Below are 244,100 nucleotides of genomic sequence, written 5' to 3' on the forward strand. Positions count from 1 at the left end.
CCCTCTTCTTTTGCTCTGCAAAGCTCTAAGGAGAAAGTAGTGGGGGAGAGGCAGCACCCTGTTTCCTCTATGTCTTTAGCACGTCGCGTAGCCTGGAGCAGATTTACTGTGTTCCCACTGAAAAAAGCACCGTTTTAATAATGCATGGTTTTCTACTCACCTTAATTCATTCTATTTCCAGCCGACTGCCATCTTGAGTTCAGAGAAAGTTCTTGCTTGTTTGTTTGCATAAGTTTTGTTTGTTTGTTCTTCCTGAGCCCAAAGAGTTTCTATTTTTCTGCCCAAACATAAATAAGCGGATTTTTTTACTATTTTTAAGAAAAATTATTTTATTCAAGCACTTCATGAGTGAATGGTCCCCTGTGGATACATAATAGTATTTGCAAAGCTTATTTTTCTGCTCCCAGTGGCATTGATTGTGTGAAAATAAATGTTGAGTACTATGAAGCAATTAATTCTTAACTCTCTCGGGTGTTTGGTAGGTAATTATTACTATCTTTAGCTTATAGAGCGAGGTGAGCAGCAGGAGTTGGATAATTTGCCCTTTCCCCTGAGAACAAGGACAAGATCATAGTCTTCTTGTACTAAGTAGATCCTTTTAATTGAAATATCCCACTTGTCCTCTTCAGATGTTTCACGTTATGCTCTGACATATCCACCTCTGCTGTTCTCAACGCTTTATGATGCTGTCATAGAATCACAGAATGTCCTGAGTTGGAAGGGGCCCTCAAGTCCAACTGCTGTCCCTGCACAGGACAACCCCAGAGTTCACACCATGTGTCTGAGGACATTGTCCAATCTCTTCTTGAACACTGTCAGGTTGGGGCTGTGACACCTCCCTGGGGAGCCTGTTCCAGTGTTCAGCACCCTCTGGGTGAAGAACCTTTTCCTCATGTCCAATCTAAACCTCCCTTGGTGCATCTTCCCGCCATCAGACAGGTAAAGATTTTGAGGAGAAATCTCCACTGGGTAACTGTTGGGCATAGCTGGGGCCAGAAAGGGAAGAAGGTCTGAACTTCTAGCCCAGCTGGGTGGCGGTCAGCTTGCTTTAGGTTTCTCTGTGGCCACACTAATATCTTCACACAAGGCTACACCACTTAACTGTGCTGCTGTGGGAGTTGGGTAGCTAGTTCAGAACACTCTGTGTTCCACTGAACAGCAGAGACATAGCTAGGAGATGAACAGGGACCACCAAGAGCTGCTCCTCTGACTGTCAAAATAACCAAATCACTGAACTCCTTGATTTGGCGAATATCTCTTGAGGCTCCATTCACCTCCTAGATATAAAACCAAGCAGATAGAATCATAGAATCATTTTGATTGGAAGTGACCCTCAAGATCATTGAGTCCAACCATTAACCCAACTCTGGCACTAAACTGTGGATGGAGCTCATCATTCATTGCAAGAGGGAAGGAGTCTTCCAACACTCTCATGACTCTGGTTTTAACCATTTACAACAGCATAGCAGCGCTCTGGATGGTTGGCCTCACAGCTAGGTATAATGTTTCTGCTCCAAGGACAGCAGTCTTCTGAAGGTTCATCTTTAAGGAAACTTTACAGACGACATCTGCTTACAGAGCAGTGTGTTTATATTTGGAGACAACTTGAAGCAGATCATAAGTGAAGAAAAGATGCTTTACAGAGGAGATATTGGGAGTTAGGATCACGATTAAAGTAGGAGAATGGAGAGCTCACATTCTCAAAACACATAGCTTTTTTCTGGTGGTGGATCTCAGGCATAGCAGATGACATTTGCTAGATTTGTGCATAAACTAAATGTAGTATGATTATTAGATTTCTCTGTCTTAATCAAAGCTTTTAACTTTTGCCTTGTCACTCTCCTTAATGATCTTATTTACTGAGATCCTAAGGGTTGTCGCCTTTGCTCTACTAGCAAAAACAGTTAATAAATCACAGTGACATGTTGAAGACTTTAATAAACATTTATACAACAGACTAGAGGACTTAGCTACACAAAGCTCATAACTTTTAAAAGGACAGTACCATGTTTGTATATTCTTCAGCCAGAAAAAGACAACAAAAAGACAGGAAACAGTGTTGTAACCTACAACCTAGCACACTGACAGGGTTGCCTCATGGAGACCAAGTCTGCCTTCTATATCTTGTATTTTAATAATGCCATAAGCATGACAGGGTAAAACACTGTTTTCAATATTAGTACAGAACAGTATGATCCTGACCCACAACTAGAGGCTGCAGGTGCTAAAAAATTACAGATATCAAAATCAATAATAATTGTTAATAATTGCATAGTGCAATACTGCTTGAGTAAAAGGTGAGCATGATCTATATGTAGAGGATTAGACCTCCATATGGTAAAAAGAAAAAACAAAACCAAAATCAACCAAACCAAACAAATAAAAAAAGAAAATTCCATGGTTATGATATTGATATGATATGATATGATATGATGATATGATGATATGATATGATATGATATGATTGATATTATATGATAGGTACGAGAGATTTACAGAAGCTGAAAATCGGACACTTCTCAGTGTTTCTGGTCTTGTGGAACCATTAGATCAAATGTGTTTTTCATATATTGAGACTCATCATTCATTCACTGGAGCAACTGGTTAGTGTTTCAGTTGTTTAATTTAACTGGTTTTGTTAGTTACATGTAAATTATGGAGGGGGTGCACAATATATATTTTATGTATTGTTCATAAAGCTGACAACTGCATACAAATACAGTATACACTGCATTTCAGCTTTAGCACCTTGTTTATCTTCACTTTTTAAAGCCTTTTCACCATAACATAATATCTCCCTGTACACACATGAAATATTTTCTATTGAAGTGCCATGACCTTGATTCTTAACTCTTCTTGCTGGGCTTGGTACAGAGTAATCTGAATTGTGAACGGTGGGGATAGAGATAAATCAGGTTTGAATGGGTGTTTGAAGCCCCAGCCACACTGAGTGAAACCTCATCAGTTGTTTACATCCGTCAAAGAATCATTTGACAAAGATGTTTTAGGGATAGAATAGAATAGTTTGGATATCTACCTACTAACACCTACATTTTGTTCTTGCCATAAGAAATCCCTTTACAGTCAGTAAAGATGTAGTCAATGTAGCAAACAGAGTCCAGGGCACAAGCCACTTCAGCCCAAAGGATAAGCAATAGATGAGATAGAATGTGCTCAGGTGGCAATATTTAAATTCTAAATATCCATAATTAAATAAATGACTTAGAAGAGATTGATAAAGTCCATACTTGTGCACCTCTCAGGTCACTATATTTCGTTTAGCTGCCCCGACCTGAGCCCACCTTCTTTGAAAGGCATCCAATCATTATGCAAAAACATAGAGAGATGGAGAACACCAAAGTGAGTGCAGATTGCTAGGATAATTAATAATTTCCATTAATTTGAGGTGATTCCTCTTTCAAATTTTCCTGCTTTCAACTAACAGCCTTATACTATCATCTTTTTTTTTTTTTGTACTGAAGCGTTCCTTTAGTACCCATCATCTTCTCAAGGGGCTGCTTAAATTCAAATAACGCAGCTGCTAAATTTCATTAATAAATTGAAGAATGAAATATCTCACATTCTCCATTCCTGGTGTTGCTCTGTGGGCTGGATTTTGCCCTGAATTAAGAAAGATATTAAAGACTCAGAGAGTAACTTCAGCTAAGTGTCCCAGCAGGTTTAAGGACAAGATGTCCTTCTGGATCAGGTCAGCCACTCATATCTGTGGACACCTGTACTTCTTGGCAGAAACAGATGTACAGATCAACAGAACTTAATTTTGAAAATTAAAAGGCCATTAAATTCAAATATTTATTATGACATTGGAGTAGGAGACTGCACTGGATAAATATTTGGAGTAAACTGAAAGATCACTCTGTATAGTAGTGGAATGATGTTGGTTAAACCAGCTCAAGTCCTGGTCCAACGTATTACTAACAAATCAGGGGAGACCTACCAAAATAAATCCCAAGGGAGAGCTGGAATAAAAAGCACCTTACTTCCACCCAATCTGAAAGGCTTCCACTACTAATTGATAAATAAGGAGACTTAAAACACAAGAAAACACCGATTTTTTACGCTACATTTTGTAAATAATGGAGTCTTGCAGGTGAATATAATTGTGTTTGCAAAACAACAGGGTGAATGTTTTCTTTGCTCTAATCCCAATGCAAATAATACACAGAAATGTATTTCACAGTTTGTTTATGAAATGTGATGCTATTATTTTATTCAAATAAAGTCACAAAGTGGAAAGCAGAACAAATGCAACTGTGTTGGGTTTGAAGAGAAAAGTAAATGGGGAACATAACCCCAAGGGCACAAAACAGCAAATCCAGCCTTCAGCGAACTGCTGCATGAATCAGCTCTCAAATATTGTCCTTCTAGACACTACCCTTAATAACCTTTTTATTTCTGATTGTCAGGGGCAGACAGGGAAAAAACCTCAGCCAGGAAACATCCCAGTTGCTTTTATTTACCGCTACTATGAGTCTGCATCAAAATTTCTATAATTGTGTGATATTTTCCCAAGCAGTACTCAGAAAGATAAAGCATTTTATGATGGATGCCTCATCCCAGATGTTTCCCTGAAAATAAGACCTACCCCGAAAATAAGCCCTAGCAGGATTTCTCAGGGTTTTTAAGAATGCTCAAAATATGATCCCTACTCCAAAAACAAGCATTAGTTAGTTCATTAAAAGCATCAATTTAAATAGTGTCCATGCAGCTATACATGTAAAAAAGTAAAGTTAATTTGCAATAGAATGTATTTGAATAAATGTTGATTTTTATTAATGAATATCAGTAAATGTAGATTGTTGTACACAGAAAAAGGAGATAGAGTCATAACAAATTCATGATGGAATTCAGGGCTTGGAGAGTTATAATGATGTGATTACATGACCATATTTGAATAAATGTTGACTTTTTCGTTCAAAACTAAATGTAAATTTTTGTTCATGGAAAAATAAGATCCCCTGAAAATAAGCCTCAATGCATCTTTTGGAGCAAAAATTAATATAAGATCCTGTCTTATTTTGGGGGAAACAGGGTAATTACCTTTAAGGAAGAGGGTTAAATAACAGCATGAGTCAAGGCAGACACAAAGATGCACCAGCCCAAGACAGTGATGACTGAACTGACTGTGCTGCTGTTGATGTGAAGAGGAATTAGATCAATATTTTCTTGAATTGCTCTTGACAGAGATGAGAATAAATGCCTTCTAGTCTGCTACATCAATCTATTAGCAAAGAGCCTGTTCAACATCGAGGTGCTACTACTCTCCCAACCTCACATCACGGTCCTGAAGACTCATAAAACCTTTTGCAGAGATATGTTGAACGGACAAGTCTTATGAGGAACGGTTGAGGGACCTCGGGGGGTTCAGACTGGAGAACAGGAGGCTGAGGGGAGACCATATCGCTGTCTACAGCTACCTGGAAGGAGGTTGGAGCATGGAGGGGGTTGGTCTCCTCGCCCAAGTAGCAAGTGATAGGACAAGAGGAAATGGCCTCAAGTTACACCAGGGGAGGTTTATATTGGATACTAGGAAACAATTCTTCATGGAAAGGGTTGTCAGGCACTGGAACAGGTTGCCCAGAGCGGTGGTGGAGTCACCATCCCTGGAGGGGTTTAAAAGGTGTTTAGATGAGGTTGTTAGGGCCACAGTTTAGTGCTAGAATTAGGTTGTGGTTGGACTCCATGATCTTGAGAGTCTCTTCCAACCAAAATGATTCTATGATTCTGTGAAACACCATGGGGTGAGTACCAACCTCCTAGCAGCATAGTACATGGAAGCCGAAATTCAGAATGATTTAGTGAAAAGCAAAGCAAACTAGTAAACCTCCCATGACACATCTAGTTGATTTAAGCCAAGATAGGCTCAAACCTGAAATGTCCTTCAGGGGAAATGCATCGTGGTATTATAATACATCAGTAAGTCAGCTTAATACTTAGAAATGCTCCTATCCCCACACATCTAAAGCAAAAAATCAAGGTTTAATCCATGATCATCTCTATCCCACAGACCACCAATGTTTTGAATCCTTCTGACTCCTGTCCTTGTCCCAGAGAGGATACAGAGGGATGAGAAGAGGCACAGTAAAGGACTTTTCCTGTAAAATCATTGTCATGAGACAAAAAAACTTCGCTCTCTGCAAAGAAACTAAAAAGCAACATCTGCCAATACCTTCACCTCTACCCCTCCAGGAAATTTTCTTTAAAAGGCTACTTGGAAGTGCTCAGGCTGCATGAATAAATGAAATAAAAGCAAACATAAAGCGCTATTATTAGCTGTGAGAGGCAGTGACCAGCTAATCGGCCATTCTCCTGTCATTTTACAATCCAAACTGAGCTTTATATAGCCTTGTTGCCTGTTTGAATCCTTGTACCACTAATTGACGTAATTAACATCTTGTCCCTCTTTACACTGGCAATTATAAGCCACCATCAGGCCTACGATGAGAAACAAGAGATAGGACTGGGGTTTTTTCATATCAAACGTAAAAGAGAAGGGGGAAAAAAGGTCCTTCAGATACTCACAAAAGCACAGGTCTTTCCATACATGGTAAAAGGGGGAAAAATGATACTACACTGTTTTTTCTCACTCTTTGCACATTATCTTTAAAAAGTGAATGGTTTAGTCGTTTGTTAAGAGCCAGGGATCAAATGTAACTTTAGGAATTTAACCCATTAAGCCTTTTCCCTAAAAATAACAAGCTTTCCTGATAGTGCCAGTAAATTGGAAATAGGGAACTCCCTCCAGGGCTTCCCAAATACAGTGATTTTGTTTTCTCTCCTCAGCAGGTGGTTTAAAAGACAACAAATCTGTCCCTTTATTTGAGCTTGAAAATCTGGTAGGGCTGAGGAGAAAAGAACAGCAAGGACAATTTTTTCTTATTGTTGCCTTTATTTACGGGGGTTATTTCGGTTTTCACACTGAAGCGAGCTTATACTTGTGGTTTCTCTTGAATTTAAAAGAGCGTTGCCCTTGATATGAAATGAAATACGAAATAAAATGTTCCACATCATGCTGGAGAGGTGAGGGATTTCCACATTTGCATCAAAAGCGCAGGTCTTGAGCTGTTCTTCCAAAACGAGAAATCCAGAAATGTCACATCATTGACCTACAACTGGGAAATTTTCTCTCTTTTTCTGGGGAGAAGGACAGAGAGAGGACATAAAGATTCGCTGAATTGGGCTGGGATTCGCACACTTTGGTCCACTTAACCCCTTCTGAGCAAGGAGCTGTTTCAGAGGATGCCAAATGCCCCAACCAACCATTCGGTCTCCTTTCCCAGTACAATTTAATCCACTTGCAGAGCTCATGGTAACGTCTGGGCCACCCCCTGTGCCCCCAACTACTTCCACTTCTAACAGGGCATTTCCCATCACCCTCCTCATTGTCTCTCAGGGCTGAACCCAGCAGGGAGCCCCAGGCTCTGCAAAGAGCTGAGAGGAGAAGGAGAAGGAGAAGGAGAAGGAGAAGGAGAAGGGAAAATAACAAAGGGGAAATGAGGAAGCAGAAAAGGGAGTGAAGGGTCAAAAGGTGTAAAAAGTGGGAAAGGGGTGAAAATGGGGAAAAAGAAGGAAATGAGATGAAAAAAGGGAAAAGGGAGGGAAGGGACAGAAGGAGAAAAGAAAAATTAAAGATGGGGAAAAAGGGAAAATAACAAAAAAAGAGGGAGGAGAAAGGGAGAAGTAAATAAGAGAGAGTGGGAAAAAGGGAAAGAGAGAGAAAAGATGAAAAGGGAAAAAGAGAGAGAAAGAAAGAGGAGGAAGGAAAGGGAAAGGGAAAGGGAAAGGGAAAGGGAAAGGGAAAGGGAGGAAAGGAAAGGAAAGGAAAGGAAAGGAAAGGAAAGGAAAGGAAAGGAAAGGAAAGGAAAGGAAAGGAAAGGAAAGGAAAGGAAAGGAAAGGAAAGGAAAGGAAAGGAAAGGAAAGGAAAGGAGAAAGGAGGGAAAGAGGGAGAGAAAGAGGGATAGAGAGAGCAAGAGAGAGAGAAAGAAAGAGAGCAAGAGAAAAAGAGCAAGGGAGAGAGAAAGAAAGAGAAAGAGGAAGGAAGGAAGGAAGGAAGGAAGGAAGGAAGGAAGGAAGGAAGGAAGGAAGGAAGGAAGGAAGGAAGGAAGGAAGGAAGGAAGGAAGGAAGGAAGGAAGGAAGGAAAGGGAGGGGAGGATAGAAAAAAAATGAATGAAAAATGAAAAGGGAAAAAAGGGGGGAAGGAAAGGGAAATAAGAGAGAAAAGGGAGAAAGGAAAGGGGGAAAAAGGAAAAGAGGAGAAAAGGGGAGGAGAGAAAAAAAAAAGGAGGAAGAGGCAAAAGAAGGAAAAATGAATAAGGGTTAAAATACGAAGGGGTAGAAGGAATGGGCGGGGAAAATAGGGACAAAAAAAAAGAGAGAAGAAAGGGGGGAAGGAGCCGGACCGACGGGACGCCCGCGGCAGCGCAGGCACCTGGGGCGGGGGGCGGGCGGGAGGCGGTGCCGGGCCCGCCCCGCGCAGGAGGCGGCCGGGGGCGGTGGCGGGGCCGGCCCGGCGGAGCGGAGCGGAGCGAGGGGCAGCGCGGAGCTTGTCGCCGGTGTCGCCTCCCTCCCGTTAAATCCCTCCCTGGATGCGCTCAGGCCGGTGCCGGCAGCGGAGCGCTGCGCTGGGCGCGGGAACCGGCGGAGCGGGGTGTCCCCTGCGGCGGGGCGGGCGGAATGGAGTGCGGGGTGCTGGGCGTTGCGGTGCCGATGCTGCTGCTGCTGCTGCTGGGCTGCCTCCTGTCCGCGGTGAGTGCTCCCGCTGGGGCTGAGCCCCGCTCCGCGCTACCGAGTGTCCCTCCGCGGGGGCGGCTCTGCCCCGCGGCTCCCGACGAGCGGGGTTCAGCGGTTAAGCTCCGGTTTAAAGCCTCGGGCAAACTTTGGGTAACTTTGAAAGTGGTGTTGATTTGAGGCAGGTGTATCTTGGTTAGGTTTTCTCTCCCCTCCCTGGTAACCTAGAAAACAGCGGTCAATTCTCTTTTTGTTCAAGGTATGCTTTCCCCTTTGAGAATGAGAGCTAGAGGAATTCACTTGGTGTTTTCTTTCAGGGCTGGCTCTTGGTTTCGTTGTCATTTAGGTTTGCGAGGCTGGCTTTCAGTTTGCTTGGGGTTTCTGGTTGAGAGCTCGATCGTTTCGTGCAAAGCACAAGGGGCAAGGGGTGTAAACTGAAACACAGGAGGTTCCATTTAAATTTGAGAAGAAACTTGTTCATGGTGAGGGTGGCAGAGCCTGGCCCAGGCTGCCCAGGGAGGTTGTGGAGTCTCCTTCTGTGCAGACATTCAAACCCGCCTGGACACCTTCCTGTGGAACCTCAGCTGGGTGTTCCTGCTCCATGGGGGGATTGCACTGGATGAGCTTTCCAGGTCCCTTCCAACCCCTGACATTCTGGGATTCTGTGATACTTGGGGCTAAAGGGCTGGAATTTCCCGGAGACAACGCAGCAGCAGGGCAGGGGGGTCTGGGGTGGGACCTTCCACCCCATGAACCCTGAGAAGTTCAGCAAAGTGCTGCTCTCTGACACCGAAACCTCACGTAGATGCACCATTCGAGATGCTGGGAGCGAAGGATGTGTTTTCTGGCTGCTGTGTCCCCTTTCTGCTTAGAATTTCCATGCTTGCAGGTCCCTAATTGGGGCGGTGCTGTTGCCTCCCCCGATGCAGATGGCTCGCAGCAAAGTGTGGAATTAGCAAACGGGATTGTTTCTCCTGGCGCTGTCTGTGTGTGCACACACACGTGCATGCTAAAGCTAATTTTCTGTGCAGACTCAAGAGTTCTGTACATTTCCCTGAAGCTTTGTGATTGTAGCTTGTTTCTTTACACCGTATGATTTCTGTTGAGACCATTCATTTTGATTCAGCAGACTGGGATGGGAGATCGGGTGCTGGCTATGGGTGAGCTTTCCTCTTAATCCTAATCTTCTCCCACACTTGTTTTCTCTCTTTGGAAGGTGAGGCTGCCTCACCAGCATCCTGTTGGGCTGGGTGAGGTTGCCCATAGTTGTGCCATTGGTTGCAAGTTGCTTCTGTTTGCTCTGCTTGGCTGGTTTACAGGGGTTCACATGAAGCTGCTCTGATCCCCAGCAAACAGACCAACCAAGCTGAGACTCAGAGAGTAGAAGGTAACCCCAATTTGGCACCGCCTCACCTATCTCTCCTTTTCTCTCCCCTTGTCCCTTAAGGAATTAGACAAATGGACTTATTTCATTTTTCTTTGGCTGTCGCCATGAGCCACCCGACCACCTGCATCACCAAAGACTTTGTTTGAGGAAGAAGAGGTTGGGAAAATGGATTGAAGTATTAAAAAAAAAAGACCAGGCAATTAGTTCCTGGAATTAGACAGACTTTTCTTCAGGGAAGATCCAAAATAGCTCATGTCCAGGGCTGGAGCTGGGCAAATGAGAAGGGGGCAGCGCTCCCATCAGCTACTGGAGCTGCTCCAGCTGTTGCTTCCACTGAAGCCCATGGCAAACATCCCATTTCTTTAAATGTTGTTGGCATGAAGGAGTCCTTTGGGGCCACATCTACATTAAGTCACATACCCTGCTGAAGTTCAACATGCGCATGGTGGCAGGATCAAGCCCTTTTGCTGGTGCTCTTGGGTTGATCGTTGCTATCAATGAGCACAAACCCCTGAAGCTTTGGGACAAGGGCACAGCCGAGGTGTAATCCTGCACTGCTTCCTTTCCAACCTTTTTGTTATCTTGTTTCATAAACTGTCTCATTTCCTTGCCCTTGGTTTAGTGGAACCGTTGCAAGATGACTAATGCTGGAGAGCCTCAATGCTAGAGAAAATCCCTGTTGTTTTTGTTTCTCAGTTTAAACCTGAGATTCGGTGCTCATTTTAAAAGCAAAGGTAACTCTGCAATTCTGACAACCTGGCTCTGGGACCTACAAAGGCTCTGCAGAGTTGGGTTTTTTTTATATTTTATTGTGATAATTTTTATTGGTATGGCCTTGGAAAAACTCTGAACGAGAACGATTGGCTGATCCAGGAGTTCAGTGCTGTAAAACTATTTCAGCCATGTAGTTTCTAATTGCTGTTATAAACTTTCACCTCAGCCTCTCGTGATCTACAAATGTGGAAAAATAGGAAACTGGGCAAATCCCATTGTCCAGTTGTGGCCCCTCAGTTCCAGAAGGACAGGGAACTGCTGGAGAGAGTCCAGGGCAACAAAGATGCTGAAGGGAGTGGAGCATCTCCCGTGTGAGGAAAGGCTGAGGGAGCTGGGGCTCTGGAGCTGGAGGAGACTGAGGGGGGACCTCATTAATGTTTGCAGATATATAAAGGGTGAGTGTCAGGAGGATGGAGCCAGGCTCTTCTCGGTGACAACCAATGATAGGACAAGGGGTAATGGGTTCAAACTGGAACACAAGAGGTTCCACTTCAATTTGAGAAGAAACTTCTTCTCAGTGAGGGTGGCAGAGCCTGGCCCAGGCTGCCCAGGGGGTTGTGGAGTCTCCTTCTCTGCAGACATTCAAACCCGCCTGGACACCTTCCTGTGGAACCTCAGCTGGGTGTTCCTGCTCCGTGGGGGGATTGCACTGGATGAGCTTTCCAGGTCCCTTCCAACCCCTGACATTATCAGATTCTGTGTGATTCTGTGATTCTGTGATTTGCTGTAGCTCCTCAGACCATGCTCACCAGAGATTTACCTCCTGCAACTGTTCAGCTTTTAATATTTTGGAAAAAAGTGCTTAAGTTTGGGGTAGGGGAGGACGGGCATGGTGTAAATCCTGAATAATCCCTGTTACTTTCTACGGGTTGGTTTAAATTTTAGGGGTGTATTTAAGGTAATCTGTCCCGTAGAGCTGTAAGTTGGACTGGTCTTTTTCTTTTTTAGTGTGCGTCTAGTGAATGGGAAGTGGATAATTGAGCAGTTGGTGGATTCCACATGCCTTCAGACTGCAAGTTTGGTGAATTAAGCCAAATCTATCCAGCTGGTATAATTTGTGCTTTTCTTGAGAGTTCTATTCTGCTCCAGCCATGAAGTAGACATGACAGAAAGGAGTAAAATCTCAGATGTGGTATTTTAGCAGCCAGAGTGTGAATGCTGGAATCAGGACCATTGTGAAAAATTAGTAAAATTTAAGCTCACAGAACAATCACTTCAGCTGTATCTGCATCTCTTTCATTCTATCATTGACTGAGAAGTTAGACATACACATTTAAACCAAAATATTCAATATTTTTGGCAAAGAGGCGAGATACTCGCTAGAATCCTTTAGCCCAATTCCCGCATCCAGCACAGAGATCCTTTAGCAGTGACAACACGTGTTTAACAAAGGCCTTGCCACAAAACCTCAGTGTATTACTGGCTGTATGACTTATTAAATTTATACATGTGTAAATGCATGACTGACTTTATTTAGAGCCATCCAGGAGAACCAGTTGCCCAACCCTGTATCTGGGTAGCTTGGAAACTCTCACTGCCTCTCTATAAAGTTGAAGGTGTTCAGCAGTACGTATATTTTAGGAGCTCTTATTTAGGGCATAAGGAGGCAAAAGAGTAAAATAGGCAAAATGCAGCATCTGAGGAAAAATACCCTATGTGGGATATCTAAGGCTGTTTCCAACAGCGTGTTACTCAATCATGTCAACAGGGGATTCACACCATAGTTATCACACCATCCCCACAGCCAAGAGGTTGGTCTCCATCAATAAAACTGTAGAACCAGACAGGAGGGAAATGGTTATGTATCATAACAAGAGATGCGTCCACCAGGGTGGTTTTTAAAGAGAGGGAAAGTTGCCAAATATCCAGCATCAGGAGGCAGATGGGACCATGGACAGGGGAAGCCGCCCGGCTTGTGAATTTGGGTATGTATGTGTCTGTTGTTTTATTTTCGCTCTTTTTTACAGTGCTTTAAAAATACTCTGATTCAAACTCCTTCCTGTTGTAATGTCAGCAGTGCTGTGACAGCCAGAAGGCTGCACCAGATAAAAATGCAAAGTAGGATGTGCTGAGTTTTTTATGCTAAGTCTGTCCAGAGCTGACTTGTGAGACTGCTGTTATATTTCTTTTTTCCATCGTTTCGTAGTGGCGTGACCTTGCTGAGTGGTATTTGTCTCTTCTCACTTGAGGTCAGGGTAGCTGGTGGATGCAAAGCAGGGAAGTGCTCTGCACATCTTGAAAATGGGCAACTGGGGCATGAGTGATGGGAGCAGTGTCATGAAAGGTGTTTCAGATCTCCCAAGGTACCGATTGCAGGACTGCATTGGAAATGGCAAACATAGAGTGTTTCTATTATTTTTCATGGAAAAAAAAAAAAAGGATAGCTTTTTCCCTCTTTTTCCCTTTACTAGATGGTCTCCAGCAGAAACAACTGGAAGGACTGGTATCTCATGGAAATCCATCTTCCGCTTGCCACGTCATACGCTGACTTATGCTGAACATGAGCCAGCATGTGCCCAGGTGGCCAAAAAGGCCACCAGCATCCTGGCTTGTATCAGTAATAGTGTGGCCAGCAGGACTAGAGAAGCGATTGTGCCACTGTACTTGGCACTGGTGAGGCCCCACCTTGAATCCTGGGGTCAGTTTTGGGCCCCTCATCACAAGAAGGACATTAAAGTGCTGGAGCGAGTTGAGAGAAGGGAACGGAGCTGGTGAGGGGCTGGAGCACAAGTGTGATGGGAGCGGCTGAGGGACCTGGGGGGTTCAGCTGGAGAACAGGAGCTGAGGGGAGACCTTCTGATCTCTGAACTGCCTGAAAGGAGCTTGGAGCATGGAGGGGGTTGGTCTCTTCTCCCAAGGAACAAGTGATAGGACAAGAGGAAACAGCCTCAAGTTACACCAGGGGAGGTTTAGATTGGATATTAGAAAAAAATTATTCCTGGAAAGGGCTGTCGGGCATTGGAACAGGCTGCCCAGGGCAGTGGTGGAGTCACCATCCCTGGAGTTGTTTAAAAGGTGTTTAGACAAGGTTCTTACGGACATCGTTTAGTGCTAGAGTTGGGCTATGGTTGGACTCTATGATCCTGAGGGTCTCTTCCAACTGAAATGATTCTATCGTTTTATGACTTAGTCTGGTAGAACTGGGAAGTTACCTGATATATGGACTAGTTTGTGGACACAAATATTTATTGCAGATGGAGAAGAGAGAGAGAGGAGGGACAGGAAGGATAACTCCCTGTTCAGCATTGCGTCCCATTTATTGGCAGTCTCAGGAAGGGCACCAGACACTGTGTGGATCAGTGAGGCCCAAGAGGAGATGATTTTTTTTAAGTCAGATCTGAGTACACTTGGAGGAGATTTGTCACACTCTGCATGGCATTTCTGGCTCAAGTTCAGGAAAGAAGTCAAATTATCTGTGTGAAATAAAAACTGTTAAGTTTTAATGAAGAGCAGGTCTTTGCTTGGTTTAATGAGCACAGTAGGTTGAGTTCTGCCCTCAGACCAAGTCAGCACAAGTGTGGCAGTGCCATTTCACTGCTGCAAATGGCATCACTGCTGCATCACACTGGCTCAGTGGAAATGGAAATGTGGTTTTCCAATGCCTGGGAATGGCTGTGTGATTAAATATAGCTTCATTCTCTGGTCTCATCAACTTTCTCTCTTCCATATTGGAAAGAAGAGGAAGATCTTTCATAAGAATCAGAATCTGGGAAATGCAACCAAGACAAACCCTCAGTCATGGGCCAAAACCAGAAACAAACTGAGTCAGAGATACCTGGAGAACCCAGAGCAGGAGAGGGCTGGAGTTCTGTCCGAGCAGGTGGGAGGGAGAGCATGGACAGACAGACAAGCAGGTCAGAATCATAGAATGATAGGATGGTTTGGTTGTTTGGAAGGGACTTTCACAGCTCATCTACTCCAACCCGCTTCCATGAGCAGGGACATCTTCACCAGCTCAGGTTGCTCAGAGCCCCGTCCAGCCTGGCCTGGGATGTCTCCAGGGATGGTTCATCCACCACCTCTCTGGCCAACCTGGGCCAGGCTCTCACCACCCTCAGCATAAAAAGTTTCTTCCTCATGTCTGACTTGAATCTCCTCTCTTTTAGTTTAAAACCGTCACCCCTTGTCCCACCATAAGAGACCCTTGTAAACAGTCTGTCCCCATCTTTCTTACAGGACCATTTTGAGTATGGAAAGGCCACAGCAATCCCCCCATGAGACCTGCCTGTGCTGTGGCACTGGTTTGTCCTCCTGCCCCGTGCAGCTGGGCAGTTTCCCTCAATCAGTGCCAAGCACTTACAGTTTCACTGCTCCCTCCCTTCCGCGCTCCCAGATGTTTTCCAGAAGTCACGAGCTCTTACAGCCTTCATTTGGATGGGAACCCAGCCAAGAGGGGAGATGACTTTGCTTCTGAAAATGAGATACCAGAGGACTGTCGTGGAAGAAGAATCAGCCTCTCCATTTCGAGATGTGAGAGGGGCAGGGACGTGATTCCAGCCATTAGACTGGACTTCATCCAGAGCTACCGCCATGGCAAGGAGGTCCTGGGGAAGGCTGTTCAGCAGCTGAGCCGTCTTCTTGTCACCATTCCCTTTTGGAGCAGCTTACAGCTTGCTTGGCTTCATGCCTGACCACCAGGGATTTCTCTGGGATGATTCATTTCTCCAGGCGTGAGCTTCACCTTTCACATTGCAAGACCCATAACACAGACAGAGTTCATTCATTAGTACTTAAAAAGTGCCTTGGGGAAGGCTTGAGAAGTTGGGCTCCCTAATTGCTGGATGCTCCTTGCATCGTTATACAGCCCTTTATTTATTTAATGGGGTGACACCACACTTCTTCAGAAATGGCTGTTTAGAAAACCTGAAGGCTTCTAGAGCTATAAATAAAAGTGCAAAGTTTCCTTCTTAATAAGGATGTTGTTAACAGAGTACCAAGACTTTCTGTCCTGAAACTTCAGCTTTATTAGAAGCAGCTACTGGCTATTAGCTCTGCTACAAATCACTTCTAAACTGCTTAACCTCGTGCATAAACCCTAATGAGGGAAGAGCTATAATAGCGAGAGCACTTATGTTTAATAATTGCCAATCTGCACAAATATAAATAGCCTATGTGTACATGACTTGACCTGCTGGAAGCAAGCAGGTAAGGTTAAGAGGCGGAAGCAGGTGCAATATTTCTTCGCTGTTATGGTCCTTGCCTCTGATATTCTTTCCCCCACTCATCCATCAGTCATGCGGATGCAAGGCAGATGTGGTACCCTGGTGACATCAGAACTCAGTTCAGTAATTTTTTAGATGGTTGGTTTACAAAGTGAATTTAGAGACATTTTTGTGCGCGGGGATATGTGTTGTGGGTTGCTTAATGCTGCAAAACACACATTAGTGCTGCTTTAGTGGCTGTTTGTTGTGCCAGATTTTATCTACAGCACTAACTTTTATATATATATATATATATATGTATATAGCATTTCCAGGACTTAAAGACTTATTTTAGCTTCTGAACTCCACATGAATTTTAGAGACACTGATGTATTTTACATCAACAAAGTCACTTTTCCAGTCATCTGAAAGTCTTTGTTAACAATCTTGAATTCCTTCATTAGTCACATTAGGTAGATTTCTCACCCCCAGGGCAGTCACTAACCATTCATTTCACTGTTTGCACTGCTGGGAGATGGAGACAGAAACTTCTGTCGTTTGCATTTAAATTCAAGTGTTAGAACTGAATTGGGCTTATTTTCTAATGCAGAACCAAATTGCGATTGTTTTCTGATGCATTTCACTAGAGGGCTGGACAACAGACTTGATGATGCTGTTTTGATAAGCTCTTCTCGATGTCATGGCCTTGGCTTCATTGATTTGAATTGAAGTTGAGAATGGAGCAAAATAATTGAATATGGAGCCCCCAACTCTCTGTTTGCTGAACCACCATCCCCATAATCCCTGTCTTGCTTTTGCAGTAGGCTCAGGGATGTTCCCATTCCTGACAGACAGATGTGAAGCAGAGTATGAGCTCCACATTTCTTTAATCTTCATCCCTGTGAAACTGCATTTCATCAAGAGGGAAAGAAAAAAACAAATCTATTTAAATACAATTCTTGCCTGGAGGGGGAAATATCGATACTTTATGTCTCCTTTGCAAAGCTGAAATCTATTTGGTGTCTTTTAAAAAGATGTTTCTTCGGTGCTCCAACCTTGATTCTGTGTTTAACAGATGCTTTGTTTAATACCTGGTGATCTGTAACATCACAACCAACATCTGAGCAGCGAGAATCTCCAGGGCCCTTATAAATGTCATTGTCTATCCCAGCTAATCAATCTGTGAGCTTCCTTGCAGGTGACCTTGGGGTGGGATTCACCTGGTAGATTAGGACACCTACATTTTGGAGTTTCTATGTGTCTACGTGTGACCCAGATGGTCTGAGATCCCACTGTGGTCAGCAGGATCATCAGGTTCAGGTTGGGTGCTCCCTCTCAGGCCCATTTGAGATGCAAGAAAACGTCCCATTGTCCCACATCATCCCTTTCTGGAGAGCAAAGCCCTTGTAGATGCTGGGTTATCTGCCAGCCCCATGTGGATGCTGTAAACACAGAAAATAGATTATCTCAAATGTCACCGCATGCCTCAGTTATGCACCTTTTTGAGCCTTCATTGACATTACAGCAGTGGTTCAACCCTTGGGTAGACACCTCCGTTTAGAGATCTTAAGCTAGAAGCTGAATCCCTCCCCAGTTTTCTCTTGTGTTGTATAAGATTGAAAAGAAAAGAAGAAAACCTGCTCACACTGAGCTTTTCCCTGCAGCCAGCTCTATTCATTACTGAAAAGCAGCTCTTAGTTCATCTTTCCTAAGTGGCCGGACTGCCGCAGTTCAAACTTTAGGGAAAACATCTCTTCGCAAGGCTGAATGCAAACAGAATTAAATACACGGAACGCGATACCCACTCCACCCCCTAAAAAAAACATCCGTAATGACACTGTTGCAAGAAAATGAGAAACTGCTCCAACACTGACACTCAGCATTTTTATGCTTGGAAACAGCCAGAATCCAAATACTGCTGGAGATCATACCTCTTCCACCTTTGTTTTGCTGTAGCCAAATTCAACTCATATTTTAAGTGAATGTAGGGATTATTTTGTATAGCTGATTTCCCATTACAGACCCCTAGCTATTTGTCAGGGGAGGGATGAACCCTTTTGGAAAGTTCAGCCCATTCATGGCTGTGTGGGATGTGTGTATTCATAGTACAACAGAATCATTTCGGTTGGAAGACACCCTCAGGATCATCGAGTCCAACCATAACCCAGCTCTAGCACTAAACCATGTCCCTAAGAACCTCATCTAAACACCTCCAGGGATGGCGACTTTTTTGTGTGGTGGTGGCTTCTTCTTTTTTTTTCTTTTTGTTGGTTGTTGTTTTGTTTGGTTTGATTTGTTTTGTGGGTGTTGGTTTGTTTCTTTGTTTAGTCACCTTTCATAGCCCTGAGGAGTTTGCTGAGCAGAGATTAAACCCCAGTGCCCTGGCCGGCGTCCTTTCTTGCAGAGGGAGGGAATGAGATCCTTCCCAGGACCATTCAGCATCAATCGAAGGAAAACCGCTCAGCTGAGGAACCGCTGTGGTCGCATGTGTCCTGCTGCTAAAGCCACTTCATCCTCTTTGCCAGCAGTGGTTGGGCTCAATCCTGAGCTGTGCCTAGGATTTCTTGGCTGTTTTTTCCCTTGTAATTCAGGACTGGTGGTTTGGGATGGCTCAGCAAGGAATGCAAAGGGACGTGGCTGCCATCTTCCCCTTGCTGAGTCTTGCCATGTGGTGGGGGCTGCATGATGGGTGATGGAGCCTTGTGTTGGCTGGACACCCCTTTGGGACTCCCTCCCTGGGCAGGCCATAGAATCACAGAATAGTTTGGGTTGTAAAGAACCTTCAAAACTCATCCAGTGCCACCCCTGCCATGAGCAGGGACATCTTCACCAGCTCAGGTTGCTCAGAGCCCCGTCCAGCCTGGCCTGGGATGTCTCCAGGGATGGTTCATCCACCACCTCTCTGGCCAACCTGGGACAGTGTTTTACCACCCTCGTAAAGAATTCCTTCCTCCTGTCCAGCCCGAATCTACCCGTCATAGTTTAAAACCATCACTCCTTGTCCTATCACAACAGGTCCAGGGGTTTTCACTTGCGCTGGGGTGCAAGTGCGAAAGAGAAAACACTTAAACAAGCCACTTGTTTCCTGCAAAGCCTGTATCCATTATTTGGTTATTTTTCTCTTTCACCCTGGTTCTTAAGGATAATTAGGCTTTTCCAGCTTTTTTTTTTCCACAATAGAACCACGTTTTCTTTTTGCTTGACATACTCAAAGGCAGAGAAAAAAAGCTGCTGCTGAGACAGTTCCCAGCCTCACAGGGCACCGAAAGGAGGCCAAACGCTATGTGAAGAATTACTAACGTGCTCAAGTGTCGACTGCTGGGCTGCTTGCATTTTTTTGGGGGAATGACATTAAACACGGCTGCAGAGCCGTGTGGGTCTCAGCTACGCCGCGCACTTAATTCCAGCCCTGCGATGATTCCTCTCAAAGAATTTTCCCACCCCTTCTGTTTTGTTCCGATTGTACAATTCCCTTTTTGCACAATTACTCTGTGCAAAGCTCTTTCCACCTTCTGGAGCTGTTGCTTTGCAGCTGGGGCACGGGCAGTGGTTTTGAGCGCAGGAATTCCTGCTCTTCCATCCTCTCCACTAAATTTCTTTTTGCAGCACCTTTTTTGGCAAAATGAACCTTTGTTCCTCCTCACCCCGCTCTCTCCTCCCTCCCCCTACACATTGCAGCAAACAGTATGTCAAGGGCTTATCTTCAGGCTGTTTGTGTACAGTGCTGATGAAGCAAGGTTTGTCAAGAGAAATAACAGCTTATATTGGAACAACTGAAATACATATTCGTTTTTATTACCTAAAATATATATATACTTTCAGACATGGCAATACTTCCTCAGGTCCAAAAGGGAAACAAAGCTAAGTAGCCCTGGGTTTAGCCTGGAGGTGTTTGTCAATGGGACAGTTTGAAAGAAAATTGTGCTGGTTGGAGTGAATGGCTCATTGCGAAACCATCGCTGCCACCCTTCTGTGTTATGGACCTACAACGTATCTCAGCAAACCAAGCCCGCAAATTAATTCATGGTTTTACTGGGCATTAAAAACCCAGGACTCAGTAAAGATGTAGATTTTTATGACGTGCTGCAGTTCTCCTCCCATCTCGCCACCTGCTCGTTCCTTGCTGTCACAGAGGTGATAACTCTTGCCCACCTCTGCAGTCCTACAAGGGCTGAAGATCCCACCAGCTCCTTCCTAAGTGATTCATCTGCTCTGCAGGTGCTAATTACTCTTTTTTCTCTGTAATTAATTAGCTTGACTGAACTCAGAAGAATGATTTCAGATCTATGCTTATCCTGTAGTTTCCTGAGTGTGTTTCAGAGTTAAAGAGCTTCAAAAGTCTCGTTATATCAGCAGTCAATCATGGCTATAATAGTACTTAATAAAACCATGATTTGAGCTGTTGCTTTTAGAGATGTATTCATCTTGGTACCTAGTTCTTTTGGAGACTAGGTGGATGTCTGGCAGCAGCTGAAGTTGTGTTGGAAATGCGTAATCTACCCTATAGTTAAATTTACACGGTGTAAGGAAGAGACTCATAATGTTGGTGTGTGTATTTGTGCCTTCCAGCTTGGATGCTGTTTTCATTTGGATCTTACAAGCTTGGGAATAAAAGGCAGGAACAACCTTTCTGTCTCCTTGAGGTCTCTCTCAACATAGGGCTCCTGTTGTATTCACATATTTATTTACCTTCAAGTTCTTAAAGTTCGCTTATTTGCTGTGCTCCTTTGGCTGGGAAGCTGTTCCCAGGACCAGACAGCTGGTGGTTAAACTGTGTTAGCCAAGCCCTGATGGTTTTCTAGATGGAAAGGAAATTTAAAGCTGGAGCTTACTGCCTTGGGTCTACTTGACCTGAGCCTCAGAAATGTCTGAAGGGACCAGTAAGCATCTGGAAATATTTTAAAATCTAACTATAAAGCTGAAGCTTTGGTTGCCTGTTCACATTTTGTTGCTACATATAGTCATTACAGGGAGATAAAGCCAGGATTTATTGAAGGGGCACCTTTTAGAAGTACTAAATTCAGTTGTGGAAGAATAGTTAAGTAAAAGGCTGAGTAAAGGTTCTGGTTTTCTAAAGGAAAGACACCTAATGTGCTTGACAGCTCTGTATCTACTCTCTGGGGAAAGAGATGCAGAAGGGAAGAGTCCAAGCAGCTGTTGCAGGCTGTGATGGAAACCTCAGGGACCAGCCAGGACCTGTGATCCCAGCACCAAATTGGCCTGGGGATACAGTGAGGACTGGGATGAGGTTATAGTACCATATGGAAGGGCAGGTGGGAGCAATGGGCGAGAGAAACATGAGGGCAGCAGTCACAAACTCCAACTGCAAAGGGGTTAGGAGCTGCAAGCCTTGAGCAGATCAAATATGGAATCCAAGAATCATTTTGGTTGGGCAAGACCCTCAAGATCATCAAGTCCAACCGTTAACGCAACCCTGGCACTAATTCGTGTCCCTAAGAACCTCATATACAATTGTGGAACAGTCTTACAATTAGGTTGAACCTCTTGATCACTGGGTCTGCTGATCCCGCTTGGATCACCGCTGTCTAGAAGCATCCCAGAGCTGTAGAGACAGCTCATGTTGGGAACTCTGAGCATCCTGGGTGCAGCTGTCTCTCTCTCCTCTACTGCCTTTTTCCAGCACATTTTTTTTTCTCTGCATATTGCTCTAACAGTGTAGTTTTCCTCCTGTTTCTCTCTGCTGCAGATTTGACAGAATTTGTTATTGAACAACTGAAATCATCATCATCATCAAACAGCAACTGTGCCTTTGATTCAGGCTTGCTTTCTTTACCACTACGGGACTGCTGAAAAGTGAAACCCCTGTTTCTAGAAGGGGTATTAAAATGCTTGGCAGGTTGATGCCTCTATACTTTGTAATTATTCCTTCTCTGCCAGTTCACCACTCAAGCTTCCTGGGCTGTCAGCTCTGGAAACTGGTATTAAATATATATTGTGGCCCTGGGAGGAGAGCCCAACCAGAGTACAATGCACCTAAAAATAAATGCTTATTTCCCTTGCAGAGGAGCCTGGGGAGAAGTGCAGGCAAGGAACAGCATCCACTGGGGTAACCATGAGTAGAAGATGAACCCATAAACTGAGCTGCAGCTGGAGAAGGGACAAGAACAAAGATGAAGCTGAGAAGCTCTTAGTTCAATTCCAAGCTCCGTATGTGAACTTGCGTGGTCTTGCAGCTGAATGCCTAAAACCCAGTAGGGAAATTAGAAAAATAGACTTCCTTTGCTTGCCCTTTGCTTGATTCTTTCACTTTTGTCTGCCTACATTGTAAAGACCTTGTAGTTAGTGCTTGACTAGATTAGCCTTGCAAATCGATGTCATGGGCATGATGCGGTTACCCCCTACGTATGCTCTCATGATAACATCAGGGAATGGAAGCATCTTTTTAACTAAAGGGCTAGTGCTGGCGCAGGAGTATTTTTAGGCTTGATGGGATTGAATTTGGCTGGATGTGGGAAGGTTTGTATCCATGAGGGGGGTGAGATGTGAGAACAACCTGCCAAGAGCAGCACTCAATCCAGAAAGCCAACTTCTCTTGTGATAGAGGTTGGTTCATGTCTGAAGGGGATGTGTTGTCTGCCACAGTGCTGCCTGAGAAGGAGCCTTCCTATGGGATGTGTTACTTAACTGCTGGGCAAGGAGAGCAATTGGTGTGATACTGTTCACAGTGCAGTGCTGGCCGTCCTGCTTAAGGAAAAACTTAGCAAGGGAAAAACACCTTTAGCATGAGCAAGGTGTTATTTCAGTATGGGTCTTCCTGTCAGTGCAGAAACAGGAGGTTGGCCATGCTTGGAAACACATCCATCTTTGGCTTTGAGACTGCTGAGAGCGGGAGATGGACACAAATCATCTTGGAAAGCTATTGTTTTGTTGAGAGATGGGCAGGATGTCTCTGGAGGTTCATAAAGTCCCCCCAGTATTGCAGCTTTTCCAGTTGTCCAGTGGGAAAGTCCCACTGATGGTGCCTTTCTTGGTAATCATAGAATTATAGCATCATTTTGGTTGTAGGAGACCCTTAAGATCATTGAGTCCAACCATTAACGAAACTCTGGCACTAAGCCATGTCCCTAAGAACCTCATCTACATGTCTACATCCCCTCCAGGGATGGTGACTCCATCACTTCCCTGGGCAGCCTGTTCCAATGCCCAACAACTCTTTCCATGAAGAAATGTTTCCAATCTTCCCCTTCTGTTTTTTTTTGGAGGTACGTGTGAGTGCATTTGCACACACTGAAGGACGCGTTCCTTTTGCAGGACACTCAAAGCCGACCGGAGGACTTTACGTGTGATGGGGTCATTGCTCTCTCTGACCATTACCTCTTGTTTTGAGGGATCCATCCACAGCGGACTCAGGTTTTTCTGTGCCAACCAATGGTGTCATCATTCAGTCATGGGGGTCATGGCTGTGAAAAGAAAGAAGTGTTTTGTTAGGGAACGGAGGCAGGGAAAGGTTTTCATCAGGATGACCGTGATCGTGTGCTCAGCGTTCAGCCCATGGTTGGGTTGATTGTCCCAACACTGTGTTTCGCAGAGAATACATGGTCTGTCTCTTGTAAATTTGTTTTCTTTTTCAGAGGAGAGGGAGAAGGGGATTGATGTTTTTGATTGCTTTCATATGAACAATAGGGATTCTCTCCCACATCCTTCACAACATACTAAAGTAGCAACAGCAAGTTTAAAATAAGTGTTTCTCCAGCTGCACGTGCACAGGGACATGAGGTGCTTACAAGCAGTAAGGAACTGGAGGAGGGGGTTGATACTGTACACCAACAGTGATGTGTACAGTGTGGAAACCATGATATTTCTGCCCAGTTCACCCAGTTAGTGGCTGCAGGTGACCTCTGAGTGTGGGGAGTGTGATTACTGGGAAATATGATGAGACCACATGTGGAATATTGTGTCCAGTTGTGGCCCCTCAGTTCCAGAAGGACAGGGAACTGCTGCAGAGAGTCCAGCGCAGCCACCAAGATGCTGAAGGGAGTGGAGCATCTCCCGTGTGAGGAAAGGCTGAGGGAGCTGGGGCTCTGGAGCTGGAGAAGAGGAGACTGAGGGGTGACCTCATTCATGTTTACAGATATATAAAGGGGGAGTGTCAGGAGGATGGAGCCAGGCTCTTCTCGGTGACAACCAATGACAGGACAAGGGGTAATGGGTTCAAACTGGAACACAGGAGGTTCCACTTAAATTTGAGAAGAAACTTCTTCTCAGTGAGGGTGTCAGAGCCTGGCCCAGGCTGCCCAGGGAGGTTGTGGAGTCTCCTTCTCTGCAGACATTCAAACCCGCCTGGACCCCTTCCTGTGGAACCTCAGCTGGGTGTTCCTGCTCCATGGGGGATTGCACTGGGTGAGCTTTCCAGGTCCCTTCCAACCCCTGACATTCTGGGATTCTTAAGGCCAAGATAGAAAGAACCTTGACTGATTTCTTCACATTAGAGCTTGCTGACTATTTATCTTAAAAATGTATTTTCCTTAACAAAACCCTAAACTTTTACATGAGGAATATTTTCGGGAAGGTGGAGTTTTTTGCTTGTAAAATTGCGGCACATGAGAGCGATGTTTATCCGTGGAGATTTTAAGTCTTGATTGATGGGGGAGAAAAAACAGAGTAGTTTTTCTGTTTGTTTGTTTGTTTTTCTTCTCATCAAGAAACTGGAAGAGTTCACGAGTTTTAAGTTATTTTTCTTGACAGAAAAATGAATGAAGAAAACCCCCTGCTTTTTATGGATTGTTTTTAAACTTCCTTCTTCAGACCAGGAATGGCCAGAATGTGCCACATCTTTAAATGATGACACAACCATTTCTGGAAAGGAGGGAAACGACAATTTCCTGATTTGAAGGTTGTACGACTGACACCCTCAGAGAAGGGGTAATGACCTGTATTTTAGATCACAGATCAGATAATGTTAGTGGAAGAGTTTCAGTTTTGAAAGCTGTTCAGTCACAACTACCTTGTTTCCTGGAAAACAAGATCTATCCCGAAAAATAAGCTCTAGCATGTTTTTTTCAGGATTTTTGAGGACACTCGAAATATAAGCCCTACTCCAAAAATAAGCCCTAGTTACAGTTCTTTAAAAAAACATAAGTCAATTTAAATAATGTCCAGGCAACTATACATGTAAAAAAGTAATACGTTTTGGAGCAAAAATTAGTATAGAACCCTGTCTTATTTTTGGGAAAACAGTATTAGTTTGAAACATATCCAGTTTTAGAGTCTAGGGATTTCTAACTCACTTCAACAGCAGCAGATTTCCTTGGGCAAGAATATTTCCAGACCTGGCAATATAATATTGCTTGAAGTCTTAAGTTGAAGGTATTTGAGAACCTAAGAAGGTCCTGAGCAGTGAGATAAAGGTGGTGTGTATCAGGGGTAGTGCCAAGTTAAGTTTTCCTGAAAATTTGTGGCATTTCGATGGTGTGACTGAGAGCAGTACATCTGGGTATCATGAGGGAGAGGGCAGGAGGAGCTGCAAGGGTAAAACTGCATTTTCTTTGTTGTGCGGGAGACATCTGGAGATCAACGTGTCCATTCCTTGGTTTGTCTGGGAGCCGGTTATTTCAACCTCTGCAATCCAGCACCTTGTGTCTGGGATGGTTTTGCTGGAGCTAAAAATAGAGTAACTTTCCCAATTGAAGTAGTATCTGATCTCCTTTCTGTCTGTAAGGAAAATGCCGCTGAGTTCCTGTGACAGTGCGATTCTGATGAGAAGTCCCACAGGATCGTTGCAAACAGCGTGGGTTCAAGACCTCAGTTCTGGCATCTGCTTCAACATCCCTTTCCCGAGCATGAGCTGGCACTGGAAACAGAAAGATAAAAGCACGCAGGCACTCGGTCACATCGTCATTCAGCCCTAGGAATTTAACTAATAGTTGTGCTTGGGAAAATCCTACCCTGCAGTTACCGTCCTCAGCCGGAATAAATCAGCTTAGCTTCGCTGACGTTAACATTGCTGTGCCGTCTGAGGACCTGACTGTGAGTTTAACGCTCATGGAAATTGTTCCAGGAGCAACCCTGGAGAGCTGAAACCCAAATGCAGTGCAGGTAACAGCAGTCCTGCCCACGGCCCAGGGGCTGTGGGGTGTGAGATGTTCCTCGGGGAACACCTCGAGGCGGGTGGGTGGCACAGCTTGTGTGACCCACCCTTGCCCATATCATGAGCTGTGAATTTTGTTGTCAACGTATGGAGCGGCAAAATAATATTCTGGTGACAAGCCTGGATGGTAGCACTTGGGGAAGAAAGAGATCCTTAACCATCTGTGCTGGTTTGACTGAAAATGGCCAAGCTAAACATCCCAACCGAACTCCCCCAGCTCGATAGCAAGAGAAAGCAGAAGAGCAGCACCCACCAGAAGGCCCTGACTCCTTATATACGAAACATGACGCTGATGGGATGAAATAGTCTTATTGATCAGTCTAGATGTCAGTCAAGCTCTGCCCCATCTCTGTGGGCAGAGTGCTCAGAATGTCCTTGACTCTCAGACCAGAGCAATTAAAAACATTAGCTCTGTGCTGGGGTGTTATCTCCTTGTTCTCAAACTAAGTCCAAATAACAAGCATGCTAGCTATGAAAAAGAAAGATTTCTAACTGTACAAAGAAAATTAACCCATTTTCAGTCAAACCAGCACACCATCAGAGTTACTGGTGTGGTATATCTGCTGGGAATGGGGTCAGATGTACCATTTCAGTCTTTGGCTTGAGGGCACTTTTGAGACAGAGAGAAAAGTTTCCATTGCCTATGAAGATCAATAACAGCACAGCCAAGGAGTTGCAGTTAAATCTATAGGGTTTCTTTGCTTCCATAGGGAATTTCCAGGGGACATCAAATTAAAACGAGTGACCTCCAGCAGGTTCAGCCAGAGAGAGCAAGCTTTTGTACATACCTTTCTATATTGACTCTATAACGTCCTGTATGACTTTTTCTGATCTCTAAATAGGGTGAGGAGAGCTCATATGGGGTGGTCTCCAAAGGGTTGCATGTGGTGTAGCTGGTTGAGTTTGCTGCACAGCCTGGCTGGAGAATGGGGAACAGAACGACAGTGGTTTCCACGTTTCTTTTGTAACCAGTTAAGTGTTCTCACTCTGATAAGCAAAGTATGATTTTAATTAAAAAGCCATTCCGTCTGGATTTAATTTTTATGCCGTCGAAGAGGCAAATTACTGTGGATGTAAAAAGAAAAAAAAATATAATAGTCTTCTAATTCCAAGGAGTTTTAATCCGCTGTGGCTTGGACCCCAGGTCAGGGCTACTTTCCCTACTCTTTGGAAGTATAGTGATTTTCTTTTTCACACATCCCCGTGACAGAAGTACCAGTGAGATATCCTTGCTTTAACTCCACGTATTTTGAAGTTAAGGAGTTAAGTTAATTTTACCATCCCAGGGGGCTGCTGCCCTCAGGGAGCCAACCTTGACCTATGTTGACTTTTATACAAGGGTTTTTCAGAGGAGAGCTGTAAATTTTGATGTACTCTTACGCTGATGAAAGCACTTACATCTATCTTCTGTCCCTTTCATATGCTGCATTGAATTTTATGCAGCAAAGACCAGAGCTGGGCTAAATCTAGGGGACCTTTAGCCATGTTTGGTAGAAAACAGGCGTACACCTAGGAGAAAATAAAGATATTCTATTAATTTATGTTGTTTGGCTTTATCTGTCATGCTGTTTAACCATGATGCTGTTGTCAAATAACTCCAGTAACAGCTGCCTGATAACAACTTGTATCAGTGAGGATATGAATGACACGTATATTTCCCAAGGGCTGAGGTACAAAAAGAACAGCTGGACCAGAAGTGCAGCAAGGTGATAGAAATAAACTCCACCCAAAACTCTCAAAGGTCTCGTGGATTTATTTTTTTAAGTGGCTTTTTGCCCACGTCAGGAAAGCTGTGGATGAAGAGCCCCCCACTCCCGACTTGTAAAGTACATCAGTTACAAGCGACAGTAAATGCAACTATGATTATTGAAATAATAGGCTTTATATTAAAATATATGCCTTATAATAAGGTGCTAAAATTTTATTTTAGGCTTTGTTACTTCTTCTCTTCCCTCCCCCTATGGCACTGCCATGTCTCCTGTGTGATTCTGTTGATCCTGAGGATGGGAATTTAGGAATGAAATGGAAAGACAAAACTGCATTTTCACATTTAGGCTACTTTCTCTCAGAAATGCTCATAGATTGATAAACCTGTGAGGGATGTACAAGGTACAGATGTATTCTGGTGCCAGTTTCGCTGTGATTTAAAAGCATTGCAGCTTTGTGCTATGTCAAAGTGCCATAAATTCTTGTCTACAAATAGCAGTCCTTGGCAATGTGTGCAGGGCTTGGAATGGGATGTTGTGGGCAGGAAGCAACCCCTTGAGGCAGGAAACCCAGTTAAGGGAAGTTGATGGCACGAATCAGATGATGGTGAACACAGTTTTTCATTGCGGTGGGCAGGCACGGGCTGCTGAACAGAATATCCTCATTTTTCACTTGTCTAGTGGATAGGCTGTGGAGCTGGGAAGAACTTCTTAAGGACTTCTGTCCTCAAACATGATGCCTGTTGACAATAGCCTGTATTACCTTCTCTGGAAGATCTCTAGCTGGAGCAATCTCTGCCATGGCAGTATGAGCTTGTACCACTGAGATGCATTTTCATCTCTGCTCGCAGATGAGCCTCAGGAAAAAAGGTTTAAACTCTTCATGGGAAGAATAAAGCAATTAGGTTGTGAGATTCCAGCGCTGCAGATGTATTCTGGGTCCATATTCCCAGATGTGTCTGATAAGCCACGTACAGCACAAACCTCCTTTATATGGATGGGGCATCTAAGATGGCAAGTGGGTTGAAGGGCTGTCCCACGGCATGTCTGCAGTCGCAGGAACGGCACAATCCATTTGCTTTTGTTAGGTGAAGTACATCCAAATAGTTCATAACTGGCAGACGCAGCCAGAGTCTCCTTGGCTCAATGCTGCAAACCCAGAACTGATGGCATGGTTCTTCTTGCTTTGGAGACTAGAAGATAGCAAAGAAAAGTAAGAATTGTGCCTCTTTTCTGAAACAGCAGGACAGCTCCTTCATTTAGGATGGATTTCTTTCTCTTGTAAACAAGAACAGAGGAAGATGTTATGCAAAGGACACCTGGACCCCCAACATCCTTCATCTGTTAGTAAGAAGTGGATGTAGACTCTCCTTTTGTGCTGTAAAGATATCCTCACGCTGGGATTGGTTTGCAGATAAGGGCATCTAACTCCAGTCACTTCATTACGGTCACTGGAGCTTTGAGGTTTGATTTTGTTGCCTGGGGGTAGGACCTTGCAGATAATTTGGGGCCTTTCAGATAACTTATGGCTCCCAGGTGCCTCTGCAGAGGATGCACGTCTCTCAATGGCCCTTTCTTGTACCAATCAGCCCATGTCCTGTCCCAGCTCTGCTTGAGTATTTTACATGGGACTGTTCAGTAAAGTTCAGATGAAAGAATTCTGCCTTGAGTTGTGATATGTCTGTGTTGATTATATGTGTACAGAGACCAGCTCAACATCACCAGTCTGCACTGGTGAAATAATAACATCTGGTAGTCGCTCTGGGGAACTCCAAAAGCTAAAGAAGCCAAACAAGCAGCAAAAAATCATGAAATAATTCTGAAAAGGTTGGTTTTCTCATTTATTTGTCTCCTGGATTACAGAAGTTTGGTATTACGATGAGCAGAAGCCTGATGCTGCCTCTTCTCCGGTGGCTGGGATGCACTAACCATGCCAAGACAAAGGGAAAATACTGCAAGACTTTTCTTTGTCTCTTCTTCACTACATAGATATTTAGACCTCGATCAAGCTTTTTCCAACAAAAAGGCATTAATCAAACAGGAGTGCCCCTAAAGTGGAGTTTGTAAGGACTTCTGTGCAGCATTTCCTCCTCTTGTAGTTCAGAACATTATTGAAATGTCATTATTTCAATGCCTTTTTTTTTCTTTTTTCCAAAATTACAGCAGCAAGAGCAAGTGGGCTTCCATGATTAGAAACCAGCAGCTATTTGAGAAAATCCAAGTAGAAAGTAACGTCTCAGTGCCCGGGCCAAGATCTGACATCAGAAGCCCCAGCAGACTGTGCAGTTGTAACTATATTAAGATTAGAGTAATCCCTGGCGGGAAGTGTACGTTATTTTATTTGGCTAGTTATTGAAAGCAACTGATTTTCACCAGTTAACTCCAAGAAGTTGTGTCCAACAACCTGTTTCTGATTAAGCATATCTCACACTTCGTTGGACTCTTCAGGAGCCGAGATGGACAAGTTGACACTTTTATCTCCCTTTTTGTTGCTCTATTAATCCAGTTACTCTGGAGAGAGTTATGAATTTTTATAGGTTTCCACTTTGCATCCCATTGTGCCTTTCTCTAATGGATTAAATTGTCTTTGAAGACATTCAAGACCTTATTGAGTTTGCTTAACCTAAGTGTCTACTGAGATAACCTTCTAGTGAGGGCATCCAGGTCTTGCACCAGAAAGATGTGGATCTCCTCTAATTGCTTTTGTTTCCTTTCCACACCCTCCCTTGGTCTTTATTGCCTCTTAAATTGCCCAACGTTAGTGTCACAGCACAGATCTTCCCAATACTATATAGAAAAGGAGTATTATCTTCTTGTTCTTCCATGCTGTTCAGTTCATACAGCAAACAGCTGTGTTAGCCTTTTCTCAGCAGCACGTACTGGGAGTTCACACTAAGTTATTTACCTCTTTTAATCCCCAAATCCTCCACCACATTACTTCTTTGCCCGAATTCCATCTGCTGTACTGGAGGTCTGTGCTGAATCTGTTCTTCCTTGAGTGCAACTTTTGCATTTGGCTGTATTCAAATAGACCTTCTCAGCCAGCTATTGTAAGTGCTCTTAGGTGCAAAGTTATCCAGGCCTCCTGATTTTAAATGTTTATCTCTCGTAGATGTTGTTTAACATCTGCCTTTGTTACTAATGGACTGGAAAAAGCTGCTTCATCATCATCAGAGACACGCATGTTGCCCTGCTGCTTTCCAAATGCAGATCAAAATCACACGTTGAACTTTCCTCTACTGGTCCCTACCATCTGTAACGTTTTGTTCGTTGTAATGCTTTTGTTTAAAACAAAAACAAAACCAAAAAAATAGGGCAACAAGATGCAAACTCAACAACCAACCAAAAGAAGCAACCCTGAAAATAATAACTTCTCTTATTTTTACCAGCTGCAGATTTTTCCTGGTGTCTTAAGGTTCCCATATAATGCTTCTAAACTTCATGGTACATGATTTATGTTTCTTCAATTTTATTTTTCTTCTGTTCAGTAAATATTGCTGGGTTTGGGTTGTTGGTTTACTTATTTATTTTCACTTCCGATTCCCCCTTTTAATTTGTAGTTGAACTGAGATTATGTTTTACTCAAAGTTAGTCATTTGGATTGGGAAACCATGCCTGTCTTGGCTCGCTGTCTTTTTGGCCACCTGACCTGTCCTTTCAGAAGAACTGTGACCTGTGTTAACAGCAACATGTGCAAATAGGACAACCAAGGGTGGGTAATGAAGGAAGTACCTGATCAATGGGCTGGTGCTCAGCCATCAGGAGGAGAAGGTTGCGTGTCAGGTAGGACATATAGATCACAAGATGAGCAAAGACAGGATTTATTAAAGAACTATAATTTGGGGAACAATGGGGATTTTTTTTAATAAGGAACCACATCATGCTGGAGTTGCTTTCTGGACGATACAGGTCAGAAGTTGGAGGTGGGAAGAAGACAACACCATCTTAATGACATTGTTCTGAAAGCGTAGGCACGTGTTCCCTGAAAAGGTATGAAGGATCAACAGAGTGCATAAGTGCAGCAATCAATTTGCTACAATTGTTTACTCAAAAATTGACTTTTAATAAACATTATAACCAGTGCAGCGAAATTTCCCACAGTTCACAGAGCAGATCTGAGAGGGGAACTTTATTTGCTTCACAGCGAGATAGTTTTAACATTGGTACAAACAATTTAAGTGCTGCTTCATTAACAGTTTTGTAGTTAGTACAAATAATAATAACCAGAGAAGAAAAATAAACGTGCCGTATATTAAACTCAGCTGTCAGTAAGTAGAATACATGGAAATGGGGATCTCCTGTTGGGTATCATTGTTTCTAGAGATATGTCTGTGTTTATAGAACATTTTCCTACTCATGTGACTTGGATGGCGAGCTTAAAACCTTGGCTGGGTTTTGTCAGCTAATGTTTTCAAAAAATTCTTGGAATACGTTTGTTGTGTGTCCATGCTTGAATTGTTTCTGTGGTGAATGCCTTCTGTGGGAAACCTGTGACTTCCAGGAGTTTGTAATGTGGCCAAGAAGCCTCTGCTCAGGATGAAACTTTGGAGGGAAGAGGCACTGGAATTTTTTATTTATTATTTTTATTTTTTAATGATGCACCTTAATTGCTTTAAGTTGCCTTTCAGTTTTGTGGTTATTTCCCCTAAGGCACTTTGTGTCTAGAAACTTTGACAGCAGCTTAAGTTATTGCAGAGCGATTTTTAACGGGGTTTTAAGTCTGCTTGTACAGTTTAATCTCTACATACATCAGGGTTTCTTGAAGCTGTGAGATTTATGTTCCTTGGATGGATACATTTGGCTGGATGTATTGTTAGAGAAACAGAAAGTACATATGGATGGCTTAGGAGGTGACATCTTATTTCCAGTTGCACCCTGAATTAATACCCTAACAAAACAGTGATGTTGGTTGGGGATTGCAGGCAAAGACTGGTTACTGTTAAAGTATCAGGCAAGACATCTCTAACATGGAATCATAGAGTCATTTTGGTTGCAAAAGACCTTCAAGATCATCGAATCCATCCATTAAACTAACACTGTCACTAAACCTTGTCACTAAGAATCTCATCTATGCATCTCCACCACTTCCCTGGGCAGCCTGTTCCAATGCCCAACAACCAAACATGTGATGTTGTCTCAGGCAAAAAGGTGAAGGAATGTTATGGAGAATATCATAGCAAGTGATAGGACAAGAGCAAATGGCCTCAAGTTGTGCCAGGGGAGGTTTAGATTGGATATTAGGAAAAAATTATTCCCGAAAAGGATTGTCAGGTATTGGAACAGGCTGCCCAGGGAAACGATGGAGTCACCATCCCTGGAGGTACTTGAAATGGATTTAGACAAGGTTCTTAGGGACATGGTTTAGTGCTACATTTATGTTATGGTTGGACTTGGTGATCCTGAGGATCTCTTCCAACCAAAATGAATCTATGATTCTATTCTATGGATCACAAATGAAGTAAAAGGGCACAGGCAGCTCAGCAGGAAGGGGAGAGCATGAAGACCTAAAGCCATCTCAGATCAAGTCAGATACTTCAAGAAGCTATCAGTGACATGAGAAGAATAACAAGCATTGCAGCTGTGTAAGCGTTGGCCAGAGCTAACACCTACCTGGCAAGCACCTGTGGTTGAACATGGGGTGCAATGTCTTGGGGTGGTGGGTGCTCCATGGCTGCTTCAAGGAGATCTCACACAGCTTCACTCATGGCTCCCTGGAGACCTGCACTGCTCCCTTCAATTCTTAGTGGTGCTGAAATCTCCGAGACAGGTGAGGGTGGAAAACAGCGTTTTCAACAGCAGTAATGTATTGTGTTAACAGAGTCTACCTCAGATATTGTGTTCATATCTGCTCACCCCAAGCAACAGAGAGGTTCAGACGTTGAGGGTGACTCTGCTTAGGGGATGATGTCAAGGTCTGTTGGCTGAATGGTCCTGGTCAGCTGTACAAACTCTGGGAAAGAAAGTAAAACCATGGTAGATGGAGGTGCCTCCTCTGCAGAATAATTTCCCCAGTTACCTCCATTCCTTTAATGTTACTTTAAGCTTCGTGATGTTTGAAGACAATACAGTCCTTATTTATAACCAGGAAAGTCCCCGGTATGCCATGAAGCCTGTCTGTCTGGGGAGCTGTCTGGGTGGTGAGAGCCTGGCCCAGGTTGGCCAGAGAGGTGGTGGATGAACCATCCCTGGAGACATCCCAGGCCAGGCTGGACGGGGCTCTGAGCAACCTGAGCTGGTGAAGATGTCCCTGCTCATGGCAGGGGGGGCACTGGATGAGCTTTGAAGGTCTCTCCCAACCCAAACTCTTCTCTAATTCTTTCCGTGAGCTTCGTGTGTTTGCATGTGAGCTGCTGGGCTTCCTAAATAGAGAGGAACTAAAATCAGGAAATGCTGTGGGCTTTATTAAGAAGTCTTATTTTTTTTTTTTTTTAATCTATCACTGTTGGTTTTTGCAGAGCAAAGCTGTATTTTTCCCCTTCTATTTCAACATGGAAGTGTATATCCAAGAGATATTGGACCCTGTTGTGGCGCTTGGGGAGCTGGAAGGTACAAAGAAGGAGTTGTGAGGTACAAAGGAGGAGACCCTTTTCACGTACCGTTTCTGCTTCTCCTCCGGGATAATGTTATTGCTTGCAGCTTATTTTTCCTGTTCATCTGTAAGTGCCTCTGCAACACAAAGTTCATTGGAGTGTGACGTTCATCTGCTGCACCGATACTACCAGAATTTACTGAAACGTGATTTTGTTACTAACACTTAGGTAAGGGATCTGGAAGTTACTCTCAGTTCTTGCTCCTGATGAAGCGTCTTGTCCTCCTCAATTTTGTGACCCTCTTTTCTCTGCCTACAAAATCAGATTTTCTCATTCTTTTTTGCATGTTTTAGTCTATTTTCCATGCCAAGGGTTCAGAGAAGCAGCTGAACATGTAGGCAACCCCTCTTATGTTTGGCTGCTGATTATGTTAGGCTGCAAGTAACATAAACAATAAACTGGAACCAAACTTTTGTTTTGGTTAAGGGAGAAGAGACAAGTCATCCCTGCTAGACTTTTAACTGGAGCAGATGTGTCCATTTGGGGGTAAAAGCCCTTGAAGAAGCTGGAGAGAGTCCAGGCAGGGCCAGGAGAATGATGAAAGGTCTGAAAAATGCTGTGGGGGAAAAAAATGAAAGGACTGGGGATGTTTATCCTGAAAAAAACAAACAAAACAAAACCCATCCTCACACTGAAGGGAGAAATCACTACTTGTCTTTAAGTATGCGAAAAGACTACTGCAAGTAAGAGGTGGGGGAAGAAAATCTGTTTTCCATAACCACTCTGGGTAGAAGTAGAAATATGAGGCTTGAATTGAAGCCACAGAAATTTAGTGTTTCACAAAACAGATTAAATCCTTCTGATGGTCAGCAGAGAGAAGCCCAGGAATTAATTACGGACTATGAGGACACTGGAGTCTCTGTCACTGGGGACACTTGAGAGAGAATGGGACAAACACTTGTCAGAAACCATTACTGGGACTTCTTACATATCAAACGGGGTTAAAATCGTTTGTCCCTTATGGACCGTCCTGATCTTAGTTCGTTTTTCTTTGCCCTCTACTTCAAAACATGAATTGCACCTGCTCCCTTTTCTCATGAACAGACTTTTAGGGACAGACTTTTTAGCAGGGCCTGTTGTGATAGGACAAGGGGTGATGGTTTTAAACTAAAGGAGGGAGATTCAGGCTACACATGAGGAAGAAACTTCTGCCTCTGAGGGTGGTGAGAGCCTGGCCCAGGTTGCCCAGAGAGGTGGTGGATGAACCATCCCTGGAGACATCCCAGGCCAGGCTGGATGGGGCTCTGAGCAACCTGAGCTGGTGAAGATGTCCCTGCTCATGGCAGGGGTGGCACTGGATGAGCTTTGAAGGTCCTTCCCAACCCAAACTATTCTATGATTCTATGGACCACTTGAAATAATTTTCACGCAGAATCATAGGCTGGTTGAGGTTGGAAGTGACCTCTGGAGCTCATCTGTTTGACTGTGTGAAATTCAGCGTGACCATCTGCATAGCTCCAACCATTAGTTTCTTCTTTGGACCTGCAGTACAAACAGACCTGAATGTTTTGAAGAGACAGTCCTGAAAGACTCTTCTGATAAATCATGCCAGTCAGCATCAAACCCTTCCCAAGTGATGCTTTACTTCTAATCCTTATATTTCTCATTAGAAAATTCAGTCACAGGAATTTGTTAAGCCTTTTTATTTTCACATTAAATAGTTATCCTCGTTAGGAAATTTTCTTATGGTTTAGGCACTTTCTGGTTGCAATTGATTAGATTTCTGTGTGTGTATGTATATATATATACATATGTATGTTCAACTGGGATGCTTTGCTTTGTTATAGCAGGTTTTCCAGACCTTTAATCATTATTGTAATGCCATTTTCAATGTTTGCAGTCAGTTAACCAGGGTGTATATTGTGCCAGCTACCTGGAAACTGGGTGAAATCCTGGCTGTTTCCAAGTCAATAGAAATCTCTCTGACTGAAGTTTGTGTCTTACCATTTTCCCTGCCAAAAGGCTACCGCCTTCCAATACAATTTTATTGGTTATTATTTTTAAAGGTGAAAAAATGGGCGCCTCACTATGTAGATGACCTTTTGCCATATAAGAAGTGGTTGTATGGCTCTTCTTTGAGCTCAAGTTGTGTTGTCCACAAGGTTGTATTGAAAGGTACTGGAAGAGCACTTACAAATAGGACAGATTTCTGTACAAGTGTCGTGCAGCAACAAAACAGTCACCCAGGAAGGCTGTGCAATCTCCATCTTCGGAGGTTCTTAAGACCTGGCAAGAGAAATCTGTGGCTGAGCAGGAGTAGCATTGGTGCTAATCCATCTTCAAGCTGGAGGCTGGATCAGCTTGCTCTAGAGGCACCTTCCAGCCAACATTTGTGTGACTTGATGATGTAACACCAGACACTACCTAATCTCCTGGATTCACCAGGATACCTCTGCTGAATCCTTGCATTGACCAGTAGTGGCATATTCCTTTAGCCAAACTTGCTGCTGACGAGGTCCTTAAAACGATAATTATAAGGGGTAACTCACACCAATGTCACTTTGCTGTAATGTTGGATGAACATCCACTAGCTTACAAGTGGGGAGAATTAGTTAATCAGGCCATGATAATTAGCTGGAGGCATAACACCAGTGCTCCTAATAGAGAACTGAACTTTTTCTGGGGCTCAAACTCTCGCATTCAGCTTGCCAGAGTGTCTGATTGTCTCAGATTTGTTCTGTCAAAACCAGAAATCATTGCTCAGTACCACTGAGAGAGTATCAATAGATTCCTAGGCTAGATTAGCAAAACTGGCCACTCTTGTTATTGGTTTTGTGCAGGTGTATGTTTCTTAATGCAAGCACAGAAGAGCTGTCAGTCTGAAATCACCCCACTTCATAAACTCATTGGAGAACTGAAATCCCAGTGAAATCAAAGGGTTGCCTGAAAGCCTCCTCTCCTGTTATCCTGTATTATATTTTGTGTTTGAATAAGCAACAGGTAAGGCTGGTTTCTTCACAGCAGTTTTCCTTTCCTTCCTCCTTTCGCCCTCCTGGAGGTGAATGCCATGGAAGGAGATGTTCCCTGTGCTCCTCAATGATACTCTTGCTGCTCACTGTCCTACACTTGTTTCTCAATTTATTCAGTTTACATACTCTAAGAAGTTCTGGGAAGTCAACAAAACATTTTTGCCTTGACTTCATAATTTCTTCCCCAGAACTGAAGTTGAGTTAGTTGGTATCTTTTTCCTTTTCCTTTTTTGCTTTATTTTTTAATTCTCCTGGCTTTCTATCAATCTAGCCAGTCTGCAGGACTACAGCTTCTGGGGCAGCCGTCTGGTATCATTGCTGTCTCTTGAATTGATGTGATCAAGAATACAGCATCAAAGGATGCTGGAGAGGAGCCAGGGAAGATCAGGCTCTGGATGAGACAGTTGCAGGTCAGGTAGTTACTGCTAAGGCACAGAGGAGATGGCTGTGGTGGACTGATTAATCCTGATTAATCCAGAGGTACCACCATCATCCTTTAAATTATCCCTCCCTGTCTCTTTTTAAGGGTCCTTACCCCCATCTCCAGTTGTAGGCAGATCTGCATTGACCATTTGACACCAAGGAGCATTGCAATCCATGAGGATGCTCAGAAAATGCCCCAAGAGGTGTTTGCCGGAGACAGAGACCATGTGAAGAAGAGTGTATGACCTATAGTATTTTAGTCAATCAGCTTTGTTTTGTGTGGTCCGGCATCCCTCAAGTTCAATCACCTAAAGGTCTTTCTGCAGTGTTATTTCCACCAGAGGTTTCAGATTCTCATGGACCTTTTTGTTGGTCGCTCCCTCTTTCCTCTTCTCTTTTAATCACTTCATTCCATCCCTATCAAAGCCAATGGATCCTTAAGTAATACCAGTGCAAGACCTCCTTGTATTTCTGCCTTCAACACAACCTACAGTCTTCGTTTCTAGCCGCTTCCTTAGTTTCCTTCCAGTTGTTGTGTTAATCCCCGTATCTATCATTAAATAGGCAGTCATTCCTTTTGGCATGCCATTGGACTATTTACTGAAATTAGGAAAGATTAGATCCACTGATTTTCCTCTCTCTCAAAAAAAAGAAAGGGACCTTATCAAAAGAAAGTATCAGTTACATTGTCATGATTTACTCTTGATAAACCACGTTTTGTATTTTATCGAAATCTCCGTTTGCTGCTGTGCTTTCAATTACTCTTTCCTTCAAGTGGTGTTCAAAAGTGTTGTGTACTTTTGTGCTCAGATTTATTTGCTGATAGCTGTCTGGATCTATTTTCTCCTCTACTTCCTACCTATAAAAAAGCATTACATTTGTTGACTTTCAGCCAGATGGTACCACTCCCACCCTCCCATCTGAGCATGTTGTTCTCTTTTGAGTAGCTTTCACCTCATATACAACAGTTTCCATACCCTTGTTTGCCTTCACCGTCAGCCCTGTTGTTGTTCTTAACTGTTTAATCTAAGTAATTTTCACCACGTGTAATTATTTCACTTTGCATTAGCAAAGTCATATTTTTACCTCTGATTCAGTGGAGAAGCCAGTGAAGAGAAGTGGGGGCTGGGGCTGCATGTAACTTCTCTTTTTTGGGTGCTATGTTTAGTTTGGTCTTGGATTTCAGCACTTTGCATAGCAATCTCTTTTTTTTCTCCTTTTGTGGTTTTCTTTTTGTTCATACAACGGAAAGACTTTTTCTGCTTGGCTGTGTTGGTCTTGACAGCAAAGGCCAGCCTTCTATCAGTGCTTGGAGCTTTGCTGCTCCTTTTACTGCTCGACACATCATTATCTTTCCAGAGCCATCAGCTGCTCTGCCCAGGTGTTCTGATCACTCCTAATGTCCAGCTCAGGTTTTATCTTCCTCATTATCTAATCTATTATTTTCCTCATACTGAATATCCCTCGAGTGAGATTTGAAGTCTTTCTCTTGCTCCAGTGAAACAAGGGCTGACTCCTTTCAGACTCTTGCTTCCATCCAAATTCCCTTCTCCTCTCCTTCTCCTCTCCTTCTCCTCTCCTTCTCCTCTCCTTCTCCTCTCCTTCTCCTCTCCTTCTCCTCTCCTTCTCCTCTCCTTCTCCTCTCCTTCTCCTCTCCTCTCCCTCTCCTCTCCCTCTCCTCTCCCTCTCCTCTCCCTCTCCTCTCCCTCTCCTCTCCCTCTCCTCTCCCTCTCCTCTCCCTCTCCTCTCCCTCTCCTCTCCCTCTCCTCTCCCTCTCCTCTCCCTCTCCTCTCCCTCTCCTCTCCCTCTCCTCTCCCTCTCCTCTCCCTCTCCTCTCCCTCTCCTCTCCCTCTCCTCTCCCTCTCCTCTCCCTCTCCTCTCCCTCTCCTCTCCCTCTCCTCTCCCTCTCCTCTCCCTCTCCTCTCCCTCTCCTCTCCCTCTCCTCTCCCTCTCCTCTCCCTCTCCTCTCCTCTTGCTGTGTGTTTTGAGGAGAACATTCAAATATTTCATATCAAGTGGGACATCTCTGACAGAGGTGGGCATCAGCATACACTGACATATGGGAAGGTCTTTTAGTGACGTGCAAATGCTGGTAACACAGAGTGTGACATATATAGGGATTTCTGTGACTGCTTTTGTTTATCTTTTTTATAAGGAAGGAGTTTTGGGTGGCAGCCAGAGCAACCTGACGTTTTTGGTTTGGGTTTGGTTTTGTGGGTTGTTTTCTGATTTGGTTGGTTGGTTGGGGTTTGGAGAGTTTTTTGTTTGGTTGGTGGGTTTGGTTGTTGTTGGTTGGTTGTGTTTGGTTTTTGTTTTATTTTGTTTTTGGGGGGGTGGTATTGCTTGTTTGGGTTTTTAATTTATAGCTACTAAGTTACTTGCTGGGTGATCGTGGTCTTTCTGCCTTGGTTTCTCTGTCTGTCCAAAGAGGCTACAGATAGCACCTTTGTGAAACATTTTGAGATCTACAGCCAGAGGTCTGGTGATACTGTAGTGCTAGGATTTGGGTCTGCCATCCATTTTTTTTCTGTATCACTTCCGCCCTTGTATATTTTCCCTTTCAATAGATGAAGCAAAAACATCTTCCCTCTGAGCTTTTTCCCTCATCCGTATTGTTAGCAGGTAAAGAATGACAACAGAAAATGCCCAGGGCAATGAAGTAGAATTAATTATCTGCCTGAGTAGCTAACTCATCACAATCTAGTTGCACTGTCAAAAGCAACTGCAAGTTGACTTTTCTCCAGGGACCGATGGGAAGCAAAGCTGTAGCTTTGCATGAGGTAATAATCAGATCCTAGATTGCTTAAAGCCATTGGTAAACTCTTTTCTTGGCCAAGCCTCATCTTGTTCAAACCATGGAAATTGCCACTGGGTTGCTTTGATTTGTAATGCAGATATTTCTAGCATCTGACACTTTGTTCATCTGTTTCAATTGACACTAGGCTGTGTGCTCAACAGGAGTGACAGTAGTTGAGATGCAGCCCCGTCACAGCATCCTCTCATTTTGGGATCTCGAGTGTTTCCTGCGCATTATTACAAGGAAGGAGGTTGGAAGAGTCATTAGATGTGGCCCTCAGGCTCCTGGGAAGGCATCAGTGCTCTCTTCAGGTGGAAGTGTTGTATGCATTCCTGGTTTAGACAGCATGTGTAAGCATGTGTCATGTCGTATTTGTTAAATTTTCGTGTATGTCTAAGGCTCTTAGGCTCATGTTACAACCTGTTTAACCTGTAGCTTTCAGTCCTCCTTTTTCAGCCAGGAAAAACAGAACCACATTTTGAATTATTCCTATGTTTTCATACTGATCCTTCACACAGACCATTAAAAATTGTGTAGGGTGAATGCTGGTAGTTTCAGCTCTTGTTTACTGTCTCATCCAGAAGTGTAAGTCCCTCTAAAATCTCCATCTTTATTCAGTCTAGCAAGTCCTGATGAGAATACGTTCCTCTTAATCAATTGCTCATATGTATTGTGTTCTCTATATAGAATAGCCATTGGGCACAGTGAGGGTTGTCATAGAATCATAGAATCATTTCAGTTGGAAGAGACCCTCAGGATCATCGAGTCCAACCATAATCTAACCAACTCTAGCACAAAACCATGCCCCTAAGAACCTCATCCAAATGCCTTTTAAACTCCTCCAGGGATGGTGACTCCACCACTGCCCTGGGCAGCCTGTTCCAGTGCCCGACAACCCTTTTCAGGAAGAAATTTTTCCAAATATCCAATCTAAACCTCCCCCAGCACAACTTGAGGCCATTTCGTCTTGTCCTATCACTTGCTACTTGGGAGAGGAGACCAACATCCTCCATGCTACAACCTTTTTCACCCTTCTCCTATCAAAACCAGCATCTGAATCCAAAACTCCCAAACATAGGAGAGCTCTGGACAACAAGGCATTGATCTCCAGCATGTTCTATTCTTCTAAATCAAGACTGCCTCTGAGTGTCCATCCTACACTGTCTTACATAAGGATCTCTTCAGTTGCTCTCTGCATAGTTTTCCCTATTCTTGTGAATCTTTGTTCTTCATGGCAGCAGTGCTCACTCTGGTTGTTGGAACCTTGCTCTCTTCCTCACACATTTTAGTAAGTTACTTGCCATTTTGCTTCCTTCCATCCTCAGAGAAAGAAAGGAAAGATGGCCCTGTCCTCATTTGTCATAGATGGCAGCTCTTGTGCTTGGAGTGACTCCAAATCACTGGAGTATTCTTGACTCCCTCATTATTAAGAGCAATGACTTGATCCTTTCTTCTGAAACACAGCCCAGGAAGGGACCTCTTCCCAGTAGGCTCCTCTTCCTAGATGACATGCCTGGATGCTTCCAACTGTCCATGAAGAATCTTTCTATAGAGAGATCTGATGCTGTTTAAAGGATGCTATATAAATCTATAAATAACATCCTCACCCAGAGCCTTGTTGACTAAATCATTTCTACTTCATTTGGAAGAGGGAAGATTCATTTCTTCTTGATCTCTGAATGAACTGAACTCATCTTTTGTCAGCATCTTTGTATTTTTTGTATTCTCCTTTGTAGATAATCAGTCTTTTGAAGTCAACTCTTTGAAATGAGATGCATTTATAGATCGTTCCAGACATGTACCTGTATTTCAATAGAAAGCTTTAAATGGTGGCACAAACAAGCCCTGTTAGGGGCACTTTTTCAGGATTGGAAGTGATGTGTGAATAGTAAAGTCATTGGGATTTGTGCTAATGTTGGTTTAATAAAAAATATTGAAGATATCAATAGACAAAGAGCTTAAAACCTTACACCAGCTGCATTATAGAAAGGAGCTCTGGAAGACCTAGACCACAGGAAGGATTATTCTATGGATGTCTTTTTTCTTATTTTTTCCGTGTTTCTTGTTCCTTTATCTCTTCCTGGTTGCTCTTGGAGAAGTGAAGCTCACCTTGACAAACATATGTTCTGACCTGGTTTGCCTCTTCTTATGGTTGCTGGATCAAAAGATTGGAAGATCCATGTCCTAAAGCCATTTACTGTCTGGTGAGCTCAGGAAAGTTTCAAGCACTGAGTGCTCCCAGTGCTGAATGTGTCTGGTTTTGACTGTTAATCTGGAGATGCTAAGCCTATGATGGTAAAACAAGGAGAGGGCACCCAATAAGTGCCAAACACCTTCTTTCATCCACATTGGTAGCTGTCACTGGGCTTCAGAGTGCCTGCTCTGCCTAGGAAAAGCCGTGCCTGGGATGCTGGCTGCAAGCCTGCTCTGTAATGTTACCACTTTGCTGTTCAGTCCTTTCCTGAGTACATGCAGAAAAGGAAAAAAACAAACAAACAAACCGGAGTTTGCAATGAGAAGTTCTGCAAGGGAAATGTGTCATCTCCAGACAACCCCAGAGCTCCAGGTGAAGTTGCTGCTTGTTGCAGATGTGAGGGTTTCCAGGGTGAACAGTGCGCAAGCCTGGTGTCAGTCACTTCAGCCCTTGCTCTACCAATGGTGCAGTAAACACTGGATTAATGCTGGAATTCTAGGCATTCTCAGAGCTTTCAGTTCCCCAAAAATTTGAAAGGAGTTGCCTGTGTTTGCTAACCAAAACTAGTGTTCCTCAAACCAGACACTGCGCTATTTCTGAGAAGAACATCCAGTGTTCTTTATCCGGCTGCCTGGTTATAAATAATATTCAATACCCAGACTTGCAGGAGGCTGGTGGGGTCCTATTTGCTGAAGGTTTTGTGTACATGAGGTGTGGACACAGCTCCCAGGCAATGGGAGTGGTCTAGGGGATGGCTGAGAATCATAGACTCATAGAATAGTTTGGGTTGGAAGGGACATTCAAAGTTCATTTAGTCCACCCCCGCCCCCTGCAATGAGAAGGGAATGTGAAGTGCAGGGAAGGAACCACAGGGACTTCACTGGGATTTTGATCAAGCTCTTCTCTTGTCACAGCTTCCCGTGACAGTGAACTGCCCACTGATGTGTTGTGGATTCCCTGTGGTGTTGTCCAAACCGCCGGTCTCCATTTCTCTGGCTTTGGGAACTCTTTCTGCTCTACAGCTCACCCAAAGCCTTACAACTTTCTGGGGCCATCTGAATGTAATGTAAATAATTTTTCATGTTGTGGCAGCTGGATCTGGTGGGTAGTAACCCCTGGGTTGGTTTCAGGAGGAAAACATTGCTCCAGTACCACAGTTGGAGTGAACTGAAGCAACAGGAGATGCAGTAAAGAATGAGCAGGACTGGGTGCGGAACCCTGTGGTTCTCCAGGATAAGAATCAGAGATGGATGGATGGATGGATGGATGGATGGATGGATGGAGGCCTTGTCAGGAGTTGGGATCTTGGAGACCGGAATGAGCACAAGTAACTCATTGCTTTTGCGAGACATCCATTAAGGGCTTTCTAATCCCTTCTGAACCTGTAATTAACAGGGTGCCTGCACATTATCCTGTAGCCAAGTGCTTTTTTTGAACAGCAGCATTTCAAAGTTGATATATCTTGAAGACAACACAAGCTGCAAACAAATAAGAGCATTTACTGGTTTTTCACATGGCTTCTCCATAGGGATCCTGTCAGGTGCCATGTCCCATCTTCTCTTGGAGTGTGCTGGGGAAGGATGGAGATGTCTGGAGGGGAATCATTCAGTTTAGACATTAGCCCAGGTCTGTGGGTTTAATGTCTTTAACTTTAGATATTTGCAGTATAGACAACTGCCCCTCAGACAGTTGCCTAAGGCTCCCCAGATGAAGCAGTATAGGGTAGGTTTCCTCTAACCTGTTATAGACTGTTCCTTCAGTCTGAAGTGACTCATGCCCTAAAAGTGCCTGTTTCTCTCTTCAGGTGAGGAATGATGAGGAATGAAGCAGACAGATGTAGACATTCACATTATAGACACACATACTTTTTGCACATGGATCCCCAAATCATGTTTCTGAGTCCTGAGGGTCGAGGAGTTCTGAATCATAATTTCTTTTGTATTTCTGCTGTTCCTATAATTGTCTGAGCTTTGAAGTTGAATTTCCTCCGGAAGGTTTGATCAGTTTAATAGTTAAGACTTTTAACAATTTTTAAGAAAAGGAACGGATTTTTCCTAAACCAAGTTGTGCTCCTTAGACCCGAAGGCAAAAGGAAATTAAAAGCAGTCAATGACCAGTAGTTCAAGGAAAACTGCAAGTTGCTTTGCTGCCCTCCAGTTTCTTTAGAAGTGAGGCAGTGGAGTCCACTTCTTCCCTTCCTTTGCTGTACTCTTGGGATAATCGCTATTGTTCCGTGTTTATTGTCTCTCAACCAAAACAGAGATATGATAACGTTTTGCTCTTTATTCTGAATTGTAGATCTGAACACCACTGATCTCAGTGTCCCAGCATCCCTCTATTTCTGCAATAGCCTGAGTTGAAATCCTTCATCTGGAAAGGAAATTCATAATTTCCTACCCTAGGTAATAATTTAAAGTAAGGAGCTAAGTGTGCTTACCCAGCCATGAGACCTGTTTTCTACTCAATTGTGGGAATTTACTCAAGTGCTGCCTCTCTTTTAATCACTGTATGTCATTAATCCAGTGCCAGGGTGTCACTTCTTCCCTAAGACCCTAATTCAGCTCTGCTGTCCAAGGGACGCATACACAACCTTGTCACTAAGGAGTTAAACAACACAGCTGCTCAGCTTCCCTTTCCTTCTAGTTCTCCAAGCTCTTTGCAAAACACTCTGCACGTTTCCTTGATCTTCCAACCCGTCACACAGAAGTGGGACAATCAGACTAAATGAAGTCTCCGTGCCTCCAAGCTGCCGGATTGATTTGGCCAAGTTGCCTTTGTTTAACAGGCCCTGCTTAGACGAGCTGGAAAAAAGACATCTGCTTTCCTCGTCAAATGATAGGTCTGTTATTGGCATGATTATATTTGGCAGAGGCATAAAATGGAGTGGTTTGAACAGCAAAGCGAGAGTCAGGATATTTGGGTATTTGCCTGGACCTCTTTTAGTTGGAATAGTCTCCTAGGGACAAATGCCGGTACCCGTGCTCTGAAAATCCCTTACTGATGGCTGGTTGCAGAGTGGTGTATTTACAGCATGAGTAGAGGTCATAGCAAAATATAGCTTGCCTCTGCTTAAAAAACATTGGTTTTGCAAGTCCTTTTTTAAACACTGAGTGTTTCGTGTGTTTTGAACTTGGTCTTATCTCTCACTTTATGCCCATATTATTGGTATCTAGCATTTACTTTCCCGTGCTGTCATGGCATATTTGTAACCTGGTTTTGGATTCTTAGACAAAGGTCCTTTAGAAGTGCAAATAATTATAACACTCCATAAATAGTTTCATTTTTTTTAATTTTCTCAAGAAGACTAGAGCTTTTGCAGCTTTTAAACTTGATGGTGATATTGTTGGAAATTGTGTTACCCATCAGTATAGATAAAAATCCTTTGTCAGTTTCTTCCTTTGGTCGACTCTCTTTGTCATTCTTGCACTTGAACACCATACCTTTTTTGACTCAGGGTTTTAAGGAATAAAACTGCATTTTCCTGGGGATGTTCAAAAGGAAGAAATGAAAAAGAAACTGAAAATCTAGTTTTAAGACAGAGCTGAATAAGTTATGGAAGAAATCAAAGCCATGATTGTTGCATAAGAAGTTCCATCAGTCCTGTGTTCCTGTAAATGATGAGCATAAATGAAAGGCCCTGGACTGAAATTAAGGGTGAACTCTTCTGGCAACTAGCCAGAAGTAGGTCTCTTCAGGTTATGCTACTGAGGCTTGAAATAAGACCTGCATGCTTAAATCTCTCATTTCCTTCACTGTCCACATGAAAAAGGGTTAAGAAACTCCATCTTCACCTACAGCAGTGACTGAAGTCAAGTTATAGAAACTGTAGGAAGGCAACTGATGGTTGTGTCTTGTACCATTACTACCTTCACAGAAGCTATGGGAAGGTAGTAATGGTGTAAGTAAGTTTCATTCAGATAACGGGAAGTGTACCCATATGTCACCGCTCCAACTCCAGAACCCTCAGCACAGGGCAGACATGGACCTGTTGGAGAGGGGCCAGAGGAGCCACAGAAATGACCCAAGGCTGGAACAGCTCTGCTGGGAGGACAAGCTGAGAGAGTTGGGGTGTTCAGCTGGAGAAGAGAAGCTCCAGGGAGATCTTATTGTGGCTTTTCCATGCTTAAAAAGGGACTGTAAGAAAGATGGGGACAGACTTTTTAGCAGGACCTGGTGCGATAGGACAAGGGAAGATTCAGGCTGGACATGAGGAAGAAATTTTTTACACTGAGGGTGATGAAACACTGTCCCAGGTTGCCCAGAGAGCTGTTGGATGTCTCATCCCTGGAGACATCCCAGGCCAGGCTGGACAGGGCTCTGAGCAACCTGAGCTGGTGAAGATGTCCCTGCTCATGGCAGGGGTGGCACTGGATGAGCTTGGAAGGTCCCTTCCAACCCAAACTATTCTATCATTCTACTGTGTAGGCTCTGGGAGCTGAACAGAAATGGCAGAGGGATACAATTTCGTCATCTGTATGCTTTCCAATTCTCCTCCTTCCTTGTTTGACTCCAAAACCTATTATCACTGTTGTCACCCTGGTCCTCATCTCTGCTGTAGTCTCCATACAGTGAGCTCCAGATAAGCCCAGGAACACACTGGGATCAGGAGAAAGGTTGTTACTGAGGCTCATGTCACTTCTTTTGGGCTCATACTCCTGCTTACCTGCAGCTGTGGCTTCCCAGTGAACCCCACCTGCCTTTGAGGAGTTGCTATGTGAACAAAGGAGTTGGCCCATGGTTACCCTGGCCCTGCTGGTGGCAAACACCATAGACAAGACTAAACATTTCTGTGGCTCCTTCAGTCTGTGACAATCCTCTGAACTGTATTTAATTAAAGAGTGTACACAATGGCTTTCTTTGCAGTAGCAGGCTGTGCCATAATCCCCTAACAATTGTTGGGATCCGGTGGGAAGGAAAACTCTCATTAATAAAGACTTTGGGGATAATTCCACATGAGAGTTGCATCAGAATTCAGAGCTGCAGGAAATCACATCCACAAAAACATTCTCTTAGTTTCTCTGCTCGGAGCTTCAGAGTGCGTGCAGGAAAAATGACCCCTGACAAACCCACTGCAATTTTTATGTGGTATCTTGGGCTTGCCGGGAGGGCTTAGCAAAGCTGGGTTTATTGAGTTGCAGCTTCACCCACAACGGATATGTCCAGGAAGCTGGATTGCTGTTCACTGGCTCATGTTAATGTGAGCTAACCAGAGCTGGTCATGCTTTCCCTTTATCTAAAATTTTTGGAAGGGAAATGTGTATTAGTGTAGTCCTCAGCCCCGTGTCTGCATGGCCAGTTGCCAGCTGCAGTGAAAGATGCCAAAAGTCAAAATCTCTGCCTTTTCCACAGAAAGAAACAAACAAAAAAACTCCACACCTAACAAAATAATTCAGAAAAACAAAACAAAACAAAACTGGGGAAGATGTAAAGTCATAAAGTGAGTTTGTACCAAGCTATCTGTAAAGTCTACTTCAAGCTTTTCTAGGATGAATACACCAAGGCAGGAGAGTTAAGATCCCCCTTGGCAGGCAAGGCCCACAGCTCTTGAGGGGTCTTTTCAAACAGGAGCATTTTGTCAGCTGAGAGGTGAATTAAGGCAGCTGAACTTGTTGCCCAACTCACCATCGTGACAACTGAATTGATGATCTACCAACAAAAAAAAAAAAAAAAAAGGCACTTTTTGGTTTCCTAATGATGCTTAAAACTGTGATTTATTTTTTTTTATTATTATCCCAGCTGCCTTTGTTAGCCTATAGCAATGACAGCTGTGATATGTGAGGGTTTTTAGTGTTATCACTAGGGAAGTAGAAGGAGGGTTGCTGCGATTGTTTGAGTTATTTATTTACTTATTTAGTTAATGTGGAAAATGAGCCATAAACTAGAAGGCCTCCAATGTGAGCCTGTTTGTTGACCTTGATGATTCAGTTAAAGGTCTTTAGACATTAAATTCACACATCACTGACCTTCCCCGGCTAAATAGGAGGTATTTTAGTTTGAACTGGTCCAGCTACAGCCAGTGAAGTGGGATGAAAGCCTTTAGGGCTGATGCTCACTAGCTCTCTGTGGACTAGAAGGAATAGTAAAAATCAGTTCAGACTAAGTATATAGCTTTTACCCAGCTAAAATGAAGGAAAATGTGTGCCACTGAGAGAGAAGGTGAGATGCATCCTACTCTTTGTTCATTTGTGGTCTTTTATGGAATCATAGAATCATTTAGGTTGGAAAGGACCTTTAAGATCAAGACCAACCATTAACGCTGTCAAATCCAACTCTAAACAATGTCCCTAAGTACCACATCTACATGTCTTTTTATAGTAAACACCTCCATGGATGGTAAGTCCACCACTGCGCTGAGGAGCCTGTTCCAATGCCCAACGGCCCTAAACCTCACCTGGTGCAACTTAGGTGATTTCCTTTTCTCCTATCACTTGTTACTAGGGAGAAGAGACCAACCTCTCCATGCTCCAAGCTCCTTTCAGGCAGTTCAGAGATCAGAAGGTCTCCCCTCAGCTCCTGTTCTCCAGCTGAACCCCCCAGGTCCCTCAGCCGCTCCCATCACCCTTGTGCTCCAGCCCCTCACCAGCTCCGTTCCCTTCTCTCAACTCGCTCCAGCACCTCAAGGCCTTTCTTGGTGTGAGGGACCCAAAACTGGTCCCAGGATTTGTGGTTTGGCCTCCCCAGTGCCCAGCACAAGGACGGTCACTGCCCTGGGCCTGCTGGCCACACCAGTGCTGGTCCCAGCCAGGATGCTGGTGGCCTCTTGGCCACCTGAGCACACTCTGGCTCATGTTCAACCACTGTCACCATCACCCCCAGGTCCTTTTCCCTCAGGAACTTTCGAGCCGCTCTTCCCCGAGCCTGCAGGGTTCATGGGGTTGTTGTGACCCATATGTAGGACCTGGCACTTGGCCTTGTTAAACCTCAGACAATTGGCCTCAGCTCATCGATCCAGCCAGCGTGGTGTCATCCACAAACTTACTGTTTGTTTGCTTTCAAGTATCTAGTACTGTTTTAGAGAGCTTAATATATTTGAAGTACCTGTTTGGGGGTTGATGGGTCCAACGTACAATTTACATGGACCTGTGTTACCTGAAGTAGAAGCTGTTGGCCAAAAGGGATACCCTAGGACATCTCAACTGAGGCCAGGTACCTCTATTAGGGAGACTAAATCCCACTTCAGTGTCTGCCTCTGCTTGAAATCAGTGCAGATCTGGCACTAAAATAGTCCTTCAGTCAACAGATCCACACACCTTGCTTAAAAGCTCACAGCAAGTCAACACCAGCACTACAAATCCAAGATCACAGGTGTTTTGGTGGTTTAGCTATTGGACACACTTTTTCCAGAGGTTTGCCTTACATAGTTGTCTTTCCTCTTGGACCAGTATGAAAAAAGATGAGATTTTTTAAAGTTACATCTATGATCAAGTTTATCGGAATCTATCACAAGCCCGTTTTTCCAGAATACTAACGATGAATCAGCCTCATTTTTTTTAAAAGGTGATAAAATATTTACTCAGAAGTAAATACCAGGCCATAGGGGTAAATATGGAATCAACCAATTTAGGCATGTGTTTTTAGTGAAGATGTGGCCGTGAAGTACTTGCTAATGGACTTGGTAGAAAATTTACTGCATACAAAAAGAAAAAAGTTGTAGAAGTACACAGTGCTTTGCCAACCCTGATCAAAGTTAGAGCTGTATGAATTAATTTATTAAGTGAAAACTTGAGTTATTTATAGATGTGAGATGAATTTGGCAATAGTTTTAGTCCAGAGAGTTAAAACTTCTCTTTAAAAAAGTCAGAATGTTTTGAAAACATTTCAATCTTTATTTTTACAGCAAGTGTTCTGCAAATCTCTCACGCTTCTCCTCACACTTTTTTAAGGTTAAAATAAAAAGGCAAGAAGCACTGTAAATCAAAACAAAGTGAATTTATGGTATTTTAGATGAGCCAAAATAAAATTTCCTAAGATCTGTTTCCCTTTGGGAAAAAGAAACATTTGAGTATCAAGACAACTCCAAGTAATTCCCCTCTTTTCATGTTTGTTTTTTATTTATTTTTAATTTGACTAGAAAAGTAGATAATTACTTGTTTATACACTACTAATCAAGGCCCATTCCCAACCTAAAGGAAAATACAGTCTGAACAAGACATGGGGTAAAACAGGGGAGAGTGCTGGCTGGGTTAATAAGAAAAGGCAAGAATAAATTTAATATGCTAAATTATTTTATAATTTTCATCCAAAAGGCATTTTACATCAAGCAATTGTTCCTTCAAAGGATTTCTCGGTCTTCTGTCTTACAAACTTGACTGGCAAATATAGAGAAATAGCTCACACATTTTCAAACAGGACATGAAAAGACCTTCTCTTTTTTCTCTTTCTCTGCCTTTTTCTCATGAAAATCTATGCTTTTTCCAAAATCCAGAAAGAATGAACACTGAATTAATGACTTCTTACAGGCAAAGGCTCATCCCTCGTCATCAAAATCTGTCTCTGAATCTCACCCCGGTCATGGTTTTTCCTGCATCATATTTAACCATACAAACTCTAACCGAGACTTCTGCTCTCACCGTCTCTTTGCAGTTGAGTTTCTGAAGAGGTTTCTTCTGACTGAATGCCATTTCCAATCTCTTTTTTGAAGAGATGGGGTTTTGTGCATAATGGGACCTCAAGTCCTGCTTGCAGTGTAGGAAGGGATTCCAAGTTGAGAGTGTGTTGGTGACAAGGGGACATGTTGTGTGACTCGTTGTCCACCCCTTCTTCAAACTGCAAGTTTTCATTTGCACATTTTTGATTGAGGCTGTTCATAAATTACGTGCTGTAAGGAGTCCACGATTAATTACCTGAACACTTACAGCCACCGTTGTATTACAAATACAATATAATTAGGTCTGACTGAGGAGAAACCACTTGGGGGAAAAAGTCTTGTCATTGGGAATTTCCTGCTTTTTAGCTCCTTGATCTCCTAATCTGCATCAGAGATTTTGTTCTTATTTGATTTGGTTTTTGTTTTGCTTTGAATTAGCATGAGCCAGGAGGCAGGCCATGTGAGAACAGAGGGAATAATCCATGTAAGCACAGATCCCACTGCTCTCGGCATGAATATTAAAACTACCGTCTTCCTGCCCTAGATAGCTGGTGGTGTTAGGTTTCTCAGGCAGGGTTTTCGGAGCAATAAGAAGCAGAATTGCTCCTTATCATCAGAAAAAAATAGGCTGTTTTATTTTTTTTTAAAGGAAGGCATGGAAGGAAATGATGTTTTTTTTCAGCAGGCTCTGGGTTGCGCTCCCTTCTCTCAAGCAAACATAAAATAAGGCTGGATGTATATAGAATAGTAGAATCATTCTGGTTGGAAGTGACCATCAAGATTATCGAATCCAACCATAACCTAACTCTAGCACTAAACTGCGTCTCTGAGAATCTCATCTAAATGCCTTTTAAATCTGTCCAGGGATGGTGACTCCACCACTTCCCTGGGCAGCCTGTTCCACTGTTTCACAACACTTTTTGTGAAGAATTTTTTCCCTATTATCACAGAATCACAGAATTTCAGGGGTTGGAAGGGCCCTGGAAAGCTCATCCAGTGCAATCCCCCCATGGAGCAGGAACACCCAGCTGAGGTTCCACAGGAAGGTGTCCAGGCGGGTTTGAATGTCTGCAGAGAAGGAGACTCCACAACCTCCCTGGGCAGCCTGGGCCAGGCTCTGGTACCCTCACTGAGAAGAAGTTTCTTCTCAAATTTAAGTGGAACCTCCTGTGTTCCAGTTTGTACCCATTGCCTCTTGTCCTATCCTTGGTTGTCATCGAGAAGAGCCTGGCTCCATCCTCCTGACACTCCCCCTTTATATATCTGTAACCATTAATGAGGTCACCCCTCAGTCTCCTCTTCTCCAGCTCCAGAGCCCCAGGTCCCTCAGCCTTTCCTCATAAGGGAGATGCTCCACTCCCTTACTATGCAGTGGCCCAGGAGAGCACAGATGGCCACAAATCCCCAGGAATGCATCTCTGAAGACAGGTGGGTTTTGCTCACTCTCTCCTTCTCCTCTGCCCTTTCTGCAGGCATCCAGCACACGACCAGAGTGCAGCATCATGCAGGAGATTGAAGAGGAACGTAGCCAGTGCTTTGCAGAGTTTGTTGGGGATAACCAGACTTCAGGTATGAGGACTCTTTCTTCTCTCCCTGGTCTACAAGCCAACATCACCCAACCTCACTTCTCGCTTGTCTGTGCCACTTCTCACCAATTCTGCTGCTGGAGCAGGGCAGTCACTCCAGCTGATGTTCAGCTCTCACATTAGGAGGGAGACAAATAGGTACTTCCAAAATATGAATCGATCAACCAAGAGTTTGAAAAGCTCTCTGGGGGACACTCACTGCCTCCCAGCTGGGTAAGCATACCTTAAGTGTCTTAATGTGTTTAATCACAGTCATCTTGCTCTCTGAACTGGAAGTGCCTTAACCAATTTTTCCCAGGGATCTGAAAGCCAGAAGTTCTCATAGGCCTTCGTTTGCTTCAAGGGAAGCCATGGTGACTTTCACCTTCTGTTGAACTGCCCTTGCATCCCCATGCCAAAATTACTTCTGTCCTGGTGGTGAAGCAGAGGAAGGAAGGGTGTGCTCCAAAGCTTCAAGGTATCTATGAAGTTGGGCCGGGTGGTTGAGATCGTCTCCTAGTTCATATGACATGGAGCACCCACCACATTGGGCACTCCTCCTGGAAGGCTTTCTGGTCTGCTTAACCCACTCTCTGCTTTAGGAGAGGAGGGCCAGGTCCATGATGCCACCTTTGCCCTCCAGCCTCCCAAGGTTTCTCCATCTCAGCCTCAGGCAGCAGCCACGGAGTTGTGTCTCCCTTGAGGAGCAGGCATGACACACCATGCATTGGGCACATGGGGTTTCAGAGCAGGAGAAAGGCTATGGGATGTTGCTTTGAGCAGAGGAGCTGCAAACCAACCTGCGAGACAGGACACAGGTGGGTTACATTAAAAGGATTGATGCCAATACAATTCCCCAGTGGGAAACCTGCGAAGGGGTTGTGAAATTTTGACACCACCACCCATGCTTGCTCTTGAATTGTAGAGTTCAGTGTGACAGAGAAAGGAAGCTTCTGGTTTTGCTGCTGTCCCATCCCATCCCATCCCATCCCATCCCATCCCATCCCATCCCATCCCATCCCATCCCATCCCATCCCATCCCATCCCATCCCATCCCATCCCATCCTGTAGCAGTGCTGTCAAAGTTCCAAGTTGAGGCACCACGTTGTACCTCTCCCCCTCCAAGTGCCTCTCTCAAGTTAGAAGTCCTGGTTTTGTGAGTAAAGGAGTTGTAGGGACCAATAGTAACCTGTCAGACTTCAGAAACAAGGTGGAGGGGGTGGGAAGATGAGCATCCCGCTTAAAATTTCCTGTAAGAGGCAAAACATGGAAGAGGATGTCTTCTCATCCTCTCTCCCTTGGCATTGCTTGCAGGAAGGCTGTAGACTGAAGGACTGCTCTGCACAATGCTTATAAATGATAGACTAGGATCCTGGGGATAAGCTGATCCCTGGAGGAGCTTTACTGAATTCAAGGATGGCTTTTGGCCCCTGCTTTTATTTACTAAGCCATGGTTTTCTTTGATTCGGAAATTATTTCAAGAGTCCCTGTACAGTTAAATGGAGCCCTTTGACAAAATATTCTCCTGGAATCCAGTAAAGGGAAAAGTCAAGGTAGTTAAAAACATTAATTTGAAAGCAAACTAAATGCTTCATTTCATTTCCATCAACATTTAAAGAAATTCAATTAGCATACGTTCAAAACAGAAGAAAAATACTTGAAGTGTTAAATTTTTTCTGGTTTTTCAAACTTATTTTTCTCATTATAAATTTTAATCCAAAGCAGCTTTTTCTTTTCTCTACATTGATTCAACCATTGAAAATATTTTTTCTGATTCTGATGTAAAAACACACTCAATCATGTTGCAAGCTCTTAATGCCCAAGCACTAGCAAGTACAAAACAATCCTTTGGAGTCTGTTTTTCATAATGTAGTGCTGAAATATTGGACTGGGATAATTTTACATTTCCACCAGTCACTACCTATAGTCATAAAATGGGACTGATTCAGAAATTGCTGTTGTGAGCACTATAAAATGTTTTTCTCCATGGAGACAGTACCTGCTACTCCTGAGTTAATGTCAGATGTCACTGGTGGATCTGCATGTCCTGGGTAGAAATGGTCATTGATGACATCAGAGTGGAATAAGTGTGTGTGTGCAACCAAATTTTACAATGCAAACTGTGTGGAAAGCAGTTGGCATCCATTTGCCCCAAAAGACCAGGTATTTAATTGCTCAGTAACTTACCTAAATACTCATGGCTGCCCTTGCAATCAAAAGAAAGAAACCAGCATCTCAAAAGTTGTTGGCTCTCAAATGGGTGACTATGGGTGGATCATCTTATGGAGAAGTCTGTTGTGAAAGTAGCGTGGATGGTGTGGACAGGTAACTTCAAACATAATCCTAGTAAAACTCCCAGGAAAAATGTAATTTGAACACAGTTCCGTCCTCCAGAGAAGGAGAATGGAAAGCAATTGAGATTCCCTGCCATCCGTAACATAAATACCTTGATTTATGGCCAGGTAGGTGTGTTGGTTTCTGCACATTCCACATCCTCTCAGCAAAAAGAAAATCACTTGAGGTTTAACAACCGATTTGTTATCCTTTCTAATTAAATGAGTGGAAATAAGAAAACGCACCATTTCAGCACAGTCTGGAAATAAAGCTTTGTTTGGAAGCCATTATCCATTGTATTGATCAGGGAGGCTTAATCACAGGCGTAATTTGAGATGTCGGATAGATTAGTCACTTATTAAGAGCACCTGACCGTAGAGCTGAGATTGATCACCAGCTCAAGATAACCAGGTAGATTTGCACTGATAAACAATAATGTCTGTCTTTGCTGTTTTGTCTTCCAACACCCATTCCTTATAGCGGGTATATATATGCATGGGTGATACCGATACTTTCTTTTCAAATTAAATCTCTGTGTTTCTGGTCCTGGTAGTAGGTGCCAGTGGCTTTTTTTGCTGTCAGCAGTCCCGGACCACAGATCTGTTGTTTGTTATTAGCGGGATGGGAGTCTCTCTGTTCCCTATTTTGAGTGTGATTCAGTATCGGTGAAGTCACCCACATTTAAAGAGACTTTAGCAAAGACACAGGAGAGAAACAGGGATCACAAAACCATGGTGAGAACAGCTGGGCTTTTCAGCACAGGAAGGGCTGCAGAAGCTACAACTGGGGAGAAAACAGCAGAGTAGACCAGTTTAAGCTGGCGGCGTGTACAGAGGGGAATAAAACGATTGTGAGATCAAAGTCTGGACTTTAAAGGAAGTTTGCAACCATCAGACGATACTGAACAGCCTTTCTGGAGGTTTGCAGGAACAGATCTTTTATTGACCTCATGGCAGAGCTTGCCCGGTTTATGAAAGGGTGTGTAGGATGCTGGCTTGGATTTCATGGGTAGGACTGTCCTTGCTAGTCTGTTATCCTTTTACCTCCATGCTGAAATATCTAGTAAAGATGTAGAGTGGTAGTTGTGATTCAATACCGAATTAAATTCTTTACCATTAAAATCAAGACTAAGTAGACTGAGACCAGTATGTTTCTCATGGGTAAACAGCCATTTCATGGGAATAACTTCTGGTGAGGGATTTCTTTCACTTGATATTTGGGAGCTCTAGTGTATTCTGGCCAAGTGTAGACATCTCTTTTAGGATGCAATGAATCATGTTCAGATTGTCTTGCCTGTTGATGAGATCTTCATTTACTATGAGGGAATGCTTAATGAGCAGCTCAACTTTGTTAGAAATAACCCCAGGTTGCACATGATTCCTGTCCTGGTGTTCACTGGCTTGAAGGGGATTTGGCCAAATGAGGTGAAGTCCCAATTACATCATAAATCTCATTTTCCACATACGGAATTGCATTTCAGGAAGCTAAACTTTGGCTTGCATATTTACTAGATGATCTTTCCAGCCCTTTGGCCCCAAAAGAGTGCTTACAGTATAATTTGAGCCATTATTTAAAAAAAAATGTGCTGAAAAACCTGTTACTGTGTCAGTGGCAGGATTCTTCCCTACTCAATGCAGGACATAATGCACAAAATGCCTCATCCCAATCTCAGGGCAGATTGTGTTCCTCAAGTACCTGAAACTCAACTCATTGAGGTCATTTGCACCATTTCTATGAAGTGATGTAGAAGACTTTTTGCTGGGTTTTGGCATGTTGGAAAATGAGTTTGGGTTATTCCTCCTCTTATCACACAGCTAAGGATAAAGTGCTGCTGGATTGCATCACACACGGATGTACCTGGGTGTTGAAGTAGTGAAATTTATAGTTTTGTTATCTATGTGGTGTCTGGTTGGCCTGGCAGAAAACGGGTCATTCTCAGGGCAGGCATGGCTGGGATGCACTAGAGAAAATACCGTGAATGACACAGATCACATCTACTTGTAACAATGACATGCAAATGTGAATCATTAGCTGTGAATGCCTTAATTTCCCACCCTAAGCATGTTTTTGTCCCACTCGTCTCACAGATGGTCTCCCTGCAAGCTTTACCTCACTTGATATCCATAGATTATTCCAACTACAGCAGCACTGTTGCTGCAGTTAAGGTGACTCCTGGCCTTAGTTTTCCTCCTTTAAGGTATAAATATTAATATTGTCCTATCTAGCAGGGGTAAGGTAAGGACAAAAAAACCTGAAAGCTGTCCAGCTATTTTATGATTCGTACTTATAAAAGTACTGTAGCAAGAGAGAGGAATAGGAAATGCAGTATTTTGGCAGCAGCTACAATTTAAATTCGCATGAAACTACTATATATCTGGGTAGAAATAATATCCCAAAAGAGAAAATTCATGTCATCCAGTTTAGGTGCCTCTTCTCTTTCTCCACCTTTCTTCTCCCAAGTAAATCTGTACATAGTATCGTACACTAATTTGCAATGACTTTGGGTGCAGACTTTTGTGGATGGTGTTTTTCCAGGAGCTGCAGAAGTGTAAGTGAAACGAGCTCAGAACTTCACAGCTGGAGGTTCTCAGCATCTTAGGGAGTCAGACCAGTACTCAGTCTCTCTGTTCCCCCCAGTTCAGTAGCGTGGAGACAGATGAGATTTTCTAAGTGTCACTGAAAATTGCCAAGAGCCATCAAGGACCTGCTAGAGTTGAGTTGCTTCTGGTACCTAAAGTACTTCAGCACTGCACTTTATATTTGCAATCTAGACCTGTCCATCTTTCCAGCAGGATTTGAAACTCAATCAAAAAGTCAAAAAAGTGGAAAATATTAAAGAAGGAAAGAGTGCCAGTCCTCCTCCCAATGCATGTTCATATCTGCTTAACCTTGTACATGCTTCACACTTGTTGTAGGCAATAGAGCTGAGTCCTGCAAGCTCGTCATCAGCATCATCACATGCAAATGAATCCCAGTGGGAAATGGTCCACATTGTGTATTGTCTATAAATTGCTTTTGCTGCTCCACAGACCTAGAGAAGAGACTGGCTTGAAAAGCCAAATTTGGAGCTTGAGATTCTGTGTTAGTCTCCCTTGAAGAAGTTAAGGCGTGTTTGATGGGCGAAGAAGCAGTGAACATATGGAAATTAAAAGTCAAGCTGGAAAAACGTTAATGAAGTTTAAATGAGGAGTCTGTTTATTCATCACCATCTGCTTATGGTGCAGTAAGATAAGAAATAATTAATAGTTCCTTGCTTGCAAAAGTTCAAGTGAATTCTCACCTTCCAGTTGTATAAGACCTCTGGGGATAGCTGATGTGTCAGTTGGAATTGTATGAAGGGTTATCAGCAGCTCTCCAGACGCTCCATCACTAGACCAGGCTCTACATGGCTGATGACAACACAAGTGCCTGAGTTAGCACACAGAGCAGGGTGGAGAAAGGGGGTGGATGGACCCAGGGCTGGGGACGCACTGTGTTTTCTGGCTGCATCAGGGTTGCGGTTCATCTCTGAGACTTCCTAAGGACTCATGTGGGTGCACCTTCACCTGCATGAGGATGGATGTTTTCATTAGCAAAAGGCCACTCACTGGTTTAAGCTCATTAGCAGTGAGGTCATTTAGATGAGCCACTAAACTGGCAGATTTGAAGAGTGGCGGCTTCCAGGGGAAAGATACATCTTGAGAGATGTCCCAGCGGGTCTCTGTATAATAATATAAGGTGGCACTGGTGTAGCCTGAGGAGAGACCTGTCCTCAGGCTGAGAAGGTCTGCAGGGAGGCTTTGCTTGCAGGGGAGTCAGGCAGGTTTGTCCCTGTGGTTCCAGACAGTCAAAGAAAAAGTCAAGAAAAACAGTCAGACTCTTGGACAGGGGTTGACTCTTGTGAGCCCTCGGCCACAAGTCAAAGTTCTTATCAGATGCTCTTGGATAATCAGTGTGGCCTCCAGATGTCATTTCAGAATTGTGTAGGGCTCTCATAAGTCTTGTACCATATCCGTCACCCCCTCTAAAACCTCATCTATCCTGGGACATCAGGAATGGCATGAAATGACTACTGCTGGTCAGCTCAGTCAAGCCTTGATGATCCAGTCAACAAATACAATGAAGTCTAGGGAGCAATTCAGAACAGTCTAAACCAAATACCTACATTTGATATTAATGATCTCTTTGAAGACAAAGGGACCTTCAGGATTCCCTTCCGTGTTGTCTTTCCTTAGTTTTTCATTTATTGTACTTTATTACTCTGGTCTAGGTGATAAAAGGGCCTCTTGGTTTCAGTCGTGCTCTGATCAGCAGCATCGGGCAGCTTCTAGATATAACATCAGTCCTCTCCATTCCTCAACAATGTGGCATCTCCTACAACAGAGGAAAATTCAGCCATGTGACATCAAGACCTTAAACCCCAGATTCTCATTTATCTCTCTTAGAGGATCAGTACCAGAGTCCAGGTGTCTTTCATTTAGCAGAATTTTTTCCTCCAGTTATTGGACAGTGGCCATGACACTTGGTTGGGACAGGCCACTACATGGTGTCTCCAAATGATCTTCTTTCATTAATGCTTTCCTCATCTGCTCTGGAACACTTCCCAGCCACCAACACTTCATGCTGCAGCTCTTACAGATGTGGAGCCTCCTCTCTGGAAATCCACAATAAAAGAAATCTGCCCTGTAGCCCTGTATTTTTCAGATGATAACCTTCTCCTCACCATGCTAGGAAATCTGGCATCTAAAATATGATAAGGAAGCACATGTTGCCATGGTGCTAAACCCAGGTTCAACCATAGATGTAAGGAGCCCTCAGACTTTTGTGTTGACTACGTTGATCCAGTCCAACGCTGATGGCCATTCTTTCAGGCCATGAGTCTCTTTTTCAGGAAAGAATACCCAAAAGTGTTTTCCCTACAAAGCTTTTATTTGGCTGTCCATCCTTTCTTGGTAACCCACTGCTCAAGCAAGGTGGACCTATCCACTGATTCCCAGTTGAGTAGTGGTACCTCCTTGCTGCTGTCTGAGCCTACCCTATAACCTGAAGTCCAGACACCCACCAGCAACAGGATAAAATTCAAACACAGATCTACACAGCACCCCATCATTCTTCCCTGTAGAGCTAAGACCTGACTTTTGCCTTGACCTCACATTTTTCGTGACACAATCACAAGATAAAACTTTACAACATCTGTTTTCTGCCTTAATATGCTGTAGGGGTGGAGGCTTTTCTTTTGTTTTGCCTGTTGCTGACATGTCCTGGCTGCAAGCTTTCTGACAAACAGCGGTGTTTATTTGACATGGGAACAGCTGTCTTGTGGCTTGTCGGTATTAACAGCCATTTGGTGGACATAAGTCTCCTACTGAAAAAGTCATTTTAGTTTGGAGAATATGTAACATTTTTAAATGCCATCAGACCTTCTGGTTACTTTTTTGTTGCTGTTTCTTTAGCATGGGTTAATATATAAATGCACACAGCCTTAGTTATGCAAAGATTGTAAAAATAAGGAGAAAATGCCATTGCTACAGACCAATGGAAAGAGAATGCAAAGCATTTTCAAAGCTCTGGATAATTGTTCAGATGAAATCCATCTATGGAGAGCTTTAGTTTTGACAACGGCTTCTATTTGTCCCCCTCACATTCCATCAGATTTCTGGTTAAGAAATCTCTCCTTCCTCATATTTTTTTTTTAATTTTTGTTTTCCCGCTGACCGTATCAGAGGATTTTCATGACCGTTTTTACATAGGATAAGTACATTGGAAAACATAGCATATGCCATAAGTTATGTCAAATTCCCATTGCAATATATGGCCAAGATCCAAAACCTGCTGGCGCTGTTGGAGATTTTTGCACTGATTTCACTGTGCACTGCACTTTCTGTAATCTGGATGCCTTTATTTCTTGATATCCAGACCTTTTGACATAGGAAGGTGGAATTGTGGAGAATGTGAAAAGTTAAGATCAGAAGTACCATGCTTTAACTCCTCCTGGCCTAAGTAAGGTTTCTATTATGGAAAGCTTTTAAATTATTGATGTCTCACAAATCTAGCTTTTCTCTTGCCTTCTAACCATCAAATATGCCTCAATGTGAAACCAAAGCTTTCTGGTCCCTCATGTCCCTTCCTACAGAGGTATAGGGCTTCCACACAACCTTCCTGCTTCTGCACATGCTCCTCTATGTTTATGAGTGAGAAGCACATTTCCATCACAAACACCAGCACATTTAATAAGCAAGAACCAGATCATGAAGATTTGACATGATGAAGCTCTCTCCATCTTTGCTTAAGGGTTGCAGTATCTTTACAGTAGCAAGACAAGCAGTCTGTGGCTTACAGTTTGTAGAGGAACCTTCCATTGTACCCTTCCTTTTATTAAGTGGAGTGTCATATCTTAACCTAATATTTACTGTAAAGGAGAGCAACACAGCATTGGCTGAAAAACTCCTTCATTGCAAGGCACATCATTTGGTCCTGAAGGTACGGGATGATCCTTTAAATCATCAGGAGCATAAGATTCCTCTTAATTAGGCCATAATTACTCTTGGAGAGACAGCTTATTCTAGGTTGATAAACCATGAGCACATTGCCACGGGGAGCTGTCACTTGCCTGTTTGCTTTCAATGTGCAAGTCAAGCTGAGCTGATTCAGTGGGTTTGCATTTCATTAGAGTGGCCAGATCTCCTGAGCTCTCATCTTGATGCTATCACTCAAGATGCCATATATATTAAAGCAAGTCAAGGAATTCATGGAGATAGGACTAAACTTTGCAAAGCTGAAGAAAAGTCTCCTGACTCTCACAGCCCTTGAACCATTAGTAAAAGGTGCTGTGCTCATGTCTTGTCTTTCCTTGACGTGTTTTATTAGGAAGACCCAAACCATCTTTAATGTTTTCCTTCTCATGACATCCCTGTCTCCTTCTGATAGGCAACAGAGTGAGGTCTGGAGAAGCTACAGCCTGAGTGAGTCTTATTTTAGATCTCACTTCATCAGGGTAGTCACTCTTGGCTTCCCAACAGCCAAAAAAGCATTTCTAGAGGTTGAGCTTAGTCATCTTCACTATAAATTGCTGTCTGGTGGTGCCAACATGGGAAAAGCAGTATAGGAAGAGTAGATACCTAAATTCAAAGTCTATTTCTTAATAAATCCGGTTCTCTACAACTTTTGGAAAAGGAGGGGGGTTTGAGTGAAGAATGAGGAAGCCCTGGAATAATCCCTTAAGCATGGTCCATGTCAGAGCACTAGAAATCTGTCTCTTGTTTAGATGCTGGTGAGGAGGTAAGTTATGTTTTTGGCAACCCCGTTTATAAATGTTTGTCTTAAATCTTGTGTCTTTAGTTTCAGTTTACATGTTCTGGAATTAGGCAGAAGGGCTTAGATCACAAATTTGATTTCTAAAATCGGTGATCTGGAGGGATGAAGGAAGTCATGTGTTTATTTAATTTGTTGGTTAAAGAAAGGTTGAAAGATTAGAAACTTTTTTTAAAAAAAAAAAAGAACTTGTTTCCTGCTAGATGTTGATGATGGAAAAACTCGTAGGATTTTCATGTTTAAAAATAATCCTCCAGAAATAGACTCTGGTGATTTCTTTCACGTTGTTTAGAATGACTCAGTCTGGAGGCTTAAGGTGAGTTTGCCTTCATGTGCCTTGAGTCAAACTTCTGCAAACATCTAGGAAGAAATATATATTTCAACATGTCCTGTTGAGTGCTTGGACAGCTTCTGCTGGAAGCCAGTGCAGAACTCCAAAGCAGTTTTTATAGGAAGTAATAGTGTTCTTGTTACTTTCCAGTTTGTACTGATTAGGAAAAATTAAATCGATGTCTGGCTTGCCACAGATATTGAAGCAAAGTCCAAGGTACGCTCTGTTCACTTACCCTCAATCTGGGGATCCCTTTTGCTTTCTGTGGTTGCCCAAGTCCATTTTCTGCTGAGCTGGGACTCCAAATCCCTCCCTGAGGGATGGGTAAAGGAGCATCAGTGCACCACAAAGAGCACCTCAGTGGTGGGAAGGAGATGCTACAGTGTCAGGACTTTGCGTGCCCTGGCAGGATTGTGGTTTTCCTTCAGCTAAATCATTTCTCTGTTACATTCTGCCTATAGTGCTGGAGCGATAGCGGGCGGCATGACAGGCAAAAACTACCAAAATTCAATGCAAAGCCCTGGCAAGTTGAAAGGGGAGCTCTGAGGGGATGCATTTGCTTCAGAGCAGACTGTCAGTGTTGATATAAATAAACAAGTGATGAGATGGAGTTGGGGGAGGAGAGATGCCCACAGGGTGCCTAAATGGGGCTGGAGGAGAGGAGGGCACAGCAGTAAATACAGGAGGGAAAGGGTTGAATTTTGCAGGGAAGATTCATTTAGTGAAACCTTGGAGCCAAAGTACCCCCGGTCAAACCCAATCTGTCACAGAAAAATAAGGTAAAACTCTATTTTGAAAGTCCACGACAGGGCAGATTGGAGTAGAATTAAAAGCATGAAAGATACAAGGGAGAAATCATAGGGAGCTGCTTCCATGCTAGAAGCAACTAAACAGGATAGAACACTTCAGCTTGAAAAAGAGATGCCTGGGGAGGGATGTGAAAGAGGATTTTATGTTTTTTCTCCCCAGGGAAAGAGATATTGTGGTTAGGTCATGAATATTTCTGTCTTTGTAAAAGAACTAGGCAATTCCTAATGGAACCAGCAGTGAGCAGAATCAAAGTGAATGCAGAAAAAGGATGTGTTTTTTTCTTTCAGTGGACACTTAAACTGTGCAACTCCAAAAATTTCCATGAGTTCAGAAGCAAAATCAAATTGTATTTAATTTAAAAGGTTTATGGAAGAAAAAGAATCTATCTGCGGTATTTTTTATTATTGCGTACAACTTTTAAGATTTAAATAGAAGTTTATCCATGATTTAAGAAGTCTTTGCTCATTGGAGTCTGGGGCGGTAGCAGTAACCCAAGGCTGATGATGGGTTTTCTTAGACTCTACTATGATTAGATTCAAGCTGCCTGTCCAGAACCAAGTAGATTGTTGCAGGGACCATCTTTTGGGATCTGTTTTCTTCAGTCAGGCAAAAACTCAGCGCTCGACTGAGACAAGAAGGTTGATGCAATGGTAATTTATTGTAATGAGACCAAACCGGGCAAACTATGGGTGAGCACCCAGGCTGTCCATCTGCATGAGCTTGTCGGTGGGACAATAAATGTCACCAAACACCTATTTACAATCCTATGCTAACCTCCTCAGAAGAGACCAGGAGTGACCCCGTTCATTAGGGAGAAATTGATGCAAATAAGAGATGTGCTGAAAGGGTTTTTTTTGCTGATTTAGGAGTTCATCGGGGTTAAGAAAGTGCCTGGCACCAGCCTACTGCCCTTCATTTCTTTCCTCAGCCAAACCTAGTCACATCTCAGAGCCGTGCCAAAGCTCTGGAAGTCACGCATATTTATGAAAAAAGGTTATTCTCTGCTGCTTCGTAGATAAGCTTTGACTGTATATTTGCTGTAAGTGTAGATACGACTCAAATAAATGTTTTTTCATGCTCTAGGCTGCTGGTTCTGCAAACCACTGTATACTTGTGCCTCATGACGATTGACCTGCTTTCTGTTTATTAACCTTTTAAAGGGAGAGGAAAGAAGGGCTTGAGCTTTGCTTCGTGTTTAGTGGAGGCAGTGGAAAGGTGACCACCTTCTGCAGCTCTGGTGGGGTTTCCTAACCCAGGGCAGCTCAGACTGTGTCAATGGTCTTCAGACACTTCTTCTGAGCCAGAATCTCCTAGAGGAGACCTCTCCTAAACCCAGCTGAGGCTGATGCAGCCCTTGGCTTCCACCTTTTGGCATTTGGCTTGCAAAGAGGGAGGCTGAGCTGCTGGATATGAGGATCTGAGCTCTGACATGTGGCCAACAGCCTCCAACCCATTTCTTGAGCAAGACTTCAGGAACCCTCTTCAAGAGGGAGAGATGTCGCTCCTTGTAATTACACTAATTGCATGGCTTACAGTGCAATGATGAGCAGTTTCCTCTGCTTGTCTGAATGAAGGTTTAAAGGGAGCTTTGTTAGAATTGCAAAGGATTTCTGCTTCCAGAAGATATTTGGCTCCAGAGAGCACTTCACAATCTACCAACACAACAGCAGGACAAACTTGGGTGTCTGGAAGCCACAATTAAAATAATATATAATGACAAGCTTTTAAATAGTGTATGAGATTACCCAGGGATGAGGTACTGTCTTGAAAAAGTCATATACTTTTACACTGCTTCTCCAAACTCACTTGTGATCCTTCCCAAAGCAAAGCACAGCCCTTGGCAGTGTGTTGTTCCTTGGCTTTGGGTCACAGGCAAACAAGCAGAGCAGATCTTCTGATTGAAATGGAGTTGAAGGGTAGATGTATTCATGGCTCATTTGCACCTGCTGCCTTGGGTAAGGATTGACAAATATCTTTGCATCCTTCCTGCAGATACTGAGTACAAGGGAGAAGACAACACTGATAATTAATTAATGGATCTATTAGCAATCACCAAACATGATTTGATGGGGCAAAACAAATTGCCATCTTTTATTACATACATGAAGGCCAAGTGATGCCACGGGGAAGAGAGGGATTTCCATTTACCAAGGCACATTGGAGCTGTTTCTGACCTGAAATCATTTTATTGGGTATTGATCTGTCACATTGTCATGACTGAATATTGCCCAACAAACTCCTGATGTCAGCAATTTTCCAGGGTAAGGAGAAAGAGAACCATTTTCTGGGAGGCTGTTTAATAAGGATTGTCTCTGTCTTGGTTTGGATGGACTGGCACAAACTTTTCCTGAGGTTGTAATGGGATAACTACAGGGTGAGCAGCAAACTTTGGACCACAAATGCAAAGCATCTTGCAGGTATCAATCCTTGTGTTGTTCCAATTCATTAAACTCGAGTTACTCATGCAGGATCTCTTCTAGTCATTGGAGAGAAGAGAACACCTCCAAAAAATGATTCATTTTCTGAACTACAGTGACATGAACTACCAGTGAGAGCTCTGGTTTCCATTGGCTTCTTTAGATTTACACATCTGACTTTGAGATGCATAAATTTAGGGATATGAATCCCACCTTTAAAATGTGGATCCTGCCAGCTACATAAATATTGTCCCCACATCTGAGGGACAGTAAGTACGAATGCTGTTATAAGAGCTAATAGGCAGATATGAGCGGCCTTTACAGAGGCAATAGTTTTTAAAGATCCACTTTGTGTGTTTTGCAAGGCCAGTTTTGTGTGTCTTGACTTTATTTTAATCAAAGAGAGCTTTTGTTACAAAAGTGAGCACCTAAAAGCTTTTTTTCATGTATCACAAGTGGTGGTGAAAAATGCTAACACAGAAGAAGATACAGATCACAAAAATTCTCAGAGTGCGTAATTCAGGACATTTAAAAAGCCATTTGGTACTATCACCTTGTATTTTATGTCGCATTATAACCTGTCCTGAGGTGATGGGCCCACTATAATTTATTGAGGTTGATGGAGGAAAAGATTGTAAAACATGAAAGATTCTGTCATTAAATCATCTATTTTCCATGGGCAGAATATTTAATGTCTTAATACTTTTGGAGCTGCTGGCTGTTTGGTGGCAGATAAGTATGACACTATGGAAACTGAGCTTTGCACCTGATATTAGAAACCTGAAAACTGTATTTTAATGAACACTACAGAAGCGCTTGACGGAGGAGATACCGTCAGTTATTCCGTTTTTCAGGCTCCGATGAACTCACCTCAGGACTTCATTTGAAAAGTTCAGTTTGCTCATGAAAGAAGGAAGGAAAAAAAAAACCTGTAAAATAACTTTGAAAGAGAGCTGAGGGTTCTTTTTCAGCTTCAAAGCATTTTTGTGTGCTCTCTTTATTGATCCGAGACAGCACGCTGCCTCGGTCTGAACAGGCTGATGATGACACCAGCCTTTTTCTTAGCTCAAGTGGCAAAAGATGATTTAAAGGAGGAATTTCAGATCGGGATACAATAACCAAGACATGCAGCTTGGCAGTGGTCTTCATAGTTCTCTTTTCTTGCATGTAAAGAGTGTTTTCTCAAAGCTTTCTTCTTCATATTTGAGTTTCTCTTGTTAGGCTGTTGACCTTAACAGCAACACGTTACTCACATTTGGGGAAACATTGCGATCTAATGGGGCATGACAAATAACCAAGAGCAGAGGTGCTATAAAAAGTGAGGTCTGTTGACAACCCATCTATCTACCCCAGGGAGCGATTGAAGTGCCCGTCTGTTGGAAATTTAAACGGAAAAAATAAAATGTTTTCCAAATTCTAGTAAGAACTCTAAAATACGTAACATGCTGAGGCAAAAACACGTCCGATTTTATTTTAATTCACGTCTGCCAACTGCTTTTGGCTCCAGTGCTAAAGTTACATTATTCAACAGCGCAGCATGTATGTGATATCATTGACGTCTTTTGAGAAAGCAGAAATAAAAGGGCAAAATCAGAACAACACATTATAACTCTCTAGGAAGGACGTGTGATTATTTTTTTTCTCCCTGAAATATCCAGAAATGCTTAATTCTGAGAAAATATGTATGTTTTCTCCCTGAAGTTAGCTCCGTTGGTTATACCTTAATTCCTAGCTTGGATAGATGGGGAGCACCTCCTGGTGACACACTGCCCATCCTCAACCTCCAGAAGTGTTTTGCTCTTTCTCACTTTTTAAGGGGAAAACCTGCTTCTTGAGAAGGGATTTGGCTCCTTATCTCTTGATTGTCATCCTGAGTGTCCCCTTTCCTGCTGAACACATCCCCTGCACAACCATCTCGTTTCAAGGGTCAGAAAAAGGTGGTGACAGAAGTTTGGGGGAAGTGGAGAAGTGGAGCATCGCATGTTCAGACCAGGTGTTTCAATGCAACAGGGAGAGATAAAAGCAAGGAAGAGAGAAGTTTAATTAGGCATTTCTACTTTTTTCAATCTGTTCTCGATTAACTCTGATTTTCCACCTTCTTGCAGTGATGCGCTGTAATTTCTGTACTGATTTCTGGAAAAACTACAGGCATGACCAGTGCTGAATTTTAGGGATCAGGGTAGCTGAAAGCTATGTGTTTAAAGAAAATATTTCTGTGCTTTTCATTCCAAAAGGTGCCTGCACCGAGATAATAGGCTCAACATGCCTTTGCACACCTGCTCTGCTCTACCCCAGTTTCTCTGCTCCATGGAGCAGGTACCACTCATGTTTGTTCTACCACCTGCTTTTCTCTCTTCCCCAGGTTGCAGAAGGCAATGGGACAACATCACATGCTGGCCCGAAGCAGAGGTTGGAGAAGTTGTGGTACGGCCATGCCCAAAGTACTTCAGATTCCTCACCACTGTTCTCGGTAAGCAAAAGCAGAGACCACATTTCCCTGAAATGGTTTTATGGCTTCACTGCCTGTGGGGTTTCACATCGTATCACAAGGGAAGCTTCTTGGTGTAATCAGAGGGAGAAACAAGCAAAGAGTAAAGGAGGTTTCCAAACCATACATGAATGCCCAAAGCATTAGAACATCCTTTCTATCCTTCTTGTGGTACCATGTGCTACTCTGGATTGTAGAGATCATACAGGTTGCCCAAAGAGGTAGTGGATGCCTCATCCCTGGAGACATCCCAAGCCAGGCTGGACAGGGCTCTGGGCAACCTGAGCTGGTGAAGATGTCCCTGCTCATGGCAGAGGTTGGACTGGATGACCTTTGAAGGTCCCTTCAACCCAAACCATCCTCTGATTCTAAAACTGGCTCCTGGTGAAATCCAATAATACGGATGTTGTGCGGTGAAAATTGCATCAACCTGTGTAATAGTATGTTTGTTGTACAAAATGAACAGCTTAGCACTGTAATTAATTAAGTCTCTGACATAAAATAAACAAGCTGAACCTGCATGTGATAAAGTATTTTGCTGCTGAAATGACAAATTTGGCCACAGGCCAAGAAATTACCTGACAAATAACGAGCAGGGAAGGTTAATGGAGAAAGGAATTTAACTCACTATTCGGCAGGTCTCAAGGATCATGCAGCAACTGGCTACTTTGTCTTCTGGTAGTTTATAGTCATTATTTACTATTTTTATTATAGTAGCCCCACAGGCCTCCACAGAGAATTAAGCTCTTTTGCAGTGATAAGTCTCCACTTTTACAGCCTTGCAGTCCAAACACAGGTGACAGATTATGAATGAGAGTAAGGATACAATATCATTCCTGTTTGACAGACCAGGACACTACACTGATTAACCAGCACATGCCGTTTACATGACTGACCCAAGGCCACACCAAAAGTCCTTGCAGAACCAGAAGGGAAATTCAAAATCCCTGGATTTTGTCCTATCCTAATGCTGTAACCTCCCTGTTTCAAAACTCTACAATAGTTCATCACTGCTGTGTTAACACCCAGGGAAAGCTGACAGGAGCTGCTGTAATATCACATCTTGCAGGACAAGACCCCTGTGCATTAGTTCAGCCATGTGGAATAATTGCCTGCTGTTGATGCTTTGTGCCCTCTCCTGGGCACAACATTTGCTCACTGGGCTTTAGAGACCCAGTGGAGTTAGTTAAACAGGAAGAAATAACTCTTTAAGTAAAGTTTTTAATACTTCATCCCACCAGAGCAGAGCAATGAGGAATATATAATATATATTCAATCATATACATAGATATATCATTGTGGTTATGTTGAACTTAAGGGAAGTGCAGTAGGTTTGGCTTATGAGACTCAAAAAAATTGCTCATTCAGGGGCAACTACTGCTCTTCAAGATGTCCTAGAACATTCTGGTCTCCAGGTTTCCCTGCAGAAAGGTGTAGTTCTCCCGTAGTTCATGTGTCGTTGGATCCCTCAGGTACCAAAGGGTATCTGTCTCAAAAAAATAATATTTAGGCATGTGAATGGTTCCTATTCTGGGATAAGTCCAGATTTCACCAAGAGCAGTCAGGGCATCACTTGGGCTCTCTGTGCTCTTCATGTACCAGGTGAAGAAAATGGCTCAAACACAAACCAACCCATGACCCACTACCCATGTTGTAGTGTCTGCTGACATTTGTGCGGTTCTGTGAGCAGTGAGATCAGCAAATGTCATCTTGCCTTGCAGCTGGCAGTGTCAGCAGCCTTCTGGCATGATTTCATGTTGCTTTGGATGAGTTTCCTCCAGTTAAATGCGGTTTTGTGCATCTGACTGTCATCCAGGGATTCCAGTCACTGGAAAGCTGGCTGGTTTGGTCAAGAGCATGATACATCTCATCTTAAATTAGCCACTTAAAGAGACCAGATGAACAGCAACATGGAAATACCAATTTCTCCTCATTTAATACGGTGAAGCACAGAGTGACTTGCTTTGTTGGAGAAACGGTATTCAACGCTCTTAATTTCTGCAGTTTCTAAGACAGGTGGGTCTGTACGAGGTAGGTGTCCAAGATCCTATTAACATCCACAATAATCAAGTCAGTGCAGTCAGCAGACACCTGTCTGTAGGGACTTGAGCAACTCTTTAGATGTCATTTGCTGTATTGAATGATTTTCGGTTGAGCATGGTAGAAATGCAGGCACCCACGCTGTAGACACTGAGGGCTCCATTCAGATTCTTAAACATAAACATCTGGTGCCATTTGAGATACTCCGGGGGATCTAAGAAATTCATGAGGATGCCTCAACTGATGCTAAGACACTTTTATTTAGGAAATGAGTTTCTAACCTGGAATGGCACTCCTATCAACTGATTTTAGAGTTTTCCATATGAAGACCTATCTCTGAGCTTTAATCAGTGGTGAGAAACAGGCTTCTTAGGGGTGCAGTTCAGCTCACTTTGAGACTTTGACTTCAGAATGAGCTGAATAACATTGATAAACCACATATTTATCTCCATTTTCAATCCAATGATAGTAGAATAGCTCTGGCAGATGTGAAGGTCTTAAAACACACCTTTGCAGAGCATATGGGCAAGCATCTCCTCCTGTAAACAGAGAAACTAATGCCATTTCCAACCAGAAACAACAGCTTTGATTTCCTCTGAGCTCTGCACTTTGTACAATCATATAGGAATGTGGAAAGCACGTATGATCCTAAATAAAGGGAGGGTAAGATTGCCTCTTGTTTCATAGAACTCGTTGCAAAATTAATGCCATTGAAGTTTGTGAAGCAGTTCTTCCTTTGTAGTAGTGAGTATCATTGAGCAGCTCTCAAGGAAGTCAATCTGGTTATTGTTTATGTCTTACTCTTTGATCCCTTTGCAGGAACATGAAAGCTTATACCAAGTTGTGAGCAAGCTAAAATCTTTTGTATATTTATAGCAGAGAAAAGGTAAAATACTGGGGAACAAAGAGTTAATAGGATTTTACTGCCTAATGGAGAATCTGCTCTTCAAATGACTAACATCCTATCTTAGGGTAAATAAAGGATAAAATATCTCTTGGCATTTAGAACCCTTAAAATGCCTAGCATAGCCCTGATGTCATTTGACATTAAATTTTTATGCCATTCACAAATCCAGAAGATTTTTATTATTTCCTGACATTCGTCAGTACCATGTGAAGGAGATGGATGAAAATATTTTTGGCACCTTTCATTATTAAAGTGCATTACTTGCTATCCCTTGACCAGAACATTCCAGCTTTCTTTCAATACAGGGAAAATGACATTTATAATAGGGATTTGTTTCCCACAGTTCCTCCAAAAGCAAATTGTTCATCGTGCACAAGTTAAACAGTAAAAATCAGCACTGACAGCTCTTAAGCTTCAACTATGAGATTAATTGACTTAAAAGGGTGGGGATGGGAATAACTTAGCTCTGGAATCCCACTCAACGAGGTGAGATTATTCTGAGTTTTGGGCTTGCCAAACTCCTTTTTTCCTCTGGTGCTCTAAATTTACTTCTGCTCTTCTTTCCCCTCCCTCATGAAGGTCTTTTACTTATTTTTCCTGCTCCACTTCCCTTCCATATCACAAGCAAACAATAGAAATTCTCAGAGCTATTGTGACATTCATGCACAAATAAAGAAAAAGAGATAATGCATGGAAGCAATCAGGAAACTTATATGAAAATTTGCCTGATGTAGCATAGATCACAGATTGTGACAATACCGCTTTGACTACCCATCTGAAGCATTTATTAGCTTTCCACATGTCCTCTTGAATATTGGACATCATCATACCTTGTACCAGTCAGATCCTTGGGCCAGTGTTAGGACGTGGAAGGCTCCTGAGATAAACTACGAGCCACCAGTGGGGCAGCTTCTCCAAGGCTACTTCTTGTTCCTCCACAGTACCAGAGGGTAGGAGATTACTTACCTCATCCTACAGTGGTTTCCAGATATGTTGCCATTGCTATTTAGTCTCCTTCTGCTGCAGGTGAATGACAAACTAAAGCTGTGAAAGACACATATTCTGGCAAACAAAAAACCCATCATACTAGAGAACACTGGAAGGTGGTGGCTTAGTGACACTTGCTCAGCTTAGTAACACAGAAGGTGAGAGTTTCCACTGCAAGAGGGAAATCAAAGAGGGAAAAGGGCCAATATTCAACAAAACCAGATTGTGCAAACTGCCATGAGTAGAATCATAGGTAGAAACTGGAGGAAGGTTCCAGTGGGGATTTATGTGGGAAGTAAAGACTAACTATGATGAGCTTTTAATGTGATCCGATGAAGTTAAGGATCCAGGACATCTCCAGGCCTCCTTCTGTGTGTTCTTCTGATGGACCCACCACATCTCATATACAGTGAGCCAAAGATACAGGGAGGGAAGGAGACTGGAATATGTCACTTATTCACTGCCAGGAGGGTGAGGGACTTGGTTCTGCACCTGTTCACTGAATATCCAGATATGATTTGCACATTATGAGCTATAAAGGCAAGCTAAGACTGTAAATATTGGTCTCAGGTGAGTCTTGAGTTGTCTTAGCAAAATTATTCCCCCTCCTTTAAATGTCATTGCTAAGAATGTTGTCCATCTGGCTCAGGACATTTCCTGGCTTCAAACTGCTGCTTTTTGTCCTGTTTAGCAGTTCCAAATCCTACATGCTGAGAAGAAAATCCTCCAAGTCATATCTGGCTTTGGATTTCCATGGAAGCGATGCTTTTATTGGCTACCTGGAGTCTTAGAACGAGCACGAAGCTGTCTGTGCTTATTGTTGACAGCTTGTACGCACGCTCACAGCTTGTTAAACTGATTTCCGTGGTGCTCATTCAGAAGGTTTTGTGTAGTTCTTCAGGCAAGAATTAGGGTGGGATGAGAGTCATGTAACCAGGCTCCCATGGCTAACACCAGCTGCAAAAATTGGCAGTTGTATTGTGTGTCACCTCTAAGGTACATATTTGTGCAGAGAAATGCCAAGTGTTTAGGTTTGCTTTATTTTAAATAGGAATTTTGAAATCACAGGGATATTTACCAGCATTAATTTGTGAAAACAGCAAGCTTCTCTTCTTCTACATGGCAATAGGGATCTTACAGGTCTTGGCTCCGTAAGAAAGATGATTCAGTCAGGGATTTACAAACTCCTGAATTTAAACAAAATCACATATTAATCAAGGTGGGTTTTCTACTGATTTCAGCCTTGCTCCTTTCTGTCTGCGTGGTGCAGGCAATCAGGGTCAGTATGATCTAAAGTTAGCCCTATGAAAGCTCAACATTAAATCAGGACAGATATATGGGTTTTCTCCTGCAGTGAACAGTGACATCTCATATGTCCTGGAGACATTTCTCTGGGGTTTGAATCAGCCTGTGATTTCCTCACTGTTTATGGAGGGAAATCTATCAAATAATTCAGAAAAGACACTCAGGATCTCAGCTATAGGAGGGCCAAATCTGCTCATCCACCACCACACAGATAAAATTTTTAGATGTATCTAAATCACTTGTGTGTTTAATATGATTGCAAGTTGTATGCAAATACTGTCTTAAATCTAAAGAACTTGGAAACAAATTCTTGTCTGTATTTACAGTCTTTTAAATCTGGAGTAACTGAAGTTTATACCAGCATTAGCAATCAGAATCTGACCTAAAGTCCTTTTCTGCACACGCAGAGCCCCAAGACATGTCTGAGAAATCGTGGATCTTATTATGTTATTGTGAGTTTTTAAACCCATAATCCATGAGGAAGATTATGTCTCTTCATTTATTTATTTATTTAATTAATGCCCTCTTAGCATTCATATTCTTCTTTCAGATAGAGTTTTCATTTGAATTTAAAAGGTATCTTTTTCTCTGTGGTACATTTCAATTCAACAAATACAAATCAAGAGCTCTTTTGTTGTCTTTTGTAGTTGTCTTTTTTGGTATTGTGCCCAAAGTTATTTTAACTACCATTTGATCCTATGTACATCTCAGTTGCTGCGAGGACTTATACACAAAACATGGTCCATATCATTCCTGGCCTCTGACTTGCCTTTTGGTAAATTCAGTATGGTGGACAGTAAAGGTCTAATTCTGTCATCTCATTTCTTTTCCTGATTCATCTGTAGAGAGATTTGGAAATGACACCCTCTCTCCATCCCTTCATTTTGAAGGACATTGACTAATCCTTTGCAACATTATCCAACTCAATTAAGACAGAAGGAATCAAGTCAAATTCTTTGGATATAAGTCATTGGCTGTTAACATTCAGGTCATAGAATCATGGAATAGTTTGCATTGGAATGGACCTTCAAAGCTCGCCCAGTGCCACCCCTGCCATGAGCAGGGACATCTTCACCAGCTCAGGTTGCTCAGAGCCCCATCCAGCCTGGCCTGGGATGTCTCCAGGGATGGTTCATCCACCACCTCTCTGGCCAACCTGGGCCAGGCTCTCACCATCCTCACTGTAAACAATTTCTTCCTCATGACCAGCCTGAGTCTCCCCTCCTTTAGTTTAAAACCATGACCCCTTGTCCTCTCACAACAGGCCCTGCTAAAACATCTGTCCCCATCTTTCTTATTATCCCCTTTTAATTAAGGAAAGGCTGCAATAAGCGCTCCCCAGAGCCTTCTCTTCTCCAGGCTGAACACCCCAACTGTCTCAGCCTGTCCTCAGAGGTAGCTTCCAGCCTTCTGATCCTCTTGCTGGCCTCCTCTGGACCCTCTCCAACAGGTCCATGTATGTTTCAGGCTGAAACAATACCCAGCTATCACCGCTCCTCATTTCTTCCAGATCTGGAACGCACACACATCTCTACACAAAGGGAAGAGGTCCCAATGAAATAACATGAGAATGAGACCAGTGGTAGAATAGACCACTGCAGGTTGCTCCACTGATGCCGCCTGCAAGATTGCAGGGTCCTCACGTGCTCCATGTGAACTCCAAACACACTTGAAGCCCTGTTGGCTCAGAGTCTTGGAGCAGAGCATAGCCATGTCTTGGGATGCTCAAATGAATTTGTAAGTAGGACATGGATAGGGACTCCAGGGAGCTGGTGTTCTGCTGCCTTTCCTTTTGTTCAGTTAAACATGTGGATGAGATTCCTTCCACTGACCCATGGGCACCTAACATTACTCATCTAGTCTAAACTCCTTGTCTAATTTCTCCCTCCAGCACCTCCAAAATATGGGTTATCCTGTGACATTTCTTAGGAAGGGATGAGATGACCTTTGTATGTTGGATGTGGCCACTACAGGGAACTTGATAGTCTACTTTAGACTAGATTCCCTACATTTCCATGGCAAAAGTTAGGTGAGATGAATCCCAACCCCTTGCTTATGCAAAAGAGGTAATGACTGGATGAAAACAAACAAAAATGCAGAATTGCATTTATTTACAGTACTCTAAAAATTACTCTCATTTACTTGAAAAACATCTTAGTATCTCTTGAGCCAGTATTCTTTTCCTCATTATTTTTCTCCTTTATTCTATATTGCCTTTGAAACTGGAATGAAAACTGGATAAAATTAGGAGAGGGATGAGCAGATAGCAGATAAGCAGAAGACTTTTTCACTGCCATTGAGAATCTGAAAATGAACCAGACCTGCTATTTATTTGCTACAATGCTCATTTAAAAGAAAACAAGCAGTTGAGTTCATCTGTTCTGCAGGTTTGTTCACCGAGAGCTCTGGTGCTCTGCTTTCCAAGTGTGCCTTCATGTCACAAAGGCAGAATTTCCAGGAAACCACCTCATTTACATGGAATTGGGCCAATTATTTGCCCAGACCACCCTGAAGTCACAGAAAAGGGGACAAGTCAGCCAACCCTCCTGCTCACTGTGCCCATCATACAACATCCAGCCCTGTTTGATGTTCATTTTTTTTAGTTGTTATGGACAACAGAAGGTCCAAGGCAGAAAAACAATGCTGGATGATCCCATTTCCATAGATCAGTGTTGATTTTACATTCCTGTGCACCTTCCACCTTGGCCACCTCCAGCAATGTGCATGGGTGTAAATGAAGAAACAGGTGGCTCTCCAGATATATGGCATATTTAAAGCTTGGTTTTGTTTCAGACCTTTCAGATTTGTTTGCTTGTACCCCACTACTCTGAAGGGTTGGTGCTGAGAAGGTTTCGTGAGTAAAAGCTGAACCTCATTCTACTGATCACCTCAAGTCGTGTATGTCCAGTGTTACCGTGCACATTGTGTTGAGGTCCTTAGGTTGCCAGCCCATGGTTTGTAGAGTCACAATACCTCCGCTTACCCAGAAATGTGCATCTTTTTCTTGTAAATATTTCCTGGTATACTATGATTGCAATATCAAAAGATCTAATGAGAAATTTGTCCTAGAGTTTGACAGCTCTACTTTCAGTGTGAGAAAACAAACAGGGTTTACAAAAGGTCCTAATTAAGGGGAATATGTGATGTGAAGAAGGGAGGAATTATCTGTATTTATTAAAGATCAAGATCTGCACACTTAGAAATGTGATATGCAGGAAGAGGAAAGGAAGATAAGGGAAAATTGAGGGTTTCCCAAAATCAAGGGTGCAGTAAGCTTCAGGGAGATGTGGCAGCAATAACTGTAGGCCAAGTGATGTGAAAAATAACATGTGAAGAAACTGAAGGCTGTGTCTGTCATGTCAATGTGCTAACACCGTGCCACAGGTTGTACTGTGATATGAAATATTGAAAATATGAAATAGCATGAAACACTAAGCAGAACTCTTGTAAGATCATGACTGAGGCAGATAAAGCGAATTTGGAAAATATCTTGTCATGAGTTACCCCACAGCTGTAACTGCTTTAGCATCCAGTTTAGTGCAAGCTATAGCTGTCTGAGAGTCTCAGGTGTTCCCCAGTAACAGTAGGAGAGATCAATAATAAAAGTGGTACTTTTATTTCCAGTGGGCTCAGCAGCATCACAGGAACAGTAAATGATGAAAACTGCTATGGCTTTAATAGCTTCTGCTTGAAAAAAAAAATCGATTTCTGACCATGGAATATAATGACAAAGAAGCAGGACAGATTGCTGCTCTCCTTTAGAAGCTGTTACAGAAAAGGGCACATGAAGCAAGAGAGGGACAAAAGTGAACGCCCTTTAGCGATGGCTGACTTTATATCTCTTTGTATGAATTCAGGCTCCCATTGAAAGCAAATAAGAGGTTTTCTTCCACTGAGATTAAAAAGCTGAAACCTGACCTATGGCACAAACTTGCGGACACGTTTCTGAGTCTGAAAGGTGTATTTGAAACAAATGAGAAAAATAAATTAAGAAAAATAAAATCTTAAGAGCTAGACATGGGCAACAAGTTGCTCGGAATGCGGTTATCTCTCTGCGTTCATTCAGTTCACCTGTTCAATGTTTAACTCGTACCCAGATTAAACACCTTTTATAAAGAAAGCACTCTGTTTTTATCTTGGTTCTGCTAACTCATCACTTCTCTTCTGATGTGTCATGAATAAATCATGTCACTTCTCTACCAGGCCCTTCACTAGTTGATACAACCCAATCTGAAAGTCATTTTGACTCAGATGTCTTCCATATCATTCCCAAACAAATTTATAAATCAGGAAATCGTCTTAGAAGTTTTGCATGTGTTTGTTCCTGTTCCAGAAAGTCTATCCCGATCAGTAAATTTTGTGTGTATTGCTTTGCTGTAGAACATCTCTCCATTTTTCCAAAGGACCAGTGATAGAAATAAATACTCACTGCAGAGTAGAGTTAGACCTCTTGTGTAGGGCTATGAGGATCCGTGAGGCAGAAGAAGGAGATGTGGAGTCAACACACTGGGCTGCTTGTGTGGACAATGGAGGAACAATGATCAAGGACAGACAATGTTATGGAAGGTGCAGCTGAGCAGCTCCATCAGGTGACAGTAGGAGGTTCACATCCAAAGGAGAATAGGTCCACTATCATTGGAACAATGTATGAATAAAGGTATGGACAGACACTGTACAAGTAAAGTAGCTAGATTAATGTTCTTCCATCTAGAAAAATGTGGATTGAAAGGGTGCAAGTCAGAGGTAAATACAGTCTTGAATGTTGTGGGGAAAGCAGGTATCACAGAATCACAGAATGTCAGGGATTGGAAGGGACCTCAAAAGCTCACCCAGTCCAATCACCCTACCGAAGCAGGAACACCCAGATGAGGTTACACAGGTAGCGAATTATTGTTTTGTGGTGCCTGAGAGAAGGGGTACTAAGCGAAATTGTCCATCAGCAGGTCTAAAATAAGCATAAGGAGGTATGTTTTCACTCAACACAAAGAATTGGTAGGGGTGACAGACCCGGAAAGCACAAGTGAAAGCCAAAAGTATAAATAGCTATCAGGATTATTGGAAAGAGGTAAGAAAAATTCTGAGTATAAGAATAAGATAAATTAAGCGGTGAGGTGTGTGGAAGTTGAGGTCATATGCAACTTCCATTTGAGGGAGATGAGAAGATATTTCCTCCATCACCAGCATATGCAAAATGCAAAGCCATAAAGTCATTTAGTTGCTAACTTGCCCTGCTACTTAGGAAGCTTCGACAGCTCTTTACCCAATTGGGGAAAATATAATGCAGAGGGTAAAGGTAAAAAAAAGCTTCTTATTTCCTGTTCAGTATCAGGAATGTCAGTTCATTGTTATTTGTAGATCCAATTAAGAAAGATAAGAGTGGTGTGGGAGAGGAAGAGAAGAGAAAAATGCCATTATCCTCAGAATAAATTGAATTAAAACAATGAGTGAAATCTGCGTGTCCAAAAACTGAAGTAAACTCAGGAATACTTGGACATTTACATCATAAGTTTACAGGTTTGGGGACTTTTGATCAAAACTTGTCTCAGAATTTAGCCAGTCCTGCTTGTTTTCATTCAGAGGGATTTCTTTCCCTCTGTATTTGCTGCCCAAAGTGGAGAATTTCTGAATCACACTGCGAGAAAAAGCCACTTAGGGTAAATGTGAGCCGTGTACCAGATTTTGTACGGCTACACAAGCAAATCAGAAGGAAAGATAGGAGCATTCAGCTAATTGCTTGCAACCATCAGTTCCATTCTCATAATAGGCACGCCATCAAACCACGCAGATCAGGGAATTAAGAAAGGGCTTTGTGAACTCTGAAGAAGCATTTGCTTAAACCAGGAGCAGCTGCTGAGCCAGATGGCAAAGTCCTGTCCTAAAGCAGACGTGATACTAAAAAGATGCAAGTGTACGGAGGAAGAACGATCTCTCCTTGTTCTTCATGTGAACAATTAATTGCCATGGCATGCTGCACATGGGTTTTTATGGAATTAGTGCATGAGGAAGAGCTGTACTTTATTAGATATACATATATTACATATATATATAGCAGTTTACATTGACCTGGATGACCAATGTTGTCTGCTTAACTGCAGAGCTCGTATTTGGGCTGGACCGAAAAATGTGGGAATTTGATTAAACAATTATGGCCTGTTGTGCTACACGTGAGCCTTTGAGGCACTGTTGCAGTAAAACTTACTGAAAACTCGTTATTCAGACCTGCAGCTTCAGCCCTTGCCTTTCAATAGTGTTTTATGCCTTGACTGCCATAAACACTTATATAAATGAGCCAAAGGTCTAGCGTCGTATTTGTACTTGTAATTCCCTTCTGTAAGCAATGGCTTTTATATCACAGCATACTTTTGGAAAGATAACTGGGTAGTTTCCCATCCTGCTTGTCTGGAATTCCTATAGTTCCTTTAGCTTGTAAAGGATTACCTCTGTACATTATACTTGTCAGCTCTAGAGAACTTTTTTTTCCCCTCACCCTTTCATTTCTGCACTGGTATTTTGCTCCTTTTTCACATTCATCCCATCCTACCTGGCAGGGAGCCTTATGAAAAGGTCATCACCTTGTTCCCTTTCAAACCTCTTCATTAAACTCCTCTTTGTCCTGATATCTGCAAAGAGAGAAGACAGCGGTGAAAGAGCTGGGGTGCTGAGATCCCTCTAATTGTGTCCCCGTGGTGCTTTGCTCAGAACTCAGATACACAATTGAGTTATTGCATCTTAGCAATTATTGTGCATCTGTCAAGCCAGGGTAGCTCCCAACATGCGTGATTTACACCTTTGGTAGCTGTGGAGAGATTTCGTTTAACTTACACTGCAATGAAAGGAGTTTAGCCTCATTGCCTTACCTGCTCTTTGCCACATGCAGAGTGGCTGTGGATGAGCTGGAGAGTAGTACAGCACACCAACATCAGTAGCAGCATCTCATAAATGGTATCGCAGCCTTGGACTAGATGATCTTTTGAGGTCCCTTCCAATCCCAAACATACTGTGATACTGTGTGATGAGGTCGTGTGCCTGCTGGGAAATAGAGATTTTTGTCCTACGTTTGTGACAGCACCCAGAAGAGTACTTCTCTTACATGCAAGGGTCCCATTCACAAGTGCACTTCTGAATTAATGAGAACCTCTTGCACCTTCTAATTGACTTTGCATATTCTAACCATGGCCAAACTGAAACACGGGAGACTCCATCGGAACACAAGGAAACACTTTTGTACTGTGAGGGTGACCAAGCACTGGAGCAGGTTGCCCAGAGAGGTTGTGGAGTCTCCATCCTTGGAGGTGTCTGGACATACTCCTGAGCAACCAGCTCTAGGTGGCTCTGCTTGACCAGAAGGGGTGGATCAGATGACCTCCAGAGGTCCCTTCCAACCATTCTGTGATTCTGTGAAAGCAGGAAGCCAAGTTCTCTTAAGACATGTTATGAGGTTGTTATCATAGATGAGAGTTAGTCGTGACTTTTTTAAATGAAACTTCTTATTTTTAGTTTAAATGGAAAACATCATCTCATCAAAATGGATGTGGCTTTTAGGAGTAGTAGACTAGGAGTAGACCCAAGGGAATGGCAGGAAGATGTGCCAGGTTGGACATTGGGAAAAGGTTCTTCACCCAGAGGTGCTGGACACTGGAACAGGCTCCCCAGGGAGGTGTCACGGCCCCAAGCCTGACAGTGTTCAAGAAGAGACTGGACAACGTCCTCAGACCCACGATGTGACCTGTGGGGTTGTCCTGTGCAGGGACAAGAGATAGACTCCATGATCCTTGTGGGTCCCTTCCAACTCAGGACATTCTATGGTTCTAGACACACTGCTTTGACAGTTGTAATGTTTCTGATCAAAATGAAATGCAAACCCCACAAAAGACAGATTATTTCTTAAGTGGGATAAGGAAAAAGCTGTTAACCGATACCACCTTACCAAGGGGACTCTGTTCATACCAGGGGCTTGAGCTTCCTTTGTCCACAACGGAGAGGAGAGCCTGGAGCACAAACCTGCTGGCAATGGGATGCTTACCAGCTCTCACTGTGAATCTCCTCCACTGTGCACTGCTAATTATGTGTTACTGAGTTGTAAGCCTCTGGTTTTCTCATTAGTTTTCCAGGAATACAGTTTGAAAAGATTTAGCTTCAGTCTAATAGGAAATAGGAAGGTTTTGGGGACCTTGTCAACTCTCAAAATCCCCAAGTTCTACCTGTTCCTGTACTGCCACTTATGTTTTGTGACTTCAGTGTACTTCCTTAGTGCAGCATTCTGGGGAGAATTTGTGTTACATGGAGTAGTGAGAAATACAAGTTAATGGGAAACGGTTCTGGAAAACAGCTGGTGCATTGAATATTTTTTCTTTCTATTGACAGAAGATCAGACTTTATTACCAAAGTCCTACTATAAATGGAGAAACTGAGACCCAGGGACATCACAATAACTGGCTGCAGTTTCACTAGAGATCTGTGGCAGAGCTGAGATTTGACCTTGTAACGCAAAAATCTCAGTTTAATACTTCAGTTGAAAGTTTGCTGCCTGTAAACCTCAGAGTAAGAACTAAAAGCTTGTGAGGCACTTTTCCAAATTGTATGTTTGTTTTCACTATGGAAAGTAATCTGATAAGTAATAGTAATTAGAAATGTTTGCTCTGAGGGGGGATATCATCTATCACTTGAGCAAAAATTGTGTATTTTCTGTATTTTCTACCCGTGTATTTTTGCACCTCCCAGCCATCTAGCACAGAACATGGGAGTTATTAGAAAGGTTCATTGTATCGCACTACGTGTGTAAATTTGCACATCAGAATGTCACATAAGCAGCAAAGGGTGGTAGAAAAACTTACCTTGGAAGTGAGTTTCCCTAAAATCTGGGACATTTGTATTATTATTTTTTAATGCCAGTGATGCTGTACCATTGTGCTTCCCCCTACCTTAGTTTCCACATCTGCTAAAGCATTAAGCCAACTTCTGGAAGTACTCTTGAGAGCAACGAGAAGAATTACAAAAAGAATCAAAGGATTGTGAGGAAGTGCACTTACAGTGAAGAAATAGGAGGAAATTAAGCTTAAACAAGCAGCCCTTAGTTCACTGGGAATAAGAAGCAAAGAATCAAAACCACCGTGAAAGCTAAAGGCATTCCCAAACAGAGAGGAGGAGTTTTGAGCAGGAAATAGGAAGCAGAAAAGTTCAGATAATGGGATCCATTGTAATGAAGAAGAAATAACAGAAATTACATAACACCTCAAAAAAAAAAAATAGTACTGAACAGTCATGTCCTTGATTTGTTTGCACAAGATCTCTTATGATCCTGATATGAACTCTGGCAAAAAGAAATGCAAACAATGACCACGCAGAAGAAACCTGGGAACAGGAACCCAAAAGACGATGCTAAAGTTCTTGTTTTGAAGCAGCTGATAAAATGAACAAAGGCACCAGAGCCTGCATGGAGTTTAGTTCTGTTGTAAAGAGGAATTACAGGGGCAAGTTTTAGTGTCAAAATCCACCTGTCACAGGGATTCTAGAAGTGAATTAAGCCAGGGGATGGACTGCTGCTGATTTCAGTGCACGACAGGACTAAGGTTCGGAAGATGTTCAGATGACTCAGTTGTCAGAAATTCCTGGAGGTGATGCTTGAATATTTTCATGACTCATAGCTACATAACAGATTTGCTCCTGTTTGCAGAAGTTTTATTATTCCTGTGTGCAAAGGACCCCATTGTTGGAAATGTTTGCAAATCTCTTGAGTTTCACTGATGTAATTCTTCATTTAAGAAGCAAGTTTTGACTGTTGTTTGTTCTTTCTAGTTTGTTGTACCAGCTTTCCAGTCGGTGATGGCAGGCAGTTTTATGTGATAAATGACACAAAAGGAATGCCACAACTGTGCGGTTCGTGTGAGACGGACAGGGTGGGGACCAGTGGTCAGAGTGGGTGAGAGGAGGATTTGCAATGTAGTGTTGGATGTATTTATTCTTTGTTATTTTTGCCTAACAAACATCTGTCTTGGCCTTTCAGACTATGAACCTTTTAGGGTAATGTGTATCCCAGTCAGATTGCTGGTATCTCCTTCTGTTGCTTGATTAATGTCTATGCACCCCTTAGCCAAACAGGACCCCTCCTAGTAACTAGAATCCCTGTTACAATCACACTGAACTTGCAGTCACTTTAGAAAAGAAAGGAGAAGATTAAATTTGGTATCTTGGCCTCCTGACAACAAATAATGTCCTTACCTCTGCTCAGAGAAGGTTGATTCAACAGAAAAGTGAGAACAAACCAACTGGCTACCACTCAAATCATTGTAAGGACAATGTGCATTTCATAGGCCGACTTTGAACAATAAATGATTTCTGATATTCATCCAAACCAGAGATGTCCAAACAGCTAATTACCTTCTGTTATGGAAAGTGGGTTTGAGGTCCACCTGGGACAGGAGGCGGAGATATTTTGCAAAGCAAGAAGTGCTTTTCTTGGTGTACACTGGACAATCTCGAATGGAGAGTACCAAAGAGGCACGTGAACTTCAGAGTTTTGTCAGTTTTGGCTGAAGGAGAGAGAAGTCCTTATGTAAACTAAGGTTCTTTTCAGGCTGTTGGAGGCCCTAGGCACTCAGCTTGCTTATGAGTCCAGGAAATCTTCCTGCCTTTGAGTATACATGTTAAAACAGGCAATACATGTTGTCAATATCTGGTTTTTCTCCTTTCGCAGCCAAATTTCGAAGAGTTTGTTTCTCAAATGAGAGTGCAGCAAATTTCCCAGGAATCACATTTGATCAGGGCTCTGCTTGCAGACGAGGTTGGGGTTTTGAGAACCGCATTCTTTTCCCAGACCTCCGACCTTACCTGCCTAACGTGAAATGAGCGCTTTATCTATTCCTGGCTTGGCTCCTCACAGCTGAAGTGAAAGACATAAATACTTCACTTCTTTGTTTAGATGAAAGTTTTTCCAGGAACAAAGGTAAAGTGACAATAACACTCTCAAACAATATTGGTGCTGTGCCAACAACCAAAGGTCTGGGTACAACTGGCGTTATGATACCATTAGAAGAGATGTTTTGTGGGCAACTCAATAAGGTCTGAACTTTGCGACCCAATGAGTCCCTCCCTTTTATGTGTTCTGTGTAATATAAACACTTCGTAACAGAGAAGAAGTATGAGGATTTTACTCTAAGTGTTACAAGAAATGTGCTCTGGCATTTTAATCAACAAAAGGCAGACATTTGTTTAACGAAAAGCTGAACGTTTCTTTTTGAAGTACCCTTTTCTCTTCCAGGGAACGTGACCAGGAATTGTACAAGCCAGGGCTGGACGGATGTGTACCCTGCGCCATACGCTATAGCTTGTGGATATGATTCCAACAGCACCCCGGGGGAAGAGGTTTGTAAACCTGGATGGGCAGACATCAAGAATTACCAGGGATCAATATCAGAACCACATGATTTTTTTTCCATTCCCACTCTGATTCCTCAAGAAGGAAGAAACTTCTTGGTGATCCCTAGAAGCAGAGATTAAGTGTCTAGTCAAAGAGATGATCCCCCCTATGATTTGCAGGGGGGTGGCAGGAAATCAGTGCCCGAGAAGATCAGATCAGTGTCTGTGTTATGCCCACACACAACCTCAGGTGCTTGATTTTCCATGGTGAACTTTGAAACAAGCCCTCCACTTTTAAATTTAGCCTTAAGTAGATATGGTGATTCTAGCGTTTCTAGGCCAACATAAGCATCAAATGATCAAAAAGGGATAAAAGGGCATAACTCACTTGCCATCAGCACTTCTCTGCTTATCACAGTCAGCTAAAAATCAAGAAAACTGCAGGGAACGCACAAATTTTCATGCAATGTAACCAAATTTTGTGAAGTAATCCACAAGCTCTCTGGGATACTGCCTGTAGATACTGACCTAACTATAATTAGCTTTATAGAGTATTGTCATTACACAGGAAGAAGTTTTTTATTGGTTTGCCACATGCTGAGGCATGAAGGGTAAAGTCCAAAGAGGATAACAAAAGTTGTTGGAAGTGAGATTCACCTTACTTAACCAAAAGTTCAACATCTCATCTAAACCAGTCACCTATAGCTGTCCCATGCTCAACAAGAAAAATCTTGTGCTAGAAAATAATATTTCACCCCAACTGTATGTTTCTATTAAACCTATGCCCATGCTTTTTTCTGCTGTATGACATATGTCAGTGTTTGTCAAGGCTGGTCATAGGAATCGTAATAATTAATAAGTATATGTGGTGGGAGGTCCTTGTGTATGGTCACACACTACCAAGGCACTCAAAGAGTTAACGGAGAATCTGAACAGAATTGAGACAGCCTTAGGAGGGAAAGAACACAGAAAATAATAAAGGGAAAGTTGCACAAATAATTTCAGGGGTCTAGTGAAGAGATCTTGAGTCTGCCCTCGAGATCAGCCACCGATTCACATCCTCGAGCCTCCCATTCCTCAGGTCCAGTTGTATGGCACCAGTTGCACATTGTAAAAGCCTTTGTTACTGGTCTGCATTGAGAAGGCCCTCCATTGAGAGCCCCGTTTGTGTTCCAGCTGCAAAGGGGATTTGGGAATTCCTGGGACATGCTTTGGCGGCCCAATGGATTGCAGCATTGCCAGAGTGCTGCGTTACCAAGAAAACACGTATTGTGCTCTTTTAATTCTTTCTTGATTATTTTCTCTTGATTTCCGCAGTTTCGTCATGCTGTTTAAGTCTAATTTGTGTGAAAGGTGGCTGAGGGGGGTGAACATGCAGTACTAGCCCATAAAGAAGAATAGATTTTTGTTGTTGATAAATTGGCTGTCAGTTTGGGGAGGAAGAAGTAAAGGGAACAGAAAAAAAAGAAGAACAGCAGGTTGTATGGGACATGGGGTTGAGAACAGGCTGATAACCTTCCATGCTTAAAACACCTCATGCACTTTTAACGCCTACTGGTCTCAAGTCAGAAACAAGAAAAGCATGAAAAATAAATGAGGGCTGTGTGTAAGATTTTAGTTCTGAATTCTCTCAGTCCCTAAGAAGCAGGAAATGTAGGCACCAAGGCAGTGCGCTTATGATCTTTGCAGTGATAATGATTCTCCAACTTGACCATTAAAAAACACATGATGGAAAAAGGGGGGGATTGTTTTGCTGTCCCATTGTCAGATGTCTCGCACAGCTTCTCCCTTGTGTGCCTCTGTCTGGTCAGATAGGGGCCACCCTAAGTGTCCCCATAGGCTCTGTCTGAAGATGGTGAAGTAGACATCTCCACTGGTCAGTTCACCCCACATTTCTCTCCCAAGGGACCTCCTTGCATTTACTCCGAAGGGAGCCCAGATGAGCTTAGGCTAGGTGATGTGATCCCAAAGCATGACTGGGTGCAAGGCTACTGAAAGACTTGAATCAGTATTTCTGTTGTTTTTCTCTTACATATCTAAATGTTTCACGTAATGATCTCAGTTACCAAGGGACAAATCTAGAAGTTGCTGAACAGAAACCAAGGAAGCTAATTCTCAGTTAATCTTAGCTTAGCATCTACCTTAACTAATTGTTCTTATCACGTTCCTGTGAAACTAAACAGAGACCTTTACAAGAGAGAGGTTGAGGAAATTGTCTCATTTCATTTTGTAAATCAGTCTAGGTCCAGAGTTAGAACCCAGGCATCCTGGCATGCATTGCCTTCATTTCTCTAAATTCCTGTTTTTTCTAATGAGAATATTTTAGTAATCTGAGTGCTGAGTGAAATTCCAATTCCATTTATTATCTTAGGTGAAATTCTCTGCTTTTAGATGTGTAAAATAGGAAGTGATTGTCATTAGCAAGTGCAAATGAAGAGTAAGAAGTCATTTTGTGCTGTTTCCAAAACAGAAATGACCCCACATAATATAATGCTCAGCTCAATGCAGAGCGATCTCGCTGTACACAGCAAGGGTTGGTCATTGTAAAACATAAGGGCAGGAAATTGCTTGTTGAATAACATAACTTGCTCCTCTGAATAACTTTAGAAGCAAAAGGCCCTACCTTGTCATGCTTTACAGTTTCCATCAACCATCCCCCTACTAACATCTCCTATGATATCTCCTAATTGCCTTTCCCTTGTTTCTTTGCTCTCCTCAATATAGCATGGGACAACCTTTTCCTCCAACTCACTCCCCTACAACAATCTCCCTCCTTCTTCTGGTCAGGTCTTTCCTGGAACGTTTCTGCTCTGGTGCTACCAGGAAAGAAACCAGATAATAAAAGAAGGACAACATCAACACTAAGGAATTTGACTGATTTTGTTGGAAAAGTCTCAGCTGCTTTGGGGACAGAGGCCTGAGCCCAAACTCAATCAAGACTGGAAACAAGACTATAGTTAACTTTGGGTGGGATCTGCAGGATGGTAGGATGGAAAGGTGGAACCTCCACTGTTCATTACTGCAGTGCAAATCCCTCCAGGCAGTGTAGATGAGCCAGGCTTTGGTATGACCACATTATGCTGGGTGACTCCATCATCATAGCAGCCTCCTGGCATCATATGAGTGAGACCAAGGAAACCAATTGCTGTGAATTATGTATTCAGAACTACTGACCCAAAGATCTTGATGATGTGGATTCATTCAGTGTGGCGGTAAAGACACCCTGCTTTTAGCCATCTCTGAGATGTGAGATCTAAGGAGAAATATAGATATGACCAGCATAAACTTTGCACTCTCTGAAAGGTCTATTTTAACACTCTCCAAGCCGGCTTGTGCAAATACTAGAGGATTACTCTCCATCTTGGCCTCACTGGTTCTGTAAAGTACCTAGTACTTGTTAAGGCCTATGAAAATACCATACAAAAATGTCAACTCTCGCCATTGTTAGAAAGTGTTTTCTATCTAAACTGCTCTTTGGAGTTTTGGTTTGTTCTTTATTCTGGTTTGGTTTGTATTTAATAGAAAATGATGGCAAGGAGGGCAGAGGTGGGTCAATCAAGAGTTGGAAAAATAAGATTTTCCACAAACTGAGTTAGGTTCTCATAAAATCTTGGATTTTTCATTGATAAAACAAATGTCCAAATACCAACTGATGTTTTGTCCTTTTTCTGAGCTGATAATCAAAATATATTGATTTAGAGTATTGCTGGAGAGCCTTAGGAGAACTGGAGTTTTGTCGCTTTACTTCCTAATTTTATTTAGACTGAGATTACTTGTTGGATTTAAGTCCTGTGGTGCTCCATGCTCAGAGATTTCCTCTGTGTACTATCACAGAAAAGCCATAAACGAATTTCCAATTTAACATACATTTCTGAATTAACATATCTGTGATTTCAGTGAGAACGTTTTAAGTTTGTACTTGCTGAAACACAATATCTGGCTCACACAAAAACAATCCCATTTCCAGACCAGTTCTACTGTTGAACTTCTTTAATAAGATCAAGCTCATCCTACTCACCACCTCAGAGCGGATGTGTCAGTGCCCTGTTTTACTCAACATTAGTCACTCTTGTTCCACAAGGTTATAATTGTGTGGCTGTCCCTGCAAGTGTCAAATCAGAGTCCTCCCTGCATGAACTTTTCCCTTGTGTAACCTACAACCTGGTTTTGGAGAGATCCAAGCTCTACTGAAACCAGACACGGTCTTCTTATTCACACTGGTGGTACTTGAGTCCTGTGTTCTACTGGATGTGATTTAAAACGGTGATGGAATTGGAGATTTTTTAATAGAATGGAATAGGATTATTTCCTTATCTCACAAAGAAAGTTGGTAAAAGCTAAGTGATGGTGTATTAATGTCATCACAGTTACAGCTTCCTTACAAGGGGCGAAGGAAGGGCAGGGTGCTGATCTCTTCTCTCTGCTGACTGATGACAGAACCCAATGGTCAGGTTGGACATGAGGAAAAGGTTCTTCACCCAGAGGGTACTGGACACTGGAACAGGCTCCCCAGGGAGGTGTCACGGCCCCAAGCCTGACAGTGTTCAAGAAGAGACTGGACAACGTCCTCAGACACATGGTGTGAACTGTGGGGTTGTCCTGTGCAGGGACAGGAGTTGGACTCAATGATCCTTGTGGGTCCCTTCCAACCCAGGACATTCACTGAATCACACAGAATTACAGAATGTCAGGGATTGGAAGAGACCTCAAAAGATCATCCAGTCCAATCCCCGGCCGGAGGAGGAACACCCAGATGAGGTTACACAGGAAGGTGTGGGTTTTGAATGTCTCCAGAATAGGAGACTCCACAACCCCCCTGTGCAGCCTGTTCCAGTGTTCTGTTACCCTTACTGAGAAGAAGTTTCTTCTCAAATTTAAGTGGAACCTCCTGTGTTCCAGTTTGAACCCATTACCCCTTGTCCTGTCATTGATTGTCACCGAGAAGAGCCTGGCTCCATCCTTTATATATCTGTGGACATTAATGAGGTCACCCCTCAGTCTCCTCTTCTCCAGCTCCAGAGCCCCATCTCCCTCAGCCTTTCCTCACACGGGAGATGCTCCACTCCCTTCAGCATCTTGGTGGCTGCGCTGGACTCTCTCCAGCAGTTCCCTGTCCTTCTGGAACTGAGGGGCCACAACTGGACACAATATTCCAGGTGTGGTCTCCCCAGGGCAGAGCAGAGGGGCAGGAGAACCTCTCTGGCCTACTGACCACCCCCTTCTAACCCACCCCAGGTACCATTGGCCTTCCTGGCCACAAGGGCCCAGTGCTGGCTCATGGTCACCCTGCTGTCCACCAGGACCCTCAGGTCCCTTTCTCCTATGCTGCTCTCTAATAGGTCATTTCCCAATTTATTCTGGAACCTGGGGTTGTTCCTACCCAGATGCAATACTCTACACTTGCCCTTGTTATATTTCATTAAATTTTTCCCCGCCCAGCTCTCCAGCCTGTCCAGGTCTCGCTGGATGATTTTATGATTCTATGGTTCTATTTAGGAATGCATGTTGGCAGCTCTTTGAAAGACCTCTTTTGTTTCTTTCCTTCACATTAGCAAACAGCGTTCTATGGCACAGTCAAGACCGGCTACACCATCGGACATACCTTATCGCTCATCGCTCTCACAGCTGCCATGATCATTTTATGTCTCTTCAGGTAAGACCGTGAGCAAAGAAGGCATAGGTAAGGGGATGACTCAAGGGACACAATGGCTGTTTGGTATAGGTTATGAGTGTTACAAATGCATGCAAAAGACTTCTGTAAAGTCTCAGTTGGACAAGGGAGGAAAGTTCTTCTGTCTTTCAGGCCCACTGTTTTCTGATATGTGGTTTGTGGTCTTTGTATGGGAGTTATAACCCAAATCCAACTGTTTAGGTGGGATTCATCTCGCTAAGTGTAGGTTGTTACTTGATGGATCTCTGCATTAGAGACTATTAATCCAATAACCTTGATATAGTCCACAGGAACCTAGTCAGTATGGTGTATATGGATACTATGGAATGATGCATTTCTACTAAAATAGGTATTCAAAATGGGACAAGTGAATCACATCCCAAAACTGTCTCTCAAAGTCTATTTCAGAAATGCTTCCTGCTAGAGCTGTATGGCAAGACATAGACACCCAGAGCCCTCTCAGTTATGCTGGAGCCTCTGAGATGCAGACAGGGGTAGCAGATATGATTCAGGACCTTCAGGAGACCCAGACCCTTAAGGGCAGATACTCTAAAGCATATCAAATTGCATTAGATGCCTAGATTGCAGCAGATGAACTAATCCTCAGTGTCCATTGTTTATAATAGATTCAGGCGTCTAAATGTGGGTGCCTCCAACTAAGAAGTCTGCATATAAGGTGATCTCCTATTATAATGTTGTTCATGTATGGAGAGAACAGGAAAAGACAGCCTCTGTGAGATGGAAAAACCTTCTGGATGTGTTTCCATCTCATGCCGCTCTCCAGTGGCTGCCCTGAAATGCATTATATGGTTGTCCAATTTATGACAGTCTGGTCCAGACATCACCTGAAAGGAAATCTATAGGTAACAGTCTATATTCCAGGGTAACTCTCACACTTATACCAAGACTGGCCTCACCTTTGAGATCTTTGCACTTCTCAACATATGTGCTGTCTCCACTCCTCTCACAAAGGAAGAGTGAATCAGACACATGTGCAAATTATTTCATCATCCCAACCAGGTACAAGGTGCCAGCCAAACTGGTGCAGTTGTCAGGGTTCATGCTCTTCATTTGTGGGAAACAGCATAATTTGACTTGCCTTTGCCTGCAAGTACAGAGGACTCAGCTCGGTCACATTATCTTGCCATTGTCAGAGATTAAGAGCATAAACTCTGCCAATGCACAGTGACTCATTAAGAGGTGGTAATTTGATCGTGTTGCTGAGCGAGGTCTGTTGTGGTTCTGACGACTGTACCAAGTACCCATTTGCAGAGTATTAGGCCTTTCACTTAAGCTGATGTGAAGTCTCACTTGAGAAAAAGACCTACTTGATCAGAATTCCCCTTCAAAATATTAGTGGGCAAGGGAGAGAAAAACCCTTGTGTTGTTCTCAATATCATTAATAATTAGTCCTTTTTAAGTGAAAATGTAGTTCATATTGCTCCAGAAAGCCTGTAATATGTGTTAATTTTGACAGCAGCTGATGAGAATTTATTTCTCTTCCTGAAGAGGCATTTCACTTTGGAAAGAATTATTGCGGTAAAAACATTCCATAGAAGAGAGACCTTTTTGATGAGCACAGTTTGCTCAGTCGAAACCATTTATTTTCCATTGGAGAGCAGTGTGATGGCCCTACTTTCTGTCATTCTGTATTTTGACCTTTTTTCCTGAGAACTGGAAAAGCAGCAACACTGCTCCAAATATATGGATTGCCACATGTTTTGTGGATTTTAAAAGCCCTAAGTGGATTTGCAGTGATTTACATCAGAACATCGTCTGTCTCTGGGTTTCTAATGTTTAATTCCAGGTCTATGTCTTGGCAGAAGAAACATGTAAATAGAAAAATAATGCTTTTGAGAAGCCTTGCTATTCAAAAACGTTGTTTCATCTCTTCCCAACAGAAAACTACACTGTACTCGAAATTATATTCACATGCACCTCTTCATGTCCTTCATAATGAGAGCTATCGCAGTCTTCATAAAAGATGTCATCCTATTCGAAAGCGAAGAATCTGAACACTGCTTTGTGAGTTCAGTAAGTACCTGTGCATATTGAAGTTTCCACCTCACTCTGTTAAACAATACACCAAAAATTACCTTGCAAATGCATGTGAGACAGTACTTTGGGAAAATTTCAATTTTATTTTTTTTCTTGTCAGAAAGAAACATAAACATGATTGCTGCAGATTAATTGGTGTGGAAAAGGCATAAAATGGATTAGCGGGGTTAATAGGCATCTGGTCCCTTCTGAGGCCAAACCCACAGCTGGGACTCTACAAAAATTTGGGGCTTCTGTCAATCGCATGTCCATTTCCCAGTAGGATGTTAATTTCTTGGATATCCTGGTCAAAGGAGACTTGCAGTCTTGAGTTTAGGGATTCAATAAAACCTTTCCCCTCAGTTGGCGTGGGAGTACGATCCAGATTCACATGACTAACTTTAGGTATCTACGGGGTAAGTACCTATACATGAGCTACATGTGTAAAGTGCAACCACAATTAGTCAAGCTCTAATTAATATACTCACTGAAGTCTGGAGAGCTGTTTACCTGCACTTGGATGGCTCTCTGGGCTCCACTGATTGTCCAGTTCTCAGCAGGAGTTTAGGCAGGAAATCTACGTGTAGACATCACTGTTTTCCATCTGGATCAGTATCCCATGCTAGCTGTCTGCAACTGGGAGATTTCCCCACTGGTATGATAAATGAGGGGAATAAAGGAGTTGGGATATTTTTTTTTTCACTTTCAAACCCAGCATTATCAGCTGGAGCAAACATTAAGGAGGAAGAAGAGCTGTTTACCTAAAGCCATATTGACGTAAGAGGACACTAGTTATGAATAAATTTAGGCAGGAAATTGAAATCAGCAAAATAAAGAGATGTGGAACCCTCCATAATAAATTCAGAACGTCAGATGGGCTGCTCGCTGCTAATAGCAGGGGACTGGGCACAGCAGTCCAGCAGATCCCTTCTGGACCTGTTCTTTTATGTCATACAGAACTAGAAAAATATTATCCTTTTTCTTCCATCCACACAATTTTTTCTTTGCCTTGTGGCTGTTCTGTATCCTCACCCCAAGTCCTGTCCCTGCTGGTATAATGACCTTTCTGCTCGAGCACCTCTCAGCTGATACCAAAGAGTATCCCAGTCCCAGCTTTTCCCCAATAACTTGTTCCTATTGCAGTGACTGTTTCTTTTTCCCCTCTGTGGTTCATTGGGATCTGTATCATTTAACAACGGGGTTTTATTGTGAAGGTCCATGAGTGGTTGGAATGACACGTAAATTGGAATAAACAATTGCTTGGTGTCCGCTGCCACAAATAACTAATGCTAATTGGCAGAAGAGCCAAGAACCCAATGAGCTGTGGAAGCTGAACTGATCTCTCACCCCTGCGGGAGTTTGCCATGTGAGAAGTGTTTGCTCCAACTGTCCATCCAGAAGTGCTTCCATGTATGAATACGGGATTTTGTCCTGCAGAATCCAGAGTTCCTGGAAACCCGTGTGCTTTCAAGCAGACCAGTGGTACCACCGTTGTGCGCGTTTCTTCCCATCAAGAGGCTTTTCATGTTAAATGCCAGCTCAGACAGAAAGGCTGGATGATATACAAGGGTTATAAAAATATGTGGAACAAGTCTGTCTCCACTGCACTAGGCTGAGCATAACCCTTGTGAAATCTATGCCTGCCTTGACCCAACATTTTGGACAATGCTTTAGATCATAGGGAAAAAAATACCTACATGAAATGCAATCAAAATGCCTCTCCTGAATATTCATCTAGTTGCAGAAATAATTATAAAATCCATTGTGTTTATGTGGGTTTTGGTTGGGTTAGGTTGGCTTGAGTTAGGTTAAATAATTGGTTTGCTTGTGCTTTGAACGTGTGGGATAACGTTTTGACTTGGGATACCTGGGTACTAGATCATATACCAAAGGTCTAATACACAATTTACTGAAGGTTTTGTGTATAATGGCTAGAAACAGTCTTGAGCTTCTTCACTCTGAGGAGAGATTTGAACAAACAGTTCGATTTACTGAATGCTGTCACCACCATGTTGTTTTAGAAGAGGGCAAAACCAAAGCAATAACGGTGTTTTATTAGAAGAGAAAGTACTCCACTTATTTCCTTTAAGGAATTAAAGATAAAGGCACCGTGCTCCCAGAACAGATTCAGGGCTTAAAAAATCTGAATGAGCAGACTTCTCCCAACATTTCTGCTGAAGAGACCAGAGTCCTGAATTCAGTATTACCTGTTGCAGTAAGGAGACTTAAAATTATGTTTTATACACTAGCCACACAAAAGGTTTTTAAGCTCTCCACCAGCAAATGAGTCAATGCTCCACCAAGTAGGAACTCCAGTACATGTAGGTGTGTATATAATGGAAAAAACTGGTTCATAAGCTTTGCTGCAATAGCGTTTTTACTTAATTTTACCTAGTGTGGGAAACCTCAGCTACAGTGTTAACTCTATGGTATTTTAAACTCAAATGAGTTTGGATTAACACTGAGTTCAACATGAACTCCCTGAAAAATTAAGTTTATTGAGTATGTCTACGGGACATAGAGCCCAGGAATGTAGCAGTAAGCATTTCAGGGTCAATGAAGGCAAAATACACATGGTGCGTATAACTATAGGTTCCTTGAATTCCTTGCTCCTTCTTTCTTGATAAACTCACAATTGGGGGAAAGCAAAGTCTTGCTGCTTGGGTGAAAAATCCAACTTGTTTTCATGGGGTAAAAACCGTGAGCTGACAAACAAGACTCCATTTCATAATTAAATGTAGCAGGCTTAAATTATTGTTGATCCCAGGACCGGCGCAAGGTGGCCCAGACCCTTTGTCCTGCACCAAGAAAACTCAGCAGCAGTAGCTTTATAAATGACCATCACATCTTCTCCTCTCCCCAGGTGCCCAAATCAACTGGGCCTGTTCATAGGCACAATGGGGATCCCTTGGCTTGAATAGAAGCATGTTGAATGACCTTCAGAGAAGTCTGGCTCTCCAAAAGCCCAATGTGGGATTTTCCAGTGGGAAACAAAGCACTGCAAGGACCTTGAACTTTCTAGAGGGGTAGAAACATAGAGGAGTCTGATGGCCACATATATACACAGCATATTGGCCAAGGTACCAACAGGCATTAGTAGACAAAAGTCACATTCTCTCTCTTTGTCATGCCATCAGTCATACAGTATGTCTGTAATTATGTGTAGGTGAATCATCCTGTTGGCTTAAATTGCTTAAAAATAGATCTATACGCAAGTGTGTTTGTCAGTCTGGGCTTTAAGCACTCAGATGTAGAGAATCATCTGAGAGAACGCTTCTCATATGGGAGAAGCAGCAGAAATAGGCTGAATTTCAGCTATAAGTTGGCCAACGTGGGCATCCTTACTTAGAAGTGAAACAGGTATTGATCAGCAGATCCCACAGCAAAATTGACAGGAAGCAACAGAAGGAGAGCTGGATGGGAGCTCTTGCTGGGCTCCCTTCCTTACAGTTGACCACAGGCCAGACCCACAAAGGATGGATGAAGTGATCCATCCCTTCAAGGAGAAAGTATCAGATTCTGGGTTATGCCTCTTCTGCTCCTTGGACTGCTCATATCAGGCAACCCTTGAGGGTCTAGACCATGGAGACCAAGCTCTAACATGATTTTAAACAGTTTTGCTTGGATGTGATACCCTCTTGTCTTCTCCTTTGCTTCTGGAAGTAACCCAGGAGTGAGGGCAGAAAGTTAGACAGCAGAAGAGCTCTGGAGCAGGAACTTTCCTTGCGTAAGTGACCCTGTCATGCCTGACACATCAGTGCCCCAGTCACAGGCTGGCACCTTAAAGAAATTCAGTATTGCCTATAATGAGAGAAAATGTGATAAGTACAGGAAAGGGCATTATTAAAACTCTGATCACCTCCTCCCTTTATTTGCTGCCTTGTGGTTGACTTGCTTTATTACTGAAGATGTGTTCAGAAGTGACAGCGTTCTGCGATTGATGAGCACAAAATAGGGACAGTTACCCCATTTACCAAGCTAATTCTATTTTTACGTCTAAACTCAACTCTGAGTCATCTGATGCAGAGGCTAGACCAGCTAGAGCTAATCACCAGCTTAGAAATGCTCACAAGACTGCCCCCGAAAATCAAATGAGTACTCCTAAGAGACAAAATAGGAAGGCTGAATCCCTCAAAGACTGACAGTTACATAACCCTTGTTAGAATCAGTGGAAGCAAAATGCTTAAATAGCCTCAAGGATCACAGTCATGGGGCTTAAACTTGCTTCTTATGTGAGGAAAAGCAGACATAAGAGCTTCCTACTGAGTTTGACAGATAGCGTTGTATTTGAGGAAGCCTGCGTGGGAAGTGGGCAAGGCATAAAGTACAGTCATGTGGACCACATGTTTTTTGTTGGTGTAAACATGTACAGGTCCACTTATTTTAATAGAGTTCGCAATGTTTCTGCAGGTGCAGGATCTGACCCTGTGTGCTTTGCTGTCTTGCAAGAACATGAAGTAGAGGTTGTCTCATGTAACTTGCACCTTAGCAAAGACAGACTTTTAAATGCTTTGCCATTTTCTGCTGGCTTTCAGATGTTATTAAAGAGGTGAAAGCACAAAGAAAGGCCAAGGTTATCTCCTGGGGCTTTGGGATCCATTTGGATTGAGCTATTGCTAGAGAAATGATAGTCTAACCAGAGAAACCCAAGTTCAGTGGTGGCCCAGCCTTGGCATAAGTGATGGCACAGGTAAGAAAGATGGAGATTAGGCCCAATATCTTCCTCCTAATGCCTTCATCCTTCTACAGGCTTGATGGGAGCAAGGCAAGATGTAGCTTGCTGAAGTAGTGTGTGTGTGCATGTGTATGGGTGTACAGCACAGCTCATCAGTCTAGAAATGCCACTTCTGCTTTATGAAAGCGGTAACAAATCAACAAGCACAGACACGAATCCAGGTTATAATGGCTTAATAAATTGCCCAGTGACAGCTGACATGGAGTAAGTATTCCAGTGTGTGCTCTTGGGCAATTATGGGAGCATGAAAATGTATTGTGACCTAGAGGAAGGCAGGTCAAGATAAATTGAATTAATTTGCTATTGCTAAGGCTTAAGAGCACTCTTGCATAATGTTTCTGGGGCACCATTGATGCAGAGCGGCATGTTAATAGGGACAATGTGTGTTTGAGGCCTCTTATCCCTTTTGCCTGAGATAAATGGTGACCATGAATTCAGTTACATTGATCCACCTGATGTACTTTTTGTAGGGACAACTTACAGATGAATCCACTGGGAGCTGAAGGGTCCATCATCAAGACATAAGTTTATTGATCCCATGAAGACCTTTTCTTTGTTGTAGTTCCTGATAGATGAGAAATTGCTTTAACCGAGGCTTTGACCTTGACAACTTAAGGCCTCACAAACTGAAGGCTATGTGTCTCAACCATAAGCCACTTTGTTTCTATCAATATGGTATTATAATAATTTATTCTGTCAAATTTCTTTGTTCATACATAGTGTCGAGCCCTTGACACCCAAAATTTCCATACAACTTCCAGGAAAATTTGCAGAGACACTCATTAGTAGAGCAATTTATCGTTTAAAATTACTTGCTTGTCAGACTCCATGAGAGGGAAGGAAGGAGTCAAAGGCACCCAATTGATTTAGGAGATTTCTTGTTTGAATAGACCTCAATTCTCTTTCATGGTAGGACATAAATCTTGTGAGGCTTTTTTATTGTTAACCTGTGAATCTAGTCTACAACTGCAATTAAACTGAGGGAAGAAATGAAAGTGATGGCTTTTTTCCAGGCATTCCTGTTTGTTTGGTTTTAATTTGCTTTTTTTTTCTGTTGTTACACAAAATGTTGAGCGTACTAAGGGTAAGTTAACACTTTTTCTTTTCTTTTTTGTTTTTAATTTTTTTTTGAGGATCAGCAAATTGATTTGACCTAAGTGCTCATTTTCAGAGGAATAGAATTGCCCAGTAAGAAGCGTTTTTATTTCTGTCACCAATTGCTGTTGACATCATACCGAATTTCTGCAAATTAGGCTTCCAGCAAGAAGCCCTGTTGAGGTCAGCAGGGGCTTTGCCACAGGCCTCCATAGGCTCAAACCATTACCCTGTGTAGCCAGATTGTCTCTGCAGAAGACAGGGCACAGTAGCAGAAGGCTGAGATAATAAATTGATATTCGCATTTTCAGTTTGCCAAGTCAACTTCTGGGATTGTCTTTACTGCAGTTTCTCTTGCGGGACTATGGCATGTTTTTCCACTCTTCTGTCAAAGCCAACTAAGTAGTGAAAAGATAATCTGTAAAAGCCAATAGCCTTGAGCGTGGGAATGAGGCAAGAAATAGCCTGGAACTATAAAGAGACAATATTGTATTTTAGCAACCTCCTCAGGAAAGGTCCAAGCTAGGATCAATGGTCACTACTCTGTGAAGGTGACCATGGCTCTACACTCTAGTTGGAACAAAAATCCCCACTTTGGTGGGCAAGAGACATTTTCTTTTTGTTTGCAGTAAACAATATTGGCTTGAGAAACATCTTCCTAAGGCAAAGCTCATTGAATATCCTCACCCTTCCTTTCTTAACAGAGGTAATAATACCTAGGCCAGTACAGTATATCCACTCTTCCCATTAAAATGTTTTGTCTCACAGAGTAATCAACCTTATAAAAAAAAATAAAAAATGCAGAGAAAAGTACTCAATGAAAAGCAAAAACATGCATTTGGAAACTAAGTCTATCCTGAAATCTCCATTCAACATGCACAGGGATTAATGGACAAAGCAGAGCTGTGGACAATGCTATACAGTATTTAGAGGATAAAACTGTCATGAGTTTGTCAGTTGTATGAATGTGACAAGATAGTGAGTTGGGGAATTAATCATACCATGTAATCTTAGAAGCAGAGCAATTATTTGGTTATTGCATCCTCATTACAGATTACATCGTACCTTGGCTGAGGTGAACATCTCAACAGGACAAGAGCTGGCATGGAATTCAGTCTGATTTAGGCACATGAGCTGAGAAGTGGATCAAGTTTGAGACTCCCAAATTTAGTTATGATAATGGCATGAGTGTCTAAAATGGCACTGTAGTTATGGAGATGTAGGGTTAGGCATGTCCCTGTCTCTGAAGATGCTAATTTCAGCAGGTGTTGCTTGCTTGGTGCTACCCTGTCTTCCAGGTGTGCCTCAGCAACAAGATCATGAGTGGGAGCTATATAAAGCTTTTAAATAAGATTAATGAAGCCTCCTTGACCAGGCTGGGGCAAGGAGCAGCTATTGCTGAGGGCAAATTCATCGTGACTCACTCAGCAACCAGCCCTTCTGAGCAACATGAAAGGAAAGTGCTGGATAAATCCATCACTGAGAAAATGAGTTTTTCACCCATCTTCTGTTGAAGTCTCCTGCAGAAATCCCTGTGTAAAGCTCTTCCTCCTACAGCAGCTGTGGTACCTCAGGTAAAAGAACCAAAGTACTTTAAAGGGGATTTTGAGGCCTCCAGGTTTCACGATTGATTGAGGTGAATCTGAGCCCAGGCTTTTGCCTAAGGCACTGGAAACTGGGCTGGAGGCACTGTCCTACCTTCATAAATAACGCCAGGAGCTACAGCATTGCCCAGGGTTACATATGATGCCTTAAATAGGTCTTTAAGCTGACTTAAATATGTCTTGGTGCCCTGCCACAAATTTTCCACACTGCAGGAAGCTGCAGAGTTCAAGGGTACAATGATGGAACACGGGGTCTGCACAGGGGTCACTTCCATGTATAGGAGAGGTCATACACGGCGAGGGACAGGTCAGGTCTCTTGTTGGGGGTTCCTGTGATTGGGGCAATGAGACTCAGGGAGACTGTTTGCCTCGCAATGTATTCCCATGCCAGCTGTGATGGGTGGGAGAATGATTAATCACTCCAGTGCCCCTTTATACTTCTTCAGTCTAACTCCTTTGACCCAAGTCCTAGACCTGTAACACATCACAGATGACCTTTGAAGGTTCCCTTCCAACCCAAACTATTCTATGATTCTATTATATCCCCAATAAAGAAGACTAGGGAAACTTGCGTTAGTGCAGTGATGCTCTGTAATGCACTGTAGTGTTTCTGTAGAGTTCATTGACCTTTTTTGTTGTAGAGTTTTGTCGTATTCACAGCAGGCCGATACATATGTTGGTTGTGTGTGTGTACTTCCCTCAAAACCTCAGACCAACTCCTGTCCAACAAAGCTACTTGTATTGAGCTGTAGAAATTCAGAGAGGAGACACTTGGCTAGATGTCCCATCCACAAAGCCAAGGAAGATCATCTCACTGCAGCATCTCATGTGGAAATGAGCAGGGCAAGATCCCTGAAGAAAGGTGGGGAAATAAGCTGTTGTAAGTAAGATAGCAGAAGGGCGTAGCACAGAAAAAGGTTGTGCTGTAATGCTGCTTTTCCTCCTGAAAATGTCTTTTCTACATGTAGCTTGTATTAGTCTTTCAACACTGACACGTCATGAGGTCTGTTCTTTATGAAAAAAAGTCTTCTGTGATATGTAACAGTTCATCTCTGCCTAGTGTCTGTCATCTAAAGGCTAAAGCATCTTATATAAATGAGAGTTTTGTTTCCCAGCATTGTAACAGCCATTCTGAGGCTGAATCCAATCAATGGGGAAGGTAGAGACCTATTACCAAGTGCTGCATGTAATCAGGTCTTTTAAAAGCCAGGAAGGGCTATTTTCCAAATGTGTCCATGAGTTGAATGTCAAAGAGGAATCAAGGGAAGAACAACACTGCAGTCAACAGTGAAACTTAGCTATCTCAGATTATCGCAACAAGAAGCCCAGGGAGTGAGAAAATGCCATGGTATAATTTGTAAGACAGGACAGTGCATCTAAATCTGTTCCAGTGCAGGACATCCCCATGCCACAGGGGATCTCTGGCTGCAGTATCTTACTGCCATATGCTCAAAGTGATGCAAAAAAGTATCCTTTCTCCAGAGAAAACTAAAAATTCCTGGACTGGTAGCAACTACTCAAATAACCCTCAGCACGGAGCAAAGAACTGATCTGCTACAGAGAAGTTGCCAAAACCCAGCGTGCCCATGTGCATGATCCACCTCAGGGCTATAACAAGCCACCACCACATTAGGGAAGGAGGTACGGCCAGAAACTACCACAAAAGCAATAGTTGCCAGTACTGGGAGAAGAGGTGGTGGATTGGGATACACAGGTTTGGGGCTTCTGCTGCCACAGCCTGAGTTCAGCACAGGTTCGTCTCTGTGACAGCAGTAGCTCCGCAAACTCAGGTCAGGGATCCCTGCCCGAGAGCTTCTGTTAGGCAGAAATCACGTACGCTTTTTGTGAGCAGCCTTTCCTGGTCCCATAAAGTGTAACAGTTCCTTCTGACATGCTTCATCTTCATGCCTCTGCTATAGCTTCAGTGCAACCATCCAGAAAGGAATATCCAGTGTTGAGTCCCCAAAGCAAATCCATGTCTGAGGAGCATGTGGTTGACTTGCATCAAAACTGCTTCCTTAAACCTCCTATCTCAGCTGTGAGCTGCTGAATTAGGCCAAATACTGATAGACTTCAGAGAAGAGCAGTGAATCTGGTGAGGGGCTAGAGCACAATCTGATGGGGAGAAGCTGAAGGACCTGGGGCTACATCCTGGAGAACAGGAGCTGAGGGGAGACCTTATCACTCTCTGCAACTGCCTGAAAGGAGGTTGGAGCTGAGGGGGTCGGGCTCTGCTCCCAAGTGATAGGATGAGAGGAAACAGCCTCAAGTTGCACCAGGGGAGGTTTAGATTGGATATTGGGAAAAAATTTCTTCCCGGAAAACATTGTCAGGCATTGGAACAGGCTGCCCAGGGCAGTGGTGGAGTCACCATCCCTGGAGGGGTTGAACAGATGCGGAGATGAGTTTCTTAGGGACACGGGTTAGTGCCAGGGGTGGTGTAACAGTTGGACTCAATGATCTTGAGGACCTTTTCCAACCAAAATGATTCTATAAAATAATTCAGTAGCCCCAGAAGGGCTGAGTGCGCTCACACCAGCAAACCCCCACTGCCTGCAGACACACCGAGCAGGCACTCAGGCTTTGGGCAGAAGAAATGAGGTGTGACCACGTCCCACGGCCATATGCACAGCACAGCGGGGAGAAACAAAGGGCGCGGGGATGCCGTAGGGGGGATGCTGCTGCATCCCCAGCCCTTGTCAGCTCAGCTCTGTGTCACCTTCCCTCCCTGGGAGTTAACTGCCCGCTCTGCCCCCACCCTCCCCCGTCACCACCCTGCAGCAAGTCTCTGCTTATGCCATCTGCCTCACAGGAGGGAGCTCATCTGTGTATAAATTGATTAGCTGGAGCCCATGAGGGTCCCCAGTGCCACATACTGGCGGGCACTAAGGGAGGGTTGAATTAAATTGGAGCCATCAGTGGGGACGTGTCCCTCACCCAAACATGTGGCATCAAGAAAACGCTTTCCACGCTTTGCTTTTTAACCAGTGTGTTTCATAGCAACTGTTTTCAGCAGGAGAGGGAGGACGGGGGAAGGTATGAGCTTGTCACCAGTGCAAACCAATTATTGCTCTAATTTCAACATGTTGCATATGCAGAGCACCAGGGAAGAGCCACTAAACAGGGAGTGCTAGCAGCCAGATTCTCATGCCCTTTCCCCAATAAGTGCAGGGTATTACCCAAGCAGAATCAGTGAAGACAACAAGGCTGTTGCCAAATCAACATTTCAAGGATGATTAGAGAGAGTGTGAGTGTACAATGGTGCAACCAAGGATCTCCTGTAAATCTGCAGCTGGACCTGATACCTCATGCGCTGGGGCAATGGCCAGGGCTGACGTGCTGCTTTGGGCAGCAGATTTCTACCTTCAGGTGATTTTCAGTGGGCTTGGACCCCAGTCTCAGGCAGAAATTCCCTCCCCCCACCCTATTTTATTTTAATTTTGTAAGGTGACTGTTCCCAAGTTACTGTGTTTAATTATTCATTTCCTGAAGAAAAGCAATCCTCCTTCCCTTTTCAAATATCTCCCTTTTCAATGCAGTCACATCTGCCCATGATCTTTAGTGTTTACACTTCTTCTGCTCCTTATCATTTTCTTTATTTTAAAAATACGTATCCCAGTCCCTCATTTCTTTACTGAGTATTCACAATTCTTTGTAGACTTGGCTTTCTTCAAATCCCTGTCTCCAGCCCCTTTATTTTTTTCCAATATATACCCATCTATGAAGTGATTACAACCAGACTTTGTTTTCAAGGGCTAATTCACACGGGTTGAGTTTTTTGTGTGTTTGGGGTTTTTTTACAGGGTTTTTTTGTGGGTTTTGTTGTTATTGTTGTTTGTTTGTGTGTCTTGTTTTGATTTTAGTTTTGGTTTTTTTTTTTTTTACCCTGGACAACATTTTGGTCAAATCAGAGGCTTAATTTTTTGTGTTCAGGGAGCCAGGTAACACTCACTAGCAGGCAGTCCCACAGACTCTGATGCCCAAGTCACTCTTGTTCATCAAGATGCCAACAATATTGCCAGAAATAGCATGAGAAATTCTCACCCCCTCTCATTTTCTCTCTGGTGCAAATCACTTCCATCACACTGAACCAAGGGTTGTTGGGCTGCACTGCAAACCAGCCAGCGAGTTGGTCTGCATTCAGAATAGCACATTTTTGGAGGGTTTTTCTGAACCAGTGCAATGGTTTCCTTCACAGCTTAGCCCCACAAACCCAGCCCTGGCAGAGCAGAGAGGCTGGTGAGTGTCCATCAGGGCAGGACCTTCTTGGCAGGGATTCCAAGCTTGAGTGCATCTCCAAGCTCACACAGTCAAATGGCAGCCAGACCTGAGCTGGGTCTCTCAAGAACACAGCTGCACTCTTCATGTGGGGGTTAATGTATGTCAAACATATCTACCTCACTTAGTTTGTTCAGCCTGGAGGAGACTGAGGGGAGAGCTCATGGTGGCTACAGCTTCCTCACAAGGGGAGGAGGAGGGACAGGTGCTGATCTCTTCTCTTTGGTGACCAATGGCAGAACCTGAGGGAATGTCAGGAAGATGCACCAGGGGAGGTTCAGGTTTGACATGAAGAAAAGGTTCTTCACCCAGAGGTGCTGGACACTGGAACAGGCTCCCCATAGAGGTGTCACAGCCCCAAGCCTGACAGTGTTCAAGAAGAGACTGGACAACGTCCTCAGACACACGGTGTGAACTGTGGGGTTGTCCTGTGCAGGGACAGGAGTTGGACTCCATGATCCTTATGGGTCTGTTCAAACTCAGGGCATTCTGTGATTCTATGACCTTAGCTTTTTACCATAGAGCTGATTCCATAAGGGCTTCAGGTGCTGCAAAAAGCAATCCCAAAGTACACGCAGAGCAAGGTTTACTGGTAATTCGGTGTTTTTACTATGGAAATATGCTGAATTTCACCACTCTTCCTTTCCTCTCTTCCAGGTAGGCTGCAAAGCCATGATGGTTTTCTTCCAGTACTGTGTCATGGCCAATTTCTTCTGGCTCCTGGTGGAGGGGTTGTATCTTCACACCCTGTTGGTCATCTTCTTTTCAGAAAGGAAATACTTTTGGTGGTACATCTTGATTGGCTGGGGTATGCATCTTCTCAAAACTGAATGCCAAGAGATGATCCTGGTGATCCATTTCTTAACAGCAATTTAATCCCCAAATTTAGGGGCTCAAACAGGGCTCAGATGTAGAACACATGTTACCTTGCTGCCAAGAACTATTAGTGCAACCAGGAGCAAGGTCAAGTGATGGCCAGAGGAGTTTAACAGCATTAGCCTAAATCTTTAAAGGTATTTAAGAACTTATCTTGTCCTGGGTTCATTGATAATGGAGAACCAAAATGTCTTTAAGAGTGTGGACCTGAAACTCCTCATCACCTTTATAGTCCCTTTTGGGATCCCAAAGTTGACATCGTGCATTTGCCTTAAATTGTAAGGATGCAGCCCAGTGAAGCAGGACTCCTGGACTGAACCAGACACTGTAGTCCATCACTTTCTCCTTGTCTCACTGGTTAGCTAGCTATCCCAAGATCACATCACCTATGTGCTAATACAGATAACCTTCTGCTTACTGCATTCGTGATTTCTCCAGCTTTAATGTGTATCCAGTCTCATACACATAAAAAAGTAAAATATAAAATAAGAAAATGGCAAGGAAGACAAAATTAAACTCTTCACAAAGTTGCTCAGAGCCAAATTGCTAACTTATGTAAATTAATCCTACCAGATCAACTTCTCTTTTTTTCTCTGAAGAGGAAACAGAGATCTCTTTGCCCCTTTAAGCCATTTAGCTGAAGATATATGTATAAGTAAGCAAAATGGCTTTCTATTCCATGCTCTCAATAGCTGAAACTAGAAAATAATCAGAGGACAAAAGGAAAGGAGAATGGAAAGAAAGGGAAAGAAGAAAAGAAGGAGGAGAGGAGAAGAGGAGAGGAGAAGAGAGGGGAAGGGAAGGGAAGGGAAGGGAAGGGAAGGGAAGGGAAGGGAAGGGAAGGGAAGGGAAGGGAAGGGAAGGGAAGGGAAGGGAAGGGAAGGGAAGGGAAGGGAAGGGAAGGGAAGGGAAGGGAAGGGAAGGGAAGGGAAGGGAAGGGAAGGGAAGAACAAATTTTCTGATGTACAGGGGTATGCCTGGACTCAGGAGTTGATCAGTTAGCTGTAGAGTAACTTCCATCTAAAGTGACAGGAGTTACGCTTGGGTTCACACTGCGGAGATGATTCTCCATGCTATAAGCATAAGAAGAGATGATGTTAGCAGACTTTGTTTCAGATGCAGTTATTCAGGTCAGACCTTCCTTAAACTTGCCTTGTGCATAGATACCTTTTCTTCCAGCACAGCAGAGCTGGCAGATTTTAAAGAACAATGTATGAAGCTAATGATTTTAAATCAAAGGAAATCTCTTGGACTCATAATGTATTCTGAGGTTGCTTGGGTGAGGAAGGGCAATTCAGGAACGTGACAGGTGCTTGAAGGATCTCCTGACCTTTCAGTCATCTATCATTTGCAAGAACATCAGTGATGGATCTGAAGTGGATCATGTGGGAATTAATAATCTGGACACATTCACTACAGTTCTTACTGCTTGTATTACCATTGCACTTGGACATCACTGGTAGTAAGCAATATGCAATACCGTGACTGGTGCAGTGATATGTCCTTCCTGGAGCATTTCCAATCTAAATCTAACCAAAAACACAAAGCAGAGAAAGGAGATACCACAAGGATGGAACAAGACCACCCTAATCAGCAGAAGATCATGGAGTGAGGTGCAGAGGCAGGTTCATCCAGCCAACTACAACGTGTCACCCCAGGCTCCCTTTATACTCAGTGGAGATCCAGGAAATACCATCAAGGGAGTCCAAGGGCATATTTCTTGTCCAAAAGCTAAAGTAGCTCAGATGACCTGTGTGTGTTAGAAGTCTATATTCCTCCCTGTTGATGCTAAGGAGAGCCTGTGGTGACTGGCTCATATGCAGGTGTCCACACTGTAGATGTCTAAAATGATCCCTATTCCTTGCATTTCACCATCAGAAGTGTTATGTTTGTTTGGGTTTTTTTTTTGTAGGCAACACAACAAGAAGATAAATCTGCTCAGGAGCAGTTATGGGAAACTCACCTTACATGGCAAGTGGGAGGGAAAGGCGACATGTTGCTTGTTTGGCATGTGAGCGTTGAAAATGTGAAGCATTTGGCCGGTCTTGAGGGAAGGCATCACCTCAGTCACTTGGGAGATATGGAGAGTGGGGGAAAACATTGATAATGATTTCTGACAGTAACACCATCTCTTCTCTTGCCAGGTGCCCCTTCTGTGTTCATCACTGCTTGGACTATTGTCAGGATTTACTTTTTCGATGTTGGGTAAGTCTATGTACTCGATTCTCTTTCCTTTATAATTCTTCCTTTATTTCCGCAGAAGGACAAGGAGATCCCTGCAGTTTTAGTAACCCAGCCATCCCACCCTAACCCCCATGGTGGTCAGAGCCGTCGGAGATGGGAAACGCTCCAACATCCTCCTGAAGACACACACTTTATGTGAACTTAGTCACGCTCCTTGTTTCCCAACCCCTTGGTCAGGATATTTGCAGGGAATTTGTGACCAGACCCTGATGGTCACATTTGGCCCCGTGATCTTGTGTATAATGAAGATACTATCAGAACACCTGCCCTGTGTTCAGAGCAAAGCTTTACATCCTGCAGAATTGACCCTAAATATGATGATGCACCAGATATTTAATAAGCACACCCATAGAAAAACTCCAAAAACACACTTTTTCCATCCCAGGCAGATTTTTGGATCTGTTTTTCTTCCTCTTTAACCTAGCAGCCACTTCTGATAGTTTATGAAAGCAGCAGATATAATAGAGCAAAACAAATGAAGTGGATATTAGAGCTACCTGAGGATATATGCAAGCAAATAGGATCTGATCCTGCCATCCTCCTTCACGCTTTTACTCAAGCAGTCAAACTTTAATTATTGGAAAGGCTTTTATGAGAAAACACTCCAGAGAGTTACAGAATCAGGTGCTTATTATGTACTCGCTGTGTGTGCCCTCACTTCTTGCTTTTACAGCATATGGTTAACTCCATTTTCTCTCATGCATTCTCTCTCTCCCAATGTGTCCTGATTTGTCCTTCTTGCAGCAGAAGCAGCTCAGATTTTCTCATTGCGTTTTTGATGTGTAGTCATGCTAACACATTTCCTGAGAGCCACTGACTTTTCTTTAAATGTTTTCACTCTATCTACATAAAACTGACCTTATTTACTCTGTTAATAAATAGCCTCTACATTGAGATAGAGACCAAAGGATTGAACCAGTCTGGATGCCAATTCTTATTGCTATTTATTCCCACTCAGCTCCAGCAATTCTTAATAAAAATACAGACATATTTGCATTTTCTGGATGCTTTATAATTCTACATTTTTGTGCCAAGTGAAACAAACTCTGAATTTACAGGATATACTAATACCTAACATAGATTTTTTTTTTTGCACTCTATAATTACCCGCAGAGAAAAATTACAGGAAATTAATCCAGATTAAATAAAACCTAATTATGTAAGATTGGTTAAACAACATTAAGCCTCTATTTAAACATTCTGACTCCAAATTAAAGTGACCTTCATTCATACTGCCTGGATTTATTTTAAAAATGAAGTGCACTAGACATAATTAGGGCCACTTTAATTCTAAATGAAAGGGCAGCACGCACCTGACTAAGTATAAGCATCTGTATGTGAGCAATTCACTCTAGTCTGCTTTTATAGCTAGGGATGTAGTCAGTGTAGTCCATAGAGTGCAATTATTCCATCCTAAATTGCTGCCTAAAATAGGTCTCAGGAACTGTGCCCTAAAAGTGCCTCTCCTCATCTACTATGACTTGCACTGTCAACATTTTGAATTACATGAGCTGAATCCAGGTGAAATTGTCTATGATGAGTTCCACCGATCTATTTCAAACATGGACGCAAAGCAATTTTCATGAATGCTCTCCTAAAAACGCACCTTTGATCACCCGACTGTTGTGAGTTCTGCAGATAAATGTGTCCCAAGCAATATTAATTGTTTCTACTTCATTCCTATTCTGTCTTTTCCTTGTTACCTTTAAATATTGTTCCAGATGGCCTAGGTGAGTGATGTGTTTTGCAGACAATATTGGCTTCAGGACAAAACAAATCACACTCTGGATCCTATGGACTTGTCTGATTAGATCCATATCTCAGATGCAGCTAGCTAGGATAGATTTAGTTGGAATAATCACACCATAGGCTGTCTGTCATCTTTTTCGGAAGAGCACATTGCTTTTTTTCTGATGGTGCCAGTTGCTCTTCGCTTAACCAAATCTCCACCCATGGTGGTGGATAGCATTGGAGGCCTCATAAATGTGATTTTTATAGCATTTCCTTCTATCAGACCACAGTGTAGGAGAAATTAAGCAAATCACCATCCTCCCCTACATTCACTCTGATATAATATCTTCCAGCCTATTCCATTACCAAGAGGAAAAAAACCTCACAGCATCATATCTGGGGCAGCTGGTACCCACCAGTGCTCAAAGCCATCGCAAAGCAAGACTTCAGCCCTTCCCAATCCATGCACACCAGGTTTAGTCCTCTTCACATAACCTGGCATAGCCATCTTTAGCATTTAGGGAAAACAGCTACCTGAGAAGGTGTACACAGCTTCTTGCTTGCTTTGCTTGTTATTTTAAGTCTGGTTTTGTTTCTTTTTAGGTGCTGGGAGGAAATAGTGGAATCACCATACTGGTGGATCATTAAAACACCTATTTTGGTGTCTATATTGGTAAAGTATCAGCACATTCTGCTGGCTGCAAAGCCATCTTTAATGCTAAGTGTGGGGGTGTGAAGGGATGTTGAGAAGTGTTCTGTGAATGCCCACTGAAAATGCATTGACAGATAAAATCCCACTGTAGATTGTCTTAGGATGAGGAAGTTCACCCTCCAGATAAACGTATTTACCTTTAGCATTGACCAGGGGAAGAACTTGAGTAACTAGGCAACCAAGTTGGAGCTCATTTGATGTAACTCTCATCATCTTCATCTCAGCTACTCGCCCTGGGCACTCTGGTGCAGTAGACATGAAGAGATTGTGAAACATGGTTAGAGATCCAGAAAAGGCTCATTTTGTCTAATGAATCAGTGGATGTCTAAATTAGATCAAGTGAATTATGCCATGAATGTTTTTGTTTCTCTGAGCTGACCATATGCAGAGTCCAGGATGACTTGTTCAGTTGTAGATGTCAACACTATAAAGTAAAATGGGATGAGTCCTACCATAAATTTCTACATAGCTAAAAAAAAGGTTAGATGAATTCCCCCAGATATCTACCTCTCGTTATAGCATCCAGTGCAAAGTTGGATTCGAACTATGTGTTTTTAAAGTAAGTTCTTGGGCAGCTTGGCTAATTTCCAGATAAATCAATGGAAGGGGTTGACTTCTTACTTCTCTGGATATGATCAATTCTGACCATAGGAACCATGACTTTTCTGAGGAACTCTGAGTACTTCCATTATTGTTGAATATTAAGTGTTTCATCTGTCAGGTATCAAGCCAAAACTTAAAATCAAACAAGCTTGAGTCCCTAGGACAGCAAAGAGGATGCACAGCAAGGTCACTATCCTGGACTTCAGGAGAGCAAACTTTGGCCTCTTCAGGGATCTGCTTGGTAGAGTGCCATAGGATAAAGCCCTGGAGGAATGAGGGGCCAAAGAAAAATGGTTGATATTCAAGCATCACCTCCTCCAAGCTCAGGAGCAATGCATCCCAACAAAGAGGAAGTCATGCGAAAGTGCCAGGAGGCCTGCATGAATGAACAAGGAGCTCCTGGACAAACTCAAACACAAACAGGAAGCCTAAAGAGGATGGAAGTAAGGACAGGTAGCCTGGGAGAAATACGAGAAATCATCCAAACAGCCAGGGATCAGATAAGGAAAGCTTAAGCCCTGATGGATTTAAACGTGGGCAGGGACATCAAGGGCTACAAGAAAAGCTTCTATAGGTACATCGGTGATAAAAGGAAGACTAAGGAAAATGTGGCCCCTGTCTGGAAGGAGATGGGAGACCTGGTTACCAAGGATATGGAGAAGGCTGAGGTGATCAATTATTTTTTTGCCTCAGTTTTCACCAGCAGGTGCTCTAGCCACACTGACCAAGTTGCAGGAGGCAAAGGCAGGGATGGGAGAATGAAGAACTGCCCACGGTAGGAGAAGATCAGGTCTGAGACCATCTAAGGAACCTAGAGGTGCGGAAGACCATAGGACCTGATAAGATACATCTGCCACTATACATTGTATTTGAGAAGTTACGGCAATGCGGTGACGTTCCAAATTACTGGAAAGGGGAAAACATAACCCCCACTTTTAAAAAGGGAAAAAATAAAGACCTGGGGAACTACCAGCCAGTCAGTCTTACCTCTGTGCCTGGCAAGATCATGGAACAGATCCTCCTGGATACTACACCTAGGCATGTGGCTTCACTAAGGGCAAATCATGCCTGAAGAAATCGGTGGCCTTGTACTACGAGGTTACAGCATTGGCAGACAAAGGAAGAGCAAGTGATGTCATCTACTTGGGGTTCTGCAAAGCACTTGACACTGTCCCACACAACATCCTTGTCTCTTATTTGGAGAGACATGGCTTTGACGGATGGACCACTTGGTGGATAAGGCATTGGCTGGATGGTCACACTCAAAGAATTGTGGTCAGGAGCTTAATGTCCAAGTGGAGACCAGTGACAAGTGGCATTCCACAGACATCAGTATTGGGAGCAGTCCTGTTTAACATCTTTGTTGGCGACATGGCCAATGGGATTGAGGACACCCTCAACAGGTTTTTAGATGACATCAAGCTGTGTGGTGCAGTCGACATGCCAGAGGGAAGGATTGCTATCTAGAGGGACCTTGACAGGCTTGAGAGGTGAGCCTGTGCGAACTTCAAGAAGTACAACATGGCCAAGTGCTAGATCCTGTACATGGGTCGGGAGCTGGGCAGAGAATGGATTGAGAGCAACCCCAAGGAGAAAGCCAACTGTATCTTGAGCTGCATCAAAAGAAGCATGGCTAACAGGTGGAGGGAGGTGATTCTGCCCCTCTGCTCTGCTCTGGTAAGACCCCCGTGCCGTGCTGCATCCAGCACTGGGGTCCTCAGCACAGGACAGACATGGACCTGTTAGAGAGGGGCCAGAGGAGCAACATAAATGATCCGAGGCTGGAACAGCTCTGCTGGGAGGACAGGCTGAGAGAGTTGGGGTGTTCAGCTGGAGAAGAAAAGCTCTGGGGAGACCTTACAGCAGCTCTGCATTACCTGAAGAGGGCCTACAAGAAAACTGGAGGGGGATGTTTTACAAAGGCATGTAGTGATAGGACAAGGGGTAATGGCTTTAAACTAAGAGAGGGTAGATTTAGGTATAAGGAAGAAATTCTTCCCCATGAGGGTGGTGAGGCACTGGAGCAGGTTGCCCAGAGAGGTGGTGGATGCCCCATCCCTGAAGGTGTTCAAGGCCAGGTTGGACAGGGCTTTGAGCAACCTGGTCTAGTGGAAGGAGTCCCTTGCAGGGGGTTGGAATTAAATGATCTGTAAGGTCCCTTCCAACTCAAACCATTCTGTGGTTCTATGATAAACTTAGCTTTGAGTTTTCTTAAATGAAAACAAGTATGTGGGACGGGAAGAAAAAAATGCAACAGAAATGAAACCAAATGTATCTCTTTCAAACAGAAATATTTTCTTAGACATACATTCTTCTTATTCCATGTATATTATGACCTTTAAAAGAAGACTTTTTCTGGAGCATTTGTCACACAGGGATTCCAAACTGAAACAGTTAGAATAATTTCATCTTGCTCTATTCACCTCACTGAAAAGAAATACTATGCTTAGATGACACATCTCAAAATATTTATATCATCATAGAAAGCTATACATAGTATTTTCCCTTTCCCAAGATAACCTTTTGGCAAAGAAATACACCCTGTTCTCCCTGCACCAATGGGTCTGTATTTTCTTTCGGCTGAACATTTATTTCTTCACTGCCAAACAAAATTTACCCAGCCATTTCTGATTTTCCTTCTGCAGATATTGTATAGATCTGTCCAAAAGGAAGGGCATGATAGCTGCTATCTGATAAACAGCAGGTTTCTTCAGGGAGTAATGCGACATTTTCTCCATGTCCATGGGAATAAAGCATAGATCTCAAAAGACAGAAGAAATACACATAGAAGATACATAAGATATTAAGCACTGGGAACAGATCGAGTGCCTCTGATTATACTCTAGGTTGAAAAATAAGCCAACCAACTTCTCCAGTAGCCTGGTAGCCATATCTTCTACTATGCAGTACTAAAACTCTACTAAACGTATAAATCTCACTCCACCTGACTCAGCACTGCCCTGTGTTCATGTTTGCTCTTGACCACTACGAGTCAACACAGTATTTAACTGCTCTGATCTTGCCTTCAGAACTATCAATGCTTATTAGAGTAATTGATCTAAATAATACTGCTTTGAACTCCTCAATTTTACTTGCCACCAAGTTGAATGCAAACCATTTTTTATAAGCAAATAAATACGAACATATACTGTGATAAATGGCATGGGACAGATAAAAAGAGATTAAGCAGTACCTCATAACAAAGAAAAACAATTCATTTCCAATCACTCATAGCCTTTGAAAAAAAGTGTGAGTGTCTAAATGAGAGATGTGCTTCAGTCTCTTTCACTCACCTCTGGCTGAGATAAATGTAGGAATTGCTGAAGGAAATTTTATAATCTGTTTTTGCAGAAAATCAGATTGCCTGGTTAACCCAATCCCTTCCAGCCTTTAAGTCTCTAGAAATCAGAATAATTTGTGCGTTTTCTAACCATGAAAGGATAAATACAGAGATTGTATACCAAACAAAAACTAAGTCTACAGAAATCTGTCATCGCTTTTCTATTGTATATGTTGCACAAATAACAGTGTGATTCACTGGGTTAGACCTTAAGACCATTCAACTCATGCCGTCTACTAGGTGCTGTTAGGAAATTGCCATTCCTAGCTTCACACCTTTGCTGTTAAATAAGGTTAACGTTACTTGAGCGTGTTGATGGAGCACTTTGAGATATTTTGAGTGAAAAGGACCATCTAAAATCTAGGTGTTAGCTAGACTTCTCTGGTCTAACGTCGTAGGAGAGAATGTCCGCTGTGTTGGTGAGGTCTATCCCTTGTTATACAAGATCTTCAGCTTCTCTCCAGAGAAGACATGCCTGGTAGCATTAAGCAGAGGCTCGCTTGAGTGGATATGGCTTTGTGTTTTGTTTCGGTTCCCTTGGCTCACCACCTCAGTCCTTGACATGCTCAGCCGCCGGCCCCATGTCACCGTCTCCCGAGGGCTTTGACGTCCGTCGCTCCACTCAGTCTCCAGGCTCTTTTCCCACCCTGTCGTCGGCACTTCCCCCGCGCAGCAGGACGTCGTGCATAGCTGTGCTCTATGGGTTTGACATCATCATACTTGGGATGTATGACACAAAGTCCCAAGCAGGCTGATGTCAGGCCCAAGATGGCTGCCATCCTGTGTCGGTTTACTATGTGCTCCCAGAGTGGGGTTCTCTGCTCATGGCTTTTTAACAACAGCTTGCTCCATGGCAAAAAGTGAAAGGAACTCCCCCTCTAATGACTGGCTCTTTTCACTGGACAAAAATACTAATTTTGTATTCCACTCTGTTTTCTTTCTGCCCATCCCAACAGGTGAACTTCATTCTCTTCATTTGCATCATCCGTATCTTAGTTCAGAAGTTGCATTCCCCAGACGTTGGACGCAATGAAACCAGCCAATATTCGTAAGTCCTAGACTTTTTAAACTGTGTTGTATGGTTTTGGGGAAACCTCTTGGCTGTTAGCTCAGTATTGTGTCTGTCTGCACTGACCAAAATAAAGTATTTGGTAATTGCTAATTAACAAATTAGTCAATTTTTTAATTTAAGCTGATCAGAAATTAGGAAATGGGGCATTTGCTAAAATGACTGAGCATGTTTTATGTCACATGGAACAGACAGACTTTAAGACAGGCTTTAAGCTGGGACTAATGATGAAGAAGTCAGAGCAACAGTAATGATCATGAAAGAAAATAGGGTTTTTCTTTATATATTCAGTATTTATTGAATTTTGAAGGTAGAGGGACACAAAGGAGAACAAAGAGTAGCTGGCCACAGCACACAGGCTTTATTTTCTGAAGTAGTTACCCTCAGCTCTCTTTTTCAAAGGAGACATGTAGAAAATTAATACATTCAGTAGAATCTATGGCAAGTTTTCCTTACCCTGAGGCAGAGCCTTAAACTACATTGGATTAATGCAATGCATTTCTCTTCACTGTTGAGAAGCAGCACCGTCCCAGAAGTTTTGCTTGACTAACGCTTTTATTCCAGAGGTATAACATTGACCTTAATGTTTCGTATTTTATAATAAACAACATGAAAGTGAGATTAGGACCCATCTCAGTGGCCAGGACTGGTCTTAGTTACAGTATTTTAAGAGTGCAAGAAATCTGTTTATCTGCATGGATTTATTCTGGCTTCGATGCAGATAAAATAAAAACTCAAACCAGCTTATTTTTGACTCTTACCGATGTCCTGGCTCAGTGTTTCCACCATCCTGGATATTTATTAAATGTTTCCTAGAAAAGAACCGAAAGGAAAAAGTCCAGTGCCTTCACGTAGGAAGTCGAGGAAGGGAGCCAGGAGGCCTGCGTGGTTGAATAGGGATCTGTTGGGTATGCTCAAGCAGAAGAGGAGAGTTTACAGGTCATGGAAGCAGGGACTGGCCACTTGGGAGGAATATAAGGCTGCTGTTAGAGGATGTAGGAAGGCAGCTAGGATAACCAAGGCCTCCTTAGAACTACAGCTGGCGAGAGGGGTCAAGGACAGCAAAAAGAACTTTTTCAGATACATAGCAGATAAAACTAATAGCAGAGGCAATGTAGGCCCACTGATGAATGAGGTGGGTGCCCTAGTGGCGGAAGACACAGAGAAGGCAGAATTGCTGAATGCCTTCTTTGTCTCTGTCTACTCCGCTGGAGGCTGTCCTGGGGAACCCTGTACCCCTGAGACCCCGGATGAAGCCAGGTTAATGGAGGAGTTTGCTTTAGTTGATGAGGACTGGGTTAGGGAGCAATTAAATAGTCTGAACATCCATAAATCCATGGGTCCAGATGTGATGCATCGGCGGGTGCTGAGGGAGCTGGCTGAAGTCATTGCTGGACCGCTCTCCATCATTTTTGCCAAGTCTTGGGAAACGGGAGAGGTACCCGAGGACTGGAGGAAAGCAAATGTCACTCCAGTCTTCAAAAAGGGCAAGAAGGAGGACCCGGGTAATTATAGACCGGTCAGCCTCACCTCTGTCCCTGGGAAAGTAATGGAACAGCTTATCCTTGGTGTCATCTCAAGGCACATCAGGGATAAGAGGGTCATTAGGGGCAGTCAGCATGGCTTTACCAAGGGTAAGTCATGCTTGACCAACCTCATAGCCTTTTATGAGAATGTAACAAGGTGGATGGATGATGGCAGAGCGGTGGATGTGGTCTACCTTGACTTCAGTAAAGCCTTTGACACAGTCCCTCACAGCATCCTCACAGCTAAATTGAGGAGGTGTGGTCTCGACAATAGAGTAGTGAGGTGGGTTGCAAACTGGCTTAAAGAGAGAAGCCAGAGAGTGGTGGTCAATGGTGCGAAGTCCAGTTGGAGGCCAGTATCTAGTGGAGTGCCTCAGGGGTCAGTACTGGGGCCAATACTATTCAATATATTCATTAACAATCTGGATGAGGGAATTGAGTGTACTATCAGCAAGTTTGCTGATGACACTAAGCTGGGAGGAGTGGCTGACACGCCAGAAGGCTGTGCTGCCATCCAGCGGGACCTGGACAGGCTGAAGAGTTGGGTGGGGAATAACCTGATGAAATTTAACAGGAGAAAGTGTAGAGTCCTGCATCTGGGCAGGAACAACCCCAGGTTCCAGTATAGGTTGGGAAATTACATATTAGAGAGCAGTGTAGGGGAAAGGGACCTGAGGGTCCTGGTGGACAACAGGATGACCATGAGCCAGCACTGGGCCCTTGTGGCCAGGAAGGCCAATGGCATCCTGGGGTGTATTACAAGGGGGGTGATCAGTAGATCGAGAGAGGTCCTCCTTCCCCTCTACTCCACCCTGGTGAGACCACACCTGGAACATTGTGTCCTGTTCTGGGCCCCTCAGTTCCAGAAGGACAGGGAACTGCTGGAGAGGGTCCAGCATAGGACAATAAAGGTGATTAAGGGAATGGAGCACCTCCCTTATGAAGAAAGGCTGAGGGAGCTGGGGCTCTTTAGTTTGGAGAAGAGGAGACTGAGGGGTGACCTTATTAATGTTTATAAATATATAAAGGGTGAGTGCCATGAGGATGGAGCCAGGCTCTTCTCAGTGGCAAACAATGATAGGATAAGGAGTAATGGGATCAAGCTGGAACACAAGAGGTTCCACTTAAATTTGAGAAAGAACTTCTCAGTGAGGGTAACAGAGCACTGGCCCAGGCTGCCCAGGGGGGTTGTGGAGTCTCCTTCCCTGGAGACATTCAAAGGCCGCCTGGACGTGTCCCTGTGCGACCTCACCTAGGCGTTCCTGCTCCAGCAGGGGGATTGGACTGGATGATCTTTTGAGGTCCCTTCCAATCCCAAACATACTGTGATACTGTGATACTGTGATACTGTGATACATGGCCACTGCTGGTAAATCTTCTTTGTCTTTGGAGGGATCTGTGCACTTTGGTGCCCTGAAGAATCTGAGCTCACTTAATCTTTCTGCAAGATGGCAGACAATATCAATAGGGTCCTTAAATACTGACCAGCATGACACTGAGTCATTCTCTCTACTGGTGGTAAATTATGCATTTAATCTGCCTCAAGAGATTCTCAGATTTATGAAAGGAAATTCCAGTATTTGACCTTAACTTCTCCCAGCAAATTACCTCTTTTTCTCTCATCATAACATGACAAAATTACCAGACCCCGTGCTTTCTGTCACCTCCCTTTAGGTGTTTTCAACTGGGCCTTGTATCTTCGTACCCCCAGGATTGCAACAGCTTTGGCCAGGTACATAGATTAAATCAGCATATGGAAATATGTTCTAGTACTAAGCAGCAGCCCGGACCAGTTGACTCCTGTTCATCTCAGCAGATGTGCTGCCAACACACATGGAAGGGTTATGCCCAGATTACCTCGGAGGTCACACTGAGCTTTAGGTTCAGGGCTTTTTACTTCACATTTTCCAATGAAGTGGGAGCTGCCAGGGAAGATTCTCTTTGCCTTGTAAACAAACGTCACATGTTCAGGGCAGTAAGTAACGCTGGCCTGACAAACACGAGGTGCTGCTGAAGTATAAATGCTCTTCTCATCTTCAGTTTCTCACCTTCCTCTTCCACCTGGAAAAACATCTCATTTCCACTAGGGCCTGAATCAGTTGCTCAGTTATAGGTGTCCAAGCCATATCGTAGAATCATAGAATAATAGAATCATTCCAGTTGGAAGAGACACTCAGGATCATCAAGTCCAGCCATAACCTCACTCAAGGACTAAACCGTGTCCCTAAGAACCTCATCTAAATGCCTTTTAAACCCCTACATGGATGGTGACTCAACCACTGCCCTGGGCAGCTTGTTTCACTGCTTCACAACCCTTTACATGAAGAATTTTTGCCTAATATCCAATCTGAACCATATGAGATGCTTTAAGACATTTGAAATACTTCCCTGGACTATATAGGACCCAGGACCTATGTGAGACTCGTACCCTTATACACTGGCAGCTGGCCACCAGCCAGATTATCTGGGGCATGTTGAAGTCTCTGTTGACTGTATTGGCTGCAGTGGGAGATGAGACACCACACTTTCCTTTAGAAATTCATGTTAAGTGTCCCAGTCTGTCTCACTAAGGGGAGTTCTCAGTGTGGTCCTAAGTTTTTGATGTTTAGACAGCTAGCTGTAGAGTCATCTGGAGTCCAGACACTTTTATAAATGCCATTAGCCATGTGATCTTAGCAAAAAAATGCTACTAATGATATGTGTGGGTTCCTCCTGCCAAATCTGAAACTAGTATGTTTTAAACTACCAACATCAGGGATCTCTCATTTGCATTTCTCCCTCCTTCTCTTGTTTATTTTATATAAAAAAAATGACGCGTTGACATGTTGACAGCATTGTTCAGTTCCAACCAGTTTCGGTTTAGCTGCAGGCTGACTCACTCATTAATGCTACAGAGAGTGAACTGGGCTTTAATGTATTGGAAGCTGTGAAAACAAGTCTCCCAAAAGAGTTTTCTGGAAATGACAGAGACATGGGCAAGAATGAGACAGCAATATTTCAGGCAAATAGAAGTCGTTTTCTGCAACAGAAGTCTTGAGGAAAATTCATCTCTTTCAATTCTGTACATGTTCATAGATCAATATTATCATCAAAGTTTTCTGGGTAACTTTCCCATTATGCATTCAAGGAGCATGACTAAAATGTTGATTCACTCTTATCCACTCCCAAGGAGAGGAGTCGGTTCAGTGCAGGCTGGTGGAGATGTGTTTTCCCTAAATTACCTGTCACCATGTATATCTGTCAGAGGGGGTAGGTCTAAGAAGTGCACACTGTGCTAGGAGTGGAAGTAATGAGTTTTTGAGAAGCCACAGCTTCCAGCAGGTAACTTTAAACGGCTTTGGACAATCTCCCAAGCCAAGGTTTAGCTTCCTGGGATAAATTACACCATGACTAGGGAAGATGATTTTCCACATTACACTGTTTAGGGGAGAAGAATTTTAAATATCACAGGGCTAGACTGTAGATCCCTTGCCTTGAAGCCAAGCTGAGATCTAAAGCATCACTCAATATTCTGAGCAAGCTCAATGCTGGGAGCAAAAGACTGGTTTGAAGTGTTGTGGAAACTGGAGGAGAGGGCTCATAAGGCTTGGCATTTATACCCTTTTAATTGCCACCGTCTAGCCAGGAGGGAAAATGCTGTAACCAAGGTCTCAACATTGTCTGCAATAATAAGATAAAATTTTATAATCCATTGGAGATTGCAAACAATGTCTATATGAACATGGTACACAAAGGTAACTCACATCGATCTCCTTTAAGTTGACTGTTCCTGAAAGATTAAGGAGAGAGGAGAAATCTCTGCAAAACCAGAACTGATATTCACTGAACTGTGATCAGCATAGAAAATGAGTTGCTTTCTCATATGTCAGGAGCTGGAGGAATTATGGCTGGGTCACAGAATCATTTTGGTTGGCAAAGACTCTCAAGATCACCGAGTCCAACCATTCCCCCACCCCTGGCACTGCCCCATGTCCCTGAGAACCTCATCTCCATCTGTCCAACCCTCCAGGGATGGTGACTCCAGCACTGCCCTGGGCAGCCTGTTCCAATGCCCCACAGCCCTTTGGGGAAGAAATTGTTCCCAAGATCCAACCTCAACCTCCCCTGATGCAACTTGAGGCCATACTAGTGTGGATCATGCTGCCCTGAGCTGCTGCTAAGAGCAAGGAACACAGTACGCTGATGGTCACCAATGACTGTGACAGATCTCTGGCAGAGCAAGATATCCAAGAGGACTCAAATTTTGGATATACTTACTATGAGCAGGAATGTGCCTGCTAGTGAGGGATGTGGTGGGAAAGGCAAATTCCTGGAAAGTTCCTTGGCTTCCTACAGGCACTTGTTTTGCCTGGAATGAGTTGCACCCAGATGCTGTTCAACCAGCAGGTATTCCCTGGTGAACCACAGCATCCAGCCACAGCCTTAATGTCAAGACCAGGGAAAGCTGGAAAGATCTACTGGGAGATACAGTGATGAGCATCATCTGCATAAAGCTGGCACATCAGCCTTCCCAGTGGGCTTATCCAGATAGCAAATAAATGGTCATGGTCTGAGGGAACTGAACCTGATGAAACATCGAAGGTGAAGGAAGATGGAAACAAGTATTTTCAACATCCCAGCTGCAGCTTCAATTCCTCCAGAAGCCTCTGGGGCAGAGAAACACAGGAGGATGTGGGTAACCAAGGGACCCAAAACCCCCATAAGCATCCTTAGGCCCTTGATTTCATCTTATTTCCATCAGCTATATTTTAATAATCATTATATTTAATAAATTATCATCTCTTCCTAATTAGACCTCTGATTACCCAGTCTGATGCCATTAAGCACTAATACTGTTCATCCCTCTCTTTTGGAGATTTTCATTGTGTGATAGCCTGTCATTATTCTCAGCTAAACATACCATTTCTCTCCCACAAGCTGCAATTTTCAGAAATCCTCAGCAAACAAAGACAGCACTATATGATGATTTAGCTCGTAGAGATGAAAAAAGATCTCCGGTGGGAGGGGAAGAAGAGAGAAGGGAGAAAGAAATACCTCCATTGAAGTTACTAGGAATAAAGATGTCACATTTTATGTTGTCTCCACATCTGAAATCACCAGTCACCTGCAGTCTGCAGGCCAATAATCTGGGGCTGATGACTCTGCCTTAGCTGTAGGTACAAATATATTTGTATGAGAGCAGGTCTAGGGCGGCCTCCTGGTGCTGCCTCGCTGGAGGCTGCTGTTAAAAGGCTGGGTGTTCCCAGGACCTCAGGGTAAGTGGCCCATATCACATCTCCTAAGAGCAAATAAAGGTACTTAACATGCATGATACAGCCTATCAGCAAATATGTACTGCAGCAAATTAAAATTTAGGGGTTGCATAGGGCTCAGCTGCAGGATTTCTCATCGGCTTCGCCTTTAGCTCCTCTTCCCTCTTCCATTATGATTCATGTTTGTCTTTCCAACAGGAGACTGGCCAAGTCCACCTTGCTGCTGATCCCTCTCTTTGGCATTCACTACATCATGTTTGCTTTCTTCCCTGACAATTTCAAAGCAGAAGTGAAGCTGGTCTTTGAGCTCGTGGTTGGGTCGTTCCAGGTAAGCCACCCTTTGGGCCACCACTCAGTCACCAGGTCTGTCTGCAGCGAGAAGTGTAACAAGCATGGCAAGGGAACAGGCTAACATGTGAGCAGGGGTTTTTCTAGACATGCCTAGTACTACTGTTATACCTTTGAGGAAAAAGCTTCTCACTCCAGCTTGGTCAGGATGGAAGATCGTTTTATATTTTGCCTCCTGGAATTCCAGAAAGAGATTCTCTCCTCATTTTAGACACCTGAAAAAGAAATGTACCTCTGTAAGTTAGTTGCCCTGGATTTTTTTATACTTAAGGGAGAAAAAAAGAGCACCTCATTTCAGTTTATATACTATTGACGTGGTGTATGATGAGATAAATTGGATTTGGGAGGAATGTCTTTCTGGCTATTAACTTCTTTGTCTTCAACCAGTTGACTTGAGTGAACTTTCTCCTCCATTAATAAGACAAGTCCTGCCTGTAGATCCTGCTCAAGCAGGGTTCAAGTTCATTGGTATAGGAGATGTGTTCCCGACAAGGTTGGGTAACGGAGGTGTCCTCATCATTAATCTTCAGGGAGCCCTGATGAAGTTTACTTGTTAGACCCTCCCACACACTTCAGTCTGTTTCCAAGTTTCAGTGTTGACCTTGGCCTTGTTGCACAACAAGAAAGATTTATTTATGCATTTCATCCCGTTGCATCCATCCATTAATCAGCTGTGGTCACTCTGTGTTGTCACAGTCTGCATCAGCATCTGTCACCATGTACCATCCATACATGTGTCAGTGGCATCCTTGGTTCAGTGGTGATGGAGTTAACATCCCTGTCCACATCATTATCACTTCACATCTGGCATCTCTCTTTTGAGAGATTAATGGACCTAGACTTAGTATTTGTCTTTAGTGTTTGCAACCAGAACAGCTAGAGATAAGTTTGGTTTATTATACTTTTTTCAGTGTAAGCTGAGATTCTCAAAAACGAGGTGGGAAAGGAACAGTTTAGCCCTATACTGTGTCTGAGATCACGCTGACATTGATGATGAGACCATAATTAGATGCCCCTAATTTCAACAGCCAATAAAAAGCAGGAAAATTAAGTCTAGTATCCCATCCAGTTGCCTCTAATGCCTCAGCCTGAATGACCAAGTGCCTCTCTTAGAGCTGAGCTGACTGCTGATGGCTTTGAACACCAGGCTGGAGCAATCTCTGAACTCACACCCAGACATCTGCTGCAAGGTACCTTACCCAGTCTTCCCCTGCTCCTTATATAGGGAAAATGCAATCAAGTGATTTATAAGGGGCACCTTGGCAGTCCACCAGCAGTGTGCCCTTTCTTCAAGGCTGCAGTGAGTTTGGGTTGTGATCTCAGTGAATATCAGCTATGAGATGCTGAAAACCTGTTCTTTCCTTTTCCCTAGGGATTTGTGGTGGCTGTCCTGTACTGTTTTCTCAATGGAGAGGTAAGACCGACGATGTCATTTGGTTAATGTTCCCAGCTAAGACAAATTGAATGCTTGTGGAGAGTGGATTGAGAAGTGTCCTATTCATGATGTTACTGTTTTAAGGGGAAGCTTCCAAGTCAAATTACTCACTCCATAAAAACAATTCAACCATTTGCCTGACAGTTCACAGAACAGTTAATAAACTTGTTATGACTTTTGTGCACACCGTAGTATTGCTGCTGCTGAGTCCTTCTTTTATCCATGGGACAGCATCAGCAGAAGTCCCATATGACCTTGCGTAAACCCTGATCCAAAGGGACCACCTTCAGCAGGCAAGGCTAAAGCCCATCTGCTAAGCCTTGCTTAGAGCCTTGACAAATCCTCCGCAGAATCAGGCCCACTGCCAAGATGGAAGCTCGTTAGTGCAGTGATATTTTTGTACCGTGCTCCGTCAGCCTGTAAGAAATTCAGCAGAGACTGATTAAACCCACATCGCAAAGGCTACGGCATAGGTGTGAGCAGCGAAAAACTTGGAGCTGCCGTCAGCTGGAGCGTGTTCAGCTCAATAAACAGAGCATGGACAAGAAAGCAGCAGCTGTGATCTGGCTTTGTGTTCCAAGCTTCCCGGGGAGAGGAAGAGTGTCCAGAATCACAATTTGCTCTCTTACAGCTCTGGTGCTGCCTTCAGCCGCGCTGATGCTGTGTGTCCATCACACAGTGACACACAGGGCAGGTAGCCCAGCTCCAGCAGAGACCTTTGCCAGTAAACCTTGCACAGAGCAAAACAGAACCACGCAAACTTATTAACGATCCAAAACCAGTATAGGCATTGATATGACTTGTTAGGCGCAGACCAGCACCAGGTAAACATGTTTTTACCTTACAAGCGCTGATCTTGCCTTTCGCATGTTTCCAGCCCTGGGGTTTGCATCCTGGTGTTGTACCGTTCCAGTGCTTGCTGATCCCAGGGACCCTCAGGCACGACTGTTTTAGCTAATTCATACTGCTATCTAAACATTTGCACTGGAAGGCTGCAGGTGGCCAGATTTGTTCAGGATTTGAATCTGCACAGTGTACATATATAACGTATGTAAAGTCCCTGAGCAGGAGCAAGAAGAGACTGGACAAAACCATCAGACACATGGTGTGAACTGTGGGGTTGTCCTGTGCAGGGACAGGAGTTGGACTCCATAATCCTTGTGGGTCCCTTGCAACTCGGGACATTCTAAGTAGCTTTTCTCGAAAAAACACCACTGTATTAACAGCATCGCATATAAACTACAGTTAAATAATTTGTATTTGGACAAAAACAGGGCAGTGAAAAAAAAAAAAGAAATCTTAATTATACTGACAAAGCATAGAATATGTTGCCATTAAAGTTAAGTAGTCTGGCACCTTCCCTGTATCAGATGAGCCTATCTACTGAAGCTCAGGGATTTCTGCTCCAGTATTTCACTGGCTGAAATGTAACCTCTCTTCTATGTGGCTAAAAGTTCTGGCCAGGTTGAATGTAGTGATCTTTATAAAATAATTCTTGGCCTCTTGGTAGGTGGGTCACCCATTGCTACCCACACAATCAGGTCAGAAGAATGAGAGATGCTCCCCTCGGCTGATCTGCTTGTCTTTCCACCACCTAGGTCCAAGCTGAGCTCAAACGAAAGTGGCGGAAGTGGCACCTGGAGCGGTTTCTGGGCTCGGACATGAAGTATCACCACCCTTCCTTAGGCAGCAACGGCACCAACTTCAGCACCCAGATCTCCATGCTGACCAAGTGCTCACCAAAGACACGCCGGTGCTCTGGCTTCCAGGCCGAATTCTCTCTGGTGTGATGGGGAGAGGCTCTCTGAGCACTGAGCATCCAAGAGAGAAACTGAGAGACACAACGATCCCCAGGAATCAGTGATACGGTGACAAACCCTTGTGAAATGACATGCTCCACATGAGCCAACAGAGGACACAAAACTGGAAGAGCCACTGGCATCCAGAACAAGATCAGACAAGCCAAGAGGCAGAGAAATACTTTTCCTCTCCCTCTTTTCAGACCTTTTGCTCTGAAGTGTCAAGCCCTCAGGGGTTGATAGCTATGAGTAAAGGTCCCAATCACTTGAAGAGAGCCTGGGAGATCCTGATGTGTCATAAATAATGAAGTATGGGAGGTAAGGGAGGGGAGAGCCTGAGTCCTTGGTGGCTTTACCAGAACCGGCATCTCTGAAACAGATAAAATGCACTTTTTTAAAAAAAAAAATGAGCCAGTAAAGGAGAGAGGGAGACAAAAAAAAACAAGCAGCCAAACATATGAATGTGCCAAAAGTCCTGTTGAAAGGAGGTCGTGATAAGGCACCAAAGACAGAGTCGGGGACATGGGGAAAAGGGACAGGAGGAACATGAACAGGCAGGTGAGACCCAGTGCACGGCCCCTGCCTCCACATTTTACACGTGTGAAGACAAAAGTGCAACACCAGGAAAGCTTCTCAAAGGATGCCCCAGTGCTGCAGCGTGTTCTGCTAATTGCCAACCATCCTCATTAGCAACAGCTTTTCAAGCACCTTTAGGTGCCCTCTGGAAAAGCAGGTTGCTGAGGAGGAGCAGCGTGAATATCCTTCTCTGCACTATGTTCATGACATCGCGTTTTGTTTGGTTGTTTTCCATGAACAGGAAACTCGATTTGCATGTTAAAAAGACAGGTACAGGTGCCAAAAGCGGAGCACGGCTGTGTTTTTCATTCCTTTTTAAATTCGCCCATAGATCTTGGTGCATTAACGCACCCAGGATCATTAAGGATCAGGGTAAAACAATTGGTCTGTAATTTGCTTGCACTCGCTTAACACACAGTGCCAGGAATGGGAGATGTAGAACCGTGTAATCCTTAATTGAATCAGACCTGCCATAAGGAGCCACTCTCCAGAAGAAAAAATAAGCGCTGCAGTAGCAAGCGAAATTGCTTTCATCAGAACAAGGTTGTCTCAGCACGTAACTGGCACTCCGGGAGCCAGAAAGGAGTGAAGGAGCTATTAAATTGATTTCTTCTTCAGCTTTTGTGGGGAGCTTTCATCCTATGATGAAGGCATTGTTAGATTGTTAAGATGTGCATCTGTATTTTACCTGTTTTCTGAACGCCCGTTAGTTTCCATATAGGGGCAATCCCTATTTGAAGAATGCATATAGATCCTGTTAAAATCAAGGGAACAGTTATTTTTTGCTTTTCTTTTCCTGGTGGAGGGGCCAAGGAGAGAAGTGAAACCGAATCCTGCTCAGACATGCCAGGCTGGTGGGGCATCACGTGCAGCTCACACACCCGGACACTGCATTTGAGACAATCCCCGTGAGCCCAAACTCAGTCAGAAGACGGACATCACAAGGATGCAGATGCTCACATTGGTGTCCAACCCAACTACATTGAATAGCATTGCACCAGTTTCATGCTGAGTGTGAGATATCCCTGCCCAGCTAGGTGTACACTTAGAAATTGGAGACCTTATTGCTGTCTACAGCTACCTGAAAGGAGGTTGTAGCATGGAGGGGGTTGGTCTCTTCTCCCAAGTAACAAGTGATAGGACAAGAGGAAATGGCGTCAAGTTGTGCCAGGGGAAGTTTGGATTGGATATTAGTAGAAAATTCTTCACCAAAAGGGTTGTCAGGTATTGGAACAGGCTGCCCAGGGCAGTGGTGGAGTCACCATCCCTGGAGGGGTTTAAAAGGCACTTAGACGAGGTTCTCGGGGACATGGTTTAGTGCTCAAGTTCAAGGTATGAACTTGAATGCAGGTCTAGACAAGTGAAGAAGAAGTTTGAGCACAGAGATTTTTAACGTCCAGCAACCTCCTTTATGAGACGTGAGGGAAACCTTTCCCATCTGTTAGAGGAAGCCTTGCTGGCGTAGAAGGTCAATGTCTGTGAGCCCTGAGACACCTTGTGCATTTCCACTCTGTTGTTCTTCACAGAATCAGAGAATGTTTAGGCCTGGAAGGGACCTCTGAAGATCACCCAGTCCAACCCACCTGCTAAAGCAGGATCAACAGAGCAGATCACACAGGAAGGTGTCCAGGCGGGTTTGAATGTCTCCAGAGAAGGAGACTCCACAACCTCCCTGGGCAGCCTGGGCCAGGCTCTGGCACCTCAAAGGGAAGAAATTTCTCCTCATGTTTAGATGTAACCTCCTGTGTTTCAGTCTGTGCCCATTGCCCCTCATCCTGTTGTTGGGCACCACTGAACAGAGTCTGGTCCATCCTCTTGACACCCACCCTTGAGACATTTATAAACACTGAGATCCCCTCTCAGCTTCTCTTCTCCAGGCTGAACAGCCCCAGCTCTCTCAGTCTCTTCTCATCAGAAAAATGCTCCAGGCCCCTCTTCATCTTTGTAGCCTCCGCTGGACTCTCTCCAGTAATTTCTTGTCCTTAAACTGAAGAGCCCAGAACTGGACACACAACTCCAGATGTGACCTCACCAGGGCAGAGCAGAGGGGGAGGAACAACGTCCCTCCACCTGCTGCTCACACTCTTCTCAATGCACCCCAGGTACCGTTGGCTTCTTGGCCACAAGGACACATTCTTGACTCATGGTCAACCTGTTGTCCACCAGAACTCCCATTTGCAGGAGGACCTTCTGCTTTGTATTTACAGCTTCTCTTCCATTTCAGCCCTGTGCTAACTAGTACCAGCACTAACCTCATGGCAGAGGCAGCAGGAATGAACTCTCCTTTTAGATCATGACAGGGAAAAAATTTAGCTGGTTATTTACCCTTGCCACAGGGCCTTCTGCAGCCCTTGAGCTGCGCCACCAGGTTCTTCTGCATGGGAGCCTGAAGATAGGGTGTAACTTAAACTGAGGGGCTTCAAAAAAACGTTGGCTACATTAACGTGCCAGGAACGGTGCCCCCAGGCATCCGATGTGCATATATTTCATCACTGAGCATCCAGCCACATTGCCATTAGGCTGTCAGGAGTGTTTGAGAGATTAAATGAATCTGCTGTAGATATTGTACCTGCTGTGACAAGCATGGCAATATCGGTGATGCTGGCAGTGCAGAGGTGCCAGCCCAGCTGTGTTGACCTCATATTTTAGGAGAACAGAGGACTCAGTGGTGAAATCAGAGCTTTTTACTCTGGGGATATGAGCAATCAAGTGAACAATGACATTTGGATCAGATGCTCATTTAAGTGGCTTTGTGCAGGAATTTGGCTTGGTAACTTGGCTTCCTCTGCTCTGTTTTTCATCCAACTCATCAATAAAATGGAGTGAAAGGACCTCACCGCAACCCCAAATGACAATCCGAACTGTGTTGTCCTGACCCCATGAAGTATAAACAACGCAGTGCTCGAGATGCTGATGATGCTCACAAAGCACCAGCCTGTCCCCATTATCTCTGGTGTAAGATAGGAATGACTCCAGTGAAGGCAACTGAATTAATTTCCTGGAAAAAAAATATATATATGTATATATACATATATATGAGGCATACCTGGATGTGATGGGCTTTTAGATATATTTGAGGATCATGAGTTCAAACTTCAAAACTCTTTTACAGAAATCTGGCCAAATTCTGAGCCCACTTGCACCAATCAGTCCACTGCAGTGACTCCTGAATTACACCAGCACTAAACTGGAATTTACCTTTAGAATAATTCCTTTCTCTGCAGCCTGGAGCTGTTTACTACTTTTTTTATACCAGCGAGACATCAAACCCCTTCTGTTAATTAGTCACTCTATATTTCTGTGATTAAGCTATTTTAAAAAAATAATAAGTATGGAACAATTAAAATATAAAAATTAAATTATTGTCGCGTGGTCTAGAGGTACGAGGTTCAATGCTAACATTAGACTGTAGATATTTCCATTCAGCTGGGACCTATATTTCTCTGTGGCACTCTCATAAGCAGCAAGAGATGAGAATATTACCACATTTAGGGTTGAAAAAGGAGCAGTAAAGAAATTCTAGGCTGTTGTAGAATTTCAGGGCATTAACTTGAAACTATTTTTTAAAATCAGAGGTATATACACAGGAGCATCATTACTGCAGTTACAGAATGAAAAGGGGATCTCAAAAAAAAAAAAGTCCAGGAAACAAAGCACCCGAATATTGTAATTTATTTTTTTTTCTTAGGAAGCTGTTATATTTTTCTTCAGAAAGATGTTACTGGAGAAAAGAAAAAAATGTACATTAACTAATCAGCATATTTACTTCTTTCTGAATATCCCTCTTGTTTCCCATTCAGCTCAGAAGCCATGAGGCAGGGAGGTGTCTGTGTCTAAGGGGTATGCGAGCAAAAGGATTAAAACAAAATCTCTGCTCCAATCTGATGGAAATACTTTCAGGAAGAGATGTACCCGCTGATTAAGGAGAGACTGCCCGGTGGTTTTTAAACAGCAAAATGAAGTTGCAAAGAAAACTCAGGAGTGAACAGCACTTGGCTCCATGACTGGGATTAAAGGGTTTTGGTAGAATTATTTTGTCTCTGTTCCTTCTGCCATCACCACAGTGTTTAAACAAGGCAAAACCCATTTGGTTTTTGCAGGAAATATCAAAGCTTTTCAGACTAGAAGGGAATCTCTCAAACTTGGAAGCTCCATTACATGTCTTTGTGAAGCTCATGTTATTCTGTTTGCACAAGTTTAACCTGGATTGATTGGTGGCCTATGGAAATCCATGTGGTTTCAGAAGCAAGGAGACTGAGAAGCAGTATTTTTTTTCTGGGACATTAATCTAAGCTTAACACCAAGGCCCTTGTAAAATGTGCCTCTTCCTTGCCATGTCCCAGCCTCTCTGCTTTCAGGTAGGGCTTTTAGCTGGAGAACACATCTCAACTGGGGTGTTGACACAACCTTGTGCTTCTTCCCAAGGCATCTCTGCACCGATGAATGTGCCAAACTCTTGAGCTCCCAAATTCAGGAGCTCCTTGACTTGCAACGCAACTTTGCACTTTTCACACACCCATGCTTATGGTGGCAAGGACCATAATGCTTCTTGATTGTAGATGACCCTCAAAGAGCAGTAGGCCAAGCTCTTGGCCTCCTAGATACCCATATCAATCTGGAATGACTCTGCTGGTATCATTCTGGAACCAAAATGGTGTAATAAGGAAAAGAATTAAGTCCCTAAGTAGTACTTGGGAGTCTGATGCCCCAAAATCCAGAACAGCATGGATTACAACCCATTTTCTTTCAGTCAGTCAACTTTTTGAACCGTCTTCAAAACCAATATTTGCATACCGGTCTGATGAGGTATAATTATAATGACTGATCTTGTTATTTCCCCTGGAAATCTGTACAGTTGTAAACTGTGGCTTTTAGGAATTAGGAGTTTCCTGGGCTCATGGACTGTCTCTTCCACTACCTACTTTCTGAACATCCTAGCTCCTCGTTTGCTTGCATGGTGTTACGCTATATACTGAAGAGCCATGGGTTTGAAACCCTGGTTATTTCTAGCATACTGTGAAATCACAAGGAAGAAGACAAACATTGGGACTGGAAATTCCGTAATGGGTCTGCAAGGGAAATAATGCCCATTTGGGTTCTGAGGGCCAGGCCTTTAGGACATGCAAATTGGCGTGGTGTTTTATATCCCAGTTTTGTGGATATTGTAAATTTGTACATAGAGGAAATCTGAATAGCACATTAAAAAAAAGATAAAATATAATTTTTTTTTGATACTCTGATGATAAATTAAATTCAAAAAGGCACTTTTGAATTCAGAAGTGCATTTTTCAGGCTCTGTTTCAAACACCTCAAGCTGTTGTTCAGTAGGTGGTGCCAACTGACTCTCCGCACTCAAACCATGAGCACCTCTGCTCTGCCCTTCTGTAAATAGGCTTTGACAGCAGAGAGTGGTGAGAACTGGCTGTGAACAAAGAATCACTGTCTCTGTGGACTTTCACATACCTAGGTGCTTGTGACGTATTCTCCATGCCAGTGAGAACAGGCCTGCTTGTTCAGCACAGGTGAAATCTCTGCCTTGTTTCATGGCCTTTTGCCCGATGTTATTTATTTTGTTTTGACTCTGTACATATGCAATGAATTGGCTATTTTTTTTCCTTTGTATTTGGTTCATCTCCTTGCTTCAGAGGAGGTTCTTCTCTGTGGTTGACACTGCTGAAAACAAGCAATAAAACCATTGTGAAGACATTGCGTCCAAGATGTTCCTCTTGATATTTTAATCCAATTTCCTCAGTCGTGAAGAAGACACGAGGGAAGGCTAAGAAGGAGGTCGTGAGCTGGTGAGGCAGTTGCCTAGAGTTATACATAATAATCTCATACTTTGTAAGTTTAGCCAGATAGACCAAATTGCTCTCAAAATGGGAGACCTTCTTTGAGAACATCTGTGCCAGCAGAAGAATCAGTACCAGCTGTGGTATGTGTGATCCCAACAACCACCACAATGAAGGCAACACCAGTGCATGAGCTCAGTGGCTGGATAAAATGTCTTTTTGAGGTGGGAGTCCTGCACGGAGGTAATAATCATGCAATTACAAACACACTATGGTTCTTTTGTCACAATCGAGAGTTGCTAAATGATTCCTGTATTTGTAGGTACACACACACATGCACACACGTATGTATTTATTGATTGTTACAAGTGAAGGGTTGGATGCTGGAATATCCTCCAACTGTCTCACTATGCTGTGCCGTTCGAACTCATCCCCATGAGAATCCCACCAGTGGCCCTGGATGGACAAAACAAAGCCAAGGTCTATCTTTTCTATCACAGACTACAGCAGTTCATAATCACCCTCCAAGAACAGGAAAACCACAAAATATGTGAAAAAAAACATGTTAATTCTCATTCTCTTCAGGACTGAATACGTTCAGGCTGCCAGTCATCCAGGTAGGAGAACCTGTGAGCAGCTTTTTGAGAGCAGATGCGATGGGTCCATTTCACCTGCAGAAATCTCAGACCGCTGTGAAAAAACAAAATGCTTTACCCATGAGATGCACTGGAGAGCTGCCATCCAGTGCTCTCTGGAACATTTGGCACATATAATGACCAAGGACATCTTACAATGTGGTTTCGAGCTCAAGGCAGTGGTTTGACTTGGGCTGGTCACAATCAGACGATTCCACAGCACTGGTGGTGTAAATTCATGGTCTGAGCATCATGAGAACATCCTGATGCAGCTCTTAGAATGAAACCCTCATCCATCCACCTCAGTGCTGTACGTGCACACCATCACTCTACATGTGTGTGCAAACACAATATGTTTGACTGCAGCAATAACTATACAAGTGGATAATCAACAATTTGCAGGTGTCAAGGGAAGCACAACCACTGCATCTGGGGTTAAACATCCTGCTGCTTTGTTGTTACTTCAGTTTGCCTTTGGATCGTAGGTTAAGTTAGTCCTCTGAAAGTGTTGTTTATTCACCTCAAAAGGAATGCCTTGGTTTTTGGAAATGGAGAGTTCATTGGATCTTGTCAATGCAGAGTACAAACATGTCTGCTTAAATCCCCTCACATACTCTCTGGGCTGAAAGTAGCTCTCTCTATGGAAAGGAATGGATTTTGAACATGAATTTTGCAAAGCCTCCGAATTTCTGCTAGTTGATTCCGAATCATTAACAAGCCATTTAAATTAACACTTCTTCCAGGCACAGAACTGCCTCATGGGGCTAATGAGGCTTAACACCCTTCCCATTTCCACTGCCCCTGCATGGAGCTGGTGGTGCTGGAAAGCTCGAGTCCATCTCTGCCTCCTCGACACCCTGTGCATGCCAAGCACTGGCACAGAATCATAGAATTGTAGAATCACAGAATAGTTCGGGTTGGCAGGGACCTTCAAAGCTCCCCCAGTGCCACCCCTGCCATGCGCAGGGACATCTTCACCAGCTCAGGTTGCTCAGAGCCCCGTCCAGCCTGGCCTGGGATGTCTCCAGGGATGGTTCATCCACCACCTCTCTGGCCAAGCTGGGCCAGGCTCTCACCACCCTCATTGTACAAAATTTTTTCCTCATGTCCAGCCTGAATCTCCCTCCTTTGGTTTAAAACCATCAGCTCTTGTCCTATGACAACAGGCCCTGCTCAAAAGTCTGTCCTCATTCTTATAAGCCCCTTTTAAGCACTGAAAGGCCACAATAAGGTTTCCCCAGAGCATCTCTTCTCCAGCTGAACACCCCAACTCTCTCAACCTGTCCTCCCAGCAGAGCTGTTCCAGCCTCGGATCATTCCTGTGGCTCCTCTGGCCCCTCTCCAGCAGGTCCATGTGTGTCCTGTGCTGAGGAACCAGAGCTGGACCAGCACTCCATCTTGTACACTGGTCCCCATTGCAGTAGTGCTCGGCCTGCAGGGACTATGTGCTTGTCCCCAGCAGATTTCCCACCCTGCCAGGTGACCAGATACCTCCTGAGCCTCACACGGTGACCTTAACTTTGCAGCTTCTCCTCCAGCTTTCCCAAGGGTGCTGCATCTGCCCCTGCACTGTGTCAGTGTTTCATCCCAGTTCAGTAGTGCTCCTTTTTCGGGTCTTCATTGCATAGAATGAAGCATGAGCCTTTCTCTGTGTTGGAGAAATGCCTTGCAGGCAACTACAAGTGAACAGTAATTATTCCTATAAAAGACACATTATTTGATGCACATGAATATTAGACAGTGAAAACAGATCACAGTGAGAGGTCAATGAGTTTTTCCTTGTCCATGGGTCCAGATCCGCAGCTCACTCCCTTTTTAAGCTGATTTACACCCACTGTTCACATTACTGATAAAGGCCAAATCACTAGGGATGACAAGGCTTCTCTCAACTTGTCCCTCCTTTCTGTACAGATTAACCATTTTCATTTAAAAGCAAAGGTTCTAATGCTCTGGGTCATTCTGCGATGCAAAGCTATTGCATGCTGATTTTCACTGGATCCCTCTCTGGATTAAATCAGAAAAGCAGCATACAAAGGCTGGGGAAAGGCAAGATCAGCCAGTTGCATTTATTCTGTGTCTATTGGTAATCACAGACTGCCAAAAAAATGTCTTCCATATGAGGAACTCCAATCACTGCCCAGAAATCAATTAGTGCAAGTGGCTTTGATGAAGGTCACCTAGGAAGTCTGAGGTAAAAACCCAACCAAGAGCCGTCCTCCCCAGTTTACAATGAGCATAGCTTTGCTTTCCTTAGGCACGCATCACAATTCTGAATTTGATGGAACGTGTGATCACATCTATCTGGAAATTTTTGAGCTTGGCTTTTAGAGCTTCTTTGTTGTAAGTTCAGTGGTGAAATGGCTTTTCATGACTGCAAATACATCATTCTCTCTAAGATAGAGCCACGATTAAAAATGTCCAATGGCATCCATTTCCTCTGATTCCCTGTGGTTTCCATGGCAAAATGCCATGAACAAGGACTTTTGTGATCTCCATGACACTAAAGCAATTTCCCATGAAGTGAATCAATTTCAGCGGTTAAATTATCTTCACTCCACGTGCAACCAGTTGTGTTCGCTCCCTCCCACGGGGGATATAAAGTTTGAACTGTGGCTCAACACAAACCGCAGAAAGAGTCCGGCTGCCTTCAGACAAGTCCAGAAAGACTCTGGATTGCCCAAGGATCACAAGGGAGCATGGCACAAAGAGCCAAGGCGTTGCATCACTGCTGAAACACCGTACACTTTGAAAACCTTAAAACCTCTTCTGATGCTGACACATGGTTGCAGAGGGATCACTCCTACCAGTGTAACTCCCTATGAATTTAACTTTTTGTTGGGTCATATGAACAAAGACAGGTAAGTTGAAATATCTCAAAATAGCCATTGTGATATTCTCAGAACCAAACTGGCCTTGCAGCTCAAGACCAGAGAAGGCAAGAGTTTTGTGTATGTGACATTGGGTCCCCATTATGTTGCTCAGTGATGAAGCCTCTCCTAGAACCCTTTCCTGGCCCACCACACTACTGATCGAACCTCTCTCTTTGGAAATATCTCCACTCTGCCCAGTTGAGATCAAAGCCCTGAACCCTTACCAGACACAGCCTAAGAGCAGAGGAACTAACCTGGTGTGCTGGAACATCACTCCAACTCTACATCATTATTGCACATCGACTGGGACAGAGGGAGGGAAAGAAAGTAAACCAACATCTGACTTGCAAACCTGAGGGTTGCTGTGATTGTTGGGGAGCCAAGACCAAGCCACTCTAAAGCACATTTCCTTGTCTAAACATTAAGAGGACAATTATTTCAACTCAAAACTTCAATACCTTGATAGTTATACTTCCTGGGCAGCAAACAGGAGTCCTGTCACTTAGTATCGTCTCCAAATCAAGGAGAAAGGAGATTCAAAGTGAAGTCTTTAGCACAGATATCACATGAGTGAGCACTGCAAGAACATCATTAGCTCTGGAGAGTTCTCCACTTTTCCATCAGGTGACACAAGTGGCTTTTAAAGCACAGTGATGCCAATAGATGATGTGAAAAAAAAATAAAAATAGGGTAGAATCATGCCATATGAACACCCACATATTTGTATGTCTTTCCCTTTCTTCTGGCAGGCCCTGACAATTGGTTGCACCCCGTAGTCACATTTACCTGAATCCACATATTAATCTCATTTTACAAAGGGAGGAAAATACCACCAGCAAGACTCCAATACTGAGGTGGCCACTGCTGCCAAGAATTTACCTCCCCTGACCTTTACAGATTTATTATTTATACTTTACTGGGATGCCTAATCAATGGTTGTTTCTTATCAACCACTTAGCTCTGGGCACTTTGGCATAAAGCAGTTAAAAGCCATAATATTTCATTACGTCCTACCTGCTGCCAGCTAAAAAATATGGGGATCTGATAGAAGCATGGCTTCAGCTTGCAGTGACAAATGAATTTATTACGTTTAATAAATTTATGTGTGTAATGTGATTTCTGTTTTGGACAGGGTGCAGCTTTTCATTGCATCCCATCTTGTATTTCCCACCCCCAAGTCAGTGCCTGTGTGATCTAGTTCTCCGCTAAACTCCAGCCCTTTCTCCATGTGTCCCATTTAGTTCACAGATGAGACTCTAAACAGAGGGCTCTGTGGGAACTACTCCAGCAAGGCTTTTTGGCTTTGGAGAAGATGCCAAACATGTTTGTCTATGATGGGAGAAGGTCCATACACATCTCAGAGAGATCTCCCTGAGATAACAAGAAGCACAAATGCAAGTTACCCCGCCTGGTCCTCCCTCTGCCAAAGCCTCTTGGCCAAGTCTGAACTCACCCCTTTTTTGGTTCATGACGGTCACGTTTCCAAGGATCTGTTTGCAAATTACAAGGTCATTTATAATCACAGTCACTGATCTGATCTGGGGAAGAAGACCGTGTGGTATTCTCCTTTCCCACTTCCATTACTGGCCAAGCACCAGCAGTTTCTGAGAGGATCACTGTCATTGTGGCCACAGATGGACAAGGATAAAGCTTGGCCTTGAAATTATGGAGTGCACCTCAATTCTGGGCTCTCACCATCTTCCCCATCTCAGAGGAAAGCTTTGGCTTTCATCGGCCAGATTGGTCATTAGGACTTGTGTGAATAACTGATCAAATTTGTTTGGCTGCTGAGGAGTTCAGGGAAGGGAAGAAAAATCCATGTTTGTTTTGAAAAACAAACAACCAACCCACTCTGGTTTATTTTGAACAAAATGTTAAAACAGACGTGTTATGGGCTTTTTGCCCTGAAAAGAGAAACATGAAAATACAATTTGAAAAATAAACTGTGATATGAAACAGAATATTTCACTTCTGTCATTTGAAAGTGACAAGAAGCTCAAATCTACTTCCAAAAAAGAAGAAGAAAAGGCAACACTGCCCCAGAGCAACTAGATAGAGCATGAGCAACAACATGGATCTTCAAGGCTTTTATGTTGTGCATAGCTAAATGAGAGTAATTTATTTACTAGTGTATTAAAAAGAAGAATTTGAAATCCCTCCGTTCTTTCCAGCTGCACTGTTGTGACTTTCTATAACTGGAAGGAACTGGGGCTCATGTGCTCATGTTCTCCCATCCCTTTCCCAATCACCAACCTGGGGACTTGTGCTCTGTTTTCGTAGATTTTGTAAATGATATAATACTTCTTTTAGACACACAGTCTTCTTTCCTTATGTAGGACATTACAGGTTTGTCTAATTCACAGCTGGAATCAGACATTTGTTCAAGCCAGGAAAGACTTAAGGTTCCAAAACAAAGTGTAATGTTATACAAAACAGCACAACCAAAAGAGTTGGGGTCTTTGCCACTATCTCAGAATATTGTATGGGCTATGTTAGTAACTTCTGTTGTCTAAGGTAGCAACTTGTAAGTAATATTAAACTTATTCGAAGGTTTAGCTGAGTTAGTTTATCTACAATAATCTTTATATGTGGGTAATGTTTCCAAAATTGTGATCAAAATTAATTCTGATTGTTGCAATGTCTTACTACACCAGCTCATTTCTTCTGTTTACGTCATGATTCATTTGTATATAGATCATAATACACATATTTTTTTGTGGCAGGTTAGAAGCACAAGGGCTGCATCTCTGGAGTTCAGCAGTGGTAAGAGTCAGTGGGCACCTTCACTAATATCAACAAAAGATAGATATATAATTCAGCAACTCTCATTATTCAAATGCCAATCTAATTACACTGCAGAATGTAAATTAATGGAACATTCTTTTGAGAGCTGCTCAGATCCATAGTAATATTCCAGTTCTGGAAGTCGCCCAAGACTTGAACAAGAGTGAAATTCTTCAGATTCAAATTATCAGAAGCACTACGGCCTGTTCACAGTGGAAAAAAACCTTTTTAGGTATTATTAAGCCAAAGAGCAAAGTACTAATTACTCAGGCAAGGGGGAAATTTCTGGGGAGCATTTGAGATGGGTTCCAAGTGGACCACACACACTCAGACAGAACATATCTCTTCTTAGAAGAAAAACAAGTATTTTAAAAAGCGAAGTATTTGCAAAGTGCTGATAAAGTGTAGTATGACAAACAGCTATGAAGCACTGCAAGAGTGAAGATAAATGACAGAGTCCTCACTATTATAGAAAGAATCTGGTTGTAGAAACTCGTTACCAAAGTTTTTTCTCTTTGTGAACCGAACAAAAATAAAATTAAAAATAACACAGTGCAACTTATGGTTGGACTTTATGATCCTGAGGGTCTCTTCCAACAGAAACGATTCTATGATTCTGTTAACTTGGTGAGGTGGATGATGCAGGTTCCCATTATCCCAAACTCCCATTTATTCTGAACTCCCATTTAAACCTGTTCTGACCTCCTCAGATATGAGCACTTCAGTTAAATAAGTTTGATTTCTTCATATAATCTTAACAGGGCAGGTACAAATTCTCAGCCTCAGCCAGAAGAATGCACCTGATAGACCCTGTGCAACTGCAGGTTGAATTTAGCCACTGAATGTGGAAAAGGCTTCCGCCCTATGTCTCTCTTTATAAAGTTTTTGTGTCTCTGTGGAGACAAGAAGTTGAAAAACTACATTTCATTGCACATAGAACATCACTGTTTTCTCTCTGTTAAGTAGGCCAGAGCGTGACCAACTATTGTCAGCTTTGTAAACAGAAAGTGAAGAGCAATTGTTATTGTAGTATTGACTTTCTGGCTGAAATTCCTCTCACATGTTTTTTTTTTGATGTATCTATTACACCGATGTTAATGTCAGAGCCACTCATTTGAGCTCCTTTTTAAGGAGCTCTTGTCAATGTAGTTAATTCAGTTTAGGGAGAAATTCACCTGTCCAGGTGCAGCAGATAAACTGAGGCAACTGAGAGACCTAATACACTTGAATAACCCCAGATTGTCTGATTTAGGACTTTGGAAAACAAAAGATAGAGTGGACATTGAAATTACTGATACTTTTGTTTAAAAGGGGCCAAATGTCCACCATGCAAAGACCTCCTCTAGCAAACTGTATTGCATGCAAACCCTAAAGAAGAGATTTAGAGGTGCCAAATGGATCTGAATGGCTCTGCAAAGGTCTAAGGTGATGACTACCGAGGCATTGCCAAGGGGAACCTGGATATTTAATGAATGGATGGGTCACCAGCACCCAAAACTGTCCTTGACCTTCTGAGACACAGCTACTCTGGTGCCTGTCCAAACAGTGACCACAAATATTAGTAACAAGTTACTGTGAACAAAAATAGGTATTGTGGGAGGAAACACCAATTGAAGAATATGATGGTGAAGAGGAAGATGCTACCCAAACTGGTTTCAGTTCAAAGCTGGAGGAAAGCAACAACAATTATAGTTTTGCTTAAAACACACACATGCACACGTCACAGTATGTCCAATTTTCTTCCCTTAAATATATATATATAATTCTAGTTTGCTTCTGTTCTATATTAATATTAAATACAAATTCTTTTAGTAAGAATGTTGGTGACCACTACATATGGAAACCTTGATTATTATAATCTAAAAATATACTTACAACCAGAAAGAACATTGCTGTTGTTAAGAACATAATTACCCTTACTACATTAGCACTTAATGAAAGTTACCATTTGTAAGTAAAATGTAAATCCACAGTTGTTTTTTTTTAAATAGAGAAAATGTTCGCTACTCCCAGTAATACACTTAAAACTTCTGACTTTTGCCCATTGTCAGTGCTCTTTAGAACAGCTTTTTGGGCAACATGGTTCAGCAGAGAGTGAGTTTGACTGTGGTTACATTAAAAGATATTATCTGGGATAGAACAACCACCAGATGATCATTAACACAGTAATTTTCCTTGTAGGTCATGAAAAGTTATTTCATTCCCCTAAGATGAAATAAAACCAAATCTGCACTTACATATATATATATATTTTTTTTAGTAACAGAGTATTCATTTTTGGTTTTCATATGGCTGTTTGGTAGGGCATTTTTTAATATATTGAAACTGCAGCTGCAAATATTTTAATTATTTATGCATCCAGACATGTAGAGTGTGATGAAGTTTCTTATTTGGTTGTAACACAAGGTTCTTTTCTTTTGCTGGTTGATTTAGCATGGAGAAACCTTCCCTGCGGGTCCGTTTCACAATAAATCGCTGTTGGCAGATAGAAATGTCAGGTTCACCTTCCAGATGGGAGCAACAACAAACCAGACCTTTGCTTGCTCCATTTCTCCTTCTGCACACGTGACAAGAGACGCGTGTTCCTCTCTGCTTACTCTCAAATGTAGAGTTATATTGTGGCATCTCTTCACGTACACATTTCGTGGCCACCAAACACTGAACCAACATAGCTCAGGGTGTGTGAAACTGGCTAAGAATGGCAAACTTCCCACACCCAAATTTCAACTTTTTACTATTAATCTGTTGAAGATGAAATAATGTTGTTCTGATTTCCTGGATTGCACTTTTATAGTGAAACTCTTTTTATAGTCACCGGAGATTTGGTCAATATAAGCAATGCACGGGCAAAATAGTAATTTTGTCTCAAGTAGACAGCTAAATTATATCAGATTTGGCTAAATTATATCAGATTAATTACACATTAGGTGGTAGGACTCCATTGTGTCTAATGCCACATGAGAACCCCAAGGTGTTGTAGACATCTACGTGCTTACAGATAATGTAACACAGGATTTAACACCACATACACATTACTTTGTAAGGACAACTGTACTCCTGGAAGAAAACCCCACAGCATCTACGATGACTCTTCAAGCCTGTGTTTAGGCACCTGAAAATCATACCTAAAGCTTCTGTTTCTTGCCTTGAATACAAAGGGTTCACTGGGACTATCCCAGCTGGAGAAGTCAGCAGTGGTGGTATCTAATGCTGGGCCAGCAATTCACCTGCTGTTACATATCTTGATTTATTGTGACTGTAAGCACTACATAACAAAGAGTCTTTTTTGTGTGTGTGTGGATGCAGAATATATTGGTCTGAATCATAATTTACTGGTTTAATGTACAAGGGCCAAGCCAATATAGTCCAAGGGCAACACTCTGGTTTCCATGCTCCCAAACAGATAAAACTTACCTCAAACTCTGCATAAGGCTGGCACTGTGGGAGAAATAAAACCATAGCTGAACATATAGCCGAGATATATGGCTTTTAGGATGTTCACACACACTGATTTCCTCCACCTTTTCCATCTTCCTGGATAAAAATGTACTGCCTTTAGGTCCTTCACTAAGGTTCAAACCATTTGCTCCTGCTCCTTTTGCGTGACTGTCTAGAAAAGGCAACAAATACCAAGTGCTGTTTGCTCCTGATGGGACAGGGAATGGTCACCTGCTGCCACCTGCATTTTTGTCACAGTTCTCAGGGCCTCTCTCATCCCTCCCAGTCCAAATCTGTGATATCTGTAGCTGGTGAGTAACCTGGGAACATATTAATTCTATTTCCTCACTTATTGTTATCAAAGAACTTAAGTGACAGTGTTAGAATAGCATTTTTCCATGTTTTCAATAGGCTGTTACTCTTAAGGAGGATGTAAACACTCTTGCACATTACGTCACTGCCCGTGGTCACAAGAGACGATGTGGGGAGGAGGGAAGCGCTTGTTCTCAGACATGATGACCTCGCATAGTCATGTCATTACGCTCAAAATGCCAAAGCCAGATGAGAAATTTATGCATCAGAAGAAGGATTTGTCACTGGGAGTTTTTCTCCTGGCTCAATTCCTAATATTATCTAGGAAGATAGTATGCAAAGGGATCACCCACCTTCAGCAAGAGGTGTCCTTAGATAGCAAAACCAGCCATAGTTCTGCTTTGCATTCCTTGCTGACCCTTCTCTTTCCAGCAGGTGCTAATGATGCTTCTCCAAATCGGCCCTGGATTCCAAAAAACGTCACAAGGTGTAAGTGGATGCTGGCCACAACGCTATGGGCTGTCAAAGAGGGAAGCATAGATAGGGAAAGCTGTTCTGGTGAGGAAAAGGATGACTGTGGATCCTCACCAATGTCCTCACAGCATGTTTATGTCTGTGCTACTAAATAGAAGGGTCAAGGCATCATTCTCCGCCCCTGAGAAAAATGGCCTAGGACAGCTTATGTCCTTACAGACAAACTTTCTGATTCTGTAGGGAAATGTTCCCTATATTGCGTTCCATGAACCTTTCTACAAACGCACTCCCAAAAAAGCCAGCTGGAACTCAGACACTTGAGATTTAGATATTTCCCAGTTTCCCAGTGACTGGTGGTATTTAAAGCAACTTCAGGGTCATGCAAGAGACTCAAAGAGTGTCACTGTTAAAATCTTGACCCCATGGTAGCACGCACTGGTTGAGTTATGGCTGTTAGTAGTGCTAAGCTTGACATCTAATGGAAAAGAATAATTAAAAGACACCCCGACTACAGAGCAAGCTCACAATTGAAGTTATAAAAGGCCAACCATGTTACCTCATTTTTTTGTCCCTCTGTTTTCACTGATCCCCCCACCCTGCTCCAGGCCCTTGTTGCAATTATCCCCCCTTTAACCCAGTAACCTTTTCACACCATCTTTTGGGAATGATACTTGTCTACCAATCAAAAAGGCAGAGAAACAGGGACTGTGAAGAGCCATTGACGTATCACCATTCACCTCTGAGATGACCAAGGGTGGGTCCACATTCGCAGCAAAAAGCTGGTTTTATTTGTCCTGTTCCAGTCATGAACGTAAAGGAACTTTTCTGCTGACTGGTCAGACCAGTCTTGGGTTTTGTGCAAATATCTGGACAAACGAGACCATTTGTGTAAGTCACAGTAGCTTTCTTAAATATGACCTAACGTGCAAACATATCAGATTGCTTTTTATAGGATAGATTTTGGTGATATTGTTTATTTTTTAAATTTCCCTGAACCCTGTACAATACTTGATTCAGGTTGAGAAACAGAGTGTTCTTACTCCTGGGACAGCTACTAATGCATTTGAAGGCTTCGTTATTAATTCATTTTAAATCCGTTAATAGTAAAACCTTCTGGTCCATGGACACAGGGTTGGTCTCGGCACATAGAGACATACAAAGACACCCTTTGTTAGTTCGTTGAAATGGACTAAATGAATGAGGTTTATTGAAATAAAAGCATGCAATTGTGATTTTTTTTTCTCTGACTAGAAGGAAAATAAAACTGGAGAAAGAAGATCTTGACAAACAGGTGAGGAACTCTGCTGCAACGAGTCCTACCACTTCAATAAGATTATATGTCACTTCATCAAAAGGGGTTTTCACTCCACATGTGGGTATGTTGGTTGTATTTGGCCTCTATAGTACTGTAGCACTTGTGTTGAGCAGCATGTTTTTTACAGAATCCCAGAATGTCAGAGGTTGGAAGGGACCTGGAAAGCTCATCCAGTGCAATCCCCCCATGGAGCAGGAACACCCAGCTGAGGTTCCACAGGAAGGTGTCCAGGCGGGTTTGAATGTCTGCAGAGAAGGAGACTCCACAACCTCCCTGGGCAGCCTGGGCCAGGCTCTGACACCCTCACCATGAAGAAGTTTCTTCTCAGATTTAAGTGGAACCTTTTGTGTTCCAGTTTGTACCCATTACCCTTTGTCCTATCATTGGTTGTCACCGAGAAGAGCCTGGCTCCATCCTCCTGACACTCACCCTTTATATATCTGTAAACATTAATGAGGTCACCCCTCAGTCTCCTCTTCCCCAAGCTAAAGAGACCCAGCTCCCTCAGCCTTTCCTCACACGGGAGATGCTCCACATCAACATGCTGATTCCTGACTTTCCCAAAGATGTGCACTCCAGATTTACTTTCTCAGAGAAAGCAAGCAGAAACACCAGTTTCTTACAGGTTCTAGAAAACAACATTAGAAATGTACAAGTCTTCCTGTTCTTCAACACCTCAGAATAGGTCTTGCACTTCTCCAAGCACCTTTTGGGATCTAAAAACTTAATTATTGAAATTCACATCTTCCTTCTCAACAGACGAGTCACTCTTATCTCTGCAATTTTGCTTTTCCTGTAGCTTTGAGTTACAAAAGTTGACTTGAGATCAATCCCCTATCCTATGAAAGGATGTCCCAGTTCTACCTGTTTCCTATTTAATTTTCGTGCTCATGACAGTCCTTTCTAGCTCTTCTTGACTCTCGATAGCCATGTCAGAATCAGTTTTAGCCACTGGTTCTAGGTGAGTTGGGTGTCTCTGTGGGAAGAGGGTACAAGGACTTCTGAGCAGGAAGGGAGGAAGACCAGTGAAGGTCTCTGAAGTCAGGAGATGACACTCATCACTCACCTTTGCTGACCAAATGTGAATACAGGGTAAGACCTATACTAAACAAGTCACACAAAGTTGCCTTGACAGGTATTATTAGAGAGATAAGAAGTTTTAAACAGCAATTAATCTCATTTTAAGGTCAATAAGCTATGTGCTAAAATGGCTTATTCCTCTCAGTGACTATAAAGTCAACCCAAAGTAATTAGCTCTGATGTGGTCACCAGTACTGTCAGCTCCTGAAATTAAGTGAAGTGAATCTCAATGAATATGCCAATCCCCAAGACACAAGTCATCCTACCCCTCCAAGGTCAGCTACTGGGAAAAACAAACATTTCAAGCCGTGTTCCAGCATTTACTGGTGACAGCAAAATGCAGCAAATTTTCTCTGGTGACTTTGGACTAGATCCTCAACCACCTCAGGAGAAAAGGCTCGTTATACTTCACAAAGCTTCTCCTAGCAATAGGCCAAAGGCCACTGGTACAGATGAGTCTACAGCTGTGACTAAAGCTCATTTAGTGCTTTGTGGTTAAGTCAATGAATTTCTGATGTGGTGTGTTGAAAGTGACAAAGAGTTTTGCCAGCACTGAAGGAACACATAGAGACTTCAGGATCTTTCTCATTTTGTGCGACACTGGTATGAGTGTTGTTTCTATTTGTGCCAGGCTTTACCTCATCCAGCTTTCTACACCTCCTCCTTAGGTCAAAATAAGTCTTACCAATTATTTCTCTAACTACTGGGTTAAGCTTTTATGATTCTAACACAAGCTTTAAGGCATATACATGAGAGAAGTGCTGTTTCATAAAAAAAAAACATTTGCTGGTGTTATAGATAACTAGGTGGTGCCAGTTTAATGCTACTTCATTATTGATTAGCACCGAATCCACCTGAAAATCTCATCACCAGACCCATTCACAGAAAACAGCACTATTTAGCAGGACTATAGACAGTCAAGCTGACTGTTTTTTAAAGCATAGGAGAAAATAAGCCTCCCCATTCTCTTTCCCTAGGCACCCAGTATGCCACATTCACCATCATGGTGTGTTACTCTATTTCTTACACCCTGGCAAAAATATTGTGTCCATCAAAGTCAGGCTGGGAGCAGAAGAGGGACAGCACTAGGAAGCACCCAGAGATCCTAAATTATTCCTGTTCTGAACCAATACCTGGGCATGGATCTTTCTCCCCTGAATACAGGTGGAACTGAGAAACTCTTAACATAGTTGCCCATAAAGCTGCGTAAGATTAAGCCTAAAAATATGCCCAAAACTTGTTAGTAGCCTAAAAATATGCCCAAAACTTGTTAATAAGTACACAACAGGTATCAGTACTTAACACCGTGTTCACCTCGTTTTTCTTTTTTGCTCATAAATTTCACAACTTGAGCTGGACTTTATTTTCAGTCCTAGTTTTCCTCTTGAGACTGATGTTTTTTAGGAAGAACGTGCTTCTAGAATGGTTGGGCAAGTTCCAATAGCAAGGGCAGATTTTTCTTCCTTAATCTGGCAATCTGTTTCTTTCAGGGATTCCTAACCCTGCTGCAAAAGAGGGATTAGACCCTGAAGGGTGATTGATGCCATAGGATGGCGGTTCTGGTTTTTCCCATCTCCTTCTTATTATAGACTCAGATATCACCCACTGAAATGATCGCATTTCAAAACCACTTTTCAAATCGCAAAGTCAAACTTGGAGAAGTCAGGCTATGCCAGAATATGAAGGATACCAATCTGTGATGGGCCAACATGCAATAAATAAGAGCCAGGGCCTACACATTTGTATGTGTGAAAAGGAGATGGACATTTGAGGAGTTGCCCAATCTGTCCGTCCACTGAACCAGGCAGGTGCACAGAGAGGAAAAACTGGAGTTTAGAAGCACTAAGGCCAATATTTCTAAATTCAATGACCTTAAATGAGTTACCCTAAAGGATATTACCTGGCCGACCTGAATAAACATTTAATCTCTCTTTTCCATCCTGTTTTGCTGGATTTAACCACAAGCTTAAAACTGGGAGTTTGACGATCCCAAGAAGAAGGGTGAGGAATAAATACTCCCCCAGCTGACTGTTCATGCTTCCTCTGAGGTGAAAACCAAATAAACGAAACTACAAACCAGACCAATTAATTGACATGCTTTTTCTGCCTTGAGGAGAGCGTAAGGTAAAGGAAGCATTGCAGAAGACTAGAATGAGTCACTGCACTGCCTGCATGGCTGAGCAAAGCTGGGATTTTTTGGCCTGTGAACTATTTGCTGCTAAAAGTAGGTAAATATAATATAAATATAAGCATAAATATAAATAAATACGTCATAAATATATAATTATAACATAGATTCAAAGCTGTACCAGAAGGAGATCTAAGAGTCAGTTCATCAGTCCTACATGTAACCACACATTAATTTTGCTGCCCATTTCTGAAAAGTTTGGGTAAAGAATAAAGAAATCTTAATCCACAGAGAGCAGGGGATGCCATACATTATACAAGGTTAAGCTTCTTCATCATTACTTATTCTGGTGGTACTGCAGACACCGTAAAGACAGCTCAGGGATGTGGTTCATGCCATCCAGCTGTCTAACAATATGCTTCATATTGTTATGCCCTGTACAAAGGGGACCAAGAAAACACTTGGAATACACAATAAGGCTACAGCTATTGCAATAAGTGAAATGGCTTTGGGATTCTTTAAATGGCACTGGTGCCAGCTGGCTTAGAATAGCCCACTGCTATTTTACTAAACTCTCTTGGTTTCCAAAATACAAAGTTCCATCTAAACTCTTCATCAGGAATGAGCCACACTAGTTGTCCCCAGAGACTTCACCAGGATTTATTTTCGAAAGTGCTATTTACCCCAGGGAACAACAAGGAGTGTAATAACAATTTCACAATATAGATGATTAATTCCCATGTCTGGGAGTTTTACCTGGCCCTTTGTAGACATAACCTCAAACGTCACCAGGACTATGTAGGTGGTTAAATACTATCTGCAAACCTGGTGCTACTGTAGCATGGTCACAGGTCAGTGTGACAATGTTTTTGTGTTCTTTGAAATGTAAATATGTCCAGATAAATGGAGACAAAAGAGCAGAAAAATGTGTTTGGACAAAAAAATAAGAGACTCATTTTGCCATAGTGTCAGGATGTGCTTTGGAGAAGGAGCTGCAGAGCTCTATGCTGCTTCTTTACCAATGCAAAGATGGTCATCGTGTTAAATACAGAGATGCAGCACAGAACTTCCAAGTCAGAAATTGCAAAGTGCTCTTTAAGGGAACCCAGCACTGCAGCCCTTTCTTTCACACGTAGGGAAACTGAGGCTTGTGCAGAGAAATGGGGAAAAGCCATCAGATAAATAAGTGAAAGAGCAAGATATGAGCCCCCTGAGGTCATCTGAGTCATGTCCAAACCTGCTCATCATGGCTCACTTCTCTGAGGTGAAGAGTAATTCCTGCACTTATGAGCAGCTGTTTGCTGTATTGTTCATGGCAGTGTGGGTAAAGTTCATTCCTGGATTCTGTGGAAGAGAGAATGACACAACGACAGCAAATTAATATGCTTTGATCTCTTTTTCAAGTGCCTCTAACAGGTGCCAGGCACTCCTCCTCATTTTGGGCTCTCAGCCAATACACTGCACCTCTTCAGCAAGGAGAAAGCAGCCTCTTCTGCGTATTAATGTCTCACAAATTCTAGATAAGCCAGGCTGTGGTGAGGAGACATCTCTCACAATGCGCTTTTAATTTCCATCATGCAGGAAAAGCGACGTGTCATGCAATCTGCCGGGAGATCACCTGGATGGATCCCACCGAGCACAAAGCCTCAAACACAGCCTTGGTGCTGCAGAAAAGTGTCCAAAGCTGCAGCGTTCACCAAAGCCAAAGAAGACATTTTCTGCTTCTACTTGGCAAATAAAATCTCCAGGTGCCATGTTTGCAATTGAAAAACAGCCCATGAGGGCAATGAAAGCACCCAGTGCTTATCTCTTTGTCACCTGCCATGGCTGCCTCACAAATCTGGCATCTGAGCTATCACTGAAAGACTTCAGGTCATTGTATTTGGTAAGGAAGCACTTCTAGGAAAATGAAGACATTTTCCAAGATTGTATACTAAGTTGGTGGTAGATCTGGGGGCCCTTGGTTTACTTCCACCGCTTGGGATTTAGGTCCTGGTCTGATTCCTGTTGAGAAGTCTACTCTTCAGAAAAGTCACGGGCAAATTGGCTATGCTCATGCTAAACAAGATCAAAAACGGATTCAACCCAAGAGCAGGTCATCTTCTGCACCAGATATTGTTATTTCAGGATAGAGCTGAGCTGCTTCCCTCAGTCCAGGGCACACACCAAAGGATTATGGAGTATCTGGGGCTGTTCAGCCTGGAGAACAGGAGACTGAGGGGAGACCTTATCACTGTCTACAACTGCCTGATAGGAGGTTGTAGCATGGAGGGCACTGGTCTCTTCTCCCAAGTAGCAAGTGATAGGACAAGAGGAAATGGCCTCAAGTTGTACCAGGGGAAGTTTAGATTGGATATTAGGAAAAAATTCTTCATGGAAAGGGTTGTCAGGCATTGGAACAGGCTGCCCAGGGCAATGGTGGAGTCACCATCCCTGGAGGGGTTTAGAAAGTGTTTAGACGAGGTTCTCAGGGACAGGGTTTAGTGCTAGACTTAGGTTACGGTTGGACTCGATCACCCTGAGGGTCTCTTCCAACCAAAATGATTCTATGATTCTATCACCAGCATCCCAAAATCCTACCTGGTCATCCTGCAGGAGATCTCCCAGCTTTGACACACCTGCCTTGCTTTGGGTAAGGACTACCACAAACACAGGTTTGTTCACTCATTTCTTACTTGCTGCTGCTGAGTACATCAAAAAGGCCACTGCTGAATTTTTCTGCTCTGTTGATAAAATTTTGAAGCAGCCGCTGCTTCACCAGCCGTTCACAGGCAGACCTTGAGCTGAGGTAATTGTGCTTTTATTGCTGAGTTTGGAAATCCTCTTTGCTTCCATTTGAGCAGCGGAAATGGTTATTGCTCCTTCAGCTGGTCGCATCCATCACAAGGCACAGGGGTTTCATGAAGGGCGGGAATGTAAATGAGATTATCCACAGGGCAGCCTTTACAGACAGTGAGAAATCAAATGTGCTGTTTCCCAGGGGAGAGCAGGTGCTTTTTTGGGCACAGAGCTGATTCTGTGCAGAGACAAAACCTCACAGAGTACGTCTAATGCTTCAGTGTGATACCTAAAATCAGCAATTAGTAACAAAATAGGTCTACACAAATAAGGATCATAGATTTTAGGCATTTCCTAAGTTAATAAGAATAAGGTTCACAGATGTTAGGTGTTAAGTCACAAGAATGGTATTTGTTAAGATGAGCAGGAGAAAGTTAGGAAACAATGCCCTTGCTCTCAGAAGATAAGGTGGCAACACCAGTGCAAGCAGGTTACCAGCTGAATAACAAAGGAATGTAATGTGTACGCAAAGGATTTCTTATAAATGTAATGAATATGCATGATCTGTGTGGATATAACCTGTCTCTGGGATTTGTTCGGGCCCCCCAGTAGGCAAAAAGGATTCCTGTGGAAGCTGACAAGTCAATAAAGGGTGCTTGCTTCTAAAATCATAAATTGATTTGGTTTCAGAAGTTTCTTCAATTAACCGATTTGCCGTATACAAGTAAAATGCTTTGGTATCAGTAACCATGTGAAAACACTTTCTTCATCTTCTCTGTTAGCAAATTCATGCACCACCACCAAACTTCTACAAGTGCTGAGAGTGATGCCAGCCTGCTCAGACCCTCATGTCTGGACCAGGCATTGGCTCCCCAGCCTAGGAGCTCATTCACTGGTGGGACCCCATCCCCCAGGTGGTGCAGTCGCATCCCAGACCTCTTCTAGCAGACTCAGTGCAAAGCAACCCCTGCTGTGCTGCTGGAATGACCTGCCTTGCTGTTGCGTTCAGCTGTGTAGCTCTCGATCCATGACAACCCCAGAGACGAGCAAAGAGGAGGTGAGAAGTCCAGCTCAAGAGGTTGAGTTCCTTAAAACCAGGATTCATTTCATCTAACTGCACTGCTCCAAAAGACAAACGTTAAATATACTGATTCCATAAGCCACCTCTGGACCAGAGGAGAGAGCTGCCAACTCACTATAAACCCTAGCAGATCTCAGCTGGGATGGCTAAACCGTTCTCCAGAGGCATCTTCCTCCCTCTGTTGACTCTAACAAGAACGCAGAGCTCTAGCAAATTAGTTTGGGCTGGACAACAATGTCATCTAACAGATATAGACGAATCCCACTCCAAATCATCAACCTATTCCCCTTTCTCCATCCAGTCCTGTGATGCATTATTTGATTTGTATCACAGACTGAGGATTCAGCCTCATGGGACTCAGTCCAGGAGACCAAAGATGCTTTTATGAGCTGTTTCCCAGGCTGCTGTATCTCAACTGTGCACTAAAGTTTCGAGAAGTGAAATACTGTTTTCCTGAGAAGGATCTTCAATTGAGCATTATTTGAATGTTTCTTGGGTTTGTTTTTCTGCTCGCTACTGTTATCTATATAAACCTGTGTTTATAGAGTAAAATAAATTAGCCGTAGACACGTGATCAGTGAGAGAAATGGCTGTCACAGCTACACCAAGTGAAACAAAGCTGCAGACAGGTCAAGAAAAGTTCAGACAGAGCAATCCTGACAGTCCTCGCTTCTGAGGCCTTGCAAGTTCAGTGCAAAGCTGATGGCCCTTGGGTAGCCATGGTAATATTGCATTGGTGGGCTGCGTGGTTACATACCAGGAATATTTTTCCAGTAATTTCCCTGTTTTAAGCTTTCCAGATTGCTTATCTTTGACACTTTTTAATGAAAACAGACAGTTCACGGAGGTCAGCTGCAGACCTGCTGCTAATTGGAGCTCTGGCTGAACTTGGCAATGATGGCATTGGCACCTCAAAAGAAAATCTTAGCCAAATGGAACCTTAAAAGCTCTTGGTAGACTCTTCATGTTGTTTTTTTTTTTCTTTTTTTTTAATCCAAGCATGGTCACAACAGGGAACCCTGTAACAAAATATTAACCACAGATCTGTCTAAATAGATAGATCACACCAAACAGGTAGGTCTATCCACTGTGACTCACCTAATGAGATGTAGAGCTCTCCATCCAAGTCCACACATATTGTATTAACAGAGAACAACCTTGTATGGCCAGCTATGCAATTCAAGGTATCTTGGTCAATCTACACGGTCCTACAATGTTCTCTGTGGGTTTCCTGGCTTGAACACATCTCTAATTCCAACATCTCTTCACTAATCCTGTCTTGTAGTGTTCTACCTCAATCTTTCTCATCCTGTTGAATGGGCAAGAGGGAAAACTATCTCTACTGCTATCCTCAGATAATTAGAACTCTCATCTAGCTCAATTAGTGCAAGTCATGATTTGGAAAATTATGCAGATATCAAATTTAGCACTGGTATTTCTTTCTCTGTTTATGGTTTCATTCATTGAGTTACTTGCGCTTACATTTTCCTTGGGTGATTAGTGAGCTCTAAGTAAGAGATACCATGCAAATGTCCTCACTCCAAACCAAACCAAACCAAACCAAACCAAACCAAACCAAACCAAAAAAAAAAAAAGCTTAAAACCTCCCTTGATATTTTTTGCACCAGTATTTATAATAATGAATCAACTTCCACCCGACTGCCAAGCATCCAGCTGTAAGCCTGGTAGCTAAGCCACATGAGGGCATCCAGATTGCTGCCTGCAGGTTTTAGACTGGGATCAAGCTTCTAGACTCACACAGCTTAAGTGAAGGCTTTACCCAAAGGGACAGAGCCCAACCTCCTTCCTGAGTGCATTTTCACATGAACCCCAAGCTAGCAGATGGTTTCCCAGCACGCCAAATTAATCACACTGTGCAAGAATGGGAGATAATCAAAAACCTACTTCATCAAATCCGGAAGGGTTATGTTGACTTGTGAGGCTGCACATGTTGCTATCAGCAGAAGAACAAGTGCCTTTGCAAAGACTTTCTTAATGGAATTTGGAGCAAGTTTCTACAGCAAAATATTGTGTTGTGCGAGTAACAAAGTTAATTTTAAATGGGGCAGCTAAAACACCTCTGTATGGAATGGCTTTGGGTTTTATCAGCGTCTGACTATATCCATCAAGGGGTTAAGCACCAGCTGAGCATTAATTTTGATGACTCCAGTTTAAGGACAATTTAATCAAACCGATCTGTTGGGAACGCACCTCGGATCATTTTCCAAGGCGCTCATTAACATTTCCCAGAAGGAGCACAACTAGTTAAAGGTTACCCAGTGGCCAAAGGTAGGAATAAAAACTGCACCTTCTGCAACCTAGTCCCACCATAGCAGCAAATAGGCAGTACCCTTACCATTTATAAAGCAGAAATGGTTTAGGAGAAATGCCTGATGAGTCTCTCCATTGGCCTCATTAAGATTTGGATCAAATATAGAGGCTAATCTTTCTGTGTTCCCCTATGGAGCTATGCTCTTAAATGATTCATGTAAATGAGGTGCACACATTAAATTTGCAATGCTGTAGGCATCAATATGCAGTGCTAGAAACAGTTCTTTATTCCAGCAACCTGGGCAAAACCCTGATTCTCCTATTAAAAAAAAAAATAAAAAGTAAAAAAGAAGAATGCTAAAGAAGCCAGGATAGAGATGATTCTTTTAAGTACACATCTGAAGAAAGCCAGAGTAATTTTGGATGTACCTGTGCGCTCTATTATTCACTGCAAAAGGACTCATCTTTTGTGCCTTTGTAGATGTACTCGACCCCATGATTAAGTATTGTCATGACTATTTTGTGATGAAATCATCAATCTGAGCTGCTCTGGAATTAAGCTAATTCTTGCAAGTGACTTCTTTGTCAGAGAAGAAAGTGTAGAGCAATCTCTTACTTCTTGTAGTCAGGGAATACTGAAAATCCACTGAGTTAATCCACTGATGGTTTGACAGCCCAGCCTTACAAGCCTTGGATATCCTTCAAGGATCTTAATTCATACCTGACTCTCACTGTAGGCAGCATAGAATCATAGAATCATTTTGGATGGAAGAGGCCCTCGGGATCATCGAGTCCAACCATAACCTAGATCTAGCCCTAAACTATGTCCCTATGATCGATGCCTTTGAGAAACAGACTTAGTTCAGGTGTCCACACAGAAGTGTGTAGTGACATTTGAGATGCTTTGTGATATCTCACCAAGCTCCAAATATTGCTCCAGAAGGACACAGTGCTCTCATTGCATCTGCATCACTTCTATCCTCTTACAGATGTTTTGGATGCCTCCAAATACCAGTTCTGAAAGTCTCAAAGAAGACGAGAAAACAAAACTATTGTTCTCATAATTTACAGAAGAAGGAATGATCAATGATGTAATTTGGCAAAACACATGCTCACCCATATGTTGTTAAACCCTTAGAAAGGTTTTTGTCACAGTTTTGACCCAGGGCAACTCGCCAACCACACTTGCCCATCCATTGTCCAGGCACAGTTAGGAGTCACCATGGGTCAGGGACCATTTGCTGTTTCACTAAGGGACGTCCTTTGTGCCCATCTGGAAAACGAACATACTCTGCTGCCTGAACAAGGGTTATGTCCGTGTTGGCATCATGGCTAAACACCCATTCCAGACCCAATTATAAATACAGCCAGTGATGTCACCAAAATTACATTTTAAGGGGTAGAGTGCCTTTAGTCTGGAGACTCTGGGGAATACAAAACCTTCAAAAAGGATTTGCATATATCTCTGGCAAGCCAGACAGACCTGCCTGGATGGGCAAAAAACCCACAGATTTCGGGTTTTTTACCTCCTAATTTCAACAGTAGGAAAAAGCAAGTTTATAGTTGCATCTTCTAATATAATTTTATAGCACCTAAAGAAAAAGATGCCACTTTCCCATACAAATGCAGAAGCACAGGTCAAAGAGAGGAAAAATCCTTATATTTCATAAGTATATATAATAATATGAAGTTCTGCTTGTACAGTAGCTCTTCATCAGCTGCAGCCCACAGCCTCTCATAATACTGACTAACAGACCTTCAAGAGCTTTGCTTTCTCAGCTTGCACATGATTTGGACAGAAAAAACAAATTCCAGTATTAAGAAAACAGAAAATAAAGGTAATAAATGGTTCAAAAACATTGTTTGGAGGTAAATACCACCTTCAGACTCCATTTCAAATGCTTTCTTTGAGGGATGCTTTAGTAAAGGGCTTTTTGCTTAAATGGCACTGTTAAAACCCAAAACTCCGTTCAAACCAAAAAGGCGAAAGATTTAATTCTGAAAAGCAGGAAAAGGGGCAATTTAAGTGCTTTTCAAAATTTCTGTTGGTTTGATTTCTACATAAATAAGGTGTCAATACCAGCCATTAGCATCCTGATGCCATAAAATCTTGCGCAGTTTTTCACTGTACTGTTCCCTGCCAAGGAATATTCTCAGGGAAGACACTGTTTGTTAACCACACAGCATCCAGAGCTACAGGGAAACAGCTTTTCTGAGCAAACAGGGTGATTAAGAACTGGACATGTAGCACCAAAATACTTCAGATAAATATATATATTGGTATCACTAAAATCTTGACTGTTCCACAATCAGGTGTTTGCAATATTGTCTCCATTTAGCAGAGAGAATTTCAAAACCACAGTCAATGTTACAGCAGCCAGAAGTCCATGTCAAGGCTCTAGTGGTCCTTAGTGTAATTACCTGAGTGAGAGCTCAGGCAAATGGCTATTATGCTTGTTACAAGTGGCTTCTTTGCTTTAATGGCCATTAGACATCAAAGCTCTGGACTGGTGTCTTGGTCTTTTTTGATCACTTCAAGGAGGCCACCTATTAATTAACACATTCCTTGCAAATACAGACCTACCAATTCCTCTATCATGGGTCACATATGGACCCGAGCTGGGCGGAAATCCTGGATAAATGACTTTTGAGGGCATATGTGTTGTGTCTATACTACATGCATGGTAAGTCCCATGTATCTTTGACTTGTTGAGTTCATTGTCCATGCAGCATATGGTCCATCTGACATGGGGAGTGAGTCTGGTCCTCCAGGACACACTGTGTTTGCTGGTGTTATGGAAATTACATGTGCCAGCCACCATAAGAGGGTTCAACTTTATGATTGCACCACATAAATAAGCTGGGAAGAAATTCTTCTACAAAGCCCTTTTTATTAAAAGTGATAGAGCTCAGGCTGGCTGCCTCTGAAGAGTGACCTCAAACAAAGAAAACCCTGGGCAATTATACCCTCAAAATCTAAATTCCCCACACCTCATGTGACAGTTTTGGCCAGGAGCAACATTGTGGTCTGGAGTCTTCGTTTTCTTCACGGGGTCCTTTCATTGTCTCTAGGCAGGTTGTTTGTTTTACTTGTGTCTAAAGTTTCAGCTTCTATTAATGAATGTATCTTCCTTATCTTCTGGTTTGAACCAGGGTTGGGGCCTTCTATTCCTTGACTATGTAAAAGTGCAACATATCTAGGTGAAATTTCACAGCTTGTGACCTAAGACTTCAGCAAATTTAGCCACTCAGCAAGATATGATGCACGAGGTCTATATAAGTAGTATACCAAACCGCACAACACTGGGAACGTGCAAATTGATTTTACAGTATAGAGCCAAGGGGGTTGACATATAATCTATCACCCCTCCTGTTTTTAGGGCTGCCCACACAGCAGATTCCCTCATCCTAGGGATTCGTCAGGATAAGGACACCCTTGGTCAGCAGGAGTTTGAGTATGAAGTGTGTGAAGGATGCTCCATATCCCCCAGACTGCAAAACCAGCTGTGCATGGCATTGACACCGAAATTGTGGAAACTCCCAGATGTTGGCTTTTCCCAGAACTGGCTTCTCAAGCCTGGGGTTAAAAGTCATTCCCTCAGTGGTGTAAATCAGCTAAACAGTGAAGATTTCTACCATTGTTACTTTTCTGGTCCATAAAAGGTTAAATATCTCTCTTCACTGACAGTAAGAGAAGCTTAGTCTATTATGCTACAGATTGTTTCTTTAATTATATGCTGTCACTCCAAACTTCACAGATTTTCCAGATATATTCCTTCCTTTTACATGCACACACATGTGTGTGGATAGATATATAGATAGATGCATATATATTATTTTAAGTTCAGCATCAAATTGGGCAGAAATGACCCTAATCGTGCTTGAAATTAGAACTACTGCAAGCTCCTGAAATACTTTTTTCAACATATCCCTCTCTTCCCACCTCCTTCTCATCACCCTCCTAAGCAAGCTGCAAAGGAAATACTAATTAGCTTCCAGTATCAGGCAAGTCTTTATTATATGCTGTTCTCAGCTGTCAGATACCGTGCAGTAATTGGGTCAAACACGCAGATGCTCAGAATAACCAAAGCATTGTGGTTTTGCCTGCAGCTCTGTTGGAGGAAGAATGCAGAATTTCGCAGTAAAGGAGGACACAACGCAGTTACTTGCAGCTCAGTTGCTTTAAGGATGCTTGACTAGAGCTCTTTCCTAGCATTAAATATTTATGAGGATTTTTACAAAAGCTTCCAATATCTGACTGGTGGAAAAATTATTTTGCCCTCATAGAAAAACCATCACAAACCATCACAAATATCTCATTAACTTCACACAGGTAGCATGCCTTTGCATCTACCCTTCACACCCTTCATCTTCTTCACATCTGAAATTGGAGCGTCTCCTTCAGTGAACATCTGGTGGCATCACTAAGATCTCCACGTTTCTGCAGTAATATATTTGTGGTGTTGCTTCCACTTAGCACGGAGACCATCAAAATAACCACAGTAAACACAACTAGTGCTGGCAGTTCATGTCAACAACGTGCTGGGCTTCAATGTGAGCACTCAGTCTGAAAGATGTGGATCCCCTCACCTCCTAGGAGCTGCTTTTCCTCCCTGCAACTGCTTAATTACACCATGGAGAGCTAGGAAGTCTACGGCAGCATGAAAGGTCAGATCCTGGGATAATACAGCTCTGCACACACCAGTGTCACAGTGGTACGTGTCACCTTGGGTCTGCACTGGTGTAAATGGACGCATTTCCTCTGCAAGCAAATGTCTTTGCTAGTGAAAATCGGTGCTTGCAGCAGGTGATGTCCTGCCAAAGCCTGTAGAGTTGTGCTAGTTTATGTCTGCAGGGGTTTGGACCTGGATTTCCAGAGCTGGGGCATTTTCAGATGGGGATGATGGACATTCCTGTTGGCCATGCTTGAAAATGCGTCTAGTCACACAACACTGATCTTTTTTCCTTCTTTCCGGATACAAAGGATCTATAAGAATGGAGATGAAAGTCCTACAGAGTGGTACTTTGTCTGTTGCAGTACTGCTACAGGATGGATTGGATGGGATCAGCAAAGAGAAGGAGATGGTCTGCACGATCATGAATGAATAAAGGGTTTCCACGAGATGCTTTTTCTCAAGACAACTCCATCTGTGGAGAAAAAACGAGTGTAAAAAGCCTACAGAGAAGGAGACATCTTTTGAAGGGAGATCTGGAGAAGCAGATGGCATCTGCTCCTGGTAATAGATCTGCAGAACCTTAAAATCTTTCAATCAGGAAGCTTGGCCATTTATCCCATCCCAGGCAGACAACAAAGCACCTAATGAAAAAGACATTAACGGGGTTCCCCTTTTTACTCCTCCAAAATAAAACTTTTGTCCAGACAAGAACATGACCTACATAAAAATCAGCCTCACTTTCCTCTTTAGTTTTGTGGACTTGTCTTGTCCAAGCTGCTCAGCAGGATTGTCGCAGTCTTTATTGTTTCCAGTCTAAGAGGGATGCGGCTTCGTGCCTGGCATGTAATTTAGAGGAGACAGAGGAGCCCTTGATCCCAAAGCAAGGGTCTCAATGCTATGAAGGTTTGACACACCAGGCACACAAATCGCAACTTCAAAGAGCAGCTCATCATGATCTGCACAGCAGTCCGGGCCAGTGCAGCTTTTGAAGATGCCCACCAAAGACACTCCAACCGTAACCCAAAATAAAATAGATAAACACTCTCCTGAGATGACTACTCTGCTGATCAAAGTCAGAGTGAGTGCTGGGTGTATTTGGGAAAATCCCAGAGCTGGGTTTGCCTCACACAGTCCCGCTTTTAACAAAGCAAAGGATCCACTTGGATTTTACCCTCAGCTCAGCACAAAAGCAGCTCCCCCCAGGGAAACAACCTTCCCTGAACTGGGGAGTGGAAAGGAGAGTTGGGTCAGAATTTCTAAGTCCTTCTATAAGAGGGTATCCTAGAGGCCCACAGAGCCTGTAGAACCACCGAAATAGCTTGGAGTTGTTTGGATTGGTTATTTTCCCAATCTCAGACGAGCAGGCAGCTCAGACAGACCCAGTTTTTCAGCAGCGAGCAGCACCAAAACCCTTCAGACTCCTCACATTGCTTCTGAGCTCAGATGCGAAGATCCCCACAGCACAACTCTAATGGGCTGTATGTTTCAAATGGCCTATTTGGGATGAAACACAGGGACAGATACCAGTGTCCATAGGGCCTGATGGGAGCTGTACCATGCAACAGCTTCAGTCCTGCCTTCTCCAGACCCTCCATCCCCTCCAGCGCCTCTGGCAGTAGATGCAGCTTGGCTACCTTCAGCTGATGGACCAAGGACCAGGCAAGGGGCTACCACTGGACAGCATGAGGCACTGTCTTCATGGTGGGTTGGTGTGGGGTTATTTTGTGTTCAACATGTGACACTTGACAGGCCTGCAAGGATCAGCACAAATCAGGGATGAGCATCAGAGAGCCTGGAGCAGAAGGGACCAGAATGCTTTGTTCTGCGTGAGAAAAGAGGAGCAGCCTAGGAGTGGGTATACCAACCCTAATGAGAGAGGATCATGGAATAGTTTGGGTTGAAGGGACCTTCAAAGCTCCCCCAGTGGCACCCCTGCCATGAGCAGGGACATCTTCACCAGCTCAGGTTGCTCAGAGCCCCGTCCAGCCTGGCCTGGGATGTCTCCAGGGATGGTTCATCCACCACCTCTCTGGCCAACCTGGGACAGGCTCTCACCACCCTCATTTAAAAAAAAAAAAAAAAACAACAAACAAACATTCCCAGCCTTCAGGACAACTTTCTTCTGCTGGATCAGTGCCCTGGAGCTCACGGCTCCAGGTGGTGACCCTCTCTACCTGCTTTGCAACAGCAATGATCAAAGCTGATGTTATCAGGTCAGGCAGAGTCTCAGCAAAAGGTTTTGATGTCTGGCTCTAACCACCTCACCTGAGTTCCTTGCAGCTACCACCACCTCTCCACCTCAAGTTACCTTGAGCAGAAACCTCTTATCCATGCCACATACCTGCAAAAACTACAAGGACCCTCTATGACAGCTCAAATGATGCTATCCAATCCCACCCTTAACCCTGTCCACCTCTTCTAGGTAAAAAGCAGGGTTGAGATGAGGCACAGCAGACTATTGCCTCTCCCTTGACCAGATTTTCCTGATGCTGCCAAAAACTAGGGCAGCTGCAGGCACATCATCTGTGTGCATAACTTCTACTGTCAGTCTGCAAAGAGATATCAGAAAGGCAGTTCTTGGTGCTGCTGATTTCCCAGGAAATAAAAATGAGATGGACCTATTTTTCTCTTATGGCAATGGTTTTGCAGGCAGTGCCGATACCCAAGGACACCAACTACAGCACAGAAACACCAGATCATGCTGCTTTTGCCCATACAAGTTGGGTGCCTTGACCCCACTGCAGTCACGTGAAATTCACTAATTTCTGAGAACATGACTCTAGAGAAAAAAACCATGAGTTGTTGCTTTCTGCATTTTAATAAGCATAATACATATGCATATAATATACATAATTCTGTGTATTGGACATGCAGCAGTCTCTAAGAAACCAAAGCACTTTGGTTATAGAGCTGTGTTTTCTTACACACTTCACCATTTATTACCCAACGCAGCCAGGGCAGCAACCCCACTTCCATAAGGACCAAGTAAAATGCAAGCTGGAGTTTATGATTGCTTTTACAAAATGTTCTTAAATCCTAAAATACCCCGGGGCACTTCCCAATGCCATTTTTCCCTGATTCTGCCAATTGCTCACTTGATTGAAGGTCAGGGAGTATCCCATTAGACATGAAAAATCAAAGATCACATGCAGTACAGCAGCACATGCACATACATTGGGGATGAAGAGGGATCTGTGACTCAGTTCACCTATTTTCTTCTTCTCTTTTAATTCCCTTTGTGTGTGTGTGTTTATTTGTTTCTTCAGGGTCATTATAACTACCAAAACAAGTGGAAAAAAAAGCCTGTTTTTTCATAAAAAATAAAATGTCTTCATAGTATCTCCCTACTAAAACCCTTTGGAAATCTACAGTACTTTTTGCTCTCACAAGCCTTGCAATCCCTGACAAACAAAAGGAATGGAAATGCTCCGAGTGCCATATAGCCTGTGATTAATCAGAAAGGAGAACATCAATAAAACACGATCGGCTTCTTTTCAGCTGATAGAGACTCATAAATAATAGAGCTATAAGATGGGGAGTCCAAAGTGGAAAGACCTTTTCAGTGCCAGTAGGAGGGAAGTCCCTGAAAATGATGTGGGAGAAGTTAATTCAGAAGCCCCTGATTTTTATTCATTGTTCTGCTTCTCTTCACACCCTTCTCACCACAACCTGACACCTATCATTAACCACCCAGTCTTGAGCACCACCTGAGACACCAGCGACCTCCTGGATGATCTAAATTACACCTAGAGGCCTTTCCCAGCTGCTGTGCAAATCCAGGTGTAGATGCACTCATCGCTTTTGTACTACCTGTCTTGGAAAGCTTGTAATGTCCTCCAAGTCTGTGCTAGCTCATGTTGTGTGTTGCTAAACAAATGTTAGAATGGTGCCAATCCAAAGAGATTTGTTTTATGTAGGTCAAAAGGTATAGGTGTAGAAGAAACCTTCAAAAGTCCTCAACACATCTGGCAATCCATGGATAGAAGCAGCACATGGACCTTTGAGATCCTTAGTCTCTGTCCTTAGTCATAATCACAGAATCACGGAATGTCAGGAATTGGAAGGGACCTGGAAAGCTCATCCAGTGCAATCCCCCCACGGAGCAGGAACACCCAGCTGAGGTTCCACAGGAAGGTGTCCAGGCGGGTTTGAATGTCTGCAGAGAAGGAGACTCCACAGCCTCCCTGGGCAGCCTGGGCCAGGCTCTGCCACCCTCACCATGAAGAAGTTTCTTCTCAAATTTAAGTGGAACCTCTTGTGTTCCAGTTTGAACCAATTACCCCTTGTCCTATCATTGGTTGTCACCAAGAAGAGCCTGGCTCCATCCCCGTGGCACTCACCCTTTATATATTTATAAACATTAATGAGGTCACCCCTCAGTCTCCTCTTCTCCAAACTAAAGAGCCCCAGCTCCCTCAGCCTTTCCTCACACGGGAGATGCTCCACTCCCTTCAGCATCTTGGTGGCTGCGCTGGACTCTCTCCAGCAGTTCCCTGTCCTTCTGGAACTGAGGGGCCACAACTGGACACAATATTCCAGGTGTGGTCTCCCCAGGGCAGAGCAGAGGGGCAGGAGAACCTCTCTGACCTACTGACCACCCCCTTCTAACCCACCCCAGGTACCATTGGCCTTCCTGGCCACAAGGGCCCAGTGCTGGCTCATGGCCACCCTGCTGTCCCCAGGACCCCCAGGTCCCTTTTCCCTACGCTGCTCTCTAATAGGTCATTCCCCAACTTACACTGGAACCTGGGGCTGTTCCTGCCCAGATTCAAGACTCTACACTTGCCCTTGTTCTATTTCATTAAATTTTTCCCCACCCAACTCTCCAGCCTGTCCAGGTCTCTGGATGGCAGCACAGCTTCCAGTGTCAGCCACTCCTCCCAGCTTGGTGTCATCAGCAAACTTGCTGATAGTGCACTCTATTCCCTCCCTCATAACATCCCACTTCTTCCAGCGTGGCCTCCTTCTACAAACCAACTGGATTCTGATGTTCCTCACTGCAATCTACCTGGAGAAATATAGTTTGGTTTCATGCTATCTGAGGAGGAGGACATCTCACAAGGCTATGCTCTCCTCCATAACCAGCATGGAGTACATTAGGGTTGGTAGCACATCTATTAGCACAGCATGGCTTCAGATAACAACATCCACTGTGACTTAGCAGAGCATGAATAAACATAAGAGATAATAGACAGCCCTCGTCGACTCCAATCATGCCAGGGGCAAAAGGTTCAGGAGTGAAAACTGAGGGAGGGACTTTCCTTGATTGTAGATCAGAAATTGGAATGAAATAAATTATTAACAGCTTGACTTACACAAAGTAAGATAACCTGGTGCTATAAAGAGTTCTATGGGTGGACTTTGCAGAGGTAGAAGTAACTTAGTGTTAGTAACATCCAACTGTCTTCAGTAGATTAAAGTCATTTTATGTTTGTGATAATAAAAGAGCTTCTGTCCTTGCTTCATTTCCTACCTGCAAAGACCCCAGTTCTTTGGAAACAGTCTCTGAATTTGAGAAGTTCAGGAAGATTTCTCCTCTGTTGATTCTAAATGATCTTCAAAGAAATATTTGAATCTAAATCTCTGTTTTCAATCTAAACCTTTATTTCCTTTGGCATCTATTCGCATTTATTTGGTGTTTTTTTTCTTCTCTCCTACTGCACATATAAAATTCACAAGTGGCATAATACTGCCATGTAGGAATTCTTTGTGCCTTATTTGAACTACACTTATTTACTCATTAGGATATGTTTAACATTTTAAGGAAACATTCTTTTCTATTCGTTTGAGAGACAGTTTTCTCTGGGGGGTTGCTTGAACTCTCGGTGTTGCTATATTGAGTCTGGGGGTACAGCAAGACCCAGAAGTCTTAAAAGTCCATGACTACATCTGCTGCTCCCCTGCTATTTTCAGCAGCAATGTTTGGACTCAGGGTGCAGTTTCACTCTCTCTTCAAGCACATTGCAGTACAATCTGCAATCAGCCACCTAAATGAGCTCAGAGCAATTGAGAAGACGCCACCTTAGACTATCTCATGGTGGACCCTGGAGAGATATAAACACCGTGGTCAGCTGCGCTAAACACAGGCAGTTATGTTGCTCCAACATGCTGGAAGAAAGTGGAAATGAAGAAAAATGTAAATGTGCCAATGCAACAAGCCAAGGCATCACAAAACGGCTGTGTAGATGTCGCCCCAGGAGAAGGAGGTGAGCTCTCAGCTGTGCTGCCCGTGGTTTTCTCCTTCACCTCAGGTTGTTGATTGTCCTCTGGCCCAGCATCATCTACCTTTGCTGTTGCAAAAAGTCCATCCTCCTCCAGTTGGTTTCTCCTAATGTCTAATGATAAAGTAGCCGAAACAGTGTTATTTCCTTGAACAGCCAACTTCCAGGGAGGTGGACAGGACATCAGGTTGCTTCTCTGATGTCACCTTCCATTCAGTTTTCATTACTACTTTCGTTCTTCAGCCACTCCCAGAGTCACAGGTGAAATGGCACAGAGGTTTTGGGTTTTAATGACTATGTATTCAAACATAGAGGGACTCTGGGATCGCTAACCTAGACAAAAGCAGGTGGTTGATAAGGAAAAAAATATTAGCAAAGTCAAAGACAGATTCTAGACACATATTCTGCCTATGCTGGGAATGCTTTTTGGGACTGGACCTCAGCAACAAATGGTGAAGAGAAAAAGCCAATACACTCATCCATCATGTTGACAGTATCTATACAGACGACACTTTTCATCTGAGGCAGCTTTATGCATTTATCATAGTAACTGTCCCCAGAATTTACAGAACACTTCTCAGCCTGGTATCTGCACATCACCCTCAACCCTCTCTGTAAAAATAGAGATAAATGCACAATTCAAAGGCAACTGGAGTGCTGGACAGGGAGGGAGACAGAAAACAACTACTTGAACAGCAACTCAGCCCTGGAATTAAAATACATGCAAACCCATTGGTCCAAGAGGGTGAAGGTCATCCATCTCCATCATTCATGGTGCTGGACCCATGAGCAGGAGGAAGGAATGATGTACTGAAGGATGACACCACTCTTTCTTCCATGATGGGATGATTTTCAGGGGCCTTCATGCTAATTTGACTCTTACTTGCCATCAATAAAATGTATTAAACCCATTCCAAATTACCTTGCATGGATCCCTCTAAATGTGCATCAACAGATGCTCATCTAATCCATGGGCACTTCTACATTGGGGCAACTGGAGAATCTGAATTTGTGAATCCTGCACTATGAGATCTCACAATATCCTCACAGAGGCTGAATGGGATCCCCCCCATGCAGGATCCCATCTCCTTTACGCCTCTGGATGTTTGAAGGCGGGAGACCATCTACAGGCAAGACAGCCTTTATCAAGTTGAGTTGAGGCTATGGTAAGGGAGAAGGGAGTGTCTGTCTTTTATCTTCTACCCTGAGCAAACTGAGGAGAAATATTCAGCCCCATATGGTTGCCCAGGAATAAGCTGAAAGGAAGAGGAAGAGCTAAAGAGCTGTTAAAGTTAGGCACAACTTCGGGAGTTGGACTCGATGATCCTTGTGGGTCCCTTCCAACTCGAGACACTCTATGATTCTATGAAATGACTTGAGCCAGGACTGACGTACAAGTTTAAGAGTTCAATCAAATGTAGTTTTAAAACAGGTCTTAAGCAGAGTTCTCCAGCCACAAAGGAGAGTGGAAGGTGTGAACCTCATGTCAGAGGACATCGTGGAGTTGCCATCCAAGGTCACCAGCACTGAGGTCATAAAACTTTGAGTGGCTTTTGAAACATCTCCAACGTAGCTGCAGGCCCTACTGCCATGGTTTCCTCTCCCAGGTATTGCCATGATCAGCAAAGAACTTCTCCTCCTCTTCTTCCATCTTTTCAAGCTGAACACTGATGTCCTTGCTTCCCTACATCTGCTGTAATATATACCTAAACCTTCCTGGTTCTTTGTGCTTTTCAACTTCAATCTCAAAAACCTCCTGATTTCTCCCCAAGAACCAGCAGACAGCCTGTTTTTCAGTGTCTCTCCGTCATCAGATGTCTTTAGAAATCAGCTAGATTGCTATCAGTCGGATGATTCTTTGGTGAGGAGCAGATAGCCAGACTCGCACTCTTTTTCCCAGCAAGCACATCACAATGTTTTCCTCTACTTGTTCTCAGTCTCCACCGTGGCTGACAGGAGCTCGTTATTTTTCTCTTAGTGGTGCTCAAACAGCTGCTGTAAACAGATGCCCTACTAGAAGGAAGTCTCATTTTCTCTGTGTAACTTCATCTCCAATATCTTAACGTCTGAATAATGGATCCGAGCTGTGATGTCTACCATCCCTTCAGCTCCCTATTCACCCCGAGTTCCCTGTCATCTCAGCCTGATGCAATCAAAGAAATAGCCCAAGATGCTTTCCTAGTTTCTGGGTAGCACTGCTGGAAAGTCTCTGGTCGCTGTTAATAACGTCGGTTCAGCAAGGCCCAAATTCTAATGCAATTAGCAGGGGAGTAACTGAATCAGCTTTATTGTGCCTCCATAGGGGGACATACAAAAATGCCTCAAGGCCTGTTGAGGCCATGTGTAGCTCTACTGGCTTAAATACTCTTTCAAAACCCCCAGTTTAATCGCATTTTAATTCCCAAATTGGAGTTTCAAGACGATGTGGTGATCTATGGCTGGAAATCTCTTTTACAAAGCCTCTTGACTTATTTTGAATAAGATGGATAAACCCATATCATATTGCCAGCAGAGAAAGGCATTTTAGGATTGATATCACTGTTAGATGTGCCTCCAGTGGTATAATCACAATTTCCACCATGTAGCCAAATGCACTTTGAACAGCAGGCAGGAGAGGACTGGATGGAGGCGATTTCAACCCTTTTCTAATTAAAGGTCTCAGGAGGGAACTGGTTGCTGCTTATTCAGCATTTTGGATGTTTGGTTTCCTCTCTCTGGTGTTCACTTCTTTTCCTTTTCCAGTTTTATCTCACTAATGGGAAAATAAGGTGAAAAAGGAGGACAAGGCAGAAAGAATATGGCCCATGAAGCTCCACCCCAGGATGGGTAGGCAGCTTGCATTGTTGCATTAATTAGATTTTGGTTGCTTGACTTTAATGTGTTGTGGATGTTGAATGTGTGCGTATGCAATTAATGATGAAGAAAAGTGAATGAGCAAGATAGACTCTCCCTCTTTCACAGGAAACACTTATCATCATTCACAGAAGATTGTATCTTGCTTTTATCAAGCTAAATGTGAAAGTTCAAAAAGCTACCCTTCTCCTGTGCCTGGATAATAACCCATTCTGAAGAAAGTGCAGGAACCCAGTCTCCTGTAGTCAATAGATAGAAATGGGCACATCCACATAATAGCCTAAGATCAGTCTGAACAAAACCTTTTGGAAGGGCTTACTTGGTTATAGACGGATCCCAGCATAAGGGACTCAGATGCAGTCATCTCACTTTCAGATGCTTGAAATTAAATGGTAGAATTCTCAGCTTGGATCACCTTCCTGTCCCTCTCCACTGTATCACATGAAGGGTGATTCTTCTACTGCATGTGGCTGTGCTCCCACACCACGGATTGTGATGGGTGAAAAGGTTCCATCTTTCTTCATCTCTGAAGGGAACGTCAGACTCTTTCCCATTCCCTGTACTTGGAGCTTAGGAAATAACCCACACAGGATCATAGAATAGTTGCGGTTGGAAGGGACTTTCCAAACTCACCCAGTGCCACCCCTGCCATGAGCAGGGACATCTTCACCAGCTCAGGTTGCTCAGAGCCCCGTCCAGCCTGGCCTGGGATGTCTCCAGGGATGGTTCATCCACCACCTCTCTGGCCAACCTGGGCCAGGCTCTCACCACCTTCAGTGTAAACAATTTCTTCCTCATGTCCAGCCTAAATCTACCCTCCTTTAGTTTAAAACCATCACCTCTTTCCCTGTTGCAACAGGCCCTGCTAAAAAGTCTGTCCTCATCTTTCTTATTGGCCCTTTTTAAGTATTTAGCATCTCTGTGCTCAGCTACAGCAAGAGAAGAACAAACTGAAGGTTAATGGGAAGAAAATGACCTTCCTAGCAAATCTGAGCCTGAATATCCCACCGAATCCCTCCACTAAAGCAACTAGGACTTCAAAAGTTAAGGTCACGAGTGTTTATGTTACCTTACTCACAGAACTTATGATGAAATTCAGCATTTCCTAGAGAGCTTGGTTGGGGTTTTTTTCTACCCTCCCTCAGGAACAGGTTTATAAGATCATCTCAATTGCATAAGAAGCTGATCTTGGCTGAATCACACCCCATCAAGGTAGAGCTGTTTCCTACGGCACCATCACAACAACGACAAGTCTGAATCCCTCTCCATTCAGCAAGGTGATTTCAGCCTGCGCTGGACTCATTACAGAGTCAGAGCAACTCCTGCGCTCTAAATTCATTTATGCTTGGAGGCATTCACTAAAAGTTCATCTCTTTTCCCAGTACCAGGAGAAAAATCACTTCACTTGTCAGCGAGACGGAGCCTTTTTGATCAGCCTGAGACAGGGTGTCTTACAGCAAATACCTCGCTGCCTGCAGCAAGGTGCAATCTGCACTATTTTCCAGGCTTGATTTCCTTTGTTTTCTGCCCTCAGGTTTTCATTTCACAAAGCAGCACTGCAGACTGGGACAATTCACACTCTGTTGGAGCCCATTAGATAGGTTTTCAGCCCCTGTGAGTCTTTCTACATTCTTTTTTTTATCTTCAGAAAGGAATGAGAGCCTAAGAGAATGACCTTTGCTGGATAACCTTTTGTTTGCATTTGTCCCCAGATGTGCTCTAGGCAGTTCTGTGTGTAGGCTGGCGGAATTTCAGACCAAGACAGATGTTTGTCTCAGTCCCACACCTGGAAAACAGACCTGCCCACCTCATACTGGGAATGGAGAAGAAAGGCGGAGAAGAGCAGCTGACACCAACCTATGATACATCCATGTTACTGCGTTGTTCTCCTAATGAGCAATTTCAAAACAAAAAGGAAAGGAGCATTCTTAAAGAGTTCAGATGTTTTGATGACATATTTGAAAGAAACTATTTCCACCCACACAAGCTTTTCACTTCAAAAATTTCCTTAATTGCTCTATTGTTATCTTAATGCTCAAACCTTGATTAGAGCACTTTGATTTAAGTGAAATGTTTTATTCTTGGAGTTGCCAGTAGCTCAAAACATCACTTTTCCTAATCACTCTAATTGCAGAAACAGAGCAATTTGCCTGCTTAGCACAGAAGGTATCAAATGGCCCAGGAGTCAGAGCTGGGGCACAAGGGTCACCATGACTTCCTGACCAGGATAAAAGCAAAATGCAATTCTGTAAATGTTGCTCTTCTGAGACAAGCAATGGAGATGCACATGAGAGCCAGGCTTCAATTCCAGCTCCTCCCTTGGGCTTTCTGTGTGGCATCCATCTCAGTAGGTATAGATGCCTCTATCTAAGCTCCGCAGTCAACAGGGCAATTTGCTTCATCCTAAAGAGGACGTATAAATAGATTAAATATCTTGCTCCCTAAAAATATCATCTTCTTCCCTTAAATTCATAATTAGAGCTCAGAGATATAACATACTTGCCCAAAAGAAGTCTTCCAGTGCCATTTGTGACCCATGGGGCTCTCCCACTGAGTGTCCAGCTGCCTCCTGGAGAACTTGAATACCTTGTAGATCCTGCCAGCCCCATATAGATTTCTCATATACCCTGCATCACGTAGAAAGGCACTAAATACATATGTTTAGTCAACTGAATAGAGCTGATCACAAACTTCAAGAGACAGAGTAATAATTCCCTTAGGAGTTTGCTCTAGTAAGCAAACGACCCTCACCATTAATATTTTTCTACTCGCTGTGTTGTGTTCTTGTCTAGACTGAAGAGGCCATTAGCATCCAATATTTTCCTCTCTGTGATGTACTTTTAAAGACAGCAATCAATTCCCCTATTGAATGCAGCAGGGTAGATAGAGTTTGTGAGGCCTTACTGTAAGATCTATTTTCCAGTTCTGAAATAATTTTCATGGGTTGTAGAAACAGGCAAAGTAGGACGAAAATAATCTTTGAATGGAAAATGGTTCTTTAAGAGAATTAATTCCCAGTCAATGCACGTAATTCAAAGGACTGAGAATTGCAAGCGTACGATGAGGTCTTCTTAAAAACCAACTCCCGCTTCTTCATAGCATCATTTTTAGCAGCGAATGTCGATCTTGCATTCAGGAATCATTCTCGTTCCATGCAATGAAAGGAGATTTTTTCCTTGTTCATATCTACTCTTAGCTATCAGGAGGCAAACAACCAAGGTGAGCTCTCTAAAGAAATTGCTGGTGCCTTCTACATTGAGCAAAATTCTTAGCACATGAAATTCTGAATTCCCTTGATGCCAAGGGCACTGAGGAAAGGGAGCTCTGCTAAACCAGCTAAATAGTTGAAGCGAATGTCATTTGTTAAGTCATCCGTACTGTTGGCTTATATTACCATGCTATCAACCACTTCAGCTTTCAACAGGAGGAACAGAGAGTTTTATTACAGGTGTCAGCTAATGCAAGGAAGTAATTATGTTAATGAGCAAGACAAACAGAGATTTGTGAGGCAAAGTCAGGGGAATGAGCTCATGCGGTACATCAGAGCACATTTTAGCAGGGTGCAGGTGACAAATGTCCCCGTGACTGACGAATGAGGGACTTGAATCAGCAATCTCAGGAACAGAGGTGCAAGCAGTTATTGCTGCTCAAAAAAAAGAGAAAAAAGAAAAGGATTGTAGAGAACCTGGCCAGAGATCTGTAAAACATGCAGTTCATGGGTCCAACCCCTCAGATTTATCTGAAGGTCATAAACCTACAAATAAATGGCTGAATCCCTACTAACTGCCTAAAAAATGCCATGGGAGGATGATCTAGCCTCTGGGAAGCATCTGCTTTCTCTTGACTGTTGTAGAAAGAGCCTGGATGACTGATTTAAAATTAGTAGCTATCTTTCAAACATTTGATGTTAGATGAAATGTATTTTTCCCCTCTTGTTTCGGTAGGAAAGAGAGGATGGGTAGAGAAAAAGCCATCCCCATTACACAGGCTGCTTGGACTGCCTGAGCTTAGGAGTGTGAGTATCTTACTGATTTTCTAACTGATTTTTGTGTTTGCTTTTGTTTTAATGAAGCAGTGAAGGCTTAGATTCAGAATCTATGCTCAATAACATCTTCTTTCATCAGAAAGTTCTTCCCTCTCCTGTCTGCTTGCAGAAGGACTGATGAAACCACTCTTCCCCAAGGTAAATGCGTTTCAGCAACCCTCTCCTTCCCTCCTTTGTCAAGAACTTTGCGATAAACGGCTTCCAAAGGAGGCAGAAAATAACCTTTATTCCCAACCTAACCCTCTGCAGTAGGCATCAGGTCAACTCCAGCTGCTCAAACTGTTAATTTCATTTGAGGAGGACTCTGTGCAAACCTTTGCTCTCACCTCCTGCCAACCTGTGCCACCCACACAGAGCCAACGAGAAGCCCACGATGGTGTTTCTGCCCCCAAAGCTTCCCAGCATCCACATGGGGCTGTCAATACCTTTTGTTTTATTTCATAGAGAACACTTTCAGGGTGTACTGGACACATGTGGCAAAACATGTGCCCAGCAGCACTTAAAAGCCAAGCAAGGAATTAGTTATGGACAAGTTTTGGAAATGTATGAACACTTTTTATCTGGTAGACTAAAAGCTACTGCAGCTTGCAGTATATCAGTGTGAATATAAATACAAGTTAAGGAACAAGCTATCAGTGTCTGGTTAATCAGTGCGTTCTTGGCTTGGGCTAATGTGAGTTGTCTTAACCTCTTTCATCACTTCACATTTGCTCCTTGGTCACCTGTGACAAGTCACCATCACTCAGCTGATAGATGGCAACTGGGTCCAGTGCAAAGGCTGCACTGTTCAGGTCAAGGCAATTAAAGCTATTAAACACCCTTAGGGCCATGGGAATGCAGCAGTAAGCATGTCAAAACAGCTCGTTCTTATAAGAATTAATGACAGTAGCATGACTGAGATGAATAATTTTAAATCCAGAAGTGCAAATGTGAATGTCACCCCACTCCTATGTCTTAGTCTGCCGACTGAGGTGTAAGTGGGTACCTGACCCATTGGTGGGGAAAGACACAAAAGTCATTCTAAAAACATGGTTCCACTGGTAAACACTGGTTACAGAAGCTTACATGTCTTCGCCAAGTTGGCACCTGAGATTGGGACAGGCTTTAAGCCAATTACTGTAGAGAAAATAGAAAAATAGAATAAACTACATTGCTATTCATTGATGTTCTACCTTGGCCAACTTCTGCTCACCTGGGTGCTCTGAGGAGCTGGACAGCACTAAGCTTAGGTGAGACATCTTAAAAATCACCGGTCCCCGGAAGCCAGACGAGGAGTTGATGCTGAACACCAGGTCATAGGCACGTAATGGTTTGGAAAGAGTGCTCCTACAAATAGATTGGGAGAGAGAAAAGGGGATAGGCTTTCTTCTGCCAGAACATCAGCCTTTGCTTCAGGTGCTACAAAGCTGTCATGTTTAAGAAAACATTACTTCATAACCCAAGTGGTTTTACAAGTGTAAAATGCAATGTGAGGACTTGGTTTAAAGTCCATGCCACAGAGAAACAACCAAAGTTGGGAATGACCTGACACCGGCAGCACAGCTTATACCTCAACTCCAGCTGCTCAACAACACCATACCTTAACAATAAATCCTCCACGTGTGGCAGAGTGGATGGGAGCTCTGATTTCCTGGGCTAATACTAGAGGTGACAGATGAATTACACTGAGGTTTTTCGAACTGATCAAGCAAGTGCACTAGGAGGTACACGCTGTCTGGGTGTACACACAACCAGGCAGCTGAACAAAAAGGAAAAGAAGGATGCAGAGTTTGCTCGTGATGGATGTCAAACCTATATTCAGAAATGAAATCAGGGATATCACAGAATCCCAGAATGTCAGGGATTGGAAGGGACCTGGAAAGCTCATCCAGTGCAATCCCCCCATGGAGCAGGAACACCCAGCTGAGGTTCCACAGGAAGGTGTCCAGGCGGGTTTGAATGTCTGCACAGAAGGAGACTCCACAACCTCCCTGGGCAGCCTGGGCCAGGCTCTGCCACCCTCACCATGAACAAATTTCTTCCCAAATTTAAGTGGAACCTCCTGTGTTCCAATTTGAATATACTAGTATTGACTCTTCAGAGAATAACAGCAGCGGTGAATAACTGAGGAGAGCTTTGGATACATCTTGGTTTTTCAGGTTAAATAAGAAGCCAATTCAAATTAAAGGAATTTAATTGCCCAGAGAGGTGGTGGATGAACCATCCCTGGAGACATCCCAGGCCAGGCTGGATGGGGCTCTGAGCAACCTGAGCTGGTGAAGATGTCCCTGCTCATGGCAGGGGTGGCACTGGAGGAGCTTTAAAGGTCCCTTCCCACCCAATCTATTCTATGATTAAAGGAATATAAAATGATGTGCTTCTTGGGGTTGTTCATTAGGACAAGAAGTCGACTGTGGCCACAGCAATGTCATCCTCAACGAGGCTGCAAGGATGCTGCTACACTGGCATGTGTCCTGTTGTCAGGGTTGTGCCTCAAAGCCACAAAGTCCTTGCTGAAAACCAGCACAGACTGCCATGGTCATCTAGAGAGAATACTGATGCATTGACGCTTCTCTGCAGACCCTGACACAGATCCAAGGCTCACTGATCCAGACACAAGCTGCACAAAGTAACAGACAATTCCCGCTGAGAAAAATCTCCTAATCCAAATACGAGACAGAAAAAATGAGAGGAGCATGTTCCTCTTTTACAGACAGGAAAGTGGAACACAGATGGAGTGTAGGAATCCCCCAAGGTCGCCTGGGGACTCAATAGCAGAACACGGGACCAAATCCAGATCTCCTGGAATGTGCTGAACTATCAAAACCTTGAACATATCCTTCTTTCTAGACGTGGCATAGACATGAGACATGGGCAGATATCCATGGTTTGAAAAAGCAGCTGCACATCAGCTGAGTTTCTCTTAGCATGATGGGACTTTTCTGAAAGAACCAGGGTAGCAGGAGCTCACGTTGGGTCTCTGCAGTCCAGATGTGGCTTGGAGACCAGATTTTACTTGTTGGGAAAGAGACTGCATTCAGAGCAGAGGTGAAGGCTGCAAACAATCAGCTTTTAACCCCCAAAACAAAAACATTTTTACAGAAGAGAAAATTAAACACATCCTAAGGAAACTGTGGTATTTTAAGGCAAGATTTTTGCTGTCGCACATAAACATAAAATAGATGCTAAAGAGCAGAAATGCTATCACTTCATGGATGCAGAGAAAGAATCCAAGTACTGTAATTTCTGCTTGACTTGCGCTTAACAACGCAATTTTCCTCCCAAAGCTTGTTAATGCCAGCATAAACAGAGGCCAACCACTGACACATACCATCAATGCTAATAAAAAGCACGGTTGCTTGGCACACAAAGATCCTTCTGAGAGCTCCTAATAACTGAGAAGCTGCTGCTATTATCACTGCAGCCTCTATGAATGCTAGCCAAAGCACCTCTAAATGGAGGGAGTGAACTGCAAGGGAGCCATATCATCTTGGTTGACTTTATGGCAGCAATAACATTTAGACATCTAATCCACCATTATTTCAAATGAGAAACCCTCAAAGCTTGAGCTCAGCCTCCTTTATCACATTGCCCTTTATTTTATGGCAATTTATAGGTGGTGCCATCACTGGGTTATGTGATAGTCAATGAACTGTTGAGCACTGATCCTACAATGACCCAGCAAGTGAGGGAAATGTCCACTTCCCAGGTGACACTATGTCTATAGTTGTTCGTTCCATCCTCTTCTTTGTTTTTGAGGCTGACAGGTTTATGTCCAAATGGAAGAAGTTGAAACTCCTCCCCACCACTCACATAATCACCCTCATGGCCCTTCACTCACAGCCTCACACTTCTCAGATCCCCCATCTTCTCATTGCCTCCTTGTTCATAGATGACAGAATGGGTTGGGTTGAAAGGGAGCTTCAAAGCTCCCCCAGTGCCACCCCTGCCATGAGCAGGGACATCTTCACCAGCTCAGGTTGCTCAGAGCCCCATCCAGCCTGGCCTGGGATGTCTCCAGGGATGGGGCATCTGTTGGTGCAGGCCAGCTCTGATTTACAGGTCCTTTTTTCTTCCACCAGCTCTGAGAGGTACAGCCTTAATCACAATGGTTGACTGGGGAATTTTTTTTTCTCACTTCAACATCTTTCCTGATCCCTCTGTTCAAATAAATCTTTCTCCTCCAGCCTCATGCCCCTGTGAGCATCCTTCCTGTTGACGTTAGCCTGTGCTCAAAACAGCCTTGTAAGCACTTTGTTACAGGATGGAGGTTAGAGAAAGACCAAAGTGATTTTGATGAGAAATATCTGCAGTTACATCGCCTCAGGCTGCATCCTTGACAGATCTAAGACCTCATTAGCACAGTATTGCATTTATTTATGGAATCTGTAATACACTTTGGGATAAAAGGACTATATAAATGAAATATTGCCAGGAATTATTAAAGTTTAGAAAGATGTAAAAATCAGGACTTTCAGTGTTTTTTTGACTTCATCCCTCATCCTGTTCTCTGTATCACTGTACTCTGTAACAATTTGGGGGTAGGCAGAATAATGAAAGATGTTTAAAGGGCACCAAGGGGAGCGGTTACATCAATTCAGTTCTTGGAAGAAGAATAGTGAAAGCCTCTTCTCTTTCAAACGGGAGTAAGAATAGAAAAGCAGATGATTGGAATGTTTTATAAGGCTTGAGGAATGCAGTGTTTGTACCAGTGTTACCAGTGATGGACGTAGACACAACTCCTATGGAAATTCGTCCTCCAGAGCCCCATGTTGTGAAGAAGGCCAATATGGTATCAGTTTGATCAGCATAGTTAGTTTGGTGCACCAAGAAGGGCCAGGGTTGTACAAACATGTACAACAAGCCATTTGAGCCGCTCGTTATGCCCATTTTGATGGTGCAGTGTGCTCTAAATACACCAGCACTATTGAACCCGTATAGCCCCTAGTGTGGGTGCAATTATGGTGCTATAATTACACAATTTCTGCTGTGTGCGTAGAGCTCCAGTGATGAAATGTAAGACCTCTGGCTATAGGCATATGACAAAAGGTATATGGCAAAAAGACAAACTCTTCCAGATCCAGCTGTGCTGGTGAGAGGTGACACAAACCAGCCCACCACGTTTCCTCCTCCACTTTGGGAGAGTCCACTGGTGGGTGGCCGAGCTCCTGGTGTAAGCCCTCCCAATCCACTGCAGGTAAAATCAGAAGGATTCGCTCAGCTAAAACGATTTATTAGGGAGTCCAAAGTATCTTTTCCCTATCCAAAAACATCTTTTCTTACTGAAGATCAGTATTTGAGAGGAAATTCTCACCAACAGAGACAGAGTCTTAACACCGTTGTCTTTTTTATGTGCATCTTAGTCATTTCACAATATTCAAGAAACCTCTTGTTGCTCTTGAGTCCCAGGCTGCAGTGTAGCAGGAGTAAGAGACCGTCATGGACGAGGTGTTGGGAAATATTATGGTCTCGAAAACCTAATGAAGTTGACAAGTGGTAGTAAGATGCATTTAAGGTCCTTAAAGTTCTCATTACCAAGGGCTTCACCAAGTTCAAACCTTTGTTTTCAGAACCCCTCTTTAAAAGCAACGCGGTACTCACCTGACAGATTAAAAACCTCTGCAGTGAAACAGGATGTTTCTATTCTAGTAAGCAAATAAAGCCAAGGCAGCGGCACTTTCCAGCAATCACCCACATTGTCAGAATGATCAGTAGAAGTGCTTCCAGAGACTATTTGATGACACATGGGGAACCACAGGGACAGATCTGGGTTAAACCAAAATGAATCATAGAATCACAGAATGGTTGGGGTTGGAAGAGACCTCTGGAAATCACCTAGTCCAACCCACCTGCTAAAGCAGGTTCAGCCAGAGCAGATAAATGAAGGAGAACAGCAAAGAAGATGACATTCACGATACCAAAGGAGACATTTGCTACAGCACTGGATAATAGAGTGGAAAGAGAGGAGAACTGAGCTTCCACGAGTGAAGGGAAGGACAATCCTATTCCTTCCCAGAAACATCAGCTTGTTGTGTGTGTGTTGTCTCTTTGAAAGCACTGACCAAGCTCACCACGAGGACATGTTCTGTGTTTCAGGATTGTGAGCACAAGAGCACGACTGCAATAAAAGCTTGAAACACCCCCACACTTATCTGCTTATCTAAATGTTTATGCTCCTCGCTCTGAGGTAAGCAACATGTCACCAAACACCTTGTTGATGTTCCTGCTGGGTCAGGTGCTCGCGTTATGCAACAGGCAGCTCTCTGGTCACCGGGGTTGCAATGGGGGAACTGCAGAGGTGAAGATGGAACCAAGGTCCAAGCACAACCATCAGATGACATTTCAGAGCAATCCTGGAGCCACTTCCTGCGTCTGCATTTTCCGACCACAGCCTTAAAATAGAAAGCAGACATTGTCTTGTGACCAAGAAAAGAGACAGTAAATTTGAAGGCTGGGGAACAGAATTAGACCACTTAAAAAGAAAAATACATCTCACCAGACCTGATTCTGCCCTAAATATGAAGCAGTTTGCAAATGCTGATTGTGCTGGCAAAGCTCCTGCTTGTCTTGTTGCTGTTAAGAATGATAGAAAACTCAGATAAACCCTCCTGCTGTGGGTTTCTGCATTCAGAAGCAACACCTCTCAACAGCCACCTGGAAAGATGCTCCTGGTTTGGTTCCATCTCCTATCAGTGCAAGAGCTGAGTTCAGCATTGGGGCTTTTAGCTGCCTGTGGCATTTATTCACCCCTCCTTGACACGCACTTTAGCTGGCTTGCTGCTTCCAAAAACTGCGGTACCACTGATATGTGAATCAACAGGTCCTGAGTCCTGGAGATAAGGCAAACCCTCCTCACCACCTCTCCTTCCTGCTGGAGAAACCTCAACAGTGCTCAGTCCTTCTCCTGAGCATTTCAATAGGGACAATTTTCTCCTAACGCTGGAGTGAGGGCTGGCTATGGGAGTAGAAGGAGCCACAGCCTACTTCTCTCCTTCCTTGTCCCATTGTGGAAACAACCTGGCTTTGGCTTATACATGGCCAAAATCCAGAGAACATTCGACCCAAAATCCACCAAAAGTTTTGGCCAAGAAGCTTGCACTGAACCAGGTATCCTGTTAAAAAAAGGTCTGTAGAAACACTGAGCATCTCCATACCACCACATGGGCATGTGGCTGGGATCCAAGCAACAACATTTCCTAGGGATTAGTGGAAAATTCAGAAAAGGCATCACTGGTCCCCTCAGGCCACCAGGGAAATACATCTGAAAATGAGGATAATGAGTGATATCCCAAGTTAAATGATCTGTGGTTCTCAGGGATTTACTTCTGCACAGAGTACAGCTCAGAAGGAGATAGGCCCAGAAGACGCAGGTGGCCAGAGGCCAAAGCCATGGCTGCAGAAGAACATCTTGCTGTCATCCAACACCCCTACAATCCCATCCCTTTTCTTAAGAGTGTAGGTATAAAGGATACTGTCCGAAACCACAGGGCAGAGATATATAGGATCACTGAGGAGACAACATATACAATTTCTGGCACTGGCCCTAGGCCACTGCATCCCTTCATCGCAGTGAAGAAACCTGGCACCAAGCCTTTGTGCTGTTCCTGGTTGCGATGTAGGTCACGGGGTTTTCCAGAAAGCAAAGAAATGAAGATTTATCCCTTGGCCATGGCCATTTAATATCATCAGCAGAGCTGCGCAGAGAGCTGTTTGTCAGCCTTTTGCCTTTCCAAGACATCTTCACCAGCTCAGGTTGCTCAGAGCCCCGTCTAGCCTGGCCTGGGATGTCTCCAGGGATGGTTCATCCACCACCTCTCTGGCCAACCTGGGACAGGCTCTCACCACTCTCAGTGTCAAAAATTTCTTCCTCAGGTCCAGCCTGAATCTCCCTCCTTTAGTTTAAACCATCACCCCTTGTCCTGTCACAACAAGCTCTGCTATAAACTCAGTCCCCATCTTTCCTATAGACCCCTTTTAGGTACTGTGTCTGACAGGTTGAATAATTTCCAGACTCAAAAATGCTGAGGACAATTGCTTTTTGCCTACCAGCAATAAATAACTCCAAGCCATGATACTCTGGATGGGAGTTACAAGCTGTGGTCAATGAACATGATGTTTCAGAGAGCTCATTCTCCTTTTTCCCCCCTTCATAGCCTGCATAGAAGTGACGACTTTGGTTTTGCTGAGGGTGCAAAGGGAGCGAGGCCACACACACAGTAACCCCAAAGGCACATGCAGCTCCTGTTCAGGCTGGAGTTTGATACGATTCCCTTTCTTCAAATACACTATTAATAAATTGGTTTGATCTCACAGGTGGACTTTTGCAGACCATGGTAAGAGAGCAAAGACAAACAACAGTTGCTCTTCATTTACAGCACAAATAACAACATTTTCAATGCACTTCAGATCCACGCCATCACTAGATTTCTTTTGGGTTGGTTTTGCCCAAGAGAGCAATAGAAAGACCAAGGGGAGCTTTTGAATTTCCTTCTAAGCAAAAACATTGCTGTTTGTTTTTACTCACGGATGAAACTCGGTGCAGCCCTCAGGAAACTCAAGACCACCTCTCCCAGGTCATTAAGAGGAATGGATTACATCTGCAGAGATGAATGTTCATCCCAGAAGCTGTATCCCAGCTGATACAGAGGGAAAACGAGATTGTTTAAAGCTCCCCAGCACCTCCAGAGCATCTCAGGTTTTTCTAATCAGTGTGATGCAGTCTGGGTGTTAATGAGGTCCCACCCCAGTCAGGACAATGTCAGTAATCACAGGGATGTAATTGAATTCCTGGCCACTTCATATTTTGCTTGAAAGAGGAAAAAATACAGCAAGCAGATGCAAATGGAAACACAGATCTCTCTAAGAAGTCATTTACATGGACCAAAGGTCACAATTTGCAGGCAGATGACAGCAATGCAGCTATTTTGAAAAGACTGCTTCAGAAAGGAGAAAAATATATACATATATATGTGTGTGTGTGTATATATATGTAGATATATATATATAAGATAAGCACAAGGATGATTCGTAACCATGAGAAAATTCCTAACAAGACTTAAGAACTGAATCTGTTCAGTTAACAGAAGGAAAAGTTACAGGAGCCTTGACCAAGATGTGCAAACACCTCATGGGGAGGTAACCCCGGGTACTGGTGGGCTCATTAGCAGCATAAAAATGTAAGACTGGAAGCTAAAGTTGGGCAGATTTAATCTGGAAATCAGAAACACGTGGAGGGAATAGAGCTGGGCTTAGTGAAATGGTGGGTTCTTCCTTTCTGACAGCTCCAAATGCAGACAGGCGACTACTACACGAATATGCACAGATTAGGGGTTAGATTTAAGCACAAGTAAAAAGGTTTAAAAGCAACAACCTGCTTCATACAGTCCAGATGTTGCACTGGTAGCTCCACTGCACCAGAGCTGCCTTGGGCTCATGGAAGAGCCACCAAAGCACTGGGATCAAACTTTCCTGAAATACTGAGATTCTTTTCATGGTTGCTGAGTTATAAACACATTTCTGTGTTTACGTCAGGAATAACCTGGTGAACTGCTCCACCGTCCATTTATATCCTTCCTTGCGTATTCAGCATTCTTTGCATAGTCCCCCTGCCACGGGAGGCTTCTGCCTATCCAAATATTTATGTGGGTGTCATCACTAGAGCATCTGAGCATCGAATCTTCTTTAAACAACCTACTCTTAGGTGAAGCAGCTTTGTTCCTGGTCATGAAGAACATCTACAGCAGGATGCAAACTGGGCTAGAGCAGCATTGCTCATGCTATAACAACATTAAATTGGCTTTTTAATGACACCAGGTAGCCTGCATTGCTATTTTATTCCTTTCAAGAGAAACCAGGTTAACTGTGTTTCATGCTGCAGAGGTTGCTTACAAAATGGAAATGAAAACAAAAAATAAAAGAAAGCTGATGGTGAATGTATTTAGTGCATCAGTGCTGCACCTGACTGCATCATTTCCTTACATCTTTTCCCTGGGGAGAAGCACTGCAAACTGGCCCCAGTATTCAAGATGTGAATAAATCCCAATTAACCCAGTGGCAACTGGTAAAGCCTGGGTTTTCTCCTGCCACCAGAGCAGCACGGGGACAGCATTTATCACTGGCATGTGCGGGCAGCACCATTTCTGCCCACTGACCCATGAAGCCTTGTAGAAGTAATCAGGAAAATGGGGTCATGGCCATGGTTTGGTGTCACCTTCAAGGCTGGCTAACACGGGCACCATTAAATTGCTGCTGAGATAAATATTTATTTCAGGTTCCCAAAGGCTGCAGAGCACACGAATGTGTTCACTCACATATGTACCAGTGCCATTCTGACTCTGCCTATAGTAGGTCTCTTAAAGGCATTCATCTGCCCTTTCTTTGGGAAAATTCAATCAAACTGTGTCAGTATCAAAATAACAATGGACATGAGATCTCCTGAGAGCCCGGTGTAGTTTGGTGTGACCTCTGTTGCTCTTGTTGCTCTCCATATTATTTTCTTAACTCCATGAGAGAAAGACCCAGCCTGGCCCAAGAAGAGAAGTCTGTGCCTCTGAAAACCAAGAGCCAGGTTTGATACAAGAGGCCTTGCAATTACACAATGCCCTGAGAGAGCAAGTTAAATGAAATATGGGCAGTTCCTGGGTTCAAATTAGCCAAAATCAGCAGCTTCTCCAGTCTGGGCATTCAGATTCTGTCACCTCATCCTCAGGCAATATCTTTTCACAGAATCACAGAACGGTTGGGGTGAGAAGGGACCTCTGGAGATCATCCAGTCCAACCCACCTGCTAAAGCAGGGTCACCAGAGCAGATCACACAGGAAGGTGTCCAGGTGGGTTTGAATGTCTGCAGAGAAGGAGACTCCACAGCCTCTCTGGGCAGCCTGGACCAGGCTCTGGCACCTCAAAGGAAAGAAGTTTCCCCTCATATTCAGATGGAACCTCCTGTGTTTCAATCTGTGCCCATTACCCATCATCCTGTCGTTGGGCACCATTGAATAGAGTCTGATCCATCTTCTTGACACCCACCCTTGAGACATTCATAAACACTGAGATGCCCTCTCAGCTTCTCTTCTCCAGCTGAACAGCCCCAGCTCTCTCAGTGTCTCCTCATAAGAAAGATGCTCCAGGCCTCTCATCATCTTCGTAACCTTCACTGGACCCTCTCCAGTAATTCCTTGTCCTTCATGAACTGGAGAGCCCAGTAATTTCTTGTAAATCTCTTGTGCCCCATTCACTGGCTGAATTTGGCTCCTGCAACTCAAGCATCATCATCAAGCTCTAAAGGCACTTCACTTTTATACAGAGCAGCTTCAAACACTGTCATGCAGGCTTGAAATCAGACAGGTTTCTCCAGACGGTAGGGTTGTTATTCCCTCACCAAAAAATGAAAGCTCTGAGTGGGGGAAAAATGGAAAAATACAGCATACCCGTACCTAAGAGACAAGAGATACAACACTGAGTATCTCCTTCTGGATTTTTCCTTCTGGATGCTGAGAAGAGCCAGAATTCTCTTCCGAAGGACCAGAAGCTTTTCATATTAAAGCATTTGAACTTTTCAGGCTTTAACTCAATTTCTCACTGCTAAAGTTTGGGCAAAATGCAGGACATGCTACAGCAAAACTGGTTGCAGTGGTTTCTCACCTTCCAGTCCTGGTGGTGGCTTTTCTTGGAGAAAAAGAGTTCCTGCACTGGTGTGACACTGGCTTGATGCCACTGCTAATCCCAGCCATCACCAGTTTAGAACGAAAAGCACTATTTGAGTTTGGGGTTTTGCAGGAATAGATGACAAACACCATAGAACAAATGGCCTCAAGTTGTGCCAGGGGAGGATTAGATTGGATATTAGGAAAAAATTCTTCATGGAAAGGGTTGTTGGGCATTGGACCAAGCTGCCCAGGGCAGTGGTGGAGTCACCATGCCTGGAGGGGTTTAAAAGGCGTTTAGATGAGATTCTTAGAGACGTGGTTTAGTGCTAGTTAGGTTAGGCTATGGTTGGACTCGATGATCCTGAGGGTCTCTTCCAACTGAAATGATTCTATGATTCTATGATTCTGTTCTATAGATTTGGAGCTCCTACACCTTGTAAGTCTCTTCAGTCCCCACTCTGGGTACTTCATTTAGCAAGATAATGAAGTCTAACCCTGTTGGATATAGGGGGAAGATAGGAAAAAAAAATAATAGGTAAAAAAGCAACATAAAAGTTGCTGCATTGGATTAGGATTAGTGGCAAGAGGAGGATGTTCTATTCCATCACTACTGAGACCATGGAGGACACAAATGTTACACCTGCAAGACAAATTTCCTGCGGGGTGTTCATGGCACTCGCCAAATGTCCCCGTGTGTTGATGTGGCACCACAACTCTCATGAAGAGAAAACTTACCATTTTCCAAACCGGCCCATCACGGTCAATTAAAGCCATGGAGAGCAAAGCAGCGCTGAGATTTTTGCATGTGTTCTTTGCTTGTTCTGGGTCAGCTTTGTTTTTCTCCTTCTCGCTTGTCTCAAACCCTGAGTTATCACACATCAGCCCTTAAGAGACCCCAGTCAAGGCAGGATTTATTCCCAAGATCAAACCACCTTGGCTTTGTTTGGTTCATCTTGCTCCAGTGGTGCCTCCCACCCCTTCCCACCCTCCTTCCCCACCTGTGTCAGCAGCACTGGGGAAAAAACCTGCAGACTTTCATCTCTTTGCTCTTCTCCCTCTCCTCCAACTGCAATTCCTCTACCAAAAGACAGAGTTTTGTGTCCTCCCCATGGGATTCTCACTGTCCTCTTCAGGATCAGGGGAGCACCAACTTGGCTTGGGGGTCTGCTCCCCCTCCCCAGTTCTCCCTGTTTCACCCACACACGATATCACCTTCCCCTACCCATCTTTCATTTATTTCAGCAGCCGACAAAGGGATAATTCCTTCGTGAGAAGTTTAAGGAATTTTATGATTTTTCTGGCTTGAAACTCTGAGGACTGTGTCTGTCCGGCTTCCTCCATCACCACCTAATGGCGTGTGAGAAAACAGCATTTAGATCCCTTTAAATTCTGTATAACTGATGTTATAAGAGCAGGTTCCCACAGATGCACCTATGGGACTTTGTGAGCAGCTCTGTCCCTGTGGATTTGCTCGAGGGACCATCACCCGAGCACGTACCCCCACCAAAACAGCCAAAATTAGTCCGGCCTCAGCAGTCCAGACAGGGCAGACTTTCCCAAGGAAACAAATCAGACACTAAAAATTATTGGTTTCATTTTACTGTAGGGATCAGAGACCCAAAAGGGAAAAATGATCCAAGGGTGGGGGCAATGTAGCACAGGGAGTTAAATCAGCTCCATCATTGCTGCAGAATTGCACAGAGGTCCTTCCTTGCTCCATGGAATCATAGAAACATTTTGGTTGGAAAAGCCCCTTGAGATCATTAAGTCCAACCATAACCCACCCCCGGCACTGCCCCATGTCCTGAGAACCTCATCTCCGCCTGTCCAACCCTCCAGGGATGGTGACTCCAGCACTGCCCTGGGCAGCCTGTTCCAATGCCCCACAGCCCTTTGGGGAAGAAATTGTTCCCAGATCCAACCTCAACCTCCCCTGGCACAACTTGAGGCCGTTTCTTTGTGTCCCTGTCTCCCCTCAGCTCCTGTTCTCCAGCTGAACCCCCCAGGTCCCTCAGCCGCTCCCATCACACTTGTGCTCCAGCCCCTCACCAGCTCCGTTCCCTTCTCTCCACTCGCTCCAGCACCTCAAGGCCTTTCTTGGTGTGAGGGGCCCAGACTGCCCCCAGAATTCGAGGTTTGGCCTCCCCAGTGCCCAGCATAGGGGGATGGTCACTGCCCCATATGTGTGCATGGACCTGCTTGCAATGATGTTCATTGTCTGTCCAGAACTGCTGATTACAGACAAATCCTTCCAAATAAACTTGTATAGGCATTAAATGGTACTAGGCAATGACCTTCTGCATCCCCCTTACACCAAGGCAAAACCACCAGTCCTAAGGTACTCTCCTTATAGAGGTCTTCACCTCGTGCCTCTAGGAAACATCACAAGGAGTCATTTCATCTGCCCTCCCCTGCCCAGGAACAACACATCTAAGCTTTAGCTCCTTGACTTTCTTTTTTCCCAAAATATTCCTCCCTTTCACATTTTTTCTAGTCACTTTCCAAATATCCCACTCAAAAATCATTCCGATTATAATTTGCCTGACATATTCCTGCAGACAGATGTGATGCTGTATGGTTTATTCTCTGACATTCAACATATCAGTAAATCCCGCACTTTAGTTCAGCAGGGATTCTTGATGCCAGGAGGTATTTAGTACTCCCAGATAATTCTTTTATGAGAAAATGAAGCGTAAGTTTAACACCAGGAATCCTGCCTGGGTTAGCAATGAAATCCTAATCAAGAAGAGATACTGTAGGTTTCCTCTCCATGGGGGACAGAACTTGTGTCATTGACAAATACAAAGCCAGAAGTTATCTTGGCTCTTTCTCCTCCACAAAACAGCATAAGAACACATTTTTTAAAAGTGAAAGCTGGGCCTAACTCAGGTGTGACCCACCTGCCTTACCTAAAATCTGTATAGAAGAGCTGTGGGCGGACAAGGCCGTGTCCAGGCACTCCTGACCATTGAGTCCCTCTAACCCAGCACAACCACACACCTTGCCGAGAAAGGTGGTTGTTTGTCTCGCTATTTTGGGAGCCAGCCCATGCAAGGCCAGTCCCCAGCTGTCTGTTCTCCATCACTTTGCTGAGATCACACATAATCACATAATAACAATTAGGGTTGAAGGGACCTCTGGAGATCATCCAGTCCAACCCACCTGCTAAAGCAGGGTCACCAGAGCAGATCACACAGGAAGGTGTCCAGGTGGGTTTGAATGTCTCAGAGAAGGAGACTCCACAGCCTCTCTGGGCAGCCTGGTCCAGGCTCTGGCACCTCAAAGGAAAGAAGTTTCTCCTCATATTCAGATGGAACCTCCTGTGTTTCAGTCTGTGCTCGTTGCTCCTCATCCTGTGCTTGGTGACCACTGAACAGAGTCTGATCCATCCGCTTGACACCCACCCTTGAGACATTTATAAACATTGAGATCCCCTCTCAGCTTCTCTTCTCCAGGTTGAACAGCCTGAGTTCTCTTGGTCTCTCTTCATCAGAAAGATGCTCCAGGCCCCTTCTCATCTGCTGCTCCTCAGCATTTCTGAACAGAAGCCATCCCCTGGCAGGCACGAGTTGATCCATGCCTGGCTGATGGGCAGCTCGGATTTGCTCTTTTGAGAGGTAACAAACAATGTCTCCCTCCTCACCATGCACGGCAGCTAATTAGAGCATCTCCCCTCCAGAGATCACCCAGGCTTAAACGTTTCCCTGGATTAAAAACAAAAAAGTCGCTCAGCACTGACAGGCGCAATAAAAAGAGACGCTGACAGGTCTGCCAGGGCTGAAAAACACTGGTAACATAAGGAAGAAGTCAGGCTGTGTGGTATGTCAAGGTTGTCTTGTCCCTTGAACGGTGAAACACAGCAGGTAGCTTGCTTTGCTACAGCTAAGCCTCATCCCAGGCCTCCAAAGAGGGAAACCATCTGTCCTCAAGAGCCCAACTCCATTACACATTGGCAATGGAAGCTCCGTGTCCTGCTCCACTGTCCTCTGGTCCCAATAAGATGTCATGATCTCAGAGATGCTGGAAGGGGAATGGAAGGAGACAGTCATGAGGAGGAATCAGTGCTCCTAGATGGGGACACAGCGGCAGGGTAGAGGAACTGGGGGCACAAGGGTAATATCCTGAATCCAAATGTGACTCACACCACCTCTTTTCTTTAGCCCGTGTTGCTCAGGGTGTTTCCAATGCCATCTCCCTGGTTAAAGTGGAGTAATCACAGACTGGGGAGATTTGGTTAGGCAGCTGAAGGACCAGCCCAACAAAGCTGTTGATTCTCTTTCCACTTCTGCTCACACCTGTGGCTGTAGCTCCACACTCGTGCCTCAGTATCCCCTGTTTGAAACTCATGGTGTGGATCATGAGGGTAGAAAGGTCCTAATGGAAGTGCAACGTGGTAATGTGTGCTGTTAGCACTGGCGTCAATACCTTCCCATCACAGTTCTGCTCTGTTCAGGATCCCCAGCTGACGATGCATCACGCTTGCTAATGCAGAGGATCTGTTCAATTTGCTTTCTCCTAACACCCAGTTTCACAGTTCTGGTTGCCTCTTCGGAAGGACTTCAAATTACAAGTCGCTGTGCCTCACAGGCAGGGAGGGAGCAGGTTTTCCCCTGTTCAGTCCTGTCTGGCGTGGGTATTTGCCCCTCGCTTGTTAGGAATGCAGGAAAAAAATAAGCAACACATTTCCCTTTGTCAAATAAGAACCAGCCTGATTCTCCCCTGTCACTACAGAGCAAAGAGAAGGGAAAGCACCAGCACCCTGATACCTTTTATATTCGCTTTGTACAAACATAACTGATAATATGAGGGCAATCCATCGCCTTGTGTTTGATAATGGCGTACACACTTCTGTCACCCCAGGGCTCATTGTTTTTGAGCTCAGCTCTGAAGTAGTAAAGCACAAATTTACACCCCCATTAGCAAAAGTTGCATAGGGCTGGTGGAGGCCCTAGTGTAGTTAAAGCTAGTTTATAGGCATTTTCAGTTTTTAGCTACCTGCAAAGCTCCCCAGGAAGCTGCTGGGGCCAGGGGGGAGGTTTTGGAGTTCAGCATAGCCCTAACAGCCAGGCTTGGGGATCAGAAACAGGTGTTGTGATGGGTGAGCAATGATTTTATCCAGCAGCTCTTGCTCTCCTCAATGATACAAGGACCCTTGCACCACCTTTGAGAGTCCTTGTCCCCCGTGGCTAAGCCAGCCTTACCTGTAAAATCCCGCTGAGCACACAATTTTTGATCACAGGAGGCTCTATCAAAGCTCTGACCCAAACTCATAGCACAAAGCAAGGAGGACAATTCAACCTCAGGGCCAAGGATGAGCTGATTTTTCTCCCAGCTGGTCTCCTGTGCTCTGGGCAAAGGGCTGAGATGTGGATCACAGTTGTCTGACTTGAACAGCTCTTTCCTCAAAGCGACATGGTGCCTCAGGCCAACAAGGCAGAAGGACCTTCTGGAGAGCAGGAGAGAGCTGGTGCTGGCTCTGCCACTGCTTTGGTCACCTTATCCTCATTACTTGCCTTCCCTCAGGTTGTGTTTAGCTGTCTTTGATGTTAGAGCGAAGGACACGTACAAGATGCGGTGACAGGAGCTGGACTCAATGTTCCTTGTGGGTCCCTTCCAACTCAGGACATTCTATGAATCATTTTGCTTGCCACAATGGAAAGGTTTTCCAGACCAGCTCATCTCATTATTTCCTTTCAACACAGCAGCCTCCCTCCTGGGTTCCCACCCACACCCACGGTACACACACACTTGCACAAGCCTCTCGCACACTCAGCCACCCACACATCAGCTTCAGCAAGCAACAGGCAAACACACCCAGCCAAATATGTGCCCAAACACACCCACGGTCCACCCGAGAAACAAGAAGTTGCTGAGTTCACCTCTTTTGCCAGCTTCCCCGTTTGATCAGATCACTCTCATTTATCTTCCACCGCCGAGGCCCCAAACATTAGCGCATTTAATTGCGGCATTTCTGAATCAATGTGGTTTTATCGATTTCCAAGGAGTCACTCTGGATTTACGCTGGTCGAACGGATCGGAACCAGTTGGCAGTTTTGTTAAATGTTCTCCCCTTAAATCAATACTTAATAGATGAGAGGGATACTTGAGAATGATTACAATTTCTCAGGAATGGAAGATACTTCATTACAACCTGACTGCCTGCTTTGTTTCCTACAGCCAGTTTGCAGTCTTTTAAAATGATAATAGATATAACTTAAATCAAAACAAAACAAATATGCCGCATGAAAAATAAGGCAATAGTGCTCTTGGCAAAACTCCCTTTGGAAAGATAAATGAGTTTCATTGGTATTTTTAAAGGGTTTATCCAAGTTCTAGAGGCAAAAGTTGTAGTTCAAATAAAAATTCAACTTGTTCAAGGGAGACAAGGCCCTGAACAACCAGCTCTAGTTGGCCTTTCTTGAGCAGGGGAGGTTGGACCAGGTCACCTCCAGAGGTCACACAGAATCCCAGAATCCCAGAATGTCAGGGGTTGAAGGGACCTGGAAAGCTCATCCAGTGCAATCCCCCCATGGAGCAGGAACACCCAGCTGAGGTTCCACAGGAAGGTGTCCAGGCGGGTTTGAATGTCTGCAGAGAAGGAGACTCCACAACCTCCCTGGGCAGCCTGGGCCAGGCTCTGACACCCTCACCAGGAAGAAGTTTCTTCTCATATTTAAGTGGAACCTTTTGTGTTCCAGTTTGTACTCATTACCCCTTGTCCTGTCACTGGTTGTCACGGAGAAGAGCCTGGCTCCATCCTCCTGACACTCACCCTTTCTATATCTGTAAACATGAATGAGGTCACCCCTCAGTCTCCTCCAAGCTAAAGAGACCCAGCTCCCTCAGCCTTTCCTCATAAGGGAGATGCTCCACTCCCTGTCCCTGCCACCCCCAACCATTCTGTAACTCTCTCACACCTCCTAGTCCAAACTGAAGCTTTACTGCTTTCACGGTTTCTGCTTGGGACAACTGATGGCATGAGGAGTCATTCCACCATCACCTGGTCCTTCAGTTCAAACCAGGCTGCAGCTGCCTCAAGTGACTTATAAAATGGTAAACTGATACTGGTGAAACAAACCCAAAGATAGGGCCCGCAAGTATCAATAAGAAATAGCTAACAAAATAATTTCACTTACAGAGGACAAACCACGACTGAGCTGGACTGGTTTTAGACCATGATGACACTAAAAAACTTGGTATAACATAGGGAAACAGTTGAATGACACAGCCCCACTTGGCAGATCCCAGAGGACCTGGGCAGCATTAACCCCATTGCCAGTCCCATCAGCTGTGTGGGTGTTTAGTGATGTCCTCGGACTGTTTGTGAGAAAGTCTTGTATTTTCAAGGAGATGCATTTTTGCACTCAGTGTTTTGAGAAAAGGGTGAACCACTGATTGAATTCCTTCAGCTCCAGATGTTCTCCACATGCAAAGTGCCAGTTACAACACTAGCCATCAGCTGGGATTGATGTACCTTTCCAAGCCAGAGAAAGAATGTTTTGTAAACTGTTGATATTTCCTTTAATAATAACTGTTTGAGCTTCTTTATCTGTTGACTCACGGATTGTTTCGTCAGTGTTGGCCTCAGCTTTAAATAACTACTTTTCTGAATTTGAAGCCAAACATTGCCAGAGTTATGCAGACAAACAGCACGTGGAGATGAGGCCAACACAAGGGCTCTGAAGGATGTGGGATTTTTCACATTGTTGCTGTGGTCATGAGGACATTTGGGCAGAAAAGTCACCCTCCAGAACTTTGAGTCCAGAACAAGATGTGAAATCACTTTTAATGTTAATATACGAAACTCTGGAGGAAATCGAACTTCTACAAGACACTTAGCGCCACATACGTGTGAGAAAAATGGGCATTTTTACTATCGCAGTGCAGGCTTAGCTGGTTTATATTATCAGTGTTATCTGAACAAGACAACACAGCTGGGTTTGGCTCAGCATGGTAGCTTGTCCTTCCACCCACACCTGTTATGAGCATCTTCACTCACAAGAGCATTTCACAGTTGGCTTTGCAGCACTTGGCATGGGGACAGGGAGCTTGGCTTTTGTTAGAGGAAATGTTCCAGGAGATGGTGGGGCTAAAAGCAGCAGTTATTCTGGGAGATTCACACAAGTTTTGGCTGCGGTCCTAAAGGAAGAAGGAAACACAGGGCAGTAGCTTCAGTAAAGAAAGGAGCAAAGTTTCACAACACAGAGGTCATCTTCAAATAGAGCAACAGTTGGGTTTTCCTGGCTGAAGCACAAATAACTAGGATGGATGGAGTGAGAAAAGGCTTGTCCAGCTACCTGCCTTCCTGCCACCACACCTGGAGTATCGCCTGATCTTGCAGAGGGAAAGATCACAGAATCACAGGATGTTTGGGGTGGGAAGGGACCTCTGGGGATCATCCAGTCCAACCCATCTCCTAAAGCAGGGTCACCAGGATGTACAGGATCACATCCAGGCAGGTGTTGAATTTCTCCAGAGAAGGAGACCTCTCTGGGCAGCCTGGGCCAGGCTCTGGCACCTCAAAGTCAAGAAGTTTCTCTTCATATTCAGATGGAACCTCCTGTGTTTCAGTCTGTGCCTGTTGCCCCTCACCCTGTCATTGGGCACCACTGAAAAGAATCTGGTCCATCCTCTTGACACCCAATCATGAGATATTTATAACGTAAATAACAGATCCCTAAAAGTGTCGTAATCCTCCAAGGCATGAAATGAAGCCATTGGAGTCCTTGGCTGGGGACAACACGATGCAGTCTGTCCTCTCCAGGTGTGCAGTCTCTCAGCAATGAGAAGTGTTGGTGTTGCTTTTGAATGGCTTTTGTGCTGAGCTGCGGCTGATGGGGAAGTCTCAATATAGAGACTTCATCTGTTGCAGCCCATTGCAAAACCGGCCCTGTTCATCTGGATTTCTCACTCACTGCAGGTGTAAATCCCAGCAGCCTCGTCACTGTATGTGTCACTGGTTTATGCCAGCTGAGAATCCAGCCCTTTATTTTGAACTCAGATGCATGAAAACAGGAGGTGACGTGTGCCACAACAGTTATAGACATGAGAGTTTAACAGAGGGTGCTGGAAAAATAACCAGAGTTAAAGAGAGAAGTTTTTCGAGTAAACACGACTTCAGGTTGGCTCCAGCTCAACAGAAAGACAAAGATGAAGTAACTTGGCCCAATAAAATCACATGCTCAGCTACTGCCAAGACGTGAATGAGACTGGAGATATTTTCTTGGCTAGAAAGAACAAGTATATGTCGGCCATGTAAGGCTGGTAAGAGGCTGGACCTGTGAAATATGGATGCACACAACCACACAAACACATCCTCTCATGGAGATGTATCTCTGTACCGTTGCACACCTGCACAACGCATGGATGTCCCTCCATACCCCACAGATGTCTGCTAAATGCAGTCCAGCTACAGACCATCTTCTAATAAAGCAGCCATCCAAGCAGAGAAGATTAACATGTACCTTCAAATTGCTGATGTGGGTGGCCAGAGGAATATTTATAAAAGACTTAAATATGCAAAAATAACCCAAAAAAGCCAACAGACTGAGCATCTTTAGGAATAAGTAGAAAGTCTTTCACTGTTGGAGCTGTTACTATCATCGGTGTCCTGGACTTACATGAATCATACAGACCACAATTGCCACAAACTAAATGAAGAATGAAGAATAAAGGTTAAAAATCCCCTCAGACGATTTAAATCGGTCTAGGTAAAATATCACACAGGAGAAAATTTCTGGTTTGCCACAGGAATGGACATTGTAGAAAACTGGTTCCTGCGAGCTCAAGCATCGATCAAGTTGCTGGACATCTACAATGTTTGAAATGGCACCAGAAAGGTCACAAAGGGCTTTGAGGACCACGTGGAGTTTGAAATGTCCCTTCCGTCCAATTCAGAGATGGAGCAGCGGTTCCACCTGACCCAGATGAGGTGGCTCCTTTCCTCATCCCCTGTCCTGGGACAGGAGATCTGGAATTTCAGTAGAAAACTTCTCTTGGTGATGTCTTTCAAAGGCCAAAGATTAGAAATGAGATTATTTAGGTTCTGATACATAGACCTCAACTCATTTGCACAAGCAAAGGTATCTGATGGCATCTGAGCAGTGTTGGGACATCTGAGATGGGATAGGACTGGAAGACAACCCACAAGACTTAAACCCTCCTGGGCTGGCAGTGTGGGACCAAATAGGAGACCCTCAAATGCCATTAGACATTGATATTCAGACAAAGGAATCTCTGTGCCTAAGTTAGGGAAAACAACACTCAAAGACAAATTTCCACGGCTCTTCACTGGAACAGCATTAATATTCAGATGTTTATCACACCACTTATACCACAAATAATTCCTTTTTAAGCGTCGCTTTTATATGCTTTGTAGAAATCTCTTTGCAGAAGAAAACCAGCAATTATGTTAAGCTCGCTTCAAGTAATTCAAGCCTTTATCAGCCCCGTTCCAGTGTCTGCTTGTCTAGGATGTGTAATATCATGCTCTGCATTAATTTTATGAGTCTAATAAGCAATCTTCACACAGACAGCTATTGACTACATTTCTGGATAAAAAGCAATGCACCCACATTGTCAAAGAGCACCCAAGATGCTCGGTGATACAAAGACTATCAAGTAACTTTTATGTTTAAAATATATCTCCCTTAGTCTCAGAGATACACTATCCAGCTCCTTCCCTTCATATGTTAGACAGGCCCAAAGAGGGTAAATTCATACCCTTTATTAGACTGTCTGAATATACAGTTCCTTCTTCAGTTTGAAGTCAAAACATAAATGTTGAAGCTAAATATATGACGAGAGGAAATGCTCCAGATCGCAAGTAAGGCTGTAGGTTCATTTGCCTTCATGAGACACAAAATGATGGGATGGGGAGGAATATAATTAATTTCTTTCTTTTCTGCCACTGCCAGGGGGAATGAGATACAATATGGAGGTGTGGGAAAGTAATACACCATAAAATCAATGTATATTGATTTTTCACATCTAGTAGATTTATATATTTTACTTGATAGGCTCATATTTCAACAGATTTTATAGGTCTTCTCTGGGGATGAAGATTGAGTGATAGACAGAAAGGTCATGCCTTGAAAAATACTCCCTCATGGGCACCAGAGGGTTTCTGTGTGCTTGGGGAGGACTGGGTGGATTTGGGCTGTTCCTTCCTGGTGCATTTCTCCGGGTGCAGATGGATGTGTACAGATGAGATTTGCTTTTGATTCCTCACCACCATAGGGCTCCTGAGCCTGCACTGGTCCATGGGAGCCACAGAAATGACCCGAGGCTGGAACAGCTCTGCTGGGAGGACAGGCTGAGAGAGTTGGGGTGTTCAGATGGAGAAGAGAAGCTCCAGGGAGACCTCAGTGCAGCCTTTCAGTGCTTAAAAGGGTCTGATGAGAAAGATGGGGACAGACTTTTGAGCAGGGCCTGTTGTGATAGAACAAGGGGTGATGGTTTAAACTAAAGGAGGGAGATTCAGGCTGGACATGAGGAAGGAATTGTCGGCCCTGAGAGTGGTGAGAGCCTGGCCCAGGCTGGCCAGAGAGGTGGTGGATGAACCATCCCTGGAGACATCCCAGGCCAGGCTGGACGGGGCTCTGAGCAACCTGAGCTGGTGAAGATGTCCCTGTCATGGCAGGGGTGGCACTGGGGGAGCTTTGAAGGTCCCTTCAACCCAAACCATTCTACAATTCTATGACATCCTTACAGTGAGCAAGGAGGGATGGAGGAGCCATCTGAAGATCGTTTAGTGAAATCTTCTTTCAGGACATGTTCTTCGGTGAGGATAATTCCTTAACACTTTTCTGCCACAGCTCTGGAGTAGTTTGATATGCTAAAACACAGATGTACACATAGATATCTAAGAGTCTAGTGCTGCTGGGTCTTCCTGCTTTGTAACGCAGCAAAGGTTTGTTGGATATTCAGGCAGCTCGATTTGAAGGTGAGATCTATTTCCCCAGACAAGTGGTTAAGTAGAAGTCCTTTTCAGATCACAGAAGTGGGTCCCACAGGTTGTCCCTGTATGATGAAACGTGATGGCCTCTGCCAGTCCTATGGCCCCAGCAGTACTTTACAGCACTCTGGTGGGTTTGGGGTGGTTGGGGGGTTTGAAGGTGTCAGCGGTATCTACATGTGCGATGCGGGGTTTCTGCATGTGGTGATTTGGAGCTGGTTGATTGTCATGCTAATTGTGGGATCCAGAAAGCAGATACTGGGATACTGGGAAGGAGGAGGAGGACAGGGAGGATCAAAATGGGTCAATGACAACTTAACTCTAATAACAGTGACTGAGAGTAATGAAGATATAAGAACAAAGTGTTTTACTACTGTTATCACTTGTTACATCACATTTAATAAATAAACTCAGGGTATTTGTTGTGCCCTTTATAGTGCAGCCAAAGGTAAACTGAGCCACCCTAAAGCTATGCTCATGATAAAAAGTACCTCTTGCTGCCATCCTGCCTGCCTTTTAACATCCTAAATCAGCTGAATAGGAGGATAACAAATTGCTGGAGAGGGAAAGCAACTGCACATTGAACAGTTGTTTCATTTGCTTTCTCCAGCTTACGAATCCAACTCTCCTGTGCCACTTTGCCCAGTGCATTTTACTTTAGCAGCTGGTAAATGAATATGTGATCAGGAAACATCTCCAATAAATGCAATTACTTCTCTGCTGGGGAGGCTTGTGGCAAATGCAGCCCAACAAATCTGCACATGAAACAATAAAAAAGGAGAGAAGAAATTAAACATAGAGGCTTTTCTTGAGAAATTCCAGCTTAACTTGATTCTCATGGCTTGAAGGAAACAACCATTCAGGTCCTAATCTGGTGGAAATCAAGAAACAGCTCTTTTAGCCACAGGAAGAGTTTCCTTTGGTGGATCTACACTCTCTGCTGCTGTGATTTATCTTTAGGGGAATAAGTTCTGGTGGAAATCACAGTTATTTTAATGCAGCAGCAGCAATCAGAGGCTCCGCTGAGCTGCGCGAGGTGCTGCACAAACCACATTTGCTGACACACGGGCTGTGGATTTTGCCCGTTAACTCCGCAATCAGAGATTTCAGGCTGCGATCACAAAGTGCCACCTCTCTCCAGGCATATTATATATTTATATGTAATAAAAATGTTCCTGGTCTAAGTTCACACAGTTCAAAGGCACCATGGAAAATCCTTTGCTTATGTAAAGAAGAAATAAAGAACAAGAGAAAGTAATAGAGAGAGATCAGATTATTCTGCTTGGATATCAGATTGTTCCTTTCTGCTGGAACATGCCTGCAAATATATTGCTATTCCCCCCAAAAAAAACCAACCAAACAAAAAGCTAAAGTGTTTTGTGGGTTTTTTTGGTTTGGTTTGTTCTTTTTTAAATAAATCCTATTCAGGACCATTTAAACGCTCCCATAACAATAAAAGGGAGTATTGCATCAAGACTTCAACTTCTCTTCTCCTCAACTGCCAGACTGGAAGAGAGAGGATTGTTTCAAATATTCAAAATGCCCTGCCTGTTGCTTTTGAGTGAAATTTCATCAGAACAGGCACATTTTCACTGAAGTTTTCTTCGGTAGAGAATAGTCCAACGAAAAATTCCTGCAGTTGTTTCATGTAGGAGGAAGAAAGACACAGAGAAAGTCAGATATTCATGTATCCTGCACATGAGCCACGGGAGCCTCACGTTGGTGTCAGATCTATGGGTCTCAAGGGGACTTGAGCCTGGAGAGCAGATGCTCTAATTCACTTTCTTGAGCTCAGACGTGCTGCCTGTCATGGTGACTGATCTCCAAGACAGAGCCCAAGCACAGCCCTATGTGACCTGCCCAGAGTCACACGGGGCATCCTTGGAGAGGAGGAACTGAACATGGATCCTTTCAGTTCCACAACTGGGTCAAAGCCTGTCCAGCCTCCTTGGCTTATGGAATTTTCTGTTGACACCTAAGTTGGTCACTTCAAAATGGGAACCTTTTAAGTCGTTTTCTTCTTCTTCTTGAGAAAGTTTTATTTTCTTGAGAATGGGAGGCTGAGAGGAGACCTTCTCACTCTCCACAAATACCTGAAAGGAGGTTGGAGCATGGAGGGGGTTGGTCTCTTCTCCCAGGTAGCAAGTGATAGGACAAGAGGAAACGGCCTCAAGTTGCACCGGGGGAGGTTCAGATTGGATATTAGGAAAAAATTCTTCATGGAAAGGGTTGTTGAGTATTGGAACAGGCTGCCCAGGGCAGTGATGGAGTCATCATCCCTGGAGGGGTTTAAAAGGCATTTAGACAAGGTTCTTAGGGACATGGTTTAGTGCTAGAGTCAGGTTATGGTTGGACTCAATGATCCTGAGGGTCTCTTCCAAACAGAATGATTCTATGAAACTGGAAAAGCATTATTAAACTGAGTAACATTATAAGCTGGGTTCAGTAAGACGAGTCTTGGAAATCTGTCCCCAGATCCAACCTATGTACCTAAAGAAAGTGGCTGAATTCTCAAAGGTGCTCTGAAACTAGTACTGCTGCTCAGGTTCCTCCATGTCCATCTCATCACCTGATTCCAGGTCTTTTTTGTGCTCATCAAGCTTCAGCTTTCCTTCTATCTCCACTACACTTAAGTCCTCAGTTCTCTCCTAGTGATGTAAACAGTGGCCAACGCTCCCACCAGCCAAAGGCCACATGAGACCTGGCATAATTTCCCTTATCTCTGTGACATGATTGACCTCTCGAATACTCTCATAAACAGTGCTTAGTGATCCTTGGTGTGTTTTGTACTCCAAAGTCACTGCTACTTCTAAAGCCAGACTGTTGCATTCAGTACCCACAGGCCAGTTAAAGTCTTTGGGACTTGCCCGTCTTTCCCATTTCCCTGTTTGTGACCTCATATAATGTCACGGTTTCACAACTGAGTTCCTTTTTATTGAGCCATTAAAAGACATCCAAGCAGTTTCTCTCGGGGACTCCAGACAGCTCTTTGGCCTTTTAGTTGTGCATAAATCTCTGCATCCCTCACACCACAGCTCACATTTTTTGTCTCTATTCCCCCCATGTTCAGTCTTGACTCATAAAATAATGAACAAAGTTTACATTTCTGCTGTTGTAAAGTAACTAGATCTACAAAGATAACGGAACAATTTAATTTGAAGGAATCTCAGGACATCTTTAGTCCAACTTCCCCACTCAAAGCAACCCCAGCTTCAGCATTTACTAGGATGCCCAGTCCTGTCCAGCCCAGTTGTGATTGCCCGCAAGGATGAAGATGACACAACTTCTCCGGATCCCAGTGTTCGACCACTCTCATGGTGAACAGCGTTTCCTTATATATCACTGGAATTTCCCTAGTTGCAACTTCTGTTTGCTGCTCCTCATCCTTTTGCTGGGCATCTCCAACAAGAATATGGCTTTGTCTTCTCCATAACCTCTCATTAGTTAGCTGAAGACAATAATTACATTCCCCATAGCAACCCCTTATTCAGCCTGAACAAATCCAGTTCCCTCAGCTTCTCCTCCCACACCATGTGCTCCAGCCCCATAATCATCTTGCCTCAATGGGACTCAATATGTTGGTATCTTCCTTTACCAGAGCATCCAAAACCAAGCACAGCTCTCTAAAAGCAGTCTCACGAATGCCAGCTGGAAGGGAACCATCCCTTCTTTGCATCTGCTGGCTACACTCTTGCTGATACAAGCCAGGATGCTGTTGGCCTTCATCATTGTGAGGACTCATTGCTGATGCATGTTCCACTTGTCCACTAAAATAAACAGGTCCTTTTGTGCAGAGTTGTTCTCCAGCCAGCTGGTGTGGAACTCAGGTTTGGACTCAATATAGAGTTGAACTTGACCTTATTTCCCAAATGTTCAAGATCACGAAGCAGTCTTCAGTTCAGTGCCACCACAGCACGGAGCTTGCTAGGTTGGACCCTACTGCAGATGTGCCTATGTGAACTGAAGTGGAAGGAAACCCCTCATCCAGTCATCTTTGGTGCTAATGTGATCTGCAGCCCTCATAAAAACAATAACAATATATATATATATATTTTTTTTTTTTAAACGTATATTTCTCTTTGCAAACACTGTGGCCATCTATCTTGTGTCCAGAATGGTGCCAAGACTCTCAGAGAAGATGTCCCTTGAGAATCGGCTTCTGCCAAAGACATAGGTTAATGCCTGTTCGATTGCAAACACCAAGCAATATTCTGCTAGCTAGAAAATTGGTTGGACATGAGCCGACGATGTGCACTTGACGCTCAGAAACCAACCGTATCTTGGGCTTTGTCAGCAGCAGTGTGGGTAGCAGGTTTGGGGGGGATTCTGCCCCTCTGCCCCACTCTGGTGAGACCCCCCTACAGTGCTGGTCCAGCACAGGACACACATGGAGCTGCTGGAGAGAGGCCAGAGGAGCCACAGAAATGATCTGAGGCTGGAACAGCTCTGCTGGGAGGACAGGCTGAGAGAGTTGGGGTGTTCAGCTGGAGAAGAGAAGCTCCAGGGACACCTCATTGTGGCCTTTCAGTGCTTAAAAGGAGCCGATGAGAAAGATGGGGACAGACTTTTGAGCAGGGCCTGTTGTGATAGAACAAAGGGTGATGGTTTTAAATTAAAGGAGGGAGATTCAGGCCAGACATGAGGAAGAAATTGTTGCCCCTGAGGGTGGTGAGAGCCTGGCCCAGGTTGGCCAGAGAGGTGGTGGATGAACCATCCCTGGAGACATCCCAGGCCAGGCTGGACGGGGCTCTGAGCAACCTGAGCTGGTGAAGATGTCCCTGCTCATGGCAGGGGTGGCACTGGGGGAGCTTTGGAGGTCACTTCCCACCCAAACTACTCTATGATTCTATGATGAAATCAATCTCCCCTGGCTAAGACTGTTCTCAATGAGAATAAACCAAGTGGACTCCAACGGGGAATCCTGACACCAGAGGTTTCCTGGGCAGCACAACGTGCTGAGGCCGGTGGGTTTCCAAGAGATGCCTGAGCTGCTGGAAACAAACTGAAATACGAAAGTGCAGGTTTTTTAAAGGCAAAGCCGTAGTCCATCACTCATTTGAGACCCCAACGCATTGTGTATAATGCCATGACCTTTTGAGCTATTGAATATGCTCATTGCTACAAAAAGGACCGATTTTCTTCCCCAGCAGTGACGAATGGACAGATATGATCCAGAAGCAAAAAGCTGCTTATTAACCTGGTTCAAAGATACTCTCAAAGCCCTTTTCCTTTCTTTGCAGACGTACCCAAGAGTGTTTAAAGCAGTAGTTGATCCCATGACTAACCAACCGACACCCCTAATTGCTCAGTGCATTGATGGATTTGGGTTCTATACAGTTGACCAGCCAGTAATGGATTTCAGTTGCAACCATTGATTTATCAAGTATTTCAATTTTTAAGTGGGTCTTAAAAGGCAATGGGATACAAACAAGACTGAACACTGAGGTTGAACTAGAGGCAGTCAAAACAGCAGCTACAACCAGTTGTATTCCTGCCTGTAAAACTCTTATGTGATCAAACTCTTTCGTCACAGCTTACTCTTGCTGTTTCTAGGCCTTCCTGGACAAAAACTGTCCTGAGCTGAACAAATTATTTCATTTTCAGGATGTTTTCCTTCTAACTTTTCTTGTGATTGTAGCTGATAGAGAAGTAAAGTATCACTTTGAATGAAAAGTGAAGTATTTCAAGTGTAAAAATAAATGAACAAACCAAAACAAATGAACAAACAAAAGATTAAAACCACCACCACCACCAACAGACACTATGGATTTTTTACCTCCAGTAACATATTGTCCTGATACATTCTAAAATATTTGTCAGAGGGAAGAGTGAGAAAGGATTAAGGATTCAACACAGCACTATGATCAACAGATATTCCTGTTTATAGCCCCCTCTCCAATGAGCAACATCCTCTGCCCTCAGATCAGCTCAGTGCTGTGCCAGTGATGAGAAATGAGTCACCGACCTTTCAAATAACCAGAGGTGATCAAGTCAAGCCCTCATTTCTGTGCTAATCTGACTCACTCAACTCCTGGGTAATGAGAAGACGTGAAGATCTATACGGTTGTTCGTCAAGCACCAGCCAGTGTGGTAGTAAGTGAACAAGACTCAGCACAAGCTGGGAAGCAGCAGAGTTTAAAGAATAACCTGAAATCATATCATCACACCGTGGCAGTAGTTTTGCAATGAAGCAGCAGCTGCTGGTGGTGGCATCGAGCTGTGCAAGTGTTTGGTGGACAGAGAGTGGTGGCAGCTATGTTGATACATCCATGATGCAAGACTGGAGAAGTGCCAATGAAAGGCACGGAGGTGAGCAGCGTCATCTTAGATCATCACATCATTTTGGTTGGAAGAGACCCCCAAGATCATCGAGCCCAACCATTAACCCAACCCTCTAAACCATGTTCCTAAGAACCTCATCTCCATGTCTGTTCAACCCCTCCAGGGATGGTGACTCCAGCACTGCCCTGGGCAGCCTGTTCCAATGCCCCACAGCCCTTTGGGAAAGAAATTGTTCCAAATATCCAATGTGAACCTTCACTGGCACAACTTGAGGCCATTTCCTCTCGTGCTATCACTCGTTCCTTGGAAGAAGAGACCAACCCTCCCCATGCTCCAAGCTCCTTTCAGGCAGTTCAGAGATCAGAAGGTCTCCCCTCAGCTCCTGTTCTCCAGGCTGAAACCCCCAGGTCCCTCAGATGCTCCTCTTAGTTCAAATAATGTCTCCCAGTAGAACCAAGACATCAAGAAGACAGAGGTTCTTTCTTTCCTGTCATAATTGATGCCTAAAAGTGGCTGGAATTCTTCCAGACAGTAGAAGCTCCCAAGAGTTGGGGTGAAGATACAGCTGACAGCATCCAGGGGATGCCGATGCTTCCAGTCGCGCATCGTACCCATCCACACCTATACAGTCATGTAAGCCTCTGCAACAATGCAAGTGCTCATGTCTTTTTTGGAGCCTTATACATCTCAAATATCAGAGAAAAATCATTACCTTAGGGTAACAAGAACAACATGTTTTCCCCACATGTAACCCACAACAAACTAGAATCCCACTTGGGGAAGACACTGGTGTTGCCAGTTTATTGTAACTCTCCCAGAGACGTATTCTAAACACACAAACTGGAAGTTCATTAAGTCACATTCCTGATAACTGGGGAAAATTATGTGAGGGCAACACCCAGAATAAAATTGTCCTTTTTTTTTTAAATTCAAAATACTTGAGGTAACTTTAAGTAACCATCTATGTGTAATTATGCTGCTTCATTACCCGCAGGCCCTAAGGTCACCTTTCTAAACAGGAAGCAAGATCACGAAAGCAAAAGCAATCCCCTCAGATGGTATCGTTAAGCCATAAATCTGATGTGCTGCGAGTCAGCACCGTTCCAACACAAGGTTAATTCACTCCCTGCTGCCGTATCACCGGCTGTTCTGCACCAGTAAGGTTGTTTGTTCCACAGCCGCAGCACAGACAAGCGATGTGCACGTTAAATGATAACAACGTCCTCGAATTACTCTGTGAAGCCTCCCTGCTCTTGCTAAATTACTTTCATGCTTGATTCAGGGTGAGGGAGCCCTCAGGGAGGTCTATTTGATTTAGGGTTGGCAGTGGGGTTTTTTTTTAATATTATGTTAATCTAAACCCCAAGTGTTGTGAAGCAGCTAAACAGCATCCAGAACCCTAAAGAGAGTACGTGCTAGGGTCTTCAAATCACAGAAATGCTGGTTGGACAGGTCATCCAGCCCAACCTTCTGCCTGAGGCAGGGCTGACACCACCAGCAGTTGACATTGTGGCTTTGCCAGACAAGATGTGGCAGCCTCTGGGGATGGAGGAACCCCAACCTCTGTGAGCTGTTCCAGAGCTGCACTTCTCTCCCAGTGGGATTTTTATCTCATGTCCAACGTGAACCTTCCAAGCTGCAATGACTTGCTCCATGTGTACTTTCTGCTACCAAGAAGAGTTTAGATCCATGCCAGTGATCGCTGCAATTCTCCCAAAGGCAGTTGTAGGCTGCCATCAGTTGTCCCTTAAGCCCTTCTTAAGACTAAACAAATTCATAGAATCACAGAATAGTTTGGGTCACCTCCTCTTACTAATGCAAAGTTTTCTCCAAGAAGCAGCACCCAGTGTCAAACTCCCTCTATCTACTGGGACCTGGGGAGGCCAAACCGCGAATCCTGGGGGCAGCTTTGGGCCCCTCACGCCAAGAAAGGCCTTGAGGTGCTGCAGTGAGTTGAGAAAAGGGAACGGAGCTGGTGAGGGGCTGGAGCACAAGTGTGATGGGAGCGGCTGAGGGACCTGGGGGGTTCAGCTGGAGAACAGGAGCTGAGGGGAGACAGGGACACAAAGAAACGGCCTCAAGTTGCGCCAGGGGAGGTTGAGGTTGGATCTGGGAACAATTTGTTCCCCAAAGGGCTGTGGGGCATTGGAACAGGCTGCCCAGGGCAGTGCTGGAGTCACCATCCCTGGAGGGTTGGACAGACAGAGATGAGGTTCTCAGGAACATGGGGCAGTGCCAGGGGTGGGTTATGGGTTGGACTCCATGATCTTGAGGGTCTCTTCCAACCATCACGATTCTTTCTGTGCTTTTATGATTCTATGTGTCCTGGGGAGCTCAGGCATTACGGAGATCAGGGTGAGGTTGGAGTAGATGTAGCCAGGGTGCACTATGGCCATCCCAAGTGTCCAAGTTCCTGCTCTTCTCTGCCTCCTTGTCCTCTGTTCACCCTTTACCTCTCCACTGTGCTGGTGTAGGCTTGCGGTGAGGCAGGTCCAGTTTCTTCTTCGCACCCAATTTCTCCTGTCACTGCGGAGGAGGGAACACAGAAACCAGCACTTCTGCCAGCAAAATGGCAGGAGGAAGATGGGGTCATGAACACAAACTGATCACAGGGAATGAACAAGGACTAATGGGATCCATCTCTCAAACCCAGTTTGGTCACGGGAAGCACCCTGGGGACCTCAGCTCCAGCTCAGGCCTTTCTGCCCAGCAATGATGGGACCCAGGACAGGCAGCAAGGTTTGATGTCCTGCATGTCCTGTGTCCCCAACAGCGCCAGGTGCCCCGCGTTCCCCCTCTCCCTGCAGCACAGGGCAGCATCACCATTGTCCCATTTATTAGCAGAGTTCCAAAACCAAAGTTTTTGCCTCAAATCCCTCATCTGACTTCTTTCCAAGCAGTTACCGCAGAGGAATTAAGCACCAGAAATATATGCATGGATGCCTCCAGACTTCTTGCTAATTAAGCCACTCGTTTCTCCTCTCAGAAAGCTCCAGTCCCTTCCTGAATCCCTCAGGCTGAGAATAAAGCCCCGATGCTCAGACTAAGAGCACCAATATTTAGCACAAAGAATGGTGCTTCGTTCCTTAAAGACTAACAAGGTAGAAAAAAACCAAGAAGCTGCAGTGACTTTACTTTTGACAAATTGGTTCCAGCCTAGGTAGGTAAGTGGATTTGCATCCCCGAAGCGATCCTGCTGCTGTCTCCAGGGTGTTTTATCTCCGTTTCATTAATCCCACAGCAAAATCTGCTGGGAGAACCCTGGCATTTGTAGAAGCAGGTAAAACAATCAGCAGGTTCCCCGAGTCAGCTGCTTGGTTTCCCCCCAGCCTGTACAGCCTTAGCTTGTGCACTGGTGCCTCCCAGCGCCTGCAAGAGAGAGAAGCAGAACCTTGTGAAGTAACATTGAAAATCGCTGTATTTTTTTGTTTGTTTTAAATATAAATACTTCCTGCTGTGTCCCACTCACACATAGCGGGGGGATAGGGAATTATAGAATAGTTTGGGTTGAAAGGAACTTTAAGGGTCACCCAGTGCCACCCCTGCCATGAGCAGGGACATCTTCACCAGCTCAGGTTGCTCAGAGCCCCGTCCAGCCTGGCCTGGGATGTCTCCAGGGATGGTTCATCCACCACCTCTCTGGGCAACCTGGGCCAGTGTTTCACAACCTTCACATCCTGTGTGAGTGTGGGGAACAGCCGAGGACACGTGAGTGCTGGGAAGGGAGGCAGTGAGGCTTCTCCCTGCTCATTTTAGCCTATAAACCATGAGACCACAAAGCGCTGCTGCTTCTCCACCTGCTCCCTCCAACCCCAGCACCCTCAGAGCAAGCCGGCCTCTAGTGAGAAGCTTCAAAGGAAGAGGAGAAAAAATAACACTGTGACTTCAGTACATATGGGCTGGGTACAAAGTGGCAGTTTAAGCACCGACATGGAACATATCTGGGGAATTTTGGCTTGTGAGTCCAGACTGGCAACTCAGCTTCACTCTGCTGCCAGCTCTGGAGATGCCTCAAGCATTGGAGCTTTGTGCTCTGTATCATCTGAATGTTTATCAAGAATCTTAAATGAGACCTGTATGCAGGCAAAAGGCACTGACACTGGGGGGAGACCCATGTCTGGAAGGACACCCCAGCTCCTGGCTGCGTTCCAGGTAGAAATACCCAACTTCTGCCTTCCGCAGGAAGCCTGATACTGTACACACGTTCAGGTCACACCTCAGACGTGCAGACAACAAAACTTGGGGTGAAGCAGAGCTGCTGCGAGCAGACACCGAGATCCATGCCTGGCTCAGCAGCCGTGGTTGTCCTGCCACATCTTCCGAGCACAGCGTTCATCTGTCCGTACTTAAAAGGAGCCAATGAGAAAGATGGGGACAGACTTTTGAGCACGGCCTGTTGTGACAGGACAAGGGGTGATGGTTTAAACTAAAGGAGGGAGATTCAGGCTGGATATAAGGAAGGAATTTTTGACTCTGAGGGTGGTGAGAGCCTGGCCCAGGTTGGCCAGAGAGGTGGTGGATGAACCATCCCTGGAGACATCCCAGGCCAGGCTGGACGGGGCTCTGAGCAACCTGAGCTGGTGAAGATGTCCCTGCTCATGGCAGGGGTGGCACTGGATGAGCTTTGGAGGTCCCTTCAACCCAAACCATTCTGTGATTGTATCACAAAATCAATCCCACCTGGCCAAGACTGTTCTCAATGTGAATAAGCCAAGTAAACTCCAATGGGAAGGGAGTTCTCACACCAGAGGTTTCCTGGACAGCACAAGATGCTGAGGCAGGTGGGTTTCCAAGAGGTGCTTTTGGGCTGATCATACGAGAAAGTTTGTGCCCTTGGCATTTACTCACAGACAGGTAGGAGAAGGTGGCATCTCCCAGGAGAAATCCCCTTGTTTGTTTTGCATGGCGCGCACTGACGGGCACTCACAAATATCACAGCCCAACTTTCCGCATAATTGCTTTTTAGTGTTTCCCTACAAGAGCCCACAAAATAAGCGATTTTGCACGTTAACGTCTTTCCCCGCATAACAAAAGAATAAATCTCAGCCCTCCGCAGCCGCACGTCACACTGCACCGACTGGTGCTTTACGTTTTAATGGTCATTAATTCAAGCCTTTCTCGCCATCCTTATATCGAACGACATTTATCCCACCAAAGGGAATTTTATACGCTTCTGCGTTTTGCTTATCATCTACTTTTAAGCGGGAACAGAAAGCAAAGACTTTTAAGGGCTCTTTGAGTCGTGTTACTATTTAATTACTATTTAAATGGTTCTTCTGAGCAGCCTGGATCAGCCTCCCTATGGCTAGAAACAAAAAATCACTCAAGGGAAAGACTTGCAGCTTCAGGGATGGGGAGAAACCTTCCCTTCTAGCTGCATTTTCCTGATAGATTGGCTTAAACTAAGTGCTAAAGACACCCATGAGCTTGAGTTCATGCTCTTATTCACCACCGTAATTTGGCAGAAAAAAAGAGGTATTACCATACCTGGTGGGGGGCAGGCCCATGGGAAGGGATATTACCTCTAATCTGCCCACCCATCCGCAGAGGTTAATGTTTCTCTCCTTGCGCAGCCCTTCCCAAAGCGCCCGACGAAGCCGGTCCTGCGATATTACACATTTACAGCACGGCAAATGCCGCCGATACTGTTCACGCCGCTCCAAGGTCCTCGCTTTTGCCAGAATGACAATGTAGAGGGAAAACGCTGCAGAAAAAAATCGGTCAAATTTAAACATATCACTGTGTTTCGTCCTTTAGGAAAGACTGAGGGGAAGGGAGTTAATTCCCAGCCCTGCTCCCCCAAAGGGAGCCCTAACACACCCTCATTTCCTGCTGACGTGACATCGCTTTGTTCAAAACGTTCTCCAAAAGGTCGGGCCTTTAGTAGAGATTTATTCACAGGCAACCAGGAGGTATCTGTAGAAGCCAACAGGGGTGGAATAAAACCTCTGACCCCACATCTGCAGCAGAAGATGAGGTTGAGATGCGCGAGTCGATCAGTTTTCAAAGCAAAAGCCACTTGAGAGAGACTGTGGAACCGTCCCCACGTCCAGCCTGGGTGGCCTCACTCCGAGGGTGGCCTTGGGCACAAGAGCCACGCCAGCAGCACCACAAGGAGGTAATGCATTTGAAGGCAGAGCTGCTCTTTTTCTTGTGGCCACTGTTTCCTTTCCTGCTGCAAAAACAGTTTTCACATGCAACTGGGTCACATCTGCAAGTCGGCACACGGCAGAAGCTGAGTTGCTTTGTTGAAAACGAAAACATGTATTTCTAGCACCTGAGGAGTTGTTCCTCTGCTGGCACAGGGACCCTCTGATCCTCCCACCTCCTTTTATCAGCATCTTCAAAAGAAGAAGGGAGTTAGCATTGCTTTCTCCCCTCACCTTGGGAAGAAAAAAAGAAGGAAAGGTTGCTGTTGTTATCAACATAGAATAATTTTGGTTGGAAAAGCCCCTTGAGATCATGGAGTCCAACCATAACCCACCCCTGGCACTGCCCCATGTCCCTGAGAACCTCATCTCCGCCTGTCCAGCCCTCCAGGGATGGTGACTCCAGCACTGCCCTGGGCAGCCTGTTCCAATGCCCCACAGCCCTTTGGGGAAGAAATTGTTCCCCACATCCAACCTCAACCTCCCCTGGTGCAACTTGAGGCCGTTTCTTTGTGTCCCTGTCTCCCCTCAGCTCCTGTTCTCCAGCTGAACCCCCCAGGTCCCTCAGCCGCTCCCATCACACTTGTGCTCCAGCCCCTCACCAGCTCAGTTCCCTTCTCTCCACTCGCTCCAGCATCTCAAGGCCTTTCTTGGTGTGAGGGGCCCAAAACTGCCCCCAGGATTCGCGGTTTGGCCTCCCCAGGTCCCAGCACAGGGACGGTCACTGCCCTGGGCCTGCTTTCTTCCAGCTTTTTGTTTCTTACCATATTATTTGGTTCCCAATTCGGCAGGGTCCTCTACGATTCCTGCCATTCAAAGCATCCCTCTCCCAAAGCACATTTGCCAATACCCAAACCATCATATTCAGACAGTGGGAAAGCTGAATTTTCCGTCACATCAAGCCATTCATTTCTATAAAGCCTGATAAACCAGTGTCTTCAGAGCCTTTATCAAAGGTGGCTGAAATGAGCCTAAAAAAGTCCACAAGCTCTTAGCAGGGACTGCAAGTTTTGCAGGAGAAGCCTCTATAACGTGACCTCTGAAAGGAAAGAGCAAGAGTGTTAAAGCTACGAAGAGATTCTATGACAGCCTAATGCGATCTGTCGCTTGGGTAAGTTTCCATATACATATTTATAAATATATTTATTAAGTTCAGTCAATGAATCGGTCACTTTTCAGTGTATTTATGACTGAATAAACATCCTACCTCACTCCCCCTGGACAAAAGGAGCACCCACGCGGATCAGCGGAGTCTCAGAGAACATCACCCCGAGTTCATACAGACATTTGTTCCTTTAAGAGACCATGTACCATGCACGACAGCACTGAAATCTCGCTGATTTTAAAGCTCTTTGCTGAAGAACTGAGCTTATTTTCAAACTACTTTGAACACCACTACACGAAACACTAAAGATGAATACAAAAGCAAAATGGCTAATCAACCTTGTTTCTAATATAATCAGCTATTTCAAAACTATAAGACAACCATTACAAAAAAAAAGCCATTTATTAGATATATGTACATATATACATGCAAAGTGATTTTATTATACACATTTACACAGGTACAATTATTAATACAGTGCAAAAATGTCTAAAAAGGTACCAGCCCACCTTCTACAAACTGAACAGGTCTTTGGGAGACAGACAAAAAGTAAAACGATGCACATAAACCGATCAGCTTCATAAAGTGACGAAGCACCGCGAGTCGTTAAACTAATGCGGTTTATTCTTTGCCCATTTTCCTTTGCTGAGCTGCTGGGGAGGAGAAGAGTTGCCAAAAGACTTATCCTGCAAAGTGACAGAATTAAGGAGATGCAATTCTAATGACATTAAACAGTTTCAAGTCAAACAAAAAGCGATGGATTCCTGTTTGGGGATTTGATTCAATGTAGGCGTAATCCCGCCTTACGAGTCAGATTTCATGTGTTCAAACTGCAAGTCATTCTTTTTTATTAAATCTTAAAGCACTGAAATCAATGTAAACTATTCTATGCCTCTTGCTGTTTCACCAAGAGAAAATGTTTAACTGTCTAAATCCCACACAGACGTAGGAGCCCTTCGAAATACTAATATTAAAAGTAAGAAATGAAAATAGGTCGAACCACATGTGCTCTGCCTCCTCCTGGAATCCCAAGTCAAACCTACAAAGATCGTAACGCATGTGTATTAATCCACGTAGATTCCCTAATATGTGGTTTACACCGTCAGCATCAGGAATTACAGTGTTTTCCAATCAGTTCAATACAAGGATGAGGAATTTAAGCAGATAGCGATTCAGTGCCCCAGTTGTACATTCTCTATGTGCTTTAAGCTATAGTAGCTTGGTTTTGTCCAAGCCTATGGAGAAACAGTAAAGCTCTCGGGAATTCTTTCACCAGATTGAGGGTAAAAGGGCAGAACAGGAGGTCAAGTCAAACCACTAAGGTCCCTTTCACAAATTTTTGTCTAAATGTGGTATAAAATGCTTCACCCATTCCCCACAAGGTGATTCCCCATCATCACAGGTTGATACGCAACTTATCCTCCTGGGAAACACGATCAGTCCTCAGATCTGGTATCCTTAACCAAGCGTGAAGCTTCTAGTATCAGATTCCTGGGGGTGTCCCTTTTTCAGATTTTGGTTGTCGTTGTTAAACTCGTAACCCAAATTCGTGGCTTAGCTCCCTGCATTTTCTAAGAGTAACAACCAAGTAAAACCAGGAGCCAGCAGCATGAAAACATAAAGCTTGTCAGGACCAAAACCCCACGTGTGGGGTCATCTGGGTGTCTTAAGGATGATGGTTGAATTTTGGCCTCATTTCTGCACTTACAATGTGGCAGAAAATTGCAGTAATGACAGAAAAACAACTTCAATCCACTTCCTTATAACAGGAGAGTATTTTCCTATGGCACGCAGCTCTAGCTGATTCCCTAACTGGCTGGCTAAAATATTCCTCCATCATTCCTATTTGACTATTCCTCATGGGATTTCATTACATTACTGTTACCATAAATAACCTAGTATGGGATGGAAAAGAAACACCTACGTTTTACTACTGCGAAAGGCTCTGGTATCTTTTGATGTCCTAGAAACCATTCAGGTTGTGCGGGGCTGCCTCTCGATGCCGTTGTTGCGGTCGCTGTGTCACAGAATCGCTTCCATGTGTCTTGTAGTTCACATCATGAGATTTCAGGAAAAGAACCCTGCATCACATTAATCTCTTTGCAACCACTAATGACTATACAGGAGGGAAATCAATCTTTGGTGGAAGAAATGGCATGACCAGAACCAAAGTTTCCTATGAAAAAATGAAATCTAGGATCATATTTCCACATTAACACACCTACAGTTCTCTGCATCTTGAGCTTGAGACTCTACAACCCTTCAAGGGCAGTTGCAACAAAATGCTATGCGTTATTGGTTTTTAAAACAACCTAAATTATCCATACGTGCCCTAAAATGCCCATATGCACCTCAATACTTTAAAGACGACAACACCCAGTGCAGCAGAGGTTAAGAATTTCAGCTCTGAAGCACCAGATTCAAAAGTGCGCACTCAGAAATTCACCTTAGGGGAAGAACACCATCAACTAAAGGTGTTTTCTATAATAAAGAGGACCTGCTCTTGCTTTCCATCACTGGAAATAGTTTTTCTGCTTACCAGGTGTCCATTTTTTATAAAAGGTGAAGGAGTCAGTGCCCTGTCACAAGGAGGCCTGGATGATTTATTACCTGTACAGACCAAGCAAAGAGCGACCTTAACTAAGGAAATAAAGGCCACTTGAGCTGAAAGTTCACTTATATTCACTTGGTTTCTTTATGTTGCCCCAAGCATGTTTGTGGTCAACCAATGAGCACGTACTTAACTACGATGCGCTGCTTAGCCAGGAGATATATATAGATTTTATGGTTTTTAAGAGAGCCACAGCTTCTTCCTTCCTTGCAAAACCTACAAAAATTACCCTGAAGCTCATCCTCACCATTTCTCCCACAGATATTGAACTCATTTAAACACAGCGAACAACTCCTTTACTTATGTATAGCAAGAATCTTAACGAAATTCTATAGATGAAACTGTTACCACTTTATCTTCATTTTACTACACAAATCTAACACTTTTGGAAGCGTTGCCAGGGCATGTATTACGAAGCCAGGAAGATAAACAGCAAAATGCAGTCGAGATGGTATCAGCTGTTTATGGGATCCTCCACCTGTTGACGACACCTGACAAGATCTACAATTACCACACGTTGAACACAGCAACATTCCTCACCGTGTGTTTGACATCTTTACAGTATCCTACTTCATTTCAAGTTGCTTTGGAAATATCCTCCATTGTCACAAATCTTTAAAAATGCTCCGAGCTATTTTTGGCCAGTTTAATACAAAAAAGGTCATAAAAATAGAGTAGCAAACCCCAAGTCTTTTTCATACTCCGCAGTCGGGCTGTTTCTCCATCAGTTGCCTTGTCAGGATCTGATAAGAAGCAAGCGATGCCACTCCTATGTGAAAGGCTATTTGCCAGAGGTTCCGTAATCCGTACAAGTAAATGTTGCATAAACAAACAGAAAATAAGAGTACAAACGTCTTCACCTTCCTCGCCGAGCTGTAGAAGAGGTACAAGTAACACTAGGAAAGGACCAGAGAGAGCGTTAGCATTAAAATATGTATTTATAGACAAGAGACAATTGGCACCGCTCCCACCTGGATTAAAAGGAGGCGGAAAGCGAAGCCACCTTTCAAAAGCCACCCGTGATTCACAGCAAAGTCAAATCTGCTCCTCCTGTATTTGTACTTGAGATAAGTAAAGGACTTAATTCTCTAGACCTCAGCAGCTTTAGCTGGGGTTCTGGGCCCTTTTTACATTCAAGAACAGGTGGAACGCACTTGCTAAAATGTGTGAAGAGCAACAGGAGGAAACTGAAAACCCAAAGTGTCGAGTGAGTTATTTTTTTAACTCGGGCAGTAACAGATCCTGTTTTCTCACTTAGGGTCACAAGTTTCCAACTGTGCTGAGGACACAAGGAGAGATCATCATGTAGAAAGCACTTGACGTTTGAGCTCAATCTATGCACAAGGAGTTTGTGAGGATGACTGGTATAGATCAAAAGGATAAGAGAGGACTTTTCTTTATTTATTAGAGCTTCTCTGGCTTCAGGTACTAACTGGAAAAAAGCAGGACAGAGCCTTTCCTTGTGAAAAATGACTTGAAACAAGTGTTTAGATCCAAATTAGTATCTCCATCAAATGCTCTGCCATAAGCAGAGGTGCAAGAGGGCTGAAAGACACTAAATTGTGTTCATTATGCTATAATAACTAACCTCTCTGTGAGTTTTAGATAGCATAGGTAGATAGAAGTCTCCAGATAGTGATGCCCAGTAAGGGGATAAGGAGGTCAGGGAACATAATCCATCAGAAAAAAAACAACTAAGGAAGTCAGGAATCACTTTCCTCAAGTATTTATTAACATAGATTAGAACATTTTCAATAATTTGCTTAGTCTTTTAAGGTGGTTACACTACAAAAGCCCATCACAGAATCCCAGAGTGTCAGGAATTGGAAGGGACCTGGAAAGCTCATCCAGTGCAATCCCCCCGGAGCAGGAACACCCAGCTGAGGTTCCACAGGAAGGTGTCCAGGCGGGTTTGAATGTCTGCAGAGAAGGAGACTCCACAGCCTCCCTGGGCAGCCTGGGCCAGGCTCTGACACCCTCACCGGGAAGAAGTTTCTTCTCAAATTTAAGTGGAACCTCCTGTGTTCCAGTTTGTACCTATTGCTCCTTGTCCTACCATTGGTTGTCACCGAGAAGAGCCTGGCTCCATCCTCCTGACACTCACCCTTTCTATATATCTGTAAACATTAATGAGGTCACCCCTCAGTCTCCTCTTCTCCAGCTCCAGAGCCCCAACTCCCTCAGCCTTTCCTCACACGGGAGATGCTCCACTCCCTTCAGCATCTTTGTTGCCCTGCGCTGGACTCTCTCCAGCAGTTCCCTGTCCTTCTGGAACTGAGGGGCCAGAACTGGACACAATATTCCAGGTGTGGCCTCCCCAGGGCAGAGTAGAGGGGCAGGAGAACCTCTCTGACCTACTGACCACCCCCTTCTAACCCACCCCAGGTACCATTGGCCTTCCTGGCCACAAGGGCCCAGTGCTGGCTCATGGTCACCCTGCTGTCCCCAGGACCCCCAGGTCCCTTTCCCCTACACTGCTCTCTAATAGGTCGTTCCCCAACTTACACTGGAACCTAGGGTTGTTCCTGCCCACATTCAAGACTCTACACTTGCCCTTCTTCTATTTCATTAAATTTTCCCCGCCCAGCTCTCCAGCCTGTCCAGGTCTGTGGACGGCAGCACAGCTTCCAGTGTCAGCCACTCCTCCCAGCTTGATGTCACCAGCAAACTTGCTGACAGTCACTCTATTCCCTCGTCCAAATCACTGATGAATATATTGAATAATACAGGTCTCAGTACTGACCCCTGAGGCACTGAACTAAGTCTGCAACTGGCAGAAAGACATCGTGTTTATCCCTTTGGGAAACAAACCAAGGGTCAAATTGTTATAGTTTTATCCATCACTTCACTGGAATACCTCAGTGGAATCGCGTAGGCACGGCACTAAAAACCAAACTGTCCCTCTGCTTAGCTGAAAATCATTTTGTCTTGTACACGATAATACAAAAATAATCAGAAAGCATGTTATTTGCAGTTAACATACCTGAAAAACACAGGCTAGAAAAGGTAGCAAAAAAGCTATCACGTTTCCGATTCCTTCATGGTCCTCCTGTTCGGATTAAAAAAAAAGGACAAACAACTACGTCAGGTACGGTTTTTAGTGCTGCTGGATATTTTAGAGCGCTGTATTTCATCAAGTACCTCTCATCCTACTTTATGTTGATTGACTGTAAGAGTGTTAAACAGCAAGATCAATGTCATGGAACAAGATACCAAGAACTGAGGCTTATGTGACAATTCCTGCTAAATAAAACTGTGCCACTATATAATGAGGACACTGTTTTTTCCTTTTTAAAAGTGAACTGTTTCACATTTGTTTAAAATAAAAATAGAATAGAATACAAGAATGGAGGGGAAAAAATCCAGCCAGCCTGGCGAGATTAAACTATTTGTCCAAATTTTAATCTCCCTAGAAAAAATGAAATGCAATGTACTGTGATATACACAAAACCTCAAGGTCTTGCAGGTGAGCGATCAACTGTACATTCCCTGGACAAAAGAAAACACCATGAAGAAGCAGAACAGCCACCCTTAATTTGGATACCCAGATAACTCTCTCCCTTTGACTTTGTTTAAGGCGTAATATTTTATCACATCTGACACCCGATATGTCTTCATATAGTTCTGTTTCTGATACTTCAGCAGACATATACAGAACATGTTACTTACTAGCAGTGCTTCCACAATACAGTTTTAAGTTAATAATTCTACATACACTTCATTTTTGTTGCCCTTTGACGGTTGGAAACTTCGCACTATGTATAATCGCATTCGAAACTATTATAAGCGTTCAGTGCATAATCTAATATTAAGGGAATCTTCATGTGTGGCTAGATCTAAAAATGTCTTACTAGTTAATAGTATTTTCTAGCTCAAAATACTCCTCTACCCCCATTACAGGACACACACTCTCCCTTTGACTCATTCATAGGTTGCAGTTCAATCAGGGTTACCTGAAACGAATATTCTGCCAGGTGAACTCCTCGGATGAGATTCAAAGCTCCACACATGATGTTCAGAACAAGGGACAGAATCCCCAGGGGGGTCACTCGCTGCATTCTGTAAGTAGGGACTTGAAAAATAATAAAAGAGAAGAACAATCATCAACAAAACCACCTTTCTTTTTCGTTGCATTACACTGTTCAGTTCTTCAGACATCTAGAAATCAGCAAGAGGATTTTTTTAAACAGATTAAGCAAGATAATTTGTTCTTCAGCTACTTGGCATTCATGTCTTTTTTTATGGTGCACGTCGATGTTTTTCAGCTGCTTATTTCAGCGGATTATCATACTTAACACTCTCCACAGGCCAGTAAAAAACAAGCAGTTTTAAGCACCCAAAAGCCTGGCTTAAATTTTTGACACCCATAAAAGCAAGACAGTGATTCATCTCTTCCTCAGCCAGTAATTATAAGCTGTATTTCTTCCCACTGACAGTTTGAGGGTTCAAACCCCTATACGGCAATTTAGCTTCACCTGCATAGTTTCCATCCAGCATTTGGTGCCCTAAACAAGTAACTGTGGGAATACAACTGCAGGAGTCGAGGACTTGGAGGCTCTGCTGGCAGAGAAGTTGTTGGAGGAGTTGTCAGGATGACACTGACGGGTTCTTGTCGTCTGTGACTGAGCACAGACCTGCTGCTCTTACCTCTGGGCCTCTCAGACTGACAACAGATGCTCAAAACTGGGGCCTAGGAGTTAAACTGGATTCTATCGTTTTGCAGCTACATTCTAGAGTCCAATTCCCTTTCTCCCAGCTTGTCCACATTTCACAGGGAGCAATTTATCTCTTTCCTTTCCCACCTCCCACCACTATTTATTCAAACGCCTATACACCCAAACACCATTCCTTCAGGATGCTTTAACTGATATGTAGAATTACAGAATCATTTTGGTTGGAAAAGACTTTCAAGATCACCGAGTCCAGCTGTGGCACATGCACACCCCCTTCCCTCCCCCCCACCCAACTTCTTCCTTCACACATCCCCACTCTTTCCTACAATGGAGGTAACAGCTTCTTCTGTTTGACCCCAGAACCCGCTCATCAGGGTCGTTAAGAGAGAGAAGGAGTGGGGGCACAGAGGTGCCAAGGAGCTGCTGGGCGCTCACAGCCGGAGTGGGGGTGCTTAGAAGCTTCAGGGCACCCCACAGTCAGAGTGGGGGTGCAGAGAAGCTTCTGGAATGCCCACAGTCAGATCTGACAAGGCTTTAAAAACAGGACCCCTCCCGCCGAGGTTTTTCCTCCCACTGTGTGGACCCGTCGGAGCACGGATCAAGTGCTGCTGCTGAGAGCCCTCCCGGGACTGGGACACTGTTTGTCTCATGTCACTCACCTACATGTGGAGATAATTCCTCGCCGCTTGGGCGGGTGCTTATTCCATGCTTAAATATAAGCACGTGTATTTTCTTTAATAATTCCTTGCCAGATTCAGGCAAGTGTATACTTTTCCCAGAGTCAGGGATGGCTCTGACACTGTTTTTGATGAGCCACGTGTATGCACACCGTGGATCTCCATTGTTATTATTTGTTGCACCTCAATAATTACCTCAACCGATACTCAAACCTGTATTTATGTCACTATTGGAATGCTAAAACCCCATTTCCCACCGGTTAATCTGCAGCACTTTCTTTACCGAATAGAAGTTTGGATTGGACCCTGTTGTCTGTCTAAACTAACTCTGGGGTGCCTCTGTGACACCAGCCATTAACCCACCCCTGGCACTAAATCATGTCCCTAAGAACCTCATCTAAGTGTCTTTTAACCCCCTCCAGGGATGGTGACTCCACCACCGCCCTGGGCAGCCTGTTCTAATGCCTGACACACCTAATTAAGGTCAAAGCAATTATTAGCAATTTGTAATTAACTTTTTTTTTCCCCTGCCTACACCAGCTGGCTCAACAACAGACACCACACCTAGATACTCATCTCCATTTCATCCCTGCCCTCCTTATCAGCTCAAGTAGAACCCTGGCAGCAAAACAATACAGGTAATTCACATCTCAGATACCAAAATCTAGATCTTCTCCTGCACCAACATCCATAAGATACAATGAATGAGCCCTCAAGAAGCCTCCCCAACTCTCAGGATCTTCTGTCTCCTGCCCAGACGTTGCCAGCTCCCAACTACAGCAGATAAACTCAGCAACACAGCAAAGATCTTCTCCGGTTTCATTTCAGTGACAGATGAAACACCAGAACAGCTTAGATATTGCAGTACTGCGTGGCTAAAGACAGGAAAACAACTCGTGTCTTCTCCTTCAAGAGAGATTTTGACAGATGGATGTAAAAAAGTTTGGCGCCAAATTAGTATAGGGATATAAAGTACCTTTTATAAGTGTCTATGTAATTAATTTGTCTGGCACGTGCTTGTACCTCCATCATTTCATCTCCAAAGCAGCTGCAAAAGGAACTGTATGAATTCCATTTGATATAGTCACTTTATGTAGTTTACTGACGTACACGTTCACATAAATAAATGGTGCAAACAACCCCTATCGTCTTTTGCTGTGCAGTGAAATTCAAGGTCCAACCAGTGCACTGAGCAGAGGCTGTACCAGCATGTTTGTCCACTCATGGACCTGAGTGTTCCATTTCCTATCATTTTTGATAAATTACATAATGTTTCTCTCACAGAAGTTTCCTAATCTCTTTATTCCTCAGTTTCTTCTTCCTCAGTTTCTAAGGTTTATTTCAGGGGCGCATAGTGTCTCATAACCAAGAACAAGTGTCACTCATTGTACAGAATCTTGCAAACTGTCCATGTCAAGAGTTCCCAGTCCCCAGGGAGGATAATTATCATTCCCAATATACCATGGAATGATATGTAGAAGTTACTTTTTCGTTGTTCAGTAGCATAAAAAGAACTGCTGTCACAGATGGAAGGGAGATGACAACACCCAGTTGCTCAGGCTTCAGATTCTGTAGAAATTGATCTTTTAATAAAGAGCTGTATTTCTGCTACATCATTCTGGGGTTTAATGCACGAAGTGAAATTGCACAGAACAAGTGAGACGGGTACTGCTAGGGGAAAAGTACTGCACTTCCTTGTAGGAATTCAACCCTATTTTATAAATAGAATTTCATACTAGAATTGCTTTTGACATTAAATAGGGGAACAAGAGCATACCAGCACTTTTAGTCCAACTTTGCACAAGCACAATTAAATGCTAATTGGGATTCAAACTGAAGTTGTGCACTTTAGAGTACAAGAACTACCCAGAAGATGTTCTGGTGACTGTGAATTATCCATCACTAAGGAAAAATGCATCTGCAGGCTTGAACTTGTACAGAACAGCTCTGTGAAAACACCCTCACAGAATGAAAAAATGGAAACTTCTCCAGTATAAGTTGAGGAATGACCTGTTGGAGAGCAGTGTAGGGGAAAGGGACCTGGGAGTCCTGGGGACAGCAGGGTGACCATGAGCCAGCACTGGGCCCTTGTGGCCAGGAAGGCCAATGGTACCTGGGGTGGGTTAGAAGGGGGTGGTCAGTAGGTCAGAGAGGTTCTCCTGCCCCTCTACTCTGCCCTGGGGAGACCACAGCTGGAATATTGTGTCCAGTTGTGGCCCCTCAGTTCCAGAAGGACAGGGAACTGCTGCAGAGAGTCCAGCGCAGGGCAACAAAGATGCTGAAGGGAGCGGAGCATCTCCCGTGTGAGGAAAGGCTGAGGGAGCTGGGGCTCTGGAGCTGGACAAGAGGAGACTGAGGGGTGACCTCATTCATGTTTACAGATATAGAAAGGGGGAGTGTCAGGAGGATGGAGCCAGGCTCTTCTCGGTGACAACCAATGATAGGACAAGGGGCAAATGGGTTCAAACTGGAACACAGGAGGTTCCACTTAAATTTGAGAAGAAACTTCTTCCCGGTGAGGGTGTCAGAGCCTGGCCCAGGCTGCCCAGGGAGGTTGTGGAGTCTCCTTCTCTGCAGACATTCAAACCCCTCTGGACACCTTCCTGTGGAACCTCAGCTGGGTGTTCCTGCTCCATGGGGGGATTGCACTGGATGAGCTTTCCAGGTCCCTTCCAACCCCTGACATTCTGGGATTCTGCCTGTAAAAGATTTTCAGAGCAGAGGCCTCTGGCTATTTAACTGGAGACCGACATGAGTGTCTGTACCACGCTCAATTCTGTCTCTTCGAGGCAGAACACGACAAGGGTTTGACAATGAGTCACATACTCGAAGCTTCAGATAAAAGACAGCGCCAGGAGTGAGAAATGAAATCAGGTTCAGGCATTTTAAAATAAAATACAAAAGACAGAGATGTGAGACATCTTGAAAGGATGGACACCCTGTGTGCCTACAAAAGACGAAGAACACTCATCAAGGGGAGCACAATGCTGCATAATTTAAGAGCGTGCTTACTAGACGAAGAGCACAAGTTGTTCTTCTGCTTCATAAAGCGATTTCTGAGGTGAAAAATGTCCCTTTTCAGAGAAAGCGACTTTCGCTTCGCATTTTTTCTCTGCACAAATGTCCTCCAGAGCTTTAGCAGCTGTGCCCGTATCGAGACACAAGGTGAGGCTTTTGCAATAAGAGCTGAGGTTGCAGAGATGTTGATCAAGGATAAAATGCTGGTATCATGCTAGCAGGAGTTGTACTGGGTTTAGTTAATGAAGGAAGGAACAAACAGGAGAAAAAATGAAATAAAAAGAAGAAATGAAACAAAAAGCTCTACTTTCCATATATACAAATAAGGACAAAACTCTTCAGGCTGCTTTCATACTGAAATGAAGAGCCAGGGGATGTGACCACACAGCTCAATAGAACAGGAGCCAGCTACAAACACGTAATGAGATCGATGTTTGATCAATCCACTGATTGATCTATCATTGTTATAGAATGTAGACACAAATTCTGCTCTCCTGCAACCCTGACGCTTCAATATACGCTCAAGAAGTCTCCTGTATGGCAGAGCTGTAATATAAATAACATCAATATGGGAACAAACACTACCCACACAGCTAAACTTAGCGCAGTAAAGTGGGATTCAGCTGGTTGGTAATGACGAGAGGAGAGAGACACGAGCCAGGAAAGTCGAGTCCAGCCGAGGGAACCAGATGATCATAAACATGATCCTTAAAATAAAGGCAGAACAATCTGTATGAGTATTTAGGTTAGACCAGAGAGAACAGCCAGAAATACGAAGCCAGATGGAAAGTAATTAAGAATATGGGGGAGCTGAAAATGTATTTCTGATCTGCAGACACAGACTCGCTCGCAAATGTTCGCTGGCACTGAAACCACTCACAGTAGCACTAAGAATTATTAAGCCCTGTCGCATCATGAAAATATTGAAGCTCCAAGGACAGTTCTGAGGAAAACTCACAAATCTGCCTGGCAAATCAAACATTTTCAATTCTATTTTCCTTCCTCCTAGCTACTGCCCTTCTATATTTTAACTTAAAATACCTACGTCAAATTAGATTGCGGCTCATCCATCAGGAACGCTAAGACTGAGCAACTGGAACTTAATTTTATTAGTCTTTCATAAGCCAAGAGCAATAACAAAAAGAGAAGAAACACAAGCTCGTGGCACTCCAGCTGCATTTAAACTGCCACGCTAATAGGATTAAAAGCATTTTATTCTGTAGAAGTAGGCCAGACTTTGACTATGCAACCGAAATAGAAATAAGACAACAATTTTACAATAAATAAATAGAGGTTAGTCCCTCTAAAAGCAGGTAAAATGTCAGTATTTGTTACAAAAAGGTCCCTTGTCAAGTCTCTGTGTTGTTTATACAGATGTACATATGTTCTTTCAGAATTTCAGTCCTTACATTAGATTTTAAAGAATAAGATACATGGAGAAAGCAAAGGGGGGAGAACAATCCAAGACAATTTGGGAATAAGAGTTTTACCCTCAGCTCATGTTTTCTTTCCTCAAGGATGAAGCGGCTCACTCAGACTGTAATTACATATCTTCTATCAGAGTTTGCCACAAGCAACAAATTAACTGAGCTCCTCTTGTCACGGAAAGTTTAACAAACTACCTTAAAAGCAGGAGAATTTACCCCAGACAAAGCTGAGTCCATGTACAACTAATTGTCCATACGGAGAAGGTGAACTAAGCCTGCGCATAAAGATGCTACTACGAGATCTTAAAGGCTCTGGTGTGTACCTCCTATAATCTGAAGAATATTTCTTGTTTACTATGAGAGAAAGGGAGTTGTTTTCTTGGGTTTCATAAACATTAATATATATATTTGTCAGTATAAAAGGAACTGATGGCGTTCCATGTTTTTCTGGTTTGTAGGGTTGAGTTTGGCAAGTTGTGCAGTAACTTACCAACCTCCACATGAGCGCCTGCGTGCCCCCCGTTGGTCACCCCGTTGGGCAGCGCCGCGTCCTCGAGTCGCAGCTGAACCGGGGGCCAGAACTTCAGCTCCTCCTCAACCTTCGCCCACTTGGCCTTGGCTTGGGAGAGACTCACCGAGTTAAAATGGCATTTGACTTTCTGAATGACGTTATCTGAAACAATATGAAGACACATTCCAATTAGCTCTGCGAAAGTTAAGTGCTTTAGGTAACGGTTCATCAAATTGTGGTGTTCTTTCTTTTTCATTTCTTTCTTCGTTTCTTTTCTCATTCGTTTCAGGTATATAATTCCATCACTGCTTAGGGAACAAAAATACCTCTCCTGGGTATTTTATATCACATCCAATCCCTTCTGGATACTTTAAATCTCAACATCCTGCCTACCAGTGGACTGAAAACAAGCTTTGATATTCCAGATGCCAATGCATCTCTTAAACTACCCATGAACCACCATGAGAGGCAATTCCACATTATTTTATCAAAGTCAATTATTAGTTTGGGGGGGGGGTTTGGGGGGGGTTTCTTGTTTGGTGTTTTTTTGGGGGGTTTCTTCTTTTCCAGCACATAGAGAAATCAATTCAACCTCTATTTGAGTCACGAAGCAACTCTGGCTGGAAGAGGCAATTCCACAGCGATTCCACCAATGTTTGACCCACAGATCTACGTAATCACCCTGCTTCATCTTTCACACTTCAAATTTAATATAATTTAATACCATTTGCAAATAAATCCCTTTCTGCAAGTGTGGCTACTGGTTTGAGAGGAGTTGTGCTGAGATTAAGGAGAGAATTTGTCCGTTTATGAATCGCTCACACCCCCAGAGCTGAAATAGCAGCATCTGCAGGGAGGTATCTCCTATTTAACTGTGCAAAGATATTGGCAAAAATCAAACTATTCCAAATGCTTAGGGAAAGAAAACGCAGAAACATTCATTTTGCTAAAATATCCTATAAGTAAAATCCACATTCTTAAGATATTGTTATGCTACAAGACTTGTCTAGGTTGACTACAACTACTAGTGGATATTATATGTATGTAATAGCCTAAGCATGAGTTTTGAGACCACACAGGAGGACTTTATGTTGTACCAGGATACACAGTGCATTCCTTAGGGAAAAATCTATGGTTTAACTTAAATCAGCCTGTTATAATGATCTGTAAGTACCAGGCAAAAGGTGAAGTTCTTAAGGATCAAGGGCATCTTGGATCCAAACACAAGAAAGAATTTAAAAAGAAAATCACATACAGCATCAGGTAGACTCAGTAACAACATATAGTTGTGATCCTTCCCCTGTACTCTGCATTGGGGAGGCCACACCTGGAGTGTTGTATTCAGGTCTGGGCCCCTCAGGTCAGGAAAGAGATTGAAGTGCTGGAGCGGGTCCAGAGAAGAGCAACAAGACTGGGGAAGGGACTTGAACACAAGCCCTATGGGGAGAGGCTGAGGGAGCTGGGCTTGTTCAGTCTGGAGAACAGGAGGCTTAGAGCTGAGCTCAGCACTCTCTAGAACGACCTGAAGGGCAGTTCTAGCCAGGGGGGTTGGGCTCTTCTCCCAGGCAGTCAGCAATAGGACAAGGGGGCATGGGCTTCAACTCTGCCAGGGGAAATTGAGGCTGGAGATTAGAAAGCAATTCTGTGCAGAGAGAGTGGTCAGCATTGGAATGGCTGCCCAGGGAGGTGCTGGACTCACCGACACTGGAGGTTTTTAAACTGAGATTGGACACGGCACTTAGTGCCATGATCTGGTCAATGGACTGGAGCTGGACCAAGGGTTGGACTGGATGATCTCTGAGGGCTTTTCCAACCCAGTCCATTCTGTGATTCTGTGATCACCACATGATTTTGTTCATCTATTACACGGGTGCTTAAGAACTGCAAAACCAACCATCTAATAGCTTAAGGCAGTTACAAGATCTCCCTTCCTCCTCCACACACACAGGCACAAACACAGACTCATTTTTACGATCAGCCTTTGGCCAGAAGACACTGTTTACCATCATAAAAGTAGCAGACGCAGGATTCTCACTATTAGAGAACAAAATTACCAACCAAATTCAAGAAAAGCATATGGTCTGGAAGCTAAACTGATGCTCGTTGTATCATAAGAAGCAGCAAATTCCCACTGAAGCTCTTCCAGGAAGCAAAACGCCATGATGGTTGAGTAATTGCTGGAACAGATTGCCATGCAGGCAATATCCCCAGAAGAAAGGAAACTGAAATAGAAAATATAATTAACGTTAACATAAAAAGGTAAAGGAGTCACGCTGAACATGAGAAGTAAACTGTGCTTTCTGTCATAACAAAATGTACAGGCTGCGCTGGAAGAGCAGACGGAAAATCATAGCATTTGTGCTGTTGTAATAGTCTTGCAGCCCCTACAGATCTAACACTTAACTCACTAAGTACACCTTAGCACACTAAAGATCACAATATAGATTTTATTCAATTGAGGACATTATTTTCTTGGGCTGGCTCTAAATCACGTTAATAAGAGATGACCGGAAAACGTCACAGGCAAGATTTTCAAAGAAAACACAGTCGATTCCTCACAACCAAAAGTAAAACCAAGGAAAACAAGCTCGTTCACTGGAAGCAAGGAGATATATTCCTTGTTCTCCTTGAATATAACAACTTATTAACAGCAAGAGATACCGGTTAACTTGCACAAACCAAGATATTCAAACACTAGATAACCTGTAACAAATTAAGATGAGTTTGTAAGAGGAACAGCGCAATAGAAATTCCACTCCAAAAGGGGTCCCTCTAACACTGAATCTGTATTTATACATAAGTTTCCACTTACAGACAGCCCTGAACCCTCTAGGAAACTTAATAGGGGATTCATCTGACCAAATCGTAGGCGTGTACGTAAGGATGAGAGAAATCACTCTCATTTAGGCTTAATTAATTAAGATGGGAGTCAGGGCACCGAGTTCAGATGTCAGCACTCATAACATAGAGAGCTAAACTTCCCCAATCCCCATCAGAATTACTGATTGGGTTCTAAATATCTCTGAAAGAAGACGGTTGAGGTAACCTTCCTTAATAGGTTAACTGTTTGTTAGCAAGATTTCTTTTAAAAACCCCAAGTTTTGAAGCTGACCACTTATTTTCTCTTTTCTACCCTTTACACATAAGGTCCCTCTCATACAGAAACACTTGCAGTTTCTATTTGATCATGTTTTTATGTATTTATTACACTCTGTACTTGGATTTATGGTTTTGATTAGCTCTGTGCCAGCCTAGTTACACCAGATACCTTCCCTAACTCCCTTTTTCCCACAGATCACAGCTGAGGATCAACACCATGCCTGCACAAAACCACCTTTCCCCAGTTGTCAATAATTTATAGCCTTTTTGCCAAGTATCTCCTTGTGCTCTCATTTCAGAGCCAGACGCTACTTCTGGAGAGCCTACAGAAGATTAAAAGCAGCAGAACATGTCAGCATTAAAGGGCACGAGTTCACTTGGAGGGAACGGGAATTAAAATGCTAATCTGCCTTTCCAATCGATTCAGTGTGAATTCATGTATCTTTCTTTCTCCAATAACTACCCTGAAAAGGGATATTACATTTTTACCTCAGGGTAACTTTATTATTTTTATATATATATATTTGCTAACAAGCTAGAACTCATTTTTTGAACTAGCCCCAAAAATCAATAGCAAATGAAAATCCTCATCTCTGAATGAAAAGTCAATTCCTTCAAATTGAGACCAGCAGATCCTCTCCTAACAAATCAAAGCAAAGACTTATAATTTCCTTGTATTGTCGGTACGCTTCAAGTCTCCTCAAGACACACTCATCAGGTTCTAGAGACCGGAATGCTGCTGGTGTTCAGAAAATGGAGAGGGCAGCACGTAGGAGGGAGTGAGGGCAGTTCTGTGCAAGCCAGAAATCAGAACTTCAGCGGCCTCATAAAATGAATCAGCAAGACCTGCAGACACTTAGGAAAAGGGCTTGGGGTTTAGACTAAACTAAGCCATTCCCAGGCACTAGGATATGGTCCTAGAAGGTATTTGTAGAAGCCTAAGATGCTCCAGTTGTTAACAGTAGCAAGTACTGCCCATTGAGCAGAAAGCATTTGCTACAAAAAATGACAGTTAAACCAAGAAATTCTTAAGATACACTTGCTAAACTAAGTAGGAGCTGTGTGGCCATAGTGCAGAGAAATAAGGTTTCAAAATACCGCGTGGAGGTTACAATCCAGAGGCACACGGTGGGATTTCAGATCGGAGTTTGGCATTATAGAATATACCTTAAATTCAGCTAATCCCCAGGGTAATCATTGCAAAAATTCAAGTCAAAAAAAACCAACCAAACACAACAAAGGACTTACTGTATGCTAAGGTCACGTCCTTTTGCTGTGCCTCGACTCGGATACTGCGCCAGAATCGAGGATAACGCCTTTAATCTTCTCCTGCATTCCAGAAAATCCTGGTTGAAATGAAAATCTGTGGAGGCTGAGAGGGGAAGCCCGTCCCTCACCCGCACCACGCAGGCAAAGAAGATCATGGACATTCTCCACTGGAGCACTCATGAGGACAACCTGAAAACAAAATACTAAATGAGGTTAACAGACATGATATTAGTTACTTACAATCCAATACACCAGCCCTGGGGAGACCACATGTGGAATATTGTGTCCAGTTGTGGCCCCTCAGTTCCAGAAGGACAGGGAACTGCTGGAGAGAGTCCAGCGCAGGGCAACAAAGATGCTGAAGGGAGTGGAGCATCTCCTGTGTGAGGAAAGGCTGAGGGAGCTGGGGCTCTGGAGCTGGAGAAGAGGAGACTGAGGGGTGACCTCATTAATGTTTACAGATATATAGAAAGGGGGAGTGTCAGGAGGATGGAGCCAGGCTCTTCTCAGTGACAACCAATGATAGGACAAGGGGTAATGGGTTCAAACTGGAACATAAGAGGTTCCACTTAAATTTGAGAAGAAACTTCTTCTCAGTGAGGGTGTCAGAGCCTGGCCCAGGCTGCCCAGGGAGGTTGTGGAGTCTCCTTCTCTGCAGACATTCAAACCCGCCTGGACACCTTCCTGTGGAACCTCAGCTGGGTGTTCCTGCTCCATGGGGGGATTGCACTGGATGAGCTTTCCAGGTCCCTTCCAACCCCTGACATTCTGTGAAATACATTAAGTTATGCACCACTAAACAGTATCTCTCATAACACTACTGCCATTGAAAAACAACCAAACTGTTCTCAAAATTCACAGCTGTGTCCATTATTCGGCTCTCTCAGACAAAAAGGTGAGGCAGGGGGTTGACAGTGGAATTATCTACCTGGAACACCTCACTATTTTCTGCTTTACCTCACTGTAAAGTTCTTAAAGTTATTTACGGTAACTGGCTCAATCCCACTGACACGCTGTGTCTTCATTGGATTTGCAAACAGTTGTGTTAGTGTTGGAGTTGTCTGATATTCTTGTGTAACACACAAATACGACACACAAGAGCCATCAGGGTCTTTTTACAGAATCAACTAGGATTAAATATAGAAGAAAAGCTGCCCTCTCTTGACTTGTTCTTCTTCAACAGGTCACAAACCCCCATGAAAAGTTATTCTTGGGATTTACCTGGTACATTCGGAACACAGGAGAGATTTGTCTTTCCTCATGAGTATTCAGGGCAAGATGTTAGAAGACTAAGGTAGCAACTCACATCATCTCTGGAAGATAACCATAAAGAACACTTGAAGAAATGAACTAATAACCAGTACGTATATGCTTATTTACAATAAAAAATGCCCCATGCAATTGGTTAACATAACCTAGAAATATTTTGCCTAAAGGAAAACAACACATATTTTTATCCAATGTATCGATTCCTAGAAGCGTTTAAAGACACTTGTCCTGGTTTTATTAAAAACAAGTTTCTCTTTTAGTGAATTTGCCTGTCAGCTAAAGCCTTCATATTAGCTGCATTTTCCTGGAGAACCCAACACATGTTTTGGTTAAACCTAGCAATGGAATGCAAACTTATTGATAAGCACGGATGGACATCTCGCGAGAGGGGCAACGAGAAACCGATGACCGAGAGACTGACCAACGGTGTATAACATTCCATTCACGTGAATACTTCATATAAAAGTGGGAGATCACGAGGATCTCGTCCCTTTTGTCTTTCCCTTTTTCCCTTTGCCTTTTCCCTTTTTCCTCATGGCTGACATTAGGAGAGGACCTTGCTGGTCGTCCCTGCGAACTGAGGCCTAGTGAGAGACTGAATCCAGCTCCAGTTGGCTACAGAGTCTAATCCAGGACTTTGGGTGCTGGCTCTGCAGTTGCTGAGACTTACAAGATTGGTTTTGTATATTTTGTATTATTTTCTCTATTCTTATTAGTAGCATTAGTAAAACATCTTTAACTTTTCCAACTCTCTTCTCTCTGTCCTTCTTTCCCTCCCAATCGCCTGTCCTGAGTGGGAAGGGGGGAGAGGGAGGGCAAAAGGGGGAAGTTGGGGGGAGAGGAGGTTAACAACACATCTGCCAGGGTTTGATTGTCACCCCGCTATCTTAACCCTCGACAACACTACGAAATGATATCCAAAATATTTAAAAAAATAAGGCATTTATTCTGTTTCAGGCAAACTACATAAACAAAGCATTAGGGAAAAAGCAAGGAAAAATCAAACTGTGAACTCAAACCTTTGATAGAGGGAACAACTGCTTTAAACAGTCCAATATCAAACAATTCATCATGATGCTCGACATTCTTTGAAACCTGTGTCTCATCATCAAGCGTTTTTCGTGTCTAAGAAGGCAGGAGAGCAAAGTCTGTTCTAGTTTAGATGTTTATAAACTCTCTCGCCTATCGAACTGCTCTGATGTTTAATAAGTGTTGAGTTCTTACCAGGAGCGGAACTGAGAGAGTCTCATTTCTGCTCCACAGGAACCATTTTCACACAATATGTAGGAATCATCTCTTCGTCAAACGTATTTGCCAGCATGTTAAAACAACTAACAACTGTCAGAGGAATTGACAGAAAGCATAATTGCACAGGACTTGTTTCTTTCGGAAAGGAAATTAAAACTACAGAAGATTACGCATCACTTGAAATGTGTGCTTTCGAACTTTTAAAATTGAGATTAAAGAAGAATTGGAAGTTAAATTGTTTTCCACTGTCCCTCTCACAGTTCTTCTCCAGGAGCCAACAGTGTGCCCAGGTGGCCAAGAAGGCCAATGGTATCCTGTCCTGTATCCAAACCAGCATGGTCAGCAGGACAAGGGCAGTGATCCTTCCCCTGTGCTCTGCATTGGGGAGGCCACACCTGGGGTGTTGTGTTCAGTTCAGGGCCCCTCAGGTCAGGAAAGAGATTGAAGTGCTGGAGCGGGTCCAGAGAAGAGCAACAAGGCTGGGGAAGGGACTTGAACACAAGACCTATGGGGAGAGGCTGAGGGAGCTGGGATTGTTTAGTCTGGAGAACAGGAGGCTTAGAGCTGAGCTCAGCACTCTCTAGAACGACCTGAAGGGCAGTTCTAGCCAGGGGGGGTCTGGGCTCTTCTCCCAGGCAGTCAGCAATAGGACAAGGGGGCATGGGCTTCAACTCTGCCAGGGGAAATTGAGGCTGGAGATTAGAAAGCAATTCTGTGCAGAGAGAGTGGTCAGCATTGGAATGGCTGCCCAGGGAGGTGCTGGACTCACCGGCCCCGGAGGTTTTTAAACTGAGATTGCACATGGCACTTAGTGCCATGATCTGGTCAGTGGACTGGAGTTGGACCATGGGTTGGACTGGATGATCTCTGAGGGCTTTTCCAACCCAGTCCATTCTGTGATCCTGAGTCATTTGAATTGTAAAGTCAAACTAAGCTCAATAATTTCATTTCAGCGTGCACCAAAAAAGATTTCAACAATTATCACGATTATTACATGTCAACTTGAAAGATCACATCAATCTCCAATGTGTTGTGCTAGTAGTCACGAAATAAATGGTGCAGAGATCTGCTTACACTTTAATATAAAAGTAAAAACAAAACAGAAAATTGCCAATTATACCCACCTGTGAATTTATAGTTTGCTGCCCAAGGAAATAAGGCTTGTACAACCAAGCTGGAAGTGCAAGCGGGATACTCCCTTTCCCCAAAAATAAGCCCTACCCTAAAAATAAGCCCTAGCATGAATTTTTCAGGATTTTTGAGGATGCTCAACATATAAGCCCTAGTTAAAATTCATTTTAAAAGTCAACTTAAATAGTGTCCAGGCAGCTACACATGTAAAAAAAGCACAATTAATTTGCAATAGAATGTAGCAGGACAAATGTGACAGGACGTGATGACATTACTATATTTGAATAAAAGAATAAATGTAGATTGTTGTTCATGAAAAAATAAGACACCCCCTGAAAACAAGCCCCAATGCATCTTTTGGAGCAAAAATTAACATAAGACCCTGTCTTATTTTCAGGGAAACAGGGTAGATATCTTTTGGTTTCGTAAAGCCAGGCAAATGTGTATAAAGAAAGGTACAACTCAACAGAGGGAAATGCTGATGCAATGATTCTAATCTTAACAGAGAGCAGGTGAGCACAACCCCAGGGCAAAACAACTGGGAATGTGTTCACTGGTTCTGCTGCTTACAGAGCTCCCATTTACACGGTTTAAAGGAATGTTCGTGTAGGTAACACCCTACGCCCCAAAAGAGCAAAAAGGTGTGAGATTTGAGAACAGTACCTGTAAAGACTTCGGTGGAGTTAATAATAAAAATTAAAAGAATAGGAGTTTTTCATGATTCAGAGGTTTATTTCAAATGTAGCACAGCCTGGAGAAGAGAAGCTGAGAAAGGATCTCACCAATGTTCAGAAATATCTCTAGGGTGGGTGTCAAGAGGATGGACCAGACTCTGTTCAGTGGTGCCCAACGACAGGATGAGGGGCAATGGGCACAGAATGAAACACAGGAGGTTCCATCTGAATATGAGGAGAAACTTCTTTCCTTTGAGGTGCCAGAGCCTGGACCAGGCTGCCCAGAGAGGTTGTGGAGTCTCCTTCTCTGGAGACATTCAAACCCACCTGGACACCTTCCTGTGTGATCTGCTCTGGTGACCTTGCATTAGCAGGTGGGTTGGACTGGATGATCTCCAAAGGTCTCTTCCAAACCCAACCACTTTGTGACTCTGCATTAGCTAAAAAGAGGCAAGAGGCAGCATCACGACGCAGAAGAGAGCAAAGGCTAAAAATAAAGTCACCTGCTTTAGATGGAACTCCAATCACCAAGCACCCATCACCCAATCTCATCTACCCCTCTCCTTTCCTTTTCCGCATTCCCCCAGCTCACCTCCTCTGCCACTGCAACTCAACGAGGCTTTGGGATTTATTTTTCCTTCTTCACAAGCCTCACATCACTTGCACATCAGAAGGTATTTTGTGCCCGCGGCAAATAACAGTGACTATGTCACCTCCCTCAAACGTTTAATTACTTGGAAGCCAATCTTGCCACGTCACCTGGAAGCGACCACACACTATCACAGCTCTCTGGACTGATCAATATGTGCACATAACCCACTATTTCAGATCAACCTACCCTTTCCTCCTCCAGCCTCTTTCCATTTGCATACGATTAGCAGCCCAAAGTATCTGCAACAGACTTTACGTGGCAGGCCTTTGAACTTGGGTCCTGAACTTTGATAACGTACTTGTGCCTTTTGATTAAGCAGATATCAAATCCTGCAGTACTCAGAATTAATAACATTGTGTCAGCCCAGCTACTTTACAGGGCAAAAGCTTGAGAAATATTTTAAGCGACTGCTTCAGAAGAAACAAGTTATAATTTATGATGGAAGCAAACAAAGCTTGTTTTCTCATTATTTGAAGCACCTGAACATCTAACAACACTTCAGAACAAAACTGCTCAGCATAAGATTCACATAAACAGAACATATTTACCAGTCTTATAACAAACAAGGCACTTCAGGGTGTTCCCACAGCAGACATCCAAGAAATCACTGGAAGCGCAGCTCCTCCATCCCTCCCTCCTTAAGTAGCAGCCAACTCTCTGCACAGAGACTGCAGAGGGATTACTAAGGCAGCCTTAATAAGACCTCTTACACTTTACTACACTGTTACGCAAGCTCCTTCAAATAAGAAGATTAGACCCAATTCACCAGCGCCACGCTTCTGCAAACGCCAGACAAACTCCCACCTTATTGTCTGTACTTAGAAAAGGCTGTGAAAGTAAATGCAAACCAATAGACAGGTCATGGAATTATTCTTAAAATACTGTTCTTCAATAAATTATTTCATCAAACCAACAAAAGCAGAATTTTCCTTCTAAGAATGGCGTAACACTAACAAGTAACGTGCTGGTACCAGGATCTCTCTCAAGCATTTGCCTTCTCTCCCTGTTCAGTCACGTTTCTCTCCTTTCTAGAGGTGGCACATGCAACAGTTTCAAACCCAACAACATCCAACTCCTTTGTCAAGTTCTGATCTTCCTACTGAAGGAAGAGCAGAATGTTTTAGCGACTGTTACCATAGTCCAGAAGGTTCCTGAAGCAGTCTGTGCAATTTTTTGGACACAGGACCAGAACTAGTGCACCAAATGCATCTTTCCTCAGGTGGGTGAGCTTCAGAGGGAGCCACAGCTACAGCGGAGACGCCACAACACGGAAGAGATTCAGGTTGACTCAGTCAAACACAAAACATTTTAACAGAGCTGAAGTTCAAGTGCTGGTTTCAGTCTCAACCAACAAGAAAAGAAGCTGAGACGGTTTATGAGGGAGAGTTACTGCTTCTCTGCAGGATCACAAGGTGGATTTTATCCTCTTCTCACATACATAAAAACGCAAACCTGAAATACTGTTAAATGTCTCATCTTCTAAGACTGCAGTAACTGTGTCCATCTGCTTGCCCTCAACACTGACAACAGCGCCGACCAAGCTACTGATATCACAGACCTACAGACCAACGAGATCCACTCTCCAGATTCAGCAGCAAATAAAAACAACTTGAAAGCATGACACTATCTCAACTTTTAAAACTGGATTTGTGCATATCAAGAGCCTACAAACCCTCCAGGTTTTATTCTTATCCCCAAAGGGAAGCATATAGAAGCCCTTTACCATCACAAACCTCTCATCTACACATACTCCTATGAATTACCAGAAATAACACACACTACACAAAACTCAAACCCCAACATTCAGCTGCACCTTCAACAGCATGGCCTTAAGGGACAGGCCTCCTAACCCTTGCCCAAATGACACCATAAAGACCCAGTAAGGTAGCTCTCCCTTTACATTTGTCTCTCAGAAATAACAGCCACGTTACCCACTCCCAAACACACACCCAAGCCCACCAACGTGTACCCTGAAGCATCCCAAGAGCTCACTAAGTTCACCTCCGTACCTACACCAGCCCACATAACTAATAACCCTTCCACACCCAGCTTGTCCCACTCATCATATTACACATGCCCAAGCTCTCTTCTCTCTGAAATTAAGTGTCCCAACACCTCCCCGCCCCCCCCAATAAACCCAGACACCTCGAAAGCCACCCCCCCCTCCCCAGGGTACTCTTTTGTGCTGACAAGTCTCCCCACACACTTCTCAAGCATCCCAGACACCCCCAAATCTTCATTCCATTCCACGGGTCCCAAGCCCTCATGTAGGATATTAGGAAAAACTTAACCATGGAAGGGGCTGTCGGGCATTGGAACAGGCTGCCCAGAGCGGTGGTGGAGTAACCATCCGTGCAAGGGTTTAAGTGACACAGAGATTAGGTTCTCAGGGACACAGTTCAGAGGTGAACTTGGCAGAGTTAGATTAATGGTTGGAGTAAAAAATCTTAAAGGTCTTTTCCAGCCAAAATGATCCTATGATTATCCCAGCATATCTCCAGACAGCCCCAGCTCAACCCAAGCCTGCCCCTCAAGCACTCCACAGAACCCCCAAATCCTACATGCTTACACCAGGATCCCATCCCAACTCGCACATCAGCCCTACTCACCCTCACATCACCAGCTGCCCTCACCACCTCCCCACACCCCCCTCAGGCATCCCAAACCTTCCTTCCCTGACAGAGGGCCCAAATCACAGAATCACAGGATGGTTGGAGTTGAAGTGACCTCTGGAGATCATCCAGTCCAACCCACCTGCTGAAGCAGGGTCACCAGAGCAGATCAGATCACACAGGAATGTGTCCAGGTGGGTTTGAATGTCTCCAGAGAAGGAGACTCCACAACCTCTCTGGGCAGCCTGGGCCAGGCTCTGGCATCTCAAGGGAAAGAAGTTTCTCCTCATATTCAGATGGAACCTCCTGCGTTTCAGTCTGTGCCCACTGGCCCTCACCCTGTCATTGGGCACCACTGAACAGAGTCTGGTCCATCCTCTTGACAACCACCCTGAGATATTTATAAACATTGATGAGGTCCCCTCTCAGCCTCTCATTCCCCACCTCACCCCCTCAGGGCCCGTCCCTCCATCACACTCCTTCAGAACCACAAACACCCCCCGGAGCGGCTCAGCCTCGCCACCCCCCATCCCCGGCAACCCTGAAGGGGCCTGAGGAAGAAAAGGAGAGAAATAAAAAGAAGCAGAAACCCCGCTCACCTCTCCGCTCCCGCGGCCTTTCACGGCAACGGCGACACCACAACACACCCAGCCCCGCCCCCTCCCGCCCATAGAGACGGCGGGTAGAGCGGCCGCGGCGCGGGGCACGCCGGGACGGAAAGGCGGCGGGGGTGGAGTGTTGGAGGACCGGACCTGGCGCCTGGTCCCAGCGCGGGGGGAGGGACTGGGAAATGTCAGACTATGAATCCTTAATGGAAAACAAAGCCTCTTCGAGCTAACACCGGAATGCAAACTGAATATTTAAAAAGTTAAGCTGGGGGAAGGGTCACCAAAGAGCCAGGAATCCGTATTTTAAATGAATCGATAAGGGGAAGGAGGCTGTTAGATTAATGAGACAGGTAAACTGAGGCACGTGTCTGTAAACCTGCAGTGCCAACCCACGGGGAACAGGGTGAGGAATTTGTGGCTGGGATTTCAGGGGATATAAGCAGGGGCTTTTTGCCCTATTCCGTGTGTCTACCTTTGGGTAGAACACCCAGTCTTGCAAAATCATTAATAAAATCTGCTTTGCTGAGAGATCTTGCCTGGGCCTGTTGGCAAGATGATCATTTACTGCACGCCGGTGCAGCCAGGAGTTGGGGCAGACACTGCGGAGGGAGGAACAAGAGATGTTCACAGCGGCACAAAGCACATTGACACGGACACAAAGTCACAGAACCATAGAATCGTTTCAGCTGAAAGAGACCCTCAAGATCATCGAGTCCAACCATAACCCAACTCTAGCACTAAACCATGTGTAAACGCCTTTTAAACCCCTCCAGGGATGGTGACTCCACCACTGCCCTGGGCAGCCTGTTCCAATGCCCAACAGTGCTTTCCGTGAATAGTTATTTCCTAATATCCAAGCTGAACCTCCCCTGGTGAAAGTCAGGTGAAGTCAAACATGGCACAGTCTTACCAGGCTCTTCTGGAAGCTGTTGGATGAAATAAAAGCTGACTGGTGGAAAAGGACCTGGGGGTGTTGGTGATAGCGACCAAACATGAGCCAGCGTGTGGCCAAGAGGCCACCAGCATCCTGGCTGGTACCAGCACTGGTGTGGCCAGCAGGCCCAGGGCAGTGACCGTCCCTGTGCTGGGACCTGGGGAGGCCAAACCACGAATCCTGGGGGCAGTTTTGGGCCCCTCACACCAAGAAAGGCCTTGAGGTGCTGGAGCAAGTTGAGAGAAGCTGGTGAGGGGCTGGAGCACAAGTGTGATGGGAGCGACTGAGGGACCTGGGGGGTTCAGCTGGAGAACAGGAGCTGAGGGGAGACAGGGACACAAAGAAACCGCCTCAAGTTGTGCCAGGGGAGGTTGAGGTTGGATGTGGGGAACAATTTGGTCCCCAAAGGGCTGTGGGGCATTGGAACAGGCTGCCCAGGGCAGTGCTGGAGTCACCATCCCTGGAGGGTTGGACAGACGGAGATGAGGTTCTCAGGGACATGGGGCAGTGCCAGGGGTGGGTTATGGTTGGACTTAATGATCTCAAGGGGCTTTTCCAACCAAAATGATTCTCTGATTCTATTCTATGAACATTAAACTCTCTAGCTCAGTTCTCATGCTGGTGCTTCAAGAGGAACCACTGTGCATCCTATGTGACAGGTGGATTTTTCTTTTTAATTAAGATCTGCTGCAGACGATGAGCTGGGTTTCAAAGGAAATTACTCCCTTACTTCCTTCTGGTGGAGACAGGCACAGAGCTGGGCTGTTCCACATCTGGAATGATACCCGTGCCTCACTGCGGTGCTGCGGCAGTAACACACCAGTCTCCTCACAGGATGTCCATGTGAGAATAAAACACAACGGAAGAATAAAAAGAGTAAAAAAACCCAGTTACTGAATATGGGAGCTCTGAATTCACAAACCTTGACATGTGGACATTACCTGAGTGCAGTGACGTTGTTGCTGTTTCTAAGCAATAGCAGCACTGCTGAGCACCACGTGCAGTGAATAACCGCGGTCATTTACTGTTGTTTTAGCAGCTTGCACTCCTAATCACAACATTTCATCACGCTGGTGCGGATCCAGCCTGTTTCACAGTCTGATTTCATCCCCGCTGAGAGTTGCTGCTTTGGATTCTTCCTATCGGTGAAATGAAATATCCCATTTTAGGGGGAAAATGTATTTGGGATTCTGGGGAACAGCAATAAATCAGCTTATTTCCAAACAACTATTTCCTTTCATGCATGCAGGGGGATGTTTGCCCGCTTCCCACAGCGTGGTGGATTTTGATCTCGTTCCCTCTACCTTTAAAGAGAACATCTCCCTCACCAGAACCACCAAAACAAGTGGCTCTGTTGTTTGGCGAGCTTTTTCCTCCAGTTTTTTGGCTTTTCTTTGGAAGCCCGTGACCAAGCAAGCCCACAATACAGTGAGTAGCACCAACTACTCAGCAGTCGCTGCATCCCAGGTGTGTTGGAGCTCTGCTGCCACCAAAGCAAACACCCTCTTTTCCCCAAAATAAGACCTACCCCAAAAATAAGCCCTAGCAGGACTTTTCAGGATTTTTGAGGATGCTTGAAATACAAGCCCTACTCCAAAAATAAGCCCTAGTTACAGCTCATAAAAAACTCGATTTAAATAGTGTCCAGGCAGCTATACATGTAAAAAAGTAAGCATCTTTTGGAGCAAAAACTGTGTAAGATCCTGCCTTATTTTCAAGGAAATGGGGTGTTTTTCTCCCTTTTCTTCCAGCTGTGCTTTGTTAGTAGACAGAGATGAGCCAGTTAGGGATCTTGTGGTGTCACAATCTCTTTGGTTGCTTCACAAGTTCTTCTGAGGAGCTGGCTAAAGAATCTGGAGGGATTTGTTAGCCCAAGGCAGCATCCTTTGAAAGCGGTAGAGACTCCAGCCTTTGCTCTCCTCTTCAAGATATTTGTGGGGCCAGAAGATTGAGCAGGGATGTTGCTTAAGCTGTGACTGAATTGCTGCTGGCCCAGGAGGGATAAGCGGACAGAAGTTGTGTCAGATGGTTAATGCTGCACAGCAGAGATTATGTTTGATAATGCTCATCTTAGCAACAAAAACCTTCCCGCTCCCCATCTCTCCTAATGCAGTACAAAATGGAAGGTTCCTGTGCTTTACAGAGACTGGGGGGTTGGTTATAAACTCACAGAATCATAGAATGTCCTGGGTTGGAAGGGACCCACAAGGATCATGGAGTCCAACTGCTGTCCCTGCACAGGACACCCCACAGTTCACACCGTGTGTCTGAGGACGTTGTCCAGTCTCTTCTTGAACACTGTCAGGTTGGGGCTGTGACACCTCCCTGGGGAGCCTGTTCAGTGTCCAGCACCTCTGGGTGAAGAACCTTTTCCTCATGTCCAAACTAAACCTCCCCTGGCACATCTTCCTGACATTCCCTTGGGTTCTGTCATTGGTCACTAAAGAGAAGAGCTCAGCCCTGCTCCTCCTGCTCCCCTTGTGAGGAGCTGGAGCCGCCATGAGCTCTGCCCTCAGTCTCCTCTTCTCCAGGCTGAACAAACCAAGTGACTTCAGCTGCTCCTCATCCAGCTTCCCCTCCAAACCCTTCACCAACTTCGTAGCCTCTTCTGGACACTCTCCAGTAGCTTTATCTCCTTTTCTCCTGTGTCCCCAGCCCTGCACACAGTGAATGCTCCAGGTGAGGCCCGAGCAGAGCGGGACAATCCCCTCCCTGCCCGGCTGGCCGTGCTGTGCTGGGTGCACCAAGGCACAGGTCCCTCTTGGCTCCAGGGACGCTGTCGGCTCATGAACCCCCAGATCCCTCTCCATGGAGCTGCTCTCCAGCCTCTCGTCCCCCAGTCTGTCTGTACAGCCGGGACTGCCATGTCCTAGGTGCAAAACCTGGCACTTGCCCTTGTTGAACCTCACGCGGTTGGTGATTGCCCAGCTCTCCAGTTTGTCCAGATCCCTCTGCGGGGCCTCTCTGCCCTCCAGAGTGTCGACAGCTCCTCCCAATTTTGTGTCACCAGCAAACTTACCAAGCAATCCCTCAAGTCCTGAGTCATTTATAAAGACATCGAAGAGCGACAGCCCTAAGATGGATCCCTGTGGAACCTGCGAGTGACTGGTCACCAGCCCCACACAACCCCATTTACAGAACCCTTTGAGCCTGGCCTATCAGCCAATTGCTCACCCACTGCACTGTGTGTTTATCCAGCTTTGTGCTGGACACCTTGTCCAGGAGGATACTGTGAGAGACAATATCAAAGGCTTTACTGAAAAGACCCTCAAGATCATCGAGTCCAACAGTTAACCAAACACTGTCACTAAACCATGTCCCTGAGAACCTCATCTCCATGTCTGTTCAACCCCTCCAGAGATGGTGACTCCACCACTGCCCTGGGCAGCCTGTTCCAATGCCTAACAGCCCTTTCCAGGAAGAAATTGTTCCTAATATCCAATCTGAACCTCCTCTGGTGCAACTTGAGGCCATTTCATCTCATCCCACCAGAATGCTCCATATCTTTCTGGTTGCTCCACCAGCCTGTGACCAGTCACCCAATATTGTTCCTCTTCGCAGTAGGTAGTGGATGTGGGACAAGGAGTTTGAAAGCTGAGTTTTGATCCACATCAGCAGTGATTTACCCACTGGTGCTGAAGGGAAACAAAAAGCTGGTTTTGTTTTGGGTTTTTTTTTTGCCACAACTCCAACTGTAATGAATGAGAACAGCAAAGCACAGAACAACTTCCAAAGAAAAAAACAGGCAGGCTTGAAGCAGATAAGCTGAGATGATCTGTAGCTCTGCCAGGGAATTTGAAGCCAATCTTTGCTTCCGTTTTAAAGCACCACATCCTCATGTCAAAGGCAAAACTATAAAGCATAGATGGAGTATTTATAGAATCATAGAATCATTTTGGTTGGAAGAGACCCTTAAGATCACGGAGTCCAATCATAACCTGAATGTAGCACTAAACCATGTCCCTAAGAACCCCATCTATGCATCTTTTAAACCCCTCCAGGGATGGTGACTCCACCACTGCCCCGGGCAGCCTATTCCAATGCTTTTTAGAAAAAACAATAATATATAATAATATATTAATCATATATATTATAATATAATATCATTATATAATATATAATTATATATTATAATATAATAATAATCCACCAGTGAATACTCGAACGTGTGAAGAATCTTTCCGTGTTAACCACCGCATTGACGATGCATTAAAACCTCGGTTGTTGAAGAGCTGTTTTACCTACAGGCTGAGAGGTGGGGATAGCAACAGTTTGCAAAACTAAACCAGGCAGAAAACTCCTTGCTGCTAATTATACTATTTAATTGTTTTTCCACTTGATGTGTGAAGTAGTTTAAAGATATATATATAAAAAATGAACAAAAAGCCCACAAAAAGCAACCAAGCCAGGGCACAGAGTGAAATCAGAGCTGTGTAGCCAGTGCACCGATACTGAATGGGAGATGGTCACATTGGGGAGGGTTGACAAAGTAAATTGAATATGTTTTATATATTCCTTGCACAAGGTGCTATGGAACGGGGTTAACACACACGAGACCCTGGCACATCCAGGGTCAGGCAGCCCGGCCAAGTGGGTTGTACAAAATCATGCAGAAGTCCCAAAATCCCCGGGAAGGTGTGGAAGTGCCAACATGAGCAGTGCCTTGCTGTGAAAATAACTTGCTATGAGTTTTTACGCTTTTGCATGAAACGCAGATTCACCTCTTAGCGCTGTGGTTAGAAAGAGGCATTTCCCACTCATTTCCCCGTGGTGTTCAGAAAAGCACGATTTTTTGACGGACCTGCTCTTTGAATCATCATGCCAGCCACAAAACAAAGGATTGCTTTATTAATTTGTTTGCCTTTGGGGTTTTCTTGTGATTTAGTGATCCCAGCCATGACTAGGGAAGAACAGAGCACGGCAAACACTGACACTTCCACTAAGAGGTTTAAATTAAAACAGAATAAAACACACTGACGTTTAAAATCCATTGACGTCTTCCTGGATGAATTCAAGTTGGCATTTGATGGTGATGTTAAAAACAAAATCGACATAGTAGCTTGTTAGAGCTCGAATGTCTTCACCAATACTTCCTGAGTCCTGCTTTTAGAAGCCACAATTCTGGTTCCAAGGTAAACAGTGGTGAATTATCCAACTGGTAGCGCACACCTTAAAAAGACAAGTGTACCCTAATCTGAAAGAGAGGGCTATTGCAGCCTTTATGCCTTTCACAACCACTTATTTATGGTATGTGGACACGCCTTGAGATGAACAGCGGAGCCAACCCACTGTTGTATATCTTAGATATGTAAACAGTGAATGCAAAATGGGAAAGTGTGAGTGAGATTAAAAAATTCAAAACATGCTCAGTAGTCACGACCTCACTGAAAATATGTTTGAGGAGGTTAGTCCTTTTCTGAATGGAGATAGGATGTTTTACCCGAGATAGTGGCTCCTGATTGCAGCCTTGCAGTGATTAAAAAGAGCCTGTAAGAGAGATGGGGACAGATTTTTAGCAGGGCCTGTTGTGATAGAACAAGGGGTGATGGTTTTAAATTAAAGGAGGGAGATTCAGGGCAACAAAGATGCTGAAGGGAGTGGAGCACCTCCCTTATGAAGAAAGGCTGTGGGAGCTGGGGCTCTTTAGTTTGGAGAAGAGGAGACTGAGGGGTGACCTTATTAGCGTTTATAAATATATAAAGGGTGAATGCCACGAGGATGGAGCCAGGCTCTTCTCAGTGGCAAACAATGATAGGACAAGGAGTAATGGGATCAAGCTGGAACACAAGAGGTTCCACTTAAATTTGAGAAAGAACTCCTTCTCAGTGAGGGTGACAGAGCGCTGGAACAGGCTGCCCAGGGAGGTTGTGGAGTCTCCTTCCCTGGAGACATTCAAACCCGCCTGGACACCTTCCTGTGCGACCTCACCTAGGCGTTCCTGCTCTAGCAGGGGGATTGGACTGGATGATCTTTTGAGGTCCCTTCCAATCCCAAACATACTGTGATACTGTGATATGAGGAAGAAATTTTGCACACTGAGGGTGGTGAGAGCCTGGCCCAGGTTGCCCAGAGAGGTGGTGGATGAACCATCCCTGGAGACATCCCAGGCCAGGCTGGACGGGGCTCTGAGCAACCTGAGCTGGTGAAGATGTCCCTGCTCATGGCAGGGGTGGCAAAGGATGAGCTTTGAAGGTCCCTTCCAACCCAAACTATCCTGTGACTCTATGCTGCTCCTCTGACGATGGCTGGCATGGTGAGGTCACTCAAAATCCTCATCTGCAGGCAGTGTTTCTCCCGTACCTGCCACGTGTCTCCCTGGCGCTCTCAGCAGGGTGACAGGCTGTCAGGAGATGTCACGAAACATTCTGCATTCCCAACACATCAGCGTGAGACACGGGCTGAGCGCTGTGTCCAGACAAGTATAAACACGTAGTAAAGCCAGCCTCACATTGTAATGCTCATTTCGTTACTTCCCGAAATATCCCTGACGGGGGAACATGAAAGTCTTACATTTTCATTTCCTAGGGATTTGGAAAGTAGATTTGCTAACTTCTAGAATAGCTTATTTATTACTGTAACAGGAGGTAAAGTCTTCTATTTGCTCTGCATTATTCTAGAATGTCATAATTTGTAATCTAAATCCACAATTTTGTGAGCATTTGACGAACACATGAAAGGTTTATTTTTGTGACTACTCTCGCTGAACTGATTGCATCCCACCACATGTATGGAAGAAATGTAATGTTGGTTTGTATAAATATTCTCAGGATATAGGGTTTGTTTTAAACATCACATGAGAAGAGTCGATGAAATGAATGTTCAGCTTTGTCATATTCATGTTATGATTTAGTGTTAATAAATAAATGAGCAGATAATAAGGACAGAGCAACAGGGATACTGATTCAGACTGAATGCACTAATAGGCCACTGCCCTGAGTGTCCATATGCAGATGTCACAGGAAGAATAAATGATGCTACCCCCACCAAATTCAGATTCCATATACATCCACAACCTTGGGCAAGGAGTTCTACAGTTTACCTGTCCACAGCATGAACAACCACCTCGTCTTCCTCTGTATTTATATTGAAATACTAAATACATACTGGCTTTTTTTAATTATGGATTTAAATGGAGTTTCTCATGTGTGTTTTTGATGTTATCCTGATTTACATACGCATTCTTTTCCTACAACAACTACCTCCCAGTTTAACAAATCAGTTTTATTCTCTAAAAGTAATAATCACCAGACAAATTCATTCTATAGATCCAGCCGTATTTCATTTTCACATTGCTTGTAGCAAAGTGTTCAGAGTGACAGACAGTGAACTTTGCAAGGCATCAAATACATAGTGATGCGTTCATTACATTTTAAACCAATAACCATGAGCCAGCACTGTGCCCTTGTGGCCAGGAAGGCCAATGGTACCTGGGGTGGGTTAGAAGGGGGTGGTCAGTAGGTCAGAGAGGTTCTCCTGCCCCTCTGCTCTGCCCTGGGGAGACCACACCTGGAATATTGTGTCCAGTTGTGGCCCCTCAGCTCCAGAAGGACAGGGAACTGCTGGAGAGAGTCCAGCGCAGCCACCAAGATGCTGAAGGGAGTGGAGCATCTCCCGTGTGAGGAAAGGCTGAGGGAGCTGGGGCTCTGGAGCTGGAGAAGAGGAGACTGAGGGGTGACCTCATTCATGTTTACAGATATATAAAGGATGAGTGTCAGGAGGATGGAGCCAGGCTCTTCTCGGTGACAACCAATGATAGGACAAGGGGTAATGGGTTCAGACTGGAACACAAGAGGTTCCACTTAAGTTGGAGAAGAAACTTCTTCATGGTGAGGGTGGCAGAGCCTGGCCCAGGCTGCCCAGGGAGGTTGTGGAGTCTCCTTCTCTGCAGACATTCAAACCCGCCTGGACCCCTTCCTGTGGAACCTCAGCTGGGTGTTCCTGCTCCATGGGGGGATTGCACTGGATGAGCTTTCCAGGTCCCTTCCAACCCCAGACATTCTGTGGTTTGTTGATTCTGTGTGATTCTGTGGTTCATGCAAAATACTGGCTGGGTATATTACAGCTTGGAGCCTCCTCCCCCCAAAAAAGTGCAATTTGTTAGTTCTCATTGCACGCTTCACAGTTTGTTTTGTTGCTCAGAAACATCAGAGTCATGGGACAGGATCGGTTGGGTCTGTCCAGAGGAACAGCCTGAATTCATCGATAACCAGCAACGTTGCTCCAGGGGAAGGTACGAGGACACTACAACGTGAAGGTACAAGCTGCCCGGAGTGTCTCACCACCACTGAACAAGTCCGTGTACTCCCCGCTCCAATTTTCTCATCTTCCATTCCAAGGACAAAGAAAGCAGCTTAATCCTCGAGGCAGCTTTTACCTTTCTGCCCAGCTTTCACATGACGTAAAAATGACACAACTTGCTTGGAGTCCTCCCACACCCCGCTGTTCATTCCTGTCCTGCCCTGATGCGATGGGTTTGGTGAGGAAGATCAGAGAATGGAATAAGAAAAATGAGATGATGGACTCACTTCTCTGTAAAAGCTCCATCGGTTCCCTGCTCCATTTCAGAGAACCACCCCACGGGCACGTTGATGCAACCAAAGGAGCGGTGCAGGAGGACGATGAGAGTGGTTTTTAAGCCGATACCACCGGCCGCTTTGAGGAGCATTCACATTTTGCTCGCCCTTGAGTCAAGCAGCATCTTGCAATATTTTTATCAGCAGGGAGCCCTATGTACTTTGACTTTTAAAAGCCTGAACAGCATAAGCAATAAGCCACATGTGACTTCTGCTAAATGTAGCCCCGTCAACACCGTTTCATCCTGTAATCCATTTGCGGTCCACGTGGAGCAGGGACTAAAGGACACAATGCGGCTGCAAAGGGAATTAATAATCGATTATGCATTTATACTGGCAAAGAATCCCACTATTTTAATACTTAGTTAAATGAGCAGAAGTGGAATAAGCCTTTCCTTTCATTAGATTGCTCTGGTTTTCATCTTTCTCCTCCTCTCTGCCAGGAAGCTGAAAGAACTGCTTGGCCAGGCAGGGCAGGGCAGAGCCGTACCTGCAAAGACATGGCAAAGAAGGACCCAGACAGGACTTCTCATCGCTCTGTGCTCCGTGGTAGCTGTTTCACAGCAGCCTGATGCAAGGTGACAGCTGCCTTACGTCAGGGCAACCTGAGGACCAGCAGTGAAAGCCCAAGGAGGGGCAGAGAAGAGGCTGCAGAACCTGTTGGAGCACTCAGCGCTGTGACAGCCACCTCCCCATTACTGATCGTCCCCATGTCTTACAAAGGTCCAGCTTTGGTGGTGTGAGATGCCCAGTGTGCAGGCACCATCCTCCACACGTCAAATTCACCTTTAGGTGTTCAAAGCCACCAGTCCAGGGTGCAACACTGTATAGATGCTTCCAACAGACTTTTCCTATGCTGGGTGCAAACCAATGGGGCAACCACATGGGCAGTGAGGTGGCACTGCTTCCATCCCCTTTGGGGACATTGGAAGTCACTGTAATCATCTAGGAGCATGGCTGAGAGGGGAAATCCCTGGAGGGGTTGAACAGACGGAGATGAGGTTCATAGGGACATGGGGTAGTGCCAGTGTTGGGTCAACACTTGGCCTTGATGATCTTGAG

At 43.9% G+C, this 244,100-nt stretch overlaps 2 protein-coding genes across 3 annotated transcripts; one reads left to right on the forward strand and one right to left on the reverse strand.

Annotated features, from left to right (window-relative positions):
- The first annotated feature begins 8,512 nt into the window (after positions 1–8,512).
- On the forward strand, positions 8,513–131,892 carry LOC136097813 (vasoactive intestinal polypeptide receptor). The gene is made up of 13 exons (XM_065830589.2): positions 8,513–8,768; positions 52,899–52,995; positions 68,536–68,643; positions 85,158–85,261; positions 90,808–90,908; positions 92,828–92,960; positions 105,333–105,483; positions 107,696–107,756; positions 110,130–110,199; positions 115,138–115,229; positions 122,227–122,356; positions 123,749–123,790; positions 125,410–131,892. The coding sequence occupies exons 1-13, from the start codon at positions 8,697–8,699 to the stop codon at positions 125,599–125,601; spliced, it is 1,353 nt and encodes a 450-aa protein (XP_065686661.1). The 5' UTR covers positions 8,513–8,696; the 3' UTR covers positions 125,602–131,892.
- A 76,543-nt stretch (positions 131,893–208,435) lies between these two features.
- On the reverse strand, positions 208,436–233,582 carry SEC22C (SEC22 homolog C, vesicle trafficking protein). Of its 2 annotated transcripts, none has more exons than XM_065832460.2 (8): positions 233,523–233,582; positions 226,559–226,650; positions 225,317–225,526; positions 223,028–223,191; positions 220,949–221,131; positions 214,617–214,735; positions 213,647–213,712; positions 208,436–211,559 (listed from the first exon to the last, which is right to left on the reverse strand). In XM_065832460.2, exons 3-8 carry the CDS (start codon positions 225,496–225,498, stop codon positions 211,359–211,361), a joined length of 915 nt encoding a protein of 304 aa, XP_065688532.1. In that variant the 5' UTR covers positions 225,499–225,526; positions 226,559–226,650; positions 233,523–233,582; the 3' UTR covers positions 208,436–211,358. The 2 variants fall into 2 exon arrangements, with proteins under 2 accessions (XP_065688532.1, XP_071661487.1); XM_071805386.1 differs by lacking the exon at positions 233,523–233,582 and adding an exon at positions 227,626–227,645.
- Positions 233,583–244,100: the final 10,518 nt, after the last annotated feature.

Source organism: Patagioenas fasciata, chromosome 2 (genome assembly GCF_037038585.1).
Source record: "Patagioenas fasciata isolate bPatFas1 chromosome 2, bPatFas1.hap1, whole genome shotgun sequence".
NCBI classification, from domain to species: domain Eukaryota; kingdom Metazoa; phylum Chordata; class Aves; order Columbiformes; family Columbidae; genus Patagioenas; species Patagioenas fasciata.

Bases quoted from the DNA above. Each gene is read 5' to 3' on its own strand.
- LOC136097813 (XM_065830589.2), top strand. From the start codon at position 8,697: ATGGAGTGCGGGGTGCTGGGCGTTGCGGTGCCGATGCTGCTGCTGCTG. The intron at 52,996-68,535 runs GTATGAGGACTC...TCTCTTCCCCAG, and splicing joins TGGGGATAACCAGACTTCAG to GTTGCAGAAGGCAATGGGAC. The intron at 123,791-125,409 runs GTAAGACCGACG...TCCACCACCTAG, and splicing joins ACTGTTTTCTCAATGGAGAG to GTCCAAGCTGAGCTCAAACG.
- SEC22C (XM_065832460.2), bottom strand. From the start codon at position 225,498: ATGTCCATGATCTTCTTTGCCTGCGTGGTGCGGGTGAGGGACGGGCTT. The intron at 223,192-225,316 runs GTAAGTCCTTTG...TTTCTATTTCAG, and splicing joins GGACGTGACCTTAGCATACA to TTTCCTTTCTTCTGGGGATA. The intron at 221,132-223,027 runs GTTGGTAATTTT...ATATTGTTTCAG, and splicing joins ATATGCTTTTCTTGAATTTG to ATAACGTCATTCAGAAAGTC.